General features: G+C 34.8%; 33 protein-coding genes, 2 long non-coding RNA genes and 9 pseudogenes across 53 annotated transcripts; 26 read left to right on the top strand and 18 right to left on the bottom strand.

Moving 5' to 3' along the window:
* Positions 1 to 2,756: 2,756 nt before the first annotated feature.
* Positions 2,757 to 4,297, top strand: LOC140821916 (E3 ubiquitin-protein ligase ATL4-like). Its single transcript, XM_073182597.1, has one exon. It carries the CDS (start codon positions 2,867 to 2,869, stop codon positions 3,956 to 3,958), a length of 1,092 nt encoding a protein of 363 aa, XP_073038698.1. The 5' UTR covers positions 2,757 to 2,866; the 3' UTR covers positions 3,959 to 4,297.
* A 1,550-nt stretch (positions 4,298 to 5,847) lies between these two features.
* Positions 5,848 to 6,721, top strand: LOC140822223 (uncharacterized). Its single transcript, XM_073182966.1, has 2 exons — positions 5,848 to 6,123; positions 6,215 to 6,721. Exons 1-2 carry the CDS (start codon positions 5,848 to 5,850, stop codon positions 6,719 to 6,721), a joined length of 783 nt encoding a protein of 260 aa, XP_073039067.1.
* Positions 6,722 to 7,372: 651 nt separating this feature from the next.
* On the top strand, positions 7,373 to 8,143 carry LOC140822222 (secreted RxLR effector protein 161-like). The gene has a single exon (XM_073182965.1). It carries the CDS (start codon positions 7,373 to 7,375, stop codon positions 8,141 to 8,143), a length of 771 nt encoding a protein of 256 aa, XP_073039066.1.
* Positions 8,144 to 9,024: 881 nt separating this feature from the next.
* Positions 9,025 to 12,778, bottom strand: LOC140822261 (uncharacterized). Of its 2 annotated transcripts, none has more exons than XM_073183007.1 (2): positions 9,363 to 12,778; positions 9,025 to 9,233 (listed from the first exon to the last, which is right to left on the bottom strand). In XM_073183007.1, coding segments are annotated over exons 1-2 (2,232 nt in total). In that variant the 5' UTR covers positions 11,594 to 12,778; the 3' UTR covers positions 9,025 to 9,232. The 2 variants fall into 2 exon arrangements, with proteins under 2 accessions (XP_073039108.1, XP_073039109.1); XM_073183008.1 differs by having other exon boundaries at positions 10,366 to 12,778.
* A 689-nt stretch (positions 12,779 to 13,467) lies between these two features.
* Positions 13,468 to 16,360, top strand: LOC140821977 (uncharacterized; annotated as a pseudogene).
* Positions 16,361 to 17,146: 786 nt separating this feature from the next.
* On the top strand, positions 17,147 to 21,094 carry LOC140821895 (ras-related protein RABH1b-like). The gene is made up of 6 exons (XM_073182567.1): positions 17,147 to 17,445; positions 18,247 to 18,317; positions 19,328 to 19,416; positions 19,657 to 19,768; positions 20,175 to 20,265; positions 20,677 to 21,094. The coding sequence occupies exons 1-6, from the start codon at positions 17,329 to 17,331 to the stop codon at positions 20,821 to 20,823; spliced, it is 627 nt and encodes a 208-aa protein (XP_073038668.1). The 5' UTR covers positions 17,147 to 17,328; the 3' UTR covers positions 20,824 to 21,094.
* Positions 21,095 to 22,917: 1,823 nt separating this feature from the next.
* On the top strand, positions 22,918 to 26,109 carry LOC140821994 (probable purine permease 11). The gene is given in 4 exon segments (XM_073182698.1): positions 22,918 to 23,057; positions 23,145 to 23,208; positions 24,741 to 25,574; positions 25,577 to 26,109. Coding segments are annotated over 3 exon segments (1,098 nt in total). The 5' UTR covers positions 22,918 to 23,057; positions 23,145 to 23,201; the 3' UTR covers positions 25,834 to 26,109.
* A 3,344-nt stretch (positions 26,110 to 29,453) lies between these two features.
* LOC140822221 (uncharacterized) lies at positions 29,454 to 30,444 on the bottom strand. The gene is made up of 2 exons (XM_073182964.1): positions 30,033 to 30,444; positions 29,454 to 29,971 (listed from the first exon to the last, which is right to left on the bottom strand). The coding sequence occupies exons 1-2, from the start codon at positions 30,442 to 30,444 to the stop codon at positions 29,454 to 29,456; spliced, it is 930 nt and encodes a 309-aa protein (XP_073039065.1).
* A 2,886-nt stretch (positions 30,445 to 33,330) lies between these two features.
* LOC140821899 (T-complex protein 1 subunit alpha) lies at positions 33,331 to 39,385 on the top strand. The gene is made up of 17 exons (XM_073182573.1): positions 33,331 to 33,589; positions 33,774 to 33,838; positions 34,588 to 34,677; positions 34,751 to 34,837; positions 34,952 to 35,011; positions 35,128 to 35,178; positions 35,485 to 35,580; positions 35,975 to 36,040; positions 36,293 to 36,510; positions 36,779 to 36,875; positions 37,402 to 37,488; positions 37,587 to 37,721; positions 37,947 to 38,051; positions 38,285 to 38,413; positions 38,487 to 38,590; positions 39,002 to 39,092; positions 39,200 to 39,385. Exons 1-17 carry the CDS (start codon positions 33,517 to 33,519, stop codon positions 39,284 to 39,286), a joined length of 1,641 nt encoding a protein of 546 aa, XP_073038674.1. The 5' UTR covers positions 33,331 to 33,516; the 3' UTR covers positions 39,287 to 39,385.
* A 135-nt stretch (positions 39,386 to 39,520) lies between these two features.
* On the bottom strand, positions 39,521 to 39,983 carry LOC140821900 (protein transport protein Sec61 subunit beta-like; annotated as a pseudogene).
* A 1,061-nt stretch (positions 39,984 to 41,044) lies between these two features.
* LOC140821927 (F-box protein At5g51370-like) lies at positions 41,045 to 43,572 on the bottom strand (annotated as a pseudogene).
* A 2,847-nt stretch (positions 43,573 to 46,419) lies between these two features.
* Positions 46,420 to 49,371, top strand: LOC140821981 (transcription factor UNE10-like). The gene is made up of 6 exons (XM_073182683.1): positions 46,420 to 46,687; positions 46,792 to 47,461; positions 47,635 to 47,736; positions 47,892 to 47,957; positions 48,684 to 49,043; positions 49,199 to 49,371. Exons 1-6 carry the CDS (start codon positions 46,635 to 46,637, stop codon positions 49,268 to 49,270), a joined length of 1,323 nt encoding a protein of 440 aa, XP_073038784.1. The 5' UTR covers positions 46,420 to 46,634; the 3' UTR covers positions 49,271 to 49,371.
* Positions 49,372 to 57,493: 8,122 nt separating this feature from the next.
* Positions 57,494 to 62,413, top strand: LOC140822220 (uncharacterized). Its single transcript, XM_073182962.1, has 3 exons — positions 57,494 to 58,958; positions 61,293 to 61,643; positions 61,717 to 62,413. Exons 1-3 carry the CDS (start codon positions 57,540 to 57,542, stop codon positions 62,200 to 62,202), a joined length of 2,256 nt encoding a protein of 751 aa, XP_073039063.1. The 5' UTR covers positions 57,494 to 57,539; the 3' UTR covers positions 62,203 to 62,413.
* A 2,239-nt stretch (positions 62,414 to 64,652) lies between these two features.
* Positions 64,653 to 65,819, top strand: LOC140821999 (SPX domain-containing protein 3-like). The gene is made up of 3 exons (XM_073182704.1): positions 64,653 to 64,972; positions 65,080 to 65,233; positions 65,394 to 65,819. Exons 1-3 carry the CDS (start codon positions 64,730 to 64,732, stop codon positions 65,771 to 65,773), a joined length of 777 nt encoding a protein of 258 aa, XP_073038805.1. The 5' UTR covers positions 64,653 to 64,729; the 3' UTR covers positions 65,774 to 65,819.
* A 1,155-nt stretch (positions 65,820 to 66,974) lies between these two features.
* Positions 66,975 to 70,853, top strand: LOC140821910 (vesicle-associated protein 1-2-like). Its single transcript, XM_073182588.1, has 8 exons — positions 66,975 to 67,178; positions 67,397 to 67,467; positions 67,621 to 67,702; positions 67,873 to 67,988; positions 68,066 to 68,233; positions 68,332 to 68,373; positions 69,131 to 69,208; positions 70,428 to 70,853. Exons 1-8 carry the CDS (start codon positions 67,127 to 67,129, stop codon positions 70,536 to 70,538), a joined length of 720 nt encoding a protein of 239 aa, XP_073038689.1. The 5' UTR covers positions 66,975 to 67,126; the 3' UTR covers positions 70,539 to 70,853.
* A 676-nt stretch (positions 70,854 to 71,529) lies between these two features.
* On the top strand, positions 71,530 to 77,057 carry LOC140821966 (phosphatidate cytidylyltransferase 4, chloroplastic). Its single transcript, XM_073182658.1, has 7 exons — positions 71,530 to 72,039; positions 72,915 to 73,213; positions 73,802 to 73,992; positions 74,508 to 74,632; positions 75,167 to 75,300; positions 75,485 to 75,600; positions 76,676 to 77,057. The coding sequence occupies exons 1-7, from the start codon at positions 71,737 to 71,739 to the stop codon at positions 76,765 to 76,767; spliced, it is 1,260 nt and encodes a 419-aa protein (XP_073038759.1). The 5' UTR covers positions 71,530 to 71,736; the 3' UTR covers positions 76,768 to 77,057.
* Positions 77,058 to 79,730: 2,673 nt separating this feature from the next.
* Positions 79,731 to 82,991, bottom strand: LOC140821845 (scarecrow-like protein 15; annotated as a pseudogene).
* Positions 82,992 to 85,660: 2,669 nt separating this feature from the next.
* Positions 85,661 to 87,660, bottom strand: LOC140822016 (protein RGF1 INDUCIBLE TRANSCRIPTION FACTOR 1-like). Its single transcript, XM_073182739.1, has 5 exons — positions 87,478 to 87,660; positions 87,173 to 87,349; positions 86,796 to 86,870; positions 86,478 to 86,618; positions 85,661 to 86,287 (listed from the first exon to the last, which is right to left on the bottom strand). Exons 1-5 carry the CDS (start codon positions 87,478 to 87,480, stop codon positions 85,937 to 85,939), a joined length of 747 nt encoding a protein of 248 aa, XP_073038840.1. The 5' UTR covers positions 87,481 to 87,660; the 3' UTR covers positions 85,661 to 85,936.
* A 5,031-nt stretch (positions 87,661 to 92,691) lies between these two features.
* LOC140821877 (axial regulator YABBY 1-like) lies at positions 92,692 to 95,254 on the bottom strand. Of its 2 annotated transcripts, XM_073182543.1 has the most exons (5): positions 95,009 to 95,254; positions 94,443 to 94,595; positions 93,782 to 93,896; positions 93,005 to 93,070; positions 92,692 to 92,926 (listed from the first exon to the last, which is right to left on the bottom strand). In XM_073182543.1, exons 1-4 carry the CDS (start codon positions 95,105 to 95,107, stop codon positions 93,027 to 93,029), a joined length of 411 nt encoding a protein of 136 aa, XP_073038644.1. In that variant the 5' UTR covers positions 95,108 to 95,254; the 3' UTR covers positions 92,692 to 92,926; positions 93,005 to 93,026. The 2 variants fall into 2 exon arrangements, with proteins under 2 accessions (XP_073038644.1, XP_073038645.1); XM_073182544.1 differs by lacking the exon at positions 93,005 to 93,070.
* Positions 95,255 to 99,346: 4,092 nt separating this feature from the next.
* LOC140821794 (auxin-responsive protein SAUR36-like) lies at positions 99,347 to 100,440 on the top strand. The gene has a single exon (XM_073182396.1). The coding sequence runs from the start codon at positions 99,763 to 99,765 to the stop codon at positions 100,246 to 100,248; it is 486 nt and encodes a 161-aa protein (XP_073038497.1). The 5' UTR covers positions 99,347 to 99,762; the 3' UTR covers positions 100,249 to 100,440.
* Positions 100,441 to 101,998: 1,558 nt separating this feature from the next.
* LOC140821880 (uncharacterized protein At5g43822-like) lies at positions 101,999 to 104,877 on the bottom strand. Its single transcript, XM_073182548.1, has 6 exons — positions 104,550 to 104,877; positions 104,150 to 104,268; positions 103,794 to 103,973; positions 103,530 to 103,586; positions 102,958 to 103,025; positions 101,999 to 102,447 (listed from the first exon to the last, which is right to left on the bottom strand). Exons 1-6 carry the CDS (start codon positions 104,679 to 104,681, stop codon positions 102,404 to 102,406), a joined length of 600 nt encoding a protein of 199 aa, XP_073038649.1. The 5' UTR covers positions 104,682 to 104,877; the 3' UTR covers positions 101,999 to 102,403.
* Positions 104,878 to 105,276: 399 nt separating this feature from the next.
* Positions 105,277 to 110,057, bottom strand: LOC140822135 (uncharacterized; annotated as a pseudogene).
* A 520-nt stretch (positions 110,058 to 110,577) lies between these two features.
* On the bottom strand, positions 110,578 to 115,449 carry LOC140821861 (protein NRT1/ PTR FAMILY 7.3-like). 2 transcript variants are annotated; one of them, XM_073182509.1, is made up of 5 exons: positions 115,337 to 115,449; positions 113,226 to 113,313; positions 112,888 to 113,105; positions 111,970 to 112,532; positions 110,578 to 111,600 (listed from the first exon to the last, which is right to left on the bottom strand). In XM_073182509.1, the coding sequence occupies exons 1-5, from the start codon at positions 115,412 to 115,414 to the stop codon at positions 110,742 to 110,744; spliced, it is 1,806 nt and encodes a 601-aa protein (XP_073038610.1). In that variant the 5' UTR covers positions 115,415 to 115,449; the 3' UTR covers positions 110,578 to 110,741. The 2 variants fall into 2 exon arrangements, with proteins under 2 accessions (XP_073038610.1, XP_073038611.1); XM_073182510.1 differs by lacking the exon at positions 115,337 to 115,449 and adding an exon at positions 113,403 to 113,523.
* A 3,324-nt stretch (positions 115,450 to 118,773) lies between these two features.
* LOC140822219 (probable tRNA N6-adenosine threonylcarbamoyltransferase, mitochondrial) lies at positions 118,774 to 125,132 on the top strand. Its single transcript, XM_073182961.1, has 14 exons — positions 118,774 to 119,039; positions 119,228 to 119,272; positions 119,406 to 119,477; positions 120,400 to 120,487; positions 121,122 to 121,223; positions 121,429 to 121,586; positions 122,151 to 122,200; positions 122,426 to 122,616; positions 122,707 to 122,792; positions 123,608 to 123,693; positions 123,799 to 123,872; positions 124,002 to 124,116; positions 124,265 to 124,353; positions 124,784 to 125,132. The coding sequence occupies exons 1-14, from the start codon at positions 118,774 to 118,776 to the stop codon at positions 124,913 to 124,915; spliced, it is 1,554 nt and encodes a 517-aa protein (XP_073039062.1). The 3' UTR covers positions 124,916 to 125,132.
* Positions 125,133 to 125,512: 380 nt separating this feature from the next.
* LOC140821958 (uncharacterized) lies at positions 125,513 to 128,727 on the bottom strand. 2 transcript variants are annotated; one of them, XM_073182646.1, is made up of 7 exons: positions 128,275 to 128,727; positions 128,054 to 128,176; positions 127,470 to 127,537; positions 126,990 to 127,133; positions 126,505 to 126,722; positions 125,872 to 126,130; positions 125,513 to 125,746 (listed from the first exon to the last, which is right to left on the bottom strand). In XM_073182646.1, exons 1-7 carry the CDS (start codon positions 128,342 to 128,344, stop codon positions 125,618 to 125,620), a joined length of 1,011 nt encoding a protein of 336 aa, XP_073038747.1. In that variant the 5' UTR covers positions 128,345 to 128,727; the 3' UTR covers positions 125,513 to 125,617. The 2 variants fall into 2 exon arrangements, with proteins under 2 accessions (XP_073038747.1, XP_073038746.1); XM_073182645.1 differs by having other exon boundaries at positions 127,470 to 127,687; positions 128,275 to 128,719.
* Positions 128,728 to 129,073: 346 nt separating this feature from the next.
* On the bottom strand, positions 129,074 to 134,884 carry LOC140821957 (actin-related protein 2). 2 transcript variants are annotated; one of them, XM_073182642.1, is made up of 15 exons: positions 134,788 to 134,884; positions 134,528 to 134,638; positions 133,900 to 134,034; positions 133,692 to 133,763; positions 133,515 to 133,593; positions 133,310 to 133,359; positions 133,062 to 133,165; positions 132,891 to 132,959; positions 132,751 to 132,814; positions 132,386 to 132,454; positions 131,584 to 131,667; positions 131,440 to 131,498; positions 130,815 to 130,881; positions 130,239 to 130,322; positions 129,074 to 129,403 (listed from the first exon to the last, which is right to left on the bottom strand). In XM_073182642.1, the coding sequence occupies exons 1-15, from the start codon at positions 134,827 to 134,829 to the stop codon at positions 129,323 to 129,325; spliced, it is 1,170 nt and encodes a 389-aa protein (XP_073038743.1). In that variant the 5' UTR covers positions 134,830 to 134,884; the 3' UTR covers positions 129,074 to 129,322. The 2 variants fall into 2 exon arrangements, with proteins under 2 accessions (XP_073038743.1, XP_073038744.1); XM_073182643.1 differs by lacking the exon at positions 134,528 to 134,638 and having other exon boundaries at positions 134,788 to 134,868.
* Positions 134,885 to 136,226: 1,342 nt separating this feature from the next.
* LOC140821998 (uncharacterized) lies at positions 136,227 to 137,293 on the bottom strand. The gene is made up of 2 exons (XR_012115884.1): positions 136,994 to 137,293; positions 136,227 to 136,507 (listed from the first exon to the last, which is right to left on the bottom strand). It is a non-coding gene; the product is annotated as an uncharacterized lncRNA (long non-coding RNA).
* Positions 137,294 to 139,167: 1,874 nt separating this feature from the next.
* Positions 139,168 to 144,420, top strand: LOC140821906 (peptidyl-prolyl cis-trans isomerase FKBP43-like). The gene is given in 14 exon segments (XM_073182580.1): positions 139,168 to 139,315; positions 139,777 to 139,850; positions 140,200 to 140,432; positions 140,663 to 140,802; positions 141,087 to 141,372; positions 141,628 to 141,846; positions 141,960 to 142,019; positions 142,151 to 142,378; positions 143,005 to 143,272; positions 143,405 to 143,492; positions 143,627 to 143,668; positions 143,749 to 143,777; positions 143,779 to 143,798; positions 143,914 to 144,420. Coding segments are annotated over 14 exon segments (1,785 nt in total). The 5' UTR covers positions 139,168 to 139,302; the 3' UTR covers positions 143,999 to 144,420.
* Positions 144,421 to 145,314: 894 nt separating this feature from the next.
* On the top strand, positions 145,315 to 146,526 carry LOC140821898 (probable carboxylesterase 9). Its single transcript, XM_073182572.1, has one exon. The coding sequence runs from the start codon at positions 145,467 to 145,469 to the stop codon at positions 146,424 to 146,426; it is 960 nt and encodes a 319-aa protein (XP_073038673.1). The 5' UTR covers positions 145,315 to 145,466; the 3' UTR covers positions 146,427 to 146,526.
* Positions 146,527 to 148,731: 2,205 nt separating this feature from the next.
* LOC140821762 (UTP:RNA uridylyltransferase 1-like) lies at positions 148,732 to 152,463 on the top strand. The gene is made up of 6 exons (XM_073182353.1): positions 148,732 to 149,933; positions 150,294 to 150,662; positions 150,784 to 151,007; positions 151,102 to 151,165; positions 151,639 to 151,835; positions 152,123 to 152,463. The coding sequence occupies exons 1-6, from the start codon at positions 148,800 to 148,802 to the stop codon at positions 152,331 to 152,333; spliced, it is 2,199 nt and encodes a 732-aa protein (XP_073038454.1). The 5' UTR covers positions 148,732 to 148,799; the 3' UTR covers positions 152,334 to 152,463.
* Positions 152,464 to 153,344: 881 nt separating this feature from the next.
* LOC140821948 (peroxisome biogenesis protein 16-like) lies at positions 153,345 to 157,365 on the bottom strand (annotated as a pseudogene).
* Positions 157,366 to 161,667: 4,302 nt separating this feature from the next.
* On the top strand, positions 161,668 to 165,349 carry LOC140822049 (fructose-bisphosphate aldolase-lysine N-methyltransferase, chloroplastic-like; annotated as a pseudogene).
* Positions 165,350 to 165,616: 267 nt separating this feature from the next.
* On the bottom strand, positions 165,617 to 166,714 carry LOC140822050 (uncharacterized). Its single transcript, XM_073182777.1, has 3 exons — positions 166,427 to 166,714; positions 166,118 to 166,329; positions 165,617 to 166,001 (listed from the first exon to the last, which is right to left on the bottom strand). The coding sequence occupies exons 1-3, from the start codon at positions 166,611 to 166,613 to the stop codon at positions 165,618 to 165,620; spliced, it is 783 nt and encodes a 260-aa protein (XP_073038878.1). The 5' UTR covers positions 166,614 to 166,714; the 3' UTR covers position 165,617.
* A 9,056-nt stretch (positions 166,715 to 175,770) lies between these two features.
* LOC140821805 (ribosomal RNA small subunit methyltransferase, chloroplastic) lies at positions 175,771 to 180,282 on the top strand. 2 transcript variants are annotated; one of them, XM_073182410.1, is made up of 10 exons: positions 175,771 to 176,036; positions 176,140 to 176,289; positions 176,745 to 176,801; positions 177,154 to 177,252; positions 177,518 to 177,613; positions 177,957 to 178,041; positions 178,512 to 178,558; positions 179,263 to 179,346; positions 179,519 to 179,629; positions 179,811 to 180,282. In XM_073182410.1, the coding sequence occupies exons 1-10, from the start codon at positions 175,818 to 175,820 to the stop codon at positions 179,874 to 179,876; spliced, it is 1,014 nt and encodes a 337-aa protein (XP_073038511.1). In that variant the 5' UTR covers positions 175,771 to 175,817; the 3' UTR covers positions 179,877 to 180,282. The 2 variants fall into 2 exon arrangements, with proteins under 2 accessions (XP_073038511.1, XP_073038510.1); XM_073182409.1 differs by having other exon boundaries at positions 175,772 to 176,036; positions 178,506 to 178,558.
* Positions 180,156 to 181,066, bottom strand: LOC140821806 (uncharacterized). The gene has a single exon (XM_073182411.1). The coding sequence runs from the start codon at positions 180,958 to 180,960 to the stop codon at positions 180,469 to 180,471; it is 492 nt and encodes a 163-aa protein (XP_073038512.1). The 5' UTR covers positions 180,961 to 181,066; the 3' UTR covers positions 180,156 to 180,468.
* Positions 181,067 to 181,451: 385 nt separating this feature from the next.
* LOC140821777 (uncharacterized) lies at positions 181,452 to 185,637 on the top strand (annotated as a pseudogene).
* A 1,500-nt stretch (positions 185,638 to 187,137) lies between these two features.
* On the top strand, positions 187,138 to 190,324 carry LOC140822059 (peroxisomal membrane protein 11D-like). Of its 3 annotated transcripts, none has more exons than XM_073182784.1 (8): positions 187,138 to 187,274; positions 188,240 to 188,447; positions 188,574 to 188,648; positions 188,717 to 188,791; positions 188,872 to 188,952; positions 189,054 to 189,128; positions 189,232 to 189,405; positions 190,082 to 190,324. In XM_073182784.1, the coding sequence occupies exons 2-8, from the start codon at positions 188,256 to 188,258 to the stop codon at positions 190,115 to 190,117; spliced, it is 708 nt and encodes a 235-aa protein (XP_073038885.1). In that variant the 5' UTR covers positions 187,138 to 187,274; positions 188,240 to 188,255; the 3' UTR covers positions 190,118 to 190,324. The 3 variants fall into 3 exon arrangements, with proteins under 3 accessions (XP_073038885.1, XP_073038884.1, XP_073038886.1); XM_073182783.1 differs by having other exon boundaries at positions 187,180 to 187,379; XM_073182785.1 differs by having other exon boundaries at positions 187,246 to 187,387; positions 188,249 to 188,447.
* Positions 190,325 to 191,057: 733 nt separating this feature from the next.
* On the top strand, positions 191,058 to 192,663 carry LOC140822036 (lysine-specific demethylase JMJ27-like; annotated as a pseudogene).
* A 6,220-nt stretch (positions 192,664 to 198,883) lies between these two features.
* On the top strand, positions 198,884 to 204,453 carry LOC140821693 (homeobox-leucine zipper protein ANTHOCYANINLESS 2-like). Its single transcript, XM_073182242.1, has 9 exons — positions 198,884 to 199,693; positions 199,791 to 200,011; positions 200,110 to 200,227; positions 200,329 to 200,994; positions 201,091 to 201,192; positions 201,278 to 201,493; positions 202,632 to 202,806; positions 203,007 to 203,374; positions 203,767 to 204,453. The coding sequence occupies exons 1-9, from the start codon at positions 199,487 to 199,489 to the stop codon at positions 204,151 to 204,153; spliced, it is 2,460 nt and encodes an 819-aa protein (XP_073038343.1). The 5' UTR covers positions 198,884 to 199,486; the 3' UTR covers positions 204,154 to 204,453.
* A 6,071-nt stretch (positions 204,454 to 210,524) lies between these two features.
* Positions 210,525 to 214,679, top strand: LOC140821942 (shaggy-related protein kinase alpha-like). Of its 2 annotated transcripts, none has more exons than XM_073182624.1 (12): positions 210,525 to 210,870; positions 211,956 to 212,207; positions 212,322 to 212,414; positions 212,580 to 212,639; positions 212,756 to 213,028; positions 213,143 to 213,217; positions 213,394 to 213,450; positions 213,526 to 213,717; positions 213,811 to 213,906; positions 214,014 to 214,097; positions 214,220 to 214,322; positions 214,417 to 214,679. In XM_073182624.1, exons 1-12 carry the CDS (start codon positions 210,811 to 210,813, stop codon positions 214,476 to 214,478), a joined length of 1,407 nt encoding a protein of 468 aa, XP_073038725.1. In that variant the 5' UTR covers positions 210,525 to 210,810; the 3' UTR covers positions 214,479 to 214,679. The 2 variants fall into 2 exon arrangements, with proteins under 2 accessions (XP_073038725.1, XP_073038724.1); XM_073182623.1 differs by having other exon boundaries at positions 210,527 to 210,870; positions 211,956 to 212,213.
* Positions 214,680 to 215,552: 873 nt separating this feature from the next.
* LOC140821945 (16 kDa phloem protein 2-like) lies at positions 215,553 to 218,314 on the top strand. The gene is made up of 5 exons (XM_073182629.1): positions 215,553 to 215,723; positions 216,955 to 217,020; positions 217,132 to 217,258; positions 217,379 to 217,493; positions 218,028 to 218,314. The coding sequence occupies exons 1-5, from the start codon at positions 215,657 to 215,659 to the stop codon at positions 218,094 to 218,096; spliced, it is 444 nt and encodes a 147-aa protein (XP_073038730.1). The 5' UTR covers positions 215,553 to 215,656; the 3' UTR covers positions 218,097 to 218,314.
* On the bottom strand, positions 218,095 to 221,570 carry LOC140821943 (digalactosyldiacylglycerol synthase 2, chloroplastic-like). 3 transcript variants are annotated; one of them, XM_073182628.1, is made up of 6 exons: positions 221,328 to 221,570; positions 220,616 to 220,993; positions 219,846 to 220,112; positions 219,342 to 219,691; positions 218,664 to 219,163; positions 218,095 to 218,418 (listed from the first exon to the last, which is right to left on the bottom strand). In XM_073182628.1, exons 2-5 carry the CDS (start codon positions 220,895 to 220,897, stop codon positions 218,695 to 218,697), a joined length of 1,368 nt encoding a protein of 455 aa, XP_073038729.1. In that variant the 5' UTR covers positions 220,898 to 220,993; positions 221,328 to 221,570; the 3' UTR covers positions 218,095 to 218,418; positions 218,664 to 218,694. The 3 variants fall into 3 exon arrangements, with proteins under 3 accessions (XP_073038729.1, XP_073038728.1, XP_073038726.1); XM_073182627.1 differs by lacking the exon at positions 218,095 to 218,418 and adding an exon at positions 218,521 to 218,557; XM_073182625.1 differs by lacking the exon at positions 218,095 to 218,418 and having other exon boundaries at positions 218,521 to 219,163.
* A 597-nt stretch (positions 221,571 to 222,167) lies between these two features.
* Positions 222,168 to 225,379, bottom strand: LOC140821736 (bifunctional protein FolD 4, chloroplastic-like). 8 transcript variants are annotated; one of them, XR_012115835.1, is made up of 6 exons: positions 223,751 to 224,767; positions 223,385 to 223,621; positions 223,145 to 223,312; positions 222,793 to 223,055; positions 222,548 to 222,683; positions 222,168 to 222,477 (listed from the first exon to the last, which is right to left on the bottom strand). XR_012115835.1 is itself a non-coding variant. In XM_073182302.1 (6 exons), the coding sequence occupies exons 2-5, from the start codon at positions 224,003 to 224,005 to the stop codon at positions 222,795 to 222,797; spliced, it is 921 nt and encodes a 306-aa protein (XP_073038403.1). In that variant the 5' UTR covers positions 224,006 to 224,076; positions 225,143 to 225,379; the 3' UTR covers positions 222,536 to 222,678; positions 222,792 to 222,794. The 8 variants fall into 8 exon arrangements, 6 of the variants coding, with proteins under 6 accessions (XP_073038409.1, XP_073038403.1, XP_073038408.1 ...); XR_012115836.1 differs by having other exon boundaries at positions 222,168 to 222,437; XM_073182302.1 differs by lacking the exon at positions 222,168 to 222,477 and adding an exon at positions 225,143 to 225,379 and having other exon boundaries at positions 222,536 to 222,678; positions 222,792 to 223,055; positions 223,751 to 224,076.
* LOC140821737 (uncharacterized) lies at positions 224,521 to 225,123 on the top strand. The gene is made up of 2 exons (XR_012115837.1): positions 224,521 to 224,661; positions 224,761 to 225,123. It is a non-coding gene; the product is annotated as an uncharacterized lncRNA (long non-coding RNA).
* Positions 225,380 to 229,381: the final 4,002 nt, after the last annotated feature.

Below are 229,381 nucleotides of genomic sequence, written 5' to 3'. Positions count from 1 at the left end.
ACTTTCTAAAATTGCAAGTTTTCAGCCTCTCGAATTCATTAAGTTGCCCCATATCGCTCCCTCTCATTCCGTCTCGAAGTCCATGGTCCACACTTGATTAGAAAACCAAGAAATCACTTTTTAAACGAGTGTGTGTGTGTATTTTCGGCTTATTTGCTTCACCATGGCAAAAGAAAGTTTCGTCCATTTATGACTTTCTGAATAATGAGGGGAGCTATGCCCATTTCTATTGAGACATGCTATTCGAAAGTAATGTGTTCGACACATACAACAAGGTTTGAGAATATTGTAATACTAGTTCTATGAAAGAACTTTCTACCATCAATAAAACTGATTGGACTAAAGGTGAAAAATATAATGGTAATGTTCTAAATGGTAATGTATATATATCGATTGAATCATTTTCATAATGGTAATGTTCTAAAAAAAATATAATGTGAAATTAATTTATCCTATGATATTTTAACACAATCAGAGGTATACATGCATAAATTCCATATTTTAAATATATAATTAAACCTAGATAATAGTTAGGTATGGCCAGTGGTAGTCGTTGTTGCAATGCCGCTAATCGCTATTCTAATTTAATGCGACTTTTATGATTCAATTGAGACTTAAAGCCAATAACGTGTGGTTGTATTATTCTTAATTGTATATGTATAATGTAAACAACATGCTGTGCCACTTTTAGGTTACAGCATTAATGAGATTTAGGTTAACCTATAACTTCAGGATGACGACTACGTTGAATTATATATATTTATTTTCAACAATAAATAGATATTTTTCAAAATCCAAAATTTTTGTCATTTGGTAGATAATAAAATTTGATTAAACATTTTAATTATTTTATATTGAAATTCTGATTAAGATAAATAATAATAATATACAGACGGTTAATATACCAAAATTCAAGACAGCACTCCTTTAAAAAATTAGAAAACATAATATTATATAGAAAGATTCATATTTTATTTAATAAGATATAAATTATGGATAACTATAACACAAAATTCAAAATCATAACCGAAAATTATATAACCTATGTAGACATTTAAATAGAATTTATATTTTCAAGAACATCAAATTCAAATTTGAATTAGTTTCACATTTAATTATGCATTTTTTTTATTTATTTGAAATATTTAATCCATAGGTGAATATATTAATAAAATAATAATAATAAATATTTTATTTTATATCAACTTTCTGACGAAAACTTTAATATATATATATATATATATATATAAATATATATATATATATATATTAAGGAAAAAAGATATAATATAACAAGGAAAAAGAGAAATATTATTTATAATTTTTAAAAATGTTAATCATAATCAATTTTCGTCAGAAAGTTGATATAATATAACAAGGAAAAAGAGAAGTATTATTTATACTTCAAAAAATGTTAATCGGACTCAATTTTGATATTTTATTTTACAAATTGACAGCATCATCCTTTCATATTCTTTAGTGAGATTTCAAATCATTTCAATATTTAAATACATTCTCATTTAATCTCATATTTCGAAAAATATGTACCTAATATAAAATAACTTCCAAATAGAGGAGGGTACAGAGTGAACTTTTTACCCGTTAAATAAATGACTAATCGAGTACAAAGATTTTCGGGTATGAAGATGTAGTCAGGTCTTAAAAATCATAATCATATCCGAGCCGAATACTTGATTGAATTAATACATATGATTTTTGGCTATGTTGTGAATTCTAATATGTTTTTCTTGAATTATATTAGTTGAATGAATGTAAAAAATGATTAGTGTAGAGTTGATGTTATTTTTGTTGAATAGTGATGTTAGGATAAATTGTTTCTAATATTTTTTTCTTTGCTATAATGTTTAATTTACTAATTTTGTATATATTTTCTTTATCGTTCTTGACCATTTAATAAATATTACATCTTGTTAAAAATAATTCAAATTTGAGAAAATACGATTATATACTACTCTTTAGATTTTATCTGTAAATAAAATTGAGGTTTTGCTAAGAGATTCATGTATTATTAAATAGTAAAGAAAAGATATTTTCCTAAATTTCATGATTTTATTCAATTCTTCCACTCATACACCCCCAAAATGATTATTTTCTTTATATATATATATATATATATATATATATATATATATATATATAAGTAAGTTAAATAAACATTGCAATTTACATATATGATTTAAGAATATGTTCAGAAATTGTTTCGAATCTTATAATAAATTTGCAATGAAACTGAAATGTATTGATGCTTTCTGGGCGTAAGTAAAGTTAAGAGTTGTATTATGTTTTGTGTCTACTAACTTCAATTTTTTGCAGTAACTTAATTATATATTTTTTAAAATATTTATTTTCAACCAAACAAGTCAATTTACAAAAATAAACTATTGACATTACTAAAATATCACACATTCGATATCATAATCTTTAAATTAGACTCTTTTAGAAAGAAAATATTAAAACGACACAAGCACACACACAAATAAAAATAGGTCAAATGTAATCCTAAAAATTTTAAACTTTTTTATAACATTATATTTACGTCCGAAAATGGAAACATAAAGACAGAGACTTCCGTAGCTTTTTAGTATTTTGATTTTTGACAATGACAATGTAAGTGTAATACACACGTGCCGGTCACGTGACACCCGAGCTTAATTCAACATAAGTCTCCCTCCTGGACCGACCTTAACTCCACTGTTTAACTTGATCCCAGACCCAGACCCAGACCCAGACCCAGACCCAGTAATAAGTTCCTCAAACCTCCCATTGCCCCTCTCTCTAGAAATGGCCTAGCTCCGCGCGCGCATACACACCCCCCCTCTCTCTCAAAATCCCATTTTCTTCCACCATGAACTCACCATTTTCATCGCCGCCGCCGCCTTCACTCGCCGTCGTCTACGACGGCTCAGCCACTCCGGACACTGTTATCACACAAATACCGAATCGACAAGACGTATTAAACAGGGACGCGTCGCCATCTTCATCCTACGGCCCTTCATCATCATCAATGGTGATAGTTATTATAATCATCGCCTTCGCCATTATCGTTTCCGCTTCCATTTACGCCCTCCTCCGCTTGCTCTCCAAGCGCTTCCACCGCTCGTCCCGAACATTTTCGGCCCCGGACGATGTCGTTCTTCGGCATGATGCATCTGTCCAGATTTCCGGCCGTCAATGCCACGTGGAGGGGAATGGTTTGCTCGATTCCATGCCGCTGTTCACCTTCCGCTCAGTCACTGGCAGTACACTCACCGGAGGCGATTGCGCTGTCTGTTTATCGAAGTTTGAGCCGCATGATCAACTGCGGTTGCTGCCGCTCTGCTGCCACGCGTTTCATGCCGATTGCATTGACACGTGGATCGTCTCCAATCAAACGTGCCCACTCTGTAGGTCCACCGTGCTCCCCTCCGACGCTGATGTGCTGGATAAAATCGCTTCCTCCGAAAATCGCGACATGGACAGCTTCAGGAATGCGAGCGGAAACGGTGACAATTTCCGGATTGAGATCGGGAGCATCAGCCGCCGTCGCGGAGCTGCGGAAAGCGGCGATGGAGCGCAGCGGTCATACTCGTTAGGTTCCTTCGAGTATATCGTTGAAGACGGATTCGCGATCTCCATGGGGTCCACCACTCATCGTAGAGGGATTTCTGACTGTACATCGGTCGAAAACGAAGCTCCTATTGGAATCCCGGTGACAGAGTCACCGAGGAACGCTTTGGCCGGAGAGGTCGCCGGCGGTGGAAGGAACTGGCTGAGACAGTACGTTGACAGACTTGCTTCGGTTTCGATTTCCTCTCGTGCAATGTCGTTCAGGAGCTCCGGAAGATTATTCTCCGGCAGCAGCCGTCGCAGCGAGACCGTAATCGCGGCCGATGAACTGGAAGCGAACCGTGCCGGAGAAGAAATCAGTGAACTATTTAGGTGGATTTCCGGGGTTTAATCTGTAAATTCTTCCAACCTACAAGGATGATCTGGTAATTCCACAACATTGTTTTCACTTTCTTTTACGGCAGACACTCCATATTTTAACATACCTTCTCTCTTTTTGTCGGTGGATTTTTAGCAAAATCTGGGGTGCAAGTGTAAAGATTTTTTCACAATAAAAAGGAAAAAATACATTATTTTCATTTCTTATTTCCGAAATAGAGTAATCAGCGAAAGAATCGCAGTGATTAAAGGATTATAAAATTTAATTGATCATCGATCAAAAGCTACGTTGGTTGGATTTTTGTCAACGTGATTTTGTTGGAAAGTAGAATCAAGTAGTTTTGGAAGAGTGCAAGAGACTTCATCGTCTGTTCATTTCGGTGTAATTGATGATGCAAGAAACTATCAAATAATATAGTTAAACTTTATCTCCGATTATCATGAAACTCGAGTCAAACACGACATCAAGAGTTAAAGAACGTGTGTGATAATTTGTGGGTAAATAACAATCAAGAGTCAAACACGACATCAAGAGTTAAATGAACAATGTTTTCAGTACTATTAATAGATATGTATAAATACAGTGTTTACATGTAATACGCCACGGGCAAGAAAATAACTTCACTTGACTTCTAATTAATTAGTCCCCGGCTATATTTAATAATTTCAACATTCCAACAGCAACCAATTAGCTTCTGCTTTCGTGTCACATTCTTGTTCGTTAATTACTTACATAAGTGCAATTTAAAATACGATAACAACTCATCAATAATAATAATAATAATAATAATGTATTCAAAACCCTATAAACTTGGATTCAAACCTTATAAGAGGACCGGCTGGACCTGTAAGAAAGAAGGTCATTTCAGGAGAAATTGCCCTCAAAGAAAGACAAATCAAAGGACTGATCTAAGTCCAGGAACCGAAGAAGTAAATGTACTCCAAGGATATCAAGATGCTGAGTAACTAACCATATCGACTGATGACCCTAAAGAACAATGGATCATGGACTCAGGGTGTACCTACCACATGTCTCCAAGAAGAGAATGGTTCTTTGACTTCGAGGAACTAGATTCTGGTCAAGTGCGAATGGGAAACAATCAATCATGCAAGGTTCATGGTGTTGGCTCAATGAAGCTTAAAATGTGGGATGGATCAGTGAAAGTAATCACTGAAGTTCGATTCATCCCCGACCTAAAGAGGAACCTAATCTCTTTAGGCACACTGGATCAAAAGGGCCTCAGTTACAAGGCTCAAGATGGTGTATTGACAGTTGCGAAAGGATCCCTGGTAATCATGAAAGGAATCTTGAAACTAGGATTGTATGTGTTGCAAGGTAACACCATTACTTCAGAAACAAATGTCATAGCACCTGCCAAGGATTTAACAGCCTTGTGGCACAAAAGACTCGGGCATATGAGTCTGAAAGGACTTCATGAACTGAGCCAGCAAGGTTTTCTGAATCCAAGACAGATCAGCAACTTGGAATTTTGTGAGAGCTGCGCGTTAGGAAAGGCTCATAGGCTGAAATTTAACACAGCAACTCACAATACGAAATCAACTCTTGACTACATACACTCTGATCTATGTGGCTCATCTAAGGTACCACCCTCACTCTCTGATTCTCAATATTTTATCTCTTTAATTGATGATTATTCTAGAAAGGTGTGGATTTATTTTTTGAAAACAAAGGCAAAAGCGTTTGATAAATTTGTTGAATGGAAAACCTTGATTGAAAATCAAACAGGAAGTAAAATAAAGAGATTAAGAACAGATAATGGATTAGAATTCTGTAATCAGCAATTTGATAACTTGTGTGCAAAATATGGAATTGCTAGACATCGAACATGCACATAAACGCCACAACAAAATGGTGTTGCAGAACGCATGAATAGAACAATCATGGACAAAGTAAGATGCATGTTAAATGAGAGTGGTTTACCAAATAATTTTTGGGCAGAAGCTGCCTCAACAGCTTGCTACCTAATAAATAGGTCTCCATCTTCTGCCATAGAGTTCCTTGTTCCCGAGATGAAATGGTCTACTGTAAAACCTGAGTATGAACACATTAGAACCTTTGGCTGCGTAGTATATGTTCATGTTAACCAAGGTAAACTAAATCCAAGAGCTAAAAAGAGAATCTTCCTTGGATATCCTAGTGGTGTTAAAGGTTACAAAGTATGGTTATTGGATGAACATAAATGTGTAATCAGTAGAGATGTAATCTTTAATGAAAATGAGTTTTATAAAACTAACATGTCCACTCCAGAAAAATGCCAGCTCTAAACAAGCTGAACAAGGTTTACAAAACCAGGTGAACTCTCAAAATTTGGATGGAAACTCTCAAGCAGAACTTGCAGGTAGTCGAGATTCTGAAGGAAGTATTGATTCTCGGCCTAAAAACATCCATGACATATTTCAAAACCAAGCTCAACCAGATCCTCACACCAATGATCAAGAAGTTCAGGGTGATGAAGAAGCTCAGAGTGATGGTGATAATACTCAAGGACTTGATGGCTATGTTCTGTCCAGAGATCGAATTAGAAGACAGATAAGAGTGCCTCCAAGGTTTGTAAATGCAGATTTCATTGCATTTGCTTTGAACGTGGCGGATTTACTTGAACTTGAGGAACCAACAAGCTATAATGAAGCAAAATTAAGCAAGGACTGGCCTAAGTGGAAGAAAGCCATGAATGAGGAAATCGAGTCATTGGATAAAAACTGCACCTGGATCCTTGTTGATAGGCCAATAAGAAAAAAGGTCATTGGTTGTTAGTGGGTATTCAAAAGAAAACCCGGGATTCCAGGAGTAGAAGCGGCTAGATTTAAGGCCAGATTAGTGGCAAAAGGATTCTCCCAAGTTGAAGGCGTGGACTATCATGAAATTTTTTCTCCTGTAGTGAAACACATCTCAATCAGAATACTACTGTCAATCACTGCTACGTTTGACATGGAATTAGAACAATTGGATGTCAAGACCGCCTTCTTACATGGTAAGTTAGATGAGGAGATACTAATGTCACAACCCGAGGGCTTTGTACAACAAGCTGAGGCTGGGAAAGTTTGCCTGTTACAAAAATCACTTTACGGACTCAAACAATCTCCTCGGCAGTGGTATAGACGGTTCGATGATTTTATACAAAGCCAAGGTTTTAAGAGATCAAAATATGATAGCTGTGTTTACTACTCCAGATTTCAGGATAAGTCATACATATATCTACTAATTTATGTAGATGATATGCTTATTGCCTGCAAGGATTTGAAGCAAATACAGAGATTGAAGTATCTACTCAATTCTGAATTCGAGATGAAGGATCTCGGGCCAGCCAAGCGCATTTTAGGTATGGATATTATCAGGGACATGCCTCAAAGAACTCTGTACCTATCTCAAGAAGGATATATCAACAAGTAATTGGATATCTTCGGTATGAAAGACGCTAAGAGTGTTAACACCCCTATTGGTGCACACTTCAAGCTAAAAGCTGTCAAGGAGGAAGACACTGAATTAGAATATTCCTACATGAAAGATGTACCATACTCAAATGCTGTGGGAAGCATTATGTTCTCTATGGTATCTACCAGACCAGATATCGCATATGGATTGGGTTTGATTAGCAGGTTTATGAGCAAGCCTAGTAGGGAACATTGGCAGGCGGTGAAGTGGTTGCTAAGATATTTAAAGGAAACCAAGAAGTTGAAACTGGTTTACTCTAGATCTCAACAATCAACTTGTGAAGTCATAGGATATTGTGACTCCGACTATGCTGCTGATCTTGATAAAAGAAGGTCCTTGTCCGGGTATGTTTTTACGGTTGGAGGAAATGTTGTAAGCTGGAAATCAAGCCTACAGCATGTGATAGCCTTGTCAACAACCGAAGCAGAATATATCTCTCTTACAGAAGCAGTAAAGGAAGCCTTGTGGATTAAAGGTTTTGTTAATGAATTAGGATATGAACAAAACTCTGCTAAGGTCTTCTGTGATTCACGAAGTGCGATCCATCTCTCTAAGAATACCGTATTTCATGAAAGAACGAAGCATATCGATGTTAGATTACACTTTGTGAGGGAAATCATAACAAGGGATCTAGTCAGTATCAAGAAGATCAACACAAAGATTAACCCTGCCGATATGTTAACAAAAGTCATTCCAGTTAACAAGCTCAAGGATGCACTGGGCTTGCTTAACATGAGGGAGTAACTGGTATCTGTTAGGACTCGGATCTGGGAACACCGTTTGAGAACAACTGAAATGAGCAAATAGGTGGAGAATTGTGAAGATTATTTTGACTCATTTTTTATCCAAGGGCTTTAGATGCACAAGGATGTCAAGTACTCATCCAACGGCTGAGACTAAGTCGTGGAAGTCAATGGATTAAATGGAAAAGTGATGGTTAAAAGGAGTTAAGTAACTGACTTAACGGACTAAGCTTCTTCTTCGTCTCTCCCATCGAATTCTCTCTGAACACAGTGAAAAATCCACTCTGATTCTTCTTCTCTCCTTAGAACAATTCTTGAGTCCAGAATTGTTGTGATTCGGGGAAACCGAGCACTATACAAGCTTGGGTCTTGAATATAGCTTGTATTGAGAACTCGGTTGTAGCGTGGTGTTGTGAATAGTTAAGAAAATTGTAATCGTATCAAACCTGTTCATTATAGTGAATTCTTTTGGGGTGTTCCCAGAACCTTGGATGTAGGATTGATCTCAATCCGAACCAAGTAAATGCGTGTCATTCTTTTGCTTTAATTTCTTTCTTTGTTTGTGCTTGAGGTTTACGTTTTTAGACTCAACATTTATTAATGTTATTTACTTGCAATTCACGCGTGATCATGCCTTTATTGCTCCACAATTTGTATGCCATGGAGCTCCCTTATAAGCTGCATGTCAAAGCTAAAAATCAAGTTCGCCCACCTAAACTTTTGACACACACATATGTGTACGAGGTTAAATGCTTGTCCATCCCTTGTGGTCATGTTTAGAAAAAGTAAATAATTGTACGGCTCTCAAAACAGCTTATACTTGTTGCATCGCCTCATCCCATTCGTCCCATCACATAAAATAAATGGTTGGGTAATCAGTGGCGGAGCCAGGATTCGAAATCTACCGGGGCTAAATTTTTTTAAACAAGAAACAAAATAATCCATAACAATTTAAATCATAACTATGATACCTGTTCATCGTAGTCTCAAACAGTTTCTCATTAACAAGATCTTCAATATTTTGGTTATTGAACTCGTAAGATTCAGAAACTGACAAAACATTGACAATGTAATATTATATCTCCATCATCCTGCAAGAAAAATTAATGAAGATCAAATAAAATGAATATCTCTAAAATCATTCATTTAATGTTAGATGATTAAATTAAATATTTTTAAACTAAAATATACAAAGATAATCTGTATAGACATAAACTTACTATTGAAGCTGTGATCTACGATTATTCGAAGTATAATATTCATCAATTATAGAATCTGAGTCTATATTTGAAGCAAACTCTCTCTCAATGTAGATAATCATAGAATCTGCCAGAAAATTATCTCCCATTTTACTACGAAGAACTGTTTTAACATGCTTCATAGCCGAAAATGCACGCTCCGTAGTAGCCGTGGAAACAGGCAAAGTTAAAACTAGACGGATCAACTTGTCAATCAAATCATAATTTTGCAACTTTTTTGTTTCAAATAACCCTCGGCACAATTCAGAGATAGTGGACATTTTCTGAAAATCTTCATGACAAACTACATCGAGCTCAAAATGTTGTAGCTGACACCTCAAATGATGCATTTCTTGTTCAGTGAAGTCCTCGGGATAATACTTCTCAGCGAGAGTACAAATCTTGTCAATGTTGAACCATTTAAAATTATCTTTTGGATCCAAAGCAGAGCTGAAAATTAGAAGTTCAACTGTCTCATCACTGAATCTAGAGTTTAACTCTTCCAACTGAAAATCTATTGCAACATTAAATATATCATAATGAAAGTAATGTTCAACTGTGATGATATCCTTTTTCTTGCATGAACGAGTAGAATGCTTATAATGAGAACTCATCTCTGGTATATCGACATCCAATCTTGTGCAAAATGATTTTACATATGAAAGAAGAATATCAAAACCATCATTTCTCAATCTCAGGAAAAGTTCTTTAGTCGTAGAGACCAAATCCATTGCACTTATGATATCAAGAGATTTTTGTTGCAAGGCATGACAAAGCAAATGTGTGATCCCCATAATTTTATGCATCAAATGCAAAATAAAAATGAAATCAAAAGACTTCATCACTATTAATGAACCACCAGCTTCCCCGCGCATTGAAGTAGAGGTGCCATCAATGATAATGTTTTCGAGCACATTAATAGTTGCATCATACATATCTATCAAGCTGCAAATAGAATCAAAATGGGAGCTCCAACGAGTAGTACCTGCTCGATGCAAAGTACCAATCTGATTAGCTCCTCGCCCAGTCTCGCGTTCACCGGCAACAACAGAACGTGCAATTTCATTAACTTGATAAGATTGTAACTCAGCAGTGCGCTTGGAAGAAGATGTAACAAGATTGACAATAGTAGTCAGATTTGAAAATAAAAGCCATATAGAGATCTCTTTTTGAGCTGCTGCAACTAATGCTAGTTGGAGTCGATGGGCAAAACAATGTACATAATATGCAGAGGGGCAATCTTTAAGAAATAAAGCTTGCAATCCATTAAAAGCACCACTCATGTTACTAGCACCATCATACCCTTGACCTCGCATATTATGAATTTCTAGATTATATCTAGCGAGGACATCACATATTTCTTTCTTGAGTGTGGTAGCTGTGGTGTCATGAACATGCACAATTTGAAAAAAACGCTCCCGCAGAAAACCATGGGCATCAACAAATCTCAAAATTATAGCCATCTGTTCTTTGTTAGATACATCTTTCGCTTCATCCACCAAAATACAAAACTTAAAATCTCCAATTTCATCACGAATTTTATTTCTGACTCTATTACCAATAATATGCAAGATTTCTTTTTGAACTTCTGGTGAGGTATATCTTGCATTTCCCGGAGCCTTGTCTAAGATAACATCTTCAATACTAGCATTCCATTTCCCCAATAGTTTTAACATCTCAATGAAATTACCACGATTTTGGGAATATGAAGATTCATCATGACCTCTCAATCCACATCCTTGCAAACTAAGCCAATGGACACACTCAATCGTTGTTGCAAGCCTTAACCGATTTTTTTGAATATGTTCAGAAGTTTCTCGATTCATAACTACATCTATATGTCTAGTGACATTCATCAAATCAACAACATATTTTGAAGATTTATTGTGTGTCGAGTTAGAACTTCCCATGTGAGACAAAAAAGCACACTTTGCTCTATCATTAACGCGTTTCCAACTTTTGAACCCTTCAATTGTAAATGTAGATTGTTGTGCTTCACTTAATTCAAAAAGATAGCACGGAAAACAAAATACTGCATCCTTCGAAGGAGAGTACTCTAACCATGGAAACTTTTTAAACCATGTATATTGAAATCGACGATGCTGCTTTCCTGATTCAGACCGTGGGTATTCCGACAATTTAGGTTGATATGGCCCCATTTTGATATAAGCTCGTCTAATTTCATCACGATGATTAACCGGATGTTGCAACATCGGAATATGCAATCCAGGATCCCGTTCAAGGGAAGTTTCATCAAACACAACTCTTTTAGATTTAGAAGGAGGTTCGGGCTCCTCAATATGAATGGATGCATGAGTCTCGATCCTCTCAGATGATGAAGGATTATCAATTGTTGGCTGAAAGAATGATAAAATTTTTTTTTCCTCTTTCTCTCTTGATTTGACATTAAAATAACCTAATATAAATAAAATTATTAAATTTAAATTAGAACCAATAATATAGAGTACATAGATAAATTTAATGTTAATAACATGACAATACTCGATAAACAAAGAATATATGATCTTAATATATCTCTATATTGATTTCAAAAAATATATCTCATGCTTTCACAGAATAATTGAGCACTCAATATTCCTAGAATAACTCTTAGCAAGCAGGATGAAAACGCAGGATGAAGATGCAGTCGGTGCCTATTATTGACACCCAATTTACAGCTTGACACCCAATTCACCAGTCCACAAAACTCAATCATATTATTTATTACATTTATATCATGTTGCAATGATCTCATATCAAGAATTCTACTGTACTCTAAATTGATTGAATATCGTACCCTACAGCACCTTTTTTCATCCTATAAATTTATCCCTTCCCACAAGTCTCTCTTGCCTTCAATCACCAACTTTTCTCCCCTTTAAATCTCCCACAGTCTCACTTTCAAAGCATTTACCGATAAAAAAAACCATTACATAAATGCAACAGGGGCCATTGTCTCACAAATTAAATTTTTTTTAACAGCAATTCCAGCCAGAAGAACAAATAAACACCAAAAGAAAAAAATTTCCTCCGCCGTTGCCTAGATTCATTCAACAGTCAGAAGAACAAATAAACACCAAAAATCAAATGCACAACTGAAACCCAAACAAACCTTTTTTAACAGTAGAGGAGATGAGCGACACGATGGGTTGAGAGTTGAGAGGAGGGTTTGTTTCTCAGCTTCTCTAAACGTCTTGAATTTTTTTCTCTTTTGACAATATAAAAAATAATTGGACTTTGGAACATGGGCTTATGTAATTTGGACCTGGGCTTGACAAAAAAATTTTGGGCCACCGGGCTGTAACCTTAGCTGGACAAAAATACTACATACCAAAAAAAAATTTTTTTTTGGGCCACCCGGGCTACAGCCCAGGTGGCCACAAGTCTCCCTCCGCCCCTAGTTGGGTTGACAATATTTTCACCCACCAAAATAAAGGTCGTCTCGTCCAATTCAACGTAAAATTGACTAAGTCCGTCACATAAAACAGGCGGGTTAAATTAGTATTATGTTCCGCGCCCTGTTGATCTGATTTGACATTATCATTAATTTACATGGAACATGTTTAATTAGCTTATGAAAGTTTTTTCATATATCATCTATACTATTTTATTAAGTTTGAGACATTTAGATTAACTAATTTCGATGTCATGATCTGTTTTAATAATTATATATATTAATAAAATGTAAAATTTTAATGTAAGTTATATGCAGTTAATCAGATAGAGTTATTGTTTCTTGGAGTTTAGACTATAAGTTCAATTTTCACTTAGGTTATTTTTTTCTTCTTTTATTTTTCGATTTATTTTTTAATTTATATATCAAAATTATAGTGCAGTCCCTCATTATTTCTTATAATTATATTTTGATCAAAAAATGCAATAGTATATATTAACAACGAAGTCATATCCATATTGATAGACATATCTATTTTATCTTTCATGTATATATGTGTTTTAAATGATGACGGTTTTACGCAGTTTTTTTTAATGGAAAATATATGATGTTTTTTAGCAATATTTTATTATAATTTATGACCACGAGTCTGTTTTTTAACAAAAAGAAAAACCATGAAAACGTGTGTTGCTAGAAGCGACTCTGCGCCATCACAAGTCTAATGACGATTCTTTCCTATTCCTATTCCTTTCGCCAAAGCCCTTCGGCCAAACTACGAAGTTGAATCAGGGCAGCAAAAATGGATCGTGAAACGCTGGAGAAGAGACCTGGGATCCTCTTCATCGGATCCCCCAATGTTGGTAAAAGGACCCTAATTTCGCGTAAGCCTCTTTTACTCTTAACTGCATCGGGATTTCTTTAATTATCTGGAAGTTAAGCCTTCGAAAGCTTGTATTTGATTGATTTCTACACTGAACAGAGAGGTTGGAAGTATGTGGAGTCCTTGATTTGTTTATTTTTGATTTTTCGAGCTGGAGGGTATATGAATTATGTGGATTTCAACATTAGTTCATGGCGAGCATAAGATATGATTCTTTTGATAAACGTAAGCTGAAGTAAGTAGCTGAAAATGGTTCATCGCGGACGGATTAAAGTTTATCGTTATGTAGAAGAAATTGAATTGCAATTAAATTGAAGGTTTTGTCGATGAGGCGTTTTGGTCTTGGGATTTATTGAAAAGGGTGAATTTTGTCTGCGCCATGTGTTGAAAAACTGGTAAAATGGTTTCCCATTCAATGTTCAGTGTTTGTGATGATTTCTTGTGTTCAGGAATTTATGTGAAGGTTGCATGTAAGAAACATTCCTCTCAGACCAATATTACTTTCACATAGTTAGTTAAGCAACAAAATGTTCATGCAAGTTGCAACTGCGAGGCCAGCGTTTGTCAATCATATGGGCTCAGCAAAATGCGCTTGTCATTTAAGTGTTAATATATTTTTTGATCGATTATTTTGCTGGTCAGTGCATCAATTGGTTTCTTCATTCAAAATTATTAAGTTATCGCTAAATTTGCATAGTTTTATCTATAGGACTGATTCCTGTGGATTTCGAAGATGCACCGGATCGATCATCTGAATCACTTGTCTATGGGTAACTTTTTGGAGATGTACTCATATTGCAGTATCATTTATTTTCTCTTTACATATATCATTGCAACCCGATTAACAATCTCAATGTGGTTGTTAATAAGGTGGACAATCAACACAAAATATTACACGGCAGATATTTCAGTGTGGATGGTGCATCTTCAAGATGCTTTATCTATTACGAGTTTGCCAAGTATCGACCGTATAAATGCCCTGGTGATGGTTTTTGACGTCAATGATGTAAGCCATATCGTTTCCTTCTCTTTTGTATGGTATGTGCTGAAAAAATAATTTTCAATGTTGTATTTTTCATGTGATATCTTCGTTCACATTAATCATGCAGCCCTTATCTTTTGATGCACTTAAAGATTGGATATCTCACAATGACTATTCAGAAGTTTGATATACTCCTATGTATCGGTAACAAAGTGGATCTCCTTCCGAGGCATTCGGCTCATATTGAGTACAAGAGATGCCTGCTGAAGCTTGGAGATACCATTGTCGATCCAAACTTCTCAGAGTGTGGAATATCTGAGACTGAAGGAATTAGTCTACTGGGAGATGGAGAACCATCTAGCGATATCAAGAATTCATGCTTAGAATGGTGTCTTGAGCACAATATTGAGTACATCGAAGCTTGTGCATCCAACGCTGATTTTGACAAATGTAAGGGACTAAGTTATCTTTGTTCAACATGGTTGAAACATGCTTCATTCGATTGAGTTCTTTAGATGTTCACGTATCACTGCTGTATTCATGCTCATGAAATTTATCGGGGATTATCTTATCTGAAATGAAAACTTTTATCGGGGATTATCTTATCTGAAATGAAAACTTTTATGGCATTAATATTCATCTGTGAGGATGTTTAAGCAGTTTTACAGCAGTTTTCCATTGCAGGTCTATCCATAGATGGTGATTCACAGGGTGTTGAGAGACTCGTCGGGGCTCTCTCTGCTCATATGTGGCCTGGGATGTTGCTGAGATCTGGTGATAAGATACACGAACCTTCATTACCTGATCAAGCAGGTTTGAAATGTCAACTTTTTTCTTATAATACGGTTATTAAGTTCTATCAAAGCCCTGATTTCTCTTGTTACTCTTGTCAGATTTGTCAGACGAAGAATCCGACTATGAACTCCAATATGAAATCTTATCGTCAGGTTCTGGGGAACCATGGGATAACTGTGGATGGAGAATGGATATCTGCAGATGGTCCTGTTTCTACCTCTGGAACTGGGATTCCATCTGAACTTGATCTTGATTCTTTAGATCGGGAAAGTGGAATGAGTTTACTCAGAGGAGAGCATCAACCTTCAACATCGAGTTCCCAGTTGCCTGAAGAGTTGGATACAGAAGCAGCACCACCCCTTGAAGGTGACGAGAGTTCAGAGCCTGATGAAGGCAAGATTTATGATTTCAAGGGATTGGAACAGCTAATGGGTGAAATCGGAAATATGCGCAGCAACTTGAGGTTGATGCCTGATTTCCAGAGGAGGGAAGTGGCTGCAAAGCTGGCAATGAAAATGGCTGAGATGTTTGGGGACAGTAGTGGAGGTGAAGAAGGATTCTGATTGATTGGGGTCAAGATATTTTTCGGTTCGTTATGCATTTATGCAGTCATATGTGCAATCTGATGGTAGAGTTTGGGAATTAATTTACATGGAAAAGGAATAAGAAACTCAAGAGTTCGTAGTTATGTGAAACAAAAGCATTTTACGAGTTTGCTCAATAAAAATGTGCAGATGTATGAAGTTCCGTGGCGAATTTGAAGTAATCATATAGGATCGACCGAGTTCCCCTCGGTGATGACATTTTGAGACATTGGTAGCTCAATAAAAATGTGCAGATATATGAATTTTCGTATCGAATTCGAAGTAATTTTATGTAATGTCACTTGATGATGGGCTGGTTTATGAATGAATGTTTTGATTGAAGAATCTGCTCATCTTTCCGTGGTTTTTAAAGCCTTCCCTACCACCATACAATCAAGTATGGCGAGCGATATCGCTTCTCATTTTGAATTATTACTTTTCGAAATGTGTTATTCCTTCTTAACCTTCTTAAAAATACATACACATCGATAAAATTCAAACTTCATATCTGTCATTCCATCGATCATTTTCTCTCACCTCTTCTCCACGGTCACACAAGAAGTAACAAAAAGTGGTCTCAAACATTAAAGCAACTCCTATTCTCGTATGTTTTGCACACACGAATCAAGAAACAAACAAAAAGACTTTGAGGCCGACCGCAAGTAGTTAAAGTTGGAATAAAAGAGCTAGACCTTGGGAAGCCCTTAACGACATCGATGACTCGGTCGACCACTTCCTGCTTGTCGAGATAATCGTCACCGTGAGATAAACATTGATCGGGAGACGGGAAGACGAACTCAGCGCCGACACCATTTTTATCAGCGTAGATATAGAATTTACACACACACGCGATGTCTTTAATAATCCGAATTTATCATATTGTTAATTACGAAAATAATCTATAACATTTTTCTTATAAATTATCATAATTATAATATCTAATCAACTTTAAAAATTCAAAAATATAAATATCTAAATAATAAGTAATAATTATTCAAATTTGAATATTATAGTTGAATACTGCAACATATATGCCAATAAATGTATTAAATAATGAACTAGTAAAAATAATTGACAATGCGAGAGCTCACAGCTATTCGAATGAATTGCAATAATATAAAAAAAATAGTTAGATGAACCGGACAAACTCTGTGCACTCCTAAATTTGATCATCTCGAGTCATAGGTTTCTCGGGTCGGTCAATCACCTCGCGGTTTCCGGCGAGATCGTGAATCCAGGTCGGAAAAAACTGAAGTTGCTCCGTTTCTTTCGATCCGATCGGGTTCACAGTTTTACTGATCCGCGTACGATTGATGGCTCCAGTTTCGGCGCTCGCCAAGTATAAATTAGTGTTCCTGGGAGATCAATCTGTTGGGAAGACGAGTATAATCACTCGATTCATGTACGATAAATTTGACAATACGTACCAGGTACGGAGTCTATCGCTGAGGTGTTTATATTTTACGCTTAGAAGTTCGTTGTTTGAAAACAAGGATCGACAAGTACAGATCTGATCCTAATATTTGTAATTAACTCGCGTTCGTGATATTTTTCAATTTGATCGATGACATCACTTTTTGTAACCGGCCAGCTCGTTTTCTTATTGGCGTAGCTCAATGATCTTATTCTCACGTGGAGTTTTTATCTTTAGTGCTTGAGATAATGTGTTTGCGCTGTATTTCATGCTGATGGGTTTTCTCTGTGTCTAAATTTGTAACGGTCTTATGCGTTATTCCATATCTTAATCTATGTACTCACGGGTTTGATGATATTTATGTGAATTGAGTTTGCAGGCTGAGCTATTGGAATGATAAAAATCATTCCAATTTTTGGGTTAGAATTTTGAAATTGATAACTTATAGATTTACATAGTGCTTTGTAATTCAAGTTTAATTTCAGAAAAAAAAATGCTACTTAATCATAACCTGAGAATCAATCAAATGTTCGGTTAAATTTATCAAATAATTGTAATATCAGATGGGCTTTAGTTATTTGTTTACTAATTTTGTGAGGACTTGGAGAGATGCCTGACTGCCTGAGTGATGTTAGTGGAATGTGTTGGACCTTCAACCTGAAATCGAGATTCTTCTTGCACATGTAAATCATGGCAATTCAAATTTGATCCTTTAGATTCTTGTTTGACATCCAGTTCTGATACATTCTGGGATTCATGAACTGAAGTTATTTGCTGCCTCCATTATTGATTTATATTATTTGTTTTCCATCTCCAGGCTACTATTGGTATTGATTTCCTCTCAAAGACGATGTATCTTGAAGATCGAACTGTGCGATTGCAGCTGTGGTAAAATATGGTTCTAGACAGAAATGCTACGCACATTGATATTTAACTTACATATTGTATTCTCTTTGGGATGTGTTTGCATTTTTCACCAACTCAATTTCCTAAGCCTCTTGGTGTTCTCTGTTGCTTTACTTATCCTGCTATGTCTAACCTCTTTAGGAAAATTTTAATACAGAGTAAAATTGGATGAAACCCATAGGTTGCTTTTGATACGAAAAATTTCATATTCATCATCTCTAAATTTAAACTCTTGCCCAAATGATTGTAATAGACCATATTGGTTCTTTTTTTTTTTTAGAAACTCAATATTGGTTATTGGTTACATTTTAAAATACAACTTTTTACTTCTTTCCCCAAATCAAATTCTACCGGCCAAATAAACTATTGCATTAGAAACAGAACACTGGAGGAAAGTAATAAAGGCAGCTAGAAAACTTCTAGCTGCCGATAAAATGTAATTGAAACATATTTTTTATGTATATTACAATCAACTTTTTAAGATTGGGATCTCGAACTTGAACTCTCCTTGCATGTTAAGATACAAAGTCTGATGACATTCTGATAACCTTTCTGTTAGAATATGGTACAGGGATATAAGAGTTACATGTTGATGTGATTGGTTTAATTGTTGAATAGACTTCGGATAAGTGTGTGTGTGTTTCGTTTTTTGGGATAAGAAACGAAATGGACTTAGGATGTGTTGTGTAGTTAGAGATCTATGCCTACTATGTTTGAGAGTGTGTTCATTCATTTCTGTTAGAATATATCTTCTGAAGTAACCTATTATGATGTACACATAGTTGATCTCATTATGTATGATGTTATTTCCTTTGGTTGAGACTTCAAGTGAGTTAGAGACACAGAACTTAATATGGTGAGCTTGTCTTTTTTATTGCAATCATTAGTTTGTCTTTCCTCGTTTCCAAAAGAATTATCATATATTTTAATATACATACGGATTTGTTTTGGCAACATTCGATGGAAATAATTTTATATTGTTTTGTGCTCAGGGATACTGCAGGACAAGAAAGATTTAGGAGTCTTATTCCAAGCTATATCAGGGACTCCTCTGTTGCTGTTATCGTATTTGATGTTGCAAGTACGCGATACTCTCTTCATTGTATAATCGTATCCTTAGTATGCCTTCATGATCCTGATTGGAAATGTAATTTATGTTGCAATACTTATTATGCAAATGTTGTTTGAGCTATGCATGTTGTGATTGGAACTCGTGTTGAAAAAGCATATCTGGGATCCTTTTTCTTTCTGCTGACTTCGTGGAATTTAGTTTGATATTTGTAAAAATTTAAATTGTTGACAATTTAGCTTTCTTTTATAGGTAGACAGTCATTCCTCAACACCTCAAAATGGATAGAGGAGGTTCGCACTGAAAGAGGAAGTGATGTTATCATTGTCCTAGTTGGAAACAAAACTGACCTGGTAGATAAGAGGTAAATATATTATCATTTTTAAAATACAGGTGCTATGTCTGTGTGCGAATTATTAAGATCAATGTTACAGAATTATCCCATTAAATTCTCAAGTTTACTTCGTATGTACTGAAGTTGTTTGATGTTGTAGGAGAAATATGGTAGAAGATAACTGTTGTGAATAAAAAATGAATTGTGTCTGAAAAATCTCTCAGCTGCGGCCCTACTTGTTTTTGGCACCATGCGAAATGACTTTTCCTGTTTAGGTTTTCTATTTCAACAATCATCAGTCCTCTAGCACCTGAACAAAAGACATTACTTTGTTACACTGCCCATTACACAGACAGATGATACATGGGGTTGAGTGTTGTTATCTCAAGATAATTATTTTGTCTTCATTCGTCCATTCTTTTATGGCCAATTCCAGGCAAGTTTCGGTAGAGGAAGGAGAGGCCAAAGCTCGTGAACTAAATGTCATGTTTATTGAAACTAGTGCGAAAGCTGGCTTCAATATTAAGGTGAACATCCCGCAAATTCTCTCTCTTTTAATGTTCAATCAGTTGTTTTTAACAACTATTGTAAATTGTATGATAGTTGAGACTTTAAAATCTTAACAAACGTGTTTAATTGTGAGCATTTGCCTAGTTTGTCTGTCTCGAGTAGGTTACTAACAGGGTTGATGAAAACCACCATTAGAGAAATTTATGTGCACAAAATGAGACTCTGGTTACCTTCCATAAGCTGTATTATGCAACTAACTCCTGTGGCCCATGCAGCAGTTCGATGTGAAAGTTGCCTAAACACACACCAAGGGCAACTTAAAATTAAGCTATGAGAAATCGATCCTGTAGTGCATATAAGTTCCTTAGTTTGGGATTATAATATGCTCAAATCTCACTTTTACAATCTTTTAATGCTATTGTATGCAGGCGCTATTCAGGAAGATTGCCGCAGCATTGCCTGGGATGGAAACCCTGTCCTCGGCAAAGCAAGAGGATATGGTCGATGTCAACCTGAAGTCTAGCAACACAAATACATCTCAGTCACAACAGCAATCAGGAGGATGTGCTTGCTGATAATGTGAAATTGAGTTCCCCGTTTTGCAGTCTAAAACTGTCTCTGGATTTCATTACTGATTATACTAGCATCGAATTTTGCTTGTGATTCCATCTTTTTTAAGTCGGGTTGTAGATTATTGTAGTTTACCTGTGCGTCGTGTGTTTATGTTCATCGTTACCAATGTTTATCATTTTGTAGACTTGTGACCGTTGAGACAAAGGATAAATTTCGATTTGCAGGATTTCTTGAATATCAAAATGCGATCAAGATCTATTTCGTATTAAACAATGTTTTAGTGTCCCAATTTTATTTATGTATATCGAGGTTACGATATGATTTCTCATCTTTTTTTTTTAGAGGTAGCTTGAAATTATTGTCTCGAAATTATGATGATCTAAAAAAAGCTTCTATTCAAAAAAAAAAGGAAAGAAGAGATTTTGTTTTATTCCGCCGATGCGATGGTCAATTATTATGAACATGCAAAAAGTATCAAATCCCATGTATGTGACTGAAATGTTTTAGAGTTGTCTTTTTGCCACGATGCTGTTTTTTGTATAATGGACCTTTGTACTCAAAAAAAAAAATGAACAAAAATTAATAATTATCCATCTGATAGCCATCTTTCTTTTCGGCGAAACTTCTAGATAAATCTTAATTTTTTTATATATAATATCTGATGTTTATATTTTCACAAAAAATAAAAAGAACAACAAATTTGTTAACTTCAGTTCAAATTATGATTAACCGCTCATTGTGTATTTATACAGTTGGATATTTATTTAAACAGAATAACTTGAGTTGTTTTAGAATTAATGATTTTTCATATAAACTTATAGAAACCGTTATACGAATCAATTTTGAAAAACAGATCTCCGAGTCGACTCAACTCATGAAAAATATTATTTTTCGTGTCAAAAGCAATACTTTTGACGGTAGCGTGTCGACTTCTAACGAAAATAGACCTATGAAACCGTCTCATAGACTTATTCTTGATTTTTTGTATTTTTTTTATTAAAAGTGATAGAATATCAAAAAATTATAAAGATAGATAAATATATGATTGAATGTTAAAAATATAAATAAATATAAAACTGATTATTTAAATAAAAGGCTAATTCAAGAAAATTAAAAAAATCATAAATAAAGTTTTAAAATGATATTGTAATTGTAATTTTGAATAAGACTTCACTAAATCAATTAAAAGTTAGTTAGTGTAAAAACATCAACTTTAATTAAATAATAATAATAATAAATAATGTGTGTGTTTTATTGAAATATTGAAAGAAAGAAGTAATTTTTTATTTTAAAATGAAATTTATCAATTTTTAAAATTGAAATAGAAAGAAATAAAATAAAATATAAAAAATTTATATGATATATATAATTAGTTGATTATAAGGTCTTTTAAAAATTATTGAAAAAAATTCATCATCATATCAAAAGTTGATTAGTATATTAAGGCATAGTTTGGTACATGAGATAAGAGAAGGATTGATAAATAATCCTCCTTATCCCATGTTTGGTATATTTTTAAAAAGCTCATGATAATATCATGGACCCTTGATAAATATTTTTTAGAAGGATAAATTATCCTAATAGAAGGTGTGATAATTTTAATTTAATAATAAAATATACTACAAATGACTTAATTACCCTCAATTTATAAATGATTTTTTATAAATCTATGCTAGTAGGTAGAAATTAAAATCAAATAAATATTTTATTTATTTTTATATATTATATAATATGATAATTATATAAATGAATTCGAGATAATTATATAAATAATTTTTATAAATCTCAATAAAATTATTATTATAACTCTATTAACCTTAAAAATTGATATTTGACTTGACTCAAAAAATCAAGGGCTCAATTATCATATTATATAATATATAAAATTAGGTAGAAATAATTAAATCATGTAAGTATATCGGAACATGAACAAATAAAAATATGAACTCAAACATCAACTTTGAAATTATAAAATTTATTATGATAAGGTTAATTTTGTGATATCCTAATTAATTATACGAGATGAAGTCAAAAAACATTTTTTTTTTCAATCATTTAAAATTAAAATATAAATAAAATAAAACAGTTTGGGGTATGGACGGCAGACGAGCCCTTGACTTACACGTAACACCGTTCAAATGGCACACAAATCGCATCAACAGTTATATCAAATGTTCTCCAAAAGTTTAGCAAATCCATCAAAGTTGGTGTGTGCATAATCCGTGAATTTCCTCAGGTTTTTCATGTTTAGCTATCTAGGTTTTCCCATCACAGTGTATAATGTTTTACCAATTTTGCTCACTTGTTTCTCCATTTTTGTCAGCCGAGGGTGAATTTTTTCCCTCAATTATCTGGGGATTTTTCATTTTTCCATACCATCATGCTAGGTATATCATTTTCTTTTTATATATACGATGTTTTGTGTTTGTATGTCATTCTAATTCTGTGTCTGTTTGAGGATCGTCGTGGCTTTTCTGTTGCTTTTATTCTTTTTCTTGTCATTAATTTCATGGGGTTTTCGTTATTTGATGCTGTTATATAAGATTATGTTTACTTTTCTTTTTATGGTTCTTTCACAGAGTTTAATTATTATTGTCAAATAATAACTTTGCTGAATAGCTTTTAATATGAGTAATTTGCTTTTACCAAGTTTTATTGATTTCTTGGATTTTTAACCACTGAAAAGAACAGATGAAATTTTTTGGTACACTCTGTGGCCATTCCAAACTGTTTGCGAAAACGGTAATAAAAGTACTGTGTGTTCCAATGCCATCTCAATCGTCCACTTTGAGCTATGATTTACAATACCATACAAAATGGACAATTTGAAAATTAGAGTAATTTCTTCCGACTTGCAAGTTTACGAGCAGTTTTACCCAACCCATGGCTTATTTGGTTCTTATCCGGATTTTGAGAACCTTTTGAGTTTCTTACAAGTATTTCATTTAGGAAGGGCGTAGCTTTTTTTAAAAAAAACTCAATCTAGCTAGTCAAACCATAAATCTTTTTGTGAAAATCTGATTTAATTGCCACATTCTTGTTTGCGTGATCTGTGAATAAGATTGGTTGATTTACATTCTGCTGTTTGATTTGCAAAATGGATATGTTAGAGGTGTGCTTTTTAAAAACAATTGTGTGCAACTTGTATTAACCATCGGTTAACATATGAGTGAATTCTGGGGTGTTGGCAAATAGAGAATTGGTTTTACATTAATGCTTCAACTCTAAATTAAATCTTTAGAACTTCCCACCTGATTCAGGAATCAGCATTCACACCATCTTTAGGAGGTCTAGTTCCATTGTATGGGCAATCCATTGCGGACAAACTTTTGTCTTCTTCTATTTCAACAAGCCGATCTTTGTGTTCCAGTGACCTACATATCCGTCTGTGGTTGTTTAATTGCGTCTGTAAGCTGATCTGCGTGTTCCAGTGAATTACATCTCCGTCGTGTTTTGTTCTGTGACTCAATAATACATTTTTTGGGCACATTTACCTGCTATAGAATCTTAATTTGACCTCAAAGGCCCAAACAAACTGAATTTCTTAGTCGCGTTCTTCTCGGGCTGTTATATTATGGAAATTGGTTTCATCTGAGCTATTCTTTGTTTTCCTCTTTCAGTTGAAAGTTGGTGATTTGTTGAAATTTTTATTTGAAATTGTTGACGTGTATATTTTTGATAGAGTCTACATATTTAATGTCTTATTTAAGTGATTTTTTGCTTCATCTTTATGCCCTTCTTAATATTTCCTTAGCTATGGGATGCATAACCATCTTGGTATTCAGTAGAGTTCATATTTAGATTTTCTCGCCGTATACGGTTTAGACACTAATTTACTAAATATGGTGGATGATGATATCTTGAATACATTACCAGTATGATACCTGATACATTAGCATACTTGTCGATTGTATGACAGATAACCAGGAGCCGATTCTGGCAAAAGATGGGCCTTCAACTTACCATTCACCACTTCACACCCTTAAGAGATGGCATTGGTGGCTTTTAGTGGCTCTTAACATATTTTTTCTGATTGTTGGTCAAGCTGCTGCCGTTCTACTAGGAAGATTTTATTACGACAAAGGTGGAAACAGTAAATGGATGGCAACTCTAGTCCAAACAGCTGCTTTTCCCATTCTTCTGATCCCGTATTTTTTTCTTCGTTCCTCAGATGAGCCATCAAGCACATTATCACCACGTCCTAGTCTTATTTTAGTCGCAGTTTATTCCATTCTTGGGGTCCTTATTGCAGGAGACAACATGCTCTATTCCATCGGATTATTGTACCTATCTGCTTCAACTTATTCACTTATTTGTGCCACACAGCTAGCTTCTAATGCCATTTTCTCTTACTTCCTCAATCATCAGAAATTTACGGCCTTAATCCTTAATTCTGTCATTATTCTTTCGTTATCTTCAGCTCTTCTTGCTGTCAATGATGACGCTGATAAGCCTTCAGGGGTATCCCAGGGGAATTATATGGTAGGAATCATTACAGCATTGGCAGCTTCTGCGCTGTATTCCCTTTTACTTTCTTTAATGCAGCTAACGTTCGAGAAAGTCTTGAAGAAAGAAACCTTTTCCGTCGTTTTAGAAATGCAGATCTATACGGGATTCGTGGCTACATGTGCCACAATCGTGGGTCTTTTTGCGAGTGGTGAATGGAGGACTTTAAGTCGGGAAATGGATAGTTTTACCACCGGAAAACTTTCTTATGTGATGACTCTGGTTTGGACAGCCATTTCATGGCAGGTCTGTTCGTTGGGGTTGTGGGTTTGATATTCGTGGTGTCGTCTCTGTTCTCCAATGTGATTAGTACCCTTTCCTTGGCCGTTACTCCTATTGCTTCTTTGGTTGTGTTCCATGACAAGATGAATGGCGTGAAGATAATAGCAATGCTGATGGCATTTTGGGGGTTTGCTTCTTACATTTATCAGAATTATCTTGATGAAGTTAAGGTTAGGAAGAATCAAAATGATGCTAATAATGCTCTTAATGATTCTTGTCCGTAATATTTGCTGGTGTTTTTTTGAACTTCGTAGTTTCTCATTGTGTAATCTACCTTGAGGTTTTGTTTATATACAAAAAATAAAAAATGATTTATGTTTGAAGTGACCATGTCACAGAAGTTGATATTTAGATTTATTTCAGCACGTGGAAAGAAGATTTTCTTGTCACGTGAAATTCTCGTTGAGTCGCTCGAAATATTTATGGTTGAATTGAACTCATATGTCTATACTCTAGTTTGAGTTTGAAATATTTGTAAAATTGGTTGTCTTGATCAGTTATTATCGAGTGAATGGAGAATTCTATGGTAATTCTACCAAAAAAAAATCCTTAAAAAATGTTGAAAGTAATTAACATATTTAAAAAATGTTGAAAGTAATTAATATATTTAATGATATTTGTAAAATTGGTCGTCTTGATTATTTATTTGGGGCGGATGCAGTATTAAGAAAGTGATTAAAAATAAGTATGACACCAGTTTGATAACGAGGAAATAAATTAATCACTCACAATTGTATCAACTACATATTAATTGCTGTGAAACCTGTCCTTTATGATCGATATTTATAATTAAATCCGTATCTGTATTGATAATGCTTCATTCTCTCTTCTATATAAACAAGAAAATTGGTTAAATAACTTCGGTCAACTTTTTTTTTTTTTTTTAAGAAAATGACCTCTTTTAAGGGGCTGTTTAGTTTTGTAACCTTGGTCAAATATTTTTAAAAAAAATAGTCTCATATAGTGTATTTGTTCATTACATGTGGAAGTCATTTTTTTAAAAAAAAAATTGACAAGGTCTATTTCCCCAAATATCCCTCTTTTAAGTGTATTCGAAATATATTTGAGAATGTCATTTTCTTAAAAAAAATAGTTGATCGATGTTAAAAATATTTTTCTTATGGTCAGGAAATTTAAATATATAATGGTTGGAAAATTGAGAAGTAAATTTAGCTTTTTCCCTTTTTTGGGAAAGTAAATAAATGTTACTTCTCATTATTAAATACTAGAAGTCTCTCAATGTATCACCACCATTTGGGAAAAGAAGTATTTCGCTTCAAAAATTGTATTTTTAATATAAAAATAATATTTTTTCATGGATCAAGTCGAATAAAAAAATTATCTCATAAATTGATATGTGAAACGGTTTTGTAAGAGTTTTGTGTTAAACATTTTTATCCTGAAACATTAAAAGTAGAGAAAAATAAGAGAAGGCAAGTTGTACTGTAGAAAAATTCAGAAAAAAAAATTATTCAATGAGTTCTGTTACTACATAATTATTATGGATACCATACATATATTTTTTAAAAACATTTGTTGTATCTTCACAAAAGAGCAGAAAATTAAAATCCAATATAAAATACAATTTATAACGAGAGTATGTCTCTTGTGAGACGGTCTCACGAATCTTAATCTGTGAGACGAGTCAACCCTAGCGATATTCACAGTAAAAAATAATATTATTAGCATAAAAAATAATATTTTTGTATTGATGACTCAAATAAAATATTCGTCTCACAAAATACGACTCGTAAGATCGTCTCACACAAGTTTTTTTGCCATATAAATATTGTCTCTTTTCTCTTTAATGATTTGAGTGGCAAAATTGGTAACAATATGCAATATATGTTTGAATGGATCCTAGAAAACAAACTTGGATTTTATATAAAATATATAATTAGTTCGCAATGATTATCCTTTTTGCACATAATTATTTGAGTTTGGACACAATTGGTTTTGGCAGCACACTATTCATACCTACTACATACGCACATTTATAAAATCTTACACGTAAAAAGTGCCGTGCGATTTGTCCAAACGTCAAAACATATTGATCTAATAGAAATATCATAATTTTAATTTCCATTTAAATGAAAAAAAAATTAAATGTCAATGCTAGTTTTCAATCAAGATATCAAAAGAGTGTATTATAGTTGCAAATTAATGGAAGTAATTTCATGAAAAAAAAGTGTATTATAGTTCTATTACGAGGAAATTAGTAAATTTTATGTAACTGATAAAAAACACCAAAAGCTCAATGGTAGAGTATCAATATTGCCCATCTACTTTTAAAAGTTGAGATGAGCCGATGGATCTAATCAATTGTGACGGCTCTAACGGTTAAATCAAGAAGGTCGGACCACTATTTCGACTTATCGATAAATTATCAACTCAATCAATTTATTCTACATGGTGGATAGGTAGATCAAATAGATAATGGACATACAATTGGTTTTGGCATGTGCAACATACACTTGCTTATACGCGCGCGCACATACACACCAGTAATTCATCAATGAGGCCATTACATTCTCCTATCCCTCCTCTATTTCACCGCTCAGCCACAAACCAACATTTGAGTTTGGAAAATAAAATAAAAACAATTTATTTGAAAATTTCATAGAAATTAAAATTTATAATTTTGAATCACTTTGTGCTGTGTGAGTGTGTGATAATAACATTTATGTGTTTGTTGTGTAATGAAATAAGTTGATTATTAAAATGTCGAGGAAGACCTGCCCAGCTCACTATTCAATTTCTTGTCTCTCGGGGCAAGAAAAATCAATGCTACACACCTAACTTATTTATTGAGTTCATTATCACAACTATTTATTTATAACTTTCGTCTCAAATATTTTTGGAATTTTAATTTAAAATATCGATATCAAATTTTGAAAAAACTAAAATGATACTTTTTTTTTCCGATCTTTCAAAAACAATATTTCCAGACTCCGGTGACAGATATTTATTTATTTTAGAAAAAGTGCTCCCAAAATAGAGTTAGAAAAAAGACATGGCAGGTCTACTCGATTGGAAACTCCACCACTGACTTTCAGATTAACATGTTCATGTCTTTAATTTTGATCCCATCAAATTGTCAACTATATATATATACACACACGTACCCTGCACACATATGTGAGAACCGATGATGTGTCTATCTCTCATTGGATGCGTAATTTTTCTATATTTCATCACATTCAATGGGTGAGTGACACATCATCAGTGCTCACATAGGTGTACAACATATATATATATGTGTACAACATATATATATATATATATATATATATATATATATATATATATTGAGTCATCCGCTCATTCCTCCAAATTCAACTATTGAAAGGAAAAGCATGCAATAAAAATGTAATCCTTGTGGGGGACAAAATGCAGCAACCCACCCATATCCTCTCTTTTGGGACAACCCTTGTAACATTTGAATCTTAATGCCTATGTTCAAAAAATTTTGTTTACAAGAAAGTTGATTTGGTTTAATTTTAAAATAATATTGCAATTATATTATAATAATTTCTCTCTGAATTTGAATTGCATGTCTGAGATTACATTATTTTTGCTTGGATACTATAATTCTACAACTATTCACATGCAGTAGGAGTTTTCATTCAAGCCACAATACACAAAATGATAATGTTTTTCAAAATATTTAGTTTTTCATTACAAAAAATTAATTATGATGTTTTACTTCTTTTACATTTTTTTTTTGGTGTTCAGTGAAGAGGGAAAATGGAAGAAAATTATAGATATAAAAACCATAGAACGAAACGAGGGGCAAAATGGGTAATATTGGCAGGTCAAGAGTCAATGGTCGCAAGAAATCAATTCAGTAGTTGGAATGGTACCTCCCGAAATCGGCAAGCTTCCGGGACCGGTTCTTGCAAAACGACGACGCCGTGGAGAGGTTTGCCTTCGGCGGAGCTCTAGCGTCACCTCCTAGTGCTCCCGCTGTGACCAGCTCCGGTGTAACGCCCTTCTGACCCCGGTGCCTGTTCGGGCTGGCCCGCACCAAAGGACTCAAGCAAAACGTCAAGCCCGGCAAGTTTTTGTTGGGAGCCGCCCTCACTCCGCCGCCCCGCGTCGAAGCTGGGGTCCTCCTCGGTGTCTGCTTCCACCCTTGGGAGGATTCAGAAGAGTATCCACTCGATCCACCTCGGCAATGCTCGTCTTCTTCGTCGTCGGAGAATCTCGCCGGAGACAATCCGCGGCCGCCATATCTGCAGGTCCTCCGACGATCTGCGGTCACGCTTACGTCGATAGGGAACGTGTTGACCTTCTCTTTCCGTCGACTTGGAAGAGCGGCGGATAACCAAGATGGAGAAGAAGTAGAGGGATCGCGAGCGCCTGAAACCGGGAGCCGAACCCGAAACACTTGGATCCGAAATCGGACCCGACGCACTCGTACCCGTTTTCCCTCGCTTAGATTTGAAGAGTCCAGAGAGAAGCGAAAAAAATCTCCCTCCGTTACTCCTCCTGCTCTTCTCGATTTCAACGGTTATAGATCCGGTGGGCCCCACCTGCGGAGTACTGTAGAAACGTTGGTTGTGGTGACCTTGTATCTGCCATGCGGCGTCGTTGTCTGACTTACGGCGTGATATGTAAGGGGAAACAGAACGAGGAAAGGCGAGCGACGGCGGATGATGGGTGGCATCAGATTTCCGGCAATCGCCTCCTCGATCTTGTCCCAGCTGCAATTGGGCTTGCATTAATTGGGCCTGAGCTTGCGCAGCCATGATGGCGAGGAGGCGCTCCCGCAGGCAGGAGGCGCAAACGCCGACGGCGCTGCTGTAGTCCGCCGGATGCCTCTTGCACCTCATTCACTCCCAATCACCAAAGCAACAAACACGATCAAATAATATAAATCTCGTGACTATATCTGGATTGACTTTCAGTATTTGGTGCTCGCGTGTGTCATCGGTAAGTGTGAGTGTAAAGAATAGGAGGATTTTTAGGAAGATTACAAAATCACAGGCTTTGTCTTCTTCTAGCTTTCGAAAGAGAAAGATAACAAAGGAGAAAGATAAATGCGAAAATGGCAGAGAAATTTCAAGGGAATTCTACGCAGGAGGTTGTTTTTTTGATTGAAAATGAAAATTTATTAGCTTTGGATGGAAATATTAAATTTTATACATTATACACATTGCATATCTACACACATATATATACACAAAGAAATTTGTGATACGATCTCATATGTCTTATTTGTATGAGACATATATTTTATTTTAGTAATCCATAAAAAAATATTACTTTTTATATCATAAGTATTATTTTTTATTGTAAATGAAAAGATTTGTGAGAGTATATATATATATATATATATTGTGTATAGATGCTATTTTCTAAAATTGAGAAGACTATCTTTTTTCATTAATAAACATTTTAAATTATAAACTTGTACTGTATGATTCACAAAAATATTCATAGAGAGTGAGTTGATGATTTCAATAATTTTTTGTTCTAAAAATCATATTAAAAAATATTTTGTATTTTCCAAGATGGAGTTTTTTCTTTTTGTCATCTTACCCGTTACTCAAATAGATGATTAAAAATTGTTTGGGTCTAGGATCATAATGTTGAAATAATTAGTCATACATTAATAAATGAGTCACGAGAAAATTTCAGTCGAAATACACACATACAATATCGATGCCATCCATATTGAATATTCTTTGTCGCTTTTATACAAGGATTCCAGACATATGAAATCCAATCTCTATGATTTTTGATTAAACCTATAATTGTTGACAAAAACTTGTGTGAGATGGTCTCACGAGTCGTATTTGTGAGACAGGATATCTTATTTGGATCACACATTCTAATAGTATTACTTTTTATTGTGAATATGGATAGGGTTGACCCGTCTCATAGATTATGATCCGTGAGACGGTTTCACATTAGACCCACTCATAATTGTTAACAATAATTTTTTAAAAAATATCTTTATTAACAATTTATCCAACTATTAGAATTTAAGCTACATCGATTATTAAATTCAGTGTATTCGAATTATGTCTGATCTACACGAAGTTCACAAGCCGATCGAAGATTTTTTGAGTTCAACTCAGATTGAAATATCTAAAGTTTGATTCTTGACTTAAAATCGAGAGTGGGTCTTATGTGAGACCGTATCACGGATCTTAATCAGTGAGACGGGTCAACTCTAACCATATTCACAATAAAAAGTAATACTCTTAGCATAAAAAGTAATATTTTTTCATTAATGACCCAAATAAGATATCCGTCTCACAAATATGACCCGTGAGACCGTCTCACACAAGTTTTTGCCTAAAATCGAAGATGTATATAGAAGCTCATATGTATTTTCACATGAACTCACATATTGCATTAAATGAAAAAAATACATACAACTTCATCGTATTCATTGAATTAACATTTATGACATTATTACTTATAAGATAGCATGAACATTTACCCACACTAATTAAATCTCTAACATCAAAAATAAAAATATATATAATTTGAGACATGAGTATTCCAGCGCAATGGAATTTATTACCTAAAATAAATCATAAAAATCTCTATTATATTCACCCTAGCATTTACAACCTAGTTTATGGCGTCGTGGTCTGTTATGTTCAAATCCCGAGTACATCAATTTTTTTCACATTGTCTTAAAAAAGTCTTGCTCCACCCCATGTTGGTACTTGGATCAGGTACTATGTACTATGGAAAAAAACCAGACCCAAAGATTTTAAAAACCTTGCAGACATGTTGTAGTAATTAGCAAATTTAAGTTGAATTTGTCGGCCCTTCCAAAAATATTATTGTTGATTGCTTCAAACAAACTTTAAATTTTAATATCGTACTTTTCAATATATATTAGGCAAAAACTTGTGTGAGACGGTCTCACAGGTCGTATTTTATGAGATAGATCTCTAGTTTGGGTCATCCATAAAAAAATATTACTTTTTATTGTGAATATCGGAAAGGTTGACCAGTCTCACAGATAAAGATTCGTGAGACCGTCTCATAAAAGACCTACTCTACATATTATTACAATCAAATTGTCAATTTAGGCTCATCATTAAATTACTTGTGTGCTGAGCTTATTGTTGCATATTTGAAGAAATTAATAAGTATCGTGATATTATTGTGTTAGGAGCAATAATGGCTCATATCAGGCATAATGAACTAAATGTAGTATTTGTGTGTTATATAGTTTGAACAGATTTATGTTACATTGTATTATTATAAGCTATTTTTGGTAAATTAGCAAGCGATTGATCTTATGTTTAATTTTATTGTTGTAAATGTGTGAATATGTATGCAACTATGGAGATTCATTCAAATTAAATCAGACATATATGTGTGTGTTGTTCAGATTTTTTTCACAAGTGTTGAGTGTATAACTCAAGCACAACTCTATGAATATCGAAGTCACACACACAAATATTTGAATCGAGAATTGTTTGTTACATACGAGTCTCGAATTAAAAACATCAACCGAATCCAGGACTTTGATAACATATGAGATCTTGATGTCAGATAAACTATTGAATTTAATAATATTCTTGATATAAAAATCACGTATAAGGCTTATCTTATATTGTGTTCCATTTATACATATTTAAGACTTTTTACTAAAAGCTTGCCTAAATCATTTGTTGTGGGCTGCATGACATATCGGACTTTCTATATGCGAGCCCAGCCCAATTAAATCCATCAAAGAAAAATTTCGAACTGCAGTAGTGACAGGGAGCAACGTTGCTGCATTTCAAAAACCCTACATTTCCCCGGTCTCTGAGGCTGAGCCCTTGATTGGAACCAACACTCTCGCATTCAGGAGCCCATATGATCATCTGTTGTCTCTAAATCTTAGCAAAAGTAAACCAGCTCTGCAATTTTTTTCTGTTTTTTAAATTAAAATGGCCGTTTCATCACAAACACCTGATATCTCCGGCGAGCGCCAATCTGGACAAGATGTTCGCTCTCAAAACGGTGAACATTTTTTTTATGAATATGTGTTTCTAACTATATATGTAGCGTTTTGTGTGCGTTCGCTTGCCTACGGGTCAAATGTGTCTTTGGGTTTATGTGCGTGGGAATGCTGCTGCTTATTGTCTGTTTGTTTTTGTAATGGGTAGTCATTGTCATTGAAAATGTTTTTGATGAATATGTGCAGTCGTAGCATGCCAAGCGGTTGCAAACATTGTAAAATCTTCGCTTGGTCCTGTTGGTCTTGACAAGGTAGTTTGCTCTCCCCTCATTTTTGAAGATTTTTTTAGCTTCCCATACCTGTTCGCGAACAACCATGGAGCTTAGACTTATGTTTGATATGAAATTTTAGTTGTCTTTTGATTATATAAGTTACGGTTGTATTGTTCAAGTTTCTTCGCCCCTTCCCCGCCAATCCACGTGCTCTAATTATGAAACTATTTTAGTGGTGAAAAATGATGTTGAAATCCTGAATTTTACATTAATTTGTTAATGTTTGATGTTTCATATGCCCAAAATTTGGAGGAAAGGAAAACCAAATTTTGTACTTTGTTTAAGATAGCTCTGCTTCTGGATGGTTCTATCCACATGTTTCTAGATACCCATTTTCAAAAACTTTTCATTTATTATTTGGTGTTCTTTGTGATATTATATTTTGGTTATATTGGTGGAGACTTCAATATATTGATAATTACACCAAGTGAAGTAAGTCCATGCGACATTCCTACTCCAGTTTTATTCGATGCAATTATGTGATGATTTCTAAAATAGATGTATGTTTAACTCCCGCCGCTGTCTTAAATAACCTGCTTTTCAAGAAAATATGGATGTAAGTGTGGGATTATAGTTGTCTATCTGTAATGGGTGCAAAATTCGTGGTCATCTGCAATGCCTTACATTGTTTAATGGTAAATAATATGAACTGGGGGTGATGGTTGGCTAACAAGTGAAGGTGGGAGGGATAGATAACCGTTTTTATGTGATGAGTTGGTACTTTTCAGATGCTTGTAGATGATATTGGTGATGTTACAATTACCAATGATGGCGCCACGATACTTAAGATGCTGGAAGTTGAGCATCCGGCTGCTAAGGTGAATGGATAATTCTTTCTTTCTTCAACAAATTCATCATGTCTGTTTCACATTCATCTTTATATGATTGCAGGTTCTTGTTGAGTTGGCTGAACTGCAAGACAGAGAAGTTGGAGATGGGACAACTTCTGTGGTGATCATAGCTGCTGAATTACTTAAGGTAGGTTATGTATGCTTTTACTGAGACAAACTTTAATGTCTTTTGTAAGTTCTTTTGAGTGTGAGCATTGGGAATAGTTATGCTTCACTACTGAGTTCAGATTTTTTCCTACAGAGAGCAAACGACTTAGTGAGAAACAAGATTCACCCAACATCAATTATCAGTGGATACAGAGTGAGCATCGTTTTTATTTTTCGCTTTAGATTTTACATGGATCTGTTTCCAATTTATTGGTAATCAGTCTGTTTCATGCTCATGATGTGTGTAATTGCATCAATATTTTGTAACAGCTTGCTATGAGGGAAGCATGCAAATATGTTGATGAAAAACTAGCTGTAAAGGTGACTCTCTGCTAGTATTGCTTCCTTCTGAAGTGAAACTTCTTATGTTTTGTCAAGTCATGGATTTTGAATCAATAAAAGGTCAAAAAAAATCTTAAGCTATGGTTTCTTGCCTCCCGAAATTTTTCTTCCCCGATTCTTTTCCTTTATCAAAGATAATGATTTTTATTAAAAATTGGATTTTGGGAAAAAAATAACAGGGCAGTGAGTAGACTGAATGTCATATTATAAATTTTCACCAATAACTTTGAAGCGCATTCATTTGAAACTTTTTGAGCTTATTGAGCTTTTCATATGTACGTATAGGTTGAAAAACTTGGCAAAGATTCTCTTATAAACTGTGCCAAGACCAGCATGTCCTCAAAGTTGATAGGTGCTGACAGTGACTTCTTCGCAAATCTTGTAAGTTAATAAATGAATGAACGTTACTGGGCATTATTTCTCTCATTGAAATGTATAGTTTATGAAGCTTTTCGAGCACCTGCAAACAGCATGCTAGCACTCCACTTTTTTTAATTTGTATGTGATGGTAAATATGGCATTGTGGTAGCTTGTGATTCTGCTGATTTCCTGAGTCCAAGTACGGAGTACCCAACCTTGTTTCCCAAAGGACTGGAGGGCAGTGGAGCAGGGGTTCATGAGTGTTTTTTGTGCCGTTTAGTACTGTTATACTTGTACAAGATTGCTAATCTCCCTCTTCTATAGAATTAATGTATGTGGTTTCGCCCTTTTTGTGGCTTTTAAGACCTATCACAATCTCTTTATCATAAAGTCATCACACTGCTTATGCTTTTAGGTTGTGGAGGCTGTACAAGCTGTGAAGATGACAAATGCAAGAGGTGAAGTTAAATATCCAATCAAGGTTGGTGGTTTACGGTTGAACATTTATTTGCTGCTACATGTTGAAATAGCTTCTATCCATTGAATAATTTTTTTTGAAAAACTGTGCTTTGTAATTGTCTTCTTCAATTATGATATTTCGATTTTCGAATAATCCAAAAGTACATTGTCATATACTCTCACATATTTTATTAAATTAATTTATTTATTTTTCCTAGACATTTTTAACATTTCATCCGTAAGTTAGATGTTCTAATCATTGTATCGGTGTCAGGGAATTAATATTCTTAAAGCCCACGGGAAGAGTGCCAAAGATAGTTATCTACTTAAAGGATATGCTCTCAACACTGGGCGTGCTGCTCAGGGAATGCCTTTGAGGGTTACCCAGGCTAAAATTGCTTGTCTCGATTTTAATCTTCAAAAGACAAAAATGCAAATGGGTGTTCAAGTTTTAGTCTCTGACCCCAGGGAGTTGGAAAAGATTCGTCAGAGGTGATTAAACTATTTAGGTTTCACGTGCTAAATTTGAGTTGAAAATACCAACGTTTAGATGAACACGTGTATGCATTTTGTTTTTATGCTTATTACACGTCACCTTAGTCTGAATTTATGCATGTATCTTCTATGATCAATATATTTGAGATATCTCATTTTTAACCCCAAGAACAGTTTCAGGTGGCACTGCCAAAGCTATCAATATATGTGCTAAAATACCAAGGGGACTTCTTCGATTGTGTTACTGACTTAATAATTCTTGCAGAGAAGCTGACATGACAAAAGAACGTATTGAGAAGATTCTGAAGGCAGGAGCCAATGTTGTTTTAACAACGAAGGGAATTGATGACATGGCACTTAAGGCAAGCCATCTCTTACCTGTATTATCATCCGTATTCGTTGTCTCTCGCTGTTAGGATGATTATTGTTTTTAACAGGCCAAGGATTCTATGACAAGTGTGGTTGGCAGTTTCATTACTTCTGCTGGTTTTGTTATGTTTTCTTGTCATTTCATGTGCAACATATCAACCACTATGTTTGGCTATGTTACAGTTTCTTCTTTTGCTTAATTTGTATGCTCTGTTAAAGGTGTTCAGAGCATTGTAAAACTTTACACCTATGTGGCATACGTTTGGCACATAGCAATAACATTGATTTCTTGTTTAATTGACGGATCCTCTTTATTAAGAACTGAGTTTATTTAAGAGTGTCTTGGGGCTAATTAGAATCATCTTTTGAAAGAATGAAACTTTTAGAACTATCTATTTCTCTACATTCTAGAGTGTTGTCGCATTATGCTAATTAAGCACCCACCCTTATTTTGTGATTGGAACTTTGTTCCTTGAATTCTTATGGGATCTGCACTCAAAGTTTTCTTTCATTTTTCAGTACTTTGTGGAGGCTGGTGCAATAGCTGTAAGACGTGTCCGCAAGGATGACATGAGGCATGTTGCCAAGGCAACTGGTGCAACTGCGGTATGTATTTTCAGTTCCATTCTACGTCGCAGACTGTAATGAATTTTGCCTGTATCTCAAGGAGAATAACTCAATTCCTATTAATGGCTTTTGTACAGGTTTCAACATTTGCGGATATGGAAGGGGAAGAAACATTTGATCCATCATTTCTAGGACATGCAGATGAAGTAGTGGAGGAGCGAATTGCTGATGACGATGTGATTATGATAAAGGGGACCAAAACCAATAGTGCGGTGAGAGTTGTCATCTCTGTAACATCATCAATTTTCTAACATCTCTTGTTATAATGATTCTACCGCATCTGCTTTTTTCCCCATGAACCTAATTATGTTATTAGGTGGTGTTAATGAAAACATCCTCGTTTCAACTTCATTATTTTGTTCAAAGTCACATATTGGGTGGATCTGCACTTGAGTTTCACCGATACATCCTACTTGGGATTTAATATTTCTTTCCAGGTTTCATTAATACTTAGAGGTGCAAACGACTTCATGCTGGATGAGATGGACCGGGCTTTGCATGATGCACTATCCATTGTCAAAAGAACTCTGGAGTCTAATACAGTGAGTTTCGCTTGTAAAAGTCTCTCCTGACACACTATTTTAGCATTTCCTCTTTTCTGTCTTTTATGATGCATTAAATTCATCATTTTTAGCATTTTCCCTTTCTATGGCCGTCTTTCTGGAAGTGGTTGCAACTTGCAACAAAGATAAACGTGCCAATTGATGAAATGCAGTGATTGAGTGGGAAACAGATGATAATATTTGGCTTGTATTATTGGGACTGTTGTAAATAGGTTGTTGCTGGCGGAGGTGCTGTTGAGGCTGCCCTATCTGTATATCTAGAGAATTTGGCCACTACTTTGGGATCTAGGGAGCAGTTGGCGATTGCAGAGTTTGCTGAGTCTTTCTTGATTATTCCAAAGGTTCTTCGTTCATCAACAGTGAATAGTCTCATTTGTTTTTTTGCGCAAGCTAATTTTGGGTTGTCTTGTTTAGGTGCTTGCGGTAAATGCAGCTAAAGATACTACTGAGTTGGTTGCCAAGCTACGAGCTTACCACCACGCCTCACAAACCAAGGCAGATAAGAAGCATTTATCAAGGTTTGGATCCTACATCATCGCCTATTGGTTTATATTGTACTTACGTGTGAGGGTTTAAACTGCCACATAACTTCTCTGGATGTTATTCTTTCCGTCTAAGTTTTTGGAAATAATGGTCGACACATTTTTGCAATGTAGTCCCGAGGAAATGATAGAATGTAGAATGTAGCTACAAGGACATTAATTAAGTTGGATGTCTGGAGGATATTGTAGATACTTGCGTGAAGTGCTATATGATCGTATGACTTTGCCAAATATATTACCCCTGGGTCACCTGGTTGTTCGCTAGGATTTACAAGTGGCAGAAAGAGCAAGAAGCCGGAATCTGTTTTTTAATCACTGGTCAATGAGAATTATATAAATTGTCATTATTTATTCGAGATTTCTGATCAATCACTTTCATGGATGCAGCATGGGTCTAGATTTGGTGAATGGTACCGTTCGTAACAACTTGGAAGCTGGAGTTATTGAACCTGCAATGAGCAAAGTGAAGATTATTCAGGTTACAGTTTAAAGATTCAATGCTCGATTGACCGTTTGTCATTTTTTATCTAGTTCAAAGATTCAATGCTTGATTAAACTTGGAATCTAAATTACGTCTTTATCCAGTTTGCCACCGAAGCTGCTATAACTATTCTTCGAATTGATGACATGATAAAGCTCGTCAAAGATGAAAGTGGGAACGATGAAGATTAGGCGCACTTCGAACTTATATTTGTATTCAAAACACTGAGGTTCAAAGAATGGATTTTGAGTGGTTTTTAAAATACTGGTGGGATAGTGTTGTGTTTTGTTGCAACTTGATTTCTTTTTCCTGAGTGGTGCGGTGCACTCCGGAGGTATCTTACTAGCCACAGCCAACGGTATTTTTTTTCCGAAAGGTTTTTAAGTTTTAATTTAGAATTTTGATGCGATTCGTTTTATACGGAATGAAATTATGGCACTGGAATACGATGGATCATAAGAATTTTGTTAGGACTCAATGTAATGTTACAGCGTGTGTTTAAATGTGCCACACATAACGTAATGGAAGTACCATGTCTAAGTTTTAAATTTTCTACAAATAGGCGATAATTATATGCATTTCGTTCTAATCAGCCTCGCATCCAATCCACAAGTCGACGCTACCTATGCAAGCCTAATCTTGGCGGACAAAATAGAGCTTAACCATGACGTGAAGAACTGAAAACAAAAGCTATGAAACCAAGGCTCGTCACAAGCACAACATTGGGGGAAATCTTGAGTCCTGGAGCATCATCAGTGTATAACTGCAGCATGGTACCACCCGCATCCCCACCCTCAGCTGTTCTCCGACGACGAAGGTGGGCGGCAGCGGTTCCTCTTTGTGGACCAGCACCACCATTTGCCATTTCAGAACTCAACCGATTCGAGCATGAGATATATATATATATATATATATATATATATATATATATATATATTATTATTATTATTTTTTTATTGAAAATATTATAAATAAATTATTCAGCGGAAAAAGCCAATTTGTGCCGAGTCAGAATAATGGGGTCGGCCCATTTGGACCGATAAGACCGCTCTTTTGGATATTCTTAGTTCCAATTCAGAATGTTTTCTCACGTTTTTTTTTTTTTTAAATAGAATTGAAGATAATAAAATGTATGCATAAAATCACTTTAAAAATTGAAATTTTAGAAAATGATTAACACGGACATAAAATAATTTAAAACTCAATAATAAATTTCATATACTAAAAATCCTATTTGTTAGCCTTTTCTTAAAAATTACTCAATTGTTTCTATCCAAAAGGTCCAATTTATCAAACCATTTCAATTTTCAGGATTACAATACAATTGATCCACAAACGAAAATTCACAAATTAATTTCAATTTAAAATAATATAATTTTAGTTTACATTCAAAAATATTTGATTTTGAATCTATAGATAACTATAGCATACTTTGTTGTTTTAATTTCCAACTCATTTTTTTAAAATAAAAAATCTATAATCTCATTTCAATCTTTTCCCAAAAAATATATTTTTATCAACCTACGCTTTCAACATAATTATTATATTTAATTTGACTATTCATTTAAAAATATGTTATGAAACCATCTTACTTTTTAAGTTCGTGAAATAAGAAAAATATTATTTTTTATGTTCAAAATATTAATTTTCACAACAAAAATATCATTTTTTATGATTATATTAGAAAATATTATGTGAGTTGGTTTATTTGAATTAAAAATATTCTATTGATATAAGTAGACCGTGATACTCTTCCATCTGTCACAGAAATATCTCATTACTACACAAAATTTAAATAAATATATTACATCTAAAATTTTAAAAATATTTCACTCTTAATTATCATTCAATCCACAGTTAGTCAGAAATTAACGAACAAACAACTCAAGATTTGGCAGAAGATAGCAACCACCGGACTTCCGGTTAATTAAGAAACGAAAAACACCACAAGAAGAATATCATTGTGCATGAGATTTGTAATTAACTTGATTCCTAGAAATTAAGTATACAAAAAATAGATTTATTCCTTCGAAATCAGTACGTATAAAACTCAAGCCTCAACTTTTTCTAAACTCTAAATTGGATAAATAGCGGTATTACAAGAAAGTACACAGTTGGGCTAAGCCAGTCATCCCATAATCAAGAGATGCAAGGCTCGAGTCAAATCCCATAGTCTCTCGAGGTGTTAATTTCATGCATGCTCCAATCAGATATCGCCTTTGATTCGTCTTATTTTGGCCTCTAAAGTTTCCCAGAATATATATCAGTATATCTAGCAGTCACTTCCTCCTCAAAGATATACCACCTTTTTGACCAATTCCTGTCCCAGCCAGGCTAGAGTGTAGAAGTGACTTGGAATCCGGCCGCCACTTCAATTCTTTGAGATCAGAAAATAAAGTTGCTAGTTCTGGTGTTATTTCACTGTCCTTTACATTGTTACATGAACCTACTCTAAGCCTATCAAGCTCCTTCCAAGAAAGAACTATCGATTCTAATCCTTCTGTTGTCAACAATGAGCATCCTTCCAGCGACAGAGATCTAATGCTCCTACATGAGAAATTAGATCAACTAAAATTCTGGAGTCAAGCAAACTAGAAGTTAATACTACAAATGAAGTCATTCTTTGACATATTCAACCAGGCAGTGAGGATTCCAGCTTCATTTACTCAAAAACTAAAAGGCCTCGTTCTGATTTTTAACCTCTGTTTGCCTGAATATGAACTATATGAAGTTCATTTCAGTTTGACATTGCAAAAACCTTTTAAAAAAATTTCAGAAGCAACTTAAATTTGTTTGTATTCAAAGAGATATGAAAGAAGTCATTTATGACAATGCATCTCATCGACAGACACCACACCAGCTAGGCAGATCAAATCGAATTATGTTTCCATATTCATTCAGGTCATCATGACATGTTTCAACGAACTCCTAACATCTATATGCAAACTTGAAATTCACATATATTAATAGCTGATTACAAATCTTTTGCATCAATAATGGTTCAGAACCTCACGAAGAAAAGTAATCGGTAAAGTTAAGACTTTAGTACAGAGCGTCACAAGAGTATAACCAATCATACCTAAGAATACTGGCAGCAGCAAATATGTTACTGTTCAATCCCCAACAATCCTCTATAACTAGCTTTTGAATTGTCCGACACACTAAAAACAGTGCTCTCACACCTTGCTTCTCTCGCATTTGACACTGACGTAAATGCAACTCCTCAAGCATAGGGCATGGCCATAAGTGTTCATCTGAACCAGGATTTCCATCAATTTCATTACATGACAGAATCTTTAAAGTCTTCAAGTTCACACAATATGACAAAGCCGACAACCATCCACCATCCATTTTATGATTACAAAGTGTCAACTCCTCTAACATTTGACAACACTGCCCTATTGCCTTAATGCCATCATAACTCCCCTCGCATCCCACTAACTCAAGCTTTACTAATCTTCTACACCCCTGAGCTAAAATCGTCAACCCAATATCTGTAACCACAGAATTGTAAACCCCGCTTATGCTCCCTATCAATTTCAAAATTTGCAAATTCCGGCATTTAAAAATTCCGGGCAAGGCTAAATCACCCGAATAATGTAACTCCATCTCCTGCAAACACTCGCACTCTTCTCCCAAAAAACTTAAGCCTTTCTCACTAACATTCATCAAAACTACTCTCCTCAAATTCCTACACCCCTGGACCATTATTCTCACCCCTCTGTCGACCTCTTCCGAATCCAATACATCCTCGTTCCTAATAAAAACCCCATCATTTTCGAACACCACCCCAGAACTTAAATGAATCGACAGTAACTTATTACAGAACAAAATTCCCGAATTCCTATCGGATTGAACGCATGCATGCACGAGGCTAGCATCGACTAAATTCGGAAACCGGAAAGTGAGCCTCCCAGACTCCAAAAAGTCCCAATCCAATAGCTTAATCGATTGAATCAACTTCCCACTCGCTACACACAACCTCTTGCACACCAGTGAATTGGAAAAATGCTGCTTCCTGTCCGGAATTTTACTTAGGACTTTGAGCAACAATTCGTCGGACAGAAGAGACATGCAATCAGGCGCGGGAGGGATGAGAGGGATTAGGGTTGGAGGATTCAGAGTCCGGCTCAGAGTCGGAGTGGGGGGTGGTGGAGCCGGAGTTGGGGAGAGATTGGAGGCGCATTTTGAGGAACAAATGCCTCAATGTCTCGTTGGGGTCGACGCGTTCGTTGGAAGAGTGGTCCGACCAGCTGGAGCGACGCTTCTTCTTCGCCTTGCCGAGGTCAAGAATCGGATTAGGGTCGCAGTTCGGATCGGAAATTCGTTTTTCATCAGGTGAAATCGACATGGTTGTAAATTAGGGATAGGGTTCATGAAAAGCATCGCCGCTCTCCCCCTTTTCCTCGCTCTTAATGAAGATCTTTTTTGCCCAATTTCGTTGAAACAAACGAGTTGATTTAATGTGGAAACATTGTCCTCCTCATGTTCCATGCCATCACTTGTCAGATTACATGACAAAATTTATAACCTTACAATAACATCTATTTCTCCAACAAATTAATTAGTTAGTATCATATGCAATCATTATTAATAATATATTGATGTTCGAGTTGGTGAATTGAATGAACATTTGATAAACAATTATGTGTTTGCTCTTCAATCAACATTTTTTCTGACGATTCTGTCACACAAAATTTGTCTAATACAATTCACTTAACTGACGTAGTTTGCAGATTGTTATATCAGCTCAAATACTTATCTAATATACATCGAAAGATAACGATTTATCTCTCTCATTGTAAAAGATATATATGAATATTATTTTGGAATCCATAATTAATCGATTATTACGAGGGAATGTTTTTTGAATATTGTCTTGAGCTCCTTTTTTGTTTGATCTTCTATAACATCACGAAACTATGGTTTTAAGAATGACAGACAGCTTTCTCAAAATGAAAATAGCTACGGGAAACTTATACTAATAAAAGAGGAAAAAGGCCACAAAATATGTCCATAATCAGACCAAGAGTCTGATAAGACGACCCAAAATCAGCCTAGGCCCAATTAAACATCAGTGGCTTTATTTCAGCCCAAATATTTTTATGGAATGGTTTCAGTCATCCATGGCGTCAGCCCAAATCACATTTCCTGCGATGTTGTCGCGTTATCCAAGAAAACTGAACATCCTTTTCGTCGTATATCATATATATTGAAATAAGTGACAAATGTTTAATTTACATTATGACGTTTACGTGTTGTTTTGTATAATATTTTTAGAATTAACTGGATTTTTATTTAAATAAGAGTTACGAAGTTCAACAACATTTTATTGCAATTTGAATTGTTTGTTATATGTAAATTTAGTTATACCATAATTAAGAAAAATCGTAAACAATAAAAATAAATAAAACATATGTAACACTTTTTAATATAAAGTTTTGATATACCGAAGATTGAATATGAAATGATTTCTGTCCAAATCAGTTTTATCTTGATATGAGCAAAACATCAATTATTGTTCAATTACACATTCGAATTACATGATATCATTGTACTGTCATTAAATCAATTTTTTATTATTTTTTTTAAAAAAGTAATTAATTATTATTTTAAAAAATATAATAATTAGGATTTTAGTTATGTGACCAACTGATTGAAGCTGATACTCTGGTCGAGACTGTGGAACTAAAATCCATTTTCCATTTTTACAAGGCATGCCGCCCACCTGCAGAGCGTGGATTGGTAACTGCCGACGTTGGCGCGCGGCGATGACACGTGAACTTTTCATTCTTTCATTAGTCCCGCAACTCGTGTCCTAATTTTGCATCGATTGCTAGCTTCCAAGTTTCGATTCCCCAAGCGCAAATCACTTGAGTTTACAGCACTCGATTTTTGTTCCCACGTTGCTCCAAAATCTTCAATCACGTTTCACAATTATTCCATTTTTTTTTAAATATAAATTTGTAACTTAGGTGGCACGACTAAAAATATTTACTTTATATTTAACAAAATATTTTATATCCCAAAAATGAAACTTGTATAATTACGAGGGAACATTTGATGGATTCTGTTCGCGCATTGTTAAATTAGAATTTGCTGGAGTGGTAGCTCGTAAGGCTGATGTAGAGCTAGAACAATTAGCATTATACGTAGAGCATATGTAATACATAATTGGAGTATTTTGAGGATTATATTTTGTTATTATTAAGTCTTATCAAATCCATGATATTTTTGGTTTTTTTTATTTTGTAGTTGTGCATGACCGACACTTGTTTATGTAAATCGTGTTGTTGAAGGCGTATGTTGATTATTTCGAGTATTTGAAATATTCAATATGTATTATTTACTGTCATGTCAAAATTTTTGTATGTTAGGACATAAAATTTTAACTCAATTTCTATGATATATTAATTAATCATGATTACATTTTATAAATCATGATTAAATAACGAACCCTCACAAAAATATTCTCTTTTGGAAAAGAGATAGCATATTGTAAATTTGTAGCTCAAATTGGTTCATCAAGCTTAAATTTTTCACCGAAAAAAAACAACTCAAATAGTTAATTAAGAAATAATAGGTTAAAAAATTAAGTAATTACATTGGAAGAAAATAAGAAGAGTGGTAAAATCAATCAATTAAATATAACTAACCCAAGAAAAAAAAATTACAAATAGTCAAATATAGTGGCCGGTCTTAAATTCGGGTAAAATGGTTGGATATAAAGTACTTTACATTCTACATGAGTTCTTGTTTTTATTTTTTGAAAGATCGTGGCTTTATGGATTTTCTGTCTTTGTTTTTGTTTTTTTGAATGGATAATGGCTAATTGGCTCTATGATCAGTTTCAACTTTTACACGAACGGTTGCCAAGTAATTCGAACTCAAAAAGTTCAATGAAATTGAAATAGAAGTTTAAATATACTTTAAAAAAACTGTAAAAATGGGAATTAAAACTTGCTAATGAATATATTTTTAATTAGAAAATCTTAAATTTATTTTAATCTGATAATTATTATCCTTTCTCATCTTTTATTTATCTCGACTCGTCGAGCTAACCTCCAACGGATTGTGGAGGCACATTTAGGATAGGAAAGTTTAGTTTTATTTTTTTAACTTGATAATTTTGGCCTATTATTACTATTATTATCATTTTATTTATATACAGTTAAAAGTTATAAAAAATAACTAAAAATTGTGCTCAATTGACTTGATTTTGAGATTATTTTGACTCGATAAATAAAAATAAAAGAAAAAATCTTGTATTAGATTAGATTCTCTTGTAGCTTTCAATTATATCCAAAGGACCGGACCACACATAAACATGCTTTCCTCTAAATTTATACTCTTCTTATCTCCATGTCCCTCAAATCTCGAAGATCTACACCCACATATATTTTATGCCCAAAATAAAAGTGGAAAAAGGTTTCCTTTTTGTATACTATAATATTCTAATCCTTTATCTCCTTCGATAATCCACAACAAAAGGAAGAAAAAAAAAGAAAGAAGGAAAACTTCCCAATTTCTCCTCAAGAAATGACTCAGTGTGTACCAAGTTGGGATCTTGATGATAATTCCGCCCTGCCCGGGTACGACTGATTGCTAGTAAATTTTGTTTGATATTTTTATTTAATTTTGTTACACGGGTATTTCGTAATTTATGTTCATTGGTGATTTTTTTAAATTTATGCAGGTTGGATTATGAAGTAGCAGAATTGACTTGGAAGAATGGGCAATTAGCCATGCATGGCTTAGGCCCTCCTCGCGTGCCTCCTATTAAGCACACTGCATGGGATAAGCCACGCGCCGGCGCCGGAACACTGGAGTCCATAGTCAACCAAGCCACGCGCCTCCCCTATCCCAAGTCCGCCTCAGATGGCAGCGGCGACGATATTGTCCCTTGGTTTGACCACCGCAGAACCATGGTCAACCCTGCGGCCAGCGCCTCCATGACCATGACAATGGACGCCTTAGTTCCATGCAATAACATCAACATAATTAGCAGGAACGATAACCCGGTCCCCTCCTCGCACTTGCTGGAATCCGGCACGTGCGTGGTGGGGTGCTCCACCAGGGTGGGTTCGTGCAGCGGCGTCCCCGCCACCTTGGACGGCGGAGTTGTGGGAGGGAATCACGTCCCACGTTTGGACATCAACAGCTGTGACACGAACGGAAGCGCGAGCGAGAGCGCCACATGCGGTTTGGATAGCCAGCTGTTGACGCGTGATACCTACGAGAAGGAATTGGGAGTGGCGGGGTTCACGTCTCCGTCGACCGAATCACCGGAAAATACCAGTTCCGGTAAGGAATATAGCAAGAGCACCGGCGAGGACCATGACTCCGTGTGTCGTAGTAGACGGCTGGTAATTAGTTTTAAGTATTTTTTCAATGGCCTTTGATGAATGTTTACTCCTCAATCTATTAAAAATAAAAACATCCAATTAAATAAAACTTGGTTATAAATCATTTTTTTAAAAAAATGCAAAATTCTTCCTAAAATAATGTTTTTTTTGTCCCTTGAACTCTTGAATTGCAGAGGTATAAATGTGACGATGAGGGGAAGAAAAGAGGAACTAGAAAGTCGTCAGTCATAACAAAAAGGAGTCGGGCAGCTGCTATTCATAACCAGTCTGAACGTGTAGGTTAATTTACTCTTCTTGTTATATAATATTTAGTGTATATATATATATTCTTACAAAATGGCAGTACCAATAATATAAATTAAATATTTTATTTATTTTCCTTTGTTTTTTTAATAAATTTATTCATGTACTCTGATTTTATATTTCTCAGAAACGAAGGGACAGGATAAATCAAAGGATGAAGACTCTGCAGAAGTTGGTCCCAAATTCCAGCAAGGTATTATCATACAGCATGATATACAGACAATATCATTAATATTTGATGGTATAAAAAAATCTAATGAACAAACAGATCAAGTGGCTTACTTTGTTTAGCTACAACAAATCAACTATGCGTCACTTCCTCATCTTGACATTTCTGATTTTCCCGTATATTTATTAATTATTAATTAATTTAAAAAAATTTAAAAAAATTTATTTAATTTTTGTACTTGGAAATGTATCTTTTAAGTTTTGTCGTAATATGTTGTATGAAATATTATAACTTATCTAGACATGCTGATATGAAATGTGGTCCAGAGGTTTAATGCGTTTGCAATGCTTGGGATGGTTTCATCGATTGTAGTCCACACGTAGTTAATCTTGTTACAGAGAAAACAGACAAGAAAAAAAAAGGGTTTTTTGTTGCGAGGACAGTTATTATTATAAAATAAAATTCGTTCATACATAAATTTGTTTAGTTCAGGTTTTTCACACGCCTCCCCCCCTGGATTATTGGGAAAAAATGTTCAGTTCAGTTGACTTCAAAATAGTTGTGGTCACAGTTGGTCCTTACCCTATCTCTTCTATAATTTTTAATATATATATGAATCTTGTAAATGCAGTTAATTTTATCATATAACTTTTAAAATTTAACTTTGATCGAGCATTGGTCTCGTTGCAATATGTTATTCCTTTATATAGTTGATTAAATATTGATTAAAATACTATATGTATGTTTCAGACGGATAAAGCTTCGATGCTGGATGAAGTGATAGAATATGTGAAACAGATGCAAGCACAAGTTCAGGTGATGAGGATGAACATGTCACACATGAATATGCTGCCATTAACAGTCATGCAGCAGCAGCATCAACACCTTCAAATGTCGATGATGAACCCTATGGGAATGGGGATGGGGATGGGGATCGTGGACATGAATGCCATGGGGCGGCCGGGGGCCGGAATGTTGCCACCTCCGACTGCTGGAATCCCGCTCCCTCCCCCCTCCTTTATGCCGGTGGGGGCGACGTGGGATAATCCCGGGGGACCTGCTTCGGTGATGACGGATCCGTTATCCATGTTCATGGCATGGCAATCGCAGGTATTATTATTAATTTTTTTTAGGAAAAATATTATAAAGTTGAAGTGATAAAATTATATACTGTTTTAGATTCCTTAAAATCTAAAACTATATTTATAATTATTATTTCTTTAGAAATATTCTTTAACATTTGTCGTTGGATAATCTGGTTGCAGCTAATGACAATTGAATGCTTACAACAGGCTTGCAGCTTTGTATCAGCAATTCCAGCAACCACCTGCCTCTAGTTCAAAAAATTAATTAATATAGGAAATTTTAATTTGTATAATACCCTTTTATTTACTCAAATTATTTAATTCACCAAATCGTGTGAAATCTTTTTATTTTTATTTTTTTAAATTTCACCAAGTTTGAATACATAAATATAGCCGAGTAGTGGTATAATTAGATTAAATATTCCCATGGATGTATTTAATGATATATAATAATGTAAATGATCATCAGTTAACCGTCAATTCTCATACTAACATCGGATACTATGAAAAATGGATGTCTTTGGGTTAACTCATAACAACCCTTCTCAAGAAGAAAGTTTTTTAATCGACTTCAAGTGCATAAAACACTTCCCACCCGTGGCACATGTCCTACACTCCATTCAAATCTTGGAATACACCCCGCTCGAGTCAATTAACAGGCAAAAATTTGTGTGAAACAGTCTTACAGGTCGTATTTTGTAAGACATATATCTTATTTCGGTGATCCATGAAAAAATATTACTTTTATGATAAAAATATTATTTTTTATTGTGAATATCGGTAGGGTTGATCTATCTTACAAATAAAGATTCGTGAGACCGTTTCACAAAAAACTCATATAATATAACAACTTATGAGTTAAATTTGGAAAATATCCATAACTGAAATATGACAATGTTCGCTTGCATTATTTTGTGCCATCATTTATTGATCTCATAGTCGCGTGAAGTGATGAGGTTTCAAGATATTTAAATTTTTCATTAATAATTTAATTATATTCCATAAAAAAATTATTAATGAAACATTTTATATATATATATATATATATATATATATATATATATATATATATATATATATATATATATATATTGTGTGTGTGTGCACGCGTGTGTATGAAATAGGAGAAGTATCAATTTATACATTGTCAATTCGCAACTTGACAATTTAACATGGAATGCTGGTTAAAAAAGAAAGGCACAATTAAATGATTGGATTGAATTGTCGGCCAACTAATATTATTTGAAAACAGATTCTACAAAGACATTATTTATTCAACTTTTTATTAGTAAATATATGTATTTATATATATATACACTAACACTAATTTTTTTACGTAAATTTGAAAGTTTCGGTACTTATGTAATATTTTTTCTTAATGAATACCCGACGAAGCTTACATTTTAGTTTCGAACTCGTGTTGATCATATTTTCCATTTTTATCCTTATATTATATTAAATACAAATATTTAATATAAACTTTCACTCAAATATTTAAATCATACCAACCAATTTATGGCTCCATCTCAAAGCTCAAATCCATTTGTCGATCGATTACTCTTTTCTGACTTAAAAATTGATGATTCAAGGTGAGTTCCACATTGGTTGGTTAAATAATCTTGGAGTTGTATATATGGACTTGGACTGTAACGCTCCAGATTCGACGACTGTCCTCACTGTATCAAGACGAGTCTTTCCAGCGTGCTTGTGTCCCCTCACTCACACGCACCCTGGGAAACTTCCCAGGAGGTCACTCATCCCAAAATTTTCCCAAGTCAAGCACGCTTAACTTTGAAGTTCTTATGTGATGAGCTATCGAAAAGAAGATGCACCTTCGTGATATGAGTAGTACCAATCAAATCTTTTAAGCCCTCTTCAACTGTACAGTCCATTACATTGAACAGTCTCGGAATCCCTCTCATTCTCGTATGGGTCGGTTCATTCATGTTCCCTCCACCTAGAAGCCTGCCAGGAGCCGCTCATTGTCCGTGCAACTGATGGCACCGGCGATCATCCCCCGCCCTCTTCGGCCCCGGGCCTTACATGCCCACCAGCTTCCGCTTGGTTCGTCCCCGAACCACACCGTACTAAGAGAGGTCGGCTCTGATATCAACTGTAACGCCCCAGATTCGACGACTGTCCTCACTGTATCAAGACGAGTCTTTCCAGCGTGCTTATGTCCTCACTCAAACGCACCCTGGGAAACTTCCCAGGAGGTCACTCATCCCAAAATTTCCCCAAGTCAAGCACGCTTAACTTTGAAGTTCTTATGTGATAAGCTACCGAAAGAAGATGCACCTTCGTGATATGAGTAGTACCAATCAAATCTTTTAAGCCTTCTTCAACTGTACAGTCCATTACATTGAACAGTCTCGGAATCCCTCTCATTCCCGTGTGGGTCGGTTCATTCATGTTCCCTCCACCTAGAAGCCTGCCAGGAGCCGCTCATTGTCCGTGCAACTGATGGCACCGGCGATCACCCCCGCCCTCTTCGGCCCCGGGCCTTACATGGACAATCCTCCCCCTTGAGCTAGTTTTTGGGGTTGAGTTAGGTCAAAGTTTCATTCTTAACATGGTATCAGAGCCCGGGTTTCACTGTTATGTGTTGGACTGTCTATAATATTTAGGCCACCCGTTCTGTCCATAATTGAGTCATTTGTAAACTCCACGCTCCAGATGTTCATTCCTGGGCGTGAGAGAGGTGAGTTAATTGTCCCACATCGGTTAGGTCCAAATTCCATTCTTAACAACGTCGATTATGATATTATTATTTTTAGTAATTTCAAAAGTCACAACTCAAAAATAAAAAATATAACCACCATTTTTCATGTCTAATCGTCAAAATTTTGAAGGGTTTATTTTTAGTTTATGCTTCAAATTTGACTGTTTTGTTCACATCCTTCTTCTTTTTTTCTTGTGCATATATATACGATTGCTAAACGAAAAACGTAGTATCGAAGGTTGTTCAAAAAGACCTACAAGATCTAGATGCATTATGTAATTAATTGTTTTTTTTTAATCAACAAGACCTCTGTTGACGTTGGTTGTGTAATTGTGATTGAGATATTTATGAAATGGTTTATAAATTAATAATTAAACTGTTATTTTTAGTGGTGGGGGCAAATTTTGTTGTGGTTTGCTAAGGTTTCTTACCATTACATATGCACTTGTCAAATGTTTTCCTGCAATGGTTTAAAAATGTACTCGATAACTAAATAATCAAGAGAAAATTTTAATTTTAATAATGCATGTTGGCATGGTTTGAATTTTAGTATGGTAACTCGTCAGTTTTAAATTTTATCGAATAATTTGGATTTTTTTTTTAGTTTTAGTCATTTTTCTCCTGAAAATGTTAAATCAACTAAATATTACTTATTTGACACTGATATTCTCCAACATAACTCATATAACAATAAGAAAACCTAAGTTATATAAATTAAAATCTATATCAACAAAATAAAGGGAAAAATTAGTTTTTTTCGTACGATTTTGAAATATTGAGCATCATTTTGTTTTCTAATTCATTAATGTTTATATTTATTTAATATTTATATATTTTTTTCTACATGAACTACATAGAAGAATATTAATGTCAAATAAAAAATAATTATAAAATAAAAATATCAAAAAAAATCAAATTATAAGAATAAAACGAATTATTAACAAGTTACAAGACTAAAACATCGAACTTACTAATTAACTTACATGACAAAATTGAAATTATCCCAATAATCAACTATACATTATCAACAATATTCAACATCGAATCAATATTCCGGCACAACAAAATAAAATATAAATAAACTCAAATTATTAGCAAATAACTAAATTTAAGTAATTAAAAGATTAAAATCCATTAAAATTAACCAGCTTATACATAGCTAGGATCGATTTACTCTTTTTTTTCCCCGAAATAAGATTTTAAAAATATATTTAAATAAATGATTCATTGATGGATGGCTTTGTGACTGCGATATTGACAAAAAATTTGAATCCGGGACAACTTGGGACTTGGAACACTCAAATGATTGGAAAACGAAGCAAACGCTTGTTCCGTGACGATACCACACACTTTCTGCTAAAAAATCTTGTCACATTCCAAATACATCCACATAATATTTATCCAAAATTAATATTTGTTAGAATTGTGTCCCTTTCTCTCGTATTAATTATTTGAACTTTATTTCAGAAAAGAAAAAAAAAAGGGGAAGGGGGATGAACAATTTCCATGGTGTTGAGCTATATATAACATTAGTACTAAGAGAAGCATAACCTTAGCACTAATTTTATTTTGCCATTACCACAAAATTTCTTCACGATCTCAACCTATGAAGCCGAGGAAAGCACGACAAGAACCTCCATCGACAAATCATCATGACATAATGTTGAATTATATAGCATCCAATTCCTGAGATTGTCAAAGAAATCTTTAGCTTGTAGGCAAAAACTTGCGTGAGATTGTCTCATTTGTCGTATTTTGTAAGACACATATCTTATTTGGGTAATTCATGAAAAACTATTTATTTTTTATTATGGATATCGATAGGATTGACCCGTCTCACAGATAAAGATTCGTAAAACTGTGTCATAAAAAACTTACTCTAGCTTGCGAGAGGAATTTCGCGAGTAGGGCACAATGGAATTAGGTTAAGGTTGGTGCATAATTTAAGTTAGGGGAGTATGGACTCACATTCCCTTCGCGAGACAACTCAGTCAAACTATAACGCTAAAAGTAATGAGACGGAAAGTGGTACCCACTCGTGTTCAACATATTTTTAATATTAATATTGACAGTACTTAAGATGTTCGTGCAATATTTAAATATCTTAGATTTTAATTTTAATCTCCAATGCACATGCATTCTACGCTTCAGACTATATTCACATTGTTGGTTGTATTTATTATCCAATCAAGAATCGATACCCTTATAAGGCTTGGATCATTATTGACCCGGAATATCAATTGGATAGTCCAGATCAGAAACCAGCTTCTCAGGCAGTCAACATAGCCCGAGTTCTCATATAAGTACTCGGGTAACCGACTATTCGGACCACCTCGAGAATATCACCACACTCGAGTATAATTGATACATGCAGTCTAATCTATCCGAACAACTTAGGATTGGAGTGTCCTAGAAATCATCAGAAGCTAGAGTATGGACAACCGACTTGCCATACTTAGTAGTTGACACTGGAATCGAGGTACCTACTCCACTTTCTACTATAAATAAAATGTATTAATGTCATTTAATGATTCTGAAATCTTTGAACTCTCAAGCATTATACATATTGTCTCTCAAATATTGCTTGTGTTCATCCTCAACCTGTTGACTTTAGCATCGGAGTGGCTACGTCGGACACCCCTCCGACGCCCATTCACGAGTTACTTCTTGTTTGCAGGTGTTAGTCCAAGCCATTATCCTCACTCAAAATTCTCAAACATTATAAATTGTTGATCTGATCTGTTGAAGCCTCTTACCCGACTCATCCATTTCAGCGAGATCGCATCAAGAATATTTTTCAAAATGTTTTCAATATACACGTATTTTATGATTTCGATCTAGAATTTCATGATCTTGAAAACGTGGTCGTTAGTTTTTTTTAATATATTAATAAAAATAATAAATATATCAAACTCGTGTTATGATGCCACTTGACCAATTGGTCAGTGACAAAAACTTGTGTGAGACGATTTCACGAGTCATATTTTGTGAGACGTATATCTTATTTGGGTTATCAATGAAAAAATATTACTTTTTATGTTAAGAAAATTATTTTTTATTGTGAATATCAGTAGAGTTAACTCGACTTATAAATAAAGATTCGTTAGACCGTTTTACAAGAGAGGTACTTTTGATCAATATAATATAAATAAATTGGATAATACATAGAAAATGGCGGAGAATAACGAAAATGAGAAAAAAAAATTACCAGGTGATATTAGAAAGGCAAAAACTTGTGTGAGACGGTCTCACAGATCGAATTTGTGAGATGGATATCTTATTTGGATCATCCATGAAAAAGTATAATTTTTTATGCTAAGGTATAGTTTGGTACATATGATATGATAAGTAAGGGATATATAGTATAAAGATAAATCAAGGATAAATATAATGATAAGATAATATGTTAAATGTTTGGTATGATTTTAACAAAAGTGATTAAATTTATATATTGAATTGTAATGACAAAATTAACCCTCTCACAAAAACTTATATTTCATTGTTATCAAGATTTTGTAATTGCATGTATATATAAATATATACACGTGTATATATATACACATGCATGTATATACACACACATATATATACAGTGTGTATATTATATATAGTATATACACACACATATATACAAATATATACACACACAAATATATATTTATGCGTGTATATATAAATGTATATTAGTGTATATATTTATGCGTGTATATATAAGTGTGTGTATACATATATATATATATATATTTATTCGTGTATATTTATATATATACACACATGTATATATATATATATTTATATTTACACGCATATATATATATATATATATTTATATATATATATATATGCGTGTATAGAATTCAATGTCTTCCCCAAAAGATCTGGATAGAAGAATCAGTCGGGAATCTTATCTTACGCCAAAATATCTCTTCCATTGGTCAAAAAGGCAGACACATGCATGTAAGAGCAATAAATGCACAACTTATTTCTAACTTCAAGAAGTATTTTAATATTATTATTCATAATTTTTTTCATTGATGATTTGAATTAAATCTGACATGAAGACACTTTAACTCATATTTTTGCCATCAAATTCTTTAATTCTTCAACCATTCAACCAATATTAAAAAAAGTAAATATGATGTGAAACGATCTAACTTTTTATATCTGTGAAACAAATTAACTTATTTTATATTTACAAAAAAATAACAATTTTGACATAATAAATAATATTTTTTTATGAAATTAGTTGAGCGATCGTGATACAGTATTATAAGATTTTTTGTGATAATAAAATAGTTTGTTCATGTATTAATTTATGAGTACTTTGTTTGATAATATACTCTATTATTGTATTACAATATTAAATGCGATTATTTTCCGTTAAAAAAATTTAAAAGAAAAGAGATTCATCTGCTTTAGTGTAAAAGGCCCATTTAGCCCATTGAGGCATACACGTGAACAAGCTTTTTTCTCCTGGATTGGGCTAATATATTTTTCAAGTATGTGGGCCATGGTAACTAATTGTTAAACTTGTTGTCCAACATGTTGGGCCAAGAATATACATACCGAGTTAATAAGAGCCAACACTTATAAATTTATTGTCAATAAGACAGCCCAATTATATCTATATTTGTAGTCAAATATAATATATTTGACATAAAAAATTAATAATTTTTCATGGATTGAATCAGATATGATATCCGTCTCATAAAATTTACTCATCAAACGACCTCATACGTGAGTTTTTGTGATTGAGTATATATCACAATAATAGTGTTTTGGGGTATATTTGTCCGCATACACGACGATAATATACGCTAAGGTTGCGTTTGGTTTGAAGGATAAAATAAACTAATGATCAGTAAGTAAATGATAAAGAAAATGATTGTTGTAGGAATGTAATATATGGTGTTATGTTTGGTATGATTTTTATGTGTAGGATAATTTTGAATTTTTTGATGAAAGGACAAAATTGCCCTTTTTTTTTTTCTTCTTCCACTCCGTCGGCGATGGCGGCGGCAGAGGTCCGGCGGTTGTCGGTGGCGGCGACGGCTGTCGGTAGAGATGGTGGCGGCGGTCCGACGGACGACGGCGGACATCTGGAGACGGCGGTCTGACGAGAGCGGTCCGGCGGCGGTCATGGCGGGAAGTGATGGTGAGTTTGGATATAGGAGAAGGGTAAAATTGGAAAATAGGAAGGATTAAGAGTTAGGGGTGAGGATGTATTATTTTAAGTTTAACCCACCTAATATAACCTAATCATTCATAGGAGGTATTGACTTGGTTAAATAATCACGCGAACCAAACGAGTGATAAGGTGGGTTAAAAAAAATAAACTCACCTTATCATCCAAACCAAACGCCCCCTAATAGTCAAACAAATACGTGAATGTACCAATTTTTCACCCATTAGTTTATCTACTCTAATATAGCAAGAGGTAGAAATGGTCCTATTATTCTAATGTGAATACCCTCCTTCCACTTGTCGCATGCTATACACCATCACTCTTATTTTTCTCTACCTCTACCTCCCCTCCACAAAACAGTTACCTTAACTAAAAACTAGGATGGGTGTTCTTTTTCACCATACGAATTCCTCCACAAACCATTAATTACTCCAACTAAAAACTAGGAGTGACATTCTTTTGACCATACACTCCCATAACTTTCTACTACAAAACAAGCTCCAATCTCTATTCAATTAGTCTATTCATTTTTATTTTTATTACTTCTCCTGTTTTTCCTCTACTAAAAACTACACACCCTTGTCTTGTAAAAAGTTATCCTAGTGTCGATTTTCATGGATAATTGTGTAGATGAACATGCCCCACCAAATTTTAAGCACTATTGTAGAGTTTGCAAGAAGGGTTTTATGTGTGGGAGGGCACTTGGTGGGCACATGAGGGCACATGGGATTGGGGATGAGAATGGGAATCTTGATGATGAAGATCATGCGAGTGATTGGGAGGAGAAGATTGGAGGGGGTGATAGGGTCTGTAATAAGAGAATGTATCAATTGAGAACTAATCCAAATAGGCTCAAAAGTTGTAGGACTTGTGAGAATTGTGGGAAGGAGTTCTCGTCTTGGAAGTCCTTTCTTGAACATAAGAAATGTAGCTCCGATGACGCGTCCGAGTCCCTCGTGTCCTCGCCTGAGTCTGAAGGCGAGGACGATGGTGGAAGGAAAGGAGGTGGTTGGTCTAAGAGGAAGAGATCATTGCGTACAAAAGTGGGTAGTTTGAACGTGACATATGCGTCTAGCGAGGAGGAGGATCTCCTTCTTGCTAGATGCTTAGTGCAACTGGCTAACACTGCAGTCGATCCGCCATCACCCGAGCCGGAAGAATCATGCGCCTCTGCCAGTAGGGAGGAGGAGAGGAGGAACCCCACACCGTATCTTGGCCAGAGTAGGGCGTATTTTGACAAGGCAAAAGGGATATCTAATCCAAAGGGGTTGTTTGAATGCAAAGCATGCAAAAAGGTGTTTAATTCTCACCAAGCCCTAGGGGGCCATAGAGCAAGCCACAAGAAGGTGAAAGGGTGCTACGCAGCCAGACAAGATCAGTTAGATGACAACAATACCACGTATGATGACATGAATACACAGGAAGACCTATTCTCCTCTAAATCTACATTTTACCATTTCGAACAAGGTCCTACATTGGTCGGAGCCGCGAAAAGGAAGTCGAAAGTGCACGAATGCTCCATCTGTCACCGCGTCTTCTCGTCAGGGCAAGCCCTTGGAGGGCACAAGAGGTGCCATTGGATTACGTCCTATTCACCGGACACATCTTCACTAGCCAAGTTTCACATCGAACCCGTTCGTCACCATCCACCAAAGATCGAGGACAAATCCGACTCGTTGGATCTGAACGTCCCCGCATGGGCCAACGACATGTCGACGATTAGACGGGACCCTCGTAACCTGTTGAGCTTCGAGGTTTCCACTGACGTTCAAACACCCAAGTGGGTCGATCACGGGATGGGACACACACAAGCCGGCGAGGACCACCAGTACCCTCAGTCTCAGAAGCTCGAGAACGGTACCAAGGCCGCCTCCGCCGCTGACAACAACAACAACAAGAACAACGATACACAAAACTCTGATAAAAATGTTGAGAGTAAACTGAAGTTGGCCAATTTTAGTGACTTGAAGGAGATAGACACAAGTGTTAATTCATGGTTGCAAGTAGGGATTGGTTCTACAACCGAAGCCGCAGCTGAATCATAATTCCACTCAAGAAAGATATAATATTTAGATGTACATTTTATTACATTAGACTGTAAAATTTTTAAGGATTTACATTCGAAATGTTTGGTTTTCAATCCAGAAGCCCATTTCACTTTTCCTCAAATAAAATCAAATATCATAGTCTCATTTGCACTCTTTTCCCCATAACTATATTACATTAAATAAATTAATTTTCACCCAGTTTCACAAACACTCAATAATAATTTCATAAAATTTTAATAAGATATATTATATTTAAATTTTTTAAACTTCTGTATAAACAGAGACTAATTAATAATCATATCATGTAATTTCAATACTACGAAGCTAAAGTAATCTTGAACGTTGTATTTTTTCTTATCAATTTATTTAATTTTTTACTCTACTATTCACGTAACCTGAATTTGTGTATAAAATTGTTGTATATTTTTTCCATTTATTTTTATTTATATAGCAGATTTACCCGAAAATCTATAAAGATTGAAGTCCAACAAAAACTAACCTACTCAAATTTTGTGAAAGAGAAACAACTCAACACTCCTATGACAATGGGAGAATGAATAAAGTTTATTTCACTTTCTCACTTAATTACCGGCCAACTTTCTTGTACAAATAAAAAAAAAAGTCTAAATTAATTAAGAGAGAGTGATTTACTTTGTGAATGATTCATTTATTCGAATATTATTTTATTGCAGCCAAAATTAATTACCTAACTCTAATCGCTCGAGCTTCAATATGTTGTCAATATTTTGAATCGGATTTATACACTAACTTGTCTTTGGCCTACTAATTATTTAAAGTTTAGTTTCAGTACAGTAAAGTTTGATTTTTTTTTAGCTTTTAGTCTTATTTCGCCTACTGCTAACGTGACACCAAAATCGATGAAGTTGGCGCAAAAAATGATGATATGTATGACGTCATGTCAATAATTCGAACAAGTAGTTAGAAATTAGAAGTTAATGCATCTAGATCAAAATTTGACGAGTTGATAAACGAAAATCTAAAATTGACGATTAATGGGGAACAATTTTCCCTGAAGTTAAAACTATATTTTGCAATAATTGTTAATATTGTCAGTGCTACTAGCATAGCTTCTGAAATAAATTAATCCCACCATTTTCCCTAATAACACGGCATTTACTTTCCAACAAATCCCCCATGCACACCATTTTCCTTCAAACACTTCAACCAAAGACCCGAATTTAAAGCTGAATAAATCATTCTTAAAATTCAACTTTAATTTATTGTAAATTTATCAAAAACTTCGTGATTGCTCATAAGTCATAACATTTTCAAATAATATATTCATAATAGACAATTATGAATATATGAAATACTAAAAATATCATTCAAATTTAAAGATAAAAGATGGTACAGATGTTCACTGATTTATTGCAAACATAATGAAAAATTACATTGAATTCGGCAAATCTGAAGTTTTGACTGCCAAATTAATAATGTAATTGGATTAGAGGTTATTTATATTTAATAAAAGTTTCTCTTTCTTATGAGAATAACAATTAAATTAAAACTCAATAATCAAAATTCGATTGGAAAAAAAGTTTTCCAATATAATTGTATTTAACATTAAATAGTACCGTACAAAAAAAATCTTTATATTTACTTATTGTGTGCAAGATTACTAATATTAGAGTAGGTCTTTTGTGAGACGTCTCACAAATCTTTATATGTGAGACGGGTCAACCCTATCGATATTCACAATAAAGAGTAATATTCTTAGCATAAAAATTAATACTTTTTTCATGGATGACCCAAATAAAATATCTGTCTAAACCAGATACGACTCGTGAGACCTTCTAACATAAGTTTTTATCCTAATACTAATAGGTGAAATATAGGATTATTTGTTTCTAATTTATATAAAATAAATTTACGAATAAAAATCGTTGAATATTCCACACAATTATAAGCTAGATTATTGCCCTGATCACATACAATCGTTGCATTCAATCTGATATGGAATTATTGTTTCATGGCTCTTTTCTATTATATCTTTATCAGTTTTCTTGACTTGAAAAAAAAACAGTAAATCCTGTTTAATATCCTGGCAACCTTCCATTAATCCCACTAATATTGAGACAATTTGACCTTCTCTTGCATATTATAAAATCTCACAACTCGAGCACATTTTCAAGAAACAGAAATAAACAGACACAGACACATTCAGTGTGCCAAATACACAAACTAATTTCGATCTTCTTTTTTCATTCTTGTACGATGGATAGACACAGATGCAAAGTCTGTTTCAGAAATTTTACCAGTGGAAGTGCTCTTGGTGGGCACATGAGATCTCATATGAAGAATTTTTATGTTTCGAAACAAGAAAGAGAACACAACACTCTTGAAAAGATTGATGATCTTCGGTCATTTGAGTCATATTCTTCGATTTCATCACAATACTTATCTCCGAAAGATGATGCAACCGAGGAAGAAAAAGGGTTGGATCCTGAGTTTTCTTCTGTTCTGATTCAAGATAGGGAGAGTGACACAGACTCGTCAAAGGATCATTCCATCTGCAGAAGGTCGAAAAGGGTTCGGGATTCAAGAACTTCGGAGTTTGCTGGATTTGGGACTAGGAGTTTTCCGGAGTTGATCGAGAAATCGAAGTTTGGTGATGAAGCAAAGAAGTGTGCTGCTACTCCGGAAGAAGATGTTGCTTATTGTTTAATGATGCTGTCTAGAGACAAGTGGGTAAGGGATGAAAGCAAATTAAATATTTGTGGAGAAAAATATAAATTTGGATATGATTTTTGTGGAGATTCTGATGCTTTCGAAAGTGAGAAAGAATAAAGTTAGAGGGAGATATACGTGTGAAACATGTAACAAGCTGTTTAGGTCCTATCAAGCACTTGGAGGGCATATGGCAAGCCACAAGAAAATCAGACATAGCCCATTTAGCGTTGAGTCGTCGTCGGAGATGGCAGATTCTGGTGGTGGCTCAGCTGCGGTGGCGGAGGAGGAGAAAGTACACGAGTGCCCTTTTTGTGAGCGGGTGTTTTCATCAGGGCAGGCCCTCGGAGGGCATAAAAGGTCACATTTTGTTAGGGGTGGAGGAATTTCAAGAAATAATGTTAGGCCTGTTGGTAGTCCAGTTGAATCAATTTCAAGGACTGGTGAAAATTTGAAAATCGATCTTAATCTCCCCGCTCCAGTTCATGATGATGAAGACGAGATGAGCCAAATCGCGGTTTCGGCGGTTTTCGATGCATAAATTCTTGCACTCAAATTGGTTTAACTTGAATTTTTCGAACAAGATATGTGAGATTTGAAAGTCAAAGTTGTGTCGAGTCGTTTTCATTTTTCTCCCATAAGAACCATGCTAATTTTCAAAGTGGCCAAATTTATTTAATGAAGAAACATTAACTTCCTTTATGTAAAGTAGAAAGTTTGTCCAGTCCATGGAAATGATAAAACCAAGAATTGATCACATAAAATTTTCAGCAACACCACGGATTTCATATCCATGGATTCCTCTACATATCAACAACAGATGTATTATTATCACCAGTATTTCTCTGTGGATTCAATCTGAGTACTTCGTATGTTTGAATCTTGGTTTTTAGAAGAACGATCGTTGATTATGGCGTTTTTTAGAATTTGGGGAGGGGGATCACGGGTTTCCTGATGAATTTGGTATTTTGTGCGAGTGTGAAGTGGTTGTTTTTTTTTCCTGAAACCGTGAAGTGGTGTTTTCACATGTTACCTATATGTGCATTTTTTTCAATGATTTTCTATTAAGAAGGGAAAGGTTGTTTGACTTTTAAAGCGGTGGAATTTGAACTTGATCGACTAAATCTACTAGCTGTTATTCAAGCTGTTTTTCTTTAATGCTTTACATCAAGACTATTTTGGGCACTGTTGGAGATCAAGAAATCAATGTCCTGAAAACACTTGTAAGCCGTGTATATCATGATTTCTGTTACCAGTATTCTATGTGGCTCAGATGTGTGCAAATGATTGAGTAGTTAGATCTTTGTTTAGGTTGCTCCATGTTGAAATTTGTGAGTACTCGAAGCATATTTACCATGAAATCATGCAGCTTTCTACTTTCTTTTTGTGGCATACAAAACCAACCATAGCGTCATTTCCCAGGAATCAACCCAGAGAGCGCTGGTGTCTAGGCGTCCGACGGCCACCTAGCGCTCCGATTTTTGCAAAGACAACTCCCCTGAAGGGTTCCGGGTTCTGCTTTAGTAAGCCGTCGAGGCGGTTCGAAATCCGCCTAAGCGGATTAATATTTATTTTAGATAATTTGTCCATCGTCTCTTCTTCGTTTTGTTATAGAAATTTACGAAAGAATTTGTATCAGATGAAAAAGAGATAGATGCTATAAATTTTGAGTTTGAATGCGAAATAAAAAAAAATGTCGAGAAAATATGAAGAAGAAAAAGAAAATTTTGTGGCCTAATGCTTTTTAGACTCCGGTTAAATACAACTAGTCAAAATATAATAATTGTAAAATTATCATTTGTTTTATTCATAGTCAAAATATAATAATTGCAAAATTATCATTTGTTTTATTCCCTTTATTTTTAATTTTTTTTTATAATTATGTGATTTTTTTGCAAAAATAATAAATATATGTGTGTGTCTGAAATTCGTAATTTGAAACACCTTTTTCGAAATGAATCATATGATTATATAATTTAAGCTAAAATGAATATTTTGACTAATAAGCTATATTACCACGATCCTTTTCCTGAAGTCATAAACGGGAGATTCCAAAAAGATTCCTAGGATCAAATCTCGGTTAATGAGATCCTACCCATGTGGGCATTGCCTCCATGAGAGGATGGATGGCCAAGATCTTGCCAAACATACAATTTCAAAAAAAAAAGTGGGTCCTACATATGCATGGACAAATCTTGACCATCCATCCTATCATGGGGGCAATGCCCGCATAGGTAGGATGAAATAAACCTCAAATCTCTGCTCACTGTCTCAAAAGTCAAAATTGTCGGACCTATTTATTAGACCTCTAGATTTGCCAAACATTTGGTACATGAAAGACACATCAAAAACAACATTGAGGGTTCTTCTATTATTTGTTTAAGCAATTTCAGTTTATGCATTTAGTTGTTAATCTGGTTTATTTTGATATATTTTAAATCCTTTGAGTGTCAATGAATTTGATTTTGTTGTTTTCACTAGTATTGTTTTGTGTAAACAAATTACATATTTTCCTATTAAATTTTGTCACGGGACATTGCATAAGTATTAAATACTTATGCATAATTTAAATCTGGTCTCTATTTACTCATGTTATACTTGTGTATTAATAATTAATTTCAGGTACATGTTGTGCGTTGGTGTTGACAATACTATAACACAATACTAACTTCTACTACATACAATATATTAATTTCTTGTATGTTTATGATCAACAGCTCTTTCAACAATAAAATAGTTAATACATAAAGATTGAAAATGATAAAATGAAGTCTGAAATCAAAATAATAATGATTGAAAATCAAAGATCCACTGATTTTGTCAACAGTTGGGCATGAAGGTAAGAAGAAAGCTGGTAATAAAAATAAATGAAAGAACATTTACTAGTCTTTGTGGAATATGCTGAGAATTTTCTCGCTCGGGTACGGTCCCTTATTTTCAAATATCCCTCTTCATTACGTCAAGCATATGCTTGCTAAATATTCTTGTTTCTACAATTACCGAACCCCAAAATCCTTGGCATTGTATTATATATTACACACACAGCACTTCAAAATTTTAACCCATAGATGAGAATGAAGTTTGGTAAGAGACTGCAGCAGCAAATACAGCAGAGTTTTCCGGGGTGGCGTGACAAGTTCTTGGCTTACAAGGAGTTGAAGAAACTCGTCAAGTTAATTTCATTGGCTCCGTCGATGTTGAATAAATCGTCAAAGACTGAAGCCGAATTCTTGCACTTGTTAGATTATGAGATCGAGAAATTCAATACCTTTTTCATGGAACAAGAAGAGGACTTTATTATACATCATAAGGTTCGTTTTCTTTCACTGTGTTAAGATTATAATATAGGATTTCTTGAGGTGATTCTAATGCATTAAATTTTGATGGATCAATTGAAGACAAGCATTTGGTACTGCAGGAATTGCAAGGAAAAATAAAGGAAGTGGCGGATAATGCGAATGGAAGTCCAGCATTAGAGATGGAAGAAAGAATGGAAAAGATAAGAAAAGCTATAGTCAACTTCCATGGTGAAATGGTTCTCCTTCTCAATTACAGCAACATCAATTACACTGGTAAAAATGAGCAAGCAAAGTCTTTTTCATAAACTAGAGAGTTTTGACCAATTTGAAAGATCGTTTAATGTAGTTGAAATAACTGAATTTTCGAGTTGTTACTTCGAAAATTAAAATATACGATCCCAATTTCCTGACTTCTTTAGCTTCTTTTTTTTAGGTTTATCTAAAATATTGAAGAAATATGACAAGAGAACTGGAGGAGTTTTGCGGCTCCCCTTCATCCAAAAAGTTCTGGAGCAACCATTTTTCACAACCGATTCCATCTCGAAGCTTGTTAAGGAATGTGAAGCCACCATCGATGCCGTGTTCCCTCCGGCCAAGGCCACCGGAATGTTCCACTCCCAAGCAGGAAACACGGCGGTTCTGGTGGCCGGAGAAGATATATTCCGGAACACGGTTGCGGCCCTTCTGACCATGCAGGAGATCAGAAGAGGCAGCTCCACCCACAACCATTTTTCTCTACCGCCGCTTAGCTTACCGGATTCCAAGATTATCCAGTCTTTAATTGTACTTCCACCCATACAAATTCCATCATGAATTTGAAACGGCAAAATCTTCATTGTGGTCCATTAAAAATCTTTTTATTTTTCCGCTAGCTACTCACTTCCGATCCGATGATATCAGTTATTTATCTAATATATTAGTAGCAAATTAATTAATGTTCTTTTTCAATTTTTTTTTAGTTGAGAATTGGGCAAAGCGATGGATAAAAGTGCAAGTTTGATATCTTCTCGTGAATTTATATTTGTGATATTTTCATTTGAAAAATAATGTTTTTAATATAAAAATTAAATTTTTTTTATAAATTTTTAATAAAATTGATTGGACGATTTCATATGAAATTTTTATGTATAAATTAATATTGAACTTTTCAAGAATTTATTCTTATTAAATTGGTAGCATTTAATAAGACAGAGAGGATTCTAATTTACTTTCCGTACTTTGTAAAGTGGAATTAGCTGTTCATGAGCTAATACCATAATTTCGTCCCACAATTTTATTTATTTTAAAAGCAGGCCCCACATTCAATTTTAAGAAGATTTCAACAATATACCGACAAATTGAGCCATCGATCCACACCTAATATTTGTCTCCAATTTTATAAATTTAAATTTTTAAAAAAATTATTAAACAAAAACTTGTGTAAGACAGTCTCATGGATCGTATTTTATGAGACGGATATCTTATTTCGATCATCAATGAAAAAATATTACTTTTATGCTAAGAGTATTACTTTTTATTGTGAATATCGTTAGAGTTGACCTGTTTCACAGATAAAGATACGTGAGACCATCTCACAAGAGATCTACTACAATTTATTATCGATGTCTTTCAATTTATTAGTTCATATGTATATGAACAGTTGTAACAAATTAATTTTCTATCTTTTATTTTAATTATATTATTAAATTAAATTAAAAAGAATAGAAATGAAACTCAAGAATTTGATTTGCATAATTAATTTGTCATTGCAAAAGTTTGCAAATCAAAATAATAAAAGAAAAAAAGTTTTTTTCGCCTTATTCAAAATAATTTTTGAAGCTAATAGGTTGTTCAGTATTTTCTTATTTTCTAGACTAGATCTATTAATTATTTATACATAATAATAAATTATATATCATTCTGTAATATAATTATGATATTTTTTGAAAAAATATTCCAATTAATATGAACTGAAGTAGTAAAAAAATTTATTTCAAATAAAACCTATAAATTTTGCCAATTTAATTATGTATACGTTGGAGTTTTGCCTTTTTTCGACAGGATTCAGATCTCTCTTCTTTATTTTCTCGTCTGCAGTAGCGATACCTTCCTTAATTCCATCTACGCCGCGGCAACCGCCTCTCCACCTCGGGAAATCGGACTGATAGATCAAGTATCTGCTGAGAAATGAGCAACCGCGAGCTCCTTCAAATCGAACCACTCGAACTTCAATTCCCTTGTAATTCACTATTATTTCTCGCTCAGGGTGTTTCTATGCGTTTTTTTGTTGCTTGTCTTGTTAATTTATAGGGGAATGTTTGATTTCGTGGTCAGTGGGAAGGGCGTTGATTTGATTTTGTTGTTTTAGATCTGTGCGTTAGATTCTTTCCCCCTTTTATGCTAATCTTGATGTCGTTGATTAATATTTGTATTGTTAACTTTTTTTATTTGTAACAGTCGAATTGAAGAAGCAGATCTCATGCTCCTTGCAGTTATCGAACAAATCCGATAATCATGTTGCGTTCAAGGTAATAAGATTTGTTTATTCAATTGGGTAAAATGTGTTCGTAATCCGTCATTATGGGAAATGGAAATGTAGTAGGGATATTTTGTCTCTGGTGGAGGAAATCTATGATTTTTTATCCTTCATGTTTTGTTCTGTTATTTGTCTGGATATTCAGGTTAAGACCACAAATCCAAAGAAGTATTGCGTGAGGCCAAATACTGGAACGGTGGTGCCTCATTCTTCTTGTGATGTTATAGGTCTCCATCGCTCACTCATATGTTTCAATTAAACTTTTTGGATGTGTGATCCTTTTATTTATAGTTTTTACTAATTTTTGAATTTAGACTCTGGGAAATTGAAAATAAGGCAGCATTTTAATTCAGTGTGTGAGAGTGAGAATTACTTCAATTCTTGTTTTGCCATTCAGTTACTATGCAAGCCCAGAAGGAGGCTCCCCCGGATCTCCAGTGCAGGGACAAATTTCTCCTGCAATGTGTGGTCGTGAGCCCTGGAGTCACAGCAAAGGATATTACTCCTGAAATGGTAATTTTTTGACAATTTTGTTTTCTACATACCTAACGTTGTGGGCACTTTTTGATATTCATTCGCGTGCATGATAGTTCAACAAAGAATCGGGGAATCAAGTTGATGAGTGCAAGTTGAGGGTTTCCTATGTTCCACCACCACAGCCACCTTCACCTGTTAGAGAGGGGTCAGAGGAAGGCTCCTCACCTAGGGCATCAGTATCGGATAACGGGACTGTAAATCAGACTCCGGAATTCAATGTTGTGAGTCCTTGATTCCTATGCAGCATGTTATGTACTTTCGATCACTGGAATTATTGTCTAGGGTCTACTATTTACAGATGTTTATTAATACCTTCCAGGGGTCAAAAGTGTTTGTTCAGTCTCAGGACAGTGCGTCAGAGGTTTATACCCTATAACTTTCTGTTTGTTTGTTTTTGGTATCCTTTTCGAATATGTGGAGTGGTTTTGCATGTAGACTAGATTATTACATTTGTACAAGTGTGTTCCAATGAATCTGGCCCTCCCATTTTTTAAACTATGATATTTAGTTGTCCAGGCTTTGACATTTTAATATATTTTGGGAGTTTTGGCTTTTGAGAATTTCCTTTATTCAATTCATTTTTTTATTGCGAAAAATGGGTCTAATTCTTTAATCTACTGGATTCAGAGGTCAGTTGTCCCTATTCTGGGTTTAAAGTCTGTTTGGATTGAGAATTTTTTCCTATGAAAATCAAGTTTTTATCTTAGAAAAGTTTGGTTGAACTTTTACCCTTATAAAGAATGCTTTAAAAATCTAGAAAAAACGGCTTTAGAAGAATCTATAGTTTAATATGATTATATACTCGTCATTTCTTTAAACTATGTACAGTGTCCATTTTAATATGATTATCAAGTAAACAGTCGTGCAAAGAAAAATTCGTAAAGGTTATATAAAAGGTCAAGCATAGAAAGTTGAGATGCACAAGTAATTTCTTTGTGCTCATTTTCTGCATTGAATCAATCTTGGTGAGCCTTGAATCAGTGTGGAGACTGTTTTATTTTCATTCATTTCACTTTTCTTGTTCTGGAGCAGCTCATGTGACAATTGATAGATCGTGGTGATGGTTGTGAGAATTTAATGCCTGTTGTTTTGGTGATTAGTTTTTTTTCCGACCACAGGTCAAGTCCCTGATAAATAAGCTGACAGAGGAGAAAAATTCTGCTATTCTGCAAAATAGCAAGCTTCAGCAAGAATTGGTAATCCCTTATTATCTTCTTTGTGATCCCTGGTATATGTGCCTCACTTAGTCTTAGTCACTTCGGCTCAGAGTAGCCATTTACATTAAATTCCTCTCATGACAAAGCGATGAAAAAGAAAATCATGCTTCTATTTATTTTCCTTGTGTGGACTGCATTTTGTGCAACTGGAAACTACCTCTGTAAAGCATGGTCTAACTTAATGGCTTTTCAAGGGGCGTGCATGTGTTTATTCATTTTGGTATGACGACCTTTTTCAAGATAAACTAGGTTTCTTATCTCCCTCATCTCTAAAAAATAACTAATTTATTTGGATCACGGATCACCCCTGACACCGCACTTGCTGTCAAAATCTGAAAGCACCACTTGTCATTTATCGAGCTTTTTGCCAAATGCCTATCTATCGAAACTCTCCAATGGCTGTTATCAACTCATTTTGTAAAGTAAAACACTAGAATCTTCTCCAACCGAAGATTAAATAGTCAAATGCTGGACAAGATCCAGCTCAAAGCAAAATTCAAGTGTTGCTTTTTATTCTATTACATGTCTCCTTCAATCGCAGTAGGATAAGAGTATGAAATTTTCTATATCACCATGGAGTCATGCTTGAAAATGATTGAACATTCAGCACATATGAATTCTTGTTTTCACATATTTTCGTCTGCATAATATTACTCGAAGCACCGCCAGTAATGATGTACTTTGGCACGATACTAGACGTGATTCATGGCTCATTGAATATTTATTTTCACAACTCAATTTCTTTTGAAATAAATTTGTCGATGTGATTTGATGCATTATTTATAGTAGTAATGCAAGATTTTCTCCTGGATGTGCCATAGTTGATAGTGTTATGATGTTCCAACTTCCACACGCCTTTTTTTCGAAACCAAGTTGCTAGAAATTTTAGTATCTTATCGGTGTTGTACATCAACTGTCAAAGAGGTTTACAACTCTTCTCATCCTTTCCTTCTTTCCTTCTCTTTCTAGGCACTTTTGTGTGTTTGTTGGTTGGGTGGGGATGTTGGCTGGCAGTTTTAATCGTTGATTTCAACTAGAAGTTCTAGTGGCAACAAGCACTGAATGAGCTTGTGACGAATAGTCATATACTGTAAAATCTTATTATTACGTGTGTCCCCATTTAAACCACGTGTTTGGAACAATGAAATTTACCCACACTTCAACTCATTCACTCTCAATTCGTATTGTTTTTACACAGGAGCTGTTGAGACGTCAAGGTAAACGATCCCAAGGTGGTATTCCTTTCATGTATGTTGCTATAGTTGGCTTGATTGGCATCCTCTTGGGGTATCTTCTGAAGAAAACTTGAATAATGGTGCTCTGCCCTGTATGTCTCGCTTAGATTATTTTGCTTGTCTGCTTGTTCACAATTTCAGAACATTGAAGACAAATTTGTTACTAAGGAGCCTTTGTATTCTGTTTTGCTGTTGTAGTGACTGTAGAAAGTTTACCTGAATTGTGTTTTATTTATATTTTTTGGGTAATTGCTCTTCAACATGGTTTTCTTCTGTAATTTAAGAGAGAGATATCATCTTCCCATACCTTTCATTTACTTTTGTTTTACTTGTCTGAGTCTGTTTTCTTTTCTCAAGCTTTCTATGACAACGAGGCCCCCATTTTTTCACATTTTTCGATTTAAAATTTTTTTCTATATTTTTTCCGCGCCTAGGGTTTAGGCTTCAAGGAATAAAAATCGTACAATTTTATATTAAAATCTACTGTGATTTATATGATTTTAATTTTTTAAATCGAACTTTAGATCATAAAAAATATAAAAAAAAATAGTCTTTCCAATAACTAATCGATTAATCATATTTAGCTCTCCTAAGCTGACAAATGGCTATAAATAATTTTTATCACGTGAATTATACATAGAATATTCTTTTCTGAAAAAATATATATAAATAGAAGATATCGAAGTATTATTATTATTTGCACAAATGGATATGAAGTACCAGAAGAAGTGATAAAATATAATTGAAAGCAAGAAATATAGATGAAACAAGCTAGAGATTACTCTCACATCTGGTATCGGGATTACCGATATAAATATGTATTTTTATTTCTTAAAATATTGGTCTCTCTACATTTGTATAAAAAAAAATTACCATCAAAAGAAATAATTTTAGTATATTAAAATTTCCAAATAATACTAATTTAATCAAAGATAATATTAAATTTGATACACATTTAAACGAAAAAAATATACAGGTGACCACTTAAAATGCTATATATATATTACCACTTAAAAAATACTTACTGCAAAACGACACCATTTTGAATTTTAATCATGCTCAAAATTTATTCCATTGCAGCGGCAGCATTCATTGTTATATCCCCCATCCGATCCATAGAGCATACCGAGGCTCACGTTACCCGAAGAGCACCGCCGTTGCTTAACCACACGGTCGTGAAAGGCGGCGGCGTCGACCTTGAACAAGCGCAATCATCACTTATGTTGAGACACTCCAATTAACTACTCCCCCAAAGCCAGAATTCACTCACTGATGGCTCCACGGATTCTGGAATTCGATGTGGGCAGTTTAACTCCTCTTTCTATCGCCTCTATCTGTTCCCGCTGCTCTCATGTTCACTCACGCCGCTGTCAAAATGCTTTCAACAATCTTAATCTATCAATTCGACCAAATTTCCGGGAATTCAGATTCAGAACAGAGTTTAATGGTAGTGACTCGCGAAGGATTTTCGAAATTTCTCGCGGTTTTACGGTGAAACACAGTCGGAGAGTGATCACCGACCTGGCTGGAGCTGAGCAGCCTGAGCAATTTGACGAGTTTGGGATAACCGATGAGGTAATCTGCAAATATCACGAAAGACGAGCTTTTATCGTAGCTTAGGTGGATTGAGTACCTCATTGTTAGTATTTTGGTGCACTAATTGCCTGAAATGAAGAAAAATCGAAAGAAAAATTGCTGGTCGGTTTTCTGGTCGTGGTATCTAAAATTGTGAAATGCATATCATTTGGAAAATGTAAATAGACAGGAATGGAAGAAAAGAAAATTCGGGAAATGAAGCTCTCAACATCCTGTATCACCCTGAATCTATGCTATATTTGGTATACCTTACTAGAAAGTAGAAATTATCTGTATTCGGTTTATTATCCGCATAGCAAAGGTTTTAGCTTGCTCCCATGGATGGAGTTTGTTTCTCGGATGTGCTTGTATTAACTTCTGTTGAGCTAGAATGTAACATGAACATCGAGTCCCTGGTCTCAAGTTTGAGGGAGCTAAATATTTTCTGTGCACCAGAATTTCCATTCATTAAATCCTAACGCAGTTCCTTTTCCCACAGACGTTTTTCGAATGTAGTATAATTGCTAATTGGGATTTTGTTTCTTCGATGTTGTTGAGATGAATGTTGGTTTACATGCTTATGATAAGCATATGGATTAAATTGATTTATACATAATAAGTGTCTTCAATTATAGTTCGCTTGATGGTTACTTGGTTAATTATTTAAGGATTCAAGGATCAGTTATGGTTTACCAAAGCCCATTAAAAGTGGAATATTAGAAGACTTGCTGTGTGCTAATAAACTATAGTTTATCATCATTTTATCACATGCTTGGACCATAGTCAGATAGTAAAATTTCATTTAGCTTCACGTAGTGCTTGAGCAGTATGATTTCCTGTAAAAGATGTCAAGGTTCGCTGTGGGTATGTTGTAGGAAGTTAACAGAGACACTCGATCATCTTTGGAGGATTCAAATTCAGAGCTCCTACAAAAAAGAAGCCAGTTGAGAAGAAGGGTTATTTTTGGGCTAGCCATAGGATTATCTGGTGGAGGAGTGGTGTTGGCTGGGGGATGGGTTTTCACTTTGGCCATTTCTGTGGCAGTATTTGTTGCTTCTAGGGAGTACTTTGAGTTGGTAAGAAGTCGTGGAATAGCTTCTGGAATGACACCTCCTCCTCGATATGTATCACGAGCTTGTTCTGTCGTCTGCTGCCTAATGCCTCTATTCACACTGTAAGCAATGTTATTTACCTCCTTCTTTTCCTGTGAAATTCATATGGTATCTCATAGGTATCTCGATTGGTTTCCCCTATTGTAACCGCCTCATGGATGGAGATCACTGTGTGAATTGTGATTGGTTTTTTGGTTGAAGTTTCATTTTGTTTCATTACTCTTCCTTGATTTCCTGGTTATGGGGAGGCTACATTGGCTCAAAGTAATGTTATTTTTGTACTTCGTCCTAAAACTTGTGTTGCAGAAAAGATAAACTTATCAGTAGGCACCTATGACCTAACTAGTGTGTTAAATAAAAGAGACTAATTTAAAATGTTTTTTTTTCTGTAAAATTACTAAAAAAATAAACTTATGTATATAGTCAATGTTTACTATTTATCTGCAGATTCTGCGTATTTGAGTGTCTACCAATGTGTTAAGAATGTTCCTTTATTATTAATCTCTCTTTTATGGAGTCCATATTTTCTGCTTCTTGGTAATTAAAGGTTCAGTTCCTGACTACTCATTATGTTATCTTAAAATTGAATAAATTGGTCTCCATTTTGGTAGGTTTTTTCACTAGTTTGTATTTATGTCTTTCTCTTATAGATACATGGGGAATATTGATGTTTCTGTGACATCTTCGGCTTTTGTTGTTGCTATGGCCCTCCTCCTTCAGAGGGGAATCCCTCGTTTTGCTCAACTCAGTAGTACAATGTTTGGGCTGTTTTACTGTGGCTACCTTCCTTGTTTCTGGGTGAAGCTCCGGTGTGGTTTAGCAGCTCCTGCTCTGAACACCAGTAAGTCCCTTCTTGTTTTTGAACGGAAAATCTTTAGGGGTTTTATATCTCATGAGAAAGCAGTTTGTTTATGTTGCTGGCACCTGGAATGCAGTTTATCGTACTCAATCTTCTTAATTCAGTTATATCAGACAATGGAGCTGGCTTTAAAGAATTTGCAGCCATCCTTTCCCTGAACAATTATAGGATCTCGATGCTTGATTTTTGTATAGTCATGTTTTCAATTAATCTTGCTAATCAAGTATTGCTCTTTTTATTTGTTTTCTCTGTTCTGGTATCTTTTGAGTGTCCTATCCTGTTTGTCTCTGTGAATTATGTTTTCTGGGAAGGTGCCCATGGGTAGTGATGGCTAATTCGCTATTGCTTACTTTACTTGGAGTATCGTATTTCTGAATTAGTTTGGGTAACAATGTTTTAAGTCCTATTTCTCCAAGTTTTGGAATAGAACTTTTAAGTATCCTTTTGATGGTCATGTTTAATTTAAGATAGGCTTAAAATACTTGTATGTTTGGCAGGAGTTGGGGCATCTTGGCCACTGTTACTTGGTGGTCAAGCTCAGTGGACAGTGGGCCTTGTTGCAACCTTAATTTCAATTAGTAGTATTATTGCAGCAGACACGTATGCTTTCTTTGGTGGAAAGGTAATGTTTTTTGCTACTCTTTAGCATTTTCTTTCGTTGGCGCAGCTGCGACATTTTGAGTTTGGGCTCGCTAAGTATTTTTGGTCTGGTACAGCATTCTTAAATGGAAAAGAATGAGGGTATTTTATCTTTACAAAAAATATTAGTTATTTTTACTAGTATGTGAATGTCCACCGCAACAACCTTTTGAATTTTCTCATCTAAATATCAATTCGAAAAGCTTGTCTCCTTCGCTTTTTTATTTTTTCGCTAGATTTTGTCTCCGTGATACTTCTGTTTTAATGAATGACGGGTATATTTGGTTGGCAATCTTTTAAGTAAGAAATTGGTTCTTTTACACCTCAAACTCTAACCCAAGTTGGTGCATAAAATTAAATCATTATGTTCTTCTTTAGGGAAAATCAGCATGTTTTAGGTTCTGTTTTCTTGTTTTTGACTTTTTTCCCTGAGAATGCAATAAATTCATTTGATTGTCTCGTTTCTACAACTTTTTAATTATTAAATCGATATGAACTTATCCAAATTTGCATGCAGGCTTTTGGTCGGACACCACTTACTGCTATTAGTCCAAAAAAGACATGGGAGGGAGCTTTGGTTGGTCTAGGTGGTTGTATTGCAACTTCTGTATTATTGGCAAAGATTTTATGTTGGCCTACATCTACTCTGAGGTACACTGTATTTTCTATCTGGTACTTCTGTATTCTCATCCATGTTCCTATAATTATTTCCTTCCAGAAGTCCAGTTTCAATATTTTCAGAGTAGGCAATTCCTTTTATATATCTTGCTGTTAAATTTGAGATTAAATTTTTGGAAAATCTATAATTTTGATTTATTCTGTGGATAAAATTCAGCTCCACAGCTTTTGGCATTCTGATCTTCTTTGGGTCCATTTTTGGCGACTTGACGGAGTCGATGATCAAGCGTGATGCGGGTGTCAAGGATTCAGGATCGCTCATACCTGGGCATGGTAATACCTACTCTTAATGATTATTTTGGCTCATTTCTTGGCTTCACCTCTTTATTATCTAGTTGTGTACTTTTTTTGGCTGCATTGCTCAAATTCCAACTTGTCAATATTGTTCCTTGGAGTTACTTTTATATACTGTTTGGTGTCACAGAGGTGAAGCCTTACAACTAGAAATACTCCCATTAAAATTTCAATTAGTTTTTTACCAAGTCCAGTATCTCAGCTAACTGTAAACGAATCGAATCGAATTTTAAGAAATTTTCAGTATTCGAGTTTGAGCTCGAATCCGAATAAACATATTCGAAACTCGAATTTTTATTATTTTCGATTCGAACTCGATTCGAACTGAGGCTCGAGTTCGAATTCGATTCGATTTAATAATATTATATTATATATATATATATGTACTTAATAATATTATATATATATATATATATGTGTACTTAATAATATTTTATTTATTTTTTAAATATAATTCTAAGGCTCGCGAACAGTTCGCGAACAATCGAACAATATAATTTTAGCTCGAATTCGATTCGAAAAATATTTGAACATGTTCGAGTTCGTCTCGAATTCGATAATTTCGAATTCGAACCAAATATTATTCGAACCGGCTCGAAAAGTTCGTGAACGTGTTCGGTTCGTTTACACCCCTTAACTACAGTTTTAAATGTCAAAAACACTTGGGTGGACCATATCAGGTCCAAAATGACGACTGCCCATCAAAATCTAATTCACAGTCCATCAGTTGCTCTGTTTCTTGCTCACCATAAATTTGTTATTCGCTTTGTTGTTAACTTGTACGCTTACAAAGTTAACATTAGTTACATTAGCAAGTGCAAAAATTAATTTTTATCGTGAAGTTATAGAAACAATGAGAGGTTTTCTATTGGCAGTGTTATACTAACGACTGTAGGTGATTTGATTCTTCATCCGGGAATGGAATCAAGTTGCAACATTGGGATTGAGTTGGTTTGCTATGTTGTGAACGTGTTTTTCGCTAGGGTAGACATAATATTCATGCATTTGTGCTGTGTATGCCAAGATTCGGTTCATTTCGTGGGTTTCTCCTCAGGTGGGATACTGGATAGATTTGACAGCTACATCTTCACAGGAGCGTTGGCTCACTCATTCGTGAAAACGTTTCTACCACTCTACGGAGTCTAATGAATTTCATGCTGCAATATGAATACGAGAACCCAGGAAATCTACTCCCACACAGTTATTCCTTATACGGACAGGGATATTTTAAGGCAGATGCACTCCGCATAATGCAGCCGGAACGTCTCTGGTAGGCGTCACGGAAAACTTTGGCAACCCCTCGAGACTTATTCAACGTAGATTTTAATTTTTCTTTTCATTTGAAAAATAAATCTTGCTTGTATGGCTGAACCAACATATTCTTAAATGAAATATTAATATTTATATATATCATTTATGCTCCGATGATTTTCTAATCTTTTCTGATTTTTATAATATAATATAAAAATTACCTCCACCTCTTTGTGCCGTCCAGCTTTGTTATTCTATATCACTATATATCCCACAATCCATGCAAAAAGACGTATGGCATTTGTTCTTACTTTGAGATCAGTTTAATTAATGCACTTAATTCAATTAATTATTTCTGACAGGACAGCGCCAATAAAAGCACAAAATATGATTTAATGTCTTCTTCTTGATTTCAGTTGACCAGATGCCACAAAACCTTAATTTTTATTTTCGACAAATTTCATGTTATACTTATTTTCAACATGGGAACAGAGGGAAAAAAATTGCATCAAATTTAATAATATCGTAGCTAATTTTCGAAACTACATTCTTTTGTCAAAATCAACTTAAACCCATATGTCAGAGACTTGTGCATGACAAAAGTTCCCATTATGAAAATCTCTGGTACTCTACCCGAGTTTTTTTTTCCTACTAGCTAAGATTAGTCCTCTTTGATTGTTTCATTTTCAAGTCAACTCGGAGAAACTCGGGCTATGACATTATTTCATCCTTGTTATGGAATCTTAAATATGTTCGACAGACCCCAACTGCCCACATTGCACATTATAACCGAAGATAACGAACAAATTTAATGTGAATCAAACATTTTCCAACTGATTAGTACCTTAAACTAAAACAAAGTTTTCCTAGAATATAGGTTAGTTATACCTTTTGATTTAGTCAGTCATGATCAACATCATGCTTGGATTCTCCAAACACATTCAATGAATTTAATTAGCCATTCCGATTTTGCATTTTATAAAAAAATAAAAAAGGAACTATTTAAAAAAGGAAATAAAATAGAATAATTCAACTATCCGGGGGCAACCTGCATTAGTATAGCTGCTGGAGCTTTAATTTAAAGCAATAGCCATTTTAATTATTATGGCAGTCTTATTCATATATGCTAAATTTGGCCAACGTAGATGTCAAATCCATTGATAGGAATGGTGAATTGCCATTTTTTTTATTACAAAATTGGAGTAGGGTGGCTGGGTGGTGTGGGGACGGGTAATTTTTTTTCCTTTTATTTATGTTGGTGTTCATCTTTTTCTAAAAAAATGTTTGTCTAATAATAAAGATGGGAGATTTTTTTTGCTTTGATATAAGTTTGAACTTATGTTATGTCTTTTTATCCGGTGACAATGGCACCAACGGCCACATTTTGAGAAAGACCTCAAGTTTAGAATATTTTAAAATTGAGGAAGGTATTGTAATGCCTTATATCATAAAAAGAAGAAAAAGACCCTCGATATATAGATTTCACAAAAGTTAATGTGAAATACTCTCACAAGTTAATTTTATGAGACGAGTTTCTAGCATCATTCAGTCTATAAAAAAATATTATTTTTTATGTAAATATAGATCTGATCAACTCGTCTCTCAAGTCTAACTCAATAGATTTGAATAGACAAGAATACCATGAGTCGAAATTTGTACAATTTTTAAATAAATAATATATATTATATATATATATATATATATATATATATAAATTCATGGGGATCATTGTCATAGATGCTTGTCACCTTTCTTCATCCTGTTGCTTAATAAATATCAGCTTGATGTGACTATGCACATAGAAGTGAGCAAAATTTCGGTTAAATCAAATTAACCGATCGAACTGAGCTAATTCGAAAATTCGGTTATATCGATTAATTCAGTTCGGTTACGGTTTTCAAGACTTTGAAATCGGTTAACCGAATTAATCGATATAATAAATACTATTTTTTAATACATTTTTATTTTTTAATCAATTTTTATATATATTTTAATTTTAAAATCAATCATAATTCTAATCTATGGTCTCGTTCACTTCTCTAACTGAATTTCTCGTTCTCACTTCTCTATCCTCCACTCTTGACTTCATCCGTCGTCATAAAAAATTACATATATAATTAAAGTTAAATCACAATTTTTTTAAACTAATCGGTTAATTCGACCAGATCGGTTCGGTTACCGACTGAATCGAATTAGTCCGAACCGAACCGATACGAAATATTTAACCATAATCAAACCGACCGAATTAATATTCATACCCGATGAAACCGAATCGAATTAAAATCGGTCAATTCGGTAACCGAACCAACCACATGCTCACCCCTACATGCACCCTCACACTTTAAATCTAATCAAGTGAATTACATTTGTTCCAAACTGTAAATACATACAATACTATAATTCAATCAAGAAGCCATTAATGGAATACCAATCAAAAACAGTGATATAAAAATCATTAGATTTAAAGAATTCTCAAAAGTCTTTGTTTAAAAAGTGCACTTAGTGTAATAATAATGAGTGGAGACTTCCAAACCTAAAATAATGATGGGATTGTCCAATGGCAATTGTGGCATGTGATTTGATTTGAATGCAAACATTAAAAATGTTTAACAAGCACCAAGTTCAATGTATTGATATTCTACAAAAGATGACGAAAAAAATTTGAAAAAAAATCATAACCAAATTATTAAGTAACAAAATATCGATGTTATAATAATGAAGAATAGAATAATAATCACCAAAACTATCGAAAGGGACTTATTAGACACCTCTTGGATGCATGTACAAATGGGGTTTTTGTTTTTCACAACATACTAGGGGTTGGAAAAAGATAAAACAAAAGAGCTTTTCAAAATTGAGGCAAATTACATAAAACAAAGTTACAAGAAAGAACCAACTTCGACAAGTTTCATGACGAAAATGGAATACTTGAATGACCAAATTAGCTATTTTCCATAAAATCTACTACAAGGATCCTATTCTCCATAGGAAGGGAAGATGGATATGTGTTTTCCTAAAAATTTAATGAAATGTGAAAGTTATAAAACAAAATACAAAATATAAGGAGAAACGGGCTGTTGCCAAGAATCAAACAGCGCACATTATCAAGATTAATATGCTTAGCAAGAACTTGAAATCGGGTGACAGGTTAAATTCTTCGGTTTTCTACATTCTCCTTAAATGGAGACAAGATACAACTGAATGTAGCGATTAAGAAGGCAGTTAGAAAGAACCCACAATTCTCAGCGGAAACTGAGCCACGACCCCTGTTCGACAACAAGACAAAATACAACAATTCGTCTCATTCATTCCTAATATGGAAATTAACAATCTGCCTGAGATATATAACTTCAGCAAAAGTGAATATCAGGCAGGAAATGTCATACAATTCAATGGATTGAAGTATGAAGTTGAGATTTATCAGTGGCACCTTGGATATTTCAGCATCTCCAAGCTGATACAGAAGCCAGCTCCTTGCGTCGCCAGCATAGAACAAGCGCCAACTGCCTCTTCTCCACCTGAAATTCACGAAGGGAGGTCCTTTTCACCACACACTCGGCTTGTGATTCAGTGAAATTGCTAAATGGTACTGGGGTGAATCCTGATGTATAAAACAGGGACTTCCAATGCGGAGTCTTTTCAGGAGAACGGAAACGACTTGTTACAATCTGCTTGATTCCCGGCTGGAACAAGAACTTTTCAATCTTATGTCTAGCATCCGATTTCATGTTATTGGCATCAAAAGACTCAAGAAGGTTCGAGTATGATTGGAGAGCTTGGATTATATGGTTGGCAAGTGGAAGATCAGTTCTATCACACCCTCTGTCCACAGAAACCACTATTTTTGGTGACAGCCGCTTTACAAATTGAAGAACAGAAGGCACTGGTAGCTTGAAAGTGGCAAATGAACCAACCGGGAGATTCACAGCAAATGCCTCGTTCTCGGATACGTCAAAAGGTGTACACCATGAAGAAGAATTCAACGAATCAATGTTCAGAACCTCAAACTCTAATTCAATATTGATTTCATTAGCAAAAAGGTAAAGGTTTTCTTGAATGAGGCAGAGTTCTAGCCGATCATGGGTTGATGGAGACGCAAGGGCTGTGATTCTAAGGGACACTGTGCCTCTCCTTCTAAATGAAAGCTCTTGCATAAGTGATGCCCATTGTACACCATACCCGATATCAAAATCAACTATATGAACTCTATTAAAACCTTCCAAAACTTCAAGAACCGCTTGATTGCAAGTAAAATTAGTAAATTGCGTGAGAGGTGAGATTTCAGAAAAAGACTTATATGCACCAATTTGGAAAATGAGACTAAAGGGCAATGGTGTAGCCGCTGAAGAGTTTAGATCGTTACCATGTAGGACTAACTCCAATGCCTCCTTGAAATACAAAGCAGCCCTTTGAAAAGGTTTATTAAAACTAGAGAGCTGGTGATTGAGCCGCGCCAATATCGCATGCGCGAGTACTAAATTCCCCGTCTGGACCAGCTCTGCCGCCTCATAAAGCTGGTCGATGATAGCCTGCTGTTGCTGATCAGATTGTCCTAATTCATCCCCGCCAATGTTTGGATTTGGATCCAGCCCTATCCTTGCCAGTGGCCTCTGGTGCAGGTAAAGTGGAAGAACCTGAGGATGCTGCGAAGGTAGCTGTTGACTCCCCAAAAACAGCTCTTGCCCAGTATCCAGAAACAAGCCTTTCGGGAGTTGACCACCAATTTGGAGGCTTACACCACCAGTGACCTGGCCCGAGTTGTGCCTTTGTGCATGAGGCGGCACTAAAAGGTTCTGTTCTTGCTGTTGTGCGGGGAAAAAAAACGAAGGGTTCTGTGAGTTATGAACCACGTGCTGATTTACTAGCAAATGTGGGTTGAAAAAGGCTCCAAGATTGTTAGAAACTGAGCTGCTCATTATATTGTGAGGATTTGAAGGTTTGATATCACCGGGTAAATTTAAAGATGGGTTTAAAGCTAAAGTACCAATCTTTTCAGCAGTAAACCTGTTATTGGGGAAACTTGAACAGTGATTAAAAGCAGGATTTGGGGGCTTAAAACTCGTCGTACCAAAAACAGAATCTTGCTCGGCAGCCCCAAAAGCGCTGCTGAACTCGACATCCGACCGAGACCGAAGGCCGCCGCTGATTTGAAGAACCTTATTCACGCCACCCACTGAATGGTCTGTCACATCCCCCATGATCAAACGGAGCACGGACAGTTCTTGGCCAGAAGACACGGGCAGGGGTTCCGGCAATACACTCTCCCAATCCTCCATAGCACATTCATCTGCGGAGGCTCCGCCTCCACAGATCTCAATAGGCGGTGGAACAAGGAATGAGCACAGAATCAGCTCCTGCACTAGAGCTTGTGGCAGTAGTGGAGTCTTGCCGACATTTGTGAGATAGGTCTGTGTCCAAAACCGCCGGAACCCTTGGCCGTGTCAGTCGAATCCAACCCACCACCACCTCCGCCTCCGCCGAGGGATTTGGACAGGGTTGAATTCCACGTACTTCCAGCTAGAAAATCGAGCAGAATCCAGGACAGATTTGGGGTCACGGAAACAGTTACAATATACAATCTTTATTGAAAATTATCTCACCACCACCAAGATGAAATTGCAGAATTACGACCAAAACCTGTATCTTCTTTCACGACTATATCCAAACCCACTTCTCCCTCCACTCTAAATCAAAGGACAAGGACTCGCCCTTCATCTATAACGAAAGCCAAGTCCCCAGCTTTCTCCACCTCAAGAAACCAGCAAAAATTTAGAGGAGAAGAAACCGGCCAAATAAATCAAACAAAATCCATAATGAAACCCACAAAACATAAACTTCCCAAATGCAGAAAACTCGAAAATATGAGTATATACGTGCATGTATATACTTGTGAAAGCAAGATTTTTACAGCCTAACCACTCGTCAATTGCAAAAACTAATCAACGAACATGACATTTATCCGCATCGTACGACTTGGTTGTGGATATTTTGAAGTATTCTTGTTTCGTTCTCCCCTCTAAAATGCAATGCTCTCCGTGTTTCTGCCATAGATGCGTGCAACATAAAAAAGTAGGAGAGGGCCACCCTTAATTCATCTCCTCTCTCTTCCTCTGTTTTTCCTTTTATTTTAATCTTTCTATTTTATATTTATTTATTTATCTTTGACCTTTTTAGTTAATCTATTTATTTATGTAGTTTTCTTGCAAGGGATTCTTTCTTTCGCTCAACGCCACTCGTCGGGGTGGTTACTCACTCGCATCTCACCCTTATTCTAAAGATAGATAAAAAAAAAAAGTTGAAGAGATCTCGAAAGTTCGAAGTATTCGTCACTATTAAAGGTCAAGTAAGCTCTATTTTCAAATCGATTGATAAATAACCTTATTTTTCGCATGGGCTCGATGTGCCCTTGAATGGTCTAGGGTAAAAGCCGAAGGCTCGCAAAGGGTCCATTTTCGAACAAAACAACTCTATTTCAAGAGCCATAGTCTCATTTTTCTCATTTGTAGCAAGCGAGGGAGCGAACCTCCGCACTTCCGAGATCAATGGATTACTCTATTAGGTCTTTTTGGTCCAAAGTTGGCTGGTAAGTCGAAGTTGAACCTGACATTGAGAGTTGCTCCACTCAATTTGTCCAGTCTCCGCTACTTTACACCACTGGAAAATAGATCATATCATGTTATCCTAACCAATGCGTCTGATAGTTCCTAAACAAGATTTGTTGTTATGATGTTCAATATTCAAATAGCGGACGTGTCTAATTGAAAAGTCTTCTTGATGGAAATACCACTATTGAAGGAAATTCAAAACTTGAAATTTCTCATTTTATAAATCTGAGTTTATCCGTACCTTGTTATATGCTATAGATAATAAATCCCTCTAATGTTTAATATAGTGGTGTTCCATATTTCAAGCGAGCAGGTTTTAGTGGTGAATTTTCTCCCCTTTTTTTTCTGAAATGTTCGACACTCCTTTCAAACTTTCAAATTCCAATCCAATGTCATTTTAAAGAATAATCATAATAATAATGAATATATTTTTTTTGTTTTTATCTACTTGACTGTATGATGATATGATAAATTGAAATATAATGATAATATAGAAAATTTCCAATTCCAATTATTATAACATTTGAGTGATGATGTAACACCAAATTATATCAACATATTTGTAATCAGTTTTCTAAAAAGCCCGCTTAAGCACGTGCTTAAGCTTGAAACTCGACAAAAACGCGCTTCGGAGAAAAACGGAAAAAACGGTCATATTGTAATTTGACGGAATTAAGAGTAATTAAGGTGTTTAATTAAGTGTGCTTAAACATAATTAATTGTATCTATTTATTTTTAAATTTTTTATTTTGAAGGTATGTCTTTTTATTTTAAAATAATAAATAAGGTTAATAATTTAGATGTTTATTTTAAATTTTAATTATGATTAAGTATGTCTGATAATGATTTGACAAATATTTAGTATTTTTTAATGTGGTCTAGTTAAAAAAACAAATAAAAATTGTAATTTTGAGATTTTTATGTTTTTATAAATATGAGAATAAATGCGTAAGACTTACATTTATCATATTTATGTATTATTTTATCTATTTATTGGTTTGAGATAATTACAATTACAGTAAAGATAAAAAACGTTTTTTACACTTAAGCATGTGCTAATCTCGCTTAAACTTAAAAAACTTGGAGTTCGATACCCGCGCTTCAGGACGCTTCATGCTTTTTAGAACCTTGCTTGTAATAAGTAATATTTTGCTAACCTCATTGAACTATACCAAAACATGTAGACGAGAAAATTATGTTTTCATGACAATATTCATGGTATTATTCTTTATTTTTCCGTGAGGATTTGTCGTTCATTTTATATTTAGAAAGGGTAGTTAGTGTATGCACAATCTTCACATGGGATGCCAGCAATTACATGTATTAATCCATATTTCTATCATTCTAAATCTTATTGTATATAACAGTCAAATTATAAGTACCTTTTCAATAAAAATAAACACAAAAACTCTTGATAAACAATCTCACAAATCAATTTCGTAGGTCGAATATCTTATTGGATCATCCATGAAAAAATATTATTTTTTATACTTAGGGTATGTTTGGTATGAGCGATAAGCAAATGATATATTGTTAAACTCATGTTTGTCTCATTTTTTATGGGTCCAATTAATCATAAAGCCCATGATAAAAAAAATTATTTGGGAGAAAAGACTTTGCATATTGAGAATCCAATTCTTAAAATATAACATAAATTACCATTTTACCCACATGATTTGGAAAACATTCTTACAAATATCATTTTATATACCAAATTGTAATCAATGTTAGTTTAGGGTATTATTGTCTCAACAACAAAAAATGTAAAATTTATCATTCTCATTAAAATCTTACCAAACAAAACATTCTTCAGCACTACACATTAAGCTATGTTTGGTTATAAAAAACCCACATAAAAACACTCTCGATGTTACATCGGCCCGAAGACAATCTAACAATATCCTTGTAGGCAATACTAGTATCGTACTATAAGCAACAACGTACGCCCCCGCCATCGCTGGTTCCACAGCTTAATGTATGAGACGTGGCAAAATGTGTATATATATATATATCATGATTAAATTTTTTGTGTTTTTATTTGAATAAATAGCGTTTTGGAAAACGGTAATCGTGGGGTTTTGAAGTTTCGAGATGTATCTTCAATGTAGCTTTGGGCCTGGAGATGTCCTATTGAATCAGGGTTCACCGCAACCCAATATAATAATAATTATGCTATTTGGGAATTATAGCATTAAACTTGAATAATTAATGTTTGTTCGACAAAACAAACGTTTGAGCCACTAACAAGGGTGAAATGGTCATTAGTGAAATTTGTCCCATTCCTCTGCCAAGTAAAAAAGAGAGTAGAACCCGTTTAAAACTGTGCATTAAATGGATGGATCACAGGCCTACGGAAGGACAAGAGAGGGGCAGGCATCAAAAGTTTGGGTGTCATCCTAAATTGCCCTCGAAAAATCCTCAATTCCGACCCTGCCTCGAACCAACTTCCTTATTTCAAATCAGTAAAGTGGAGATCTGTGAGGGGTACCCTTCCTACGGTTCATCATGGCATCGGACATCTCCGAAACCGGACCACATGCCGGTCTCAAATTGGACCGGATTCCGGAAAGGTTGCTCCGTTTCTTCCTCACAATCTCTGTAGTGGCTGTACTGGAAAGATTCCGGCACCCCACAAGCCCGGCAGCGCAGCCGCTACTGGAACCGGACTCCGTCTTCGCTGAGCCGTCCGGCTCGAGGACCGAGTCAGGTGTCATTCGGCCGTCGTCTAAACCCATTTCAGGCAAGGCAAGAAACTCACATTTGCGGAGATACATGGAAAGCTTGCGACCAGATTCCAGAACATGTCTCAGCTGAAGCAAAAACAACATCAACGACAACCTAGATGAATTATAAATATAAAAGAAAAGTAAAATCAAACGGGTTGAGATATCAAGATTTTGAAAATTGAAAAAATTAACCAGGTATTGTGAATTTCAAGAAACCCCGAGCAATTTTCACCGGGATGGCGATAAATTTTCCAAAACAAAAAGGAAGAAAAACCTTGCAAGAGACGGAGCAGAAGAGATATGATTCTTGCAGATTTCTGTCACAGGTGATGCAGAGGCTGCCCGAAACCCTGCATGGCCTTGTCTGTGGCCTCTGATTTAAAAACACCACTTTTGCACTGTTTGTAGTGTAAGACTGCAGTGAAAAAGCGATAAAGTTAAACGAATCCCGTTTCAAGAAATCGATCGATATCGTGAAAATTTCAAACAAAAGATGAACTTCAGAGTGAAAAATGAAATTGGACATAAAATTTCCATTTTGGTTACGCAGCGTAATAGGTATTTAAAGCTCTTTTTTTCGATCACCAATTACCTGAACTTTTCCACAGTCCATGAGTTTATCTGCATCCGCTAGCCTTACGACATTGTGATACACATACCTTCTAATCTGAAACAATTCAAACCTATTTAATTTACGCTCACACGTAATCAGATTCATAAATGCAAAAGACGACGAAAAGCTCAAATATATATGGCGAAGATTTTAATGATAGTTATAGCAAGCCATCATTAACAACAACGAAAAGAAGGTTTAAATCAACACACATGATCAAAACTTCACCAAAATCACAAAAAAAATTAGATTAAGTCAAGACAACAAGTTTCAACTGAGCTTACTCGATCATGAGAACGTAAAAAAAAATACACAAGACGTGCAAAATTACAACAATTGTGGTTAAATGAACAAACCTGTAGCAGCCTGTGAGAGCGATGATGAATCAAACAGTGAGGGCAAATCCCATCACAGCAATCCAAACAAAACACATTCTTTTCGTTCCTCTTCGCTTCCTCGTGAATTATGCAGGCATTGAAGAATTTCTCCGTCAAAAGGGTCAAAAGCCACCGAGGAACTTCCGAAGTATCCAGCTGCAAGAATCAAAATTCAAGAACGAGTAAAAAAAACATTCTCCATACGCTGCAACTGAAGTTTGATATGAAGTGCATTGAAAAATAAATAAATAAACAAGGAGTGGGAGAGAAGAGAGAGACCCCACCATGTTTAATGAATAATTTCTTCAGATTTGAAAATTTCAGTAGTATCTATAGTATAAATACAGATCAACAGGATACATAGAGGGAGATTGGAAGTAAGAAACTAGAACGGCGCCTGCAGAGTGGTGTTACCGATGAAGGAACAGGAGTGGAGGAGTTGGCTTCATTTAAACTTCTTATTATTATTTGCGGGTGCCTGCAGGTAGTGGCGTGTGTTCTTTGTGGTGCTGCTTTGTGTAATTTTAGTATTTTTTTGTACTTTTTATCTCTGTGTATTTTGTAAAAATTTTAATCAATCATTTTCCTTCTTTTACCCGATATTTTTCTGTTCATACCGCATAAATCTTGAATTAACACTATAATCCAAATAATGTTTGTCACGTAAATCACGTCGGTGAAAATATGTGCGACAGACTCGTCCAACGATGTATTGATAAGAAGAATATTATCGAATAACTATCAATCAAACTTTCACATGTAGGTTTCTTGAATTATAATTATTATTATTGTTATTTTGGATGAAGAAACTTATCCATGGGCAGTACACTTTAATATGCTTAATCCAGAACAAATTTGGATTTGAGGTAAACAATTGGTTTTGGTTAAAAATATAAATATGCATATTTTTAAGGCGTAAATGTTCAAAATGGTTCTCTGTTATTAAAATCGCTTGATACATTCAATGACAGGTGATAATTTATATTTTTGTTTACTTTACATTACAAATTGAATAAAATAACGATTTATTATATGATTAATTTAAATAAAATATATTGATTAACGTTACATCAGAATATATAAAGATCCAATTGAGTAAAATAACAGATTTTACATTTAACAGATGTTTTAATTAATTTACTGACCATGATCGCACAAAATATTTGTACTAAAAAAGGTAAAATTTCTTTTTCATATATCAATTCTGTACGGGTGAGTTTAGGTTAATGTATTCAAAATCGCAGATTTCAAAGGCTTAATTTGAGATTCATTTGGATAAATTTATTTTAGATAAATTTCAAATCTATCTTTGTGTTGTGAATGGTAAATAATACAGATAAGAGAGAAATACTTTATTCATCGTTTGAGACCTCTATTTATAGAGAAAATTTACAGAGTTTGAATACTTTAACATGATAAAATACAAATCTTATCTCAATAATCATCTACGATATCTTATCTATATCACATTGATTAATTTTTGTAATAATTAAGATATATTTAAAACTATAAATTTTTATTTCAAATCCAATCATCAAATCATCCCAAAAATCAAATATTTTGCTATGAAAAATTCTTACGTCCAAATACAACTTATGAGTGTGTCTCATGTAAGACCGTCTCACGGATCTTAATCTGTGAGACGGGTCAACCCTACTCATATTCACAATAAAAAGTAATACTCTTAGCATAAAAAGTAATATTTTTTCATGATGACCTAAATAAAATATTCGTCTCACAATTATGATCTGTGAGATCATCTCACACAAGTTTTTGTCACAACTTATATATTTCTAATTTTGTTTTAGAATATGTACTGACATGCATGGGCGGAACAAAACCGGCCTTTTTTTATAAATTTTTTATATCGAGAATTTGATCCAAAATTGTATTTAATGCAAGCAGCTCAAATAGAAAAATAAAGGCAAAACGAAAAGCTAAAAAATTATATTTAGCTCATATATTCTAAGTAGAAAAAAAAAAAGATTGATTTCCATAAAAATAATGTTTTTATGCAAAAAAAATCTAATTATATGAAGTTAATTAATATGTATAATTTTTTTTTTGTCAAAAATCTAATAATGTAGTATTAGATTTTTGACTCCACCATGATCATATAACAACTAGTAATAAAATCCTTGATATTGATGGCAAGCTGTATAAACTCCACCTAATATGCATATCTTTAAAACATTGAGATTCTTATATGAGTATCTCTCTTATGAGACGGTCTCACGAATATTTATATGTAAAACCAGTCAATCATACCGATATTCACAATAAAAAGTAATAATTTTTCACGATTGACCCAAATAAGATATTTGTCTCATAAAATACGACGATCTCACGGAAATTTTTGCCTTCTTCTAATGTCTTGTTTGCTTACATTAGGAGCCAAAATCCCCCATTTATCATGCTCCGCCACCATATAAGAATCTTGATTCTACGACTATGTTATAAAACTAAAACCTTTTATTTTACATTTTCTTAAAAAAAAAAGAAAAGAAAAGGTGGATCTATCCTAATGATAAAAACATTAAATTAAAATCAAAATAATTTGATTCATATCATGTTATACTCTTAGTCCCAATTATATTGACAACATTTCTTTTTTCGTTTGTCATGAACAAATAGAGGATCAACGAATCCACATATATTTTTGTTCCATTTTTTTACTTCTTATTCCCTCTAAGAATTAAACTTTTCTTTGTCAAGTTTCTATAATTCAAGTACTTATGGCTTAGACAGAAGTAATTTGGGGCCCTTGGATCTAGCATTAGGGTACTACCCTAATGCTAGCATCTCATCAACCGTGAGTGTAGCTTTGTTTTTTAAATTAATATTTTGATTTCCCCTTTTTTAATACTGTACATCAAAGGTCATTTTGTGTATGAAAGACGAAAATGGCAAAGTGAAACGGACATGTAAAGGTCAATTCCCACACATAAGTTCAATGTTGATCCCAAATCTCATAGGTCCGACGCCCCATAAATGTTATTATGTTTTAGTTTGGTTTTCAGAAAAATGAAAATGTCAGTCCAGATAAATTCAAAAAAAAAAAAAAAAATATCTTTCGTGTGATTAAATGAACTGAGTCCAAAATTTTAAAAAACTTAATTAACTTCAACCTAATTCATTTTTTCATGGTTTTTTTTTTTGGGTACTTAACACCTAAACTTCCACTTCTTTTTTCCTCCACACAGTCTGAGCAGAGCAAAACTAATGAAATGCACAGGACCATTAATGGGCTTTTGTCTTTGTTCGATAAAAATAATGAAATTTATGCTTTGTACAGAGATACAAAAGGCAAGAAAATACACTTGTTTCACAAATAAGGAACATAGAGGGGCAGGTGAATTTGTGTACCATTTTTTTTTTAAAAAAGTGAGGAGTCAAGTTGGAGTTTGGCAAGATGGTACAACACCTTGTATGCACTGAGTCGCTTTCTCCCTCCCAAGCCACACATTTGACCATCCATATCATATGATATCTTTTCATGAGTTTGGTTAGGTCGAATATCCATCTCACAAAATTAAACCGTGAGGACGGGTTCACAATAGTTATACACCATTTCCTGCCTGCGTAACCATTAACATAAAAATGAAAAGATTGTCATCCAATTTTGGCTGAGTAATTATTTATTCCTGTATATCTTTTTCAGTTCAAGGATATATTTGAGGTGAAAATGAAAGTGAGGTTACTATATAAAGTTCTCTATAATTGTACAAACAAAACGAACAACAAAAAATTCCAACCCAGAATTTGGAAAATCAATCGGACGTCTTCAAGCTTATTTATCGAAGCCCAAACGGTTTCCATATTGGCATTCAGTTTGGGTCCAAGCTAAAAATATAAACCCATTATGTGACCCATATACATTGGGTCAAACGTTAGAGTTTTAGAATGATTACTGAGGCCCAATTTATTGGTTCATGATGTAGCCCATATATACTTTTTGGTCAAACGACTAGTTTAACAAGGCCTATGGAGGCCCAATATATCGGCCTATGCAGGGGAACATTTATCGCATGTGAAAGAGCTTTAATCGATTACACATTTTTCTTTGGATTAGGATTTTTTCTAAAAAAAAATAAAATTATAAAAGATATTCCAATAAAATCTGAAAAAATCGAGGGTTAAGTAACTCGACATGCACTAGAGTCTGGATAGATCCAGGGTTAAGTAACTCGACATGCACTCGAGTCTAATTCGATTTTAGTTTTTTTCTTTTCCAATATTAGATCTATGAGGGAAATACTTGAGGGCAAAAACTTGTGTGAGACGGTCTCACGTGTCGTATTTTGTGAGACGAATCTCTTATTTGGTCATCAATGAAAAATATTATTTTTTATGCTAAGAGTATTACTTTTTATTGTGAATATCGGTAGGATTGACCTGTCCCACAGATAAAGATTCGTGAGACCGTCTCACAAGAGACCTATTCATAATTGAGCGTGATATCTCATTGAGTATGCAACATATATTTAGAGCCACTATGAGATTTTTCCGGCCAAAAAGGAACCAAAAACATCATGGTCGCTAAACCATTAGTTAGATATTATTAAATCTAGGTCGCCTTAAAAATTTCGCTATTAATTATGGGTTAATCCATGTTTGTCCGAGCAAATTAATTTTTGTAAAATTAATATAATTTAAAAATTAAAGTGCGCTAGTTATACCAAAGCATGGGAAAATGTCGATCATAATTATATATAATAAAGAAGTACGTACACAGACAATAATAATAATGATTTGACAAACTTTGGTTCCTTCGAATGTTATTAATTAGAAAACATATGGGCCTGCTTCACTTAATGCAAGAAATGTACTTACTAATGGAATGTCTTTTGACCATTAATTCATTTTAAAATAATAAAAAATAAGTTTAAATATCATACCATATTTATTTTAAGAATTATTCGTTTAAAGGGTAATCACCCAAAAAGTAACGAGTGGGTCTCATGTGAGACCGTCTCACGGATCATAATCTGTGAGACGGGTCAACCTTACTCATATTCACAATACAAAGTAATAGTCTTTGCATAAAAAGTAATATTTTTTCATGGGTGAATTAAATAAGAGATCCATCTCACAAATATGACCCGTGAGACCGTCTCATACAAGTTTTTGCCAAAAGAAAAAGAAAATAGAGAAAAAGAATGAGTGAGTCTCATGTGAGACCGTCTCACGGGTCATAATCCGTGAGACGAGTCAACCCTACCCATATTCACAATAAAAAGTAATACTCTTTGCATAAAAAGTAATACTTTTCATGGGTGACCCAAATAAAAGATCCGTCTCACAAATACGACCCGTGAGACCGTCTCACACAAGTTTTTGCCAAAAAGAATTGATCCAGAGAATATAATTTAAGCTATAAATAACACACTAATTTTTAATCAGCTTGAAATTAATATATCCTATGAATATAACGTGATGGGGTTTCAAGGAAAAATCAGTAAATAGCATTAATTAGAAAATTAAACACATAAAAAAAATTCTCACCAAATTTTGAAGCTAAATTATTTAATTAAGAAGATATACGTATAGAACACAGCATTATTATAATGTCATGAAATGGAGAAATTCACAGATTAAGGACAACACGTACAGATTCACATACAAATTAAACACCAATAATTATTTAACTTATTAATAGGGAGAAATCCCAACATTAGCATCAGCAAGAAAGCCATCCTTCATTAGAACATCATCTCCATCTCCATCTCCATCCTATAGATATGGAAAAACGAAATTAAATCTCAATCGACACGCAAAATTTAACACGTGAAAAATTATCTGTTGGCAAACATTTGGTTTCTTCACTGGTTGATCAGGCATCATGATCCCGAAATGAATGTGTGGGAAATGAGGCCACTATTGAACACATCATGGAATACAAACAATCGGAAAAAAAATACAGATGCAAGTACTTTTCGTCGAAAAATACACTTTTCTAAGATCTAGCTCGCATGTAGAGGAAAGAAATTAAATACACATACGATGGCAACTCACATATAACAAAAACCCAGATAATATTGGGAAGAATCAGATGGCCAAATAAGATTTCATGGAAAAAAATATTACAGGGTTCCGGAAGAATAAATGTACAATATTGTTTAAACATCGCTTTAGATATGGAAAGGCTCATAAAAACACCATGTTATACCAACTTACTGCCTCTGTCATCATCGAACATATCTAAAAAATACCATAAATCGACAATAAATGGTGAACATGAGTTTGTATTAGCAGAAGAAATTTTGTATTAACCGCAGTAGAAGTAAAGGCAATAGATGATCACTTTTAATAAATAAATATATAAAAGCATGCACAAGATAAATTTAGAAAAACATGAAGGAAATTAACCGGTAACTAGAAACTTGATAACCATTCCAAACGCTCAAAGCCGCAACGGGAGGAAGCGCGAGTTGGGATAAATCAGTCTTTCACATAAATCAATTTTAAAAAGGGAAATAGAAGAAAAACTAAATTATATTTAAACGGAACATGTATATGGTTATTTGCTAAATATTGAAGAATGCAGTTAAAATTAGCTGAGGAAACAGGAAACTTGCAAAATCTTACGTCTGTTAGCTACTGGGGGCTTAGGAAGATCTTCCAGTCCTCGATCCGGTATCAATGACTCGTTTGGATTTGGCTGATTCATGAGTGAGCCGGATGGCGAATTCCTAATCTCGTCCTGAGAGTGAAGCGCTCATACTTGATTGGTAAGTTCATAAGGAAAAAGAAGACATAAAGGAAAGACAAAATTTTCCTCATTCCAACATCATAAATCGGAAGAAAAATAAATAAGCATGGTATATTTTCTTAGATCACACGATTTAAATTATAAAAATCAAATTTTGGTGTCGCGACACATAAATTAACCTAACTCAACCCCAAAAACTAGCTCCAACTCCATATATGCAACTCCTAAGTATGAAACAACTAACACACCTCTCACGCCCATGAAAAAACATCTGGAGCGTGAAGTTCACAAATGACCCAAATATGGACAGAACAACTATGAGAAGTCTAACACATAACAGTGGAAAATGAGCTTTGATACCACATTAGGATCAGAACTTGAACCTAACTCAATCCTTAAAAGCTAGCTTATGGGGGAAGAATTGTCCAAGTTTATATAAGCAACTCTCAGGTATTTTATTCAACCGATGTGAGACAACTAACACACGTTCATTTAAAAACCCTAAACAATTATCAGATCATAAATTATATATAATACCCGAATATTCTGAGGGGAGAATAAAGAATGACCGAGATGAGGCTGATTGGAAGCTGGAAGGGGCAATCCACGCATGTTGACTGAGAGAAGATTGCTGCAGCGCCCACATCGCACAGTAACAGTCTTGAACAAGCTCGAGCAAGGAACACTCACCTGAATTAATTCAAGAAAAAAATACATATATCAAAATTTTCTGACAAAACTCTACCATGAAATAAGCAAAGAGATTTAAGATTTCACTTAAATATTTAACTAATCAAGTGTGGATCTAAAAATTGAACTCAACTAAAAAAAATCTCATACTCCTAGTTTTCCACAAAATGTATATCTCTCAAACTATATATTTGCAGCAACAAATAATTTTTCAGTCGAACCCAAAATTTCTAGAAAAAGGAACCATTTTTCAAGAACTCAGACAACTATTAGTAGGATCAAAACGTAACACTTTTCCCAAGAAAACAAGTCAAGAGCTCGAAGGATTTGTGAGATTTCGTGCTCAAGTAAGACATGGAACAAAAAAAAGGTACACAGAACTTGAAAAGATCACGGTGATTATATGTGTATACCGCGAGTACAGTGTCACAATCAATGCAGTGGACATAGCAGAGCTGGTCGGAGGGGGAGAGTTGCTGCTGGTCCGGTGTGAAAGTAGATGAAGAGGACATAGTTTTTACTTCTTGTTTTTCCTGTGCTGTAATTAGCTTCCCAAGCTAGCTCTCTGATGATCCACAGAGATGATTTGATCAATTGATTGGATAGTTCAAGGTTTCTGTGTATGTATATATCATTTGATACGAGGGTTTGGGCTTTGATTGAAGTGAATGAGTGAGGGGTGTGCATATATATATGCGTGGGCCTTATAAACAAGTCTATATACAACTGTCATACAACAAATAACATGCGCATATATACTAGGTTATTATCTAACAAACTAATTATTGATAACATTTGAGTGAATCTTGACAAAAACTTGTGTGAGACGGTCTCACGGATCGTATTTGTGAGACGAATCTTTAATTTAGGTCACTCACGAAAAAATATTACTTTTTATGCTAAGAGTATTACTTTTTATTGTGAATATGGGTAGGGTTGACCCGTCTCACAGATTATGATCCGTGAGACGGTGTCACATGAGACTCACTCGTGAATCTTTATGTCTGATTTAATTTGATCAGTTGTCTATTCTGAATCTATCGACATGAACTTCTGGGATGCTTATGTGATTTTATGTATGCTTGAAAATTGGGACCATTTGATTTCATCTCACCTTAATTAATGATTAACTATGCTAAGGTTTAATTTGTGTCTTTTTAATTAACATTCGATTAAGTTTATCGGAGCTGTTTAAATGATTCATTCAATTTGTATCCAAATAAGTTTAAGTGTCAAATTCAGACATTTACTCTAATGCAGGCTGGCATTAACAAAGCTAAATCGTACAAATAAATTAATCAGCGCTTCTATCTCCTATACTTTTACAAGATACAAAGCACTATATATATTAACGAGATAATGCGAGTTTCAAAATTTTTTGTAATGCGATTTCGAACAGATGATTTTGTCAGGCGTCGTGATAAAATATGAATCATCAACTTAATAATTGAATAATTTGAAGTTCACATCTAATTACATGAATTAATTTACTGTAATGGATAGGCAGGCAACCATGGATTGATTAGAAAACAAGCTATGAAACACATAAAGAAGATGACAAGTTCATGAATTAGAAGCTAAGATCATATCCTAATACACATCTTGCATCGTGGTCCCAGTGTTTTCGCAGAGAAATGCAAGATACGTACATTTGTTGCCGAGGGGACTTATAATTACATTAATTTAGCAAAATAATAGATTTTGAAAAAATCAAACCGAGCCGAGTCGAGCGTTACATGCATATATGTGGCAACATGGTGAGTGGTATTTAATTTGTATAGGTGGAGGCACTTGCGAGTAGTTGGAAAAGAGAATGGGGAAAATGTAAGGTTGTGTGGGCATTCCCAATGGAACGTGAGTATGTGAGGGGGAGAGAGAGGCGGCAGAGGTGGCTAACTGGCTCTGTGTACTTGAGATGATTTTCAAATACACGGTTCTATGCCCACCACGCCAAGAATTGCCATGTTTCGGTATATTATAGCGTAAGGGGCCTTGTAGTCCCCGTCTAGATTTCCCACGTCGAATTGCTGTGCCGATACCTTGGCTAACGAGCATTGATCGTGGAAGGGTTCTTTGGCGCCAGAGATAATTTTATTAAATTTTGGAGGAGGAGGTTTTTCCAATGGATTTTTGTTGGTGCTTTGTATTTGTCGCTTCCAAAAAGTTATTATGAACAATGGAAAAGGGTGTGTGCTAGTGGAACCTTACATGAATGTGACTTGATATATCACTGTAGCAAGTACTCCCGTGTACACCCTACCTATCTACCATCCCTACACACACAAACGCACACACACGTGTGTGATTACTTTCCGAACGTACGATATATAAATGCAATTTGCTCGGCACGGGTTCAACAGGATATGTTACGGCAGATTCCCCAAGAAAAGTCGGAGCTATGCTATGTCACCATATCTTGCAATTGATATTTGCCAAGTAGAAAAAAGAAAAAGCCAACGTTTCGGCATAAGTGCCAAAATTTTAGACAAGGAATGTTGTCTGTTGCTGAGCTTTTGTACACAAAAATGAATGTCAAACTTAATTGGTCTCAGAGCTCGAAAGAACACCGCTTAAAGAAACAAAGTGACACGGAATCGTAGAATCCGAGACAGACTTTTACGGATTTGCCTTAGCAACGAATTTTGATTAAACCGTCGCTAATAGCGACGGTTTTGGTTTGACCGTCGCCATTAGCAATGGTGTAATAAAAACTGTCGCATATTGTTTTTTTTTTTTTTAAAAAAAATCCGTCCTCCACTTTCTTTTCCTTTTTTTTAAAAAAATAAAAAAATATGAATCCGGGACTTTGTTATAGTTTTACAAAATCTCTCAATTTGTCATATTTTTATAATGTTTTTATTAATTTGTAATATTTTTTAAAAAAAAACCCATGGGACACACTTAAGGCTACACTTAAGGCTGCAGCTTTTTTCTCAGCGAGTCAGAGATGCTGACAAACGAGTCTTGGGTAGTCTTTTGTGTATTCCAAAATTTCAATATTAATGTTTTATTATTTTTGTTGTAGTTACGTCTTTTTAAGTATTTTATGAGAAACTAATACCAAGATTGAATATTTTAGACATAATAGCTTTAATAACATAATGTATAATTATGCACACGCATGTCTAAAATAATGAAAATAAATTATATTAGTGAAGTGATGATTTTGTTTTTCTCATTTTATTGAACAATTAATTCTCTGTTTTTTCCTCTAAATATAAATGCATGTGAGAGTTATGACTAAAAATTTGTACAAATAATTTAATAAAAATCGATAAATGCTTAAATTTGAGAAGAGATTTGGAGAAAAAAGGAGAGAGAGTTTAGGTATAAGAAAAAAAGTAAATAATGTATTCATTAGTTAAATTTTGAGGTAAAATAAGAAAAAAAATTGGTGTGATTTGACTCACCTAAATTTTTTGGTTTTATTAGTGAATTTTGAATATTAGATCTTAACATATGTGTGTCACGATCCATAATGTGTGTTGTTTTTCAAAATAAACATCTCACACATATTGAAAATTCGAAATACATATGATATGACTATTTTTTAATAAATCATGTATAATATGACGTTTTTTCCTTTTAAAAAAGTATCCAACACAGTTGATTAATTTATGAATTCATATTCGTGTTATCGTAAGAACTAATCTTTTAATGTTAGTCGTCTTAATAAACAAATTTTAGGTGACTCTATTCTCCACCAAGAATAGATCTCCTGGTTTTAACTTTGCAGTCATACAAACAAAAAATCGAGCGAGTATTTTACTTTCAATCTCTTTGAATCAAAGAGAGGGAAGTAATGAAGTATACGTGGACTAAAAAAATACAAGTGAAGACGAATAAATCGGCGAGTGGGTTGACATGTTGAAGTATATGTCGGCCTCTGGCCCAATACGACGAAAATAAATCGGGCCCACTGCTTTATCTTCATCCTCGTCGAAGGGAGCTCAAATTCGGACCCAGTACTCTTTAGTATGTACAATCGTGTACGGATGTTCGTGCAATTTGTACATCGGACGGCTCGAATATTGTGGTCATTTTTGTAAAAAAGTGACGACATTGGAATTATCTTCCCATAATCGCACGCCCGCCTTGACTTGTATCTCATTAAATATTCAGATTCAATTTCCTAGTTTTTTCAACTACTGGCTCAGGTTGGAAGTTGGGATAATCGGGATACGTGGCAGTTCTCAAGTTGACCATTCAGCCCCCGATGTTGAACACAAGCTCGATAGTAACTTTATATTATTTTTTTCTGTATAATGAAATGAAATTAAATATTTCTGGGTTAAATTTATTTTCTCTGCTCAAATATTTCAAGGATATAGAGTGAGTTAGTTTGTAATGCTTGTCTGATGTCAATATGGACGAAAGTAACTAAATTAAATAAATAAAATTTATGTTTTATTCGATATCATAGTTTTTATGAAATATTTAAATAAATAAACATTAAGATGCCATATGGATATCGACTAACCGAGTTAGTAGAGTAGATCTATATGAATTAAATGATCATGAATTTGATTAACTTATCAACATCTTGTTCAAGTTTGTCACATAAGTGATAATATTTGATAAGTATTATTTATCTCGATTCACTTGATTTATAAATTAATGAGTTTATTAGATATATATCAAATGATAACGACATTGATAATAAAAAAAAAAAAAGAGAAGATAAGATTCTATTATTTAGAAATATATAATACAAGAAACCTTATAATATGACTTCAAACCAATTAATTCATGTCGATATTTTTCATGTAAGAAACTTCTTTATACCTTCGCCAATTCAAGAACCGTTCTGGTCCGTTTGACTTTTTCACGGCTCTCTCTTGTTTAAATGTCTCAGACCTTTTATCGAATCTCCTGCAGTTTTCCTCCACCATTTGGAGTACTTCTCCCTACATCCTCCTCCGCCGTCAACCACCTCTTCCACCGCCACAAAGTCTTGGCCTCGGAGGTACTTCCATGGTTGGAAAATTTTGGTGTCATGGTAACTGCTGCGGAGCCAATTAAATCCTGCTAATAATACCCAAGCGTTTCTTCGAGGATTCTCAAAATCAAAACTCAGATCCAAGAACCTTTCACTGAATTCGTTTGTTGTACACTCTTTCCATTTCGTGTTTCACCTTATTTTCTTGAAAACAAGGGGGGAAAAGACATGGGCAGAACTCGAGGTTTCTTGTTCAAGCACCGGGTCGTCGCAATTCTCCGGCAGGTTTCCCGGCACCACCGTGGCCGGGTGGACCGCCAGGAAGCCTGCGAGGTCAAAAAACCCATCTCCAGGCTCATCAGCTGGACACATCGCCTCGGGAGTAGATTAGCCAAATCTACAGCATCCAAGAAACTTGATCCTGGTCGAGGTATCGCCCGGGTTGAACAAGTCCCTGCTCTTGAAAAACCTGCACCCGTTCCGAAAGGGCATCTGGCTGTGTACGTGGGCCAAAAAGATGGGGATTTTCAGAGGATTATGGTGCCTGTTGTATATTGCAATCACCCTTTATTCTGTGATTTGTTGAAAGAATCAGAGAAAGAATACGGATTCGATCACCCGGGTGGCATTACCATACCCTGTAGGATGTCGGAGTTTGAGCAGATCCAGACCCGAATCATGACAGTTCATTGTTCCCGGAAGAAGATCCGATAAAAAGTGAAGGCTCCTTACCTTGCCGCCATCCGCATGATGTCGACGACAAACAATATTTAGCTTTTTGTAAAATATATATTATACTATTTCTATATTTTTTCATTTTTATTTTATTTGTTTAGTTTTATGGATTTTATATTTTGAAATTAGTTTTCGGTACGTTCTACAAGGATTTTTTTTAGATTTATGTTTTTTCCTCGGAATTATTATCTAAGATTAATGATTTTCTAGATAATCGAAGTAGCTAAATGGATTAGCAAAAGGTCCATGTCGATGTAACTCATGCTCATGTTATGTGTATTACATGGTAAGAAATTGCCAAATACCGATAAATAGATTCAAATTATCCAATAAGAAAAATGTTATTTTGGGACTCGACTCTAAAAAATAGTTCAAAAAAAGATTGTTCAAGTTCGTATATACAATTTTTAAATATTTAATTCAACCAAGGAGAGAAAACTAACTAAAGTAAATATCGGATATTATAAATCCAAAAAAAAGTTTCAGAAAAGTGAAATTACATGTCAAATACTAATCATAAAAAATTAAAATTATTTTAAGATCTAATTCATTATACCACTGGTAAAGGCTAATTTATACTGGAAATATAACTTCCCAGAAATATATATATTTAAAATATAATCACCTCCAATGGGAAAAAGTGTTTTTATTCCACTGAAAAGATATAAAATTTTGGAAATGAATTCCACAACAGTCAACAATTGTGCTCAATGTAGCCCATGTCATGTATTACAAAAGTCGTAAGTAGAGTGGGGTTTTTTTTAAAAATAATAAGCAAGACGTTACTCCATGTAAGCGACAGAATATTTTAGCGACGGACTATTATAACAAAACCGTCGTAAAATTGAATCGGCAACGGTTCAACTACAAATAGTGCATCAATTGTTTTTAACCGTCTGCTTACTTTTATATTATTATTATTATTATTATTATTTAGCATAAATCTTTGTTTTTATTTTATGGTTTACATAATGAATGATTTATAATATAAGATTATATATATATAATAAATTGAAATATGAGATTAACATAATCATTAGGTTTTGTCTGACATTTTGGAATGACTTGACTTTTGGTTAAAAAAACAAAAGCCAAAACAGAGGGAATAAATGGGGTTCTCCAGATCAAGGAGACCCAAACAAATCAGCTGCTCAATTGAAGCCCATTCAAATTTCACATCATGGGGCCTTTATTGGTCTATGATCCACCTTTTTTACTTTTGTCTTCCAAGGTGAATGAATATTTTCAAAAAGAGTGAAAAAAGAAAAATATATTCTACTACTTGACGTGCAATATTTGAACGGGTAAGTGAATTCGACCAAATCCTTAAAAATTCCACCTCTGAATCTCTTCTCATAACCATATTGTTCTTCTTCGTCATCTTCCTCAAAAATAACATCCATTTCACCAAATCCCACGCCTTCATCTACTGCGGCTACCCCCAAGGAAAGTATCAGCCTAACTAACCATACCAAACAAACCTCTACTCCATACTCTCCTCCATGACCAGCTCCTCTTACACCACCCTCTACAACTCCTTCGCTCTCGGAACAGGCCCCTCGACCGTCTCGCCCGAGGGCTCAGTTTATGGCAATGCAGAGGTGACTTGGACACGAAGGACTGCTCCGCATGCATAGGTAGTTCGATAAACCAGACAGTCTTACTCTGTCCGTGAACATATGGAGCAACTCTCCAGGATTTAGTATACATAATATGATATTTTATAATAAAATTAGACGTACATTTTAATGCACAATCATTCATGGTAGGTACTTTGAAATAGGAATGCTGGTACGGCTTAAGGTCCATTCAAATTAAACCGTGTGCAAGACAAAAGTTTTAATTGTCGAAAAATCGTTAAAACCAATTTTCGGTTTATTTGGATTTTGCACAACTCGATCACCAATTTCCTTCTTCTGATGCACTGAGTGTCAAAATCTGCAGTCTCTCTTTACAGTAGGACACCAAAACTTCATAAAAATCTACAAACAACCATCTTTCAACAGCAATTAATCATGACTAATTAAACCCTTTTGCCCTCCAAAGTTTCACCACGTAGAAATTCCACCTTTTGAAGGTACTCATGAATAATCAAGACACCTTCGATATGCAGAGACCACTCTTATTGATCATCTCAAGAGATTTCTTCAGCAAATATGATGTCGCATATGTATTGCACTGAAACAACAAAGAGTAGATATCAGTGGGCGGTTCACCTAAAGATATCGTTAAACTGTGCGAAATTGGAGAACAAAATAAAGAAATAAGGGTGACTGGAGGAAAATTTTGGGATGTTAGAACAATGAACGCATAGTATTCATTGTACAGTCTTAACAACAATATACTCAGGAAAAGGTTAACCACTGAGCATTTTCACGAGAAAACTTGTACGCTCGAGTCATTTAAAAAAAAAAATATATGACACAGAAGAACCTCATGTAACACATGCATATTCCATTGAACGTAATTGTTAATGTTTCAATGTCATATATTGTGTACAAAACACGAAGTAGAGACGCCTTATATGCTATTTTCGTCTTCTTTAAGTTTAAAAACATTTGTTTTCTTTAAGATCTGATGCATTTCTTGATATCATGAATCATGTAACTGCTAACTAAAATTGGATTGCAAGTTAGGAACATAATGGTACATTCCACCATTGGATTTTCGCAGGCAACTTGAATTCACCTTCTTCTTGATGAATGTTTGGTTGATCAACCAGGAGTTGCTGAAGGGCTCCTAAATCAGCACTTGCACTGAATCGGAAAAGGGCAATAATGCATGAATATAAATTAGCATAAGCTAGTTGATATGTAAGAATAACAAGCATTAGAAAATCGAAAAGAGCAAAATGTGAAAATGAAAAAAGTGAGAATGACTCTCTAACAATTTCAAATTCCGAACTGAGATTCACCGTTAATATCTTATTCGAGCTTGGTTTGGCAGCTTCATATAGTTTGCTGATTTTTAAAGCTCAACTTGAGCATGACCTTCAGGAATAGAGAAATACATCGAACTAAATTGAGTCCAACTGAGTCCAACTCAAATACAGCTCCAGTTTCATGCTATCAAAACTTGTTCGAGTTTGACTTGTTAAGACACTCAAGCAGTCAATATAAGCTAAAGCTGGATAGAAAATCACAACCACGCTTAAGCAAAATGTTTCTAAGCTCAACTCGAGGTTTTAACAACCTTACTTCCAAATTGAAATTACATTTTTTGAGCCAGATGGTACCTTACGGATCCTAAAATCAATATACCTGGGTTTCAGTGCAAGAGCCGGAAGTGCAGACACCACAGATAGTTTAAGAAGATACCTGCAGGAGAGGAGAATATAGGTGAATATATACCATGCCACAGAACTCAAATGCACAAAGTGAGTTTACACCCTCCCATCGCTTATATATCTTAGAAGTAGGGACAGAATAGATTAAAAAATTGAAACTTGCAATGTACGATCCAAAAACCACTAATTTCAATAACAATAAAAAATTGAAAATGTGCAGAATTTCTGACGCACATACTCTGCTTCATGCATATCTTCAAGAAGCCTAAGTCCATCTAAACAATCTTCAAGACTTGGTTTTATGCCGATCCGTTGCCTCAGCTGCTTTGCTGTTGACTGCGAAGAACCCGGTCCTGCCAGTTGCCGACTATCATGAACTATCTTCTCGAGCGATGACACAACTCCACGAAATTCTTCCCTTGAATTCAATTGCCAGTAAAGAAAGGAAAACAAAAACAAAACTGTCCTTATTTTTACATTACAAAGGTCAAGGTATGCAACGAACAGCTTGTGTCCCAAAAGTTTTACAAAAATGAATAGTGTCTTCAATATGCTGTTACATGAATATAATTCCAACACCTGAACAATACTTACAAGGTGTTGTTCATTGAGAGTAAGATGGTTTGCAGTGACTCCATTTGCTTCCCCAACACAGCATCTTCAATGCCCTCTACGCATTTCAAGATTCCATAGTTTCCTGAATCTTGAATTACCTAAGCATTAAAGTTCCAGAAAGACAATTGAAAGGGAAACTTCAAATTAATACAAACCGTACAAAGATAGAATAGCAGTCTTCGATAAGCTGTTACATATATGCACTAGCATGAAACTTGTACATTGATAAAAAAACGTCATTAATATACACATGAAAAACCATGTGTAATTCAATTATATGCATGTAAAACGCTTATTAGAATATCATTTGCTTGGATGCATTCACCTAATACAAGGAAAGTTGATTCGAGCACAGAAATTTAGAGCGAAAGAATTGAACCTGCAACCTTTGAATAATGGAAGCGGCATTAGAAAATTGTGAAGTCAGACGAGTTTGAAACTCATCCCAGCGGCTCAATTCGGCCTTGACTTTTCTGAATTTCTGTTGATATTTTTTTATAATTGAGTCCATCTTTTCAGAGCGCTTAATCAATTAAACCTGAGAAAGGGGTAAACTGATTTTTTTTACCCAAAAAAATGAAAGAAAAACCCACTTGACAGGGTTTACTGGATTCTCCGCCGACAACCGGCAGCGATGCGGGGTGACGAGATGGTGAGAGAACGATATGTGAATTGACAAATGGGAACCGATTTTAAGTATTTGCAGTTTTGTCCCATGCCCCCTTCAAAAATTTGACCGATTATTTAATTTTATAATTATAACATACAAAACTATAAGAATGAGATGTAAAAGTATAAAACTTATATTTCGGATCGTAAAAATATAAATTATTATCTTTTTAAAAATTCTGAATAGAAATTATTAATATTCTAAGATTTTGTTTGATTTCTTATAAAAATAAGAGCAAATGAAATAGAATATGTCTCTGAGACGATCTCACGAATATTTATCTATGAAGCAGATCAACGCAAAATACGATATGTAAGACCGTCTCACACAAATTTTCGAATTTAATTCATATCGTAAACAATTTTTTTGATGAAATTAGAACTTAGTTTCGAATAAAACGAAAACGACTTATTGGTACATATAACTTAGTTTGAAATGTTAAAGATACAAAGTGCGACTTTTAAGTTCTATATATTAAGTGTCTTTGATATATATTTTCCCATGGACATCCTAAAATGCCAAAAATAATTGCAAATTGAATCATATATTTACACGAGTAGATTTGTTTTTTACATGAATGAGGAGGGTGGAGGCTTTTTCGTTATCACCGGAAATCGAACCCCAAACCTGCCTATAGGAGGTTTATGTCGACTCCTTTATTACGACCGTGTACCTGCTATATGTAACAGGTTGGGTTGAATTCTTGTTTACTCTTCAGAACTTAAGCTTCCATGTCTGGCCCAGGGTACGCGGGTAAGCTCATGATAAGCTTATCAAGCACTGGGCTCCAAATTGTAAAATGATAAAGACTTTGATACTTCGATCCCTTTAATCCAAGAATCTCATGCACTGTCAACAATTCACAACGAGTTAGAACTGGAAATAAACTGCTCAAGATTGGAAGCAGAAATGACAGAAACTCACAAAAAAAATTATATCAGCAAGATTGCATTTATTTTGTTCTTTCTTTCCTAGTAAATCAAGAAATTAGTATCGCATAGAAAGTTGATGATTTAAGGATTCTTGCCACCACATATGATAATCAAGAATGATGGTAAAGACTCGTAATTGAAATCTGATACAATACCAACAAATTTGGTATGTTTTATAGCAGACAGAAAATCAGTGGTACATATAAGTGAAAAATATCATGGTACTGTATTGCTCAATCCCAATAACACAACCCGATTCAAAATTAATAACAGATTAGAGAAGTTGAATTGCTAATTTTGAAGATCTCAAGGAAGAAAAGTTGTAAAGACCCTGAAGTTCTGATAGCACGAAAAGCTTAAAAGATTGTTGTTCAAGAATGAGTATGATCCCAAAACAAGGGATTACATTATGAACTCCATATTCAAACATTAGCAATCACATTACCAGGTAATCACCACCAAGACCGGCTCGTGTATGATATTGAATAATTATTTCAGAAATGATTGATAAAATGACAACAAATATGAAATGATCTTCGTGATGTCAAGTATAGTGAAAATAAGCACGAAAATAGGTAAATGAAAACCAGCGCAACAAATTACAGTTTGAAGTATCTTAATAAAAACCAGTACAACAAATTACAGGTAGAAGTATATTTATAAGAGCATCGAGCCTTTACTCCTAAAAAATACAGTACTCATCAAACAAAATGTAGGAAATTTCTGCAAAATACAAAATTCAGGATAACAATAACGACCATGAACCAAGGGGGATAGTGACAACAATTTCAAGAATGCTAGTTTTACACAAACAATAAAGGGACCAGAATTGGAAGTGACAAGGGAAATTTAACTAGTTACCAAGACATTCCACATTTGTGGGATGAGGTGCCAGTATTGGCCAATTACATGAACATTATTGGTAATGAAATGTGTAAATCCATGAAAAGATGTTCCTAGCAATGCAATGATTATCTTGAAGTTAACAAGGGCTAAGCAGATCACTACATCAACAGTAAGGTTTACCATTTGCCCTGGGCTCCAACAGCTAGTATGTATGGTCAAATATCAATAACTAAACCAGACCGAAAGAAATGGCATTAAATTTGAAACAAAGGAGATTGTTTAATTAGTTTTATTCCAATGCCTTGCATGAATTAGAATTTATTCTTATAAGCAATATTTGACCTTTTGATTAGATAATCAAAGATAATAACTCTGTCACTCTCAGCTAATTTTTGCATATCACCATTGTTTTCATTTTCATTTTTATTTTATCATTGTCTTTTTATAGGAAAGGGCAAGAATTATTAACAACAAAACCTTGTCTCATTTGCTTTTACAACATAAAAAAATCTAGAGTTCTAATCCAGTGTCAAGGACAACTCTCAAAATCATTCATCATTCCATGTAAGTAAATTATGGAGGGCCAGAAATCGACATTTGGCTTTCATTTATCTGTGCTCAATGAAAAATAGTAAGCATATTAGTTGTATTACCATATAAAATAATTTTAAATGTGCAATCATCTTACCATGTGTATTTAAAACGTGCAAAGTCATCTTACCATATAATGATAGTCGATGTATAACATATATCACACTATATGTATGCTATTTCGAATCTGACAGCAAACATTCACTTTTGATTCCTGATGCAAATTTTCACATTGAACAAATATGTTCTCAATATTTCTAAATTCAATTTTCAAAATGTAAATATATCATGAGTCACCTCGCAATATAGATAAATCTTGGACCATCCAACCCAAATTCGTACTATCTTGGTCAACTAATATTGCTTCACCAAATTAACTTTGGTCATGACCTAATTAACCCAATTTTCTGAGTCCGCTCCTATAAATACCAGCAGTTTGTGCCGGTAAAAAACACCAACACAAAAATGCCGAGGAAGAGAACCAGATATGAAAAAATATCCAATGAGAATGAGAGAGCATCCACTTTCAAAAAAAAGGTTGATAGTTTGTTCAAAAAAGCCAAAGAACTATCAATATTGTGCGGAGTATACATTTGTATAATCATTCTGAATCCTTCAGATGGAAATTTAATCACGTGGTCATCCGAGGGCGAAGTTCAACAAGGACTTTCAAGGTTCTTGAGGTTTCCCAAACAGGAAAGACTCAAGAAAATGGTCTTGCATGAAAATTTCTTAAAGCGGAGAGTGGATGAGGAGACTAAAAAATTAATGAAACTTCGGAAAGAGAACGAAGAAAAGGAAATGGAAATTCTTATGAATCAACTCATGAATGGTGCTAGCATTGATGAACTTGATGAAAGACAGTTGAATGATCTGCTTTTGTTGGCCGATGAGAAGATAAAAATGCTTGAAAACAGGAAAGATGATATTGAGAAACAGCAAGGGCAACTCTTTATTGAAGGTGAAAGCAATGGTTTTGTCATGGACACAGACCCTAAACAAACAGAAATTACTCACTCCTTTGTGGAAAATGAGGAAGAACTTCCTGATGACCTCAATCAAGTATGGCCATCAATTTATTTTCCTTGAATTCGGTGGTATGTTTCAGGCAGATACAGCGGTTACCAACCTGCCTTTTAGCAATATAAATAAAAGAATAAATAGCACAAAGACTCTTGATCTGGAAAACTTGGGACAACTATTGCTTCAATTAAATTAGTTTATTCAGGCTGCAATACTAAGAAAAGTGTATTAAATTAAATATTTTAAGAATATGAAATGAGCATAGGTGAGAATATCTAAACTTGAAAATTAGACCAGTGTCTTAATGAGAAAAAAATTATCAATATTGAGAACCTTGAACGATTAACTCTGTTAATATTTAATTAATAACTTATCCACTTTGGGCGGAAAATATTGGCAAGTGGTAACATATTGCTTGTTCATGCTACTTAAACCAAACCCAGAATCATATGTTCCAACTGTTGATGAGAAGACAGGGGTGTCAGACCAGAATGGTGGCCGTACTTCTCAACAATTTCTAAAAGACATGGAGGACAGATTCAGTCATCTTTCTCATAACTAAAAATTTTGAGGGAAAAATGGACTACGAGGAAGAGTGATGCCATAATAGTTTCAGGTTACCGCACTTATAAAACATCCATGTACATATGCAACACAAAATGCCACACAAGTGGAGTTGGGTTTTAGTTCAAACAGAAAATGTACATTTACATATGATTCTGGGTTTTATTTACTAAGAGCATTCGGCTTCCCCTTCCACTAAGATTCGCAAATCTAGACAAGGCAATGCTCAACTTCTCATAATCCACCTCGAACTCACCTCTACCGCTGGGAAAAATCAACAGAATGCAATCAGGGTGCTCGAACTCAATAGCTGGCATCTTCTCTCTGATGGGCCTGCTGGGAATACTAAAATGGGCAAAATTTGCTAGCCCCATCAACTTCTTCAATTCTTCACAGCCTAACCCGTCTAAAATCCTTGCATCCCAGCCAAGCCCAGCTGCCGCCATAGAAACTGCAGCTGCGGCATGCCCAACATCGTGATTACAATACCTAAACGCCCTATCTCCATACTTACAAGCCTCCCGCCAAAAAATAGACGAGAACCCGATCAAAAAAGAATCTTCGGGAAAAAATCCACGAAAATCAGATTGGATTTGAACTCTAATTCCAAAGCATGTTCTTTTGGCGCGTAATGCGCGACGAAAGAGTGATCAGATAAAGCAACGGGAGGCGAAATGATATACGCATCCGTAGGATGTAAATTCCCGCTGCTAGGATTCACGCGTAGCGACCAGGTTGAGAATCCAGTCGTTTTCTACGCAGATAATGCTAAGGAATTATAGAAAAACTTAGAAATGGAAGATTTCGAGATAGGCTCCGGCTTCGCTAAAGAATTAAATATAGTCAAATAGGAAGGGGAATTCACCTCATTCTCAGGGGGGTGCAGCAGGGGTAGAAGATCAGCGGAAAGGTAGCAGCGGAAGGGATTAGGCTGGTTAGCCCAGTCAAGACCGTGAGGGCCACGTGCATAGTTGTTGAAGGAATGCTTCGTTTGATTATGGTATTTCAAAACTTGGGTAACTTGCTCTTGTTTTTCGTTGCTGTCCTGTAATGGTGATGTAGCAGCGGGGGTTTGCTGGGATGACGTGAACATGTTGAGAAATGGAACGAGCTTTTTAGCAGCGGCAGTGGAGGAGAAAAGGATGGAAGATTGGCGGCGGTGGAGACAAACAGGGAGTCTGTGATTGTGATGTGTGAGAGGCATGGGACTGGTGCAGAATTACAGTGGAAGTTGGAATCGGTTCTTTCTTTCTTCTCCCGATGGTCCCTTACCACACATTTATTTATTTATTTATTTATTTATTATTATTATTACAAACTAATAAATATTATTATTAATTATTATTTATTTTTTATTAGTATTATTATAATAATAATAATTATTATTATTATTACAAACTAATAAATATTATTATTAATTGTTAAAACCTAATAAATATGAAGTATATATGCACATAAAGAAATAATTTTTTTCAATTAAAGAAAAAAAATAAATATCTACGCCAAAAACCAAAAATCTTTTTGAATATGTATAATACAAAAATATATATATTTTGCTTCTCGTTGAGAGATTCATCTCAGTTGGATGTGTCTCTTGTTTCTTGCTCTGTAACATTCGGAGATTAATGCAGTTATAGAATTCAATGATTCACTAGTTTTGACTGATGTGTCCACTCCAAGAATTACAAGATTCTTGAAAACAAGCAGCCCGGAAATAAATGAACTGCGGAAATTTCACCTTTGAATTCATGGGCCTTACAGTACTGTCTGTAATCTTAGTATCTGCTAAAGCATTCTCTCGGCTATAACCAGAAGAAAATGAAATGTTACTTTACATCAGCTATTTAAATTGTTGCGTTTGTTCAAATGACTGATAGAAAAGAAATATGACTTTTTTTATTTCAAGATCCCGGCATTTTCTGTAGTTTTTTCACTCTTCCTCGAGTCAAGGTAGAGCTGTTGTTAATTCCTTTGCTTCCTCTCGTTTCTCATGTATGATACACTTAAACCGGTTGGCACATGCGACGAACAGCACAAGATCTAAGGCTATCAAAGCTGCTGACAAGAAAAAGAACCGATCCATATGGCCTTCGTTCAGATTCGTAGGTATCCAACCCGGTTTCCCATTCTTTGATGTGATCTTCATCACTAAAGTCACTATTATGCTGCACAAGAAACTACCTAAAGCTGGAGATGCCATGGATAAGCCAAGTCCTAAGCTCTTCAGCCCGTCCGGTATTTGAGATGCAAAGAACTCCCATTGTGCAACGTAAATGAATGCTTCAGAAACTCCCACGAGCACATACTGTGGAATCTGCCAGAAGATGCTCAAAGAACTTGTGTCTCCTTCGTTAGCGTATTTCAGTCTATATTGCTCTACGAGGCCAGAAAATATGACGGCTATGATTGAGATTATCATTCCTATACCAATTCTTTGCAGCTCGCTCGGAGCGTTGAGCTCTTTCTTTGTTATCTTGATGTATAATGGTACAATGACCTTCTCGTAACAGAGTATGAAAGTCGATGTGCTTATAATGTCAAAAGCCGTCATACTTGCTGGGGCGATGTGGAAATTGAATATCAGCGTGTTCATTGCTGCCCCTTGCTCGACGAAAAGAGAGAGAACTTGTACAAATACTATTGATGCTACGATGGTGCAGAACCATATTGGGAGAAGCCTTAGGACGCATTTTACTTCCTCAACTTGTGTCACGGTGCAAAGATGCCATGGATTGGGAGCTTGGCCTTTACTTTGCAGCAAGATCTTGTCTGATGGAGTTATAACAGCTGCCTTGTCAAGGTACCTGTTAACATAAGAAGCAGCATACTTTCATTAGCATCAATGGGGAAAAACAGTTGTTTCATGTGGTTTAGACTTCGGCCAATCGTTAAGTTTAACGCAGAGCTATATGAAGAACTCAGAGACTGGTTGGAGTCACTTAAGGGACTGGTTGGAGTCACTTAAGGTGTATACGTGGGTGGAACCACAAGGGAATACGTGCATTGGCTATTGTGAAACTCGTAGATCCCACGTTAGTACCTCATGGGTCATGCTCGTGAGTTGTGGATCAACAGTACACATATATGACTAGAAATAACATAGACGAGGATTTTCAGTGGTGGCATCATCCGCAGCAGGTGACAAGTGGGATTTATGATTTAAATTAACTTACTTAAAATCGTAGGTATGTGATATTCTTCGACTACCATCGCCCTTTTTGTTGATGGCACGAACTCCATATAGCTCATCTCCACATGATGGTAAATCTACTTTCAATTTTCTCACAAAAGCAACCACCACCTGAAAGAATCTTGATACGGGGTTGCCAGAAGGCCTAGTCTGTCTATACCTTAACGTTCCACTCAACAAGAAAATCAGTGCCACAAAGCTACAAGAGGTTGATATCCAAAATGCCAACACCCATTCCCCTATATTTTGGATGTAAGCCAATATTGTCTCCGCAATCAAGGACCCAAGATTCAAGGCAACGTAGTAATAGCTAAAAAACGTGGTTTTTGACTTGTTTTCTTCGGCGTCTTCCTCGTCAAATTGATCTGCACCTAAGGTTGCAAGTGCTGGTTCTATAGCCCCACTTCCTAGAGCTAGTAAATATGCGGATACATAGAAAATCGCGACTTTCTCTGGGGACGGTTGGTTGCACGGGTCTCCCATCTTCCCACAACCCTTTGGTTCAAGCAAGAACATCTGAGTTGACAAAGAAAATAGCACCAATCCCTGCAACAGCATTACAAAGAAAAATTCATACAACACATGATCACAGATTATAAAGACTCCTTGTGGTCGAAACTTGAAGCATGATGGGATATTTCAAAGATAGGAACAATCATATGTAGTTGTATTAACAAACTAAAAATCATATTCGAGCCGTCTTTAGCAAACCAACAAAAGCAATTATATACAACACTAAAACAATTATCAACCTATCTCCTTGTTTACTCCCAGTGCCCTGAATTTAAACGATAACGTTTAACGTCGTTATTTATATAACCAGAAATTAAAACACCAAGTAAGGAAAAGAAACAGAGGAAGTACTAAAACGTGAACTTTATCAAGTCAAGAGATCACTCACAACAACTAGAACGCCTTGAAATACAACACAAGTCAAGTATCTTCCCAAGTATGAGTCGCTGAGAAATGCACCCAACAGCGTGCACAAGTTAAGTGTTCCCATCCAAGTACTAAAATTCTTGGCTGCATCCGCATTCGACTGCCTCAAAACCGATTTCAAAAACAGAACCATGTTCACTTCCACACCAGTAAATGCGAGTGCAGCAAGCCCTTCGCTTACTGAGGAACAAGCATTCGATCCAAAGCAACCAGTTAGTTCAACAATACAAATATAACACTAAAAATGCTAATCCCGAGTACTGCATATATATGATCAAAACAATGTAATTTTATCGATACCAAGCAACAACATTCCGGCTTTCCATCCACCAGTCCTCCCTTTCATTGCCGGGCTGCCATACATATCAGTTGTCCCATCTTTGGTTTCCTGAGTGTAACAGATTGTTCAGGCCTCAATAAAGATGAAACTTGTGATTATCACAAAACCATACATACACATTGAGTTTGTATACTTACCATGTGTTTGGATTGAAAGATTTTGAGAGAAGTTTAAGAACCAAAAATTTCAAATTTATAATATAACAAAAATTCTTTATCTTTTCAGTCGCTTCCATTGCATCATTCGATCAACATTATATTATATATTATTATACTTAACATGATTTAAACTGTGAGGGAAAAAAACAAAAAGAATTCCAAAGTTATACTAATAATTGGTATCTACACTTTATTTCATTTGTAATATATGGGTCAAATTTATTTACAAATGAAATGCAAATAACAAAAAATCGAGTGTATATATCAACTTTCATATATGTATACATATAGTTTTGTTATGTTATGTTGTTCATCGTGCTTACCTCTACGCCATTCCAATGACGTGATATTCACATATTGGATAGGTGACCATAGAGGTCGACTACCCAGTAAAATTGTCCACCAGACGTTTATATATGTATAAAATTTAAAGTATTTGTTTATAATACATCCAGCAGATGTTTCATGATACTCACTGAAATTTAGCCAATATACGAAATTATAATTTATAGTAATTCTTTTAGATGCATGAACCTTTGCTAGAAAAATTGAAAACGAGAAATCCAAATTATTGCAGTAAACAGGCTACTACTTAAGTCAAATTTTAACTTTATCTAAAAAATATGAATTTCAATAACTATTATCCCAACTGTATTAATGCACGCAGTCAATTTAATTTCTTGGTAATCACAATATAGGGAAAATGAAAAATGTTAACAGAAGTCAAGATTGTACTAAATGAAATTAGCGTCGGTTCCCAAAAAAACAAAACAAAACAAAACAAAAAAATATTGGAGATAGTGAAAATTAGCAGAAATAATATAATCTAGAATTCATTTATTTTAACTACATCATTTGAAAATATTTACTTAAAAAAACACTTAAATACACCAGATTTTTAAAGTGATTTTATTTTATTTTAAAAAAAACATAAAGAAAATTGATAAAACGTGGTTTTGCTTTTATTTTTAAATAGAAATAGAAGCCTAAAAACCATGAATTCTAATTTAAAAAGAAATCACTTAATTTGTAAATATTTTTTAAAAACATAATTTTTGTAACCAATCAAGATACTTTTTTAAGCCCATTGACTACTCCAGCCAAACGGACTTCACTCCAAATTTGAATCTCATAAATCTTGAATCGGCTCCAACAAATAATTGCCGTCAATTTACACACACACCCCACCACCACCACCAGAGACGGTCTAACGAATATTTATCTGTGAGACGGATCAACCCTACCGATATACACAATAAAAATTGATACTCTTAACATAAAAAATAATATTTTTTCATTAATGACTCAAATAAGATACTCGTCTCACAAAATACGACCCGTGAAACCGTCTCACACAAGTTTTTACCTCACCACCACCACCTTTTAAGAAACAAAAAAGACAAAGGAAAACTTGCATTTGATTATGTTGGTTTGTGAGTGAACAAAGTGCAAAAACCCTAATCATAACAGTACGTGTATATATATATATATATATATATATATATATATATATATATATATAATCAATATTCCTCAACATACTTTTTTTAAAAAATACCAAATCTTCGGAAAGTATATATATGAATTGATTGCGAATAGATTTTGCAATATGATTGTGTTGTACATTTCTTGATAAATAATAATAATTAAAAAACCAAAAGATGGATATGTAACAAACAACAATTAGTAATAAAAATGATTGCACCTGCAGTTAAATGCAAATTCCAAATGATTATGTTGTGCATTTTGTTTAGTAGGTAGACCCCGACTGGGTTTGAGTACTAGAGGAATCATTTTTTATATATAAAAAAAAAAACATAATTTAATTTTGAGCTTCAGATATAATTCTTTGGTTGAATCCAATGAATAAATCACTTATTTTTCCTTAATTTATTTGGAGGCATTAATCGTACCTCAGAATCATTGCATGCAACAGCCGAAACGACGCCTATGGAAGCATTGCACTGAGGTGCGGTTGCCTCCATGTCCATTTCTTGGAATTGGAAAGCTATGGCAAAACGAGATGGCGAGCAAGGCAAAAGAGGCAGTTGCATGCCTATTTATTAGCTTTTCTAACTAATAGTACAATATAATTAATAGGTCCTTTCTCTGTCCTAAAGACTTATTTGTTTTTTAGTGCGTGTTAAAAAATTTATTGTAATACCCGAGTTTACAGCCAAACTCTATATTTTATTTTTATTAAATTATTTAAAAAATAGTTGCATGTTTTTTTTTTACTGCATACGGAGATATTAGTAAAATATGTGTATAAATAAATGTAGAACTTTAAGATTTTAAATGGATTTCACAAGTAATTTGGGAAGGATGGAATTAGACTAGTGGCCATGTTGAATTAATGGTCCATAACATTTTTTTTTGGGTGCATAAATTTGATTGCATTTGGAAAAAATAAAATAAAATTGTGAGAGTGGAAACGTGGGAGGCATGCAAATAGCGACGGCTCCCAGTGGCAAAAGGACACGATTTTAGGAATAAGGAGACTCTTGTTGCTTCGATGCTATATGTGGGGAACTGTCCTTACATAGTTTGGATGGATAAGATTTACACACATATGTGATTTTAAAAAAAATTAGTGGATCCCATATATATGGCTAAATTTGGGTCATTGATTCTATCATGGGGTAGTGTCCCTACATATAAAATGGAATCAACCGGAGACTCCCATGCAAATGCTGATGCTCCCCCGTTGAAAGGTCGGGGGCACATTTTCAGAATCATTCGTCAACAATTTAACATTTCTAATTAACTGAATGACTTTAACGTTACTTGTAATAAATATGGTTGTTCACATTCAACCACTGTATATATAGTAGGTCTTTTATGAGACGGTCTCACGAATCTTTATTTGTACTACGAGTCAACTTACATATATTTACAATAAAAGGTAATGCTCTTAGCATAAAAAGTAATATTTTTTCATGGATGACCCAAATAAGAGACTTGTCTCACAAAATACGACACGTGAGATCGTCTCACACAAATTTTTGTCATATACACACGTCTTTTTTGTTTAATATTTATGCATGTAAAATTTGTTATAAATAAAAAGGAAAATTGTAATTTTAGTCGTCCGACATATTGCGATTTCAATCGTCTATACTATCAAATTTCAGTTTTAGTCATGTATGTTTTGATTTTAATCATTTTTTTTCATCGAAAATAATGACGTGGAATTATACATATAAATGTCGCATAGTATCACATCAACATTAAGTCGAAAGAAGAACCAAAATTACCAAAATAAAAAAACAAAGATAATATATCAAGACTGAAATTTGACAATATAGAAAATCAAAATTGCAAAAAAACAAATATAGATGGCCTAAAAATGCATATTTTCCTTATTAAAGTACTTAAGAAATATAGAATAAACCTAAATTTTGGAGAGTACAAATTTATTATTAATACAATGTTACTGAGCATCAACCTCCCAAGTATCATTTTGGTTATTTAACTTTAATTTTTAGATGAAAACAATTACATTTCCTTTTTTTACATCAAAATTATTTCGTTCATATATATCAATGACTTTATTATGTCTATATTTTTTTTTGCTAATTAATTGCTTTTTTATTAAAAAAAAAAAAAACATGCACCCCAACCCAAAGTATCCCAATAAATTTTTTGGACTAGTAGTGTACAAACACAACATTTTATGTCTTAATTTTTTTTACATAATGCGTGTTTGATTCATTACTTACCTTCAAATGAAAACACTGCAATAATGATTCTATTAAAGGAGGAGAGAATTTGTTTACACAATACCATCTACATTGGATAAATAGTTGAACTAACGTTTTAGGTTCGTAGCTGGCTTGATAGATGTTATTCATATGAGTAGCGTCTTTATTCACTCAGCACATGACACGTATGATGAGTGATGAATCATGATCATATATCCATACATCATGCTTGAATAAATGTCTATAATTTATCCACTCAACACGTATGACATGTACTAAAAAGATAAAAACAATATATATATGGATAGTATGAACAAAACCTCGTACGTGTGGTGAGTCTCACAAATCAATCTGCTCGAGGCTCATAATGTAAAAGGGCCCAAAATATAGTATTGGTTCAAACACACCCAAAAATTTTTTGTTACAAGACACCAACAATATCAAAGAAAAAAGGAGACCACACTTTTCCCAATTGCAAATTGATTCTATATATACAAATAAGGGAAAATTATTATTTTTTGTTATACATATTTGTGTCTTTGTGATTTTGATATTTTATTTTGTCAAAATTTAGTTTTATCTCTCCTATCTTTTTTTTTTGCAATTAAAATTTTTTTTCTGACAAGAAGTTGATGTGACACAGATGTAATACTGACGTGTTGCTGTCGTATGCACTGTCACATCAATACTCTCGATGAGAAATACAGAAATTACCAAAAAAAAAAATCAAAGGTGACAGAATAAAACTGAAATTTGACAACATAAAAAACTAAAATAACAAAGTCACAAAATTACAAGATCAAAAATATAGTTTTCTCATACAAGTAAATCTGTTCATCCTATTATTAGGTATGATCTCACACTATTTGTCAAATGGTTGCATTGGTTGTCAATTTGGTTAATTGCATTAATGATGAATTTGTTACTACTTACAATGGTGGAACGAAATTGTTAGATAATAGCAAAATATGAGTTGATTCATTTTTGTATAGTCAATGTATATGTAAATAAATGAATAAGACAACTATGAAATCTAATTATCAAATTGTTCCTTTTTTCCTTTTTATTTTTTGTTTTATAACTTTATTGAAGATGTTTAACATGAAAATATGAATTAAGAGAGTTAATTTTTCTCTAAATGTTCATAACCACATAATAGTGAAAAAATGATAAAAATATTAGGGAATCCTGCATTGGAACTTATCTAAATAGAGATGATGGCATTATATTTTGAAAACTCTTTTCTAATTAAAAATTTTGACTTGTTATTTCAAACAACTCAAATTTTTAAGTTCGACTCAGATCTTTTAAAATCTCAATATGACACTGAACATGTGAGCCCTTAAACCAAATAAGGTAGAAACCACATATGACAAGATCTATGCGATATACTCACTCGAAAAACTATTGACAAAGAGAATTCGTATTCAATAATAAAAAATTTACCTATTTCAATTTTTTCAAAAAAAAATATAAAATTGATATTCTAATTTGCGCAACTTCGACAATTTTTTTTTTTTTTAAAAAGAGTGAAATAAGTGATAGTTTTTTAAAAAATTGAACATGTTTGGGGGCCGATTTGAAATTAATTCAACGTTGATAACTGACGAGCTGCACAAAATCTCTCCCAAACTCAAATGGTGTCTATGGTCTCCACTCTATCTGCCACTGTATCCCGCTTAACTATTTGGCGCAAGCCCTCACTTTATTCCCACTCTAGCCTTAGCAGACTCGTATATCCAGCTCTCCATAATCATTTCAATCCAATTTCAGCCCATTTATCTTTTTTCTCAAAAGCACAAGCAATAAACTTATCAGGCATAGTTGAAGATTTAGTTGTTCTGGGCATCGAAACTGGTTGTGACGACACTGGTGCAGCTATAGTAAGCATTTTTAATGCTTGTGGAGCGAGGTCGAGCGACAGCGCACCCCACAATTTAGTTGATATTCATTGTGTGTGTGTGTGTGTGTTTTTTTTTTTTTTTTTGGATTGATTCTTTTATTTGTATTGGATATATTGTGTAACTTGTTTTTGGGTAGTGGTTATCTGTGAAAGAAATGATGAAAGTCTGGTTCTTTCGAACTTTTGTGTGATGATAGGTTCGAAGCAATGGTGAAATTCTCAGCCAAGTTGTGTCTTCTCAGGTATGCATTTTTTATTATTATTATTTCGCATATATGCGTGGATCCTGGCATTTTCTTTTGGGGTGGAAAGATTGATATTGGGAATAGCCTTTCTAGCATGGTGGTTATGATTGCCTGTGCTTTGCCTTTTTAGATGCTCCACAAACAGTGAAAGTGGTGATTCTCAAACATTGGTGTCTAGGTGCCTATGTGAGCACCGACTAAGGTGACGTCTAACTATTCGATGTACAGGACACACCTTAGCGGTATTCACATAGGTATCCATGGTTGGTTTTCACCATATCAAATATATATATACTCCGAGCTTTTCACTCATTGGAGGATTAAGATCTTGCAATTGCGCTGATAGTGTAACTATTTTGTGTTAAAGTGTTATCATATTGCACATAATCCACACATGATAAGGGAAACATGTTATATGGTGTGACGTTGGTGGAATGCTTGGCCTGCCTTCATTTAGTTGTTCATTACGTTTTAATCAAATGTGAGATTTTTTTTAAATTTAATTCAACAATATCCTGATTATTGAACCTAATTCCTATATTACTTGGATCAGACACTCAAGGCTCATCATCTAATTTCATTGTTCACGTCTTTGGCAACATGGAAACCGTCATTTTAATTGATACTACTAAGGAGGATTTTCTTTTTCCTTTTTTTAATATAACTCTTTAAGTCCCATATATCAGAATAGGACCTTGCAGAATTTGACCATTAAAGGAAGAACGGTACGCAATCAATCTGATTGATTTTTGACCAAATATAATGGACCGATGATTAATTCCATCTCCATAGATCCATATCCTCAGTAGGTCATCAATTCTTCTTCGTGGGAGAACAATGCAGCGATGAGAACATTACAGATTAAATAATAATAATTAATTAATTCCCCCATTGTTGTCATCCGTTCTTGGTGCATATTAATGTGAGTTTTCTTCAAGGGTGAATAATTTTAATACATTGGAGTTTATTTTTTCTTATAATATCAAAATTTTATTTATCTATACAACCCTGTTTAGCTATGAGTAAAAAGTGTAAATGCATGCAAGTATATATGAACTTATGGAATTCATAAGCATGGATTGAGTGAATTTAAACTTCTGCCTTGTTTCTTCTGTGATGCACAGAGATCCTTCGAGTTTATTACAAAAATTGACCCAACCTGTGTCACCCAAGTATTCTCATCAGAAACTATTTGCTTTTTATGCACTGATGGTAAAATGAAGATATTAAATGAAGCCTTACCACAGGAAGAAATTAGTCTACTTGGTGTAAGCTGTGAACTTGTATTCATATTACACCTTTTTAAGCTACAAACTGATTGACATTCTTGTCTTGACCCAAGTTATGCACATGACCAAAACTTTAAACAAAAAATTATGAGCCATGTGACAGACCTTTGTACCAGTTTAAAGTGTCTGATAAGGGTGCTTGAATCTCAATATAAGGTGGTTGTGTTTGATTTAATATCACTTGTGTGGGCACAAAGTTACTTGTTTAACATGTCATGAAGAAACAAAGGATTTCATAATAATTCACACATTTTCACTATAGAGGAGCCATTAAATACTTGTTCTATTTTTCTCCTGTTGGTGCTATGGAAGATACCTGAATTCCAGCAACAATATTGCCTTATTGGTTCATGTATTTTGATTACTGGAAGCTTACTTTTTTGGTTCTACCCTTCTTAAGCAATTTTAAAAATCCTCTCCTCTGTCGGCATCTATTTAAAATCTGGTTGTATACTACAATATCGTGTTACTTCCTGCTATTTAGAAAATATGTATTTGATGATCGATCTCACTAATATATCGTATTTTACTTCGTCAAAAATTTAATAACCGATTAGGATAGTTTTTTCCTCAACTTCATCAAGGCAGATTTGCTTGCCCGATATGGAGGAGTTGCTCCTAAAATGGCAGAAGAAGCACATGCTCAAGTGATTGATCAGGTACTAATTGTCTGCCTATCTTGAACTCTATCTTGTTTCTCCTTCACGACAAGTTTCTACACATTAAAGAAACGTGACGCTTTAAATGCATAACATGGTGTTGTGTTTATTAATTTAGTTCATTTTACACTCAAAATTGTTCAAAATAATTAAATGTATAAAAAGCAAAAAATAAAAACATCATTGTTTCTTTTGGTTTTATAAGATTATACCTTGTTGTTTAATCATATGGGTGAGAGAAAAGCACACGAGTTTACTGGATTTTCGTGCAGTTGGTGTGAGGAAAGCTCGGAAACTTGCTGGAATTTTTGCGTTACCAATCATTGGTGTACATCACATGGAAGCACATGCTTTGGTGGCTAGGTAACCGGATTGTGTGAAAGTTAGACATCATCACTGGAGGAATAGTATATATGGATCAATCGGTTCATACAAACACTTACTTATTTTAGTTTAAATCTTAATGCTTACTTTTTATCGGTGTTTTTTCAATATTCCATCTAACATCGAATGACCAAGGAATGATATTAGTTTTAAAATTGATTTGTAAGATTATATTAGTGAAGGTTATAGTGTGATCTCATCATTGTCTCAGTTTGACTCACTTTTAGCGACAAGATATATTTCTTGCACGTACAAACCTCACGCTGTTATTTAACCAATGCCACAAACTCGAGCTTGTCTCCTAGATTTGTTTTATTACAGCTTAACAATGATGTACTTTGTTGTTTCTCTTTACGTAAATGTACCTTGACAATAAAGATAAATTATATGCTATGATTTCTAACTGTACATTATGCTTGTGCTCTTTACTGAAACAAATTGAACTTAATCGTTTGTTGAATAATTTTCTTATTTTGGAAGAATTATATAGGCAAGAGATAGGTTTTCATGAAATCTGAAAACTTACATATTGCTCACATCTAGGTTAATGGAAAGAGAATTAAAATTCCCTTTCATGGCCTTGCTTATCTCAGGTATGATAATTATATCCTTAAGATTCTTTTTCTTTTCTTCCCCCATTTTTCTCTTAATTTTGCTCTTACATTTATGACATGTACGGGTCCCAAAAATATTGTTGGAAATTACTGCAACTGGGGTGCTGCTTAAAATGACAGCCACTTAGCTCTTTTCACCTGTCCTTTTGGTATGCATCTGCTTAGGATGTTTACCATGTATGTATGGTTTGTGGGTTTTCTTAGGAGGCCACAATCTTCTTATTCTTGCTCGTGATCTCGGCCATTATATACAACTTGGAACCACGATTGATGATGCAGTTGGTGAGGCATATGACAAGACAGCAAAATGGCTCGGTCTCGATCTAAGGAAGAGTGGGGGCCCTGCATTAGAGGAGCTAGCTCGAGAGGGTGATCCAAATTCCGTTAAATTCAAGGCAAGCTATCTTCCGAGTATCTATCTTTATTTTTTATTATTTTGTGCTTGTACAATTTTTACAATAAGATAATAGTTTGTTGTGCTGTAGGTCCCTATGAATCAGCATAAAGACTGCAACTTCTCCTACGCAGGTCTTAAGACTCAAGTGAGGCTGGCAATTGAATCCAAAAACATGTACTACATTATTGTCATTAATTTTACTCGATCAGTTGTTTTGCTGCTTCACGATTATAGCCACTGCACGATATCGCTAGTGGATATCATTTATAACCATCTTTTCTGATATTTATTTTATTTATCAAGACTGGGGTTATGCCAAATATATGATGTATATCTGTCTCTGCCCTTGTTTTATCCATAATTGAGAATAAACGGTGTATCTAGTGCATCAGAATTTTCCCCCCTAGTTAGCAAAAATTAGCACGTTGTAGGAGCTGTCATGTATATATATCGAGTTGGGAACTAATTATTGCATCTATATTTTTTTGTTGTTGTCTATTTAGCACAACAATTAAAATGTGATACTTAAGCAGTTGTGTGGTCGAAAAGATTTTGGTTGCACTGTCACCACTAGTAACGGTATAGTGGTGGAAGCTCGGCTCTACGTTTAGAATTTCAGTCAAAATTATGTATTTGATTATCATGAATTGCGAACTGGCATAATTAGTAGGAAGGAAACGTATAGAAGCAGCAATTGCATGTACTATCCTATGTGATTGTTTACATGACATGACAATTGAAATGTAGTGTTTGAACTATTAATATATGTTTTAAAAATTTGGATTCTACTTTTTTTTTATAGATTATTTGGGTTCTACTTTTGCTACAACAGTAAATGCTCGATTTTGCGTATGACATGTCAAATATGACATATTTTGAAAGTTCTCTACATATTATGTTTTATGCTCAAACTCATTCAGATAGTATACATGTATTATCCTACAAACTTTCACACAATTGTATATCATTGATGTTCTGCAGTGATGCTGTCATGCTGGAATCCCAATCTCTTCAGCCAGTACTGAAGACAGATTGGCCAGGGCCAATATTGCTGCCTCTTTTCAGATAATTAAGAGTGCAATTTTTATGTAGTATCTTTATCATGTCTATTGTCATAGACTCATAGTTGGATGTCCTGAATTGCTTACCTCCTAAGTATGCCTCATGCAGAGAGTTGCAGTATTGCATTTAGAAGAAAAGTGTGAACGAGCAATAGAATGGGCATTGAAGATCGAGCCTTCTATAAAGCATCTGGTTTGTGAAATACGTTCATACTGCTCTCTATCCACCATATTTTGTAAAAATGCATCTACTTTTCTTTTGTTTCATAATTTTGTCAATCTCAAATGTTGTGATTTCCATGCTCTATTTTGCCTTGGATAGGTAGTCTCTGGTGGTGTTGCATCCAACCAATATGTTCGAGCTCGGCTCGACAAGATTGTGGGAAGGACCGGTCTGCAACTAGTTTCCCCTCCACCTAGTCTTCGCACAGACAATGGTGAGAAATTCATGTTTGTATTTGTCGCATTGTAAGCCATGGCATTATTAAGTTGTGTCAAATATAGTCCCGATTAAAAGTAGATATATGACGTTATATCATAATTCAAAATCAACAAAATGGTTGTTACCACTGTCATCTATGGTAGGTGTCATGATTGCTTGGACTGGCATCGAGCATTTTCAGATGGGTGGATACGATCCTCCACCACCTGCCTGTGAACCTGCGGATGCCTTGGTTTGTTGATTTCCTGGTTTTTAGTTTTTGGAAGTTTATAATATGAGTGTGACACTGCATTTGGTTTGCTAGCACTTTTTACATGTCCAACTCTCCCACTGTTAAACGACTTAATTTTCATGTCGTCGCCTCTACCCTTTCAAATGTTAACCGAAGCCGGAACGTTTTAAACCCGGGCTATAAATTTGCCTTTTCTGTTGAATATGGGCATTGGATCAATGGGATGTTATATTTTTTCTGTAAAGACCGTATCATGCTTTCTATTGATCACGTTGTATGTTTTCTGTTCACGACTATAATATTCGAGTTTCATCAGCAATGACTGCATAGCTTGTAGATATACGTTGTTGTGCCTTGAGTTTTCGTCTGCAACTTCGATAATTGCCTCGTTTCTTTCGTTTCCTAAAAGTTTTTGTTTTTAATGAATCAGCTTGATCTTCGACCGAGGTGGCCACTGGAAGAGGAATTAGTCGAAGGAAGGAGCGAAGCTCGGTCGTCAAGGACTGCTAGGATTCACCCATCTCTAACCTCTTTAATTCAGGCATCTGTGGAACAACTGTAGTGATAACGGGAGAGGAATTTCTCGAAGGAAGGAGCGCAGCTTGGGCGTTGAGGAGTAGTTTTGGTTTTGCTTGCTAGGGGTTTAGTTTGGTGTCACAATTTCAAGAATTCAAATATATGAAAATTTACAAAATTATACGCAAATTTTTAGGGTGCGACGATGTGATTGATATTTATATTTTATTATGATCAAATTGAACTCCCTGGTCATGGGTTTTACAAGATGGAAAAATAAGGTAGCAAGATATCATATTATAGTGTCACTATTTCTTTAATTTATATTTTTCTTGAAGGGACTACATCTGTAAATTTATTTGAATGCCAGATTTTTTCCTATTTTGTTTTGTTGGCCAGATTGTAGAAATTGGAGAACCGAGGTAGTGAATTTTTGTCGTGCGTTTGTGTTCCTAAAATAGGTGCGTCATATTTTTATATTAGGATTTTTTATTTCATTCAACCCTTAGCATACAAATTATTTTAAATTTAATTTCGATACGTTTGGTTAATTTTTTTTCCCGTGCTTCTATTTTCCCCGGAATATCAATGATGGTTTGTGTTATAAAAAACTGGAGCATTCCAAACCGGCAACACCTGAAAAGAGCCCGGAGCAACTAAGTTTGGCACCCATATTAATCCATGTCCTAGCAACTGTATGTTACAACGTTTTAGATACGTGGCGATAAAAATCTCCGCATGTACATTATTAGAAATCGTATTTTGTCCTTCCGCTCTTCAAAATAAGGCACAACATATCCGCCATGTCGGAGTACGATGACCAGAAGTTCCAAGCCTCCAGCATAAGTCGTTTCCGTGATCCCTTGAAATGAACTACCTGAAACCCAGAAACAAAAATAGATTTTATGGTATATCTTATTCAAGAAGCCCACCATCTTATAGGGAAGAAAAAGTGATTTCTACCCTTGTTTATTTAATGAGAAGTGATATAAATGTTCTTACCTTCACATCCAAGGGCATTCCATGAAATTGACCTGCACCTTCAGGTGGTGTCCAATTGTAATTAGAACATGGTAAGAAGAGGACCGAAGCACCACCGATATTGTCTAGGAAAGCCTCTCTTCTAGAAAACCTTCTTCCATTAAATTTAGGGTCAGATCTTACAATCCATGCAAGCGCTAATTGATCTCCAAGCATCCGGGAAGCTTTCATGAATTTTGAACTGTAAACTTCCAGCACTTCCTGTAAGAAAGCCATTCCCCTGTGATAACATAAAATTGTCTTATGAGGAGTGGAGAAAGTACAACTTAGTGACGAAAATTCCAATTCAAGTATACTGACACCAACTATAACAATAATATTCCCAAATTGACAGAATCAGCAGAAAAAGGAGAATACATGGTGAGTTTTTTTCACTGAAAATTCTCATGGTATTCTTGGGATTCATATCAAGTTAAAACTTGGGCTTGCTTTGTGTCCCTTCATCACCACATGAAAACCCAAAAAAAAAAAATTGCACCTCTATTGAGTAATTTTTTGCCCACAGAAGTTTCTTCTAGGTGTCCTTGATGATTTGTTACTTCTTAAATATATTTGCCTAGTTAGGTTGTAGCGGACAAATGATAGAAAGTGCACCTTCGAATTCCCTCAGAAGTGCCCCTTACTGCTATGAATCCTGAATTCAAAGGTTGATCGTGGTTGTTCCGGAAGGTAAGAGCTAGATCAAAACTAGGATAGTCAGTAAATATATGTTCCAGGTCATTCACCACTGCTATATCTGAGTCAGTAAAAATGAAATGAGTGACTTGCTCCCGCATCTGAGTCATCTTTTCAAGCTGTATTTCTAGAAAAGCCTGGAGACAACACGTAGCAAACAAGAAACAAATACATTCTTAAAAAATGAAAACATGAAATATTATCACAAATAAATCTCACAGGACTTGTTCTATGATTTTGAGAACTAATCCAACAAATTCAAGTCAAATAACATCTCTACAAAAACAATTGTTTTTGTATCCCAGGAAACATTTAAAAACATTAACATATACAATGAAACTAAAGTAGAATAAAAAATATAAAGAAAAATCATCTCTTTTTTCAAGCATGCCTAATGCTCTTACAATGTAAGACCTGATTCTTTGAAGCATCAACTTGTCTCGTGAATATTCACCTTGTGTTGGTTGTATAATAACCATGTCTCTATGCAGATGAAGCTCCGACGCTGGATCAGTAAGAATGAAGATATTGCTTTTGGGCATAGTCACCTACACATTGATTAGACATGAATTATCCTTGTTGGGATTCGTTGTTATTATCCTTACGGGCTGAGTCAAATATACATTCAGACGTCCATCAGAATATGTGCTATGATTCAACAAATGAGTTTGTTCAAAAAACAAATATGAAAATGCATATTCTTCAGAGGATTGAACTTGCACAACAGAAAACATATTACTTATGGCCAACCAACGAATCAGTTGTGTCAAACACTCAGTTTTCAAAATCATAAATGCAAGCCACAACTCACACGAGGGGGGTATGTGAATGGGTAAATTTTTTCCAAAAAAACAAAAAGAACATAATATATTACTAGGATGTACCTGGATGAAATTTATAAACACATTCAAGATTGCCATAGATCTCTCCACCTTATTGTACGAAGTTTTCCCTACAATAACCAAGTCAGACGGTCTACCACTGACCAGTCCATCGGCAGCAGAATTGTAGGCAGCAAACATCGAGACAAAAGCAACATGTTCCCCAGAGTTGGGATTGTTTGGAAGTAATTGAAAAAGTGTTTTATTAAGAGCCTTGGTACCTGATTCACAATTTTGTCAATTTAAGCCATCAGTCAGTCCCTTGATCAAATGAAATGCATCATTTCAAATAATACCATAACTACATACCAATAGCATGACTCAACATTTTTTCCCATAAGTAATCAAGATGTAAAAAAAATAGGATAAAAAAACCTTGTATATGCTAATATCTCAAATATAGCTAATGAAGCATAAATAAGAAGGAAAAAATACTGTGGCTATTGAAAGATTTCTCATGGTAGGTATCTTATTCTATAACTGCAAAATACCAAGAATTTAGCAAGAAGGTTCCGAAAATGAGTTCATGGATAGTAATCATTGATCAGTAAACCTCCTTTCATAGAAAGTAAAGAGACTAAAAATACCTTGGCAATGAAGACGATCAGGCAGGCCTTCACCAGCTGCTGGTCCAAGAACAAGATGATCAAATTTCACACGCTCTTCATTGCGTAAATCCCCCAAATTTGTCTGCTTCTGGAACTCCAAAACTGGAAGGAACAGACATTTCTCATTTCGTCAAACATACATAATAACAACAACACGTCAGAAATTCAGCGAGGAAATCTGAAACCATCAGACTAGGAACCTGATAACATATGAGGAATTATAATGACTGCAGGCAGAAACAAAAGCAAACGCTTCCATCCAACGCACATTGTCTTTCACTGCATGTTACCCCGCTCTTCAAACCAAATGAAGCATCCAAAAACTCCAGCAACAAGGGAATCTCAATCTACCACCGCAATTTCATCGGCAAAAACGACCTGCACTTTGATCCATGAAACTGGAGCGTGGAGATTTAAAAGTTGATTTCAGAAGGTAAATCTTCGATTATCGTGGTCTTGGGGGATCGAAGCAGATTGGCCGTTTGCTTAGACAGATCCAGTAGCGAGAAACATTAATGGGCTCAGAGCCCATCCAATATTGTGGGCTATCAGATCTGAAGAGTACAAGAGGGCCCATCGATCCAGCAATAAGGAGCCCATAATACTTCGCCTTCATTTTCTTTGTCTGAGTTGGTTTTCTTAGGCCCAAACGTTGCCCAAGGTGTTGACTGTTAACGGGTTTAAAGGCACGTTTTAGAAATGTTGGAGAGGAAGTTTTTTTGCTTTTTATTTTTTATCTTTTTGCATTTTCCACCTTTCTTAAAATCCCAAACGTCTCTGTTTTATTACAACTTGTCATCGACGTCTTTTCCTTTGAACGACTTAGAGCCAAGTCGCACTATCATAGATATCAAAATCATGACCAAAATCGAATATCGTATGTGTATGTTTTTTTTTTGTTCTGAATACATTTAATTTACCTGTCACAAAAAAAAGAAGGAAAGAAAACAGAACTATCGGGTTCATAAGATCTTGTAGCTAGAGGAAGAAGTTTGAAAATGAAAAATGGCATGATAACACCATTATATATACTAGTAGGATCTAAAACTTCGTATGTAACTTTTCCAACACACAAAATGGGAACACAGCTTATTTTGTGTTTATTTCTTGAAACAAACGTACTACAGAATAGACAAATCCATCTCATGCAGAGGCCACCAGATTCAGTAACATACCTTTTACCACGACAAAATTATGTATAACTAACTACACACGCACTTCACATCTTTAATGCTTCCGTTCCCGTCCTCAAGCCCCGCCACACTTGCTTAAACAAGCGACTCCCTCTTCCAAATAATCTTGCCTGTTGATCCAAAACTCAGGTGCATCCTGCAACATTTATAATTATTTTGAAGTTCAAGTCTTTCAGAAACAGTTGAACCTAAATCACTGTTGCTTGATCTCAACCTCATAGCAGTAGGGATTTCGATCGCGCAGACAGTCATTACACACTGGAGCTCAACCCAAATGTGGACCGAGTTGCTTGATTTAAAAAAGCTCAAACGTTTGTCGAAGTAGAATTTTACTCGGCGGGTCAGAATACACCCAACTTTCCAACAACCGGTATATCAAATATGTTTCAATTATATATTACAATTACATTTATAATATGACAATATAATAGTTCCATAATAAGAATTCCATGTTGATTAACATTATAGAACGCCAATATTTTATAAAATTAACTAAATACCAAATATTTTATTCACATGAATGCCTCTATAATTCCATAGTAATATTTAATAATCAGGTCAAATACATTGTTATTTTTTAAAGCAATAAGTATGATTTTTATAAAACATAAATAAATGGTATTTAGTAGTTTAAAGAAGCAACATGATGCAACACAGTTTAGAATTGAATGGCGCAAGATGAATCAATAATTTGAAGGGGTAGGCATTGGTCACAGTTTTAGGGGCTAAATTAAATTAACCAAATAAGTTTTTGCCAAATTGAGTAATTCAATTCCCAAAGTTCACAAAAAGGGTACTAAAACAGATTTTCTATGCCAACTAGACAAGAGATTTGATGACATCTTAAGTAATTTCTATCAGATTCAAATTAGTTTGCATGAATAGCCTTGAGAGCGATCTTGATTCATTAAAGCAAGGGATGATAAATTTGCATGAATTAGTGTCAGGGGAAGAGGGGATAGAATTTGCACCTTCATAATTCCTGCAAGAACCGCGCCTCCAAGATATACCATGTGTTTTCTTCGTGGTGGATCCTCTATCCGAAGACGTAGTTTCTAACAGTAGCACGAAATCATACACTTAGGTAGGAGGAAAAAAACAAATAAACACTAGATTCACACCCCTCAAAACATTGCCCGAGTCTGTCCTTGTAACTCCCAGGCATACAGGACTAAGCAGCATAGTTTAACTTCACAACCGAAGTAACACTGCTTATTTTGTGATTCATATATGATATGTCTATCAAGATTTGCAAAATGAAATCAATGATATAAAGAAGGAAAACCTCAAATATGTAAAAAGATTATGGACGTGAAGAGAAAAGATTAACTCAGGGTTAACTTGCCCCAAAATTATACTGCCAGCTATGGCCTCAGCATAACATTATTAACCTTAGGATACAGATCGAAGCTCTCAAGTGGTCAAGTTTAGATCTTATCCATGACAATAATGGAAAACAGCTTAAATGTCGCAGACAGATCTCAGAGTATTTCCTTGCAACAAAAGATTACTGTTACAAATAACAACATGATTATCCACTTACACACCTTCAGCCCATCTTTATTTCCCTTCAAAACAACTTCGAGATAACGGTCCAATATTTCTTTCTCCAAACTGTTGCAAAAGATGAGGTGTCAAATTAAGCAATTTGAAAGGTTGCTAATGGAGATCAAGATGAAGCAGGAGCAAAAAAGCACAGGTCTTCTAGTTGACATATCCACAGGGGAATTGATTAGTAATGTATTCTCAAACAAACAAAAAAATTATCCACATTAACACAAATCGATGCATTGACATGTAGGAGTTTCCAAAAACTAACAACAGTATATGAAATTAGCAACTTATTAGGGGACCCATTTCTCTTGTACTGATTTGTTGTCAAATGAAGGGCGTAACTGAGTCACACACCAGGCTCTTCTCGTGTTTCCTAAGCATTGCACTAGAAAATTTACCAGAAATGATCTTTTAGGAGCAGATTCAATCATTCAACTATTATTTTACTCATCCAATAAAATAAAAAAAGTATTATATTTTCTCTTAGTTGAAGGGTCAATCTCCTTCAAGGAGGCCAGGCTACCTCCAAGTCCTCAAAATCAATCAACATAGAGATTCTTTACGGAGAATAACGCTATTCTGATAAAAACATATTGTGTCATTAAATGTAGGAATTACCGACTAGGTAATCCCGGGTACATTGTACTCCCACCACTTAGGACAATATGCTGGTAGAGCTGCAAAAACAGATTCGATCTGCATGAATGACTGCAGAATAATGCAAGCACATTAAGATGCTGACATTAAGAAAACAACTAATACCATCATTCTATTGTCGATATCCATCTCCTGAATGCAATGAAATACCATGTCAGCCATTCCATCTCCTTCTACATCTATGAGTTCCTGTAGAAGTACACAACATTGAAACTTCATATTTACGCAAATCTAAGAAGTCACAACAGCATGAAACAGCTAATGAAGACGATATTGATGAGCCTTCAGTAACAGGCAACTAAAAACAAGACAACTGTTATAGTTATAGTTATGGCTGCCCTACACCGAGCTTCGGTGGCCCTCCCCTGTCATTTGGTTGCCAATACAGACATCAGCGCTCATACATTCGAGGCACCTGACAAGCAACAACCCCAATTCATGGTCTTGCGACTTTCATAGAGAGTTGTATGTTTGGTAAACAATCGTTCAAGCCTGGTCACCGCGAACCCCTTTGTGAGATGGGAGGCACCACTTCTCCGGAAGTTATGGACTCGATAAATACTACCAGACATGTCATATAAACTAAGCAAAGCTATTGGTGATAGAAAAATCTGGACATCTCAGGATTGGAACAATGCATCAACATGAACCAAATGTTTGCATTTAACCTGAGAGAGAGTCGAAGACAAATTATCTCTATATTTATAGTTTATTCCACAAACATTCATCTTTTGATAGACAACGGCACAACAGATAATAAAAAATGTACTTGAAGCATGTTGATAAAAATTCAACTGTTGCTTCATAAATTAGACAAAGGACATCCAGAAACAACAGATAAATAATCGCTTCAATATTAATTTGCAAAGCCTGATATAGTAATCACAGGACACAGATTCATTCTTACTGGAGTAAAAAGAGCCTCCGGTGCTTGAAAGCGTTCGGTGCCAACTTTAATGACCCTTCCATCTGGCAGCTTTTATTACAGGTAATAAATTTAAAATTGTTAATCTTTTTCCAACATGCCTGAATATAAGAAGGTAATATACCCATAGAAAGACGTGTGGAGACAAAAACGTTAAATCTAACTATTCTTCTCTGAAAGTTAAAACAAACTTCCATAACAAACAAACTCCTGCATTTGAAAAGTAAGGACCCCTGGTAAAATATTTAAGTTGTGAGTATGCAGCAAGATTATATTGGTTCTTGCGATTGAAGTCACTTTATTTCGGTAGTCTTGAAAAGATATGAACTTGCAGAGACTTGACTTACAGTGTAATTCTTAACAAGGATAGTAGTTTCAAGTCCCAATTGGTATTCCCTTTTGTAATCATAACTTCAACAAATAAGAAAAAGGTTAAAACGTGTGTATCAATTTACCGGTCATCGAAAACAATTATTAATTCACCCACCTTATGTAGCAAAGCTTCTCTTTTATAGTCCTGACAGTCTCAAAGTCAGCAGTTCTATTCATCGCATACCTTTGTAGAAAAGCATAACCATTGGCATAGAATTAATCAATCAATGCTTCCACAAAATGATACATTCTCTCAAATGATTTCAGAAGCTTTAACAAATCTCACCCTCTCCTCATAAGTAAATCAACAAGATATGACGTTATGTGGCGCCCAGCCACATTCATCCTCTTTGTGAGATGAGGGAATGAGTATCCATCAACAACTGGAACCTAACAATAAATATCACCATTCTTCAAGTAGCAAGCTAGTTTCCTCAAATCTAGAAGCTCATTATCTCACATAAAAGACTGCCAGTGAAATTTAAATATACAAAAGATTGAACATTTGATGAAAAATCTTGACAGAAAGGTTACCACATGAGTAACTCCATCGCCGGAATCAATTACTAGTCCCGTCAGCAGACCTGAGTCATTTCAAGATGACATTGAATAGCACATTATCGAAAATTCAATGCAAGTACAGGGAGAAAGTGAACATAATCATAAAAATAAAATGTACTTGACAGTATCGTGTAGACCAGTGACTAAAACCACAATTTTGAATTTAGCTTTAAAGCACCTTGGGCATACAATGTCAAAACAGCTTGGATTTGAATGAAAACACCAGCAAAGTTGTATTTCTCAAACATGACTTCAACCTGGATACAGACAATTTAAGATTTGGTTCGTATCATCTTACAACAATGAGTTCACCAATAGATATTCAAATCTATAATTCTAGTATTAGGTAGTTTACCATCTTTTCGCGGTTTTTAGATGGATTCAAAGGTGGGTCGGTGAGCAAAATTTTACTTTGTGCAGGATCTACCTTCAGACAAAGCAAAATAAATGAGTAAAACAACATCCTTGAAACCGAGGGAGAGAGCGTGCCAATAATCAGACAATACACCGGATAAATAAAACTTTCTGCGTTAGTTGAGAGATTAAAGGCAACAAAAAGAAACCTTTAGTTCGCTAAAAAATGCATGGTCCCACACATGTTCCATATCATCCCAATTTTGCACGATACCATTGTTAACAGGGTAAGATACGTCTAACTGATGCCGCCATTTCAAACAAGCATCTCCAACGAGAATATCCTGTGGACACAAGAAAAAATAATTAACTGATAAAAGCAACACGTGTTTGCCACATTTGACTCGAGAGCACAAAAAGTGGAACAATATCTATGTGAATAATATAAACATAACTACAGAGCTGTAATGTGTTCCAAACTAGTGAGTCGATCACAAAGAATGCAATTCCACTACGTGGAACGCCAAGAAACCCATTAATTTGGCTTCGTTTAAAACAAAACAAGTAAAAAAGTTATAGCTTTTTCGACATGCAATTTGTTTGTATCTCAGCTAGGTTAGGTGTCGTGTCGTGTCGTGAAGTAAAGAAAATCGCTCAAAGAAAGTTCTTTTCCCCCCTGCTCAAATCGTGCCTGTAAAATTTCCGAGTACAAACACGAAGTTGAAGACTTCAGATACCGAGTAATCCATCTCAACGTGAAACGAATTTTCTCTTGCATAATTCTGAAATATACAAGTAAACACCAATCTGAACCATAAAGAGAGAAATAAATCTGACCGTGATCTCTTGCTCCATCAACGATTCTTCATATCGAAGCATTGGCCTTCCAACAACACAAGGAAACACAGACGTGGGGAAATTCTCACCCGCAAATCCACACTTAACATACTGAGCTCAATTACCAGAATCAAACAGTCAACATCGAATTAAGTAAACTAAATAATAATGAAGAGATGAAATCGAAACATCGCAGAACTGATCAAAATGCTAATTCTGAAATGGAGAAGATAGCAAATCGTTAAGCGGGGAGTAATTACACCGGTGCCATTGTCGCACACGACGACGTTCCTGTTGTCCATCGATCCAAGTACTGGAGACGTTTTTGGCAGAGAAATTGACCTGTTACCAATTTGGATCAAGATCCCCTGCTGTGTGGGAACCCACAGCAGGGGTACTGTTTCATTTTTTTTTATTTTTTGTACAATTTTTTTAATTGGATTATTCCTTATATTTCTAATATATATATATATATATATATATATTTCATGTATTTAGAAGTTAATTTTATTTTTATTATAAATATATTATTAATAAAATTTTAATTCCTAAATAAAAAATTAACAAGATAAAAAAAAAAAGAAAATATTTTTAAAAAAAAACTATAATATTAAAAATAATTGAATGTGCTATCGTTTTTTCTTATTCGTCTGGAATCACATATTTATAATAAAAAATTTAAATTTTTATTAACATTTTGCATCCGTTTTAAATATATAGTCTAATATCTATATTTAATAGTATTTTCTATTTTTTTTTTCAATCTACCCCTTTTCATTAAATATATTAGTTATTTTCAACAAGTTTTTATATTATATGCACCACTTGATTTTCCAATAATTTTCTTAATATGTGTGAACATACGATCAAGAATACTGATACTTGAATAATGAAAAAAATTAAATCTTTCTGTTATCATGAACTGTTGGATTAAATTAAATTAAAGAGGATAAAGAATGAAATTATTGTTATAAATGCTCAAAGTAGTGCATATTCTAGCCACTGTACCCCCTGCTGTGGAGAAACCCGCAGCAGAGGATCTTGGTCCTACAAATTTATCCCCAAAGAAAGTACAAAAAACAGACATCATAGTTTATATTTTATAATATCTTATTTAAAATAGAATTGCACTTTTCATTAATATTTAATACATATTAGCAATTTTAAAAATGGGTGAGGTTGTATTTATAATTGAAGAATATATTAAAAACGATTCAATGAATCTGAAATTCAATACATTAATTTAATTTAAAGGTAAAAACTTATGTGAGAAGGTCTCACGTATCGTAATTTGTGAGACAGATCTCTTATTTGGATCATCCATAAAAAGTATTACAAAAAGCTAAGAGTATTACTTTTTATTGTGAATATCGGTGAAGTTGACCCGTCTCACAGATAAAGATTCGTGAAACCATATACACTAATTTAAAAAATAAGTAGTTGAGAATTTAAAATCCATTTCTAAAAAATTTATCAGAACAAATCAATAGATTTATTAATATGATTTAAAATATTTAGCTTCAAATGAATCAATTCGAATGGAACCAAATATATTCTAATGGAGTGCAATTGAGTCGAGAGATCAGAAGTTATTGATTCAAATCTATTTGATTGCTAAGATTAATTTGTGTTTGGTGTAAACTTTTTTTTTGTTGATTTATCATTTAGTTCTAACTATAAACCCTACAGATTTGAGTATTTCCCCAAATCAGTATCATACACATAAATTATTGCGTACAAATCATCTAGGACTGAGATAATCACACAGGTATCTACTACATAACATGATGCAAAACCAGATACAAAAGGTACGCCCAAACACTTGCAGACTCACGGTTACCAGCAAGCCTAAAACATCACTCTACTCATTGGGATAACTTTTCTTGAGGTTCCACGAGTAGAGGTCCCCGAGGGTTCACCGTTTGTTTTCAGCTCCACCATATCCATGGAACTCCGAAGTAGGAAGTGACCAAGCACCCCCTGCATAACCTGCGATAAAGGTTATGCATACATGAAGAAAAGCATGAGCCATATACAAGTCACACTCAAAAGGATTCGGCTCTTGAACAAATTTGTAGTTCTATCTAAAAGCAACCGCTCAAGTTGAAACTGAACCAGAGCACAATTTTTCTGTTTTTTTTCTCTGGTCTTGTACATAAACTTTAGGACTTTGGGAATGAACGTGTAAATTTTTTAGAGCCAACTTGCATCAGCCATTAAATAAAACGAGCCCATTATCTTTTTTTCCCAGTATCGGTTTGATGATGTTTAAGTTTCTGCTAACCCCAACTAGTTCACAACTAAGGCTTGTATTACATTTGATCAATCTTTGATCTTCAATTATCGAATAAGGACAATAATTCAAATATTTCATCATCAATAGTCCGTATTGGAGGTCAAGAAATTGTAGAAAATCCAAAAGAAATACATTATTTGAGAGACAATAGAGAAATGAAGAAGTCCCACCATTTCGAGTGCGTTCCAGAGAAGGAAAAGGCCATCCATCCAAACCACTTCAATTAGCTAGTTTATTCCATGCGCTTTCATAAGTCCCTGCATAATAAATAGCAAGGATATCCACACATGATTGCAAGCATCATCGACAAAAACAAACGCAACAATTTACTTTTTTTTTTTTTACTTTTTACCTAAAGCGTCTAGATTCACAATTCAGGATTTCAAATATGTAAACCAAGTTCATCACACAACAAGGTGTTAAGATTAGAACTTGGACCTCACATAACAAGATGTTAAGATTTGAATTTGGACATATCTAAACCCAAAAACTAGCTCAAGGGGAGGATTATCCAAGTCCATATATACAGCTCCCGTGTTAACACATCCCTCTCACGTTCAGTAATGAATATCTGGAGCGTGGAATTTACAAATGACCCAATTATAGGCAGAAAAACAGTCTAATACATAACGATGGAACCCGTACTCTGATACTATGTTAAGATTGGAACTAAATTTACAAATCAACTTATCTTTCTCAAGAGCGAAACGAAGAGAACAGCGCCGACATTTTTATATTTAGTTGGGCCCAACTGTTTAGTCCAACAACTGGGCTTGATAATATAAAATCCATATTCTAAACGTGGTCCAGTAAAAAAGGTGCATACTAACCGAGACTCCACTTGAAGTTGAAGAATGTATGTCATAGAAACTATTTCTTTATTTTTAAAAACATTAATTATTTATTTTATTCCTGATTTTTCTTGTATTATTATTTGACATTTTAATTAACACTAAGTTAAGCTATAGCCAATGGCTTCTCAACTCATCCGACACAAAGATCTAAGTTATTAAATTTCAAATTTAACTGTAACTCGAATTATATCTATAATATTATTTTCTTTTGTCAAGTCTGAGTTGTAGTGTACTTGATTTGATTACTTCAAAATCAGTCCGCTCCCGAGCAAAAACATGAAGAGGGTGTTTTTTTTATATAAATAAAAATAAAGTTGATTTGAAATTTTGATCATAAGAATAAACATTTGTATCAATTTATAATTTATATATACATTTTTAGAAAAGGCGAGGACTTTGAGCCCGTTTGGTATAAAAAGCTACAATTAAAAAAGTTTTTTTTTTTTAAAAAAAGTGCTTTTTTAATTTTTAACTTGTTTGGGTGGGCTTCTAGTGCTTAAAAAAGCATTTATTTAAGTTGAAATTAGAGCTTTTTTAAAAGCCCTATTTTAGAGCTTTTTTGAAAGTTTTTTTAATAATCTTAAAAAAATATCCACCAGTAACCTTAAAAAAGTGCTTTTTATCTATTCATCCAAACACAATATTAACACAATTTTTACTTAAAAAAGCACTTTTAAAAGCCAACTTAAAAAATTACTTTTTTAATCAAAAAACTTTTGATATCAAACGGTAGCATTAGATTTGGGTATTAAGGTAGACTAACTAATTGTGACTATTTTATTTATTAATTAATAAAAATCAAATAAAACATACTAATATTACAATAGGTCGAGACACGATAAGAATAAAAGCTCAATTTTTTGTGATTTCTCATTGACCTCGTAAAAATATTTGAAAAAATCAATAAACCTCAAAAATTACGAATCAATTGAGAAATCTAATTTCATAGTAGCAATAGTCGCAATAAAAAAATGCTAATGCATTATTTAGAATCAATCCAAATGTATGTATAAATTTTGAGAAAATCTCACATCGACCTAATTAAAAAAAATATTATCATTCACACAAAATATCTCATAAAAATATTTCAAGAAGAGATAAGTATTTGACCTGACTTATAAAAATATGTTTCTAATATTAAAACATTACTTTTCGTAAAATGTATGGATCGGGTTGACTCATATTTGATATACCATATTATGTGAGATCAACACTACTTTTATGCCAAAAATTATTTTAGCGATATATATGGATTAGATCAATTCGTGATATAGAGACACGAGATCCTCTAACAAAAAATATATGGTTTACTGTTTGCAATATATTATTTTAAATATTTTCAAGTTTTTAGACAATATAATATTTAAAAAATATATATATACCACTTAAAATATTTTCAAAAAATATTAAGTAATGTATTCTCTCTTACCCAAAAATAATACAAAATGATCGGCTCCCGCGGGGCCGGTACTACTGCACTAGCCTATATAAACCGAGGGTTTAAAGATTTCGGCGCAATTACTCTCCCTCCCTCGCTCCCGCTTCTTCGCTAGGGTTTCGGACGACGTTTTATATAGAACATCATGTTTCAAGAATCAGAAGCCTGATACTTCCCTCCTGTAACAATGGCCTTCTGGGGTTAGTTCTTTGGCCGTTGCGGCTTTTTCTTCCCTCGTTTGTGTGAGCTAGCAAATATTGTGCTCTTTTTGAGATTTTCGCCGTCTGGAATTTCAATTGTTACCACCCTACTTGGCCATTTTATTGTTTATATTATATTATAGTTATTTGCAAGTAGGAGGCGCTTTAATTTTGTTTTTGCCGCGTCTCTCTGTAGTCGTGCTTAAAATGGCGTTTCTATGTATTTATGTTTGTGTAATCTGGAGATTGTGTTCATTGTGATTCGGAGTCAGAAGAATGAATAATTTTAACTTTCAAGCAATTGTCGATGTTCTGGATTGATTTTACAATGGGCGGTGTCGAATATGTGTGTGTTTTCCGCTTTTTTGTGTGTTGGCATCTTGTGCTGCCCGTGTACTCTTTTTTTTTTTGTATGTGCCCATTAAAGTTATACTAACTTCACCTTATTCCCTCTGTTCCAGGTGTTGAAGTAAAACCTGGAAAGCCAGTTACTCATTCTTGTGAAAAGGCTAGAGGAAGGCTTCGAATTTCGCAGGTAATTTTTTTCATGGTCCTGGAAAGCAAACTTCAAATTGTAATTTGACTTTTAACTTTGAATGCTTACTATGGTATTTTATTTCTTATTCCATGCTTGGTTTCATTTTTTATCTTTTGAAATTTTATAAATTCATGTTGTAAGATATCATTCCTGGTTGGTAAGAGATTTCTTGTTCTGATGGTTGCTCTTATCTGGTAAAGAATCCTTTTACTGCATATTAGGTTTGGGTTGTTAATGACTGGAAAAAAAATGTTTATTACTGCTTCTTATCCAGTTCTACGTTTGATATGAAGTGATATTTAATATTAACTTTGTTGGTCTGTCTGTGCGGTGATCTATTATATAGGCTACTTTGGGAATCAGTGATGCAACAAAGAAGAGCTTAGTACAGTGTAATGTGGGTAACAGAAGTCCGGTTTTGCTCTGCGCCTTGCTGCCCAATAGTACAGAGTCATGCCACTTGGATGTGGAATTTGAGGAGGCAGATGATGTAGTTTTTTCTGTTATTGGCCCGCGAAGTGTGTATCTTACTGGTTATTATGTCCAACGAAGTCTGCAGTCAAATACTCACAGTGATACGTATCCTTTCAAGTAATTTTCTTTAGTTATATCACAGTTGGAAACCATTGCAAATAATTTCATTTGTCAAACTTAATTGTGTCATTTGTCATTTTAAATAATACGAAACACAACATCGATAATTTTATCACCATCTGTAGGCTTCTCCTAAATGGGAAAACATGTGATTCTGTCAAAGTTCATTTGTTTAAAAGTTGGAATTTTCAGCTTTCCTTTACTTTCACCCATAGAGAATCATACGGAGTGGATATAGAAAACTCTCATACGGAGGGATCTAGTCATGATAGTGCCGATGATAGGTATGAGGACAGTTTTATTGATGATGACGAATTACAAGTTTCCCCACCATCCCCTGTTTCAAGCGAGAAAGGTAATTTTTTGCATGATTCAGGCTCTAATTCTCTCCCTTAATGGTTGGACACTTGGATGCTTCTGGTGGGTAAAATATTTTATCTCGAAAACCTCTTCAAAAAGGATGATCATTGTGTGGATACTGGTCTTGTTCAGTCTATAATTGTTGCCATGAAACTTTAAGCTTAGTATGTGATTCGTCGATCTTTGTCATGGTCATTATGATGGTTGTCATCTAGATGCCATCGTCAACATTTATACAGGGGTTTCACCTTTTGTTCTGCATGTTTGGGTTTAACAAAGGAACAGACGAGGCTAGACTGGGCGATGATAGAATGCATGTTGGAAAGGGACGTCAAAAAAATCGCAAGAAGAAATACCAAGTGATTGAGTCGGATAGTGAAGATGACAACGGGTACCTTTTATCTGTATTTAAGAACAAAAGATCTCCAGAGACAACCATGTCAAAGGATGGAAAAAAGAGTGCCCAGGTTACAGAACAAACTGGTAGCAGGTCCGATGGTGGAATCTGTGACAGCGAATCACCAGGAAAGGGCAATCCTTCAGATGTGAATGTTGAACAAGAAAGGTGATAATAGGACTGGACTTATCATTCAGCATCCTTTATTATGAATTTTTTTGGAAGAGTGTATCCCTCCTTTTAAACTCTTGCATACACACATCTAGACACATAATCGATAACTATGGGTGGGGTGTGTTTGTTTGTTTATGCATTTATAAATTATAGATATGTGTTACGTGTATACGGAAAAGTTGGATCCATTTGGGAAGATGAACCATATTTGTTGGAATCTTATAATTCAATTTCCTTTTTTCACGTCAGACTAAGCGGGGCAAAGCTGCCATTCCTTCATAAAGGGACCGAGCAAAAGAATAAAAAACTAGAAATTGTAAAGGAATTGGAGACTCATAACAAAGTTCTTTCCAACAATGAAAAGGCCTTGACTGATAGGAACTGTCTTGGAAATAAGGTAGAGGTTAACATCATCGACCAAAATCTGCCTATGAGACACGGGGACGATCAGATGCAATCCCTTGACGTGTGAGTAACATCTACCAATGAGATAAATACCTAATTCATTCATTTTGTGAACCACACTTGCACCTATCTGTTGTCATCTATTTATTTTATGCCTGTACTTGGCCTAAGATCAGTGCAAAAGCAAAAAAGAAGAGAAAAGAGAAGGTTGGTGAAGTTGGGGACCCAAAAAATTTGTAAGACTTCTTTTTCTCCTTTATTCTTCTTTTGATCAATTAAGAATTTTATTTCACGAGGATATGTTTGTTGTATGGGCATTTCATTTTATTTATTCAGACTTGCTTTCATCCTGCTATTGATACTCTAGGATGGAGATGGGAGCTAATTGGTCCGCAACAAATGGAGCAGAAAATGATCAGAAATCAAAGAAGAGAAAGAAAGGTGTACAGCTAGAAAGGACATGTGAAGGAACTGATTCAGAATGTCATAGTATTCCTAAACATGATGAATTCAAGCAGGGTTTATTAAATGCTGACAGTGTGTCAAATGAACTGTTGGAAGCAAATGGGAAACACCAGGAACCAAAAAATGACAAGTTAGTATCTAGTCTTTCTCTTATTTTTCTTTTCCCAGATTACATTTTTTGGTATAAATCTATATGCTAAAACATGGATAATGTGAATCAAATTGAGAAGATCTGAAATTGTAATGGAGTATATGTTTATAAGATAAATGACGAGGAAGTCAAAACTCTGAAGTATCCACATCTTTTTACTTTGACGAGAGATTTCTGGAAAGATTACAAAGTCCTTGTGTTAGATATCCGAAAAAGCTGTTTATTGGATTTTAATAACTTGGTCTTTTGTTGAAAAGTCTTTAGGAGTGTTGAGCCTCATTGATGACATAACAATCTCCATAATTTCACTTCAGCTATTCTTCCCTTGACCAAATGTAATTTTCAACTGCAATAAAAAAGGGTAATTGATTAAATTTAAATTATTCGTAGGTTTAGGATACAACTTGTTAAGAGTTTATACTTGTGAACAATGTTACTGGAAAGAAGTTAATTAAGATCTCCATGCCCCTTATCATGATTAGGGGCCTCGTTTCCCCCAACCATGAATGAATTATGGTTCATTGAACAGTACTTGGCACCTACAATTTTCACTTCTCATTTTCGTTTGTTTGATTTTTTTTTTTTGTGTAAAATTCTACTTGCAGCATCATCACCACAAACTCTGAATTACTAGCTAGTGATCAAAAGACCAATAAAAAAGTTAGAAAGAAGAAGCAGAAGAAAAGTGAAGGGGATGGAAGCTCGGATGTCTTCATGCCCAAAATGACAGATAATAAAGAGAACAGTGCCATGAAATATGAGCATCAGACTGCAAATGCACCAATTCAAGAAAGGGCTTTATCAAATGGATTGATTATTGAAGAAGTGACCCATGGACCACCTGATGGAAAAGTTGCTGCTCCTGGGAAAAAGGTATACTTGCTACAATTGTAAGAGTAAGAGAGTCTTTTGTACTACTATTGGTTTGTGTATATATCGCATTTTGTTGGGAATATTTATTTTCATTAAGCTCATGATCGTCTCTTTAAACAAACCTTTTATCAGGTCAAAATTTATTACACAGCTATGTTAAAGGAGAGCGGGCACATCTTTGACTCAAATGTTGGTAAACCTGCATGCAAATTTTTGTTAGGTACCCGGACAGCTGCCTTTGCAAACATGCACACACTCACCCTCTTCGCCTTGTTTTCACTTTAGTTCTGAGAAAAAGTTAATAGGATCATTACTTATGTGTTATATTATTATCTATATTTCTTCTTCAATCAGGTGATAAAGAAGTTATTGGAGGATGGAACTTGGGCATTGATGGTAGTTACTTTTGAAACTAAAACTCAATCACCTTACCTTTTGTTACTCTTTTCATCTTAAATTCTTTATATTCATTGCAGGTATGCGTGTTGGGGATAAAAGGAGACTCAGTCATCCCACCATCGATGGGGTATGTTTTGAATTATCCAAACCATAGACACGATACACGCCAAATTTTTTCCTAAAAATTCGATTGTCGTGAACCCATATGCTTCTATATGAAAGTTTTCCTTTTTGCGGTATAGTTATGGAAAGCATGGAGCTGGAGAAAATGTACCTCCAAATTCATGGCTTGTATATGAAGTTGAGTTGGCGAGTGTACGTGGATAACCTCACACATCATTGTCTGCCCTTGAAGTCCTCTGGCAAATGAGGATCGGAGCAGAAGAAGCGTGGAAAGGGGTCTGAAGCTGAAGGTCCAGTTGATGAAAGTAGTAGGTGCTATAACTTTCCCTGTTTAAATGTCTTAAAATGCGGATTTTTTTTAGTTTCAGCATCTTTTATTGAAATTGTCTTAAAGTCTACTGGTTGTTAGTATTGCACAGAATCTTTGAATAGTCTGTCTAGAACTCTAGATACGGATGGGTTAAACCCGGTTCGGCCGTGGCCTGATAGAGGCCGGTTCTATTAACTTGGGCCGGTTTAAAGGGCCAAATGACAAACCAGTTTTTGGGTCAGGCTTATGATACCATTTCGTTCTTGAAGAAGTTTGGCTGCCCATGCCAGTAATACCGTATAAAAAGTAGCTCTTTTTAAGTATAAAAAGTGCTTGATTGGTTAATTAATATACAGATTATACTACATTAGACAATTATTACAAGCATACCTTTTCAAAATTTGCATTATTTTTGGTAATCCATCTAATTCCAATGTAATTAAGCATTTCGAGAACCGTATATGCATAATTCTGAATGAAAATAATTCGAAAACGTGCAAATCTCATGTTTTCTATTTTCACTTATTTTCACATTATATTATAATATAGAACTAACAATGGTCGTACCAAATTATTAAAAATTATCTCCTTTATTTTGTCTTTTAGCTATATAATCAAATAAAAATAGGTACTTTTGTTTTTTTATTCTGACCCTGGTCAACATATTTTGATCTAAATCATAAAGTATGTATATGCGTATGCTGATTGTTTGAATTCCATAGTGGCATAAAGTGTGGTACAAAAATTTCGAGTTAAGTTTTAAAATCCTGTTTAGAAGAACCTATATTTTAAACATTTCTCAAATTTTCATCATTTTATGATGTCTCAATGAGGAATAGGTAGTCAAAATATTTTAAACCTTTTTCTTTTTCAATGACGTATAAAATAATAAACAAAGGGAAGAGGCATGAAAGTAGCACAAACAAATGAGATATCTCTCAGATTATTGTATTTAAGTTAATAAAATAATTTATTTATGGTCTTTAGATTGATGCAGTTATTTATCATTTCATAAATTACATAAAAATTTAGAAAATCTATGTTTCGAGTGTTTGTAGAATCTGGTTAGTTGCAGTCTCAAATTCAATATGCTGCTTTGAAAATTGTACACTGGCTTATACTTGTATCCAAACTTGCTTGCTTGTTGGCACGAGCACGTGTTTAAATCAAGAAGACAGATTCAAAATCTGCAATAACTAATACTCCTCAAATTATGTAACAACATTCGAATATCGAAATTTAAGGATGCCCACTGATTATTTCCCCACGAACAAGTGCCTAAGATTAATCAAATTCCAACGTCGATCAAACCACATTTCTCTTCGTATCTTTTTGGAACAAACAAATAATTATTAACAAACAATGTCCAGATTTGATCCCTACGAACATGTAAACGTATCCCTCAATCCAGATGGCTCACTCACTCGCTACATGAAGCTCCCCACCTCCCCGCCCACCGGCGAAGTCCCCCAAATCCCTGGCACGCCGGTGCTCAGTAAAGATGTCACTCTCGACGCCGACAAGAAAACCTGGATGCGAATTTACCGACCCGCCAAACTCCCATCCAACGACAACACCGTCGTCCGTCTCCCCATCATCTTGTTCTTCCATGCCGGCGGCTGGATCCAGATGAGCCTCGCCAACACCATTCTCCATGAGATGAGCAACAAGATCTCCAGCGACGTACCCGCCATCCTCGTCGCCGTGGACTTCCGTCTCGCGCCGGAGAATCGCCTCCCCGCTCAGTACGAAGACGCGATCGACGCCGTACACTGGGTGAGAAACCAGCTGGCGGACAGTGATGGCGATCGGTGGATAAGGGACTACGGCGACTCCTCGAGATGCTACCTCTACGGTTCGAGCTGTGGCGCCAACATCGCGTTCAATGCCGCGATGCGGATACATGATCTCAACCTCGCCCCGCTGACTGTCGTCGGGATCATACTGAACCAGCCGTTCTTCGGTGGGAAGGCGCGGACGAGGAGTGAGCTGAAGCAAGCGACTGATCAGTACTTTCCATTGCCAGTGATCGATACGTTGTGGGAGCTTGCGCTGCCTCCAGGGACAGATCGCGACCACCGGTTCTGCAATCCTTTCGAGGATATTCAAGTGAAGGAGAAGCTTAAATCTGTGGGGAGGTGCCTGGTCATAGGGTTCGGCGGCGATCCATTAATCGATCGACAGCAGAAGTTCGTGCAGATGCTAGTGGAGCAGGGTGTGATGGTGGAGGCGCGTTTCGACGACGTCGGATTCCACGGGATTGATATGATCGACACGCGCCGGGCTAACGCCATTGTTAATTTTATAAAAGAGTTTGTTTGATTTCACATTTTTAATGTTTTTATTTATGGGTTTGATCAATTTTTCTTCTTCAACTTACTGAAATAAAGATATATTCTTCGGAAATTATTATAATATAATATTTTTTAAGCATCTATTTACATCGGTTTTTTTATATATATATATAAAATAAATCCATATTGTGGGGATTCCAAAATTAAATGCACCTTAAAAACATCAAAATTACACTTTATACAAAAATTAAAGATACTTAGAATATTAAAACATTTTTGCATGCAGCCAAGGATGAAGAAACATTATTATTTATAAATGACGAATTATATGAGTTTTCCTTAAAAAAATTTATAGCAATTATCACAGAATATATAAATCATAAGTCTATTGTGAGATAGTCTCACGAATCTTTATCTGTGAGACATGTCAACCCTATCGATATTCATAATAAAAAGTAATATTTTTAACAGAAAAAGTAATATTTTTTCATGGATGACCCAAATAAGATATATGTCTCACAAAATACGACATGACACCGTCTCACACAAGTTTTTGCCAATTAGCTTTTTTCGTTGTTGAGATATGTGAATTCTTATACATCATCTTCTAAAGAACCGGACATAATAATTTTTTTATGAATTGATTTGAATGAAATTCAAAAAGAATCCATAAAAATATAATAAATTGAAGATAAAAATTTGTGTGAGACGATGTTACGACTCGTATTTTGTGAGACAGATATCTTATTTGGGTCATCCATAAAAAAATATTACTTTTTATGCTGAGAATATTATTTTTTATTGTGAATATCAATAGGATTGACCCGTCTCACAGTAAAGATACGTGAGATCGTCTCATAAGATATCTACTTTAAATTGAAATATAAATATAACATATATATTATTGTGGAATTATGATACTAATGCTATTATATTATTATGGAGAATAAACCATTTAAAAACAATTTGGATAATGTCTAAATTTAAATAATAATTTTTCAATGAAGTAAGATGAAATTTAGGATCAGTAAATTTAACGATTATTAGTTAATTTTAAGAAGGAATCCCAATTCAATTGCAATTGGAATTTTAAGTGGTTGTATTCAACTCAGAGTGATAATTTTTAATGACTTTTTTAAATGATAAATTTTTATAGATTCGATAGATTTTTATTCACTTTTACAGAATCTCACATATTTATGAACATATTTATGTGGATTTATATAGATTTTTTTGTATGATTTTTATAGATTTTGGTAAAAAAAAAATATATATATAGAATTTTAAAATTTGTATTTAATTTATAACATATTATTTTTTGTTAATTTATTTGAACCAAAAATTAATTAACATATTTTATTTGAAATAGTATTTCATTATTTATATTAATAAATGAATTTACTTATTTAAAAATTAAATCATTTGCTCCTTACATGTGTATATATGTGGGTTTGTATGCATACTTGTAAATTTTTTAAAATACATCAATTGATTAATCTGTAACTTTCTTTTTAAATTGATGATTTACATATGAAAAGAATATTTGTGTGAATATAATTTTGTATAAAAATATCATAGTTGACATATTAATTGAAATTGAAAATGTTAAAAAAAATTTAAAAATTCATGATTGTTGTTAGACTATTCAATTTTTAAAAATTAAACGATATATTTTTAGATCATATTTTATTATTATTGCTTATTACATTAATTTATATAAATCATAAATTAAAAATCACAAAATTAATTATAGATTTCAAAATTTCTTATGATATTAAAATAAAAAATTATTAAATGAACAATCGATCAAAAAATGAAAAATTTAAAAAGAAAATATGAAAATATATATAGAGATGCACTTCCAAAATTGGAGAGAGTGATAGAGATAGATGAGATGAGAGAAAATAAGAAAAGAGATGATGTGAAGCGTCATAAAGATAAATAAATAACTTGTGTATGAGTTAGAAATTTTAAAATCTATCCAAATCTTCGGGTTAACTAAATACAATTTTTTTATAATTTATGTTATAGCTTAGGCTTTAATGTTTGTATGTTGATGAATTCCATGAAGTTATTAAAAATCTATCGAAAAATTTGAATATCCTATAGATTTCTATAGAGGTTTTAAAAGTCAATGTTGAATATCACTTGACTTTTTAAAACTTTATTAAAATCTATTTTAAATATCATTAGATTTCTATAGAGTATGTAAAAATCTAAATTGAATATATCTAGACTTTTAAAATATACAAAAATCATTAAAAATTAATAAATCTCCTACATTAAATACAACCCCTTAATTATAAATATTAAATAGTCTCCCAACGCAAAAATAAAGATATTAAATTTAAATCTACGCTGACGATTGCATCCTAAACCCAAAGACGACTCTTTCACCATCATGAACGGAGGCGATGCGCCGCCGGCTCAGCCCGTGAATGGCGGCGAGTTTCTCCTCCAACTCCTCCGTAAGCCATCGAATTCTCGCCCGCCAATTCACGTGTTTCCGCAGTCCTCACAAGCCTTCTCGCTTGACCCGGCTGTCGCGTCGGTGGGTTCTACGATACCGGATTTTGCCATGCCTCAGCTGCCGTATCAATCCAAGGGTGGAGATTTACCTTATCGTCCATGGGGTAACAATCCACCACCATCACCTTTCGCTCCACACAATTTCTTCCCACAAAACCCTAACGCAAACACTGTTTTAAACCCTGATTTTATGTCTCCACCTCGGAGACACAATCACTCTACGGATCAATACGGTGTACAATTGAATCGTTCATCGCACGGTGAGGATATGAGAAAATCAGGGTTTAGTGTTGGCAATTCGAAACCTACCCCAGCTTATCAGCCAGAGCAAAATTTAATTTTTGGGTCGGTAGATCACCATATGCTACGCAGTGGTGCCAGTTTAGGAGGGGATGCTATGAATGAAAGCTTTGGCCAAAGGGGAAAACTTGGAAACTCATATCTGATGGAGGGTTTTGGGATGGATAGAAGATCAAATGATTTTATTGGAAATTCAGCCGAAGTCAATGGAATGACTCGTGGAAATTCTAATGGACGGAGGGCTTTCGAGAACGAAAGAAGAGTTAATGGTAATAACCGGGTGAAGCAAAGTTATAATGGAAACTATAGGGCCATGGCACCACAGCCGCAAGGATTTTCAAGTAAGATGCAGGATCCGAGAAACGAGGAGTATGGAAATAGGAGGACTTTAAACCATAGTGGGGTCAAGGGTAAGGCCAGTTTGGGTGGTTTTAGTGGGACTGATAAATGTAGCAATCAACTTGATTCCCCCGGATTGCCGGCGGGTAGCAATTTTCACTCTGTTTCAGTTTCTGATATCGAGGGGTCAATGATGGGGCTTCATGAAGATGATCAGGAAGAATCGAGGAACAGTGGGTGGGTTAACATGAGTAAGGATCAGAGGGGGAGTGAGATGGATGATTTGGAGGATCAGCTTGTAAGTTCTCTGGGACTCGGGGATGAGTCTGATGAGAAGAGTGATAAAGCAACTTTTGTCCGTGACAAGGTAATGTTTATTTTCTTGTGCTTATGTTTTGATTATGCACGGATATCAACGGTTGTCTTTCTTTTCTTTGAATGTTGTTTCTAGTATTAATGACTGAACAAAACCAAACATATTTCTTTCTCATCAAATTTTTTTATGCCATGACATTTTAATTATTGCCAGTTATTTCGTTGGTTGGTGTTTAATATTTATTCTGGTCAGACACCCCAACCTTTACGTTACTATATGAGGCCATGCAAATAAGTTTCTGCTATATTTTTTCTAGAGCGAGCTTTCAAATATCATATTTGTATATGAGGAACTATCCTAGATGCTCAAACTTTCCTATCTTGCCAACTCGCCTATTCTCTCTATGATCAGGATTATAGATCTGACAAGAGAGGACAGTGGATTATGGGTCAGAGAATGAGAAATCAGAAAAGGCTGACACCATGTCGAAGTGACATAAACAGGCTGAATGTGCCATTTATAGCTCGTTATGAATCTTTAATCCCATCTGAGGAAGAAAAGGTTAAACAAAAACAATTGTTGACAGTATTGGAGAACCTTGTTATTAAGGAATGGCCTGAGGCTCGATTATATCTTTATGGATCATGTGCCAACTCATTTGGATTTTCAAAAAGCGATCTTGATATTTGCCTTGCAATGGAAGATGAGAATGCTGACAAATGTGAGATCTTGTTAAAATTGGCTGATATTTTGAAGTCCGACAATTTTCAGAATGTACAGGTCAATGATCTCCCCCGTCTATTTCACTTAGATTTTGTTGTTATGGATGTCATTTTCCCGTAAATGTAGGTCTTATACTTGGATAAGTGTCTTAGTTTTGCAATCTGTGTGTTATATACAGGCCCTTACCCGTGCTAGAGTCCCTATAGTTAAGCTGATGGATCCAGACACTGGTATTTCATGTGACATTTGTGTGAACAACGTTCTGGCAGTTGTTAATACAAAGCTGCTTCGAGATTATGCTCACATAGATGGTAGACTCCGACAGCTGGCTTTCATTGTGAAACATTGGGCTAAATCACGTGCTGTCAATGAAACATACCAAGGAACGTTGTCGAGTTATGCGTAAGTCATCTTTGACTACCTCAATATTCTTCATTTTCTACCTATGCCTCCCTTTGGTGTTTGACTAATTCCTTGTGTATGTATATATTACCAGGTATGTGTTGATGTGCATTCATTTCTTACAACAGCGAAGGCCTGCCATCCTCCCATGCTTGCAGGTGTGACTATACTTTAAATTGAATTTTTTACTCCCGTTTTCGCCCTCTGTGCCTTCAAACATGTTTTGTTTCTTTTCATGCCTGTGAATGTCTGATATTCATTTGTATATGATTATCTGTATAGTTTGAATTTTCATGATGTTTAATATTTTGTTAAGAAAGTCCATAATATTTATTAGCACAAGATATGCAGGAGTAATCTTAAAATTTCTAGATAATCATTTTATCACTAATACTTGTCCAGCTGCATATCCGCATTTTCCTTTCTCTCATATGATTTTGACAGAATGGCCCCATTCTGCTCGTGAGGTGTGAATGGCATATCTTTTGGCTTGAAGATATGCCCCGACTTTTCTACACAACTCATGAGCTGTTCCAATTTGACAGGCGATGGATGCTTGCGCATATAATTTGTTGATGATTGCTTGCACATATTTTTTACTCAACTCTCATGATCTTTTCCGATTTGGCAGGCGATGGATGTTACTTATTCTGCCACTGTAAACAATGTTGAATATGCTTACTTTGATAAAGTGGAAAAGCTTTCCAATTTCGGGGCCCAGAATGGAGAAAGTATTGCTCAGTTGGTGTGGGCTTTTTTCTTTTACTGGGCGTATTGCCATGATTATGCAAATGATGTTATATCAATTCGCATGGGATGCACTCTGAGGTGAGAAACACTTTCTAGACCTACACGTGCTCCATTTAGTTAAAAGAGAGGTTATTTACTAACAGAATTGATTGCTTGGCAACATCTTGGGGTAATTGTCTCACCAAGTCAAGTGTCGGTTCAGTGTGTGATAAATGGAGAATATCGGATCTGGCCAGTCTCCTAACGTCATGGGGTGAAACTTTAACCGCTGTCCGTGTCATTGGAGAGAAAAAAACGAGGATGCATTAACTTGGCTTGAAGCTTGGGAAAACAACTGATCATGATTTGTTTTTTTTCCCTTGCAGCAAGAGAGCTAAAGACTGGACTAGAAGGGTCGGTAATGACCGCCACCTGATATGTATCGAGGATCCATTCGAGGTATCCCATGATCTTGGTAGAGTTGTGGACAAGTACAGTATTAGAGTCCTGCGAGAAGAGTTCGAACGAGCTGCACAAATAATGCAGTATGATTCCAATCCATGTGTGACTTTGTTTGAGCCCTATGTTCCTAACTGATGCCCCCTAATGCGGATTGGACTAGATTATTACATAGCAACTATCCCCACCTTGTAAATTCCTCGCTTATGATATATCAAAGTTTCCGTCTCTTTTTATTTTAAGTTTGTTCAGTCAATTATTTTTGCACCATGTAAAGGCTTCCAACATATTTCATTCAATGCAATTTGCGACACTGCTATCTATGTATTTGATATGTTTCTTTTGGTTTTATCATTTCTCGAAAGATAATGATTATATATAATTTTTATCCTCTATAGCTCAATTATTTAGAGGATTTTGTGTTTTTAAAATTGCATCATATAAAAATGTCATGAAACTAACTAAATAATAAAGTCTCATTAGTTATAAAAGAAAATAATTTTAATGGTCTTATTAAAAAAATAATAGAAGATGGGATATAACATAAATCATGTTCTGGAAACACCAAGAAAAGAGAAAATTATGAACCACATCCAACAATCTGAAAACTTCTAATTTAATTGATGTTGAAATTTAATATTTTGATTTCCCTAATTTTTTTCCGCTTCTATTCATTTCCCATATCGGTCATAAAAACACTAGCAAATCTTTAGAATATATTTGATTGGAGAAGCCAATAAACTAAACTATATTTTTTTAAGAAAAAAACTGCTTCTTTTTAAAAAAAGATGTGTTTTGGTTACAAAAATAGTTTTATAAAAACTTAAAAAAGTGATTTATTAAAAGCTTAATTTTTTTGGCTTCATGTTACTATTTTTCAATATTTATCTAAACGTCAAAATCACTTATATTTTTTATAAAAACATTTAAAAAGCTTGTACTTATTAAATGATTTTTTTAAAATTAGAACTTCTATATCCAAATTTGTCCAGAATGCACACTCAAACATTTGAATGTGAGTGACAGAAAGTTAAAGCAAACATTTTAGTCGCAAATAGGACGAAGGTCTACTTGTCTTCCTTTCAGATTCTCTTGTATTCCAATCTCCGATGTATGCAGATGTAATAACAGAAGAACGACGCAATCCCAAGAAACCAACAACAATTTGATTCAGCGCAAAGAGTTCAGACATTGCTCGAATACACTATTTATGACGAATATGGATCGCCAGATGTATGAGACACTATAACCTAGGCTTATTATAACCAGCTCATATATTAATGGACAGAACTTCAGGAAACTTACAACCATCAAAATGAAAAGAACTCCGGCCAAAACTTGATCTCATGATCCAGACATGTAAGTGTATCGTGTCTGGGCTCCGACAAGAAGTTCAACAAGTTTCTCTGCATGTTAGGAAATATCAAAGCAATTTTTTTATAATAAAAATCGAGTATTATCGACTTGCAGAAACTGTAATCAAAGAGCCGAGCATACCAGTAAGAAGGCCAATGATGGGAACCGGTTCTAGTAGCTTTTGAGTGCCAGCGAGTCTTTGGCTGAAGGATTTAAAGAGCATTAATGTAATTTTTGGAGGTGGATGAAACGAGGGAATAGGAAAATACGAAGAAATATTCTGCAGATTGCGGTGTTACCTGGTATATTTTGTGAAAAAAGGATCTCTCATGAGATAAAGCGCCCATAGCAGCTTCCGTCTTTTCAACTGCACCCATTTTCAGAAATAAAAAATTTAGCCCTTTTTTATTACAGAGGTGAAGTACATATCACCTCTAGCCACTCGAGAGCATTCGCAACATTGGAGAATCACATCACATTTCATCTCAATTTAATATAAATCTTGCTACTCTATAAATAGAAGACCCAAATCCAAAAGACTAGTCAGTCAAATTTCCTTTTTTTTCTGAAGAAAGACTAGTCAATCAATTTGGAGAGCCATGAAACTTACACGTTGCTCCACAGCGTCAATGTGAAATCAAAACATATTGGAAAGAAATGTGAAACCGGTAAATATTAGAAGGGACAGCCAGATATGATTCTTGAATGCTTAAGAGTGGACGAAAATACAACTTTCTATAAATTTATTAACCAAAGAATCTCACTAGTGCGCTGGAAGTTGCATATTCTTTCTTCACGCTTCCAAGAAAAAGAAAAACACAGAAAACTTTTCGAAACACAGTAGTTCCTGAGAAAGTGCCACAAATAAGGTCAATTATACACATAACAGAGATAAAGAAACTAGATACCAGAGAAAAAATAAAGACAAAACACATCAACAAAATTGAAAATCTAACCTCATGTTTTTCGAGGTTGGAAAGATGAAAAACATTGCTATTGTGCCACAAAACTGAGACCAATGAACTACTTCCATTTCCGATGAGGTCCACAACCAATGAAGCAAGCCAAGGAAGCCATGACCGTGCCCCATACTTTCTTATTAACAAAACATAAATGAGAGGTCTTAAGATAAACAGTACTTCTCCCATAAAAAATAAACCCCCAGGAGTACCCTTCTTGGACAAGGTGTAGAGAGTTGGTGTCTCTGACACGGTCGCTGGGATGAATAAAAACACAATTTAAGCTTAAAAGTAGTAAAATGTAAGCCTACAGCAACAAGGGGTATAGGGAGAAAAATTACTCGCAGGCTCCATCGTCGCCTCCTGGTGCTGAACCCTGTGCAACCACGACGGGCCAGTAACCGTACGGGCATTTTCGCCGAATCTAGTTTAATGCAAACAAAGCCCTCCCTTCAAGATTATATGGGACCTGTCCATGATTATTGCTTAAAACACCAGAAACCCCGTGCTGGCCAGGATTGGATGCAAACTCATTTCTGCGGGCATCAAAATCATTAGAGTCCCTACCATCATTTGTACTCTCCCCACCATGCAAAAGCATTTTATATCCACTCTTTTGCAACACAGCCAATCTAAGCAATACCCTGTAATTGAAGTGATTAATGAAGAACAGTCTATCAACGGCCATAAAAGTTATCTAGAAGAAAGAGCAACAAAATATGAGGTGCTTACTTGGTAGCTTCGGTTATGGCAATGAAATTCCATTTATTTTCTTCACCATATAATTGTTGCGCCACAACTTCAACAAGAGTTTCCAAGTCCTTGAGCAAAGTTATGCATAATGAAAATGGGAAAGATAAAGGCTCTCCACCCCCCGTACGAGTCTGCACTGGGGTGGTATCGATTATATGTTCATTGAGAGCAGTAATCATGCCCAGAATTGATGTCACTGCAGGAAAATTGTAAAAGATGTGACAGAAAACATCAACACCTAATCCATACATAAGCTAAAATTATAAAAATAGTTGTGGGCAATAAGGTTAATGTTTTTTTAAAAAAATATTATAATTACATATATCACTGTGGCTGATTGAGATTAAACCAATGGCCAAAGTTACCCTCAAACTACTAGAGTGCACAACATTGTAAATGTGCAGTAGAAAACATTATCAACCAAAACATATCAATTATGAAATCGAGAACTCAATTGTCATCTGCTGCAAATAGACTATCTATAAAATTTTGGATTTTTTATGATGGAAGTATGAGAATAAAGTCAAATGGCATATGGGAATGAGAATTGCAAATAAATTAATGATAATAGTGATGATATGCGAATTGACTCGATAGGTGTGCCACACAATAAAACAAACCAGGATATACGGGGATCATGCTATCAAATATTTACAAAAGGTACCCCAAATACTTTTTTTAAACAATCTATTGTAATGAAGTGTATATACTGAATTCAAAACACTGAGGCTATAGAATATCCTGAAATTGAAAGATGAATTATTATGAAAAGTTGTAAACTTTAAACTAATTTTGAAGGGCTGAAAAAATAATAAAATTGAATGCATAAAAAACACATCATGGAGTGGCAGCGAGAAGCTACTGTTACCAAAATTTTACAAAACCTGCTTCTGGTCCAATTTCCGAATCCGAAAACCTCTCAGGAAGAAGCCAGGTTAATCCCTGAAATACCATTCAAACAAGCCCAAGAGAGTGAATTTCCAACAATCTTCAACAGATAAACTAAATTTAACATTTCCAATTGAAATAAATTATATGAATAAAAATAGAAAGGACGTGGTAGAATACATTCCAGATAAGAGAATAAACTGCATAGATGCAATCAAATCCAAAGCCCTGATCAGAATACTCAATACATTACTAATTGCATAAATATACTGCAAAAACCAAAAAAACCATGGAAAGAGACTTCAGTCCTGAGATGCAACACAGATGAAGAAATCCATGCATGAGCACAAGTCGTCAAAAGGATTGAGTTCAAATGGTATCTGTGATTACTTCTCGCGAAGTTCGCCACATCTTCTCATAAAGGTCATAGCTGTAAGTCAAACTTAAATAAATGACTGATTTAGCTTCAAATTGTCATAGTACCACTTAAACAAGAAATGTAATAGTGGCCAGGCAGGCAGCTACTCAATATCCACCGAGAAATTGATCTGATTCATATAAATTATTCGTTAAATCATTATTAACTTCAGAAACATCAGGACTTTCACAGTGACCGCAGAAGCACAAATGCTCCCTGCATAAAAATCTTCAGAAAAACAATTTATGCATTGACCAATCATCATATGCTCAGAAGGGGTATCCAGCGTGGTTGCGGCCCCTCAAACATCAAATGATTTCACACGTATTCCAAAGAAAAACAAGTACACAAACAAAGATACTCGGGCGGTTGATGAACAAGAGGACAAGTTCAGCAATAAAACAAAAGAACAAAGTTCAGCAGGCTTACATTAGCTAATGACTCCAAGGAATGCACGTAATCTCTGTTCCTCCTAACCCATCTCTTGTAAGAATCCATTTGATCAAAAGGTTAATCTCCACCAAGAACAAGCAATTTAAGCTCTGTCCCACAGGATTTTATGCCAATACAATTGCAATTTGCAACCCTAGACACCGCCTAATTGCAGTTGACTCTGAATCTTTTACGGTATTGAATGAGACCCGGGCGAGACGACAGTGCAATAATCGAATCCATTAGTGGGTTTTCAATGTTGATATGTGTGCGCGTATTTATACGACGAACTTGTAGAAATCAATGACGTGATATGCAGATATTATTACTCGTCGGTGACGTCGTATGTTTGCATAGGCTATATACTCAGGTTGAGCAAATTCTCTTGAGTTAATTCATGTATAAAATAAGTCTAAACTTAAAGATAAATAATATTGGACAAATTTGTGTAATATGTTCGTTCAAGAAAATATTGATCAAATATAGAGTAGATCGCTTTACACGTTTGGTGGAAGCTAAAAAAATCTAAACTTAAGATAAATTGAATTGAACAACACAAAGTTCGTTCGATAAAATGTTGATTAAATATCGAATAGACCGCTTTACACGTTTGCTCTAAAGCTAAAACCAAAAAAGATGGCTTCTCTTCTTATATGAAAAATGTAATTCAGATGTGTTGGTCAATCTTTTACTGGTCAATGCATGACTTAATTTGAGTCATGAACCCGTGTGTGGACTTAACAGAAGTCGGTTGGCAAGAGTCAAGAAAACCAAAGAAAGAGAAAATAAAAGGGATTCGTTTGAGTTAGTTGAAAAAAGAGAGATACACAGTTGAGCAACAAGAAGATAACCAACCTGCATCAAGATCAACATGAAGAGTTGTGGAGACAAGAGTTTAGAGAGCTTAGTTTGATTCAAGAGTGTACACACTTGTAAACCAAAAGCCGATATACAATAGTGATTCATTCGTGATCTTGAGAGGTTTAAATCTTTGTAATCGGAACTCAATCAAATAATATTGTTCTTCCTTCTCCCGTGGACGTAGATCGTATTGATCGAACCACGTAATTCTTGTGTTCATGTTCTTTGTTCTTAGATTCTTAGCGTTGTTCTGTTATTGTTCAGTAGTCTCGAATAAACTTCATAGCTGGGCATGTCATTGTGTTCTTGTCATCAAGCGTTAGTTCTGTCAAATTCACTTAAAAAATTAAAAATAAAATGGAGGCTTACTGTTCGTACTTCATACTGTGTTTCTAAAATTGGAAATTTCAATTCTAGTTCTCTTTACAAAAAAAAAAAAAAAAACTATCAATTTCTAGTCTAATCATTTTAATTCTGGTTCTTATTTGATAATAATTTTAAGCAAAGTTTATTCTCTTTATTTTTATGTTAAAAAAATAAATTAGCAATACAGCCATGATAAATTTAATTATTTTATATATATGATATCAAACATTGTGAATTGTTTCATTTTTAATTATAATTCAAACAAGGTTCAATTTACTCTATTAAATCGAGTGGTTTAAATAATATATTATTTAATAATTTTTAAGAATGTATGATTTATTCGATTCTAGTCTCTTATAGATTTCTTGGTGAGATCTTTTTTCTTTTCTTAAACAAAAACACTTATATAAGATTGTCTCATAATAATTCAATATTATAAAAAAGATATTTTATCCGACTCAAACATGTAAAATATTATTTTTTATGTCAAAAAGTATTACTTTTCACTCTATATACGGATTGGATCCAATATGTTCGCTACTCAAAATAGATTTATCACTAAAATATTTAAAAATAAAATTATTTCGTCAAAAGCTATTGGTTCGATGCCATGGTTTCTTCTATATGTAGGAGATATGGTTGGTTGCAGTCTCCTTCACCCCAAATTGTGTGTATAAAAAATTTAAATTTAAAATTAAAACTTTCTTAATTTATAATTTATATTTAAATTTTTAATATTTATATCCCATGTATAGTTTATATTTCAAAAGAAGGAAATAGTTTTTCATTGTGTTGCCAATATTTTCATAGTGAACTTTCAAGAAACGTGTTTTTATATATTGGAGAATATAAAATATTTTTTTCCCTTTTACAATCTGAATAAGATACTTTTTTCGTATATGTCATGTCATAATTAATTGTGTTCAGGTTATTTTTTTTAATGTTAAATTTTTTTAAATATAGTATATTTCATGAAATGATAATATGTTTTTTGAGAGTGATGAAATCTAAAAGGAATGCTTTTATAGAGATATTTTAAATACATAATATTTTTTAAAAATAAAATAATATTATTTGAAATTGGCTTGTAAAATGTTTCCACATAATGAATTAAAATGTTTTTTAAGTTTAGTTAAGGCATTAATTTTCTTGATCGTATGAAGTTAGAGGCCAATACGATCTTTTATATATATATATATATATATATATATATATATATATATATATATATATATATATATATATATATATAAAAGATCGTATTGGCCTCTAACTTCATACGATCAAGAAAAAAAAAAAAAAAATATATATATATATATATATATATATATATATATATATATATGCCAAATATTAAATTAAAGATTTAGGACACCACGAGCATACTATTGGTGCAGACAAAAATACGTATAATGACTAGTCTGGCTTAAGAATGTACATAAAAACCAAACTTGGCCAGATTTTAAGAAATTTGTAACCATGGCGTGCCAGAATTTCGACAGCTACGAGGTAACATATTTATTTCCATTGATAATAATATTGACTATATTGAAGTTGTTACAATCAAGCATTTATAGTTGGCTAAAAACTATAATTGTTTAGTCAAGATGTAAATTTGTTTTATTGTATTTGTAGAAGCACATAATCTCATATTAAGTGATAGGTGGACATGAAAGATTGTATATACTCAGATGCTCACGAGTTAGATTGTTAAATCCAGTTCGAGGAATGGGCGTGCTTTATTGCGAGTGCTGCCTCATATCCTTTCGAGATTAGTCTTATTATTTTCTTACTCTCGGTCATATCCCCAGCAGAAACAATACTACCATTTAAGATATGATGTTTTCTTTACGACTCACTTAGTCAACCATATCAAACAATAAACCGTCAACAACTCGAGTACGAGAGCTTCTCATCATATCGGTCATTACAATACTTCTCTCACTTATAGACTTATAACACAAGATGAATAACAAACTAACTAGAAAAAGTCAAATCAATTAGTTCTTACCAAAACCTATTGTATGTTCAGACAACTCATCATGTTCCATTGTAAAAATTTATGTTCAGTAAATTTTAACTATTGTTTTAAATAACTCAATACAAACAAGATGTTTGTGTGATTTATACAATTGATTTTAATACTTCATATGATGATGTAAAATGGAGCGGCTGTCAAACAGGCTGGCTGGGCAAGGGTGAATTCCAATGACTTTCATGAATTAAGCAAGAAAAACTAGCTGCGTCGCAATAATTAATATGAAAAATCGCCATATTCAAAAAATGTTTAAATTTTCACAACTTTTGTATATATATATATTTAAATATTTCTGATTTTAAAGAAAAGTAACGGCCCAAAACTCAGTTTCCGACCAATTATGTATCTAACGAGGGAGTTTGATTTTATTTATAGACTAATGATCGTTTTAAATTTTGGCCGTAATAGATACAAGAAATTAGTTGGATTCCAAAAAGCATGTAAAATTTGAGCACTTGTCTGAAAAAAAGAAGAGGAGAAAATGTAGATAAGGAGACTTTTCAATGAATCAAACACGATTTAGAAAGAGCAGAAATTAATAAGAAACCGAGCAGGAATTCTTTGCAGGCAGTCTGATTTAAAATCCCCATAGTCATATATATGCAAAGAAAACGAACCTATAAAACCCAATATTCATCAGAAGGTCGATAATATTACAGCTTCCTGGACCTGGAAAACCGAGTGATCTTGATTACGAGCCCCGGAAAAACGTCGTCGGGATCATGGATTTGAGGGTTCCGCTCCAAGATGAAAGGGTCGCCACACTTGTCACTGATGGTGTGCAACGTTTCATCCTTCTCCGACAACATAGATTTCTTCGCAAGGCCGACTCGTCAGCTGGTTTCCTCTGATATAGACATGATCATGGTCTCCATCTCCCTGGATAGTCGACGTGGTTAGTATCAGGAGGAGGGTGAGAATAAAGAGCAGCACGGTTGATGGGAACTGCCGGGTGGTGTCTGCCGTCATGGAGAGGTGGTGGCGCCGCCGGAGGAGATGGCGAGAAGTTGGAGAGATGGGAGGTTTATAGGTTTTGGGGGGTAGCACGAAAGGGGTGACCACTATGGTATTACGTGACTCAACTTCCCTTTTTTACTGCATTATGCCAAAAACGACTTGGAAACGTGGGAAATACAACGATGTTTCCAATCGGAATATTCTTTTATTTTCCTCCTAAAATATTACATTTAAATAAAAATAATTAACATATTTTGTGTCTTTTTTACACTTGTTTAGAAAAGTTGAAATAAGTTCATTATAAATTTTCAAAATTAATTTTTTTGAGTACTTAATAAAGTAAGAATATTATGGGCTGCAAAATAAGATTTATATAACCTTGAGTGCCAAGATGCAATTTGAAAAAGCACATATATATTTAAAATCCTTTAATTATTTATTTTTCCTCAGTCCACCGTCGCGTGTCCTCGACAATGGAGACGAGTTCAGAAGAAGCAAAGCTTGAGCTTTTTCTTCAGTGGCTAAAGGTCCTTCGACGTCTCTTCAAGCAGCAAATGTTTTATGTTCTTGTTTTTAACTTTGTAAGTTTTGTTCGTGATATAATATTAATTGAAGAAACATTTCACTTGGCATTTGAATTCAGGTGAATGGAGTGGAGCTACGGGCTTGTGATATCAAGTATTGTGGCTCGGGCAAAGGTTTTGGATTTTTCTCATCTGATGTTGCTCCTGATGGTAATCTGTGTTTTAGCGAATTTAAATTAAATTGAATTAAATTCATTGCTGTGTACTTAACACATGGTCAAGGACAGAGGCAAGCTGACAATATCTAGCAGTTGAAGAAATTTACTTTTCTGTATTATAATATTATTTCAACAATTATAATCTCCTTCTGCCTGACCTGCGACTTCATCATTGGATAAAATCCATCCCGGGTGATAATGTTGAATATTTACCTTTTTTCTTTGAGTCCCAAACAATCAGGGATCAAAAGGGTTCAAATCTTGGAATCCATCATTAGAAGCAATGAATTAGAACATGAAAGTTCCAATCTTTTGGGGAACTGGGAATTTTCTGAAGTCAGTATCTCGAACTTTGAATAGAGATATTCGACTTTGTGCTGATAATACCCCCACTCTAGATTGAAACCAATTGGTGTAAAAGCCGCAGCATATTCCCTCTCACATGATACGTGTAGTTCATAAATCAAATGGCATGTACATGTTAATTATGATCAATTGCAATACCGTTTTCGGTGTAAACGAGTAAATGAACAGATATCATTTTTATTTATCATTACGTTGAAATTCATGATGAGGTACTTACTCGTGTGATTTCTTGCTCTGAATTCAGGAATTCTGCTGGTGGTTCCTCTTGATTTAGCAATTACTCCTATGAGGGTACTACAAGATCCTTTACTTGGACCTGAATGCAGGGCAATGCTAGAGTAGATGATCGATTGTTGATAATGTTGTTTCTTATGGTGGAACGATTACGAAAGAACTCTTATTGGAAGCCGTGCGCAGAAAATTTTATTATCAGTCTCCTTTCTAGCTGCTGAAAAAAGTCTTTTATGGCATGATTTTAATTTGAATGATGATATCAACTTGTGATCCTTATTTCAGGTATCTTGATATGCTTCCTAATACATTTGGAAATCCGCTTTGGTTTTCTGAAGATGACCTTTTGGAGCTGAGGGGAACCACATTGCATCGTGCTACTGAAATGCAGGTATCATCTAATTCTTGCAAGTCATGCAACTGTCCGGCTTTAATTTCTTGGATTTTCGAGTACATTTCTCCATTACTCAGTTTGTATAAATGATCACCTTGTAATGCACCGTAATGAAACTCAGCACATTCTCGAGTTTGTAAAATTACTTTTTAAACCTCTTTGCACATGTTTATTTTTTTTTTCTTTTGATGTTTTGTATTATATAAAATTCAGGATAGGAGACTGAAGATAGGTTTGTATTGCAGAAGAAAAATTTGAAGTCACTATTTGAAGGAAAAGTGAAGAAATTGGTGGAGAAGCTTTTGGCTCATGATGGCAATTCAGGAAGGTACATTAAAACTCTATAACTTGCAAAGAAACGTCGTTTTAGTATATAAAATGGAACAACAAAGAATTATGATTCATAATAGCTTGTTCAGTTAGCAAATTAGAGGGGAACTCACATACTGGTATACCTGACAAGCATTTGTTGGATAATGCTTGGCACTTACAGAAAGTGAAGGAATACATCACCTTCATAATTAATAAGAAACCATAAGGTTCAGAAATATGAGCATGAATTCCACATTAAGTTAACGAAGGGGAAGGGAAACAAACCACGTGAGCTCAACTATCAATGGGAATAACCTGTGTAAAATTATCTAAACATGAATCAAATGTTAGCGATCCTTAATAGATTTTAAAGAAGGTTAAAAAAAACTAAGGGAGTTGATACAGCAAATCCGTTCAACTTCTTAAGTGTGTGAGTTATTGAAGGACTAAGGTGATCGTAATTGGAAGTTATTTATACAGTCAGTTTGGAAAAAAACTCAATTAGATATTTGGGAAAATGTAATTTTAGTTATATGATGGTTCTTTAACCATTGTGCTTCTGAGTTATACTAGTGTGTTCTACACTTACGTACTAATGGAGTATTAATGTTTTTTCGAGTTGTGTACTTAGCTGTTAGATTAGTCAAACGTTGCTCACAATTTTCTATCTTTCTTTCAGTTTTGGTAGTGAAGTGAGATTTGAAGACTTCCTTTGGGATGATTCCCTCAACTTGCTAGTTATACACGACCAAGATTCCTGTTATTGGCTACTGATATTGCACAGTGGATGTCTTTAAAGGGCAAATTCTATATTTTGGGCTTGGGCATTAAATATTCCCTTTCCACATGCATGTGTGTTTCCAAGAGTTACAGAAGAGCAAGACAAAACAAGCAGCATGAAACCTGGTGCACCTTCTGAACATGCTTCTGTTAAAAAGTTGGTTAATATAGAAAGTGGAAAAAGTTAGGTTGCTCTTTCCACCTGTATATTATATTTATAAAATTTCTTCTCATTCTCCGAGAAAATATATTAGAGTTGACCTTCTCGTAATTGAATCAGATCTCCAGGTAAATGACTCTGCTAGCCAAGTTTCCACAGTTGCTTCCACATTAGAAGGAGAAAATCTATGGGTTGAGGGTCTCGTCCCTGGAATTGATTTTTGCAATCATGGTAATATGTCCGCTTCGATGATTTTTCCATTATTTGCAGGCTGCTTATTGAAATATGTGTATTTTAAATATCTGTCAACCAATTTCACAATTTTCTGCCGCCTATAACTACTGTTTGTTTAGCTTTCTTAGCTATATCTCGAAGCTAGTGATTTACCATCCCCATCAAAATTTTTCATTTACCCCTCTACTTATTTTACTTTCATAATAATGAATTTCGTATTAAATGTAAATTTCTTGTTCATCCTCACCTTGTACATCAAGTTGGTATAATTTGGAAATTTCTGATCTTGATTGCTGCCGTTCTTTCTTAATTCTGCATACTTGGCTCTGAAGACTTAGCTGCTTCAACTTGGGAAGTTGATGGAACTGGATCAACAACCGGAATTCTTTTTTCCATGTACCTACTTTCAGGTAGGAATCGATGAACCGGGGCTTGATTCTTGGGCAAGTGACTGTTATTTGCTTCTTTTCTCAATATAAGAAAATTGGAAAAGTTTACTTTTCAAATTTGTTGTAAAATCTTTTTCTTTTTACCAAATCAATTGCTATTCTTTGAGTTGCTATGTGCAAAATTATTTCGATTATGATTTTATTACTCATTTTACAAATTTTCAATGCAGATTGTGATGACCAATTTTTTTATTGTTGACATATGGTCCCTTTTTAAGTTGATTAGACGCTTGGGTATTTTGTGCTCCTAACACTTGTTCTAACGGCTGGCAAAGTTGATGGCACCGTTTTGTTTTGGTTTTCTGCTGCTCGTGGTACCAGTGGCTCTGTTGATTGCCGCTCGACGAGCAGAAACAGATGGTGCAGCATCGTGTACAGACGAGGGCAGAAGCAACTGACTCGTAGATTTTTGGAAGAGGCGGAGCATGCATTGGATGTTGCATTAAGTGAAGACAGCTAGAGTTCTGAGATTGGATCAGTTTTTGTTCCTTGCATTTGAATCGAACGAGAGGTTGTCGTCTCTCTTTGTTCGTTATTACATTGTTGTATTCTTTTATATAATGATATCCGACATTAAATATCACGAAACACAACGTGCATCTTCAAAAACTGAAAATTCTCGAGTTTAGACCATAAAATATATAGTTGATTTTCTTTGGAATATCTCAAAGACCAACCTTATTCATGTATAATCGGCACAAGAAAAATGAGACCAAGAAAACAAGTTCATTCTTCCAAACCAGCCACATTCCTAAGTGTCCACCCGATTGCATACGCAGCGGCACCAGCAATAGCCCCGTTGAAAACTGTTATGCCAGCTGAGATCCAGTAGTTCTGACCAGCGATCTTTGCCTTTGCAGTGCCTAAAAGAGCGAGGGCCACAGCCGAAAGAATGCAGGCTCCAACGAACTTAACGTTCTGGTTGTGAGTGAATGGGATGAGGATTATGAATGACAAGATTGGAGCAGACCCGAATATAAGAAACGCCACGAATGTTACGAGGCCGTTCTTCCATGGTTTCTCTGTTTGGTCCGGTGCCAGCATCCCTTTCACCGTCGCCATTTTTTCATCTACGAGCATGTCTCTATACTTGCCGAATATGTTCACAACCTTGACACAACAAGAGGGGATTGTTACTAGCATTCCAATTACATCATCATATCGTGGATGAACCATAAAACGTGCAAGAAAATGAGTAAACAAGGCGTGTGCATATACGTATATACCGTGTTCGCATCATTAGCATCCATCCCAAGTTCCTGATAGCGGTGGAGCAATTCTTGCTGCTGAAGCCTCCGGTGGTTTTCCACATCCCACTCCGTGAGGGACCTCTCGTTCGCGGCTAGATCTCTCTCAGTACTGGTCGACATGTAATCTCCAAATCCCATCGATATCCCATCCGCCACCAGATTTGCAATTCCCAAAACCAATACATCCACTGCAATATTCGTCAAACAATGTGTCAAACACCAGATTCATCGAGAGGAATTTTTAAAGGAGCAAACTGGAATTAAGCTTGAAGTATGCAACAGTACCAGAAGATAGGCGGCCGGCGGAGATGGAGGAAATAAGAGAGAACGACGTAACAATGGCATCAAGCCCAGCGTACACAATGCTCTTCGCGAATTCTCCTTTCCACGACTCTTTCGGCCGCTCATTCCTCTTCTTTTGATCACCCATTTCGCCTCTCAGAAATGGGACGCTGCTTTCAGGATCAGCCATCGATTGTTCTCGAAACTCTTCGGTGCTACGAGTGTGTTCTTATTCTGCTTCTTCTTTTTCAGTGGAGTGGATGGAATATAAAGATTTGGGCGGAAGAATAAAAAGCCATGCCAGCATGCAGACCAAGTGTCGATACCCCAATCGGCTGCAAGCAGGTCAAAATTTACTACTCTACACGTGTGAGATTCCCATCTTTGTTACGTACAATGTTTCGAAATATATTTTATTGAACTGAAATAAATTCCACAAATATTTTTATACTAAAAATATTACTTATATTAATGAATAAAATATTTTTATAAAAAATAATTTATGTCATAAATTAAAAATATTTTATATATATACACGAAGTATGAAATATAAAATTTATGATTTTTTGCAAGTGTTGCATCGTATCTTGGTGTCATATTGGTAAAGCTAGACAAGTAGCTAGATTTTTAGAATCAGGTACAGCTTTCTTTTTATTTTAACGTGGAGACGATTTCATGAATCTTTATTTGTGAGACGAGTCAACCTTACCGATTTTCAAAATAAAAAATAATATTTTTGACATAAAAAATAATATTTTTCTGTCTCACAAAATACGATCCGTGAGATCATTTCACACACTTTTATGTCTTCAAAATGAATTAAATACCGAAGAAACTGTTGAAGGTCAACCCGTTGCATTGTTAGATTTTCTTCACCATTTACATGAAATTTGTACATAAAAAAAGATCTCTACTTATATTCGATCCAATAAAACTTTATAGAGAGCTACAACTGTCAACTGATGAAGTCATTTTGCATGAAAATCATTCAAAACCTCGCACAACAGCTCACTCCACACCTCTATTTGCAACTCCTTGCACATCTCTTCTACCTCACAACTGAACTTCGTCCACTCCGCTTCCCTCTCCATATCTCTGACGAAAGCATCTCTTCTATCCTCCAATTCCCACTCAAACAACTCCTTACATTCTCCATTCTTCCAAGACTTTGCAACCTCTAGAATCTTGCCATCAAACTCTAAATCGTCGAGCTTTCCGAATATAGAAAGCTCGTACGTCTTCGAATAAATCTAGCATCAAATGATCATCATGGGGTGCACCATCTGTTTCCTTTGCTTGACTCTGTTAGGTGAGTGGGCCGCTACATTTAATTGTATGCAATGCATTTTGCCAAAATGCATTTCGCCAAAACGTGTCAAATTTGAAAATGTTGAATGGTGGCCGGCAGAGGAATAAATGCATTCCTTGTGTTTACACGGGAAAACTCGCCTATAAATACGAGCATAATTCGTATTGAAAATTCATCCCAGAAGCAATTACAAAGCTTCATATTAGAGAAAAAAAAAAAAAAAGAGTTTTTTTTTTTTTTTGTTCTCTTGTGTGAGTTAGAGAAAATATTTTCTCTGTTATACTCGGGTTGGGAGTGCGAGATATTTAGTGTATCATTGTGTACACTTGTTGTAATATTTCTTCGGTTATAAAAGATTTGCAGTAGCTCCGTGGACGTAGCCTATCTTGGGTGAACCACGTAAATCTTTGTGTCCTTGTTGATCATTTTATTCCGCAATTTTTCGGCACTATATTATCATCGTGATCGGTATCGCTTCGGGGTAATTCCCCAACAACTGGTATCAGAGCCTTGTTGTGAAAATTCTTAAGAATTCTGAGTATGCTCTGTGGTTGCAGCTTTGTCTGATCTTCCACATCAGAAAAGATTTTTTAGATTTTTTGCTAAGGCTAGAGAAGTGATGGCCGGAGATGATGGATCAGGACCGGGTATCAACAAGTTCGATGGAACAGATTTTTCGTTCTGGCGGTTACAGATAAGAGATTATCTGTACAGTAAGAAGCTGCATCAACCTCTATCAGGAAAGAAACCGGAAAAGATGGAGGATGATGACTGGGAGCTCCTTGACCGACAGGTGTTAGGTGTCATACGACTGACCCTAACGAAAAATGTGGCACATAACGTGGCGGAGGCAAAAACCACAGAAGAGATGATGTCCATTTTATCGGACATGTACGAGAAGCCATCAGCAAATAACAAAGTGCATCTCATGAAAAAGTTATTCAACTTGAAAATGGGAGAAGGTGCTTCGGTGGCTAAACACATCAATGAGTTCAACACGATTGTTTCTCAACTAACATCGGTTGAAATTAATTTTGATGATGAGATTCGTGCACTTATTCTTTTGGCGTCCTTACCAAATGTTTGGGAACCGATGCGGGCAGCGGTTAGCAATTCTGTTGGAAAAAGAAAACTACAATTCAATGATGTCAGAGATCAAATTCTTGCCGAAGAAGTTCGCAGGATGGACTCGGGTGAAGGAACATCATCGAGATCTGCTCTAAATCTCGAGAACAGAGGAAGGGGCAGGAGTGGCGAAAAGAGTTCTAACCGATGGCGTGGTAGGTCCAAGTCAAGAAATGGAAAGGACAAAAACAACTTTGAAAAGAATTTGAAGTGCTGGAACTGTGGTGAAACTGGCCACTTGAAAAAGAACTGCAGATCAACAAAGAATAATGCCAATGCTGTCACTGAGGAAGTACATGACGCTCTGCTATTATCCATGGAAAGCCCTGTTGATTCTTGGGTTATGGACTCTGGAGCTTCGTTTCATACCACTGGTGATCGCGATGTATTTGATAATTACATCGCTGGCGATTACGGAAAAGTTTTCCTGGCTGATGGAAAACCCTTGGAAATTGTTGGTATGGGTGATGTACGAATGAAGATGTCAAATGGATCTGTCTGGAAAATCAACAAAGTCAGGCATGTACCAAAATTGACACGCAATCTGATCTCGGTGGGACAGCTTGATGATGAAGGCCACAATGTGACATTCGGTGATGGTTCCTGGAAAGTGAACAAAGGAGCCATGATTGTTGCTCGAGGAAAGAAAACTGGAACACTGTATATGACTTCCAGTTGCAGAGACACATTAGCAGCTGTGGATGCTGGAGCCAATTCAAGTCTATGGCATTATAGACTTGGACATATGAGTGAGAAGGGAATGAAGATGTTGGTGTCAAAAGGAAAGCTACCAGAATTAAAGACTGTTGAACACCAACTATGTGAAAGCTGTATCTTTGGAAAGCAGAAGAAGGTGAGCTTTTCAAAAGGCGGTAGAGAACCGAAAGCAGCAAAGTTGGAGCTGGTTCATACTGATGTATGGGGACCATCTCCTGTGACATCCCTTGGAGGCTCGAGATACTATGTCACATTCATTGACGATTCGAGTAGAAAAGTTTGGGTTTATTTTCTGAAAAATAAATCTGATGTTTACGAGACCTTTAAAAGGTGGAAAGCCATGGTGGAAAATGAGACCAACTTGAAGGTGAAGTGCTTACGGTCTGATAATGGTGGAGAATATGAAGATGATGAGTTCAAGAAATATTGTGCACAGAACGGGATCAAGATGGAGAAAACCATTCCTGGTACACCTCAACAGAATGGTGTAGCTGAAAGGATGAACAGGACCCTGAATGAACGTGCAAGGAGCATGAGATTGCATTCTGGATTGCCAAAATCATTCTGGGCTGATGCTGTTAACACTGCAGCATATCTGATCAACAGAGGACCTTCGATACCGCTTGACTGCAGAATACCCGAAGAGGTATGGAGCGACAAAGAAATAAACCTTTCTTTCTTGAAAGTGTTTGGATGTCTATCCTATGTTCATATTGATTCAGCAAGCAGAACAAAACTTGATCCGAAATCAAAGAAGTGCTTCTTTATTGGTTATGGAGATAATGAGTTTGGTTATCGTTTCTGGGATGACCAAAATCGGAAGATCATTCGGAGCAGGGATGTAATATTTAATGAGCAACTTCTGTACAAGGACAAGTCAGACATTGGAGCTGGAGATGAATGTCCTGAAGTCAAGAAAACTGATGAAGTGCCATTGACATATATTCCTGTGAATGAATCGAAAACCAGTAACCAGGAGGATGAAGAAGAAACTGCACAAGATGATGACCCACAAACTCCGGTGATTGAACTCAGGAGATCTTTGAGAACCATTAGACCACCTGAGAGATACTCCCCTGCACTTCACTATATTTTGCTGACAGACAAAGGTGAACCGGAGACCTATGAAGAGGCAATGCAAAATGATGATTCAACCAAGTGGGAGTTGGCCATGGAAGATGAGATGGATTCACTGTCATCCAATCAAACGTGGGAGTTGACAGAACTTCCACAAGACAAAAAGGCGTTACATAACAAGTGGGTGTACCGGTTAAAAGAAGAGCATGATGGTAGCAAGCGGTACAAGGCAAGACTTGTTGTAAAAGGCTTCCAACAACGGGAAGGAATTGATTACACCGAGATTTTCTCTCCGGTGGTTAAATTAACCACTATCAGGACAGTACTTGGACTAGTGGCAAAGGAAGACTTACATTTGGAGCAGTTGGATGTAAAGACTGCGTTTCTTCACGGTGATCTAGATGAAGAAATTTATATGAAGCAGCCACAGGGCTTTGAAGTACGGGGAAAAGAGAGAATGGTGTGCAAACTTCAGAAGAGCTTGTACGGTCTCAAACAAGCTCCAAGACAGTGGTACAAGAAGTTTGATGGATTCATGGTTGAAAATGGTTTCCTAAGGTGTCAAGCTGATCACTGCTGTTATGTGAAAAAGTTTGACGGTTCTTATATCATACTACTGCTATATGTAGATGATATGCTGATAGCTGGTGCTTGTTTGGAAGAAATTGATAAACTCAAGAAAGATTTATCAAAGGAATTTGCCATGAAGGATTTGGGTGCTGCAAAGCAAATCCTTGGAATGAGGATCTTTAGAGACCGGGTGAATGGTATCTTGAAGTTGTCTCAAGAAGAGTACGTGAAAAAGGTGGTTAGCAGATTTAACATGGATGAAGCTAAATCTGTAAGTACTCCTTTGGCTAGTCACTTCAAACTAACCAAAGCACAATCACCTTCGACGGAGCAGGAGCAGGCTTATATGAATAAGGTTCCTTATGCTTCTGCTGTCGGAAGCCTCATGTATGCAATGGTGTGTACAAGACCAGACATAGCACATGCAGTGGGAGTCGTGAGCAGGTTTATGAGTAATCCAGGAAAGCAACACTGGGAAGCAGTTAAGTGGATTCTCAGGTATTTGAAAGGTACTGCTAGTTGTTCTTTATGCTTCAAGAGGTCAAAATTTGGCTTACAGGGTTTTGTCGATGCCGATATGGGTGGTGACCTGGATGGCAGGAAAAGTACTACTGGATATGTGTTCACATTAGGTGGTACAGTTGTAAGCTGGGTGTCTAAGCTGCAAAAGATTGTTGCGCTTTCGACTACTGAGGCTGAGTATGTTGCAGTTACAGAAGCTAGCAAAGAGATGATATGGTTGAGATCCTTTCTGGAAGAATTGGGTCAGAAGCTTGAAGATAGCACGTTACACTGTGACAGTCAGAGTGCTATTCATTTAGCAAAAAATCCTGTTTATCATGCTAAGACAAAGCATATACAGGTGAGGTACCATTTCATCAGATCAGTGCTGGAAGATGGAATCTTGATGCTGGAAAAGATTCCTGGAAGTAAGAATCCAGCCGATATGCTCACAAAGACAGTAACCATTGACAAACTGAAGTTGTGTTCAACTTCAGTTGGACTGCAAGTATAAATAAAGAGATATGAGCTGCTGCAATGATGATGTGAAGACGTGATTGAAATCAAGTCTTCAAGTGGGAGAAATGTTAGGTGAGTGGGCCGCTACATTTAATTGTATGCAATGCATTTTGCCAAAATGCATTTCGCCAAAACGTGTCAAATTTGAAAATGTTGAATGGTGGCCGGCAGAGGAATAAATGCATTCCTTGTGTTTACACGGGAAAACTCGCCTATAAATACGAGCATAATTCGTATTGAAAATTCATCCCAGAAGCAATTACAAAGCTTCATATTAGAGAAAAAAAAAAAAAAAAGAGTTTTTTTTTTTTTTTGTTCTCTTGTGTGAGTTAGAGAAAATATTTTCTCTGTTATACTCGGGTTGGGAGTGCGAGATATTTAGTGTATCATTGTGTACACTTGTTGTAATATTTCTTCGGTTATAAAAGATTTGCAGTAGCTCCGTGGACGTAGCCTATCTTGGGTGAACCACGTAAATCTTTGTGTCCTTGTTGATCATTTTATTCCGCAATTTTTCGGCACTATATTATCATCGTGATCGGTATCGCTTCGGGGTAATTCCCCAACAGACTCAGTAACCTCTTTGCTTTCTCTCCAACTTCATCTGTTATCCTTTCCGAATGTAGAAAGCTCGTGTTGGAAAGACTTGTATGACAAGGACTAACGGGTCCTTCATTTTCAAGAAACAAAGAATCACGAAGCACTGAAATTGAGCTTTGAAAACAAAGAAGAAATCACCTTGTGGATCTTCCTCAACATATCATCTCTGTTATTGAAATACTCTTTGATAAGATCTCGTTGAAATGGGCGAGCCGGGTCAGGAGCTCCAACGGATCAAATCAACAATTTATAATGTTTGAGAATTTTGAACGAAGACAATGGCTTGAACAACACCTACAAACAATGAAAAGAACTCGTGAATGGGCGCCGGAGGGAAATCCGACGTAGCCACTCCGATGATAAAGTCAGCCGGTTGTAAGATGATGAACTTCGAGCAATATTTGAGGAAAAATACATAGAGTGCTTAAAGCTCAAAGGTTTTTTCTCAGGATCATTTAATGACATTAATACCTGCTATTTATAGGAGAGGAATGGGTAGTTACCTCGATTCCCGTGTCATCTACTAAGTCGGTTTACCATACTAGCTTCTGATGACTTCTCGGACACTCCAAGCCCAAGTTGTTCTGAAGGATGAGACTGCTTGCAATGCTCACACTCGAGTGCGGTTCACTTATCGAGACAGTGCCATTCTCGAGGTTGCCCAAGTGTTTGTGCAACCGGGAACTATTACCGGAAAGGTGAGAAGCATCCGGCCAACTCTATGAGGACCCGGGCTATTGGAAAAAGACTGTGGATAAAGCCATCACATCACACTCAGGAAGGGAAGATTTACCCGGGCGTTCATAAAACGACCCCCCGGGTTATACATATGGGTATCAGGTGAACGAACCCATATCTTTATAGGGATATCACTCTTCATTTTCACAGCACCAAAATGATAAATCTTCTGCTGTTAAATCACTTTCACTCCAGCTAGAACTCGTGCGGCCTGAGTACGAATCACTGGTACTACTACTACGACGACTACTTGAGTCCACGGTGGTGGTCGAGGTCAAATGATCTAACGGCGTAGATTGGTCGACGACCAAGTCCCTAAACGAAGTCCATCGTAAAATGTCCTTGACTTTGACTTTGACCTCCGTGAAATCTCGTGAAATGTCATTTTTATCCTTCCTCTGGTGGCAAATGGGATCATCTTAACTAAGTTAACCACCTTGTGGAAGGCGGAGATGGTACGCATCGCAGCCGATTTGGATCGGCTCAAGAGTTGTAAGTTTGAGGGGTCATTTGACTTTCGATAAATTTTTATAGGGTACCACTGATCAGAGCCGATTGGTGAGGATGAAGAAGAACAAGAATGGCTATGATCATCTCTGAGAAAATCTTTGAGCATTAATGGCCTTTGATCCAAATCTTCTTTAAGGCTTGAAAAAATTGTGTGGGGATTATGTGATTGACCCATTTTTTTTCAAGCGCGAAGTTCTTCCCTGAAAATTGTAAGTGAAATAAGAAATTTGTAGCTTCACTGAGGGAGATGTGTGGGTGAGATTTATGAAATGGGATAGTGTTGTATATATAGTTGGAAAGAGACGATGAATGTGGGGGAAAATGACAAATTGCACGTAGAGCCATGGATGTTTCGAATAGATTATATATATATATATATATATATATATATATATATATATATATATATATATATATATATATATATATATATATATATATATATATATATATATATATATATATATATATATATATATATTTAAAAAGTAAAATGTAACACTTTAATTTAAGGTTGCTTTTTTTTTTTTCGAAAATAAGGTTGCTTTTGTGTTGGAGGTTGTTGGGAAATAACCTTATTCGAAGATTATGCTGTCGGTTTGTTTGATTAATGCATGTGATTACGGGGACATAACTGTTTTTTTAATGTCATGATAGCTAAATTGATTCTCAAGCTAGCCGGGAGTTGACAAATTAGCAAACTTACGGCGCGATGCTATTGTTTGTGTTTGCGATTTTTGTGACGAGTTTATAAGTGAAGGTCTCGAACTCGAGATATGTCTTTTTTTATTGGGATGTTAATGTCAGTTAGTCAAATCTATGTAATGATGTTATTATATATATATATATATATATATGGTAGTATCATATTTCCATTTTGTAATAATTTGAATCAGATGCTATATGGTGAATGTCCAAATTAAATTTGGATGGAAGAATTTGAATGAATTTGATGGTTTCAAATATACATTTTAAGTTCATTCTCCATTTGACTAAAAAATAGAATGAAACATTTTATAACAATTTGCCAATATTACTATCTTTGACGAGTGGACCCATTATATATTGGCCCATAAAATATGGAAGCCCATTATACTCGTTGCTGGAAAATGATCTATTTTTTTTAACATCAATCTTTGATCTATTGGTATCAGAAATATTTATTTATTGGGACGTATCAATTTTATTCATATTTATTATTAAAAAAACACATTTGATTTAAAAATTAATATTTTTTTATATATGACTCAAATAAAATATATGTATCATAAAATTGACTCATGAGATCGTCTCATATGTTTTTTTTTATGATTAATCACATGTAAAATGATTTTCTAATTAATTTGAGACATTTTTAACCATTACCAATATTAGCCTATGTTATGAAACCACATATATTATCTCATTTTATTTTTGATTAGATTTTTTGTGAGACGATGTTACGAATCTTTTTTCTGTGCTGCATGTCAACTCTACCAATATTCACAATAAAATGTAATACTCTTAGCATAAAAGTAATATTTTTTCATATATGATCCAAATAAGAGATCCGTCTTACAAAATATAACCCATGAAACCATCTAACATAAATTTTTACATATATTTTTTTTTATCAGAAATAATTTTTTTGTTAATATTAATAGCGCGGTGAGATTTTTCTATAAAAATAAAAAATAAAAAAATCATCACCAAGAATCCAAGATTCAACCTTTATCAGCAGGAAGCAGCATGGCTGCAATCTTGTCTTCTGTCCCGCCAACGCATTTTTTCGCTCACCTCAAGGCTTCGCCATCTCCATCGTTGCACGATTGCCTCACCTCTGCAAAATTAACCTCACTAGCTTGCACTACCCCCAAAAAGAAAGCCAATAGAAAAGAAGATGATTACCACTCAACCCTTGAAGCACTCAACTCCAAAGGCCGCTTCCCCAGAAAAACCCTCGGCCAGGTACCCGTGTTAAGACTTACAGAACTTGTCATATTTCTTTTTGTTTTTGAATTCCATTAATCTGGGTTTCCTCCTGGAAAATGTCGGGTTTGTTGTTTTATAGCATTATATGTTGAATGCTTCGATAAATGAGGAGCTGGCCGCGGCGGCCAATGTGAAAGAAGGGGATATAGTGCTGGAAATCGGGCCAGGGACTGGCTCCTTGACTAATGTGCTTGTGAATGCCGGTGCAACTGTTCTTGCTATTGAAAAGGTTTGAATTTTGCTGTCTTTGACTCATAGTTACTTTATTTATTCACCTAGATACCACATTTATACTGGAAATATGATCATCTGTAATATGATCACTTGGCAAGTTACTCAGTTCGCTATGGAGGTACTGGTTTGGCATGTATGCCTTGCTTTCATTTATAGGCTAAGTTTGCTGAACCTGTGTAGGGTAGGGATATAATGGAGTAGCCATTTTAGGTTGCGAAAGTACTTTTACTGTATCGGTTGGGTAGGACGTTAGCTTTGATGGAGGAATGAAAACTTTTGAAAGTTGGAAATGTGGAGTAGTGAACTTGTGTATTAATTAGGACAAACCAATTTGCTTTCCAATATGTGATGAGCATCCGAACATTGGAAGTTTAATCAATTTTAAACTCTATTTTGTTTCCTCAGTTTTTGGTTTTTGCCGTATGAGCTCTTGCTTTGTTGAATTTTTAGGATCCATATATGGCGGTGATGGTGAGGGAACGTTTTGCAGGAATAAACCGAGTGAAGGTACACCAATTTTCTTTTAAGTAATTCGCTGAGCAAATTATTTCTTCTCTATAATAATTTGGACTTCATCTGGAGGACTAAATTTGGGAAACTTGGTAGACAAATATGATAAGAATCCGGAATTTAAATTCTGAATCACATCTAAATGCTTTATTCTCATGAGCTCTCTCGAATCTCAAATTCATTGATGGATCCAAACCAGCTGATGAGACACTGCCAACATAGCCAATTGTTAATAAAACCTCTTTCCGTGCTACAAAAAGTTACTTTTTAACTCCGTAAAATGAAATATCAATTTCTTATGTAGTACACAAACTAGATAGCTGTAAAACTGATGTATTTAACTTTGTAGGTTGTGGAAGAGGATTTTGCAAAATCTCATATACGGTCTCACATGTCCGCATTATTACAGAGTGAAAGTCCTGCGGATGGAGAGTTATTTTTTGCCAAGGTAGGAAGACAACCTGTTTACGGGAATAACATGAATAACTCTGTCTGTTCCAGTGCGTTAGGTGAACGTGTTTATTGGGGATCAACAATTAACCCATGAACAATGGTTGGAACATGATGTTTGCATTGTTTAAATATTGAAATCGCAACACTGTTGCCACCAGTTATGACAGTAGCAAGTGCTACCTTTAGTATCTACAGTATAATCTTTTCCTGTTAAGATTGGAATGTCAAGCGGTTTATCCATCCAAATATTTACTGTGCAGGTGGTTGCCAATATACCATTCAACATTAGTACTGATGTGGTGAAAAAACTTCTTCCGATGGGCGACATTTTCTCAGAAGTTATTCTTTTACTTCAGGTATGGAATATCTGGAAACATATTATTTGAAACCGTTTCAGGCGTAAATTATTGCTATCATAAGCAGGAATCTGCTCGAAATGTTAGCCACATGGAATTTAAAATAGATGTGGCATTATATTTCATTTTTACAAAAAATCCTTTTTCAAGGTTGCTACTATTCAACTTTCACCATTATTATGTTTGTTTTATATCTGTTTGGCTGTATACGTATCATAGGTCCGCGTGTTGTATGTGATTATTTACTTGTATGTATGAGTGTATGCCTATTCAGAAAAGCTCTGCTCTTTGGTGTGCAAAGCTATTGATTCTATTTGTGTTTTTTTTTTTTGGAATTTTTCAGGATGAAGCGGGCTTGCGTCTGGTGGATTCTTCTATCAATTCATCAGCCTATCGGCCAATTAATATATTTGTCAATTTCTATTCAGGTGATTCAGGCACTCCCTTGAGAAGTAGTGATTTAAGTGTTCTATTCGAGTGCCATCATCTTTGTTAACATAGAAACCACTCTCTGAATCTTTATTTTTTAAGCAGAGAGATCATTATATGTAGGTGGAAATGATATATTAAGGAAAATGTTGATGAATCTGTATCATGTCAACGATCTTGATGCTCGCAGAATACCTCAAAAATATTAAAGATCCCCTCATGCTATGAATTTTAACAGTTATATCCCTGACCTTGATTTATGCCTCTTGACCAAGGGTGGACCTAGAAATTCAAGGGAAATGGGTTATACTTTGATTGTAAGAAAAAATACATATTAAATAAAAATATCATGTTAAGGGAGGGGGACGGGGGTGTGGGGAAATTGTGACTTTTGGCAGTCTGTCACAGTCTTCTCTTATATAATCTTATTCAGATCTTATCTAGTATCGCATGTTACTTGTAGATCCAGAATACATAGCAAAGGTCTCAAGAACAAATTTCTTCCCCCAACCTAAAGTAAGTCTTTTTTCTTGAATAAATTCTGGTCCTGCCAAAAGTTTGTGGTCTCCAGCTGTTCTCTAACCTGCTTGAAATCCTTTATTTCCATAGATCAAGTTTACGGAAGCTTTTGGAGTAAAAGCACTGTTTTATTAAAGTAAAAGGATGTTTGTGTGGTTTTCCATGTCGGTATTCTGTTAAAAAATTGAAATGATCTCTTGGTATCTACCTTATCCATAACGAAGGTGCATCTGCTTTTTTTAAAAAAAGAAATCACTCCAAAAAGCTCTGCTCAGAAGTGCTTGGTCAGTTTGATTATAGAAACCATAATTCAGAAAACATTTTATCAAGCTCGGTTTTTTAAGTGCTTTATTGAAAAGGAACAGAAGCCATTCGAATGTTTGGATATAGCAGTGGAAAACAGTTGCTTTTTGTTTTAAGAAAAAGTTGAAAAGTTCATGCAGAACCCCAAATCACATTTACTGGCTCACGGAAAAGTGTTATTGCGTTACACGTCAGTTTTTTAAAAAATGCTCTATAGAAAAGACCCTTTTGATCGAAAAACTTGTGTATCCAAACACGTTCCCTAGTATTCAACTAAAACGATCCCATGAGATAAAAGCAGTAGTATTTTATCCTAATCAAGTTTCTTTCGAAGAGTGTTCTTGGCTTAAGCTCCGGTAATCACGGACTGACGACCAGATCCTTTTTGTATTTGTTAGGTTGATGCAGCTGTTATTTCGTTTAAACTAAAGCAAACTGAAGATTATCCTCCTGTGTCCTCTATCAGAAGCTTCTTCTCAATGGTTCTATCCTGTTATACCGGACTTTACATTATGTTTTCCCCGTCATATGGCTCACCCTGAAGATTTTGTGCTATTACTTTTATTCCCCAAACGTTACTTCCGCTTCTTGAGGATTAAGCTCTCACATTCTCACATTCTCACATTTACATACTATATATAATATTGGTATCAGGTGAATTCGGCATTCAACGGTAAGCGAAAAATGCTGAGAAAATCGCTTCAGCACATATGCTCGCCTCCTGATATTGAAGCTGCTTTATGTAATGCTGGTCTTCCAGCTACTGTAAGTTTCAATTTTCTATTTTGTAATATTTATACCTCGACACCAGTTTTCTTTATTACAAATCTATCATTGGCTACATTAACTAAATATTGTCCATGTGTCAAAATACTAAGTGCAAGGAATGATTTGAAGTGGATTTCTGATTTGTCATTATCCATTTTGATTCGTATCGCTTCCACAGTCAAGACCAGAAGAGCTCACATTAGAAGATTTCGTCAAGCTGCATAACCTTATAGTGAAGACATAAATGATACTGGCTTCATTTGAGAAGTTCATTACATCTGCAAATCTTTTGGGACGGTCGATCTGAGCGCGCCACAAGTGCTACACCAGAATGGATTTCTGCATTTCTCGATTTTTACCTCATCGTCGATCATATCCAGTACCTATAAATGAAATATTATTTCAGTCTAATTTTCACATACGGGATGCTGGCATGTGTTGGTTCTCTCGGCCTCCATCAACGGGGAAAAATAGGAAATTTGGAACATGAGCCAATGAGTTGTGCTCCGTGTTGACTGTGTCGCTGATGCTTGGTGTAGAAGCTAGAAACTATTATTGGGTTTTAACACAGTTTGTTGTTCGGCTACCCGTGGTTACTGTATGGACACTTGCAAGGATAGACTATGTACTGGTAATTTTGATTAAAAATAGATCACAGACCCGAAATTTCTGAGCTGTTATCCCTGTATTTTTAGTATTATATCTTTTTATATTCAATGGCGTATTGCATGTAATACAAGATATAGCTCCAAAATTTTACAAGAATTCGTACAATATGAAAATCTATAATACAAGATCTGCTAATCAAGGGATTTTCAGAAAACCTCCTACCTTCTTCAACCATGAAACTGATAAATAAGATCAAGGGACCTCAACTTAGTGGTATAAGGATCATACTCCGCCACAACAGCACTATCCCTCAAACCCTCATTCTCCCAGCTCCGCCGCTGCTCCGCTGACGGAGAAAGCGCCCTCTTGGGCCTCTTATTCTGTATGAAACAATCCCTCATCCTCTCCTCGACCTTATCAACAGCAACAGTACTGGTCGTAGCAGCCCTAGAATTCTGTTCATCTTCTTCATCACCCATCTGAACATCATTATCATCACCGGCAACTCCCGCAGCGGAGGCCACCGAGTTTGCTGGCGGCGATGGTTGTTGGTTGAGGAAAAGAGAGAGGCGCCGGTGGGCGGAGAGGAGGGTGGAGCGGATTTGGTTGAGTTGGTATGGGTCAGCTGTGGCTGGGATTCGTCGTGCCATTAGGGTGGCTTGCTCTAAGGATGACACGAGTTCTTGTACTGAAGGTGATGTCTCTGTGTCAACCTCCATTGTCTCTTAGTAATATTCTTGGAAGATTATTGGATTTTTCCGTCAAAAAAAGGTTATTTGGTACTCCGAATTCATGCCTTGAATCGGACCTGACCCAAATACCCAAAACCCGAGTTGGCATTCAACCATCAGATTTGCCCAATTTCACTTTACAAAAATTATCATTTGGTCTTCAATCATTTGCTCAAGTTTTTTTTGTAAATAATGAAAGTTATACTAGAGATATAATTTTGTGAGATAAATCAATTTTATGATAAAAGATATTCGATTTAATCGTATTCATAAAAAAATTATTTTTTATATCAAACAATATTATTTTTTATTATAAATATAAATTATATTCGTAGAAAAAATACATGTGGCACGATAAACCTGTCATATCCGCACCTCTCCTGGAAAATCTCAAAGAAGTTTCAAATTTCAATCAATCTCAACGGTCGGATCATCAGTCCCAATACCTGATCCAGGCCATCCGATATCTCATTTTGCTCGACATTTATCGTCCCTTGTCCGAACCCCGGTTATCCCACAACTCAGCTACACTAATCGTTAGTTGACCAAATGTTGCATAAACAAATGCATTCTTGAGTTTTAATGTCATTGTATACAGCACATTCTAGAGAGAGACAGGTGATACTGGAGACAGCTCTGACAATTTCTTCGACGTGAGAGAGAGAATGGGTTTGGGTTTTGAATTTTTTTTGGGTTTTGAATCCGAGTGTTTGTTCGCTTTCTAGGGACTTTGTCTGGTTGTGTTATGACTTTCGCTACCCTCGTTCAACTTGGAATTGGGGAAGCCAGCCATTTTCAAAATTGGGTGGATGAATCACTAAAGCAACTTGACTACTCTTCGCAGAGACTTGTCATTTCAAGATTCTCGTATTGATTCTATTTTCCTTGGGTTTGGTTCACCTTTGTTCGACGAAAAAAAAAAGATTTTTGTTCTAAAAAATTTCAGCTTTCTTGTTTGAAAAGGTATAATTTTCCGGTCATTTCCTTTCTTTATCCATTTTGTGTGATCACCCTCGTGAGAGTGTAAGAGTGCGTGTTTCTGTTTAAAGTTTTTTTTTTTGTTTTTTGTTACAAGGTTGAATCGATCATGGATTTGTGGGGATTTCGAAAGTTCGAGTCTTGAAGGAAAATTCGTGTCTATTTTATGACAATTGGAAACAAATATTATTGAAAAATGTTAAATTTCTGGGCTGGAGTTTTCATCTGAACATCTTAAGTTTGAAGTCTTGAAAAAAAAAAATTGTACGGAAAAAATATGTATTAGGATTCTCTTTGAACACAAAAGGGGGAGACACGTGAGTTTCAAGTAATTAAGGTTCCTTTGTGTAAAGAAAAAGTTGTAGCCGGCCACTTGTTACTAATTTCTTCTCTTAAAGATTGATCTTTTAAGTCGTCTTGTCATACTTATTCTTTCAGAAAACCTGTTTCAAGAGAGTGACAGACGAGGAAAGAAAGAGGGATGGGGGTGGTTTGTGTGTAAAATTTTCTCATTTCCTCGATTTTTAAATTTTTTATTCGTAATCAAGATGAGTACTGCGTACTGATTGATCTATCATTTTATGGGTTGATTTCTTGACTGTGAGTTTTGCTTACAGAACCAGTAGAGACGCACTAACTTGGTGGCTGGAAATTAAAGGTGTTGAGTGCCTTGAATGGTAGGCAAAAGACAAAGCAATTTAAGGTTGCTATGTGTTATATTAATCGTTTATGCATTTATTGAACCAATTTCTTATGATTTATACCTTTTTGTAATGGCCCATGTCAGAAACTTATTCATATACACTTCTTGTATATTTACAACTGGAGATGGAGACCCCTACCTTCTCTTCAAAGCAAAGACTTTTCCCTATCTGTTGTGTGTATGAATATGAAACTAAAATGAATTTTTAGTTAAATTTGCAGGGATGTGCATTAAATTTTGAGAAAAATGCAAGTCATTATCTTCTAGAAGATCCTATTCAGTGGTTGTGTAGTAAAGTTACATGCTTTTGCTATTGCGATTCTACCCTTAGCAGTGGATATATTTTGTTATTTCTGATTACATTACATATATTTGATGAAGGGTAATATTGTCACACTGAACTTGTTAGTATCTTAGTGATTGCTGTTGTAAAGTTTCCTTCTTTCATTTTCACCTGCCCTTCTTCTTCGTTTTCATCATTTTCTTTTTTGATTTGTCTAATTTAAGTAATTTGATGGCATGAGTTTTTATGGCCATTGATTATGTGATAAAAGTTATTGAGAAAGTTGTTGGGGGTTTTCATTTGGTATTTTCTTATTTTTCTGTCTGATTTCATTTCAGTACACGAACATTTTGTGATTGTGCAAGATTCTTGAAGCCCCCTAATCATAAATCCGCCCACTGCTGTATTTTTTTATTTGCCATGTTTATTGATTAAGCCTTTGTTTGTTTAATAATAGGTTAATACAACTACACCCCAACTTTAAATTTTTTATGAGAAAAATGAAGTCTTTAACACCGTATTCATCTCCCATCAAAGAGTTTTTAATACTTGTGGAATCTAATTCTTTCGCTTATTATTGCCTAACAGTTCATCTGTATGCAAGATTCACTCATCTTTGTACTTCTAAATTTTGAATTTTCTGCATCAGTAAAGTATATTGATCCATGGATAGGATTTATGATTTTTAATAAAGCCCTTGCTTGTTTGCAATATTTTGATCTGGGATATCTTTATAAAGGTTTGTTTGGCTTTTTTGTTTTTCAGTCCTTTCCTGCTCTGGTAGAAGAGTGATCCCCCTATCATACTAGAATCATGATTGAACATGGAGGACAAGAATACATGGATGACACCCTCTCAACGGAAGAATCATTATCACAAGCACAAGGACTTGTTCCGAGGGCGTTAGAGAAGGCCAGGGAAGTTAAGGGGTTTGCAGGGCGGTGGAAGATGATAATCACGAAGTTGGAATCAATTCCAGGTCGATTATCGGACTTATCTAGTCACCCTTGCTTCTCGAAGAATACTCTTTGTAAAGAGCAATTGCAGGCTATATCTAATACATTGAAGGAAGCAATTGAATTGGCCGAGTTGTGTGCGAAAGAGACATTTGAGGGTAAGCTTCGTATGCAAAGTGATCTTGATGCATTGGCTGGCAAACTCAATTTAAATTTACGTGATTGCGGGCTACTAATCAAAACCGGAGTACTCGGTGAGGTTACTTTTTCATCAGCAGCAGCAAGTGCCTCAACAGAACTGGACACTGCAACTTGCGGAAATATACGAGAGTTGCTTGCTCGGCTTCAGATCGGTCATTTAGAGGCGAAGCATAAAGCTGTTGATAGGCTTGTGGAAGCCATGAAAGATGACGAAAAAAACGTGTTGTCCGTAGGTAGGACGAAGTAATATTGCCGCTTTAGTCCAACTGCTCACCGCAACTTCTCCAAGAATCAGAGAAAAAACTGTAACTGTCATCTGTTCACTTGCAGAATCCGGGGCTTGCGAGAATTGGCTTGTATCAGAAGGTGTTCTTCCACCCATTATAAGGCTAGTTGAATCTGGTAGTGCCGTGGGCAAAGAAAAGGCTACCATTTCCCTCCAATGGTTGTCCATGTCAGCTGAAACAGCTCGTTCGATAGTTGGGCATGGTGGAGTTAGGCCTTTGATTGAAATTTGTCAAACTGGTGATTCAGTTTCACAAGCTGCTGCATCTTGTACCTTGAAAAATATTTCGGCTGTGCCAGAGACACGGCAAGTACTGGCTGAAGAAGGAATCGTAAAGGCAATGATCAATGTTCTCAATAATGGGATTCTGCTTGGATCTAAGGAGTATGCAGCAGAATGTTTGCATAACATAACTTCAAGCAACGATGATCTTAGAAGATCTGTCGTCTCAGAAGGCGGGCTAAGGAGCCTTTTAGCTTATTTAGACGGCCAACTGCCTCAAGAATCTGCAGTTGGGGCGCTAAAAAACTTGGTTGGTTCAGTCTCCATTGAAGTTTTGGTTTCTTTAGGCCTTCTCCCGAGGTTGGTCCACGTACTGAAATCTGGTTCTCTAGGTGCTCAACAAGAAGCTGCATCTGCAATTTGTCGAATTTGCAGTTTGACAGAAACAAAACGATCAATTGGTGAAGCTGGATGCATTCCTCTTCTCGTGAAAATGCTGGAGGCTAAAGCGAATAATTCCAGGGAAGTCGCTGCACAAGCTATCTCGAGCTTGATGACACTTTCCCATAATTGTCGAGAAGTTAAGAAAAACAACAAAAGTGTACCAAATTTAGTGGCCCTACTTGATCCAAGCCCTCACAACACAGCCAAGAAATATGCCGTATCTTGCCTTTCGTTGCTCTCCTCAAGCAAGAAATGTAAGAAACTGATGGTTTCATACGGGGCGATTGGTTATCTCAAGAAACTTACAGAAATGGGAATCCCAGGTGCAAAGAAGCTACTCGAACGATTAGAACGAGGTAAACTGAAAAGCTTGTTTAACAGGAAGTAGGAGGAGGGGAAGTCGTAAAATGGAAATCTATTTTTTTTGGTCTTTGGCTAATTTTTCATTTTCTGAATGAAATGAATCAATGACGATTGAATATGAGCTGAGAAGCAGCATATATAAGCTCGTTAACTGTCATCAATGTTTCTTCATGTATAAAGGAATAATACTAATATTCTACTGCTAAATTATCTTCCTTGTGTTTTTGCCTCTCCCATCATTGGAATTTTATCTGATACGTTGCACAGCTCATCTAATGAACCTAAAATCGTTTATTTTTTTAGCGCAACAGCAGCGGTTGCTTGAGTAGAAAGATCAGCTACGAGTATATGTTTATGCGTTCATGATATAAACCCGAGTTGAGCATTGTTGGGTGCCACTCGGACTCAGACATGTTACGATCAACCATAAAAATGAAAATTTTGATGCTACTCTTAGAACAATACTTAAATTATGGTCTCATCGTGATTAGCAATAAAAATATGACCCCAAGCTCAAACAGAGAGTCAAAATTGGAAGAAAAGTGGCACACAATGGATACAATCAACGGAGTAAGTAGTTCTCATGTTTGATTTGGTGTTTGTACTGCAATATTGGAAGAAAAATGGCACAAAATGAGTCTATGTTATACCGAGTCTCTGCGTTTATATAAGATGTTAGCAATAACATCTCATTAAATAAAAAAAATACTGATGAAGTCCATATTCTCTGTTTTGAAGTGAGATGTTCGTACGAACATCTTGTACAAAAATCAAGATTGTTACTTTCGGTGTAACATAGATTCGATGACACACGATATAATATCGAATAAGATAAGGTTTGTCATAGGGACATTTCTTGATGCTGTAATACTGGATCTGATACTTTAAATACACCATGTGTTGCACTATAAATACAAATATAATCAACACTATTTTGCATGATAATGCATGTGTTAGGAATGATGAATATGGTTTGAAAAGGACATACTACCAAATTTCATAAAAATAAACAAATTGCAACCCCATGCAGTTTTATTTCTTCTAATTAATAAAAATAAATAAACTATTATAATTTTTAAATAATTAAAGCATAAATAGTATGATAGATCGCAAAAACTCATATGAGACGAATATCTGATCCGTTTTTATCCATGAAAAATATTATTTTTATGTTCAAAATATTTAAAAAGACCAATTTTTTTTAGTGCCGTTAAGAAGAAATGTTTTACGATATATACTAATTTGAGTGACTATTATTGTTTTTATATCAGCATATATGTTGTAATATGCTGTTTTGCGTGAGAAATATAATTTTATTATTTCTAATACGTATATTAGCGAAATCGATTCGTCTCGTAAATACATATAGATGATACTATTACATTGGATATCTTACTCATTTCGATGACAGCTTGACCAAAACCACTTTTTATCACCAAAGTATATATCCAAATTAATTTGAAAAGAAACGTACCATACTTGTTTTCGATTACGTGCAAATAATCGTTTTGTAAAATTAAATAAATATAGTCCATAGTATTAGTCCTGTCCACGTAAGATACATATCTTCGATATTTCGAATTATCCAAATTGCAATTTTAATAATAAATTTTGATGGAGCTAAAATTTATTTTTACAGCTTGAAAATAATACAAATTAATGATTTAACTAATATTTACGAATTATCATTAACATTTAATAAATTTTTTTAAAAAAGAAAAAGAATAGTTGTGGAATGACGATAAGAGGTAGCCGCGCGAACCGCCACCGCTCTCACGACAAGACCGACGGCTCGGTGTGAACAAAAAATATAAATTAATTAATGTCTATTGTGAATTTCAAGAAAAGGGTTCGGCACAAACCCCGGTAATGATCGCCATCCCCTTCTATATTTGTCAGCATATATTGTACACGATAAAAAGAAAATCTTAGGATTTTTCCCGCAGTCTAATTGCCAAATCTTTACTCCAGGTATGACTGTTGAATCGCTTTTGCGTTAATGGATTTTGGTTGGTCTGATTCGTATAAATCTGAAATTCGTAGAATGGGATGTTTGTAATTCGCATACTTTTGGTTAGATTTGTTGTTTGAATCATATGGGCTTAAATATTTACGAGTGAGCCACCGACTTTTGCTGGATCTTTTGGCAAATAGTGGATCGTAACTGCGTTAATTGTTGCTGCTGTTCGGTTATTTGTTTTGTGTTTTGTTAGGGCAAGTCAATGGGTTTTCTGTTGTTATACTGGGATTATTTTATGATCATCTGTGATTTGTTTCGTTTCATGAACTTTGGAGGCACTAGTTATGAAACGATCATGGAGTATCTGTCACTTTCAACCAAAAGTGGGAGAAGGGGAGCGAGTTAGTGTATTTTGGGGAAATTTATTTTTGTAGAAAAGTATATATAAAATTTGAGCTTTTTTTGTGCGTGCTTGGCTGCTGGCTCCCATGAAGTATGATTATCTTTTTGCCCTATGTCTTTTGCTCATAGAAACCTTTTGTCTACTTATAAAACAAAATATATTAGATATGATATAAGCTTCTAAACTTGGATTAGATAAGTAAATTTGAAACGATTTATTGGCAGAAGAATCGACTAATGGTTGAATTTGCTTCATTCATGTGTTCTAAGTACTTACAAAGAAAGGAAAAAAACAAGGTCAAGATTGATCATACTAGTTGTTGAATTTGATAAGATGTTGTTTATGTATATGAACACTGCACTTCACACCTGGTTATGGGGAGATTAATGCATCAGATGCTGCTAGATCCACCCCTCAGCCTGCTATTTCATAAATGTGATTGAGTCAGTTATGATTTTACCTTTTCAGCTGTTCAAGGTGAAGCATGAGTTCTTTAGATGTTGCCAGAACAGAGCTCGCTCTTGCTATACTATACCTGAACAAGGCTGAAGCTAGGGATAAGATATGCCGTGCAATACAATATGGTTCGAAATTCTTGAGTAATGGAGAGCCTGGCGCTGCACAAAATGTCGACAAATCAACCAGCTTGGCTCGAAAAGTATTTCGATTGTTCAAGGTCCGCATAAACATTCCGTCTTTGGATGTGGGTTGGATATAACATTGCTGTTGCTGATATTTATTTTGATCTTGTGTCTCAATTGCATGCATGGCTTAAGGATTATTTTTTTTGTTGTTGTTGTAGTTTGTCAATGATCTACATGCTCTCATCAGTCCAAGCGCTCCAGGAACTCCACTTCCTCTAATTTTCCTAGGAAAGGTATTGTTTATTCTACTTTATGATCTTTGTACTTAATCCCCATGGTGTTTTACTCCTGTTTATTTCAGTCCAAAAATGCGCTCTTGTCCACTTTCCTGTTTCTGGATCAAATTGTATGGTTGGGTAGGACAGGAATCTACAAGGTATGTCTTAAAACTTCTCTAGTTTTTCGCATTTATGGGGAGATTTTGAGTAGGAGTAAACAAGAAGTTATGTTATGTAGGACAAAGAACGTCTAGAACTCATTGGAAGAATATCTCTTTTCTCTTGGTTGGGTGCTTCTTTCTGCACATCCCTAGTTGAGGTTCGTTGCGGACTATGCTTTAGTTTTGTAATGTGATATTACTGTTACTCGTTTTCAAAGCTATGAATAAGTTTTATTTAATTTTTCTATTTGTTACTCAGATAGGGGAAATCTGGAGGCTTTCTTCTTCAATGAAGAAATTAGAGAAGGAACTGAAGAATACGAATAAATATAAGGTTTGCTGTTAGGACACCTGTCAGTATGACTCGACTGTTTGAACCTTGAATTCTTGTTGTTAATACCTTCTTTTGTGCTTCTTCTTGGATTGTTTCATTGCAGAATGAAGAATATCGAGCTAAGCTTAAAAAATCCAACGATAGGTCAATATCCCTTGTTAAAGCAGTAATGGACTTGGTTGTTGCGGCTGGCTTGCTTCAACTGGCACCCAACAAAATTACTCCACGCGTAACTGGTGCCTTTGGATTCGCAAGCTCTCTCATCTCTTGCTACCAGGTATTTTATTTGTAGTGACATGTTTGCATGCATTTTCTGCTTCGTATTGTTTTGCTTATTAGAAAAAGCCATGTGCATGTAGGTGGAGGTTTGGCACGAACCCGTACTAGTAAATTAAAACGAAGCCCAAAAAAGTACATGATCTAAGTGGATTAGAACATCTCCAAAAATTAAAAAAAGAGCCCACTAATTAACAAATATTAAGAAACTGAAGTCCGATCCTGTCAAATTTGAGTAGATCACCAATCTTTGAGGGGGAACCTCATGCCCAGTGAGCCAAAACGTCAGTGTTGCTTTACTTTCTCCGAATTTTTATGAGAACATTGCTGGCCGCTCAAAAAGTATTGGCATAATCTTAATAGCTACACGTTTGATCCTTGTTGGGGAGTATGAAGAGAATTAAGAGGCCAAGTTTCCACTCTTAAGTTGCAACCCTTCCACAATCTCAAATGGCAAAGAGTTTTGAAAGTGGATATTGAAAATTCGCTTGATGGTTGCGCCAGGATACATTATCATTATTATTTTTTTTATCAATCAATCATAATAAGATTCAAGTGCATGCCGGCATCACATTACTCGTGTTTATAAAAATGTAGAGCATTTTTCAACCGATAAGTTTCTTTTATTCAATTGTGAATTTATTTTGTCGACGCAACACGTTTCTTGCCTTGTGCAGTTACTTCCGTCGCCACAAAAAGCTAAGACGACCTGAAAAAGATATTTTAGCCAGTCAGAATTCTTCAAGGCATGAATCTGAACAATAAGTTGATTGGTGCGTCGTAGTGTATCCCCTTAATCCTACTGTTAGTCATTATCCGAATCTTTGCAATGTATTGCAATAATAATGCATTTGCCTTGTTTCCGTGTTTATTTTAGATATGGTGTTCTTTGAAGGAAACAAACTCTGTTTTTGTGTTAATTACCTTGTCGCTATTTATACAATTTACAAGACAAAACAAGACATGACGCCACTATTTATATGTTAACTCAACCAAAATTTGTTATCATCGAAATTTATATTATTTGTATATTCGAAACATAAAAACATAGGCTTTATTTTATGGGGCACATCGTTCATATAAGTAATATTAAAAACAAAATTATCTCTGATTCATGATCAGTTTGACATAAAAATCTCAAGTTTGGAAAGAGATTTTGAGCTTTGCCCTCGGTGTTCGTACCTCCTGTGCCACACTTGTTACGGTGAGCTTCGGGATGGTTTTCTACAAGGAGGTGCTGGAAATAGTCATGCCTTATCATACTCTTCAGAAAGCCGGATGCATGCATGATTTATTTCCACGAATGAAAAGACATCTTGTGGCAAAACTAATACCAGGGATCCTGTTGATTTTAATACGATAAGACTTGTGGTAAAGTGTTTGATACTGTCACCAAGGATGTAAGCGATTTCAAATGTACGTGGAAATCTAGGGAAACAGCTGCCATCCTTGTCCACGCACCCCCGGAGACTGGCAGTTGTGGTGAAGGAATTCTTGAATAGCAACACATGTTCCCAAATAAGTGGGTCTCTGAATTGTTGCTGAAAAGTAGAAGAAATAGCCCAACCCCAAGATATAGAGAACGTGCCGCAAAATTTTTGAGCAGGAGTGCTCGTGTTTTAACAGTGTTGGTGAAAATTCTAACATAAATACATCCCGCAAAGTCGCATCTCTGAAAAACTCGAGGATAATTTTTTATACAACCCAATTGCCAAAGACCTTAGGCGTACTGATTATTTGATGCATTTTCAATGGCATTGGTCTATAGGTCAGCCGGTAATTGTCGATGATGTGCTTGAAACAACGCTTGGTTAGAGCTGGGAGCCCATGGTAATGTGGCGTGCTTTCCGTCGGATAACACATGCTAAGCATGAACAACTGCTTGGTGTGTCTGCTATAAATTGCTTGAACTGGTGTGAGTTTGGCATAAATATACACCGGTTTTTCAAAGGGTATTCAGAGGGACGATTTGATTCTCAACATTGGCCCGAGATTCTTAAGTTGAAAGACTGGCCTCCATCAAACTTGTTTGAGGAGCGGCTACCTCACCATGGTGTCGAATTTCTCAGCTGCTTGCCTTTCATGGAATACACGCATCCCCACGGAGGGTATTTAAACGTTACTGTTAAACTTCATGCTAGATGTCTGAAGCTAGATGTGGGGCCAAAGACATGTATTGCTTACGGGGGACTCTGTCACCAAATTGCATTGTGATATGTTTGACGCTGTGAACGTACTCACCCATTCTCAGTCAGTCTTCATTGCACCTCTCTAGCTTCAGAGAAAAAAAAATTGTGGAAGAAGTTTGCTGCCCAGGATGAAAGAGAACTACATGAAGATAATCGGATATTAAATACAATATTCGAATATCAGCAACCCAGTGACAGTGGATCATCCAGGTTGAATAAAAAGTCTTCTTCCCAGGTCTTGGAGAATTCTCATTTGAGGAATAAATCTAACGAAATAGAAGTTTCTAATCTTGCAAAGCGAAACACAAAGATGGGTAAACCAGATGAGAAGGTCTGCAATGAAAAAGGCAGTTATGCAGGAGACCCAATATGCCTTGATGTAGTAAAGAATGATGCTGATGCCTCAGGCAAGACAATGTCACTGAGACTTGCTCTACCAATGAGTCTGGTGTAAAATCTCGCTTTGCAGAGGAAATGGTGAAAAATAACAGTTCTGAAGGTGTTGGAAATTGCCAGAAAGAAGAATGTAAAAGAGATGATAGTGATGGTACTTCTCATTCAAGAAATGTGTTCCGAGTGTCTAGCAGACGACGAGGGTGGTGCTCTCTGGGATATTTTTAGGAGGAAAGATGCACCAAAACTGGAGGAATATGTGAAGAGGCACTGCAAGCTAGGAGTTCAGGCACTTGTTTTGCAAGCCATGGCAACAGGTTGTCCATCCTATTCATGATCAAACCGTTTCATGTTTACTTGACTAAGGAGCACAAAAGTAGACTTAAGGAGGAATATGGAATCGAACCATGGACATTTGTTCAGAAATTGGGCGACACAGTTCTCGTATCTGCTGGCTGCCCATATCCAGTCAGGAATTTAAAGTCATGCATAAATGTTGCCCTTGGCTTCATCTCACCAGAAAACGTACAAGAGTGTGTTGGCTTATATTTATGCTATATATTTAGTTGTAACAGACGAGTTGGAAGATGGCAATCTAGACTATATTTCTTGTCTAAAAACTCTGCATGAATTACCAAGTTAGAAATAATATTCAAATTAGTTTTTAAGGTATATAAATGAATAGATGCAAGGCAAATTCGTTATCGTGGCGTTCTGTCCAACCATGATGCTTGTATGATAGGGATTAGAGCTGTGTAACTTTGTGCCCTTTTCCATTTTGTTTCCTGATTACATTTAGACTCTATACGAACAAATTACGAAACAAATCTTTAATATACGTTGAGACTCTATACGAACAATCTACGCACCCTTTAGTCCCTGCTGATCTGACCATGATCGCCAAAGGGTTCGGGTTCGCAATGAGCGTAACAGGCTAAGAGAAAGAGCTTGAGGGTCTGATCACCAACAACAAATACAGACTACCATCCCAATGTTTGTTCATACTTATAACATTAACACTTAACATTCATTTCCAGATGGCCCTTTTTTCTTGCACGCCAGAATCGACTCCCACAACGAAATTATGTGTTCTCGGCATGCAGATCAAACGAACAAGTAGTTCCCGCATGATTTGTGTTGGATAAACGATTTTTTTCTTTTTTTTTTGATAAAAAAGATTACACATGAAATGGGATTGCCCTATATTGAATTTGACCAGGAAGTGGGAGCCCACGCTTTTGAAAGAAAACATTGAAAAAACAAGATTATATCTATTTCACGAGTTCCAAAATTCAGTTACTAGCATTTTCATCAATTTATGGCTTCTCTAGTTCATTATATATATTTTGCTTTTCCTTCTTGAGGTGATCATACGATAGAAGTTTGTCTTGAATGACACAACAAATCTTATTTGGTCGATTTAAGTTTTTTTTTTTTTTAAAGTTGGAGTTGATCATTGATGAGTTTCGAACTCATGACCTCATCTCAGATTGAGAATAACGACGACACTCGGCCAAACGGTCAAAGGCGGGTGGCCGATTTAAGTTTTATTGTGATATTAAAATAATTATCTAAAAATATAAACTGCAAAACATGTAATAAGTTTTAATATTGCCCGAAACTCTGACGATTCAAGCTTGAATTAAATGTTAGCTCCCAAGGATAAGACAAGTGCATATGCTATAAAGTTGAGGTGTTTGTGAATAAACCACTGGAATTATTTGGGACTCAATTAAATGTTAATGTGCCTATCTTATTGCTTACATGTGAGATCATTAGCACCAAATTTATAGTCTCTCATTTGCATTGCCTATCGTGTCAATTGACTGGTGAACGTTCCCATGTGATGTGATTTTGAATTTTGAACGACGTCTAACACACGTTTTTCTTTAAAATATATTTAAGTTTAGATATGCGTTTGTTACGACAGAATTTCCAATTCGATATATTATCTCAAGATTGATGCATGACATTGCAACTTTATGCCAATCGCGAGCAATTTATTTCCTAGATATTAATCGTTAATTCAAATTATATGTTATATAATGATACATGTAGAGTGAAAATGTTTTTTCAGCTAAAAACATAAATTACTAGGTTATATCTCGATTTAGTATAAAGCTATGTATTTATGTTCTTCTTGTTATTATTTTTATCATTATCTATATCTATATTGCATATAAAGGTTGAGGTTCTTAGCAGTCCGATTTGTGATAATAATTAGTTTTTATGAAAATATCATATCATTTTAGATAAAATAATGTTTTCATGTAATTTACTCGTAACTACAATATATAATAATCCACTTTAAAAATTCAAAAAGTCACATATTATCTATACAAAATTTATGGTTGTCAACTGACGACTTGCGATGCAATTTATTCAATGAGTCAATTATGTGAATCATTAAGGGCATGCAAAATTAGATCCAAGAACCAAAGGATTCATTAACATGATTTTTTCGAAACTTGATTGCGATTTAATGCGTGGTTTGTTTGCCTTTAAATATAAAAAAAATTCCAATCTTTGAGTAGCAATTGAAGAGTTATTTATATTTATTTAATTTCGACATTTAAGAAAGGAAAACAAACTTAAAAAATCAATGCTCGCAAGAAAAAAAAAACTCTACCGGCTCACAAATTAATTTTATAAAATGAATTTCTGACTTGATTCATGAAAAATATTAACTTTAATTGTTGGTATGAATCTGATCGACTCATATTGTATATAAATATGTGAAAACGTCTTATATGATGTTATACGCTAAATAATGAGTGTATAATATCTAATTGAGTATATTTAAAAAAAGCTTGATATTTTGGCCTAATTCCTCAAGCATGTCGCTATCCTTAGCCCTGGTGGATAAATTAGCATGTGATATAGAACCTATAAAATTTTCATATAATATATATATATATATATATATATATATATATATATATATATATATATATATATATATATATAATTTCCTTTCCATAATTACTTTTGACTAATGACTTGTTGGCACCAGAATTAAGATTTGTTTAATTAAATTCATATAACAATGCTTAAATTAGTTCTTTGATTACCTAATAATTGTAAATAGGCCGATTAAGATATTCATTTTTCAGGGGAGAAAGGTGTTAAGATTGGAACTTGGACCTAACTCAACCCCAAAAGTTAGCTCAAAGGAGGGATTGTCCAAGCCAATATATACAACTTCCAAGTTTATTTATCCAACCGATGTGGGACAATTAACAAAAGGCATCGACTATCTATTTGTCATTTAATTTGTTAACATCTTACTCTGTGATTCTAATAAACATTTTGTAAATACAACACAAGAAATCAATAAGTTGTAACACAAATGACAAAATTTTCACCTTTACAATTAATTTTTTTTTAAAAAAAAATTATGCTTGAAATATTTAAATTTTATTCGGGACATAAAAATTACCTAGTTTAGACATTGATTCAATTTCTAAAATTAGATAAGTGAGTGTTTATATTTATTTTGTTGGGTCTACATTTATTAAAGCTTAAATAATTAATTAAAATTAATTTGACTGAATAAATTTAGGCATTAATTAAAATTATCTGATTTAATTTCTCAACTCTTAATCCAGCAGAGATAGATTGAATTAATTAATTATTAATTAATTAAAAAGTTTAGCAACATTAAAAAAGTTATTCTTTGATTATCCATATATATAAATAATATTAAATAATTGAGCCCCCGTAGGTTGGGCGAGATTTTGGGCTAAACGAACATAGTACGGTCCATCAAGTCCCCCTAGAATGTGTTCATCCTTAATTTCTACTTTCAAATTTCAGAATTAAGATTATATAATCATAAAATATTTTAAATAAGCTAAATGTTTAACATAGCAAAAAAATATGATTTATAATTTTAAATTTGTGTGAAAATAAGTCAAACATTCATTCGAAAAAATTATGTATAATCAACTATTGTCTCATTTAACACAAACCGAAATCAGACCGGTTGAGTTTCAGGACATGACAAACGAGTCTCGAGTTTGGCCAAACTCAACTAAATCACGTATCGACGATACGTGTATCGTCCTTAACTCTGCTAAATTAATCATTCATTTTAAATTTTTTTTTTAGTAAGAACATCTATCTCCAGTGGGTTCACACCTCTGTCCGAATGAGTTAATTTAATTAAAATCCTTCGTTGTGTAAACAGATTGTGGGCCAAATAATAAAGTTGAAATTGTTTGTAAATGGCAAAAGGGAGAGGGAAGAAAATCCATGAGATATGAACACACACACACACACAATAGTCATGTCTTCTTTGTTGGGTATAATAATTGTCCCTTCTTGGTAGAGCGATCGAATCGTGGTTCTTGAGCTGTTATTGCTAGCTATAGCTTTTGGTAAACGGTAAGTCTTCGGTCCTACATTCTTACATCCCTTTCTTTGAAGACAAATATAATTCTAGCATTTTTATTACTTCCACACAGGAGATTTAATTCAAAGAAAACTTTTTAAGTTTGCATTATATCCATAAAAAACGGGATTAATCTCAATTATATAATCATAAACTCATAAACGAGACGATTGCTAGTCGCTGTGATATGATAACGAGACGTGAACTCATATAAAAAAAGATTTATGTCAGAAATATCACTATTTGTACTTTTTTGCCATTTCCGTAGAAATACTTTTTAAAAATATTAAAAAAATAAAAGAGATTTATTACGTCATGTTAACATTGATCTGATAAAGTTATAGGTTAATAATTGAATTTTTTAATCGGTTGAATCTCATTAATTGAAACACAAAATCAAATTTTGAACAGGCTGATTAGCGTCGACTTTAAAGGGTAATTAATGTCATCTATTAAGTTAATTAAATGAAAAATGTAAGATCGAATGTATCCTAAAACTATTTTATACGTAAAATCAATAATAGTCTTAGGTCCATATTAAAAGTAGAACAAATTTTTTTATCAGTTTTAATTTTTTTAAATTCATGTTCAAAAATTAAAATAAAACAACTCTCATGAATCATAATTTATTACTGTGTATTGGTTGGTTTATTGTCTTATGTTCTGAAATTATGCAACTTTGAGATAAAAATTCAACGATTCTAAAATTAAATTGAATATTTAGTTGTGATTTCTCGAGTTGTAATAATATTGTCTTATGATGTATATGAATTTTGGAGTTTGAATTTCTACCCTAAAAATATATTGTTGCATATTTTTGGAATAATAATCATTTGATTGATATGTTTGATGATTATTGATATGCAATTATTATTGAACTTGTTTTGTGATTTTTATATTTATAATAACCAAAAATTGAATAAATATAAAATTTGAAAAAAAAAAAATTATTTGGTGTAAAATTTTGAGAATATTAAATTTTTTTAGTTAAGTAACTCAGGGAATTAAAAAAAAAATCAAGTTATTTTTAAACCAAAACAACATATATAAGCAAATAACGGACAAACATTAATTACAGTTTATGATGGAACAAAATATCGATTTCCACCAAAATAACAGATCGAAATGAATTGATTTGGAAATTCAGTTCGGTGTTGAGGTGCAAAAAATCTCCCTATTAGGTAGAACTATCGAACCATGACGCTTGGGCTGTTGTGCGATTTAAAATATTTGAGTTGCACTATTACCACCGGATATAGCTTTTGGTAAAATGACAAACGTTAAGTCCTATGTAAGGTTTATTCGGAAATCGGTTTAAAATTTTAAAAATATAGGTTAATTTGGTTCGATTTCAATTTTTAATATAAAACTTCGATTAATCTAACAAACCAAACTTTTATAAATAAAATTAATATTATTAAATTTTCTAACAAAGTTTATAAAGATATAAATATTACAATTTTTAATAAAATTTGTTAGACAATAATACTATACTTAAAAATATTTTTTTAATAAATAAATTTAAATTTATTTAACCTTATTTTATATTGAATTTTTTTATTTAAAACATTATTATTTTAAAAATAAATCCTAACATTTCAGTTAATTACGTTACTGACTGAAATAATCGATTTTTTCGATTTGGTTTGTGATGTTTTCGTAGTAAAGTTCGAACAGTTCGGTTTGTCAAAAAAAATTCGGTTATTTCAATTTTAGAAATTTGTTTTGATTTTAACTGAACTTATTACTGTCTAATACAAGATGGAACCAAGCCATATGTATTTATGAATCTTGGCTCTGCTTTTGACTATCGTAATATCTTCTTCTTTTTTTGTGATTCGATTGTTTCTTACTTGAAAATTTGACAATGCATCAAAATAATCTCAAATTTAAAATTTCAAAATTTGTTTTGTCATTATGAATGCATGAAAATATGTTATTTTACCTCATTAATTTTAGAGTGAGTCTCATGTGAGACCGTCTCACGGATCATAATCTGTGAGACGGATCAACCTTACTCATATTCACAATAAAAAATAACACTCTTAACATAAAAAATAATATTTTTTCATAGATAACCCAAATAAAAGATCCGTCTCACAAATACGATCCGTAAGACTGTCTCATACAAGTTTTTTGACTTAATTTTATAATATCTACATATTTCGAATGTTTCATGAAATTTTTTTTTTAATCAAGTTCTATTGCTAAAAAGTAAGGGACAAAGTTAAAAAGCCATGGTTAAAGTGTTTCATCTATAAATTAACAATAAGAAAAAAAACGAACTTATTAAATTTCCGAATCTAATGAATCTGGGCCAATCATATTGATCAAAGGAATACGTGGAGTCGCATCAAACAGAAAAAAAGGTCCAGGCATCTAGATTTTTTACAGCAACAATATTTCAAAAGGGAGCAACCTTCGGAGAGTGTGTTTTGTGTGTGAAATAGTCAACCAATCTTTTCCTGTATCATGTTTTTTGGCGATATGTGGGCATCGATGAGTTCACATGGTATTGCGGGTAATATCTTTGCTCTCTCTCTTATTTCACTTGTTGCCTTGTTCTTCTCTCTCTTTCTGAAAGAAATTCGGACTGTTCCGAGAAAATAGCCCTTTTTTTATCCCTTCTCTTACTTTTGTAGGACATAAAAAAGCTAGCTTTTTGCAAGTCAATCATGCAGATATCGAGATACCAGATAGCAAGAAAAGTCCTCTCAACTAGGGTTTTCACTTGAAGCATTTTCTGAGTTTAGCTTTTTTGTGCCTTTCTTTTGTGAAGTTTAATATCTATTAGAAGGGAAAGAGGGATAGAAAAATAGCGTCTTTCTTTTGGTTACCTTATTTTTCTCCCTTTTCTTCTATTGTATAAACATTAGCCTTTTGGAGAGGAAGCTGGAGACATTTGGATTCAGGCCTCGTGTCTTCTCTACCTCTCTTTTCCTTCTTTCTTCTTCCATTTTATATAAATCTGGGATATCATTTCTGTGTTAAGCGTTTATAATTTGCTGCTATAATATGCATGGAGTGATTCTGTTGATGCATATGTCAGACAAAGTGTAAAGTTAAGATCTTGGAGATTATCCAGTTTAAACAGTGGACGATATTTCATGAATTTTGGGGATTTTCTTGATAGCAGTGGCGGCGGTGGCGGTGTAAGAATTGTTTCTGATATACAGTATAACAATAATACACCTACTCCAAGAAGTAAGATTAACAGCAGCATGCCCACTGGTGCAATTGCGCAGCCCCTCCTTGTGTCACAGTCACTTGCGGGCAAAGCCATGTTCAACTCAACTGGCCTCTCTCTTGCCCTCGTAACGCCGATTCTCTCTTAATATATCTATATATCTAATTGTATTTGTGTGCGTGTGGGATGATTTTGTTGAAGGGTTTTCACTTACATTTGAGCAGCAAACGAGTACCGAGGGTCAAGCTGAGGTGGGGAGAATAGGGGAGAATTTTGGGTCTACTATCGTCGGTGGAAGGAGGAGTAGAGATGAAGAACATGAGAGCAGATCTGGGAGTGATAATCTGGATGGTGGCTCTGGAGATGATCTTGATGCTGCCGACAAGCCGCTGAAAAAGAAAAGATACCACCGACACACTCCCCAACAAATCCAAGAACTTGAAACGTCTGCTTTTTCCAAGAAACTTTTCGACTTTTTTCCGATTTCTACCTTTTCTGGTTGGTTTTTGACGAATTTTGTTGGTTTTTGGATGCTTTTTTTAGTCTTTTCAAGGAGTGTCCACATCCTGATGAAAAGCAAAGATTGGAGCTCAGCAGAAGGCTCTGCTTGGAGACTAGACAGGTCAAGTTTTGGTTTCAGAATCGAAGAACTCAGATGAAGGTACACGAAAAGCCGATAATTTCGTACTTTTTGCCTTTATTTTCTGATTTATTTATTTTTGTTGGTGTTTTTATGGAAAAATTATGTGAATATTGCCACAGACGCAACTCGAACGCCATGAGAATTCTTTACTCAGGCAAGAAAATGACAAGCTCCGAGCAGAAAACATGTCGATGAGGGAGATGATGAGGAACCCCATTTGCACTAACTGTGGCGGCCCGGCCATTATTGGGGAAATATCCCTTGAAGAGCAACATCTACGAATCGAGAATGCTCGATTGAAAGACGAATTAGATCGAGTCTGCACGCTTGCAGGGAAGTTTTCAGGCCGCCCCATTTCATCTTTAGCTTCACCCATGGGCTTTCCGATGCCTAATTCGAACCTAGAACTCGGAGTGGGGAACAACGACTTTGGAGGCCTAAATACCCTTCCTTCAGGCCCTCCTCATTTCGGATCCGGGATTTCGCCCCCTCTGCCTATTGAACCGCCTACCAAACCATTGAACACCAACCCAATGGAGAGATCAGTGTACTTGGAGCTTGCCTTGTCTGCCATGGATGAACTGGTGAAAATGGCCCAAACCGACGAGCCACTTTGGATTAAAAGCTTGGAAGGTGGGAGAGAAGTACTGAATCATGAAGAGTATTTCAGATCATTTACTCCTTGTATTGGTATGAAACCAAATTGCTTTGTTACCGAAGCATCGAGGGAGACCGGTATGGTGATCATTAATAGTTTGGCCCTCGTTGAGACGCTAATGGATTCGGTATATACTCCATCTCTATAATATTTAAAACCACATTGTTTAGAATTCCCTTCATTCTTGACTTGTATGTTAATTGTTTGTATTTTCTGATTATAGAACAAATGGACAGAGATGTTTCCTTGTATAATTCCAAGAACATCAACCACAGATGTTATATCTAGCGGCATGGGAGGAACAAGAAATGGTGCACTTCAGCTGGTAATGCCAATTATTATCGAAGTTTATATGTCTTAGTTTAATATGATGAAGTATTAATTCTTCTCCGATTTGTCATCATGATTAGATGCACGCTGAGCTCCAAGTTCTATCGCCATTAGTCCCAGTTCGTGACGTAAAGTTTCTCCGGTTCTGCAAGCAGCATGCCGAGGGTGTGTGGGCTGTTGTTGATGTTTCCATTGATACAATTCGAGAAACAGCCGGTGGTGGCCCGACGTTTTTGAGTTGCCGGAGGCTGCCTTCCGGCTGTGTTGTGCAAGATATGCCTAATGGATACTCTAAGGTAATAATTACCTGTTTCCGAAATATGGATTTCTCTTGTTTGCTTGCTACTTGTTGCAAATTTTCTGGACATTAATTGACTCCCCTCGTGTTTGGTACCCTTCACCCTTTTGTTTTAAATTAGTTTGTTGTGGCAACTGCACCGCACCGCACCATTGGAGCTTAGGTGGGAGTATTTATTCTGTCACATTGTTTGAAATCTTGTTTATTTTCTCGTTAAAGATTCAAGAAATCTGCCATGTTTATGTAATAATCGACACGGATTCGATTGGATCGGGCTGAATTCACTTTTATTTAATTGAACAATTTAGACTCAAATTATATAAAATTCGAATTTTTCTTATAGGAGGAATTATGGGCTGAAGAAATATGATGTACTCCTTGCAAGAAATAATTTTGGTCCGAATCCCATTTGACTTAAGATATGAAACTCAAGTGAATCGTCGAAAAGATTCTTCTCGTGCGTCATTTATATAATCAAGTCTTACTTTTATAAGATCGGATGAATATTAATTTACTAATAATACAGTACTCGGTTTAATTAATCGAGGCTAATAAACCCTTTTAATATCTATGAATAGAACCATCTATTGCTCCTTTTTTTGCTCCTTGGGACACATTAATTTCGTATGATTTAGATCCAATAAATAATATTCAAACATCGGTAAACTAAAACTATAAATTTGAAGGTTTCTATTCTGTCCCTTTCTGATACAATGGCCGATATTAAATTTGTGCAACTGTTATGTCTATTTCCATCCTTCTGATGTGTTTGTTTTTCTACCAATTTATAGTCAAACGCCAAGACTCGCTACAAATTTGTTTGTTTACACTACATCACACCTCGTGCCTACAAATCTTGCATGATTTTGTGCTGTGGCCAATATTTTATTTACTACACATTTTTAATGGTTTTTTTTTGTTTCCCTGATTTTAGGCTGGTTTTTAGTATTTTTATATTACCATTTTTCTGGTTTTTGTTTTTTGGGTTTAGATAATCTAGCTTATTAGGAAGTTAGAAAACAATATTATTAATAATTGAATGGAAATTATATGAACGTCGTGTTCTAAAATTATGTAAACATATTATAACATGTGGCTAAACGTTTGTGTTTTTGTTCTCATCATTATATTTGTAGGTGACATGGGTAGAACACGCCGAATATGACGAGAGTGTAATTCACCAGCTCTACCGGCCTCTGATTGGGGCTGGAATGGGATTTGGTGCGCAAAGATGGGTAGCCACCCTCCAACGGCAATGCGAGTGTCTCGCCATACTCATGTCATCTTCTGTGCCTGCTCGGGATCATACAGGTACGATACAATCTGGATAAAATGCATTGTGTTGTTTTATTCAGTTTCTTTCCTATCTTATAACACACCCTTTTTAAACTTATCTTTTCACATGCATGTATCGATGGTAACTCTAATTAATCCGAAGTTGAGGGTATGAGATGTGTAACTGCTAACGAATTGATGGCCATTGATCGACTATTTTCTTGTTTGATGCTCAGCAATAACTGCTGGCGGGCGGAAGAGCATGTTGAAGCTGGCACAACGAATGACCAACAACTTCTGCGCAGGCGTGTGCGCCTCAACTGTTCACAAATGGAACAAGATTAATTCAGGCAACGTAGACGAGGATGTGAGGGTCATGACTCGGAAGAGTGTTGACGACCCTGGGGAGCCGCCTGGTATTGTGGTGAGTGCCGCCACGTCCGTGTGGTTGCCAGTGTCGCCTCAAAGGCTATTCGACTTCCTACGCGACGAGCGTCTGAGGAGCGAGTGGGACATACTCTCTAATGGCGGACCTATGCAAGAAATGGCTCACATTGCGAAGGGACAAGATCATGGCAACTGTGTTTCTCTCCTCCGTGCAAGTGTAAGCCCCTTTTCTTATGTAACCATATTTGTTTGATGTCCATATGCTCTACAAACTTGATTGAAATCGGAAAATATGCATTTAGTTTACTTCTTGAAATTGACCTTTCTTTCTTTTCTTAATTTATGTTCTTAAAAAATTGGAATTCTAAAATATAGGTATATCATATGAGATTACATGGGACAAAAGAATTGCAAATATTGAATTATTCATCTAACTTTATATCCAATTATGTCTCTTTATTTCAACCTTAATTTTATTATTTTTCAATTGTGTTTAAAAGTCAACAACTGTCAGCTCTCTGGGTCAGCCCAACTGGGCCTGGGGTCACTCTGGTTTGTGAACATTATGTACAAAAGTGTTGAGGACTTTCTTGTCATTTTATTTGTCAGGCCATGAACTCGAACCAGAGCAGCATGCTGATCCTCCAGGAGACGTGCATAGACGCGGCGGGGTCGCTTGTTGTTTACGCGCCAGTTGACATACCTGCCATGCATGTGGTGATGAACGGTGGAGATTCTGCCTACGTGGCGCTGCTCCCCTCGGGATTTGTCATCGTACCAGATGGACCGGGCTCTCGCGGGCCTACTGGTAATGGACCCATTGGAAATGTTGGGATGGCCCATAGAGTGAGTGGTTCCTTGTTGACGGTTGCCTTCCAGATACTGGTGAACAGCCTTCCGACCGCGAAACTCACCGTCGAATCTGTGGAAACTGTTAACAACTTGATAACATGTACGGTGCAGAAGATCAAGGCGGCCCTGCATTGCGAAAGCTGACGTTTTCGTGTTAAACTGTATTAACATTGTGTTCGAACGTGACATTATTTGTTGGATACATGGACTAGCTAGGTCCGGTGTTTCAATATACGATGTCTGGAAAAACATAGAGCTGATTCATGGGTTGAGTCAAGAACGAACCTCGATTAAAACAATCCTTGCATCGTGATGGGAGCGAAACATGCAGCCTTGGTTTATCCCCGGTCGTGGTGGCAGTAGTTCTTTGCACCATGCAAGGGTGGTGGTTCGGGTATTGACTCTTGAGTTAACTCGAATAATATTTGATTTGATTGGCTTTTTTCTTAAAATTTAACTTTTGTTCTACATTTGGTCCGTCACGATGTTGTATTTCTGTATTCATATCTCATTTTATACATATACAACAAATATATGATGATTTCATATAGTAACGATCGAGGAACCCACTATAGAAATAAGTGAAGTTAATATTATCGTCGAATATATATGTTTTAGAATATTATTTTTTATTGTGAATATCAGTAGGATTGACCAGTCTCACAAATAAAGATTCGTGACACTATCTCACAAAAAAATTTACTCATATAATTATATAATTAATATATGTGGAAGAAGGTAATTACTAATTATATAGTTAATATATGTGGAAGAAGGTGGTAGGGGGCCAGGGAAGTGCATTAAATAGGGATTGCATGGTTGAAACCTGCCCCTGCATTAATTGCATGCCTGCCTGCCTGCCTGTCTGTCTTTCTTTCATTTTTCCAAACGTTGCCTCATTATATGCATTCGCCCCCAATCAACGTCAAAAATAGGACGGCATTGTAATCCTCTCGAGAAAGAAAAACAAACCCTTTCTGGGCCACCAATTTTCCAATCACTCTCTCTCTCTCACACACACACGTGTATGACTTTTGCTATGAGAGATTTATATATACTAAATAACATTGTAAATTGTTAATTGTCCCACGTTAGTTTTATAATACCTGGAAGTTGTATATATGAGTTTGGACAATCCTCTCTCTTGAGTTAGTTTTTTGGGTTGAGTTAGGTGCAAGTTCCAATCTTAACATAAATATAAGTTAAATTCAAATTCTCCCTACTTATTTGTGTCATTTATGCGCCGTATTTTGGTATTAAATAAAATAAATTATGTTCCTAGATTTTCAGATTTCATTTGTATAATTGTTATTATCTCGAAATAATGGTGATTCTATACTTTTTTTTTCAAAATAATAATAAATTAAATAAAAACCCGCACTATCTTTATATGTGGGTATTTGATTATTGGCAAAAACTTATGTAGGACGGTTTCATTTTCTGAGACGGATCTTTTATTTGGGTCACCCATAAAAAAGTATTATTTTTTATGTTAAAAATATTACTTTTATTGTGAATATGAGTAGGGTTGACCCGTCTCACAGGATTATGATCCGTGAGACGGTCTCACATGAGACCCACTCTTTTTATATAAAAAAATATATAATATTTTCAAATGATATTCTTAATTGGTGTGAGCAGAAAAATCATCCAATATATATAAAGACACAAAAGTGAGTAGATTTATTTATTCTTAACTTTTCAAGTTTCCATTTAAAATTAAGCTATTTATTGCCATTGATTTAAACCCTCGCTTTATATGTGAGCTGTGCATGTAATAACATGCCAAAACATAATGATTATTTCAAAATTGGGAGTTTTGTCTGTCTATAAGCAGAAATAAATTTATAGAGGACAAGAAAAGTTTTAGGAAATCGTCACCTTCGATGCTAACAAATTATTTCCCGACCATTATTCCATAAATATTCATGAGATTTTTTTTTTACATTCGTAGAGGACAGAAAAGTGCTGGAAAATTGTCACTTTCCTTGCTCATTACTCTTCATAAATATATTTCATAAGTTTTGCTTCTTCTAGCTTTAGTTCCATTCTCATCCGGTATCCCATTAGTAAAAATGTTAGTATACGCACAAGCACGCACACGCATGCGCGCGCACGTGTTTATATATTTATGAAGAAATGTTACTATATTTTTAAATCTGGTGTTCAATCAAAATTTTTGGATTTGTATCTGCATACGTACATTTGTTTCCTAATCACATGATCGATGATACTATAACACAAGGGGCCACTTAAATTCGTGTGAACATTGATACTGGAGCAATGAATCAGTCATTTTCTGGTGGATAAGATGAAGATGAGATATGTCTACCGATCCCTGAAAGCTAAGTTTTAAATTTTTTGGAGATATTATATTTTAATCTTATATATATTATTATTAAAAATTTAAAATTTTTTTAGTATTTTACAAATAAATAAAAAATTAATATATGTGTTTTGATATGTTTTTATAGTTGTACAAACAATTTTTTAATTATAAAAACTTCTTTATAGAATAATTGGGAAAATACATATTTATTCTTAAAACAACTTTTAAATCCACGTATACGTGAGGAATAAAAATACAACCTTATATATTACATCGCATATTTTTACACAGTTTTGACATATACACATAAAATATTATTTACAAGACATAAAATATGCACAGAGGTGTGCAGGATATCAAAACTGTATTTTTACATATACACATAAAATATTATTTACAAGGCATCTCGATTTTTATATTTAAAGTACATTTAAAATACAGTCGCCATTTTCCATTTGCTTTTGTTTCATTTGTCTTCTTTCTCGTGGTTCACGCAGGAAGTATCAAATTCCAAAATTAATTGAGTTGAATTGTTGACGTTTCGAGACTCGACGTTGTTGGTTAACAATGTAATGGATGGAGGTTCATGTCTAATTAATTTTTTTTAAAAAAAAAAGTCAAAAAAATGACCATTTAATATGTTTTTTTTTTCCGGTTGGGGGTTGGATGCAAGAAAATTCCATCTAAATTGGACCTTTTCAAGTGTGGAATTAGGACTTAAAACGATTTGTCTGTCTTTTTTTCAGTTGCGAAAAGCTTATAAAAAACCTCAAGACCGCGACTGATGGATGGATCTACATTGCATTGACTATGTCACGATCGTTATTTTTTTTAGTACTGATCGTCTTTTTCACGATTGTCATGTTAGACTCTTACGTTAACCAGATAAATTGTATTGAACAAACTATAGTGTAACAATGTCGTCAGCTATAACGAAACACAATAAAAAAAATTTAAACTTAGCTATTATAAATAGACAAAGCAATACATATGTAGAAATCATTCAACAATGAAACATGTGATAATGTTATTATAAATTTAACATAAACAATGCAATCCTCGTAATTAAAAAAACATCATTGTATCAATAAAAAATAACATATATATATATATATATATATATATATATATTCAATAAATAGATAAATCCAGACTACAACAAAGGAAATATTAAATATTTCAATTATGAAAAATTATATATTTATAAAACCGAATTGATTTGGATTTCTTTATCTAAAATTTTAATCAGACCAATATTTTGTCAATTTGATTAGTTATCAAAACAATCCAAACTTTGTTCAATCACATTACACCGAGATCTCCTGAAGTTTAATTGGTTGATTATTAATATATTTCCCTTTTTTATATTAAAAAAAAAAAGAAAAAAGAAAAAAACTTTGCTCCACTAGGTTGATTTGGTCCAGTCTCAGAGAAAACCTCGCTGACGTATAGTAGAAAAGGCCCATTCAAAAATGGGCTTTCACACGGAAGTGGGCTCCAATCAACGACCCAAGTAAAATGTCCACAATCCCAACTAGTCTGAACCCTACTTCCCTATCCTTTTCTTAGGGTAGATGTTGACTAAGAAAAAATAAGACAAAAACGTCTGAATAATATAAGATTAGTCATATTTTAGTACAAATTTCACTGACAAGTGAAAATAATATAATTTTCATATTTTATATTCAGATTTTCAATTTTTAGTAGATTTTATTATATACATTTGCAAATTACAACTTAAATTACCAATTTCGTCACCAAGTTTGCGACACCAATGTTTTCAAACTAAACTCAAAACACGTCAAAATTTTTTAAAAGATCTTCATGATTAAGTATTCATTCGATTATCATAGAATATTGTTAATTAAGTCTAACAAATTTTGTTGATGATTCATAAGTTATCCGAATATCAAATTTGAAACGATATCTCAAATCTGAAGTTCAACTATAACAACTCTCTCCAAACTCATAATTTTTTTTTTAAATTTTAAAAATAAAAATGAAATAAATCATGTTTCTGTTGTTCTAAAAGTGACAATGTAATTTTTTTTAAATTTTTAAAAAGCTGAAATTTTTAAAATAAAATTATAAATCATGGTTGGAAGTTGAGCAGATGCCTCCAAATAAATTAAGAGTGGGTCTCATGTGAGATCCGGGAGACGGGTCAACTCTACCCATATTCACAATATAAGATAATACTTTTAGCATGAAAAGTAATATTTTTTCATGAGTGACCCAAATAAGAGATTCGTCTCACAAATACGATCCGTGAGATCGTCTCATACAAGTTTTTGCCATAAATTAAATAGTCGAATGAATGATAATGCAAGTGCAAAGTGAGTATTTGTCGACATGGTAGAAAAGTCTTGGAGAAATAATAATGACAAAATAGAGGGACGAAAGAGTCGGACAATTATAGAGCAACCCTAGTTGAAATTTTGGTCACATTAAATCGGAAGTAGACCTATCAAGAATGGTAATGGGAACTTCTTTTTTCTTTTTTTTTTTTCTAAAAAAAATATTAAATAAAGAAAGAAAGATTGGGTCAATGGCCCATCCATAATTTGAAATAATCTTATTTTTTGTTTGTATTTGTAAAATTTGAATTGTGATTTTTTATTGAAAAATGTAAATTATTATTAATTCACATGTAAAATATTATTTATTGTTTAAAAAATAAAAAAAATAATAGTAAATTGAGTAAAAAAATCCAGATAGAATCAAATGAAATGCATTACATTTTTTTTTAAAAAAAATGTATAAATAATAAACAGGCTGTTGTTTATTTCACGCGAGATTGATGTATAATAGTGTCACACTAATAATGATGAGTAGATTTCTTGTGAGACGGTATCACGGATCAACTCTGACGATATTCATAATATAAAGTAGTACTCTTAGCATGAAAATTAATATTTTTTTATGGGTGACTCAAATAAGAAATCTGGCTCACAAAAGATGATATGTAAGACCGTCTCACACAAGTTTTTACCCTAATACTTATGATGAAAAATAAATAAAATTATTTAAAAAATAAAATTAGTTGAGTAAAACTTAAAATTGGACGACGATAAATAATTGACAATATTTAAAAACGTGTGGTGTTCCGGATACATTTTTCTGGTATTTCGTTAGAATTAAAACTAGATTTGGGCGTAATCGGTGAAGGTTGGGCCCAACCCATTTAGATATTCAAAATAGATTTCAAACCCAAAAACCACATTACCTGGGCCCAATCCATAAATTTGAAAGAGCAAACTTCCTAAATGAAGTCCATATTCCATTCGATGAGACTGAAAAAGTCTTTTATTCATAATAGATTTCAAATAAAAACCATCCTTGGAGAATTTAAAATAAGTCATAAATACTTACACATTTGCCTAAAATATTGGGTGAATTTATGATTCACAAATTGAAATGTTCGAACATGTTAATAAGCTATTTGAAATATTGTTGGATGTTAATGTTCGAGGATGAAAGTTCGAAAGCTCGTACATAAACACATATATATTTAATATATAATATATTATATTAATAAAATATTAAGGTTTGCGAATGAACTAATGAACACAAAATTTTTGTCCTGAGTTTGGTTAGAAAAAAGTTTGAACATATTCGAATTCTATAAGTTTGAATACAAATAAAACATTCATCGAACCGACTTAAATAAGACATTTCAAATATTTTCTCTTAAACATAGATGATTTATAATATAAAGATTTCAAATTTAAAACGATTTCTCGACTTAATTATACTCAAAAATAATATTTTCATTAAATGAGATATTTTAAACGCAATCTAATTTCCAATATATAAAAATTATTAAATTGCATTTCCATGGATTTTTTTAAAATTATATTAGAGTATAAACAGAGAGTCAATTAGTTCACATTTATTTAAAGATTCAAAATTTCAAAAAGTCTAAATCTAACTGCAATAAAGCGAACGCCCGGTCAAATTATAATCGCCGAAAACCCAAAATCCCCCGAATATTCCGCCAATCACCTAATAAATTTCTCACCTCTCTAAGCCCATTTTCGTCATTTCATTTTCAAACTACTACACTATATCCACCGTCCGATCACCATAAAGTGAAATCAACGGCTCACAACGAAAGTCCGATCACCTGCACACAAAAATCAAGAGGGAAGAAATTTGGTCGGATTGAATAATGATTAGGCGTTGAAGTTTTGACCGAAAGGATTTCTTGAATTTCGTTTTCTTTCCATTGTCTTTACCTTCTCTCTCTCGTCATCTATGCTGGAGGAAGAGAGATAGAGGAAAAAAATATTTTCATTTTTTTACCTTCTCTTTGCTTATTGTTCTCATCTATTTCTTGTGTTTCCCTTTTCTCTGTTTGTTTTTTGATTGCTGGTTGTGTTTGTTTTGATCAAAGATTGAGCTGGGAAGCATTTTCGTTCATTTCCCATCTGGGATTTGATTTTTGGTTGGTGTTTGGTTAGAAGTGTAAAATGAATATGATGCGTCGGCTCAAGAGCATTGCTTCAGGCCGGTCCTCCGTTTCAGATCCTGTAATTTTCTCTCATATGCGTTCTTTTTTGCAAATTTGTTTGTGGGTATCTATTTCTTGAAGATCTTGGTATGAATTTGATATGGGCAGCTTGGAGAATTTGAGAAAACAACCGAAACTGATGAAAGCTTTAATCTTTTACATATGTTGTGCATCAGTCTGTTAATTTGTGGAATTACGTGTGCTTAAATTATATGAAAGAAAAAACATTAGAGAAAATAGTGATTTTTTACTTTTTGGGATTTTTGGTGAGTCTTGTCATTCCGTTTGAAGATGATGTTACACATAAATTTGGTCAACTCGCCGCTGCATCTTTGTCGTATGTTTGAATTTTCTTTTGGCTTCGTTGATGCTTTAATTGTATGCGAGTAAAATAGCTAATTTTTAGCTGTTACGCTTAGATTAACATCTGAGCTCCTCTGATTTTCCATCGAACCATACGATTCAAGTTTAGATCAAATAAAATTAGAGAGGCAGCTTTTAGTTTAAAGTAAAACCAAACTAATTTTGCAGTCTCCAGGATATTTGTGCTTTATACTAGTTTGTTTGGAACAAACTATCTTATTTTGTTGTGTCTGAATAGGAATCAAAAAGTGTGAGTATCTAAATGTGGAAACAATTATGAAATGAAAATCTATTCTTCACTTGTGGGCGATGAGGCTATCGTATGGTTGGTGGATTATATATTTCTCGTAGATCAATGCAAAATTGTTATTATCTAGCATGATGCAAAATTGTTATTATCTAGCATGTGTATCATTTTTGCGGATTTAATTCATTTCTTGTGATGTGTAACGATTTATTTTTTGTAAAGTTCTAGAATAAGTTACCGCTATTGTGATGTTTTACTGTATTAGCTAGTTTCTTTCTTTGGCGGATTTCTCATGCAAATAAGTTGTCCGAGAGGGCACACTAATCTTTTTCAGGGGTAAGTGAAGTTTGTGGTGTCCAAGTTTGAGGAAGGCTCTCGAATTTTTTTCCACTTTGTCCATTGCATAGTTTTCGTGATATTAGATTTTCATGATGCTGAAATCTTTGACCTGAGAAATTTATGTAAGTGAATACAAGTTACTCCATTTGCTGCAGGGTGGGGATTCGGGCATTAAACGGGCGAAGGTGGAGCAAGAAATAGATCAAATAGTTGCTCGTGAAGCAGAGGCAGGAGAAAAATATTTGAGAGCACCCGAACAGCAGATGGCTTCTAACTCTTCCGAATCTGTCGCCAGCACGTCAGATGTACATGGACGACCCGAGAAGTCTGGCTATGACGAGCTTCCCAAAGACATGCAAGAAATGAAAATTAGAGATGATAATAAATCTGATAACCAAGAGGACAGTGTAAAGGTTTTTCTCTTTCGCTACGATCATTTTTGTTGTACTAGATGCAGAAATAATATGCGAATCCTTCGTCTGGCGCTATATTTGAATGCTGAATGTCAACTTTTATTCCAGGATATGGAGCCCACTATTGTTAGCGGTAACGGGACTGAGGCGGGTCAGATAATTGTGACGTCTGTTGGGGGTCGGGATGGACAACCAAAACAGGTGATTTTATTCTCTCTGAACTACTGTTGCAGCATTAGAATTATCTTTCTTTGTGGCCTGGATTTTTTGTTGGTGGCTACCAGAAAACATTCATTCAAGTTATCTTATTTCTACGTTTGGGGATTTTGGGCTCATCAATATTTTCTTTTTTATGTCATTCCTCAGACAATGTCTTATATGGCCGAGCGCGTGGTTGGAACTGGTTCATTTGGAGTTGTTTATCAGGTACAATTGGTTGCTTTGTGTCTATTTGGAAGCTAGCATGTGACTAGTGACTGCATAGGTTTGAAGGCAATAAATGTGACCAAATTTATTTTATTTTCTTATAATTTTCCTCCTAGGCGAAGTGCCTTGAAATGTGTGAATCGGTAGCCATAAAGAAGGTGCTACAGGATAGAAGATACAAGAACAGAGAATTGCAGATTATGCGCTTACTCAGTCATCCTAACGTTGTTCAACTGAAGCATTGTTTTTATTCTACAACTGAAAAGAATGAGGTGTACCTTAATCTTGTTCTTGAGTATGTCTCAGAAACCGTTTATCGAGCTTCAAGGCACTATACCAGAGTGAATCAATACATGCCTGTCTTTTATGTGCAGCTATATACATATCAGGTAATAAACTAGGTAGAGCAACGTTCTATTGATGTCACGGGGCATTTGTAAGCTTTTTTCACATTGTCGGGTTTTTTGTTGCAAATATTGAGTTTTGTTTCGCATATGTCGCAGATATGTCGTGCTCTGAATTATATACATAATGTTATTGGTGTTTGCCACCGCGACATAAAACCACAGAATCTTTTGGTATGGTTATTTTTTACTTGTTGATATTCCCGTTTTTCAATATGATGCATCATTCTTTAGAACTATGCACTTTGATAGTCTATGAGAGTTTTCGCTAATTTCGTAAGAAAATTAAACAAATATTTGTTTTTTTATTTAGCCAAGTTTGAACTTGTTAATTATGATGCTTGCTACAGGTAAATCCCCACACACATCAGCTGAAGCTTTGTGATTTTGGAAGTGCAAAGATGCTGGTATGTTATCTTGACACAAAAATCTGAATTTTGTGCCATAATATGGAAGTTATTGAGATTTTCTGGTTGATGCAGGTTCCGGGTGAACCAAATATTTCGTACATATGCTCTCGTTATTACAGGGCTCCGGAACTAATCTTTGGAGCCACGGAGTACACAACTGCAATTGATATGTGGTCTGTTGGTTGTGTTATGGCCGAACTACTTCTAGGACAGCCTCTCTTTCCCGGAGAAAGCAGTGTAGATCAAGTAGTCGAAATTATTAAGGTACACTATGTTTAATGATTCTATATGTTTCTAACTTTCAAGTCTTATTTTGTGCATCTTAAGTTTATATTTTCGTATGAAATTGCATGGTAGATTTTGGGGACACCAACAAGAGAAGAAATTAAGTGCATGAATCCAGATTATAGAGAATTCAAGTTTCCTCAGATCAAAGCTCACCCCTGGCATAAGGTCTGTTGTGAACACAAGTCCAGATTCTACTAACACTCCTCCGTTCTCAACTAATATAATCTCGTTATTGTAAAGAAATCTAAATGGAGTTTTTTTTTTTCCTTCAGATATTTAATAAACGAATGCCGACAGAAGCAGTGGATTTAGTGTCAAGGCTGCTCCAATATTCACCAACTCTACGTTTCACTGCTGTAAGTGATCCTTTACTCGATTATTTCAACATGATTTATGTTTTCTGGTCCACTGATAAATGTAGCATATTTGAGCTTCGAGATAAAAGCCATGTTCTTGATTATATATCTCTTTTCACCAGTTGGAGGCTTGTGCTCATCCTTTTTTTGACGACTTGAGAGAACTTAACGCATGTTTGCCAAATGGGCGCCCCCTACCTCCTCTGTTCAATTTTACGCAAGAAGGTAAACTTATATATGTTTCTCTCGGACTAAATCTTGTTTATCTACTCGAAAAGGCATATCTTCTAATCTACTCCACTGCCATTTCTGCTTCCAGAACTCGCCGGTGTGCCTGCAGAACTCTTGCAACGACTCATTCCAGACCATGCGAAGAAGTAATATAGAGTTCAAGAAAGTTGTGATCTGAAGAATCGGTGTGTGGTTTAGCGCGTAGTGATTTAGCTGCATGGTGTTAGATTAATTAGCTATTTTTTTGTACGTCCTTTACCACTATTGAAGTGCCTTGTAGAAAGGAGTTTCCTTTTGTTGTATGTATATTTTACACACTTTCCCTTCAAAATACTCGCTCATCATCATCATCATCCTCATCATCATATATATATATATATATTATTGGGTCCCCAAAAAATATCTGAAATTGCTTTTGGATTGAAAGATTTATATTTAGAAGAGTATTTGGAATAAGTATTTGAAGTGATTATATATTGCGATAAATTTGAAATTCATGATTCAAAAAATTACTAATTAAAAGATATGAAATATAAATGAATTTACTCAAACAAATCAATATATTTGTTATTCGATATAAATGCAACTTGGATGAATTTGGATAGTATTAAATTATCGATTTCTCTTGATAAATAGAGCTGCCATCTGATATTCAAATTCATTAAATCAGAGTAAAAACTTGTGTGAGACGATCTCACTGGTCGTATTTTGTGATACAGATATCTTATTTGTGTCATCCATGAAAAATTATTACTTTTTATACTAGGAATATTACATTTTATTGTGAATATCGGTAGAGTTGATCCGTCTCACAGATAAAGATTTGTGAGACTGTCTAGACTTATTCTTAAATCAATATGTATGTTGAAAAATATTTTAAATTTTTTTCCCTAAAAAATTAGGTGAACAATAGGGTAGTTTTGCATCTTCCTCTTATATATTTATTATTTGATATTTAAAGATTTTTTAAATATCAAATAATCTTAAAAAAATCGATGAAAATTAATCCAGTCAAAATTAATTTATGTATAACGAGACATTTTTTGAAAATGGGATATATAATTTTTAAAACGTTATATATATCCTTTTTTTAAAAAAAAACGTGTTATATAAATGAGTCATTAAAGTGGTCAACGAACCGGAAGCATTTGAACCGTTGCGAACTGGGCCGAGTAAACTCAAACCGGTTTTCAGACAACATCGCATGATTTCATGGTCATACGTTTCTCATTTCTCAGTCATCTGACAAGAAGAAGCGGAAGAGAGTAGAGGACCTGTTCAAAATCTTTTGAATCCCATTCTTTCTACATTTCATTCCGATCCCCAAGATGCCTCGAGGAACGCTTGAAGTCCTCCTTGTTTCTGCCAAAGGACTTGATGACACCGATTTTTTATGTACGTATAATTATCAAAGATCAAAGCTTTAGCTACGTCTGTTTCTTTATTAAAATGGGTACTGAATGTCGATGGGATTGGTTTCTTCTCGTGTATAAATTTATTCTTGGATTCTGTTAAATTTTAAATGGTCATCATTTTCTTGGTGTGTTTCAGCCGAAGGTTTCGAGGACGCTACTGCTTTATTCCGTACATATGTCTATAATCATCCATACTAAAGATGAAAGATCCGATATTTGTTTGTCTTTCTGATGGGCTATTATTTTTCCTTGGGTTTATGTTGATTCTCTTAAATAGTTTTTGTCTTAAAGTTGTTTTGATTTTCCTCGTTTTTGATGTCGTGATTCTGCTATTTGTGTTTCTGGGTTATCAAGATCCAACCATCCGTGTTTCTGTATTTTCAAGTTTGATCTTTGAAAGAATAGATCTGAGTCTGGATATGGATTTTTTGAGTCTGAAATTGTTCGGACGATTTGGACGAATCTGTTGGTTTCCTTTAGTGATTTATAACATTTCATTTCACGTGCTTTACTACTGGTGTTCACTCAACATCTCACTCTATTTATGTATTTGCTTTTCATACCATATTTTATGTATACATACCAATGACAAAGTGTGTTCTGAATAATTTTTTAATTTAGTTTAAATGAAATGTTTCACTCGTCTGTCTGCATAAAACGGGAGACGATTTCATCTAGGATGGAAGATTGTACAGAAACAGAAGATCTGGAATTTGTTGAATGATCATGTGTGGTGACTGGTGACTGGCTTCTTATTAAGTGATGTAATTTTATACATTAACATCCGAAACAGGATGTTCTTCTCATCTGAGAGATATATTGACTGCAATTCTGATTAATATTTGCATTAAACTCGTTTCCGTTTCTTTGAAATAAAAAATAACATGAACTTGCGCAAAATTGAGGAATGTCTGTTGCTTATGTTGTTCAAATGTCTGGAGATATTTTGGGCTGTTTCCATCAAAATTAGACCCCATGCTACGAAACCACCAAAGTTCCCTGACATTGTCTTGTGCTAAACTTAGTGTCACATCTTCCATGACAAGAACCAGATGCTCACAACATGTTCCATCGTACTTGCCATGTTTCGGATCTTTTAAGTGACAAATCTGACGATAGACATAAGAACCGAGGTTAAGAGTAGCCGGATATTTGAAATGCAAAGTTTTCTGAGTTTTTCTATACGAGTCTGATTGTTTGGTACTTGGCAGCTAACATAGACCCTTACGCCATTGTAACTTGCCGGACTCAGGAGAAAAAAAGCAGTGTTGCAAAAGGTTTGGTGTTGTTTTCAATATGGGGCATTCTTAATATATGCAGAGATAATAATATTGCTAACCATTTCTTAAAAAATCCGCTGTCATTTTTCTTGGCGTTCACACATGCAGGACAAGGATCCAGCCCTGAATGGAATGAGACCTTCCTTTTCACCGTCTCTAGCGGCGTAACGGAAATCAGAATCAAAATAATGGATAGCGATAATTTCTCTAGTGATGATTTTGTTGGAGAAGCAATGTGAGTGCTTTTCTAGTTTATTATATTATGATCGATAAATGAGATGCTTGGATTTATTTTTGTTCAAAGTTAAAAATTCTTGTTGAACTTTTATTTTATTTTTGTTTTCTGAAAGCACAGTATTCCTCTGGAGCCAGCGTTTGTCGTAGAAGCCATGCCACCAGCTGCATACAATGTTGTCAAGGATGAACAGTACTGTGGAGAGATAAGAGTTGGCCTCAAGTTCTTTCCTCAGGTTACTAAATTGAGTACTTTGAGTAAAATTTCCTGAACGAAAATCAATAAATATTCCATTACTAAGTGCAATATTTAAATTAAGAGTGAGTATTGTGATTTTACTGGGGATTCTATGATGCCTTGTATTCAGCTCCACGTCGAGCAGGGACAGCCTTTTCCCATCAATTGGGATTGGCATCTATTATGTGTTTTTTTTGTGCAAAATACAAGAATTTTCACCCTGTATTTATAATTTTAGTGTACTATAGGTTGTCTACCCTTTGCTTATTTGAGTTATATGCTGATATGCATGCTCTTCCTGATTTGAGACTCTACCTAGTTTTACGTTTCAAGTGTTTTAAAATGAGAACTAAATGGCTTTTAGAATTAATGCGGAGGCTTGTGTCAGTATATATGGATCCTTTGTGCTTTTAATTAGGACTCAACTCGACTTTATGCCTATACATACTCACACGCTCATGTTGTAACTTGTATGAGTGTCACTTTACTCCTTTTATTCTCATTTTTGGATACTCTATAATCTTTGTTGCAGGAAAACTGTGAAAGAGAATTTGGCAATGAGGATAACCTTGGTGGATGGAAAGAATCGTCGTTTGACTAAATGTGGATCATAGAGGAAGTTCATTATATTCCAGCACCTTTCTTGTCTTAAAATTGAGCAAAAATATGTTGTGTGCGCACATTATCTCTGCTACTGCCGTGTTTAAAGTTTGAACGAACAAATTATGTTTGGCAACCTTTTATTTGTGCAGACTTCAAGGATTCATGTGTTATTGAAATAAAATATTATCAAAGGACAAAGATTTGGTGTTTTGTGAAGCCATTTTTCTGAATGTACATCGACCCCGACCCCCTCACTGGGCTCCGCCACTGCTAGTGCTTGGATGGATCACTCATTGCATGTCTCGTGTCATGTATATCACCTGTGAATCAATGTGTTATATGTGTGTTTAAGAGATCACAACCAAACATAATACATAAAAACATACATCAAGTAATGATCCTGGCTGCTACGAGAAAAGAGAGAATCCAAATACATTTATTTTCTGCAGTAACTGGTTCCTACAAATCATCATTATACATGTTACAAATGTAAAAATATAAATCCCCCATTAAAAAAACTCACAAGAAATGACTTTAAAAGTTCAGTAATAACTCAACTACGTACCACTGTAAGCTAGCTTGCCGGCAATCATCTATCAACTCTGTTTCTCCGAAGGAACAGATAAGCCAACCTCTTTGCATTGCTCTTCATCTGGTTGTGTACTAAAGAATGCAGTTCCCATTAAATGAACAGAGGTGGATGCATCTTCGAGACGACTCCTCATGTCCATAGATGTTGACATGAAAAGCTTTGAGGCTGTTTTTGTGAATTTTTTTGCAAGCAAGTTGTTGAGCTGTGCAGCATTTAGGAATCGTTCTGTGGCCGCCTCCCAGGAGAGCTCATGCCTTTGAGCATCAGTTTGTGGGGCAGGTTGATCTTGCAACGCCTGGAGTGTTTCCCTAACGAACCCCTCCCCATCATCATATGTTCGACAATTTGGAAACTGCTTGAAGAAATCATTCGAGGGATGATTGGCGCATACGACTATTTTGCCCATTGCCAAAGCTTCAGCTGTGGTTGTGCAAACTACATCTGTGGTGCTAGGATTCAAGAACACCTTATAGCTAGAGGAAGAAAAAAAATAAAAGCCAATCATTATCAACATTGTAATTAATCAATGACTGATAATAATTGCTTAAAAAAACAATTTGTCGCACAATAATTAGCTTAAACAAAAATTCAACCAAATGTGTTAACTAGGTACAACAACTATAATAACAAAGAACAATGCTACAAACTTACTCATGAAATAAAGGATCGCCGTGATCACACCCAGGATGAACCCTGACGGGTATTTCCAAATTTTTAGCAGCTTCCTGAACTTGATCAGAGTCTTCCCCGCTACCGTATAAATCAGCCTCAAGTCCAATTAGCTCTTTTTGGTGATCACGAAGAAGTTTAAGTAGTTCCTTGTAGCCTTTACTCCACACCATCTTCCCGATGTAGTAAACGCCTTTCGTGAAGGCGTGGTCTCCGTTATGTAGTAGTTCTTTCTTTTTCATGCCAACATCAAGAAATCTCGGGTTTACTCCATGTACGTTGCATACTACAGACCTCGGAAGTTCTTGGGTGGCAGCTGATAATCTTATTACCTTACAATTGTAGGAAGTTACTATGTCAATATATCAATCAAGAGACGCCTGTAACGCAAGAAATTCTTATTTGAAGAGACTAAAATGTAAAAGACGCATAAAGTTCTCTCGCAATAAATTAGCGACAGAAATGGACAGTTGCCGAGAAGCATACCCTGTGACAATATATGTTCACAACCCAACTGTTCATGTATTTTAGGAAAAAAGCTTGCAGTAGCCCATTCTTCTCTCTCCTCACATATTCCAGATAATTAGTGTGAACAATCCCAACAACCAAGCGAAATTTTGTTTTCCACCTTTTCCCATGATGATACCACGTGAGATGCTCAGGTTCTTCAAGGACGGCGACATCTGCCTCTTCATCTGGGATCACTTCAGTAATGTCCCCCAAAGCAAGAATGCTCCGTTTATGTAGAGAAAACTGCAATCAAGATCGAAAGCGCATGAAATGTGATCAGATTGGGTTTAATTTAGTATGGTGAATTAACATTTCAAAATTGCAGTAATGTCAAAATAAAAGCAGATTAGTATGAATTCCACTTTTCACAAAGGCATCAAAGATCTTATCAATATCAGATATTTATGACTGAACTGAGCAGAAATAAGCATCTGAATATATGTAGACGAATACATGCAAAAATATTCTTCAGATGCTTATTTCCCTCTCAACATGTGCCCTACATGTAAAACTAAGAGAGCTTTTTCTGACTAGTCATAACTAGCATACAGGAGCCATTGATCACGTACAACTATGAGCGTCAGACTTCAAAACATCTGAAACAAAGCAAAATATAGATGATATATGGGGGTATAAGAAAACTTTTATAAACAAAAACAGGCTACCAACTTTAGAATGGACCTCGAGGAGCTAACACTTTAACAGCTATACATGCATGCTCAATCTGCTTTCATGAATAGACTTACTTTCCCGGGATAAAAACATATTGTAAAACTGGATACCAATCCAGACCTTTCTTCCAGCCACTGGCGAACATAGGCTTCCTGTTCCGATGGAGAACTAAATGTAATTTTGTTTGGATAGACGCGCTCTTGGTCCTTCAATTTCAACCAAGGAATCACCAAAGTAACTTTTCGCTCCTCATTTTTAGCGAGATACGCTGCACGAAAAAGAGGGTTGACAGCAGTTCCAGTTAGCCATGGAAGGCTAGCTGTAGTAAATATCACTATATGTTGTTTCTTATCCATACACTCGTGAGATTGAACGCTAATAGCTTCTTCAGAGATACCTCATGGACAATTTAGCCATAGCTAACACCAAGAGCATAAAAAGAAACGCCTAATCTGCATTAACAAAAAAAAAAAATTGAAAGTTTGTTATCAAGATTCCATCGCCCTAGACTGGATATCGAAGCAGTCATTGAAATCGTCAACTTTAATCGAACAAAAGATAATTGACACCCATATCAGAGATTTTTGACTGGAACACATAATTCCACTACCATAATCATCAACCAATAGAATCTCAAGAAATTAGCTAACTAGTGGCGAAATAATCCCATCCAATGCCTCCAACACAATAATTACGAACGAAAACGGATGCGAAAATTCTCCTGGAGAACGTAAATATTGAACAAAATAACTGTGAAAACGTAACAAAGCCATTATTGTGCTTCACCTGGATATCGTAAGCAAGCAGCGCAGGAATTGTGGAATCCAAAAGACAGACTTTTTCTTAACAAGCACAACAATTACCAGCTGAGAAGATTAAGCAAACACAAACACGAATCAGGGTGCTGATTTGAGGATAAAAATGCTCCGACAATTACCCACAAAAGAAATAGCGAAAACGAGCCGGTAAAGAAGAAGATTCGAAAAATATGTTAAGAGGTTAGAATCACATGATCAGGCTCATCGTAGCTCTCACGCGCTGCGTTGTTAGTTTGATTGCGATTACAGCGAAGCCTGTGATTGGTCAGATAATAAGGGCGTGTTTGGAACGTAGCAATACAATTGAATCCAATTTTCTAACATTTTCCATACTAGAGAAATCCAATTTATTAATAACTTGTGGATACATTGGTCCATTTGGGGAAATTTGGGCTTAAATTTTTCTCAGAACCTATATATTTTTTGAGAAAACTAAGTAGTAAAATTTAATAAATTTGAAATAATCTCGAAGTAAATTTTCCATTTCAAATTTATTCATATATAAAGTAGATTATAAATTCAAGAAAAATAGCTCAGCCATACCTACGTGTTCGATCAATCGAACTAGCGAGTCAAAAATAATATTAATATATATGCCTTCATTTTAGAAGTATATAAATTTAATTCGTTGAGCAGACATTTTATGCCAAAGTTTGTCATTCATTCAATAAAATAAAATTGTTTTATCCAAATCATCATCGAACAAAGAAGAAAGTTGAGACGTGCAGCGGTATATTTCCACTATTTTTAATTAAAAAAAATAGACATATTGTGAATTTGTCGACTATTAAACTCAAGAAACAATCTCACAAGTTTTTGTTTATTTTAATGAATATCAATAATCCATTTGCAAAACAACCAATGCTCCCGTTTGCAAATGGCTCAGGAAATCATAAACCTCTCATCAAAGTCGTACTAAATTAATGATTCGATGAACATGTTTTTTGATACACACTGTTCCTATTTCCTTTCTCCATTTGTTGCCTGATGTACAAAGATTCTGCGCCTCAAATCTGAACCTGGATTGTATGTTTCAGCCATGGATTTCAGCAATTATGCACTGCCCAAAATCTGTAAGCTGCTTGAGAACAGATACAGCATACCAAGACATCGGTCTTCTGAATGATAAGAATAAGCGGTATCACTATCCATATTAAAAGGGAGGGAAAAGGATAATGAAAGAAAAACCTGCAGTAAATCCACTCCATCAGGTCACCAGTTTGTCGGTTGTTTAACTAGGTTTTTTTAATGGCTGTCACCAATTCCATCTTTTCTCCAATTAAACACCACCAATGCCGTGACGAGGCGTTTGTGACTCCCTACCGGGGAAATTGGTTAAATAACTTCGCTCAACTCTTTTTTACAATTGAGGAGGTCATTTTCTTAAAAAAAACATTTGACCGAGGTTAAAAAATAATATACCCCTCCCTACCTCTCACCAATTCTTTGTTCCTCCAATTTTACTGCTTGTTTCAGACAACAGAGTGCTCCAGTTCTTGATAGCTTTGGCAGGTCCGGTCCCATTTCGGAAACATTGATTAGCTCTCTTGGCAGAGATAAGTGTATTTGAGAGAAGCATTGCTATGGTCATTGGTCCAACTCCACCTGGGACTGGGGTGATAGCTGAAGCAATTTTGCTTGCTTCCTCAAAACAAATATCTCCAACAATTCGATAGCCTTGTGGGCTAGTATCATCCTGCCACGTGTGAAGGTACAACGATCTTTATAATTCAACTAAAGGGTGGAAGAGTGATTGATAAGAAGACCTGTAAAAAGGTTTCTTACCTTAATGGGATTAATTCCAACATCAATGACAACTGAGCCAGGCTTGATCCAGCTACCTCTAACCAGGTTTGGCTGACCCACAGCTGAGATTAAAATATCAGCTTCTCTAGTGACCTCCTCGGGGTTTTTTGTTCCTCGCTGAACGACAGTGACCGTGGCATATTCCCTCTACCAGAACAAACAATATATTCAGGGAATAGAAATATTGTTTAATCTTCAATGAATCAAGAAAGTATATACTTGCAGAAGAAGAGCAGCAGGCAATCCCACAATATTACTCCTGCCAATTACAACAGCCCTCTTTCCCTCGATAGAAAGACCATATCTATGCAACAACTCTATGCATCCCTTGGGCGTACATGGAACAAATAGAGGTTCTCTATCTAACATGGCTAAAAGACCAATGTTTAGTGGGTTGAGTCCATCCACATCCTTTTCAATACGAACAGCATTTAAGATATTCTGCTCATTCATATGCTGGAGAGACACATTAAGACGTTTAGAAAGACCATTGTGATTTTATTTAATGCTTACAAATCCATAATCACATTCTTGTAAAGCAAAAATTTCACAAAGAACAAAAGACACTTATTTTTAGAGTCTTACAGAAGGTAAAGGCAACTGAACAAGGATACCATTGACTGAAGGATCATCATTGAACCCTGAAATATGCTTAAGCACTTCTAGTTCTGAGGAGTCTTCAGGCAAGTGCACTATATGGGAATTGATTCCTACAGCTTCACAGGCTATCTTCTTGTTTTCTACATAAGTTGCAGAATCTTTCCGGTCCCCGACAAGAATGACTCCCAGTCCAGGAACAACCCCTGAAGATTCCTTCATCTTTGATATTTCAGTAGCCATTTCGTCTCTGATGTCTCTGGCCACTGAATTTCCATCAATAATCTTAGCCGATGCTTCTGTGACCACTGAAGCTACGGAAGATTTTCACTGAAATTAGAAGTCTAGAGAGACCAATTGACACAAAAGCTTTTATGCTCCTCACATACAGTTTTTAAAAGCCCATGAGATGTGTTAATTAGACCAAAGGCGCAGAGAGATGTGGTGATACACCCAAACGCATGCCAAAGCCAACCCTTCAATGAAGTATGCCTCTTGATTGTGAAGCACGAGATTTAAAGCTCTTTATCCGTCAAGGCAGTTTTAAATTCAGGAAAGGTGACATGCAAGGGAAAATCATCCTAAAAATCAATTAACACCAATTTCTATTGTTGTTCAATAGACAAACAAATTTTCTTTGGTTGTTCAGATTATACTATTTTTGTCTTAGGACCTCACAATTAAATACTCTTTACATCCACACTCTGCTATATACATGCTGCTTTGTGCCTCCAGAAACTATGATCTCAAAAAAACAAAAAAATGATGCAAGAGACTAAAATCTATGCAAAAATCTTTGTGCTGTCAGTACAAATTTCCTTACCAAATAACGAAACCAATTTAGGAGAGAACATCCGTTAGGCTATAAACCACAAGTAGTGCCCCAACCCAAAAGGCTAGTCGTCCAGATGGAAGAACCAACAATATCAACCACATTATAGACATAAAACGAAATCCCAGACCTAAAAAGCACTAGATATGCTCACTTCACTGTACAGAAGACACTACGGACAACAGACCAGTCACATTCCAAGAGGCAGTTGAGTTATTACTCAAGAAACCAACAAATTGAAGCTACACAACCAAATCAAAGACCCGACTTTTAGGCTTATAGTAAAACCGCTCCAATCCTTTTCACGCTTATTCCAACCAAAAGCTTCTTGCCAATCGATAGAAACATGCAAAAGTTAGTTAATTAATCGATTGCACGCAATTCTTGATGATCATATCAATCTCTCGAATCCCAAGATAAAAGCTCGCAAATTACTAAATGAAAACAACGATACATAAAGTGAATAAATAAGGAACCATATAATTTCGTATGGATATTGGATAATGAATTAGAAGTAAAAAAAAGAAAAGAGAGGGGGGATGAGATACGGGCGTCCGTGTCGAAACTTCTACTGGTTGGAACCAAAGGCCTTCGAGTAGGCGCCGCGTGAATAGTTAGTCACAGGAAAAACTCTGCGCAACCCATGATTGCACCCGTGGACGAAGGAACGGGTGGCTGTGCTGACTATAGCGGCGGCGAAGGCCGTCTTACGACCGAGGTTTCCGTACATGACGCCGCAGCTCCACGTTTGGTCTTTCGCAAGTGAATAAGAATTAAATATCGATTTTATTTCTTTATAATTATTTTTTTAAGATAATTATTATTATATTGTAATTATCAATGTCTGAGCGTTTCTGAAATGGACAACAAGCCATGATAAAGTAATAGTAGTTTTCATAGACGTATGAATTGCACAAAAAATAGCATTTTACAATTAATTTAGAAATATAAACTAAATAAAAAAATAAATATATCTATAAAAAAATTGACAAGTTCAATCAAGAAATTCAAGATTGTTCCTGAGCTTTCGCGTGTTCTAAATTGGGACCATTCTCGTAGCCTTCATTCAACTGCTCGTATTTGTTGGGGTTTCCTTCCGACGACACTTTTCTTGTTAGTTGTATATGATAAAAGGTGAAAAATTGTATTCTTGGAAGTTTAATTAACAATGGCAAAAAGTGACGAGCAAAGATATTTTGATGAGAAAAACATGACAAAATAATAACAACAATAATAATTTTCTTGAGTCGAATAAGCAAAAATTTTGTTCCTCTTTGTAGAGTAGGAGTACAAGACAAAATATACGAGGGAATTACGGTTACTTCACTCCACACGAGATCGATCATTTGATAGGCCAATTTACTTGGATCTCATATTTCTACATGTGAAATTCAAAGACAGTTGCTAGGCATATCATGGCGGCAACTCGATCTACCTTCTGGTTAATTAGTATGATATCAGCTATGGTCTTTCTTCCATGTCTATCAATTCTTCTCGAGCAATTAACGCCTCCATCCGTACGTTGTATAGTGGTATCTTTATGGCAGATGGAGCAGAGAGCTGAGGTTCTGTATATGACAGATTCTTTTCTCTAATTGTATGTGTGGCTCCTTTTTCGTTACATTGCAAGTTTGGTTCATTGTAAGAATGCTTCTGTGTTGCATCTGATGAAATACTGGTTTTCAGATCAATTCAGTTAATCAAGCTCGAAAAACTCAAAAGTCTGAACTCGGGTTTGGATATATATATATATATATATATATATATTGAAGAAAATATCTCTTATTTTTCCTTATTTCTAACTAAAATATATATATATATATATATATATATATATATATATATATATATATATATATATATATATATTTTAGTTCTTGAGTAACTCGCGTGCAAATATTTGAAACTCTAACTCGATTCAAAAAAATACTCGAGTTACTCGACTCGAATGTATTCTTTAGCTACTAAACTGCAAATAATTGAAACTCTAACTCGATTAAAAAAAAATACTCGAGTTACTCGACTCGAAATTATTCTTCAGTAGACTTTAGACATAGTTGCTCAGTACCTAATAGCTTGAAGGGTTTTAAGTCATTTATGGTTTTAATTTATGTTATTCAAGCTACCTACCGTTGCCTGATAAAATTCAAAATACTAGTTTCAATTGTGCAGAAAAGGAGGGTATATGAACATACTCAAGAACAGATTATTCATTGTAAATACATTCTCGAAATTATTTGAATTTTTTCTTTTCTTACTGATGAATTCTTGAAAAACAGCATTCTAGCTATCGTCCAATTTTTTTAAAAATAATTTATATCCTTTTGTATATATTGTGTCGGGATTCATTCGTATACGTAAATATAGATATGCTTTCTGGTTTTATATTATTTGTTTAAAATGATTTTCTCTCAAATTATTTAAAATTGTTGTATATCAATATATATGTGTACCACATTTTTCTCTATATTGAATTCTATGAAAGATTATGATTTGCACATTTACATACGTTAATTTTCATTAAATTCAGGACAAATTAAAACAATGAAACCCTTTGAGAGTAAGAGGTCATTGAGACCGAAAATCAAACAATCACTAACCATGTTTCCATTATATTTGAGAGTAAGAGGTCATTTAATGTTGAGTTAGGTCAAATTCTCGATCTTAACTAATATGTTTTCGGCAAAAATTTGTGTGAGACGGTCTCATGGTTCGTATTTATGAGATGCATCTCTTATTTGGGTCATCCATGAAAAAGTATTACTTTTTATTCTGAATATGAGTATGGTTGACCCATCTCACAGATTAAGATCTGTGAGACGGTCTCACATGAAACCCACTCTATGTTTTTTCCCCCAAAAATTCACCCAATTGAATATATAAATGTAGAAATGACAACTTTCCCCCACATGTTTGGGAAAAACCCGAAACAGGGATAAGGATCCCCCGATTTTTTTGGGTTTGTATTCGGGTGTGGGATTTTTTTAAATCTCCAATGTAATTCGGAGCAGGTATGAGATTAGTATCTCCATCCCAAACCCACCCTAAAAATAATTTCAATAATAAAATAATAGTATTATAAGTATCAATAATATAATAATATTATTATTTTTTAAATATTAATAATAATAACATTATTATTATTGTTATTAATACTAATACGAATATTATCACTAATAATAATAATAGCGATTAATATGATCAACTTAAGTTTTGGATTTTTTTTTAATTATTATTATCGTTTTGGGCCAAGCTTAAAAGAGGCTTAATCAAGTTTTTGGACAACTGATTACAAATTTGATAGATCACACATATATATTACCCGTGATGAACGTGCTCAACCATATTCAGAAACTCATGAAGGTTCCAAAGGAGTCGGAAAAATGGGTGATTGTCGTTCGGTTTGGGTGATTTTCCTACCAAATTCGAACTGAATTGCTATGTGTCGTTTGGTTCGAACTATAATTTGTAATTTCCATATTTTGTGCAAAATTTATGTTTAGTTTCTGACCGTTTCAGATCTTTAGGCGGGTTTTTCCAATACACAAGAATATTCGTCAAGTAAAGAAAATAAAATGGTTATCAATACAAATCATACAAAAATAATAGTTGAGACACATGAACAAATTTAATTGACAGCTGGTAAAAAATTGTGGTAAAAACTAGATTTTATTTATTTAGTTTAGGTCAAATATACATTATATTGTTTTTTATTCAAACATTTCAGTCCACTCTTAAGACGATAATTTTTTACTAAAAAATGTATTCATATTTTCACATTTCAGACTTTAATATGAATCAAATGCATGTATTTAAATAACTCAACATTTCTTCTATATGCGATTGACATTTTCCTCTCCTGAAACATTTTTCCTCAAACATTCTCCTACCTTTGCGAGGTGATCCTCCACCAAATTACTCGTTCTCTTATATCTCATGGATCTTTGTCCCTGATGATCGAGTCTTCCCTTCATCATTTTCAGTGTTACCTCGTTTCCTTGGCAACATGGTCTCATCGGATGTGTCAAAACTGTTTGAACAAAAAATTTGTGTGGCGTGCTTTGATATGAAATCGTGTTAAATATGTAAAATATGATTTCTACAAACAAACGATGTGAGCCTCAAATCAGTTGTTAGTTCCAACTCCTCCGGTGTACTACAAATTAGGAAATTAAATCACGAAATTACAGAGAAAATTCATGAACAAAAACAAAAATACTTATGTCATTAAGAACTGAAATAAACATTTTCACATAGAATAAATATGTCTAAAACATGAAACAAACACTGAAAAGAAACTGTAAATATACGAACAAATTCAACTAAAACGAGAAAGAGTAAGCCTTTTGTGAGACAGTCTCATAGTCTTACTATTTTTCTACAGTTTGCCATGTCTCATGTTCTCAACAGATACGATACTACCCATTAAAAACTAACGTCATTAACACCTAATCATCTAAATCAAGCACCCAACATCACCGGATTGACGTACGAATACTTTCACTCTTGCACAATTAACCAGCACCTATCATTGTCAAAAAAATAAAATCCGATATAATCACATACGTTGGCTAGTGGGCGTAGTCTCTTGGCAAGTTAAATCAAAATTATTATTTTTGTTTCTTTGTTCAATTTGACAAATTTAAAATTGTATCTGAATTGACTCTATTTTGTCTCTTGAATAATGATTTATAAAATTACACATTTCTCAAAGATTTTAAATTAAGTAACTACCAAACAAGGATAAATTATCAAAATCAAAATGCATTTATTACAATGGAAATTGA

Source organism: Primulina eburnea, unplaced genomic scaffold, assembly GCF_022965805.1.
Source record: "Primulina eburnea isolate SZY01 unplaced genomic scaffold, ASM2296580v1 ctg739_ERROPOS11973397, whole genome shotgun sequence".
In the NCBI taxonomy this organism is placed as follows: domain Eukaryota; kingdom Viridiplantae; phylum Streptophyta; class Magnoliopsida; order Lamiales; family Gesneriaceae; genus Primulina; species Primulina eburnea.
Note: the sequence above shows the minus strand (reverse complement) of the source record. Positions and strands in the feature narration are given on the sequence as shown.

Bases quoted from the DNA above. Each gene is read 5' to 3' on its own strand.
- LOC140821794 (XM_073182396.1), top strand. From the start codon at position 99,763: ATGGGCAGAACTCGAGGTTTCTTGTTCAAGCACCGGGTCGTCGCAATT.
- LOC140821966 (XM_073182658.1), top strand. From the start codon at position 71,737: ATGGCTCCACGGATTCTGGAATTCGATGTGGGCAGTTTAACTCCTCTT. The intron at 75,301-75,484 runs GTACACTGTATT...GATAAAATTCAG, and splicing joins TGGCCTACATCTACTCTGAG to CTCCACAGCTTTTGGCATTC. The intron at 75,601-76,675 runs GTAATACCTACT...GTTTCTCCTCAG, and splicing joins ATCGCTCATACCTGGGCATG to GTGGGATACTGGATAGATTT.
- LOC140821895 (XM_073182567.1), top strand. From the start codon at position 17,329: ATGGCTCCAGTTTCGGCGCTCGCCAAGTATAAATTAGTGTTCCTGGGA. The intron at 18,318-19,327 runs GTAAAATATGGT...TTTTGTGCTCAG, and splicing joins ACTGTGCGATTGCAGCTGTG to GGATACTGCAGGACAAGAAA. The intron at 19,769-20,174 runs GTAAATATATTA...GGCCAATTCCAG, and splicing joins ACTGACCTGGTAGATAAGAG to GCAAGTTTCGGTAGAGGAAG.
- LOC140821806 (XM_073182411.1), bottom strand. From the start codon at position 180,960: ATGGAGGTTGACACAGAGACATCACCTTCAGTACAAGAACTCGTGTCA.
- LOC140822050 (XM_073182777.1), bottom strand. From the start codon at position 166,613: ATGGCTGATCCTGAAAGCAGCGTCCCATTTCTGAGAGGCGAAATGGGT. The intron at 166,330-166,426 runs GTACTGTTGCAT...CGAATATTGCAG, and splicing joins CGCCGGCCGCCTATCTTCTG to TGGATGTATTGGTTTTGGGA. The intron at 166,002-166,117 runs GTATATACGTAT...TGTTGTGTCAAG, and splicing joins ATGCTAATGATGCGAACACG to GTTGTGAACATATTCGGCAA.
- LOC140821943 (XM_073182628.1), bottom strand. From the start codon at position 220,897: ATGGATAAGAAACAACATATAGTGATATTTACTACAGCTAGCCTTCCA. The intron at 220,113-220,615 runs GTAAGTCTATTC...TCTTGATTGCAG, and splicing joins TATGTTTTTATCCCGGGAAA to TTTTCTCTACATAAACGGAG. The intron at 219,692-219,845 runs GTATGCTTCTCG...TACAATTGTAAG, and splicing joins TGAACATATATTGTCACAGG to GTAATAAGATTATCAGCTGC.
- LOC140821999 (XM_073182704.1), top strand. From the start codon at position 64,730: ATGAGAATGAAGTTTGGTAAGAGACTGCAGCAGCAAATACAGCAGAGT. The intron at 64,973-65,079 runs GTTCGTTTTCTT...TTGGTACTGCAG, and splicing joins ACTTTATTATACATCATAAG to GAATTGCAAGGAAAAATAAA. The intron at 65,234-65,393 runs GTAAAAATGAGC...TCTTTTTTTTAG, and splicing joins CAGCAACATCAATTACACTG to GTTTATCTAAAATATTGAAG.
- LOC140822059 (XM_073182784.1), top strand. From the start codon at position 188,256: ATGAGTTCTTTAGATGTTGCCAGAACAGAGCTCGCTCTTGCTATACTA. The intron at 188,953-189,053 runs GTTCGTTGCGGA...TTTGTTACTCAG, and splicing joins TCTGCACATCCCTAGTTGAG to ATAGGGGAAATCTGGAGGCT. The intron at 189,406-190,081 runs GTATTTTATTTG...TGCCTTGTGCAG, and splicing joins CTCTCATCTCTTGCTACCAG to TTACTTCCGTCGCCACAAAA.
- LOC140821736 (XM_073182302.1), bottom strand. From the start codon at position 224,005: ATGGCTACTGAAATATCAAAGATGAAGGAATCTTCAGGGGTTGTTCCT. The intron at 223,622-223,750 runs GTAAGACTCTAA...GTGTCTCTCCAG, and splicing joins TTCAGTTGCCTTTACCTTCT to CATATGAATGAGCAGAATAT. The intron at 223,313-223,384 runs GTATATACTTTC...TTGTTCTGGTAG, and splicing joins CTGCTGCTCTTCTTCTGCAA to AGGGAATATGCCACGGTCAC.
- LOC140821957 (XM_073182642.1), bottom strand. From the start codon at position 134,829: ATGGACAACAGGAACGTCGTCGTGTGCGACAATGGCACCGGT. The intron at 133,166-133,309 runs GTAACCTTTCTG...ATTTATTGTTAG, and splicing joins GCGATGGAGTTACTCATGTG to GTTCCAGTTGTTGATGGATA. The intron at 130,882-131,439 runs GTAATTCCTACA...CTTTTGCAACAG, and splicing joins TACCCGGGATTACCTAGTCG to TTTGGAGAAAGAAATATTGG.
- LOC140822261 (XM_073183007.1), bottom strand. From the start codon at position 11,593: ATGTTGCAACATCCGGTTAATCATCGTGATGAAATTAGACGAGCTTAT.
- LOC140822219 (XM_073182961.1), top strand. From the start codon at position 118,774: ATGGTCTCCACTCTATCTGCCACTGTATCCCGCTTAACTATTTGGCGC. The intron at 121,587-122,150 runs GTAACCGGATTG...GCTCACATCTAG, and splicing joins GCACATGCTTTGGTGGCTAG to GTTAATGGAAAGAGAATTAA. The intron at 122,793-123,607 runs GTACTACATTAT...GCAGTGATGCTG, and splicing joins GCAATTGAATCCAAAAACAT to TCATGCTGGAATCCCAATCT.
- LOC140821693 (XM_073182242.1), top strand. From the start codon at position 199,487: ATGAATTTTGGGGATTTTCTTGATAGCAGTGGCGGCGGTGGCGGTGTA. The intron at 199,694-199,790 runs GTAACGCCGATT...ACATTTGAGCAG, and splicing joins CTGGCCTCTCTCTTGCCCTC to CAAACGAGTACCGAGGGTCA. The intron at 202,807-203,006 runs GTACGATACAAT...TTTGATGCTCAG, and splicing joins GCCTGCTCGGGATCATACAG to CAATAACTGCTGGCGGGCGG.
- LOC140822220 (XM_073182962.1), top strand. From the start codon at position 57,540: ATGGATAATTGTGTAGATGAACATGCCCCACCAAATTTTAAGCACTAT. The intron at 58,959-61,292 runs GCTGAATCATAA...TCTCATATGAAG, and splicing joins GTTCTACAACCGAAGCCGCA to AATTTTTATGTTTCGAAACA. The intron at 61,644-61,716 runs GTTGCTTATTGT...ATATTTGTGGAG, and splicing joins CTGCTACTCCGGAAGAAGAT to AAAAATATAAATTTGGATAT.
- LOC140821942 (XM_073182623.1), top strand. From the start codon at position 210,811: ATGAATATGATGCGTCGGCTCAAGAGCATTGCTTCAGGCCGGTCCTCC. The intron at 212,415-212,579 runs GTGATTTTATTC...GTCATTCCTCAG, and splicing joins GGGATGGACAACCAAAACAG to ACAATGTCTTATATGGCCGA. The intron at 213,907-214,013 runs GTCTGTTGTGAA...TTTTTCCTTCAG, and splicing joins AAGCTCACCCCTGGCATAAG to ATATTTAATAAACGAATGCC.
- LOC140822222 (XM_073182965.1), top strand. From the start codon at position 7,373: ATGAAAGACGCTAAGAGTGTTAACACCCCTATTGGTGCACACTTCAAG.
- LOC140821898 (XM_073182572.1), top strand. From the start codon at position 145,467: ATGTCCAGATTTGATCCCTACGAACATGTAAACGTATCCCTCAATCCA.
- LOC140821762 (XM_073182353.1), top strand. From the start codon at position 148,800: ATGAACGGAGGCGATGCGCCGCCGGCTCAGCCCGTGAATGGCGGCGAG. The intron at 150,663-150,783 runs GTCAATGATCTC...TGTTATATACAG, and splicing joins ACAATTTTCAGAATGTACAG to GCCCTTACCCGTGCTAGAGT. The intron at 151,008-151,101 runs GTAAGTCATCTT...ATATATTACCAG, and splicing joins GGAACGTTGTCGAGTTATGC to GTATGTGTTGATGTGCATTC.
- LOC140821945 (XM_073182629.1), top strand. From the start codon at position 215,657: ATGCCTCGAGGAACGCTTGAAGTCCTCCTTGTTTCTGCCAAAGGACTT. The intron at 217,021-217,131 runs GTTTGGTGTTGT...TCACACATGCAG, and splicing joins AAAAAGCAGTGTTGCAAAAG to GACAAGGATCCAGCCCTGAA. The intron at 217,259-217,378 runs GTGAGTGCTTTT...CTGAAAGCACAG, and splicing joins GATTTTGTTGGAGAAGCAAT to TATTCCTCTGGAGCCAGCGT.
- LOC140822223 (XM_073182966.1), top strand. From the start codon at position 5,848: ATGGACAAAGTAAGATGCATGTTAAATGAGAGTGGTTTACCAAATAAT. The intron at 6,124-6,214 runs GTATGGTTATTG...TGTCCACTCCAG, and splicing joins GTGGTGTTAAAGGTTACAAA to AAAAATGCCAGCTCTAAACA.
- LOC140821958 (XM_073182645.1), bottom strand. From the start codon at position 128,344: ATGTGCGTTGGATGGAAGCGTTTGCTTTTGTTTCTGCCTGCAGTCATT. The intron at 127,134-127,469 runs GTACATCCTAGT...ATCAATGTGTAG, and splicing joins TGTTTATAAATTTCATCCAG to GTGACTATGCCCAAAAGCAA. The intron at 125,747-125,871 runs GTAAGAACATTT...TCTGGGTTTCAG, and splicing joins GAATGCCCTTGGATGTGAAG to GTAGTTCATTTCAAGGGATC.
- LOC140821877 (XM_073182543.1), bottom strand. From the start codon at position 95,107: ATGTCCTCTTCATCTACTTTCACACCGGACCAGCAGCAACTCTCCCCC. The intron at 94,596-95,008 runs GTATACACATAT...GAATTAATTCAG, and splicing joins ATTGTGACACTGTACTCGCG to GTGAGTGTTCCTTGCTCGAG. The intron at 93,897-94,442 runs GTATTATATATA...CTTCACTCTCAG, and splicing joins TCTCCCCTCAGAATATTCGG to GACGAGATTAGGAATTCGCC.
- LOC140821880 (XM_073182548.1), bottom strand. From the start codon at position 104,681: ATGGACTCAATTATAAAAAAATATCAACAGAAATTCAGAAAAGTCAAG. The intron at 103,974-104,149 runs GTAAGTATTGTT...ATTGAATTCAAG, and splicing joins CTCTCAATGAACAACACCTT to GGAAGAATTTCGTGGAGTTG. The intron at 102,448-102,957 runs GTGAATTCAAGT...TTGTTGTTTCAG, and splicing joins AAACATTCATCAAGAAGAAG to TGCAATACATATGCGACATC.
- LOC140821910 (XM_073182588.1), top strand. From the start codon at position 67,127: ATGAGCAACCGCGAGCTCCTTCAAATCGAACCACTCGAACTTCAATTC. The intron at 67,179-67,396 runs GTAATTCACTAT...TATTTGTAACAG, and splicing joins ACTCGAACTTCAATTCCCTT to TCGAATTGAAGAAGCAGATC. The intron at 67,703-67,872 runs GTCTCCATCGCT...TTTGCCATTCAG, and splicing joins TTCTTCTTGTGATGTTATAG to TTACTATGCAAGCCCAGAAG.
- LOC140821916 (XM_073182597.1), top strand. From the start codon at position 2,867: ATGAACTCACCATTTTCATCGCCGCCGCCGCCTTCACTCGCCGTCGTC.
- LOC140822016 (XM_073182739.1), bottom strand. The intron at 86,871-87,172 runs GTTTGTTCATTT...GAATTGTTTCAG, and splicing joins GCTCTCACAGGCTGCTACAG to ATTAGAAGGTATGTGTATCA. The intron at 86,288-86,477 runs GTTTTTCTTCCT...TTTTTGCTTCAG, and splicing joins TCTGCTCCGTCTCTTGCAAG to CTGAGACATGTTCTGGAATC.
- LOC140822221 (XM_073182964.1), bottom strand. From the start codon at position 30,444: ATGAGGTGCAAGAGGCATCCGGCGGACTACAGCAGCGCCGTCGGCGTT. The intron at 29,972-30,032 runs GTACGAGTGCGT...TCCCGGTTTCAG, and splicing joins ATCTAAGCGAGGGAAAACGG to GCGCTCGCGATCCCTCTACT.
- LOC140821805 (XM_073182409.1), top strand. From the start codon at position 175,818: ATGGCTGCAATCTTGTCTTCTGTCCCGCCAACGCATTTTTTCGCTCAC. The intron at 177,614-177,956 runs GTATGGAATATC...GGAATTTTTCAG, and splicing joins AAGTTATTCTTTTACTTCAG to GATGAAGCGGGCTTGCGTCT. The intron at 178,559-179,262 runs GTAAGTCTTTTT...TGTATTTGTTAG, and splicing joins ATTTCTTCCCCCAACCTAAA to GTTGATGCAGCTGTTATTTC.
- LOC140821981 (XM_073182683.1), top strand. From the start codon at position 46,635: ATGACTCAGTGTGTACCAAGTTGGGATCTTGATGATAATTCCGCCCTG. The intron at 46,688-46,791 runs GTACGACTGATT...AAATTTATGCAG, and splicing joins GATAATTCCGCCCTGCCCGG to GTTGGATTATGAAGTAGCAG. The intron at 47,462-47,634 runs GTAATTAGTTTT...CTTGAATTGCAG, and splicing joins TGTGTCGTAGTAGACGGCTG to AGGTATAAATGTGACGATGA.
- LOC140821861 (XM_073182509.1), bottom strand. From the start codon at position 115,414: ATGGACATGGAGGCAACCGCACCTCAGTGCAATGCTTCCATAGGCGTC. The intron at 112,533-112,887 runs GTGAGTGATCTC...ATGCTGTTGCAG, and splicing joins TTCAAGGCGTTCTAGTTGTT to GGATTGGTGCTATTTTCTTT. The intron at 111,601-111,969 runs GTAAGTTAATTT...TTATGTTAACAG, and splicing joins TCACATACCTACGATTTTAA to GTACCTTGACAAGGCAGCTG.
- LOC140821899 (XM_073182573.1), top strand. From the start codon at position 33,517: ATGGCCGTTTCATCACAAACACCTGATATCTCCGGCGAGCGCCAATCT. The intron at 34,838-34,951 runs GTAGGTTATGTA...TTTTTCCTACAG, and splicing joins TAGCTGCTGAATTACTTAAG to AGAGCAAACGACTTAGTGAG. The intron at 36,041-36,292 runs GTTGGTGGTTTA...TATCGGTGTCAG, and splicing joins AAGTTAAATATCCAATCAAG to GGAATTAATATTCTTAAAGC.